Source organism: Eleginops maclovinus, chromosome 9, assembly GCF_036324505.1.
Source record: "Eleginops maclovinus isolate JMC-PN-2008 ecotype Puerto Natales chromosome 9, JC_Emac_rtc_rv5, whole genome shotgun sequence".
NCBI lineage: Eukaryota > Metazoa > Chordata > Actinopteri > Perciformes > Eleginopidae > Eleginops > Eleginops maclovinus.
In genome coordinates this window covers 14,510,092-14,759,911 of record NC_086357.1, presented here as the reverse complement: position 1 = coordinate 14,759,911, position 249,820 = coordinate 14,510,092, and the positions used below count along the sequence as shown (strand labels likewise).

The 249,820-nt window shown below is 40.9% G+C and overlaps 7 protein-coding genes across 20 annotated transcripts; 4 read left to right on the top strand and 3 right to left on the bottom strand.

Annotated features, from left to right (window-relative positions):
• Window positions 1–12,070: 12,070 nt before the first annotated feature.
• On the bottom strand, window positions 12,071–23,668 carry tdrd5 (tudor domain containing 5). Of its 4 annotated transcripts, none has more exons than XM_063890505.1 (18): window positions 23,581–23,668; window positions 22,864–23,103; window positions 20,987–21,198; window positions 20,482–20,788; window positions 20,148–20,323; window positions 19,986–20,069; window positions 19,575–19,631; window positions 19,203–19,365; window positions 18,677–18,846; window positions 17,938–18,152; window positions 17,429–17,638; window positions 17,275–17,341; window positions 16,911–17,111; window positions 16,413–16,544; window positions 15,056–15,130; window positions 14,646–14,822; window positions 14,378–14,528; window positions 12,071–12,496 (listed from the first exon to the last, which is right to left on the bottom strand). In XM_063890505.1, the coding sequence occupies exons 2-18, from the start codon at window positions 23,090–23,092 to the stop codon at window positions 12,468–12,470; spliced, it is 2,655 nt and encodes an 884-aa protein (XP_063746575.1). In that variant the 5' UTR covers window positions 23,093–23,103; window positions 23,581–23,668; the 3' UTR covers window positions 12,071–12,467. The 4 variants fall into 4 exon arrangements, with proteins under 4 accessions (XP_063746575.1, XP_063746579.1, XP_063746577.1 ...); XM_063890509.1 differs by having other exon boundaries at window positions 20,482–20,653; XM_063890507.1 differs by lacking the exon at window positions 23,581–23,668 and adding an exon at window positions 23,417–23,549.
• A 1,500-nt stretch (window positions 23,669–25,168) lies between these two features.
• nphs2 (NPHS2 stomatin family member, podocin) lies at window positions 25,169–29,630 on the top strand. The gene is made up of 7 exons (XM_063890510.1): window positions 25,169–25,667; window positions 25,955–26,058; window positions 26,538–26,610; window positions 26,889–26,971; window positions 27,321–27,580; window positions 27,999–28,077; window positions 28,365–29,630. Exons 1-7 carry the CDS (start codon window positions 25,349–25,351, stop codon window positions 28,560–28,562), a joined length of 1,116 nt encoding a protein of 371 aa, XP_063746580.1. The 5' UTR covers window positions 25,169–25,348; the 3' UTR covers window positions 28,563–29,630.
• On the bottom strand, window positions 28,911–39,509 carry axdnd1 (axonemal dynein light chain domain containing 1). Its single transcript, XM_063890504.1, is given in 27 exon segments — window positions 28,911–29,530; window positions 29,664–29,803; window positions 30,298–30,386; window positions 30,503–30,604; window positions 30,924–30,965; window positions 31,172–31,240; window positions 31,734–31,877; window positions 32,135–32,225; window positions 32,398–32,588; window positions 32,852–32,945; window positions 33,452–33,668; window positions 34,019–34,253; window positions 34,512–34,581; window positions 34,682–34,848; window positions 34,974–35,075; window positions 35,269–35,318; window positions 35,321–35,388; window positions 35,683–35,787; window positions 35,975–36,115; window positions 36,379–36,500; window positions 36,808–36,916; window positions 37,083–37,139; window positions 37,243–37,328; window positions 37,786–37,879; window positions 38,257–38,360; window positions 38,437–38,567; window positions 39,313–39,509. Coding segments are annotated over 27 exon segments (3,006 nt in total). The 5' UTR covers window positions 39,383–39,509; the 3' UTR covers window positions 28,911–29,414.
• A 315-nt stretch (window positions 39,510–39,824) lies between these two features.
• Window positions 39,825–60,271, top strand: crb1 (crumbs cell polarity complex component 1). Of its 3 annotated transcripts, XM_063890935.1 has the most exons (13): window positions 39,825–40,234; window positions 42,559–42,795; window positions 43,142–43,337; window positions 43,517–43,656; window positions 44,136–44,318; window positions 47,425–48,390; window positions 49,617–50,167; window positions 50,403–50,568; window positions 51,422–52,364; window positions 53,015–53,059; window positions 53,691–53,813; window positions 54,259–54,385; window positions 58,637–60,271. In XM_063890935.1, exons 1-13 carry the CDS (start codon window positions 40,159–40,161, stop codon window positions 58,853–58,855), a joined length of 3,972 nt encoding a protein of 1,323 aa, XP_063747005.1. In that variant the 5' UTR covers window positions 39,825–40,158; the 3' UTR covers window positions 58,856–60,271. The 3 variants fall into 3 exon arrangements, with proteins under 3 accessions (XP_063747005.1, XP_063747003.1, XP_063747004.1); XM_063890933.1 differs by lacking the exons at window positions 39,825–40,234; window positions 42,559–42,795; window positions 43,142–43,337; window positions 43,517–43,656; window positions 44,136–44,318 and adding an exon at window positions 45,450–45,628 and having other exon boundaries at window positions 58,681–60,271; XM_063890934.1 differs by lacking the exons at window positions 39,825–40,234; window positions 42,559–42,795; window positions 43,142–43,337; window positions 43,517–43,656; window positions 44,136–44,318 and adding an exon at window positions 45,450–45,628.
• Window positions 60,272–60,350: 79 nt separating this feature from the next.
• Window positions 60,351–159,881, bottom strand: dennd1b (DENN/MADD domain containing 1B). Of its 4 annotated transcripts, XM_063890936.1 has the most exons (23): window positions 159,605–159,881; window positions 158,935–158,999; window positions 140,742–140,785; window positions 121,195–121,244; window positions 119,957–120,076; window positions 114,751–114,820; window positions 112,917–112,997; window positions 111,595–111,654; window positions 108,629–108,682; window positions 108,006–108,116; window positions 100,510–100,610; window positions 98,421–98,466; window positions 96,700–96,801; window positions 87,675–87,800; window positions 83,448–83,549; window positions 77,868–77,958; window positions 76,659–76,699; window positions 75,319–75,354; window positions 74,819–74,875; window positions 73,485–73,574; window positions 65,687–65,778; window positions 65,093–65,315; window positions 60,351–64,900 (listed from the first exon to the last, which is right to left on the bottom strand). In XM_063890936.1, the coding sequence occupies exons 1-23, from the start codon at window positions 159,619–159,621 to the stop codon at window positions 64,058–64,060; spliced, it is 2,622 nt and encodes an 873-aa protein (XP_063747006.1). In that variant the 5' UTR covers window positions 159,622–159,881; the 3' UTR covers window positions 60,351–64,057. The 4 variants fall into 4 exon arrangements, with proteins under 4 accessions (XP_063747006.1, XP_063747008.1, XP_063747010.1 ...); XM_063890938.1 differs by lacking the exon at window positions 111,595–111,654; XM_063890940.1 differs by lacking the exon at window positions 121,195–121,244.
• Window positions 159,882–172,956: 13,075 nt separating this feature from the next.
• Window positions 172,957–186,205, top strand: lhx9 (LIM homeobox 9). Of its 4 annotated transcripts, XM_063890667.1 has the most exons (6): window positions 172,957–173,060; window positions 176,184–176,422; window positions 177,366–177,568; window positions 178,546–178,901; window positions 182,048–182,250; window positions 182,835–184,950. In XM_063890667.1, the coding sequence occupies exons 2-6, from the start codon at window positions 176,243–176,245 to the stop codon at window positions 183,087–183,089; spliced, it is 1,197 nt and encodes a 398-aa protein (XP_063746737.1). In that variant the 5' UTR covers window positions 172,957–173,060; window positions 176,184–176,242; the 3' UTR covers window positions 183,090–184,950. The 4 variants fall into 4 exon arrangements, with proteins under 4 accessions (XP_063746737.1, XP_063746739.1, XP_063746738.1 ...); XM_063890669.1 differs by lacking the exons at window positions 172,957–173,060; window positions 182,835–184,950 and adding an exon at window positions 185,394–186,205 and having other exon boundaries at window positions 175,808–176,422; XM_063890668.1 differs by lacking the exon at window positions 172,957–173,060 and having other exon boundaries at window positions 175,808–176,422; window positions 178,549–178,901.
• Window positions 186,206–191,983: 5,778 nt separating this feature from the next.
• nek7 (NIMA-related kinase 7) lies at window positions 191,984–249,140 on the top strand. 3 transcript variants are annotated; one of them, XM_063891058.1, is made up of 10 exons: window positions 191,984–192,302; window positions 211,516–211,603; window positions 217,949–218,089; window positions 218,838–218,900; window positions 223,244–223,354; window positions 228,247–228,355; window positions 229,803–229,910; window positions 236,235–236,329; window positions 243,953–244,066; window positions 246,612–249,140. In XM_063891058.1, exons 2-10 carry the CDS (start codon window positions 211,544–211,546, stop codon window positions 246,720–246,722), a joined length of 912 nt encoding a protein of 303 aa, XP_063747128.1. In that variant the 5' UTR covers window positions 191,984–192,302; window positions 211,516–211,543; the 3' UTR covers window positions 246,723–249,140. The 3 variants fall into 3 exon arrangements, with proteins under 3 accessions (XP_063747128.1, XP_063747130.1, XP_063747129.1); XM_063891059.1 differs by lacking the exon at window positions 191,984–192,302 and adding an exon at window positions 211,356–211,380; XM_063891060.1 differs by lacking the exon at window positions 211,516–211,603.
• Window positions 249,141–249,820: the final 680 nt, after the last annotated feature.

The window sequence follows — 249,820 nt, the reverse complement described above, 5'->3', positions numbered from 1 at the left end:
GCTACAGTAAACCCCCCAAACCCAGACCACTGGGCTAGAGTAATTGATTTGCCCTCAATCACTGGTCCCTTAATCTACTTACTGTTGCAACCAAGTCAAGGCAAATATCGACAGAGAGGGAAGGCCTAGCGTGCCAGACAGGTCTGTGCAGCACCACAAAAGTGAGACACATAGACTCGTAGTACAGAAACACGACCAACCGGGAAAAGTATAGGTTGTAGAAAGTCAGGGGATTTGGTTTGGGTTTTAAACAATATTTTAAAATGAAATATATAAAAGGATTCAGCAGTCAGGTCAGATAGGCAATACACAGCACAGAGAAAAGACTTCATCTTTTGGGGATCGTGAAATTAGCAAAGTAGAGTGGATTTTATTTAACTCTCAGTTGACTAACAGTACGATTGAAATCAGAGTGAGGCAAAACGCTGAACAACCCGTTACCATGACAAAACAACACGTTAAATTACAACCCACAATGTCACATTATGGTGACAAAACACCCTGTTACCACGACAACACACCTCCACACACCATGCTAACACACATATTACCATGACAATACATAGCACACCCATTTACCATGACAACACCAAGTTACCTTGACAACACAGTGTCACGTTACCACGAAAACACAGAGCCACCTTGCCATGACAACACACAGCCTACCCGTTACCATGACAATATAGCCAGTTCCATTACAACAGTGTCACGTTACCATGACATCACACAGCGCCACATCACCATTCCAACAGACCCATTACCTTGACAACACACCCCGTTACAATGACAACACAAAAAGCCACGCTATACTGCCAACACACCCATTACCATGACAACAAACAGCACACCCCGTTACCATACCAACTCTACAAAAATAGTTCAATTAACACTATATGGTGTGGACCCATATAGACACTGTCAGTGTTGAAATCGGATCTGACTGTGAATTTGGTTATGCTGTTTTTGCCGTGTACAGCAAACGTACCTATATTAAACCATGTTGCAAAGAATGGTTCAAAAGGAGAGTAGATTCTGAGGATGAGGTGATGGTCTTAATCTAAGAACTTTTGGATAAAAAATGAACTCAAGTTCAGTTTCTCTGAAAAGTCATTTAATCATTGCTTCATTTAGGCAGTAGATTCACTGCTATGAATGTAACATATGTTACAATTAAATGAGCCAGAGGTTATTCCCAAGTCTAACCTCCTGTTGAAGCTTGTGTTGTTGAAATATCTATTTGATATGAAGTTGTATTGTTAGTGTTGCCCCTCAAACTCCTGCTTCAACATCTCCCATTCAACTTTTTTACTGGCATTTGTTCGCTCATCATTTATTTTCTGCTCATTGTTGCTGGGACTCCACTAGCCTCTCATTCCTAACCACAGCCATCTGACCATTAGCCTACACTCCCACATTAAAGCTAAAAAGTGTTGATAAACAAGTACAAATTAAAGGAGAAGAAACCTTTCCTTTAAAAAAAGCTAACTGTTCATAATACAATGGAGCTACACAGCAGAGATAAAGCTGCAGTGAGTGCTTGTTCTACAGCTCTGTACTTCATCTGTGTTCATTCAGCTAGAAAACTGCCTTCACTGCTGCAGAAAGCGATTTTACCCCTAGCTGCCTGACACACGGACAAGATTGGGTTGATGAGGAATAGTGGACCATGTTATCTTCAAAATAAACCATGTGTACAAAGGTTGAATCGACTGGATACAAAAGTTACCTGTTCTCTATTTCAAAACATCTGCCTGCCTTAGAGCAAGGCACTCGTACCCAGCTGTTTCTCTTCAGTAGATTCATATTGTCCTGACCAGCTCATGAGAAGCATAATATAACTTTCTTTTTATCGCAGGAGAAAGGTAAACATCATTTGTTTAAGCTGCTGGGAGACTCAAACAACCTCAAAATATATAAAAACATGACAAGATGTGGTTTTACAGTCAGGGTTTGTGCCAAACTATTCCTTGGCTGGGAGCAATGATGAATAAGCACAGTTGCTATGATTTATTAAAAACCAAGGTGACCCACAACCACTGAAATTAAACAGATGAAACTAACGATGCCTGTCCCATAAAACGTGATTGATTTCAACGATTCCGTTTTTAAACTTTCAAGGAATTTTATCTGCAAACAAATTTGATGTTAAACTTTCTTTTGTAAAAATAACTTAATGCAGCTTACCTGGAGAACATCGGGACGGCATCCTCATAGCAGAATAGGCAGGAGCAGAGTTATTGGTAGTATTTTGGGGGTGTATATGATTAAAATTTATGGTATTGACTCTGGGAGTTGCAGAGAACTGTCCAGGTGTGACATTAGATCTGGGCCTCAAATTGCTGGGTCAGTCAGCAATGACCTTCCCTCTTTGAATCCAGGACCCACAGTATTACATTTTAAAGCAACTGGGAGCAGGTTGGGCACGAGTTAGTGGATCACAGATTTAAAGGTCAGAAGTCAAAGTGTCTGAACAATACTGGTTAAAAAAAATATCTAATATTCCAGGAAATGTATGTCATAAAGTCATTTCACTTTGGGGAAGGACCATTTAGGTTTGATATGGGGGTTGAACATGTAACCAGAACATGTCGGTAAGCAGGGTTACAGTTTGTGATGAGTATTAATGAGCCTGACTTTAACAATTTATCCTAATAAGAGCCTCAGCTGATGAGATAAACATTGGCTTGAGGCGAATGTTCGATTGGTTTGCCAGACTATCCATTACAATGATGAGCTCCAGCCAGTGATTTGAGTCTCAAAGAGTTCAATATGCAAAAGAAACGGGACACGTCGCTCCATAAAGGAAAGTGTGAAACTCTTTTCTTTGCAGGATGAAATATTTTACAAATACAGTTTGTGTTTTGAAATTAAACAGGACCTGGAAGGTTAGGATGAGCAGTCATAGCTTTGGTTGATCGATCTACCACTACACATTACTGTAAACCAAGAGTGCCACCCACCCTGTGTGATTGACAGGTGGGTTCCGGCAAATTCACCTTGCAATGTGTTCTGGTACTAAAGATGTTAAGTCTAATGAAGCATTGAATCTGGTGCAGTCTTCATATGATATACAGTGGGGCAAAAAAGTATTTAGTCAGCCACCAATTGTGCAAGTTCTCCCATTTAAAAAGATGAGAGATGCCTGTAATTTTTATCATAGGTATACCTCAACTATGAGAGACAAAATGAGAAAAAAAATCCAGAAAATCACATCGTAGGATTTTTAATGAATGAATTGGTAAATTCCTTGGTAAAATAAGTATTTGGTCACCTACAAACAAGCAAGATTTCTGGCTCTCACAGACCTGTAACTTCTTCTTTAAGAGGCTCCTCTGTCCTCCACTCGTTACCTGTATTAATGGCACCTTTTTGAACTCGTTATCAGTATAAAAGACACCTGTCCACAACCTCAAACAGTCATACTCCAAACTCCACTATGGCCAAGACCAAAGAGCTGTCAAAGGAGAACAGAGACAAAATTGTAGACCTGCACCAGGCTGGGAAAACTGAATCTGCAATAGGTAAGCAGCTTGGTGTGAAGAAATCAACTGTGGGAGCAATTATTAGAAAATGGAAGACATACAAGACCACTGCTAATCTCCCTCGATCTGGGGCTCCACGCAAGATCTCACCCCGTGGGGTCAAAATGATCACAAGAACGGTGAGCAAAAATCCCAGAACCACACGGGGGGACCTAGTGAATGACCTGCAGAGAGCTGGGACCAAAGTAACAGAGGCTACCATCAGTAACACACTACGCCGCCAGGGACTTAAATCCTGCAGTTCCAGACGTGTCCCCCTGCTTAAGCCAGTACATGTCCAGGCCCGTCTGAAGTTTGCTAGAGGGCATTTGGATGATCCAGAAGAGGATTGGGAGAATGTCATATGGTCAGATGAAACCAAAATAGAACTTTTTGGTAAAAACTCAACTTGTCGTGTTTGGAGGAGAAAGGATGCATCCAAAGAACACCATACCTACTGTGAAGCATGGGGATGGAAACATCATGCTTTGGGGCTGTTTTTCTGCAAAGGGACCAGGACGACTGATCCGTGTAAAGGAAAGAATGAATGGGGCCATGTATCGTGAGATTTTGAGTGAAAACCTCCTTCCATCAGCAAGGGCACTGAAGATGAAGCATGGCTGGGTCTTTCAGCATGACAATGATCCCAAACACACCGCCAGGGCAACGAAGGAGTGGCTTCGTAAGAAGCATTTCAAGGTCCTGGAGTGGCCTAGCCAGTCTCCAGATCTCAACCCCATAGAAAATCTTTGGAGGGAGTTGAAAGTCTGTGTTGCCCAGCGACTGCCCCAAAACATCACTGCTTTAGAGGAGATCTGCATGGAGGAATGGGCCAAAATACCAGCAACAGTGTGTGAAAACCTTGTGAAGACTTACAGAAAACGTTTGACCTCTGTCATTGCCAACAAAGGGTATATAACAAAGTATTGAGATGAACTTTTGTTATTGACCAAATACTTATTTTCCACAATCATTTGAAAATAAATTCTTTAAAAATCCTACAATGTGATTTCCTGGATTTTTTTTCTCATTTTGTCTCTCATAGTTGAGGCATACCTATGATAAAAATTACAGGCCTCTCTCATCTTTTTAAATGGGAGAACTTGCACAATTGGTGGCTGACTAAATACTTTTTTGCCCCACTGTATCTAATACACATACAAAACATATCCCACACATTGGCCTTCATATGGACAGCGGTTTCAGGATGTGTAAAGAGGGAGCAGTATCTCTATGGCAACCTGGGGAGAAAGAGGTCACTGTGTGTGTGACAACAAAGCTAATGCTATTTCCTGTGCTGGGAGGCAGCTCTTTCTTGATGCTTATCTGGATGTGCCCATCCCTGATATTCTAGTATACTGCACCCCTCTGGCCATGTCCACACTAATGTGAATAGAGATCAGTTTCATGTCAAATTTTCCATCCAATCAAACTTCTTAAAAAGGTGCACTTTCCATGTCCATACATTTAGTATAAAACTAACATTAATGTGATGAATTAATAAACTGTCTGATGTTATGTAAAAAACAGGTTACTTTTCTAGATTCTTTACTGAAAAACTAAAATAATGTATGGCGATTTTCTAAATTTTCTCCCAAATTGGAAATCCCATTTCCCTAAACACTTATGGTCCTTCATCATCAACCAGGAAGGTTTGGTCGGGCCCCAAGCTTCCTCTGTTAGTCCTAGAGTTTGCCAAATGCACATTTGACCATTTCAGTGGGCTTAACATGTCCTCGACTTTCAAATGAAGTTGTTTTTCACTCTTGTGAGGCTCAAGCTGGGTCACATCTTTACAGCACTATAGTCATTTTTACATGTACTCAAATTAAAAATGTTGCATTGAAGGCAAGAAAAATAAAAAAGTACAAAGTGCAGTTAGCCCCAACCGGAGAATAAAAGCAAAGCATGACAGAGTCAGGTTTGATCTACAGTATCTATAACCCAGGAATGATGGCAATGTCTTAAGATTGGTCCTGACGTGATGTTCCATCAGGCTTTCTACCTGATATCGTGTTGTCCTATATATAGTACTTTAATCTTCAGCTGGTCAATATCACTTTAAAATATAACTTAATAAACGCAATGATTACAGGTGACATTTCAATTTCCTCTGTCCCTGCTAGGATGAATGCGGAAGAGGAGAAGAGAGGAAGAAAAAAAGTAGGGGGATGAGAAAAGAGAATGAGAAAGTAGGAAAATGAAAAAAAATTGGGTGAATAGAGAAGATTAAAACGCATAAAGAGGTATCAAGAATAGAGACATGGGAAGAAGAGAGATGAAAAAAGCAGAGGATGCAAGAAGTAGAGGAGAGAGGAGTAGAGGCATGTGGGTGATGATTGATCATGACTAAGCATTATGCTGCTGGCTATAAGTGAAGCCATTCATCAGGTGACCTGCTGCTCTGTCTGCTCTTCATTCAACGCTACTTTCTCTCAACACAAAGTTTCATTACTTAACTGCCGACAGGCGACGTCGGTTTGAGATCGATTACACCCAGCCAGTTAACATCAATTTGTATCTACGCTAACTCAAGTGCGGATATGCAACTTTTTAAAATCACAATAAATGAACAGCGGACATCCTACAAGATCAGTCACCAGCAATCTAGCATAGCCAGGAACAAGCGGGGATACAGGGCAGTTTTCAGGGAAACACTTTTTTTCCTTGGAGTGAAATGTTTATAAATACAACCACAAAATCTCCACAAGAACTGCTACCTCTTGTTTTCTAAACCTATTTTATTCAAATGTAAAACTATCGATCCGTTCCTTCATTTGCTCCACCGTCTTGGGTCAATGACTTGGTGGCATCAAACTAATAAGCAAGGTAGGCAAGACGTCCTTTTACCCAGACATGGCCTCCAGCTTGGGTCGTAGTTTGACCTGCCAAGAATAACTAATACATTCAAAACCACAACAACTGGATCAAGCGGTTAAACTCCAAGCTCATTGATGCTCTTCATCCACCAATCTGTTTTAAAGGCGTATCCAAGATATATACAAGGATTGGCCAAGCTGGCACAAAGTACTGGTTGCTCAACTTGTTCAGGTCCTTTGCCCAACACAATGGCCTGGCTTGCATTTAATCGGGTTAAAGACCGAGGTTTAAGGATGGTTACCTTTGAAATGAAACTGGGTCCCTGTGATGGTAGACCAGGGCTTTTTACACTTGTATGAACACAATCTTTTAGAACAGTCCAGTTTATGGGACAACTCTGCAGCGCACGATTGACGTCCAATGACAACATTCAGTGCCAAAGTAGAAAATATTGTGGCAGAAAGTCTGCAGTTTGTGGTCAGTTGGTTACGCGCCAGACTTAATGCCACATCACAGATCAACGAAGATCTGACCCTGACTTTTTATGTTGACATTAAATGTTATCCAAGATTTTTCAGTTTCAATATTAACGTACTGTTTCCACTGACCCCATTTATTTGCACGTCTTCAGTGGTTGTCCTTCCCAAGGGATCTGTCTTTTGAACAGAAGCCGCAGACTGTAGTTTCATTTCATAAATGTCTAAGCTGGAGGGTTACTGAGTCTCACTGCTGTGACGTTGCCTACTGTATATATGAATGGGTTTAGGCCTGCTCATTCCAGATATGTTGTATAGCTGAGTGTCTTTTGTTGTACAAACCCTGTCTAATACACCAAAGGGACTGACAATGGAGTGAGCAGAGAGGTTCTTAACTGCAGATTCGCAGTACTTTTGGGAGGTCATTCCTTACAGAAACATTCATATATAGAGTATGTCTTTCACCCTTGCCTTTTATACAATTAATGAGAGGCTTTTTTTAATAGAAAAAGATAGCAAACCAGACAAAAGCAATGAGGATGAGATGAGGAAAAGATGACGATGGAGAAGGACTGAGCAGATAAGAGAGAAATAGAGAGAGGCAGAGTGTATGGGGACAAACAATACCCAGTGATGGTGTATATTGTCTGTTGTCACTGAGCATGGCAGTTTGATGCATTGCACTGCTGGACCAAAGACAATTCTGCGAATGCGGACAGCCTAGCGTATCTGCATATCGATTACTTGTGGCTGCCATAAATACGATTTAATGGAACTGTCAGTGTGCCATCGCATATTAACTGAAGCTGGATCTGAGCTGCAGCTGGATGCTGCTGCCAAACAATACTTGCCACATCTGCATCCAGGTTGAAAACAGCAGGGTGGGAAGCAGGTGGTTTTGGAAACCTGCACTGACTTGAATATGTACAACGGGTGTTCGAGAAAGATATAATATATCAATCTCAATAACTTCACTGTATGTTCCCATCATAATAACGTCTATATCCATGTCTGTCTAACATGTCATTACATAATGTTTTAGACGTTTTTGGGGAAATGTCATTTGCAACACATGAATTGTTGAGTTATTCGCAAGTTGCTCTTTGCTCACGTGTGGTTGGGCGCAGAGCCTTGCAGTGAAAACAGCTAGTTATGTTTAGTTTCTGTGGTTACCTCCTCTGCGAGCTTGCACCACAACATACAGCTGTTATCTGATTTCAGGCACTTTGAAAGGTCAGCGGTAAAAGAGGTCTAAGATTATAAAAATTTGAAATTTAGGTTCAGTGCTCAGCGACAATTTGGAGCGCAACGCCCAGGTTAGCACTTTTGTCTCGGCAGGCAATGCTCTCCATAAAAACCCAACAGCAACGTCAGAGCAGAGCCTCTTTAACATTTCTCTAGTGGATTAAGCTTTACTGATCTTGACCACTTGTCCACCTAATCCTCTTATCAGTTCACCCAAAGGTCATAGTGAAGTTTGAAGTTCCATTCAGGCATTCCTGAGATATGGTGGTCACAATAACGACTGTAAGGATAGATGTACGTTCTTCGGATAACTTGATAAGATAATGCCTTCAGGCTTCGCTGACGCCATCACAGTGAGAAATGGGATTCATATTTACTCATCTCTTTTTTCTACTTCTAGTCAATTGCAATGTTAGCCGTCTTTCCATCCAAAAGGCAGCACCCCAGGGTCTTTTCAAGGCTCCCATTAATTCACAGAGCCATAAATTCTGAAAGTCAGAATGACAGGGTGCAGGGCTTGGATCATGAGGGGAGGGTCACAACATGTGTTGGGATGCTGTTTCTTTAAAATAAAAAGATCTTTATATCTTCAGGTTATAGTTAAAACCATATTAAAGCATATAGGCATATATAAATGCAGTTTAGACCTGACATCCCGGTTGCAGTACAAAAGCTGCCCACTGCTCCTAGTACTAGGATGGGTTGAATATGGAGGTCGCTGTGTGCATGTACGTACGTATGTGTGATAAAATAAAGAGGGTTTCATCCTCCAATTCTTTGAATTTTATTCAATTCTATGTTATAACTAGAATAGTTATAGAACTGTTCATCTAATTGTCAGCAAGAAAGCGATTTGTAGATAAATCAGCTATGACCCACTTGTAATAGTTTCTGATATTGAACTGTGAAGCCATGTAGACCATTGTTTAGATTAAGAGTGACACAAATAATCTTGCTTTGACAATTCTGAAGGTATATCAACAAGACAAATCCTTGCACATGTAGTGCTGATTAAAGTACTGTTTGGAGTTAGTAGTAAGAACAAGGATAAAGTTAACTAAGCGTGAAATATAAATCCAATGTGTAGAGTGGAAAAGCCTTATTAGGGGTGCTGGTTCTACTGATGTGTGTGTGGGTGTGTGTGAGTGTATAGAAGTAGCAGAACAAGAAGCCTGAGGGATTAGCAGGAGAACGAAGCTTCTCAAATTAATACAGCAGATAAGGGATAAATATAAAGGCGGTGCTCTTCCAGAATTTATCTCTCAGTGGATGAGTGTGACTTAATACAGCCTCTTTAACACAGAAATTAATTCAGACGCAGTCGGCTGCTCACTCAAAAAAACTCTTTAAAATATTACAAACCCTACTAAATGCAAACATGGGCACACTGGACTACCATGTAAATGCAGAAAAAGAAACGATATACTATTCCGACATTTGAGGTTTTTGAACGTAATATCCCTAAACTGATCTTCTGAAGAACACCAATAACAAAGCCTGTTGACATCTTTTATAATCAATGTTAAATATTTGAATAATTTCCCCTCTGTGGGACGATTAAGGGTTCCTTCTCTGCTTTCAGATTATTAAACATTTTCTAATCAGTGTGGCAAAGACAAAACACTTAAAACCCCATAACTATTCCACTGACAACAACTATACTAATGATTATACATTTCAGAAAGATTTGGGTGCCATTTTACTAAGAGCCTGTTCCAGGTAATAAAACACACCCTCTGGCAAGCTTTCATTCAAGTTAAAGTACCAATTACACAGAGTAAAAGCAGAAAAAGTGCAAAAGTATTATCAGCAAAATGTACCTATAGGATCAAAGGTAAAACTAATATCTGCAGACAAGTTGCGCTTGATGTTATGGATGTGCTATAGTCGATTCTGAGTGGGGTAGAAAATATTTTTGGCTCATTTCTATAGCTCGGAAAAAATTTATCTTGACGACACTAATGGACCTACATAACCCCTTTGTAAAAATCACATTAAAAGATATGCATATTACTAATGCATCAATGTGTAATTAGTCATTGGTTGAGGATGAGCTAGTTTTAACCACTGGACTTAATTACATACATTAATAGATTTCGTTTTATAGTCCAGTCATACAAAAACATCTTACATTTAATAGAGCCTTTAAATTATACAAAAAAGTGTTCAAGTATATATTTAATGCATGTGTATTTGTTCCAAGTATAAGGGTACCCATTCAGTTAGTCCTGTACTACATATCTCTTACAGACCAGCCTGCTCTCCAACTGCTCCTGCACTGAAGGCTACTTTCAATAAAGCTTCTTGACGAAGGTCAATGTGAAAAACAGAACACAAAACTTCCAAATAATCAACTACTCATCTACTCAGGAATTAAAAAGCCTAAGAAACAAAAGCAGTTCTCCTGTGATGGACTGATTCAGGGTCTCGCCTGTAAATCAAAGCTTTAAGCTTCATTCAGCACACTGCTGCTCTGCTGCTGTTGGCTGCTAATTCAGCTGCAACCACATTACTCTCCCCCTTAATAAGGTTTACGTGTGTGTCTGCCTTACTAACCCTCTCCCCCCCTACACACGAACATACACTCACGCACACAGGCACTAATGGAGCCTGTATCATGCAATGCCTTGCAATGTGTGTGCATTTGTAATTCTGTCGCATTCTGTTGTGTTATGGTGTTAAAACATAGTGCTGTGTGTAATTATGTACATGCTTGTTTAAGTCTACCATTATCTATCCGTTTACAATTCAGAATATGTTGAGAGTGTGAAGGACAATTTTGTGTGTGGTATAATTTCTATAGTTATGCACTTGACTTTCAAATTATTATCCTGTGTTTTTGTGTGCATGCAAATTAGAGATACGGTTTGAGTAAAAAACAGGGACAGGTGTGTTCGTACCTAATACATTTATATATATCGTGTAAGTAAAGATAGGTTGTACAGTAAATGTGTGTGCACATACAGTATATAGGTTACTGCTCTTCATTGCATTGCTGAGTTAAGCATGAGAGGAGGAGCCATCAGCACGAGGAGCCTTTTGGAAAAAGCTAATTGGGCTAGCCAGTAAAGGTCAGGAAGCCCAGCAGGATGCAGACTAATTATCAAGGACTCCACATTCTACTTTAACCTTTTGAAGTCTAACACGTTTTGGTAACCAGGTACTAGCCTCTCTATAAGTTACAACACAAAATGCACAATCACTGTTGTTTTTATTTAATTTGACATGTTCTGGATGTATCAAATGAGGGTAGGTTTTTGAACCGTGGAAAGGCTTTGAATCTATATTGGTCTGTGTGGGCAGTTCTGCTGAATAAGACAAACCCATTTAAAAATCATAATGCACCTAGGTTCTCGGCAATGAGGGTCAATGTGTTTAGAGATGGCCTGCTCTTCTTCCTTTGTGCTGATATTACCAGATGATTTTGAATGGGGACACATGGATTATTTGCCTGTTTGAAGGTCACAGTGACGTTGTCCTGAAAATGTATATCAGATGAGCCGAACTGGACCAACAGTGCTTAAATCATAAAACTGATGAAGCATTTTCAAAAAGTACCAATTTAAAATTTCTTTTGGTACTCTTAAGACTTCATGGAGCAACAAATGCAATCAATATTCTAAATGTAATTTTTCCTGTTTCCAGTTTTTAAAGCTGTGTTAAAATATTTCATGCTTTGAAAAAATGAAAATAGCTTTGTATCTACGTCAAGCATAGTGTATCAAAACGGGTATACATATTAATGTGGTACAATGAATCCATGAATGCAAAGAAGAAAACAGGAAACTAAGAAACCCATTCATAACAATCAGACTTCAGAGACTATAACTATTAACTAATAACTTCAGAGACTATAACTATTAACTAATAACTTCAGAGACTAAAATATTATATCAAACAAGTTTTATTGTGAAAAATAAAACAGAATTAGTCATAACTTTGACTTCTTTAACTCGTTAACTAATAAAATAAAAAGGGAAATGAACAATTGAAAACATTAAAGACATCACGATTGCTTCTGAGAAATTCAAACAAAGAAAATATTATTTTAAAGACAAAAAGCATTCGAAGGTCTATTCACATGAATAAAAGACAGCCATGTATTTATTGTATTTATCAATTCAAGCCTAAACTGTACCTACAATAATACAGATAAAATAAAACATTAAATAATCTTAAAATAAACGTATAAAAATGCTTTTAACGCTTTTTATACAAGTCACTAAGTAACTCAAGGGCTTGACAAAATTATTACCAAAGTGGCTTCACAAATATTTCAGTGAGTAGATTCACAACATTTTGGCTTGCAGATATTAACGAACACAAGTACCTTCCTTTGTGTTTTAACTTATACACCTGTGTTTTAACTTATACACCTGGCCCTGAACAGCGAAACCAGGGGGTTTCACAGGCCGAGTGGAGAGCCTGGTTCACCTGGACAAACAGAATAAAAAACATAATTAATATCAATACAAAAGACAACTATTACTTAAAGATGTTGTTGCAGCTGCTTTATACTGTTTTATAGTTAAACATTTATCGTCTTGCTGTTTTTGTTTATACTGAATATATAATTATTATTTTGTGTTGTTATTTAAGTAAGTTCAATTGGTTTCTATGCTTTTATTTTGAAGGCATGTTTGGGCACTGGGTGATAAGGTGGTGTAATTGTTTATACTGGCGACAGGTGGGGGTGGGAATAGAGCACTAATAGGCAAAACATTTTTATACCAGGTTGATTCAAGCTACCAGGAGAGCCAAAGGAAAGGCTTAAGGAAGGAAACTGTGTTCACTGCTCTTTTGTTAATGATATTGGATCATGCACATAAACGTACAAACGGAGATCCCCATCTGGACTTGGATCACTGCCCTGCGTAAGACTTGCTCAGCAGCTGTGTTATTTTAAGTGAATCTATTTCAATAGGATTTGGCCGCTACAGATATGTTTATTACTCATACAAAAACTCTTCATCAACTCCTCTTCAAAGTAAACACACTACACTGAATCACCAGTTATTGACTGAAAAACACTACAGTTCATCACTCTGTCATTTAAATCAGGAAAAGATTCTCAGCTGCTCTCGAGATTTCGCCATAATTAAAATGTATACCATCTTCAGAGTTGGGGTTAACACTGTGTAATCTCTTAGTAGCAGATCAACGACAATCGGAGTACTGGCCTTTAGTAAACAACAGATATGCAGAGGAGACAAATCTCATCTGAAGGTAATCAAGAGATACAAGAGAATTGCAGCGCCGACTTTGCATTTACGAGGGATTGAGTCTATTTTATTCATTCGAGTCAAATTTCTGCACCGTCAGATTTCTTAGGGAAGCCAGCATATAGTTCTCAGGGCATTGCGAGAACTTGATACAGAGAAGAGGAAGAATTTCTACCAACATGAAATATCATGAGCAGATCGTCAATGTGTGCTGACTGCACTTTCTGAGAAAAAACACACAAAAAAACCATCATTTTATCTTATCTGTTATGTAATTCTGGTTTCTATCTTGTTTTTTCATCTGTACTGGTGCAGCTGTGTAAAGCACATTGTAACGCTACAGTCCGCAAAAGCGATTTGTAGATAAATCAGCTATGACCCACTTTGTTTTGCTTTTCCATTAACACTGTTCAAGCAGAGGCATGGAGGAGCGGCAGTGTATCGATATCAGGACAAACGCAATGCAATGAAAGCAGCTTGTTGGGTCAAATAGCTCTGGTAACAGATCTAATCGAATCCGTTTCAGGTTCTCAGTGCAGGTACATTCACCACAGTGAGCAGCACGCTGGAAATCAATACGCCCTCTCTGCAACCATGGACACAGTCTAATTTCATTGAAGGTTTCTCTCTGCCCACATGTGCAGGTTAATGAAGGTCCTTTTATAATCCTGTTAGAAAATGAGAGTGTGTATGGAACACAGAGGAGAAGTCAGTGTGTACGGTAGGAGTTTTTTTTTCACAATGTTAACTACTCTAACACATGATTAAAACTCAATATAATGACTTAATCAAATAATAGTACAATGCAACAAAGCAGTTTGCTTTATTTAACCATCAAATGTTTATTTTTCTAATCTATGGTTCCTGTAAGAGATAGAACTCAAAGTGGTGCATGTATTTTTTAAATAAAATACAAAAGTGATCTAGTAAGGACCTGTGGTGTGAAAATCCCTTTAGCTTCAAACTATTTCAAACGTATTTATCTCCCAAAAAATAAAAATGTAAAGTATGTATACCTATGAATCTATCTGAATCACTTTAGCACGAACTGTGGACATTGTGTACTTGTCTCAAAAAGTTAAACGGTAAGTACCCTGAGGAAATTGATTGGTCCTCAGGACCGGAGGTGGCCGGACCAGGGACGGGACAGCGACTTTGGGTAGGTGCTGCTCAGCCTCTGGTGTCGGACAGTAGTAGCTGGGAGTGTTGCTGGAGGGAGTTGGTGTGGGAGTCACGCTTGGAGTCTGAGAAGAGAGTTTAGGTTCTTAAATGGACAAAATAAACATCACTTATTATTCTGTACAAAAAACATAAATCAATAGTTATTTTTGTCTTAATTAAAACAAATGAGGTCTTCTCACTTGAAGGTCTGCTTTACAGAGAGCTCGGGTTGTGTGGGTCAGGATCAAATCTGGGGGAGCGAGGATGCTTGAGGTGGGAAGGGTGGGGTCGGCAGGAGGCGATTTGTTGCTTAGGGACGAGCCCGATTCACGATTCACCCAATTCAGCAGAGATCTGAACGGGTTGGCGGCCAAACCCTGAGCAAGACACAACAATAAAGAAGACTTTAGCGTTGTGTGTTTATTCTTTCCGTGAACAAACTTAAATCAATTTTGCCATTACCTAATTTATTCCAGAAATGGAATGGTTTGTTTGTGTAAACTCACTCAGAAACAAACTAAGATGATGGCTAAGTGTCATACAGAAACAGAAAGCATCTGTGTTCTAAAACGACATGGAAGAAGGCAGTGGTGCTGCTATGGGGACTGACCTTATTGTGCCCAATGAACTCTAGGTCGGGCATCTCTTCGTCTTCAGCCTCAGACATCAGGAGACTTCCCGTTTCCTTCAGATTCAAATTTAAATAGAAATGTAAGTGTACGCTGATCTTTACTTGTTCCTAATCAAGTAATGTGACATTTCAGATATGTTTACATAGAAGTTGTTTATTTATTGCCATACATTTATGGCATTAAATAAACTCAAATATTGTTTTAACAATTGCAGGGTTTTATAAAAAGTCTTGATCTTTTACAAGCAGAGAAAAAATAATAGATCTTTACCCTTCAGGGAAAATAGGCAATACTTAACAGTGCAAAGGTTACCTTTTTAATTAACAGATTATATTTACAAATCCTTTTTGATTTCAGAAGATTTATGAGGAATAATACGTGAAAAAAACTGAGAGAACGTTTTTTTTAAATCACCATCTGGACACGCATTTCAAACGCAGCATGACTTCGAGTTTTATGCTTTCTGATTGGTCTTCACAAGCTATTTAATTTAAATATTAGCCACATGTTGATCAATTCCTTTCATCGCAGGATTATTATAGAGAGGAGCAAATGAAAACACTGCTTTTGTATCCTTTGTGATACCTACTTTCAGAAGTAATTATTATGGGTGTCAGATGTTTGTTAAGTGCCCCCATTCTTGAGTTTAGTTGAAACTGCGCATCAGAAAGTAAACATTTTTATTTCATCATTTTACTTATTTTCAATATGCAAATAAATGTTACAATAACCAGCCACAACCAATCACACAGTAAAATGTCCTTTCCTCTGTGTTCAGTTTAACAACCATCCAACATAAGAGCAACACAATCTTGTAAGCCAATATCCATTAAACTGCCCACTGATTGGCTGTCATGTATTTATTGGCCAACAACATGCTGTGACCTTCTAAACAGTGGGTCTATACATTAAGAACTGGATTGAAATCCAGAAATCCCTCCCCCTTTGTTGTGTGTGTGTGTCTGTGTGTTAGAGTGGGCCTGCAGCAGTGACAGTATGGCTGGTAAGATAAGAGCTATGGACAGTGGAGAATAAAGGCTTTCCAACAACATTGAACGATAGGGGCGAGAAAGAGGAAGTGAGAGGGGGAGGTCGAGAAACGACAGAGAGAGTGGACTCATAGATTAGAAAACAATTGAGACATAAATCTGCAAATCCACCACAATTGTACTAAGACCTCTGAGTTTTGTTTGGCTGTGCTAGAACCTCAAATATTTGCACAAACAACAGATGCTAGCTCTGTGTGTGTGTGTGTGTGTGTGTGTGTGTGTGTGTGTGTGTGTGTGTGTGTGTGTGTGTGTGTGTGTGTGTGTGTGTGTGTGTGTGTGTGTGTACCTTCGGTGAGGCCGTCATTGACTCTTCTGTCGGAGACTTTGGGGAAAAAGTGGCCATCTGTTCTTCTACCTCTGGAAGGTCTACCATTCCCATTCCCAGGTAGAGACTCACTGGCTGGACCTTGTCACACAGCTGAGAGAAGAAAAGGGTAGAGAACAATAGTCATTATTTGCTTATATCGAGTGGCCTAGCAAGGCAACTTCAGCTGTAACTATGGGTTATCAGTCCTACGACGCTGGTTCACTTCTTGCCGGGTAAGCCGTAGTATCTTATAGCAAGTTATGTTTGAGATAAGAGATCCAATCATGGAAAAGCAGCCCCTGCTGACAAATCAGAGCTTGTTTTGCCGAGGTCAAGGGTTATGAAGTGCAACTCAAGGGTAAAGGACAAACAGCTTGGTTGGTATGCGTTTGACACATTAACATATAGGACACCTGTCGTCCAATCAAAAGCTGCTTTATCATGCTAGAAATAAGTGTGTTTGTATGTGTGTCTTACTGCTGCACTGGCTGCAGGGCTGCAGGCCGTCCCGTGGCCCTGGCTCAACAGGACAGAGTGGATATAGATGTCCCTTTCAGTATGTGTGTCACACAGGTAGAGCTGAAGCACATCTCCACTGTAGCTATCCAAAGCTCCCACCAGGGTGCGATCAGAGCTAAGCTTCTGGAAAGAAGCCTTGGCCTCAGCAGTCCAACTGCCCTGCAAGAAACAGACCACAACAATCTTATTCAGAAAAGTCAATGCAACAGAACAATCTGTAACTTCTGCAGCTTTATAGTTTGAAGAAGTTAGTGCAGGCCTATGGAAGAGAGCTCAGATTTGCCCACTGTCAATGTATGAATAAATATGCTATTAGACTCACAGCGTTGGGTTTAATTCCAGCGAGTGATGACGGGACAGCTTGTGCTGGAAGATTTGAATAACATGACCTGTACAGCAAAACATAGGATAATCAGTTCAGTATTAGCACTTGTTGGATCGTTTTAACTGCTTAAATGTGTTTAAAATGCCCCTACTTGAGGAACTTCAGGCTGGCGATCTGTACCAGGATCATATCGCCAAAGTCGACAGAGTACACCTCGACCTGAGTGGGGCTGATGATCTGATGGATCACCACTCGGTAGAACCACATTCCTCTAGGGGACATGCAGCAGACTTGTCCCCTTCGGACAAATTGTTCAGGGAGGCGGTAACGCATTGACACGTCGGGGCAGGTGTAGCATCGTCTAAAGGCGAGGGAGAAAGAAAGACAAAAAATATTAAATACAGGATGTCATGTCATGCTCAGATAAAGCTTGAGGAAGTAAGTATGCTTATGTTGAGTATTGTTTAAGGAGTGTTAGATACATTTTGTAATGTAGTTTAGTTTAATGATTATTTTAAATGTTTCAGACTTCTAACTCTATGCTGTCAGTGTTTCAAAAAAAAATCCTGCTTTTTTTAGACAATTCAACAAGGCCCTCATCTTGGGACGGAGTGTTATTACGCTGTCCTTTTTCTAAGCTGCCACTAACATATCCATCACCTCATCTCAATCATCATGTACTCCATAGCTCGGGCCTCCTCATTCTCGCTGAAGCGGATGTAGAAATGTCCAGGGGAGTCCAGCAGTTCAACCAGGACGTCCACCAGCTCTCTGGCACGATGGCGCGTCGGAGGTTTGAGACGTTGACTCTGCAGAGCGTCCAGTGGCACCGCAGGCGTGCTCTGTACCTGGATAGCAGGGTACCTCTGAGACACCTACAGGAGGATGCATACAAAACAAAGCTTAAGTTATCTAACTAAAATCTCACTAATTCGTTGCTCGTTTGAAATTAATCAAATAAATCTGAAACGGAGTGATAACAGCTTTCAGAGTTATCTTACCTGCATTTATGGATAATCAACTTTTTACAAATGGCAGGCTGATAATGCCACCTGCTTGTTGGATGCAGTGTAAGCGATGATTTGCACTGGAATCACACCGTGCTCTTATTACTGTTAAGACAGGGCGCTAGTTCACTTGTATTATGCTGCTTCTGTTTTTCACCAAGGTTGTTTACTTATTTATTTACAACACGTGTTTTCCTTTTTATTGAATATGTTATCCTACTTATTTTATTTTTCAACTGCATTGTCTCTTCACTGTAAATTTCCCTCGTTGGATGAAAGACTGAGTCCTGTTTCTGACTACTTGACAAAATGTTTATTTATATATCTCTCTTAAAGAGGGTTCTTAAAAGCCTAACACTGTAAAGCAACAGAATGAAAAGATGATTCCTCACCATTTTGGTGCTCTTCAAAGTGGTATATGCCTCTACTGGATCCTGATTCTCCTCATCGGCTGTGATTTTCTCATCACGATCTTCCAGTTTGCCTTCCCAAGGAGACTCTCCACAGCGGAAATAGTAGCTCATAACTGGCAACTTCTGGCTGTCTCTCAAAGAACCAGTCACTTTTGAGTCCACGAAAAAGAAAAAAGAAAAATTCCAGATTAGTTGAAGCCATTGTTCCACAAGGATACTTTGTCACACGTTACTCAGATACCATCACTCAAGTCAATTGTTTATTGACTATAAAACTAACACACACCGGTGTCCTAGTGATAGGTCGCCGATAACACACTCAAGAAAGAGGGTTTACTCCAATCTCATCAACCATACCTTACATTTAAATGTAATACATTGCCACTGATAGCACCAAGAGTCAACAAATGCATTGCATGTGTTCCCTTTTTTCCCAGCCCGCCTGATTGAACACCTAATGAAGTAATAAGGGTGACATTGATTTCTGACATCTCAAAATACACACCTGACTGTGTGTCATCACTGTCCTGTATGTCCGTGACTATCCAGTGATGCCCATTGTCGCCCAGTACAGGTTTCAGATGGAAGGTGTCACTCATGGCACCGACCAGTTCTGAGACACTGACAAAGCCGGTCCGACGCAGTGGAAAGTCCTCACCAAAAAGTCTCTGAGGAGAAAAACACATAATTTAATCTGAACTGGTACTCAATAAAACCAGAAACAAAACCCAAACACGGGAGCCAGTACTCTGAGGACTCAATCCAATTCCTCAAATGTAACACGTTCTTATGCTCCCAACCCCACAGTTTATCGGTCTTAAACCCTCACTAACATGCTGAAGGTGAAAAGGAAAAGTGCAGGACTATGTTTCTTTACCTTGTACTCAAGAGGCAGATCGTGCGAAGATAATCCACCACTGCTCTGACCTACAACCTGTTAAGAGTTGCAATGTAAAGGAAACATGTCACAGAGATTGAGGTTCCATTCTGTACTACGATGTCCAGAGAAAGCAAAGCATGGTAAGGGGCGGTGGTGACAAAGTGGTTAGGGGCCTGGGAACTGGAAGTTCAAGCCCCCGAGAGACCACCGTGTCTCTTAGGGAGATCAAGGCGTTCCCTACACTACTCCTTGTCCGCCGTACATATGGCACCCCATTGCTCCTAACACTAGGATGGGTCAAATGCAGAATTCTCAAATTTCCCCATGGTGATTAATAAAAGTACTTTTCTTCCTGATAGAGGATGAAAACACAAAGATATCTGCTTCTAAACAAGCAGGAAATTGGACCTTTCGTAGCTTGTCCTTCAGTTCCTGACTGATGGTGCCAGCAACTCCATTCTCCAGTATTTGAAGGCGAAACTCCTCCTCAAGCTGAAGTAAATAGAGTAAGTGAGTAGAGAGACAAGGATAATGGTCTTGCTCTAAGCAACAGGTTCTTAAATTTCTCACCTGGAGGACACGTTTCTGAAAGAGCTGACCTTCCTGACAGAGCTCTGGGTCCGCTTCATGGTTTTTCTCTATCACCTGTGGCATGTTACTGACATTCGTTGGCACTTTTTGAACGGGCCAAAAGGTATTTTGATAAGCGGGCTGAATCTGGGGACTCAACTTCACTTGGACTTTAGCTGGAGTAAACCAAAAAACACATTTAAAAAAACATAAACTGATGCCAAAGATAAGAAACAAGGGTGAAAAATATGAAGACGCCTTGCTGTGTAAACTTTAAATGGACTGTTTTCAGGAAACATTCTGGTATAATGTTCAAAATGTGAAAATGCCTCACCTTGGGGTATTGTTTGTGTCGGAGGTCTGGTATCTGGCCCTTTAGAGGTTGACTTGTCATTTCTAGGTGATTCTGGCTTAATGGGTCCAGCCTTCTTAGGGGTGCTAGATGGTGTGAGCAGCTGCCTTGGCACCATATGTTCCCTCAGGGTCAGTACAGAGCCCAGCCTGCCCTGCCGGATAAGGACCAGGTCTGTCAATGCCTCCAGCATCTCTCCAATGGAAAAGAAGCCATAGTTGTGGACACCCAGCGGCTGGCCGAAGCAGCGCAGGAAGCTAGCCTCCAGGTCAGAAAAACTGAGGGGACCCTGGGAGAGCAGCCACATCTTGAAATACTTGGCAGTATCAAAACTACATGACTTTGTTTTATTTTAAAATACTGACTGTCGAAACCAAACAGAACAGTAAGTAAACGTGTCCAATGTGTCCGTGTTTTAACAATTTACTTTAAAAAACTCATCATGAGGCCATAAAAGCAAATTACCACAGAAGCCTTCATATCTTACCTTGGAAAGCAGTATGCGTAGCTGTGCCCTCAGCTGGGCAGGGACAGCCAGAGGAGCACGACCTCTTCTGGGAAGAACCACAGGGGTGGACTGGCGATAGTGCCGGGACGAGTAGTAGCCGACTCCCCACTTCTTGAACTTCCTGTTGTTCTTTGATACGCGCTGCTTAGCTACCAGCTCCTCGATGTTTCGGGTGGAATCGTTGCCTACAGCTGCAGATGCCAGATGTTTAAGAGGACTTATTTATCATACACTGTTATGTTGTTTTTATTTTCCCCTCTCATTGTTGAATTGAAAATAATATAAATAATAGATACAGATGTGGACAAAATTGTTGGTACCCTTCCGTTAAAGAAAGAAAAACCCACAATGTTCACTGAAATAACTTGAAACTTACAAAGGTATTAATAAATAAAAATGTATCGAAAAATAACGAATGAAAATCAGACATTGCTTTTGAATTGAGGTTCAACAGAATCATTTAAAAAAACGATGGTGAAGCTGTCCCCTGTAATTAGCATCACAGGTGTCTTCAGACTTGTAATCATTCAGTCTGCATTTTTAAAGGGTGAAAAGTAGTCACTGTGCTGTTTAGTATAATGGTGTGTACCACACTGAACATGGAGCACAGAAAGCTAAGGAGAGAGTTGTCTCAGGATATTAGAAAGAAAAATTATAGCATTTTAAGACCATTTCCAAGCAGCTTGATCTTCCTGTGCTACAGTTGCACATATTTTTCAGAAGTTTAAGGTCCATGGGACTGTAGCCAACCTTCCTGGACGTGGCCGCAAGAGGAAAATAGATGACAAATTGAAGAGACGGATAACACGAATGGTAACCAACGAACACCGAACAACTTCCAAAGAGATTAGAGGTGAACTCCAAGGTCAAGGTACGTCAGTGTCAGATCGCACCATCCGCCGCTGTTTGAGCCAAAGTGGACTTAATGAAAGACGACCGAGGAGGACAACACTGCTAAAAGCAAATCATAAAAAAGCGAGACTGGAATTTGCCACAATGCATGTTGACAAGCCACAAAGCTTCTGGGAGAATGTCCTTTGGACAGATGAGATAAAACTGGAACTTTTTGACAAGTCACATCAGCTCTACAGTATGTTTACAGATGCAAAAATGAAGCATACAAAGAAAAGAACACTTTATCTACTGTGGAACATGGAGGAGGCTCGGATATGTTCTGGGGCTGCTTTGCTGCATCTGGCACAGGGTGTGTTGAATCTGTGCAGGGTATCATGAATTCTCAAGACTATCAAGGCATTGTGGAGGAAATGTGCTGCCCAGTGTCAGAAAGTTTGGTCTTAGTTGCAGGTCATGGGTCCTCCAACAGGATAATGACCCAAAACACACAGCTAAAAACACCAAAGAATGGCTCAGAACAAAACGTTGGACTATTCTGAAGTGGCCTTCTATGAGCCCTGATCTAAACCCTATTGAATATCTGTGGAAGGAGCTGAAACATGCCGTCTGGAGACGGAGACCCTTCAAACATGAGACAGCTGGAGCAGTTTGTTAACGAGGAGTGGGCCAAAAATACCTGTCCACAGGTGCAGAAGTATCAATTGAGAGTTACAAAAATCGCTTGAGTGCAGTGATTCACTCAAAAGGTTGTGCAACAAAATATTAACTTAACTTTTTGTCCAGGCCAGTTTCATTATTTTGTTTTTTAAAATGATTCTGTTGAAACACAATTCCAAAGCAATGTCTGATTTGAATTCGTTATTGTTTAATCCATTTTCATTTATTATTGCTTTTGTCAGTTTCAAGTTATTTCAGTGACCATTGTGGGTTTTTCTTTCTTTAACGGAAGGGTACCAACAATTTTGTCCACGTCCGTAAATGCATACGCAAAAGGACTCTACCTTTTAAAAATATCCTGCCATCTACCCTGAAGTTAATGGACACCACGTCAGGCATTTCCTTCACCATGTCCATGACGTTTCTGAAGCCCAGTTGTTTTAAGGGAATGGGATGCCCCAACATGGCTGCATAGTCTCGCTTTAGCTTATCAGCATCTAAGTCTAACTTAGACGAAATAAGCAAGGAACGAACGTCCTTTTTCAGTTTTTCCAAAACGTCTTCCTGGTTCATCTTGGCGACACCTGCAGAACACAGCAAGAGGATAAATGGAAAAAAGAAATGAGCGCACAATGCTGAAAAAATGTGATATGCTGTAGCATTCATTAAAGCAAGAAAACATATTTAATTAGCAATTGATAGAGTTCCGCCGCTTTTAATTTTGACCATACCATTCGTACAGTAGCATTCACATTCAAACTGTCATTAAATTGCCAAAACACGTATTTAGGTAACGTTAATACACTGCAGCATTACCACGGGTAACATTTAGCTAGTTAAGCTACATTTGCATTACACAGAAACAACACATTGGATTGCGCATGACTCAGACCTTACATTAGCTAACTTGAACGTTAGCCACCAAACTGCAGAACAGAAACCCTCTTGAGGTCCAGCATGGATTTCAGTTCATGTAAAAGAAGTAAAAGTCTTAAGACATGTGCCAAAACAGCCCTGTCCTATTCAAATTGTCCCAAAAGTATCGCACTATGTAAATTTACCTGAAGTCTTCAATAACAATTACGCATCCCCCAACGGAAACGGAAGCTTTGGTTTCCTGACCTCCACACCTTTTGATAACGGACCACGTACTCTCCCTGACACATTACCCTGGCAGCACTGCGAACACAGATCGTTTACTGTTGGAAAGATGACTAGTTTGAAAAAAAAAAAATTAAAACCAACAGGGGTCAAATAGATCCCTGTTGGTTTTATCCTAAAACATTTTAAGCCATTGAAATATTTAATAATATTTTGATTTTGAGCATACCAAGTCATGATATAAAGATTTCCAACTAGTGGTAAATATCATGTTTAATTAAAAGAGAACGTCACTACCTAAAATAAGCATCTGTCATTTCTGTCACAACGTCTGGACCTTAAAAAAAACATTGTTAAATTGAAGGTTACTGTCAAAAAGTAGTATTGTAACTCCCTCCCAATACAATGGCAACAGTTACAGATATATACATTTACTTTAGTTCTGTACTCAGATGTTGTTACTCCACTGAAGTTCTGAGGTGATTGTGTTTTTTGCGTTTAATTTAAAGTTTCTTGCTTTTTTTAAAGGTGCAGATTTGGGATAATGATGCAAAGTGCTCAGTTAATAGCATGTGATGCATAGCAGGTGGTGTTTTTTAATTTCTCTTTAAAACAGCATTGGTTTTGATTCGATGATATACAGATTAATACGTTGAAGTGTAGGTACTGTATAGGCCTTTTTAAATTATGTGATCGGAGACCCATAAGTACTGGCCCCATAGCCTGGGTTTGCACCAATTAGATGTACTACTTTCATAGCAGAACAACATATGGGCCACAAGTCTAATTATCAGTTTAACTAAGGATCTATCAGGGAGGACACTTAGTGTCTTTTCCTGTGAAAACAGAGAAAAAAATCTGCATCAGCTCTTTGGAAAAAGGAAAGCTTGTGTGTGCACATTCCAATGAAGACCCATCGTGACTCCCTGTGTTCCACTAACGCACTTTTTCCCAACAGTCATCTCAGATTAGTACTGGCTTTACAAGGTGCACAACACAGAGACTTAGAGTTATAAAAATTGCAATGCAATTACTATGCATATTTGATATAGTGGATGCCTTGTTAAGAGGGTGATTTTAATGTTTCTCTGACAGAATCAAGGGATCCCAAGCACTAAAAGCTAAAGAAAACGTTTGAAGTCAAAATATTTTTTTTAATGTATAGGTGTTTTTCATCAATTTACCCTAAATAATAACTATAAAAACACATCTGGAATATTGATGGTCTTAATGCATGCTAATGCCATTCTAAATCTGGGTAAGAGAGGGAGATATTTGCTGGTATTTCAATAGATGTGTACATAAATACTTTTTTACATTCCATTGCATTTAGCTGATGTTTTTAACCAAAACAACTTGCAATAAGTGCAATTATGATGATACAAACTTACAATAGCAAGACTCTTGCAAGCTTTCAATAGTCCTAGCCATTGTTAGTGCTGGAACAATTTGAAAAAACAGAGAGGGTGGTAAGCAGCACTCCCACTGCTGTGCTACTCCCACATTCAAACAATCAAGCCTAATTTATCTCACATGTACTCTGACAGTGGACGGCAGCCACACTGACTCAGCTCACAGCTCTTCAGTCTAAGGAAGAACTCACAGCAGTAACAAATCTAAACATTTCTCCTTGCTTCTGCTTTCTCTCAAAAATAAAACCGTCCACTAACCCGTAGAGCTGAAGCACCCCAACAGACATCACTCGTATGCTTTTATTGCACAGCCATTATGGAGAGGTCTTCTGATCATGTCCACCTCGGTCTCCCACCAAGATCCAGAATGACACCCAGGAAGGAGAGGGACAGCGGAGCCTCTGTGCCTCCAAGAAGTCACAGACAAAGGTCATCAAAGGCAGGAAGAGTGCCGGAGGCGGCCTCGGTGATAAAAGAGACACCACAAAAGGAGAAGCCAGAGACAAATGAGGTGAAGGTGGAGCAGGAGACAGAAGTGAAGGTGAGATCGACTGTGGTCGACATAGACAGTGTAAGAGACGAGGATGTCAAGGACGACAACCTAGGGCTCCTGGAGGCAGCAGAGCAGGAGGACGGTAAGTCGCAGCTTGAAGAAAACTTTTCCCCAGCTTTTTGTTCCTCCTTCTAAATAAATGTTCTAGTCTGACATTATGTTTATCTTGACTGAAATTACAGATACAAGTATAGAAAGTGATGATAATTTAAGAAAGTAATTATACAAATAAATTCAATTAGCTAATTCCACTTTGCTATAACAGCATTTATTACTGATAAATCAGACTAAAAAAAATGCAAAATGACTATGTTTAATCTGAGTATCTGGTTTGAATTTGTTCATGATAAGTAGTGTGGATCACTGCAGGTCTGAAGCGCAAAAACCTGGGAGTGTTTGAGTGGATGCTGATGGTCTTCGTCTTGGCTCTGGTTCTGCTCGTCCTCCCGATTTCCATTTGGTTCTGTGTCAAAGTAGGAAATACACCACAGACCTAACAGAAATCTAACACTGCAGAATAAGCTACATGAAAAAAACAAGGATTAACAACTGGACAGATGCCGCCTGTGATGGAGAAGTTAAAGTGTGATAATGTTATTGTTAAAGTTTAGTTTGAGAATGAATGCGGTTTTTACCTTTTTCACTTTCGACAGTAAGTAAAATGTTTGGATAAATTGGTTGAGTCTGGAATGAGGGAGGTCAGCATCTTCCCCTCATATATATTGCTTATTTGTAATACAATATACTTTGTCTACTACTCACACCAAAACAATGTATCTATGTACTGTCACATTCTGACTACACTGTATGTTATTGTTCAAAAGCATTGTATAAAAATCTGGCGTAATTGACAAATGGACCACTAACAGCTGTTGTATTTTAGCAGCACACTGCAACCATGACTGTCTTCGCTTCACATGGACTGACTCATGTCTGTCATTTTGATTGACAGGTAGTAAGGGAGCATGAGAGAGCTGTGATCTTCAGACTGGGTCACCTACTCCGTGGGAGACCCAGAGGACCAGGTTCTCAACAATTACTGTGTGTTGCTGAGGGTTTAATGCAAAACAGTTGCCTGTTATTTCTGTGGATTTAAATACTGTGCTTTTTGGATGGCTAGTGATCATACAGTCAAATTATGAAAAGTTTTGACCCCATACAGTTAGTTCTAAAGTTTTTGTCCAAGTCATAATAAAATAAATCATATTATTCAATGTATATATAGATAAACTGTATATATACAGTATATATAATTAAAATAGGAATCTGTCCTGAGTTAAACCCTTCTTACTTCTATTTTCAGGCCTTATTTTCTACCTCCCACTCCTTGATGTGTGCCACAAAGTTGATATCCGACTACAAATGCTAAAGGTTCCTCCTCACACGGTAATATAATAACAACAAAACAAACAAACCAAAACTGACATATTCACATTAAGCACAACAATTTAAAACAAAGGAAAATGAGGAAATATGGTAACAAATGGTCTGTTTTGTATATTCATGTTGCTTCCCCTGGGCATATAGAACATTTTTGTATGTATACGGCTGGACATTTTATCAGCCAGTAACTTTTTCTAATTGGTCTTCCCAGAAGTTCTATCTTTCCACACATTGTTTCTTAACCTTTTAGGATGATGAGGAAATGAAGTAGCCCCCCGCTAAACTAATTAAGGAGACAGTGACAAGGCTTTAATTGGATTAGGATACTTAATTCTCATATGTCTTTACCCAGGTGGTGACAAAGGACTTGGTGAGGCTGGAGCTGAGTGCAGTGTGTTATTACCAGATAGAGAACGTGACTTTGTGCAGCGCGGCCCTGTCCAGTCTGACCACAGTGCTGCAGACTCTGGTCCAGGCAGTGGTCAGAGACATCCTCGCCCAACACACGTTCAGCCACATCCTGCTGAACAGGAGGAGGATCGGACAGCAGATACAGGCAGGGGTTGACTCTGTTGCTTGCCACTGGGGCATCAGGGTGGAGAGAGCAGACATGTAAGCCTGAAGATAGAAAAGATCATTTATTTCTAATTAACCTTCCTCGGCTGCATCTGTCTCAACTGGGGAATTCTACTGGAAGTCAAGATGAAAAATAGCAACAAAGACATTTGGTGTACATTTGACAGGGGTAGTAGGGGTTTGTTTTGCTGTGCCTCCTACACTTGGGGAGCATTTATGTTGAACGCTTGAATATATGAAAATAGGATTTTTTGTAAGAGACCTGTCAGTCCAAAAGATAAAATAGAAAGGTTATCAACTGTAAAAAAAAAAAAAAGAGCATAACGTTTTGTGTGCAAAGTATTTTTCCTCTGAAAGCTTTGATTTTTCCAGGTAAACAGCAAGGATGAATGTAGTGATTTGTGGTGTACTGTGATCTTCCTGCTGACCAGGCTTGTGTTTGATTTTCTGTCAGAGACGAGCTCAGTTTTCCTGTGGAGTTACAGCGCAGTCTGGCTGCCGAGGCCGAGGCCAAGAGACAACACCAGGTCAGAGTAAGTAACCACTGTTTACTAGCTTTTAAAAGTCATATGTTTATTAAAGTTACCTAGTGGTCGTATAAAAGACTTCTTATTTCCATCCGATGCCTTGCAACATTCTAAATGTTCCAAGGATTGAGTTTTTATCTTAAATCATCTTTTAATGTTTTATCAGCGCAGAGCTTGGCCTAGGTTTAGCCTGCCAACTGAAGTTTACCTCGGCCAGAGAGACCATTTGTGCATCATCAGCAGGATTTGTAACGCAAGCATGTTTCAAACAGCAGTATACTTCCCTCCACCAGGTGAAAGCAGCAGAAGGGGAGAGAGATGTGTGGGAGGGGTTCAGGGCTTCCCTCCGTCTGCTCCAACCTGCCCTGGTCCTTCCACTCCCTCCTGATCTCCTCTGCGTAACCCCTGACCTCTCATCCCTACCCCCACCTCCTCCCCCTGCTGTGGAAGGAGAGGGCGGGACGACAGATACAGACTCGCCAATGATGTGAAAGATTGTTTTGCCATAAAAGCTTATTAATGTTGAAATATTTTTGGTTTGAAATCTAATGGCAATGCCAGCCAGTCGTTCTTATTTGATGGGAGAGTTTCAAGAGGTATTCTTCATTATTTCAAAGAAGGTAATCTGTACAACAAATTATTGTTCGTTTGAGTATCATTTAAAATATTAGTTTATAATCAATCAATCCTGACTACTTTGGGGTTTGATTGGTTTACACTGTTGAACTTAAGCGCTGAAGGGTGTGATAGCATCTAGTGTAAACTGGGTTTGTTTAGGAATTTCAAAATGTCCACATCTTTATAATAAAAGCCACAGAAAAGTCTTACATTTTCAGGGGTTGTGTCTGCAGACACTTTATTCTTTTCAAGAAAACAAAAGCTAATTTGCCCTTAGTTGGTGTCAAAGACATAACACAAGGTTTAACACAATCACAGCAAACCATAGCATAAATGGTAATATGACAATATTAATTCTCATACAACAGCAAGCAGTCTGAATATAGGACAATCTCCTGATACTTGAAAGATCTAAGCTTTGATGCTAACGCTGGTCAATGGCACTTCTTGTCTTTTCTTGTTTATGCCTATGTGCCACAAAAAATTGTAAACTTGTGAGACAGTTTATGTGCTGGTAATATGCACCAAAAGTCATAATACCCTTGGTGGCTTTTCTTTACTGGTTTACATGGATGTGACTTTCATGGAGTGCTGGTATAAAAGTGTTGTAATAAACCAAGAAACAAAAAACTCTTGAAGTGATTTTTTAAAATAGTTCACTAGACATTTAGTGGACATACCCATACATTCATATAACGATGTAACATGTCCTGATCTTAGTCGGATCACCGTTTCTTGGTCTTTTTGGGGCTACTTGATGGTTTGGCTTCAGCTGCAGTTTTCTTTGGAGGAGCTGGAGTTTTTACTGGTACTGGAGAAGGTGGTGGTGTTTTCTTTTTCTCTGCAACACAATTAAAGACTGTTACCACCTTTTGAGATCAAACACTGTGTAACTGAATGTCAGACAGACTATCCTTCATAATAAATTACAGAAGTTTCAATTACAAGTTAAATGTTTTTTGTTTCCTTTCTACCTTCTGTATTTTTTGGCTCCAGACTGGGCCGGCCCTGCAGCTGTCTCTCCAGGTGCTTAGTCTTCTCTAGCGCTGCCTGCAGGGCTTCCTCAGCCTTCAGGGCTCGCTGTTCTAAACTCTGGATCCGCAGCTCTGAATCACTTACAAACACATAGAGACAAACATAACCTAGATGTCTTTCAGACACTCACAAGTCAATAGAGGTCTTTTCCATTTCTGAACAACCACAGAAACTTAGGTGAATACAATGCCACAAAGCTTAAACTATGCAGAAGTAAACGGCAAATCCAATATATTTATTCCCCTGGTCCTTATGATTGTCTAATTAACTCCAAGTCTGCAAGGTGTCTTTTTGACTCATTATGAGAGGCAACACAAAAGCATGTATGTTAAGCCATGTTGCACATTCTAATGTCACAGATTTTCAATTTAAACAATAAATGAACATCAAACGTTGTATGACTCAAAAGCCAGCGAGTGTTTAAAACAATACATGGACTAATAGGATGTTTATTGTCATTGTCATTGTCCCTTATTTAGGGCAGCCATGAAGAAAACATTGACTATGTGTGATAACATACAACATTTTTCCCACAAATACATGTGTTCGACTAAACTAAGAGAGATAACTTACTGTATTTCCTGCTGCAGTAATACCACTGTGGAGAGATCACTAAAAGCTTTCTTGGATTCATCCGTTGTTGGAGACACAACCAACTCAGTCTGACAGACAGAGACAGACAGACGGATATCAGAGAGACAGAAACTTAGGTTGTTCACTTCTATAATTAAAAAGGTACATCACTAACGCTGAATACAGTGTGATTAAATTAACTGACCCCGTTCAGCTGGACACGGCTCTCTCCCAGCTTTCTTTGAGTAATGTTTCCATCATAGTTTATCAGTTTCACCCCTGGGCTCTCACACACCGTTAGCTCCCCCTGCAGGACAACAACAACATTGCTAAATTCTAGCAAGTAGGTCCAATACAACTGTACAATAAACATGTGAAGTTGTATTTCTTCAATGAGACACATTAATACAGATTAATACATTCATCAAGAGTTATTCAATTGATTTAGACTGTTCTTTTGTTCAACAAAACATCCTCTTCAAATACTGAAAATGCACTATAATTGTAATTTCACTGTTCCACACAAACTCTGGATTATCTTTCTCTAGATCACATTTATTTTTCTTTAAATGTCACTCATGTGTAGTCTAAAACCTAAATACTCTTTATGGAAACTATATGAACACCTGAAAAACCTCTTGTTGTTCATCCTGTCCTTCAGCAGTGCACTATGGAGACACAATAATACCGTCAATGCCATCAAAATGACAAATAATCATTTGGTAACCTTATCTGCTGCACATTATCATAATAAGAAATCAAAATACATGTGACACAATGAATAGAAACAAAAGCGCTGATCAGAAATAATCAAATTATAAATGATTGTCAGTGGTGAACCTACACAATCTCGACAGCTGTTAATGTGACTCACCATTCTGTGTTCTACCTCAGTTTCACCTTTGACCTCTGCTTTAGCCTCTGATGAAACATCTTTGTTCACCTATAAACACACACACACACACACACACACACACACACACACACACACACACACACACACACACACACACACACACACACACACACACACACACACACACACACACACACACACACACACACACACACACACACACACACTTTTGATGTAGACAATGGTTTAATTTCCCTCTCAATCATCTCACTTCTCTAACAATTTCCTGATCTCAAAATGTGGGTCTAAGTAACACAATTTAATTGGGTAGCTGATATCAACACCAAACTTGAATCCAGTCAAATCTCATACTTGATCTATAGATTCTCTCCCCTGCAGTTACTTACCTGTAGTATCAGAATTATTGTCAGTCACCTGAAACCAGGCTTTCAAGTTATTTCTCCAATAATAAAAAGAGTACCAAATTTAAACAACAATCAAACACTGCCACACTTATTTTCGTTAGTTGCTCAAACAAATTAGTTCTGTTCCTGTGGGTTTTATTTAACTGACTCCTTACCAGAGACTCGATGCTGTCCGCTGGAGAGAGCGGCTCATTGCTGCTGGAGGAGGGATCAGCCTGTTGGACAGGAAGCTCCACAGGACCACCTGTCAGTCTTGAGAGCAGGATGTTGCAGGTCTCCACCCAATCAGTGCACTCCCTCTGAAGCAGACAGGACAACACACACACATTACAGATGTGAATTTGCTCAGTATGGCTCCCTCTTCTCGACTTTTTTAATGATTCAACGCAAAATGAGTAAGAAAAATAGCTGCTGTTCAGTGTTTAATGGAAAAAAGGTTGCATTCTTGATTTCTCAAATATCAGGGAGGCAGTATTACTTGTGAAATATAAAAACACAAAATATATTGCTAACTTTTCTTTGCTATTTATTTATTTCTGTTACTTTACTAGTTTACCTGTAGCTTTCTGCCCTTGCTCATCTCATTTTCACATTCACCTCTATGTGGGTGCTGCAGAGTCTGTTCCTCCAGAATCAGCTTGCAGGAGCTAGAGTCAAAAACAAAGATTACCTGATGAGAAATCCTGGAGAAATTCCACTCTGATGATACTTTGAATAGCTTATAGCTTTGACCTTTTGAGGTTACTCTTCTCTGTAGAAATATTCAGGTTAATACTTTTGTAAGACAGACAGATCACTTAGTGTTAATACTTATTGTACCTGCTAATATATGCAGAAGAAACGTCTAGTTTTTCTACCAGCATCTTGGCATCCTTCTCCAGTGTCTGTAGTGAGATGGTTGTAATGTAATGATGCTCCTGTTCTGGGCTGTGGCCCTCACTATGGTCAGGCACCATGAGGAGCAACAAATCCAACATCCAGCGGGTCTGAGCTATGTGAATAGAATTAACCTGTTGGAGGGGAAACAGTAAAACTCAAGAAAAACACCTTGTATCATACGGCAAACAAACTCATTCATCAAACACCTCCTAAATGTAGTATATCTAGTACTTTTGGTCGCCTAAATCAGTAGCGTAGGAACAACATTTTATGCTGGGTTTTGTTGATTTGAATATTTTCTGTGTTCTATAAGTATCATATTCATGGGAAGTTATTTTGTCATCTCGCGATTACAAAAAAAACCGTGTATTGACAAAATGTGGTTTGTACTGACCTCTTCACTTAGTCTATGGTTCTCACTATCAGCGAAGTTGGACAGGCTGGTTATGAACTCCTTCACTTTGTCTAAAACATTTTCTGTCTCTGTACTGTTGGAAAAAACAAACAAACAGACACATTTACACACACACACACACACACACACACACACACACACACACACACACACACACACACACACACACACACACACACACACACACACACACACACACACACACACACACACACACACACACACACACACACACGCACACAGTATGCTTTAAGTTAGGATTTATTTTCTGCTCATTGAAATTTCAATTCCATTGCATCACAAACAATGAAAGTCATCCGTCAAGATTGTCTGAGAAACTAATGATATTGTAAGGGGTGTTATCAGACTCAAACTGTCAAAATGTCTATACAGTATGAGCAAATAAGCCTTGATTTGCGCACATTTGTTGCTGTGTTGTTTAAAGTGATTTGATTCACAACTTCTTGTAAGCAAGAACAAACTAAAACTGAATGTAATGTGTTTACATACTTTTCTTTAAAATAGTGAATACTAAGGCATCTACCTATTAATGAAACCAATTGTTTGGACCAAACTTACTATATGTGGGGCTCGTTTTTGTCCTTTTCGCTCTCTGTCTGTATACTGAGGACATTCTGAAATACTTTTTCGGTCAAACTCTGCCAGCTTCGCAGTGAACTTTCCAGCTTCTGCCAATCAGAGGCAGGCATCCTTTCTGACCGGCCAATCATGACACCGAGTTTGGTAACCCAGGACTCCATAAACCCGAGCAGTGACATGATCTGTCCATGGATCCCTGAAACAGTGTGGCTGAAATCAGTTTCCAAACTTTTGGTACATATCTAAATGATTTTATACCAGAATAAGACTCACTAAAACATATCAAAAATAGCAAGAGACAGATAAGATAAAGTATCTGGGACACTAGTGTGTGTCCAGGGCACACTTTGTGACACTTACCAGGGTCCTGAATACCAGCTGCCAGCTTTATGTTCACAGATATCCAAATACACATACAGATATTTCAAATACATTCAAGCAAAAACTAAAGCAGTCTAAACTTACCTGTCTGTTAGCCTAAAAAAAAAATCCAGTTTCTATCTCAATTAATATTTTTCAAAATTGTGTCTAACTCTCAGCCCTCACCACTCTCTCCACTGACTCGACTGTCCAGCTGTTTGAGCAGCTCTGATAGGACCTTGTCAAGCTCTCTTAGGCCCTGTTGTCCTTCACAGGGTTCACCATCAGGAGCAAGGTGTCTTCTGAGGAGCTCAAGGCTGATATTTAGCCATCTTTCCTGGACATGGCCAAGCCCGCTCAGTGTCTGCTGACAGCAAAGCAGCTTCTCACCTTGGTAGAGGTCACACTGGATAGACAACAGCTGCAAAGAAACAGAAAAGAGAGGAGTTTAGGACAACAAAAGCATAAATATTAAATTGACATAATGTATGATGATAATTTCAACACTGCCAAAATGACCACCAACAATTAGCCCTGTAAAAAAACCTTGCTAAAACATTCCACTACATTTTCCTGGTGGAAAGACAGTTTGAATAGCAAGCCAATTGTTTAATACATCAGTTAGAATCAATAACAATGATAAAACAAATTCAGACAGAGGAAGTAAGTGTAAATGTACATTTGCCCACTGCTTCATCTCAGCATGAATCTTTTCCAATGAAGCATTCTCATATTTCAGGTCAGGGCACCTTAAAAAAGAGAAAGAGTATTACAGAATGCATATCAATAAATGTTTTCTGGAAAATCCTTATTCTCAGCTGGTGGGGCATGATCTTTGCTTGTCCTTACTTGTTCTGTCTGGCGCAGAAGTCCAGGCATTTAGCAATGCCTTGCTGGATGGCACTGATCTGTTCACACTGAGCATGCTCAGTCTTCTTCAGCTGCGACATAAACACAGTCAGCTGCTCTTTCCAGTAGTCACTGAGCTCCATGATGGTATTCATGTCCTCGGTGTCCTACAGAGGGATAGTCAAAGTGTAATTGAAACACCAGAGATATTTCTAAAGAGTCATCAGGGTCGCCAGGTGTTTTTGCCATGAACTATAAACCATGTGTTAAGAAATAGGAAGTGACTTGTTACCTTGAAAGCAATGCTAAGGCTGCAGTGCTCAGCTGTCTTAAACCAGCTCTGCTCTATGACATGCAGCCGATTGATCAGCTGCAGCTTCTTCACACTGATCACCTGACAAGCACAGAACAAAAGAATCCATCACAATCCATAAATTGTAGTGAGCAAAATATGGGCCATAGATTTGAGAGTCCAATAATGTTTACATTACTTGTGATTCTGCAAACAAAGTCAGTTAACCTATTTACTAACCAGCATAAAAGAACATGAGTCCAGTTAAAAGAAAAGTAAATCATGGCTCACACACCTTGAGGGCGAGGCAGAGGGTGATCTGGCTCCAGCAGTCCCTCTCCTCGTCATCTGGAGCAGCTGAGCCTCCAGGCGACCCCTCTGCAGGTCATACAGCTCATGGTAACCCTGGACCACACTGAGAACGGCACATGGACAGTTTAAAGGGTCTCCCCTGTTCCCATTTTTAAGTGATAATAAAGGATACAATCACCAATTGTTCTTCAAAACTACAGGGATGTACTGATTACAGTTCCTGGTATTCAAGAGGTGAATAAGAGATGCTCGACAGAATTTATTTTTACTTTTTGTTAAAACAAGGAACAAAACTGCAAAATAATTATTTTACTAGAAAAATAAGCATAATTTTGGAATGCATTAATGTGAAGAAAAAGTGTCTTGACTTAATGAACACTAGTTCAGTGGGACTAACTCTGAGTTGATGTGAGTCTGCTGAAGTGCCCCAGCCAGCTGTTGGTGAGCACACTTTGCCTGCTGGGAAATGGAGTCATCATGGTCTCTGATTCTAGACAGTTCCCTGTGAAGAAAGTGCACATCTATAAACATACACACAGAACAAGTGAGCCCAAACACATCTTATTTTTACATACTGTAGGGGTGCTTTTTTTATTATCATTTATTTTGTAAAATAATCACTCGATATATACTTGACTATTCCCAGCACAGAGTTATTTCAATGATCATGGCCCTGCAGGCCTACGTACGTGTTGAGCTGCTGGATGCATCTCTTGATACGGTGGATTTCCTCAGTGAGCCGGCGGTCTAGAGCCCGCTGTGCCACTGCCTCAGTGTGCATAGCCTTCAGGCGACTGGGGATACGCTGGAGCAGGGACTGGTATCGTTGTCTGGACACAAAACAAAAGTGCTGCTGGGAAAAAGGCTTCCTAGCGTCATAGAAAATACTTTCTGAAAATATGAAATTTCTCTAGAAGAAATCTCTGTCAAAATATGTTTTGAGTTGTGATAACATGGACATAATAAAGATGCAGATTTGTGTTTGATTTTTTGAATCGTTATTTACATCCATATTTCTATAGTATGATTTTAAGGCTCATGTTATGTAATATAATTACCATTTAAGTGCTGTCCTTATTATTAGGATGCATACCTGAGTTTTGCTAGCAGCTGTCCTCTCTCAGCACAGCCCACACTGACCTGCCTTATCAGTTCATGGAAAACAATGTTGTAGATGTTCTGCTCAACCTGCACCAGCTCCAGCAAACCCTCCATCTGTGAGACATGTCATTGCACTGTTTCCAATATGTATATGTGGATATTATTCCAATAGAAACTCCAAGCACATTCATTTTCCATATAAACATTTCACAAAATGAAAGTGCCAATGATAACAGTACGATCAGCATATGTTGCTTTTGATGGGGCAGGGAATGAATCACATGAATATGTAATAAAACAGCCTGACACACTGATAATGCACCGTTAAGTATTTTCTCTGTACTTAAATGCACAGTACTAGTGTCAGCTATAAAGGCACATACAAGCAGCCTGTGTACTCTATGCTTGTTCGTCTGCTTACCTGGGAGAGTTCTGTCAGCTCCTCACTCTGCTGATCCACTCCTGCCTTCTCCAGCATGTCATCCATCATCCGCATCAGCTGGACCACTTCCAGTCTGCCACTGGGTCTCCTGGATACACCAAATGCACACACAAACACATCTTGGTTTTTGCCAGCACTTTTCCTACTTAAAAGGTAGGCAGTCCTATTACTTACCTATTATATAGCTGTACCATAACTTACTCCTCAAATTGCCTGGTGATGGCTACTAAAGCTCATCTGTAAAAGGGACTCACAGTGAAGGGAAGACCCGCAGTTTCTGCTCATCATCCTGCAGCTGCACTGTGAATGCACTGAGCAAAATGAGAGATGAAAGAAAATATTAATTAATATAATAACAAGAGGATTTGACAATGAACATGAATGAAGTTGATGAACAAAGTAAAGGAGACTCACTCCTCAAAGAACTCCAGGCTCCGAAGCCCTTTGTTTTTCACAATGTGATATTCTTCTGGGATCAGACTTTCTGAGACACTGTAGTTCTGGAAGACAGAGTGGCCATTACTATCACCTAAAACTGTATACTGAAAACATATTCCGCAAGTGTTTAAATAAATGTCAGTACTATTATTGTAAATCAGAGTATTTGCAAATTATAAAACATCATGCTACTTAATATGTAAAATGTGTAAAGTGCTCTCTCAACTTTAAAACTAATATCTAATTTACTATTACACTAATCTCACAATATGGATGTGCTGTCATTTTAATCTGCATGGTGTCTGCAATACTTCATTAACGATGAAGTATTGTGGTTGTTTAGTTGGGCTATTTTTTTGTATTTATCAATTGATTTTGTTATGTTCTATTGCACTGCTTGTAATTGTGTAGAACTATATTAATGTATATATGTTATATTAGGTATAATAATGGAAAAGGGAAATGAAGTCACATTCTCAAATGACAGAGGGTAGAAATAGGTCAGCTGAGGTAACTGACCTGTGTGTCTCCAATGCCACTCTTCTCTGTCAGTGGTGGCAGGGGTGTTGTCTTCCTACGGGCTACCATAGCATCACACAGGAAGGAAATATCCCTGTATAAATACAATCCAAAAATAAAAAAATTACAAAAAGACCAAATATGAGACTTTTTAAAACACCTACTAACTTATTTACCTGATTTAAAATAACTATTTTCATAAATAAGATCAAATTAAGTGTCCAGTTATGAAAAGCCTAGAAACGTTTGTATTGTCAGTGTCCTAAATTAGTTTCAAGACTAAACATACATAAATATGATGCTTTTATTCATACCTAAACAGTTAACACTTATCATGTTTTACTAGATGACCCCACAAAAAAAAAATTAACTAAACAAAATATTTGTGGGGACTTAATAGTGCAACAACCAACGTAATGTTTGTAGTTAGTAAGTGTGGTTTATTAATATGTGTGGTTTCGTTTAGCTGACCTGCCGGCTCCAGTGAGTGATGTTGGCTGTTCCAGAAAGAATTTGTATTTCTTGCGTCCCAGTGGGTGATGCCAGACTGCATCCGGTCGTCTGATTCCACAGCCCTGTATACAAGGTCATCTTAGGTGTGAACTGCCCGACCGAAATACTCTCTCTTAGATAAAGATCAGGGTTGAATACCTTGCAGTGCCGCTTGTGTGCAGTGTGCCCCAGTGTGCTCCTGCTGCAGACAGTGGAGGTGAGGCTGACCAGCAGTTCATCTGGGATGATGTGGTTGTTAACAGGAGGTGGTTGTGTCTTCCTGCTCTCTGCTGGAAGTTGAAAATTAAGTTCACTCAGACAAACCAGTAGGTGAACAACCTGAAGCTTGACCTTGGTGTGAGGGGATTTTATAGTAAATGCAATAACACATAGCTAGCAGTGAGAACTTAATCATCAATGCAAACGTGTATGCTGTTGTAAACTGCAGTTGTAGAATGTAACTCAGAACCAGAGGGGGAAGAAGTACTCAGATATTGTCAAGTAAAAGTAGAATAACCAGAGAGCAGGAATACTCTGTTACAAGTAAAAGTTCTGCAATCAAAATGTTACTCAAGTAAAAGAACAAAAGTATTAGCATCAAAATGTATTTAAAGTACCAAAAGTAGAAATACTCATTATGCAGATTATCTGCATAGTAACTAAAGATATTAAATAAATGTAGTGAAGTAAAAGTACATTATTTAGCTCTGAATTGTAGTGGAGTAGAAGTATAAAGTAGCAAAATAAATTAAATACTTGAGTAAGGTACAAGTGTCTCAACATTTTACTTAAGTAGGCCTATAGTGCAAGAGTCAATGTAGCCTACTTGGTTATTTTTACCCGAGTAAAGTTTAACATTTGGGTGTATATTTTTGGAGTATTATTTTACAGTGTAGTAGCTTCCTATACTTAAAGTTCTGAATAGTTAGTCCATCGCTGCATGTGTGAGGTGATTTGAGTCAGTATGAGTTAATATTTCCTAGCTTAAGCTAATGTTTGTTTGTGTGTTTATAATCCACTGCACGCTAACGTCACCTCTGCTGTCCAGCGGCTGCACCGGCCTCGATGAACCCGGCGCTGAGTTGGCTCTCATGGACGCAGACATCCTGAACTCACCGTGAAGACGTTACAAACGTTTTTTTTAACAAAGCCATGAGAACGAGAACTTAGCTTAATTTCCACAAAAAGTCAATCGAAATCGTCCTTCTCTTTCCCTTGGGGTTCAACTTCCTGGTCGCGTTGCCATGGGAACGCCCACCGCTTTCCAGGGGACACAGAAGCTCGTTCATATTTAATTTATCATTAGAGAAAAGAGAGAAACACACGGTCTTATAACATGTCTACACGTTCAAAAACAGCTTAAATTCTCCAAAATTTCTCGAAGTCGCATTCTTTTGCAATTAGTGTGACATTTTGTTTGGTAGCGCTCAAGTGACAGGGAAGTTATTGAATGTTGTTTAGTGTGTCTTTTCGGTGTTGCACTTCGTAGACGGTCCCTGCGCACTCTTCTCCCCTCTGGCTGCAGAAACCGATTTAAGATGTCCAGCTCGGAGGACGTCGCGTATATTTTAGTGAAAATAAGGTTATAGCTCCTTGTTTACCTTCGTTTGTGTTTTAACAACGATTTGCGAGTTATTAATCTTTCAAGTTCAAACTTTAACGAACTCCGCCTCTGCACGGGGAGGGGGAGCTGTTGAACACCAGCTCTTTTTTATTTATTAGCTATCATGTGTGATGGAGGCTCTCGATGGTGCTTCTTCAAGAAGAGAAGTGTGCATCAAGTGGATCTGGAGATGACAACAGATGAACCGCAGGCAGAAGCAGGAGCTTGTGTATAACAAGGATTCTACACAACGATCAGGATGATTTCCTGTCACGATTATGGATTTAATTCGCTATCATAATTGTATATTACTTGCATGCATAATTTTAATTTCTTCACTGTTTGTGAGAGCTGGTGAGTAATTGTTTCTTCTCCCTTGAGTTAATGTAGGCTACCATGAAAATGTGCTTGATGTGATGCTGTAGCTGTATAACAGCCTTAAAGGTAAACTGATAATCAGTGCTTTTTCATTTAGGAGTACATTATTTGGCATTTGAACACCTGCAAACTAAAATGTTGTTGCATCCTATCATTTCCCTACGCAATACCCATTTTCTCATACATGCAAGTTACAACACTAATTCAAATATTAACACTTTATTGTAAATGTTCCTTTAAACGGTGAAGAGATTTATTCCAGTGCTGTGATTTTAATTTTAGTCTAGTAATTGGCTTGCATTTGAACCAGTCCATGCTCGGAATATTAATTAAGACTTTGAGGGTTTACATCATTGCATAGTTATGTCTACATTTTGTAAGGAAAGAAAGGAATCTAACGATGGGGGTCAGCATAGTGACCCTAGGGTGTGTTTGAGGATTGGGGGGTTGGGGTAGGCCTATGTCGATAAGTGATGGGACTAAAGGGAGCAACTATATGTGTCTGCGGCTTTACAAAACATCCAACAATAACATGTCTTCTTATCACCTCTGAAACAAACAGACAGCTACACAGAAACATGCATCTGTCAGGTGCCTCACATGTGCCATTTGAGGGGCCTCCAGATAGGACCAAACAAAGCCCTTTAGAGGTCATTTGCATATGAAAAAGCCTTACATGCTGTGGGAGGGGATGTGTGGTTGGCTGGAGATGCAATCTCGGCCTGTCTCCCCTCTGAACTCTGTCTTCGGGAAATACTGAAAAACCAGTGGATACAGTAAAGAGCAAATCCTACGCCACCTGTTGTGATTTCCTTCAAGAAAATACATAGATAGTCATTGACAATTTCTTACAACATTTTAATTTGTATTTTTGTAGACATAATGTATGCACTGCTGGAGCATGCCTTTGGTTCTGAATTTACTTGGCTGATCCTGGTTGTAATGAAAGATAATATTGGCATATGGTCAGAACATCAACACAACGCATGATCTGCATCACACCCCGGGACCTCTGCCCATACCTCCAAGTCTAGACATGTATAACCTGCTCGGGGAGAACCCTGCCAACTGACTGTGGAATTGATTGACCTCAACCAAAGACAGAAGAAAAATTGGTGCCCGAGTTGCTGCAGATGGAGCACAAAGTGTAATTGCTCTCTTCTCTTATAGTCTGCACTCTGCCTGATTGTGCACTTGAGGCTTGATTACTTACATGATTAAGGATTTTATTAGAATATCTCTCATATCATTGTTGCTACATTTATTCTTCATGATGATGATGTATCATGCTTGCATCCATTATACAAAACACACTTATACTTCAATGCTTTTGAAATGTGGTACAGTTTGATTAATAATAGAGGCAACACTTGTTCAGCTGATTTGAAGTGTCTTTGTCGTGGCATCATGCCCCTGTGGATCCTTATGAGGATCATTGTCTCTGGAGCCAGTTGTTCTGACTAGATTTAGGCAATGTTGAGATGCCTTTTGGTACCAATTTGTCTTTGAAGTTGTCTTGCATATGTAAGAGCTGTGCAAGTCTCAGTGTAGACATGATATATCATTTTTATGTCAGGAAAGAAAGAAGAATTAAGCAATGCGTCCTCGGAGATATGAGGTTTTATGAAGTTTGGTCATCCGATCACAGTGATATGTGTAACCATTAAAAAAATTATCTTATCTTTCTAAAATCCTAATGTTCTGTCTTTTACTGCTGAAATCCATTCCATCAGATATATTGCATTGTTCTTTTGATATTTGAAAATATGACATTTTCAACACAGTTCCAGACATATTAAGGATTTGGCAAAATACACGTGTTGTTTATTAAAGGAACAAGTAGTAATGTCTACAGATAGGATCATTGCTTCATTGTTGTTACTTGGAAGGATCAAGTGTTGATCCTCTTATTAGTATGAACAGCATGTGTTCAATGAATTGACACCTAAAGCTCTGTCAGCGTGGCATTAATGTCTTGCTGATTCAAGCACACCGTAAAGTGTTGCCTCAGATCTTCTGTTCATGCAATTGCCATGGTAACAGATTGAACACTGAAGCCAAACAGTGAAATTAGTTACCATGGCAGCCAGCCATAATGCCTTGAGAGGCCCTTAAGTTTAAAGTCCTTGTACTGACAGCTGCTACATTGTTTCTCACATAATTTAAATAGAAAGTAAAAGAGCTTTATTCCAGACAGAATTCAACTAAAATAGCAATCAATATTGTGTTAATCTGCAGTATCAAGATTTAAAAAGTGATAGTCTCTGATATCTATATGTCTTAATGTGATCTCTTTATAGGTGCATCTCCTGAATGGCAGCGTTCAGCAGTGGACCAGTGCTCTCCAAACCCATGCCAAAACAGTGCAATATGCAGGATCCACGGAGACGGCTACTTGTGCTTCTGTGTGCCGGGGTTTCAAGGTGCTCAGTGTCAGATCGATGTGAATGAGTGTGCTTCACAGCCCTGCAGGAACAGAGCTACCTGTGTGGACAGAGTGGGCCGGTTCTCCTGTCTGTGTTATCCTGGGTTCACTGGTGAGTAAAACAAAATTCTGGGTCTCCCAGGAGCAACAAGAAGACCAAATAATTTCAATTGTAACATACCACATGGCTTTTATGATAGCAGATATGTGTGGGACTTTAATGTCTGGCATAAAGATAAAAGCATTTCTTTTATTGCAGGGATACATTTAAAGATGTATAGTGCACAATATACTGTTTTTAGAGCTGCTGCAGAAGCCATGCTTTGAAATAAAAGGATCAATCCGTACATGATCATAGCCAGTACACATGAAAGCTTTGTTCATTTTTGCCCCCAGCCCTCAGTCTATGCAGCAGGACCACTCGCCCTCTGACATCTGTCCTGCTTTGATGTTCACAGGGGCCATTTGTGAGGTCCAGATTGATGAGTGTCAATCACAGCCATGTCTCAATGGCGGTAGTTGCCACCACTACGCTGGGGGCTTTACTTGCACCTGCCTTCCCGGTTTCCAAGGACACCAATGCGAAATCAACATTGACGAGTGCCAAGAGCAGCCATGCCAAAATGGGGCGCTGTGTATAGATGGGGTGAATGAGTAAGTGGCACTTCTCTAGTCACTGTAAATAAGAAATTGTATCCCTTGCCAAGTGCATAAAGACAAATGGTTTTGTACAGTACAGATTTCCTAATATGTTTCAACTTACAAAAGAACCATTAGAAGAAATACTCTAATTAATTTACATCATGTGATTTGTGAATCCTTGCTTGTTTTAGCTACAGCTGTGACTGCTCTCACTCAGCCTTTACTGGCAGACGCTGTGAGACACCACTACCAGCCTGCCTCTCTGACCCCTGTTTCAACAGCGCCACCTGCTGGGACAACCTGGGTACCTACAGCTGTGAATGCTGGCCAGGTACATGGAGCACTTCTTCTTGATCAAATATAAGGGAAAATAATGTATTTGTGGTTTAAAACTTTTGAAGTTTTTAAAAGGTATGTTCCTTAAAGCTCAAGAGATATGGACTGGCAGTTAGGTAACAAAAACAGATCAGATGAAAAATGAATTAACAAGAACAGAATGAGTCAAGATATCTGCTGGTGAAAGATTTGGCCAAGACAGAAGTATACTAAAAGGTCCCACATTGTAAAAATTACATTAAAGTTAGTAAAAATCCAAAATAAAACTATGAAATAGAAAATGAGCATTATGTCCCCTTTAAAAACTTAAACTGACTATCATTAAGGTTACAGCTGCATGAAGCCTCATACAAACAGAAATTCTGACTAATTTTCATTATCAACACATGATATTATTAGTCTAAAATACTCGTGTTAAAATGTGCTATGAAATATATATATTTTTCAAATCGCCAACACTTTCTAACATTCCAGGGTTTGAAGGGCGTCAGTGTGATATTGACATCAACGAATGTGGCAGCCACCCCTGCATGCATGGAGGCCGCTGCATTGAGAGGTCATGGCAGGCTCTGTATGGCAGCGAGCCTCTGCTGTCCGGACACTATGACCAGCAGCATGCTGCAGGCTACATCTGCAGCTGTCCTTCAGGAACTGCAGGTAGTTACATTATCATTATGTCTTTCACAGGTTTATCAATGTGCGCAGTAAGAAGTCTGATCAGGGTAATTACACAGTTTCGGATGGAAGGATGAAAGGGTAAATCAAAAATAGGAATTTATTATTCAAAATACATATTTAAAATATAGAATATAAATCTATATATAAATAGACTGGCAAAAATTATCTAAAATAGACACACATATATATATATATATATATATATATATATATATATATATATATATATATATATATATATATAGTGAACTTAACAGGTGAGGCCAATGATGAGGGTGATCAGTCAAAGCCAGCTAAAGGTCAGTCACTGTGAAAGTCAGCTTTGGCATTGCCGATGTGTCTTAGCGCCCCCCAGTGGTAGAATACAAAACACTCTATTAAAAAATCTGTGAGTTATAGTCACAGTTTGCCGTACTATTCTATGAAAGTATATGTATGTATTTGTGAATCATTGCCAGACTGTGATTCAGCAGGTGCAGAACCTCAAGGCAAATATGAGCGGCTTGATATTACATGAGACATCTGGCATGTGGACATTTAGGCTCAGCTGTGTGTGTAAAGTATGCCTGCTTGCCCAATCTGTCTGTGTGTGTGTGTGTGTGTGTGTGTGTGTGTGTGTGTGTGTGTGTGTGTGTGTGTGTGTGTGTGTGTGTGTGTGTGTGTGTGTGTGTGTGTGTGTGTGTGTGTGTGTGTGTGTGGGAACTTTGAGTGAAGGAAAACTGACACTAACATAATACAAATGAACTACATTAGTAGTTGGGTTTATGACATGTTGTCTGCATGTCATATAATTGTGAATAATTGAAATTATACTGTTGACATTTTTCACAATATATTGTATGGTGCATTTGTGTCAAAAGCAGATTTCCCCTGTGGCAGGTTGTTACATCAGATTATACTTTTCTGTTGCAAAAGCAGAAAATTCCAGTTTCCTGATTACACAAGACTTGATCTTACTATGTAGGTAAGACGGTGAGCTGCTGCCTGCTGAGGGTTGTGTTCTAAAAATTGATTATCTGCCAGTCACTGTGATACTGACTCAGTAAGGTGGCCAAATAGCATTAACCTAATCCCCAGGATCTGGCTTTGCTGGTCTCCTGACTGGAACCACTCAGCCCTACATTGTTGTAGCGAGGTACACAAGGAGCAGACCTCCACTGTGATGGCATATACACACACAAACTAATATGGTGCAGTTAGACGAGTCTGGGGCTATCCTGGAGGAAAAAGTGACGGCATGATGTGGACACCCGCACCATGGATTTGGGGGATTGTGTTGCTTGGAACAGGTAATAACAAAGACTGTATGTTGTAAATAGACATTTCGTCTAGGTTTTACATAATAGGCATTACATTAGTTTTTTCTTTTGCCCTTTCTTCTACCAATATTGAGCAAATACATGCTGTAACTTATTGTTCTACAATTTCCTGTGTTGTACTCTATAATCTATAGTTCTTACTTCATATGGCAAAGGGCATACTCATTGCATTCCTCTTAGCTTTAAAATCCAACCACTTTTCTTCAACACAAAGTTTAAATGCTGATGCATATTAAGAATATAGAATAACCACACATATAGAGATTTCCTGAGATAAACACATGCACAAAAATGATGCTCAGGCAATGTTAAATGCGCAACACACAGACAAGTAACAGTTGTAAAGAGTAATACATCAAACAAGCATTGAACAATGGTTTAAATACCTGACAGTTTGACCTAATCTAGATTAAACTTGACTTGGCATTTGTATTTAAGGCCCCCATTATAACCTAGCACAAGTGTATGAGTGTGATTTGTTGGGAGTAAACAGGGAACAAGGAATGATGACATATTTTTGGAGGCTGACCCAGAAAATTACCATCATACTGGTTCCCTCTGCAAAAAGTCAATGGAAGTTTTCTGTTCGATTTTGTATTATTGCAGAAAATAAGATACGGGCCAAAAAGACATTACATGCAGCAAGATCATAAATGATAACTTCTTATGATTTTAAGAGCTTGGATGTAATGTTTGGCTAGAAATATACTACATCAAGGACGCATGATTTCATGTCACCAGCTCTAAGCTAAAGGATGACTACAGTTTGGCCTGATAACGTTTGAAATAGTCTCATTTAACCACTTGTTAGCAACCTTTTTTTAGATAATCAAATGACCCAAGTTCTCGATTGGGGTATTTACTGACACACTTTATAAGGTAGAACAAAATCTCTTCTAAGTTTACTTAAACATATATTTCAGGCATCTTACCAAAAACCCATTGACCTAAAGACACGAGCACTGGAAGTTTTAAAACGTTTACTCATTTGTGGGTTAGTTAGGGTTCAATTTTGCAGCACTTTATAGTGGAGAAACTACACTGGGTCTGTTTACCCACATGATGGTAACAAAAATGGTAACATGGAGAGCGAAAGGTATGAAGGCCGCTTCAAATAGGAAGGGAAATTCAACATCCTGTGAGTCAGACTTGGCTCAAGATAAATAGAAACTCAACATTAAGAAGAAGGCTAAAAAGGAGCAGACAAAGACAAAATCTAATGTCGAGGTTGCAGATTGGAAACAGCTGAATACCCCTACGCTTCCACACATTGGCCTTGAGGTAACATTAAAAACGCAAATGGCCCACTCTAGAAACATGGCTGTGCAACATGGCGTATTGCAGTGAAGGGGACCTATTCCTTATGTAGATATAAAGGGCTTATTCCATGATAAGAAAAACACAACAATCCTTAGTTGGAAACATTATGATGAATAACACAGTAATCCTCCTGGTCTTCTAGAGTAAAAAAAGCTTCACATTAAAAGTTTAAGAGCACCTTTGGGGCGGAGAAAGTGTGGTGAGCCAGCAGGCATGCTTGCACCAGCGCGGAACAGTCGCTACCGACAACAGACACCTCGACTTCACCTTGCAGGGATAGGCTTTATCGGCATTGTGTTAATTTGTTTGTCAAGGTCTTGAATGAAACTGAAATTAATGAACATGTAAAAGTCCCACACTGCAGCTGTAAGTTGTTTAACGACAGTAACACAGTCTAAGGGGATTTGCGTTTTTATTAGAGTTGTTCTGCTTTTTCTTGCTCACAGGTTCCCTCTGCCAGGAGGTAATAGACCAGTGTGACCCCAGTCCCTGCCAGAATGGGGGCAGGTGTGAGAGCCATGTTGGAGGTTACATTTGCCATTGCCAAAAACAGAGTCATGATGGCGTCCTCTTTGGAGGTGTAAACTGCGATGTGAGGATAGTAGGCTGTGAGGGACATAACTGTGAGAACCAAGGCTCCTGCTCTCCTTTCCTGTTGGATGGGTTTAATGGATATACCTGTTCCTGCTCACCTGGTTACACTGGACCTGTATGTGGGACCCCTACCACCTTCTCCTTTGAGCGCAGAGGCTACCTGCTGCTGCACAGTCCCCTGGTGGATGCTGTGGTGTCCTGCAACATTACCCTCAGCTTCAAGACATCTCTACCAAGTGCGTTGTTGTTCCAGAGGAACAGCAGGGGGCTGCTGCTGAGTCTGGAGCTGCATGAGGGTCAGCTTCGTCTCACACTCAGGAAGGAGGCCTCTGCTGGGGCTGAAGCAGAAAGCCCAAGCCAGGTCCTGGAGCTTCCTCACAATGTCACAGATGGAGAGTGGCATACTGTAGAAGCAGTGCTGGGGAGCTGGATGCTCAGTTTGACTCTCTTGGATGATAATGGGAGCTGTGGGAGTCAGTCATGTCACCAGGTGGCCCCAGTCCAAAGCACCATGGCCAGGCTGGTGTCACTTCCTCAGAACACTTTTATTGGAGGAGTGCTTCAGGACCCAAATGGCCAGGGTGAGGTCTCTCCACTTCCAGCATTCATTGGATGCATGCGGGATGTGTTTGTGGACTGGCAGCTCATTGTCCCAGAGGAATGGCTGAGCGACTCTGCTGTTAATGTGTCCCCCGGCTGCAGCCACAGGGACCGCTGCCTAGATGTGCCTTGCCAAAACGGAGGAGAGTGTGTCAACCTGTGGCAGAGTTATCAGTGCCGATGTCCAAGGCCTTATGAGGGGCAGGACTGTGAGGAGGGTATGTTTTCAGTATTCAACTTATAGACTAGCAGCACAGTCAACTAGCAGCAATGCAAAGTAAAACACTTTTTTCCTAAATTAGCTTGTCCAAAGAAACTACATTTCTTTGCAGTGTGGGATAAATAATAACCAAAAGCGGAAATAGAAGTCTTTCACCTTTGAGATTGGAGGGGAATGTAGCAGGTCACTCTCACCACATTTCTCTAGAGGGTAATTAGATACAACCTTAGTTACTGGTGATTAACAAGAGATAAGGAGGTACAGATGAGGCCAATAAAAAGCCACAGTAATGGACGGAGGCAGAGATCCTCTTATCTGGCGTACTGGATTAAGGTTATAAGGGATTCTATTTTGGAAATACACAGAACATGGAAACATTAAACTGTGAAAGACTCAGAATTAAAAACACGTAAAACAAAGTTAAATGATAAAGTGTTTAGTTGAGTCACTCAATTTGCCCTGGTAATATTGAACAGTTCACAGAGGACATAGCGTCTTGAGTCTATCAAAGCAGATTACCGATCACACACTCACATGTGAACAAATGCTCACCTGCACACTTGCACTGACACGCATACACATCAGAGCTTTAATAAGGTGTAAATGACCTTTCACACACTGCATGTGTCCCTGCTTTAGCTTTGTGTGTTCTCAGTGTCCTTCCTGCTTTATAAGGTGATCAACTCACAGTGGAAAGTGCTGACAGTGGTCACAGAACATGAGGGCTGGTAGCTGCCTACATTTCCTTTTAAGCTACTGTTCTTCTAGAGACATCGACATGAACTGCGTCAATATTATATCCTACATGTTAATTTGTTCTGGGATAGCTAAAATCAAAACTATCTTTTAAATAGAAATACTTGGTTTGTGCACTTTACTCAGCACAAATGAGAAATAAACACAACACAAAAATGAATAGATACTTTACAAATGTAGATTTGTGAGTGTGAGCTCTTTTTGTACTTGGTGGATAGTGACATTTAGGTACACTCACCCCAGCTCTCTTTTATCTTTGGTCGAGTTTTATGTTTTTTCTTCTACCTTTGGATTTTCCCTATTACGGACTGTTTAAAAAATATATCCTGGAATTTATCAAACCATACACTATGGCTGCTGAAAAAGTCAAGAAGGTGTTTTTCTAAAGTTTACAAACAACCAAGTCACTTTTCTCTCGTCTGTATCCTTAAACATTTTGTTGTCTCATCTCATTCACCTTTTTTGCAGAACATGTGACCACACGCTTTGGAAACGAGAACGCTCACAGTTACGCAGCTTTCACTGTCACCGAGGATCTGGGTGATGGCCTCTCCATCTCCCTCTTCCTGCGCACACGGAGGAACAACGGACTCCTACTGGCGCTTGCCAACAGCAGCAGCCAGTACCTGCACATGCGGCTGGAGGACGGCAAGGTCACAGTTCAGCTTAATAACTTTGAGAGCTTGAAGGCGACGACTGCGATCAATGATGGGGAAGTCCACTTTGTGAGTGTAGAGTTGGAGGAGGATCGTATGGCGCTGTATGTAGCAGCTCAGAGACAAGGAGATGTAGAAGTCAGGACGATCAAGGTCCAAGCCGGAGATAATGTGTATGTAGGAGGTCGGTCTGAGAGTTGGACGACTTCAGCGTTTGGTGGATATTTTAAAGGCTGTATTCAGGACCTAAGGATCAACGACAGGAGACTGCAGTTTTTTGGGTTGGACACCTCAGTAAGATCTTATCCTCTGAAGTTCATTAGAAATGTGACAGCTGGATGCTCAGGGGACAATGCCTGCAGTGTGAGTATAAGAGTCTTATACTTAATTTCAGTTATATTTGTTTACTTTTTATTGTCATTCTTCCCGTGACAATTTTACAGCATACAGAAATTAATTTAAAAGTAAATTATGCCTAAAATGAGATTTCATTCATGCTTGTAAAAGCATTCACATATAGCATTGTCAGATTTTATATTTCAGGCAAGGAAATCAGACACTAAATACAATAAAAAGACGATCAATGTCTCATCCTCAGATGAACCCATGTCTAAACGGTGGGCTGTGCTACTCAATGTGGGATGATTTCACCTGCACCTGCCCTCCAAAGACAGAAGGGCGGCACTGTGAGGAGGTCAGGTGGTGCGAGCTGGCTCCTTGCCCCCCAGACTCAGAGTGCAGGATGCTTAACCAGGGATATGAATGTAAGTGGCGTCAAAGGTTTCAACTATTACAAGCAGGGGTGGTAATGTAAGTCCTTTGAGAGACGTGCAGAGAGGTTAGCTTGATAGGCAGATAGCCATATTCAGACCAACCACTTTTTCATTTGAATTGTATTATTATTATACTACCAGTCATTGTATGGTAATATTTAACAGCACTAACAAAGCATCCTTGAACCAATGAGCTCCCTTTAATCCTCTGTCATTATTGGGCAAGTTAGTAGCCTTTTTTCTCCTTGACCTATTTCCTTTGTTACTTAAAAGCCCCTAAACCCAGAGAATGTGTTGTTTACCTCTTAGACTTACTTACATGCTATCTATGTTACCTAATCTTGACCTTGTTTGCGGTATTGGTCATTGGTACTCTACTGTAATTGGGCACTTTCTAAATTAGTTATTCAACATGCGTGGTTATACAATGGCAACAATCTCCCCACAGTATACTGTGTGTACTCCGTAAAGCCGGATTGGCCTGAGGCCAGTTTACCCTTTTTATGCTGGGATTAGTGATGATTTGTGGTGTTTACCGTCTGTCCTGTCAGCCCCCCTCCATGTTCAGTATCAAGGATATCTGCTCCTGGTGACCCCATTTAGTTGCACAAAAGGGTTTTATTGTTATCAAACATGTAAATGCCATTCTTTAGTAACATTGGTGTATTGAAAATCTTTAGATTGGAAATCATTGCTCTTTCCTGATGTCCTTGTTGTACTCTCATGCATAACATCAGAACATAGTCCATACAGGATATAAACTTACTAAGTGTTAGGGGTGCAACAAGGGAGTGTGTAAATGTGTTAACATTATAAAAAACTAATATTTTCTCTAATCTCCTAGGCTACTCCAATGCTACTTTCCTGAATGAAAGCACTGTGTTGTCCTACCGGGGAAATGGTCACATATCCCGCAATATAACAAACCTCTTCCTAAACCTACGCACACGGAAGCGTAACACGGCTATTCTCCACGCAGAGAAGGGCTCATCTTTCTTCACACTGTCCATCCAGGGTGGTTTCCTCTTCATGGAGCTTCAGAGCACCAGTGGAGAGAACAGAGAAGAGGTGGAGGTAGGGCAGGCTGTGACTACGGTCAGTCTCAGCAGCAGGACGAGTGTCAGTGATGGAGAGTGGCACAGCATTCACCTGTTCATGGCAGAGCCGTGGGCACAGTCTACCCGCTGGACTCTGGTGCTGGATGAAGGAATAGAGGAAGCCAGCACTTCCAGGATGCAGGGAGGCAACCTGGACTTCCTCAGGCAGGGGGTGGACATCTTCTTAGGGGGCCTGGCCCCTGATGCTGGGTGGTCCCTAGTTGGGTGCCTGGGCACAGTAGAGCTCGCGGGCATTGCCCTGCCTTTCTTCAGCTCCTCTGATGTGAACTTCCCACGCCTACAGGAGGAGCAGTTCACTCGGACATCCTTGCTGTCTCCACTCCTCGGCTGCAGCGGGGCCCCGGTATGTGAGCCCAACCCCTGCCTGAATGAAGGGGAGTGTCAGGACCTTTTCAACACTTTCAACTGCAGTTGTGCCAGGGGCTGGGCTGGGAGGCACTGCAGCTTCTTCACTGACACATGTGCTTCCAGTCCCTGCATCCACGGCAACTGCAGTGTCAACGGGCTGACCTACGAGTGCACCTGTGAGTCTGGCTACGCAGGCGTGGACTGTGAGGAGGAGGTGGATATGTGTGAGAACCACCTGTGTGCCCATGGAGGTACCTGCCTGCAGGGAGCAGACAGATACGCCTGCCTCTGCCCTGAGAACTACACTGGATCCCTTTGCAAGTAAGTTCAGTTGTTGGCTTACCAGAGAAGATAAAATAAGATAGAATAAAACATTGCAAAAGGCTTGAGTGAAATCCAGACCAACAGCAGATGAGAAAACAATGCCATAATAAATATTCTCTGTTCCAAAGATCGCTTTGCTCTTCAGTGGACCGTTTTGAGCGCTTAGCTATGTTCCAATTTGCACAAACAAAGGAAATTCACCACAACGCAAATAAAATCCTTCAATGTAAATGTCTCCACATCACTGCCTGTGCAGCATTTCAACCACGCCTGCAGTGAGCGTCTCAGATGCTGCATTTCTATTCTAGTGTCAGCCAGAAAAGGCCTTAGTATGCTGTGGTGTCTCACTACACAGGGCTCTCTGGTTCGGCGCCAGTTTCTTTCCCCTGTCATCTACCGTTTGCTTCGGAAAACCAGCAGGGGAACGCCTCCGAGCATTTATCCTGTAAACACACAGTCTCTTGCATTTTGCTTCCTATGCACAAGGAAACCTTTGCAAGTGTCTCGCTAAGACAAGCTGCACATCTCCCTTTACTGGGAACATCTACGCTGCAAAGTTTTCATCAAAATGACTTCTTTTTGTTTGTGTCTCTTGTTTGTGTCTCTTTCTATCCCCTCTCCCCGTCTTCCTTTCTGTCTGTCTCCAGTGATCGCATTGAAGAGATTCCGTGGTACATTGCTGTCAGAAAAGTGTAAGTTGTTTTTTTCTTCCTCTTCCATTTCTCAGGTGTTCACTATTTGTTTCCTGTTAGATATTCGTCTCTCAAATGTCATGTATGATGTCTCCGTTTCTTTTGTTTAACTTTGTGCCACAAAATGCCAAGCAAAGCTAATATTAACGCTTCCTGTGACACCGTTTGCCTTAAAATAAAATACCCAATGTGTCAAATGAGTGACAGCTAAATCAAAAGGATTTATGGATTCTTAATTAAAACTTCAATAACAAAATTGTATGCCTTTCAAAATTAAAAAAGCCTGTATTTTGTAACCATTGAGCGATGAATTCCATTTTGCTCCAGGCAAACAGAAGGTTATAGGGGCCAGGAGAGAAATGTTTGGCTTTTTCATTCCTGGACATGTGTTTTGACTTTTTGCTCGTGAATAGTTGCCAAAAGTCTTTAATCGTATTAGCCTTCCTAAGCCTCTGTGTCCCCCCTGTGGGGAGCTGCAGCAAGGCATGCCCCTGACTGGCTGGTCCTTCTACTTCCGGCAGACGTAAAGACATCAAACTCTGCTCTCATTACCGCACTACTACTGTTTTAGATAAAAACAAAATAATTGACTTGTATTCACCCTTTTACATGTCTGACTGTCTCCTACCAGACGGCCTAAGCTGCCTGTTTCTGTGTGTGGAGATGACACCAGGAACTACACCTGCTTCAATGGAGGCAACTGCACTGAGCGAGAGCTGACCTGTGACTGTCCATCCGGTTTCACTGGACTCCGGTAGGAAACAAAAATATATTAATAACTTTAAATCATTGTAAATAAAATCCAGAGCAGACTGAGATACTGAAAAAAAAAAATACTATTGTCCTATGATTTATAAAATGAGAGCTATAAAGATGGGAGGCTTGAGACCCATTTGCATTTGCTGATTGGTACGAGCCGCTTCACTCAGGCCTCAGAATCACTGCTGTCAGCTGATGTCCAATCATATTCCTTACTCTTTTATATCATGCCAGCATTGTTTGCTGCAGCTGCTTCCTCCACCATTATTGACTAAACTAAAACCAAAAAGAGTGCCTTTAAACAGCCGAACATTCTGTTCTTTAGAGCCCCTTAAAAAGAAGTTATATTGATGTTCGACAAGAAAATCATATAGCAAACTTAAATTACACATGTTCATATCAACACTGTCCCTGAATGAAGTGTGATGTTTTGTCTGTAGGTGTGAGCAGGAGGTGGATGAGTGCATGTCCAACCCCTGTTTGAACGGAGGCTACTGCCGCAACCTCATCAACAAGTTTGTCTGCGTGTGTGACATGAGCTTCGCTGGAGATACATGCCAGACGGACGTAAGCGACATTTACTTTTACGTGGCCGCGCTGCTGTGGCAAAACCTCTTCCAGCTGCTGTCCTACCTCATCCTCAGGCTGGACGAAGAGCCAGAGGTTGACTGGGGAGGCAATGACTGAATGTGTGTGTGTGTGTGTGTGTGTGTGTGTGTGTGTGTGTGTGTGTGTGTGTGTGTGTGTGTGTGTGTGTGTGTGTGTGTGTGTGTTTGTGTGAGTGTGTCGGTGCTTGTCTTTGAGATTGTTTGTTGTGTGTGGTGTATTTGAGTGAATGTGTATAGGTGATTGATTTGAAAGAAGAGAATGAGCGATGGTTTCCCACATGAAGCAGGGGTTGGGGTATTTATGACGGCAGACTACACATATTAGGCTTTTCTCTAGTTTGACGTCAGGTAATCGGCACCACAGAGCTGTTCCTGTGCCTTAAAATGATACCATCAGTAGCACTTCATTATTCCAGTTTTTTTTTTTTTACACATATTATTACATTTTAAATTCTTGCTATAGAAAACACATCTTATAATCTCTTTCAAAAACAAAACTAAATACAGTTAAGGCCCGCAACTGAAGATAATTTCCATTGACTATTAATGATTATTGTCTTGATTATTTGACCTAATTACTTGACTGACATACCTTAATTTAATCTGCAAAATGTGTCCTGGGCAGTTAGTCTATTGAGATGAATGGACTCACTGATTAATCAGATAATTGTGTTCTGCATGAATCTGCACAGGATAGTTACTGTGGTCTAAAGGGAAGGGTAGTCATTCAATAAAGCACATTGTGATGCAGTAAAGAACATTATAGAATATGTATTTATAATGTTAGTCATTGAAGATATGCTGTCAGTCTTGAAGTGGTTTCTGTGAGCTCCATGCAGATAAATGTGTGAACTATCACAAACAGTGTTGTAGTAACAAAGGCACCTAGAGGTGTTCGAAGACGGCTCACTTTGTTCTTGATGTGTGTTCAGAGCACTGTGGTGACTGACTGACTGACTGCGTGTTGTTTTGTACCCAAAGAAGAGGTTTTTTGTCTCTAAAGCTTCCCGGGTTAGGCAAAGCTATTTTAATCCAAACATTCTCAGTGGCCCTGCTTGAATGCTACCTTTCAACATTCCCCATGCTGTTGTGGTCAACATTTCATGACGCTCCTAATCCTTGTCGATTCTTCATGAACTTGATTGTGTTTTTGTTTGTCAATAGTCTTGTTGTGCTGACATCATGCCAGTAACTTCACTCGTTTGTCCCATTTCTTTCATCATAATCTGTCCTCATGTCCTGTCTCTGTCTTTGTCAAATAAAAACTAATCTCATCAGCCTTGTCTGTCTTCTGTCCTCTTTTCATCTTCCTTAACTAATTGTTTTCCATCAACACCACACTTTTGTGTGCAAATTCTTTCCTCCATTTCCTCCCCTAGATAAACTTCAATTGAAGATGAACTGCTGTACAAATGCTTTAATTTATTTCCTCACTGCGTGTCGTGTGTCGGTGAGTGAATGAGCAGAGGCTGCAGTCCGTTGGCTTTCCTAACACTCAACACTTTATCCCTCTTAACAAGATGTAGCATGAGAAGATCCCAGAATAGCCCAAGTTCATAGAGACACACACACAGCCACGGCAGGGTGCAACAGTATTAATGCACCTGTGTCTCAATACTTAAAGTGCTGTTATTGTATTGTTTGGGAGCAGCTCATTGCTGTTTAACATGGAAATTCCCTGTGAAGAAAGCAAGGTTAAAGTTCAAATCCTTCTTAGAACAAAGAGGGGTGATGTTCATAACGGGTGCTGGACTATTTTAAAATGTACAAAACATATTTCTTTCAAAGAAATTGGTTTCTAATTAATGTGTTGCCTTATTGTCCAACATCAGTGTCTAACTTCACAAAGCTCCTATGGTTTAATAATGGCAAATTCCTGCAGCCATGTCTTAAAATCTTGTGGAAATCCTTCCGAAGAGGGGAGCCTTTTAGAGCAGATTAGAGTTTATTGTTTTCATTGAGTAAAATATAATGGAAAATGGCCCACACTTGAAAGTGGTGCTTGTCTTATGTTGAACATCTAAAATATATATATGGATATTTTATGTGTTGATAAGCCCTATCTTAAAATACATTCAGTCAATTAAAGTTGGAAACATTTCCAAACTAATTTTAGTTGATAAAAAAAGCCCATTCACTTATCTGCATAACAAGCTTGAAATATACGCTTCATATTTCCCCTTACTATAAGCAATCTGAGGCTTCTGTTTTAAGGAAGGAGCTGCTAAATAAATAAAACCCTATTAATGGAACGCTGTGATGTAGTCAGGTTTTTTTTCTAAATGCATATAAACTATCAACATAATTGACCTACATTTGATTGATTTTGCTATCTTATAACTCAACTTATGAGGCAATATACCTCACCTCTAGTCAGGGGCCCAGCCCTTCGTATGTTTTTCTGTATGTGGCCCTCAGTGAAAAAAGTTTGGACACCCCAGATCTAATGTTCAGCTAAACCATGTAGTCCATATGCAGTTGCTCTCCTCTTACCTCTCTTCCATCTCATATTGTTCTAGTGTGTGTGTGTGTGTGTGTGTGTGTGTGTGTGTGTGTGTGTGTGTGTGTGTGTGTGTGTGTGTGTGTGTGTGTGTGTGTGTGTGTGTGTGTGTGTGTGTGTGTGTGTGTGTGTGTGTTTGTGTGTCCTTCGCCAGCACAGTTAGCCCTGATGGTTAGGAAGGAGGGGGAGGAAATGGGATGCAGTTTTTCAGCGTCGGCACTGATGTGGCCATCCTTTGAGAGAGCGGGTGAAGCAGAGGGAGAAATGTGCTTCGCCAGCGAAAAAGCAGCATCTGGTGCTGAAGTGCAGTTTCAGCAGAGAGCTGCTGGTACTCACAGAAGTTTGGTCTGCTTCACAGAAACATATGAGGGCAGCTTATCTGGCAGGTGCACACACACACACTCACTGAGCAGGTAGATAGTGCTGACAGCAGGGAAGCATTGCTGCCGTCTGCGTGTGTGTAGCTGCTCTGCTGAGGCTTCAGGGTGGCCTTGCCTTGTACCTCAGAGACTGGTTAGTTAGAAATTTCCGTATCTGTGTGTGTGGCAGTGGGTGACTGATGGCGGATCCTGGCTGCAGGCTGCTCCGGCTCGCTTGTGTCACACTCACTCTGACAGCCAACTGTGCTGCAGTGACAGGTAAGCACTTTCAGGGAGTCAACAAAGAACCTGTAGCAAGGGAAAGAAAGTGTAATGTCTACAGCGTGGCGCGTGAGTGCACAAGTTATTTTTTGCCTCAGGATATGGATGGTTGTATTTTTATAAGAATTATGTTTCCGAGTTGATTGCTCAGTGTAAAGTTTGCTGACTTCTGAGATTTCTTCTTTTCATAGTCTTGTGTCACCTGACAAGTTCTGTAAGAGGCTTTAGTTTTAAAGATGGAGTCAGCCAAAATTTGAAGTGTAATGGAGTGATACTGAACGCTGTTGTTGCTGTTGGTAACCTTGTAACAGCCACTCAAGGTGTCACAACTCTCACACCAACCAGGACTACTGATGTAAGTGAATCTTTTCCGTCTTCTGCCGCTTGTTAATGAATGTTAATAATCGGCTACATGGGAATTTTTGAAATGCCTTGATTCGCTTGGTTTGACTTTGGAGGTCAGAAATGTGGGTGTTTGCATGCGGGGTGATTGTGTTTCTGGTCTGTATTGAAGCTGCTTGTGTGATGATCAAAGGGCCACAGGGCTGTAAGTTAAAAATGAATTTGAGCAGGTTTCACAAGTCATTAAAACGCTTCATGAAGAGCAGCTTCCTGCTAGAAAAAAATTATGTGTGTTTGTGTGAGCTATTTTTTGTGTGTGAGAGTTTCTGGTAGTGTATATGCTAATGGGATCATCAGGCAGCATCTTGCGTGTGTGTGTGATCCTCCACAGACGGTGCGTGCTCCATACAGCTCGCGAGTGGCTGCCGTGTTGGCACCATGTCTGGTTGGCTTGGCGATAGTGGTGATGATGGGGCTGCTGCTGGCCGTTGCCAAACTGCGAGAGAGGCGGCAGACGGAGGGAGGTTTCAGTCCTCGGCAACTCGATGCTCATGGTGGTCGCAACCCACCTGCTGAGCTGGGAAATACATCCATCAGCACTTTGGCAGCTCGTGTGGAGCGCCTGGTGTAGAGGAGAAGTGTGTGTGAGAGTGTGTGAGTGAGAGAAACAGTGTGTGAGGGTACAGAAAAAAGCTTCTCTAAACCACCACATTTGTTTCCCCTCCAGTTGACCTCTTCGGGTTTGACCTCTGACCTCTTACTGTCCATCAGTCTGGTGTCCGTCGTCCTGCTGCTGATTCTCATCCTCACCTCCGTCAGCCTGGTGGTGGCGCTAAATCGCCGCGCCACCCACGGCACCTACAGCCCCAGCCGGCAGGAGAAGGAAGGGTCCCGGGTGGAGATGTGGAGCATCACCCAGCCGCCACCTATGGAGAGACTCATATGAAAGGCAGGCAGGGAATGTTTGACATGCCCGGTGATAATGTGGTGATTTATAACTTAAAGGAATGCGTCACACATGCAATTATAATTTGTGTATCAATTACTCCCCCTGTGTTTCCTGTAATTCTTGAAGAAAACGTTGGTGTTTTGCTTTCACTGTAGAAGAAGACTCATCAAACAGAAAATGATGATGTATCAAGGTAACCCCGGATGAGTAATACATGTTCTTTTGTTGAAGTATCCTTTAAAGAATATTTGCATATGATGATGCCTGGATATAACCTTGGTCTTCCCCTCACTTTACCTCCCATTTAAACTACTGCTGATTTTCTTCACATGCTGGAAGACTATGAGATTGTGTGTCTTTGTGGAATGGTACATCCTAGTGTTTCATCCATCTTCCTAGGATGATTTGCACCTGGCTTCACCACCCGGCAGTTCATCCATCTAAATGCAAAGATTTGAGTTGAAATCGAGTCTGTCATACCTGTGCGTCTGATCCATATTTTTGTTTACACACAAACATGGGCCTCATCTGGAAACAAGCAGAAAGAGATAGACAGTTCCTCATTAGAGGATAAGTATGGTTTTATTCCATGTTCGTTAACACTTAGATTAATGATAATCTAAGTGTTAGTCTATCTCTTTAAACCCATTGGTTCCTACTGAAGACATTCATCTTTAAGACAAAGAAAAGACTGTAATTCCCTTAAACAGCAAGGCACTGTATTGTTTTATCAAGTGTTGCAGGACTAAATAATACATCTCTTAGGGTCTGTTTTATCCCCTGGTTAATAAGCATTTGCTATTCAAGTCCATATTCACTTAAGCAAGACAGTGTATGTGGAATCGACTCAATTGAGTGTTTAGGGTCTTTTCACGGTAGTTGCTGACAGTAAGAAACATATACAGTAGCACCATACTTATCCTTAAAACTCATGAACTTCCACCGATGTGTCTTCATTATTGCATAAAAGCATTCAAAATCAGTAAGTATTATATATCTAAATACTATTTCTTGTAGCCAGTTTTTATTTTATTTTGAGAGTATATTCAACTTGAATTACTTTCACCGCTCACTGACAGAGTAATGTACTTTAAAAGTCAGGTATTAAGTCACACTAGCTGAGAGTAGTTTCTTAATTTCCTCTAGGTTGACTTGTATGTTATTAGAAACAAGAACTGTTAGCTGTAGTGTCATTTGAATTGTACCATAATTGTGATGATTTTTGTTTATCATGTTTGAAACTGTGAATTTCATTTCTACCTTTAATTGTTGGAAGCTATACAAAAAATGTGCTGCTTAATTAAAGTTAATTTATATTTTGTCGACACAATGTTATATCTTTTTGCGTGTTGCTAACTGTACTGCTGATAGAGAGCATTAGCATTTTCTTTCTTTGTTTGCCATAATAAATAATTCAATGAACAGACTTTCACACCTAGTTGTATCTTTCTATGTAAAATGGTATTTAAGTTTAAAAACAAATCCAGAGATGTATAAGCATGAAACAGTATAATTTATTTTTATTTCACAGTGCATACAGTTGTACCAAGTTACTCACCAATAGCACATTAGATTGACCTCAGTTTTTAAGACAGTTTTCTCTGAAATGAGAACATGCAAGTGTGCACAGAAGCAGAAAATCAGTTAATGGCATATCGAAGAGTTAATAATCATTACAATACCCAAAGAGAGACTGAAAAAAAGGTGGCTTCCTGTAATATGTCACTTCGATGAACATGTTCTCTGAGAAGTGATGTTAATATCTTTGTATCATCAGTTAACGCTGCTACACTATCGCCTACCACACTCCAATTTGTAATTTCAGGACATTAATACTTTATTGATTACACTATTGTTTGCAGTGTTACCTATCCTTAATATTAACACACCTGCAGACATTGAAATGCAAAACCCATGTTGTTTTTAAATTACATTATTTCTTCCCACAAACCGCTCCGATTAGATTTATAGTTGCCAAAGTAGAAATGTTTTTTTTCATACATTAAATGCAAGGCTTGTAAGTCCACCACACCTATAGCAAGGCAACATTAATGTATAGAGTGGTGCTCAAAGTTGTTTCCATCATTCTGTATTTGATTGAAGCTGTAAATACTGAAATAATAAGTAACACCAACAGAATAAACTGTCAAAACAAATAATTGTAGCATACAACACAAGAGGTACATACATGCAAATACAACAATGAGCATTGTACCGCGTACAAGCAAGCGCCAATCTCTGCTGATTCTGATTAGAAGGGGGCAAATGCTTTTGAGCTACACGGGACATTTGTTAATATTCTCTTTTTTTTCTTCCAAAAATAAAATCTAAAACATTCAAATATTAGTTGTCATTTTTTGTTTAACAACGTACAACACCAGTCATATATTATCCATGTAAAATAAACTCAAGCCAGCAAAAATACACGTCTATTCAGTTGAAAATAAATGTTCCTCAATATAGAATTGACTCCTCTGAGAAATATTTTTTAAAGAGAGTAAGCTCAGAAAAAGTGTTTTAAAAAACAGAGAGAAAAAAGAAATAAAATAAACACAAACTATACAAAGAATCACCTAATGGAATAATTCAAAGAAAAATCTATTGACCAAAGAGAAAAATACCCCAAAGAAATTCAAAGATTTCTATTTAATACAGGCAGGACGATTCCCACCAACAAACGCAGCAAAAAGAAACTCTGAGGACCTCCAGCTGGACTGCAGCCCGAACGGAAAACAAAAACAAACACAATGCTAGTACCCAGGTTCATTTTAGCTCCGATTCTAAGGACAAAACCAGGTCTGTTTATCATATAAATAAAAAATCGTAATGTTCCTTACGGTGATAAAAAGTGGTCTGAAAACATTGTATACACATTTCTGTAATACTGTACCCTTTTCTAATTCTACTGGGTGGTACTCTTACTGTATAAGGCACACCATACACACTTTCTGTCACCCTCAGCTCACACACAGTTAAATAGACTTCTATATTTATTCATTTACGGACACATGAGGCTTACTCCTACTAGAAATTAGATTGATTGTTATTATTTTTTCAAGTAGAATTGTGCATTATAATGTCTGTTAAAGAAAACTGACCTTTGTTTTATCATTTTAAATATTTGCATAGTAAATATGGTTCTTAAAGTGTTTACAATGACTAAGGCCAGTGCAGAGATTCTTCTGGAGTCGCTTTTTTTCCACCTTTTTGGAATTACTAGGACTGATTCTTGGGCTTTTAGAAGCACGCCAAAGACTTTATGAGCAAATCGTTAACGCAGTGCAGCACTAAAAAAGCAGAGAAATAGCTGCTATTAAACTGCCACACCGACTGGCGTCTGGCATAAATCATAAGAACAACGAACCATAAATGTAATAATCCCTACACAAGCACATGAAAAAGCTTTCTTCTTTCCTTCGGGTTTGTGGCAACGCAGAGAATGATGGGAACCCACAGTCTCTGGACGCTGCGTTTCTCTCCACAGGAGAGTCTCTTTTAGAAATACTTTAGACTCTGTACACATTACATCCATGTGGCTTCTCTCTGAGGAGAACCGTATTGCTTCATTACAGTACAATCATCAACCACTGCTTTGCATTACAGTGTGTGACTCTAACCTACAAGGGCAGAGGTTGCATTTCATCCTGCGAGTACAGAAAGGGAAACAGACTCAGAACACTGAGCAATGTGATATGTCCAGTGGTATTGGAAATGTTTCTTAATATCAACTAATTACACCTTTACCTGCCCCAAACAAATGCATCTTTTACTCCTGTTTGAGTATCATTTTCTAAGAACTACAGTTCTACAGAAAGAACTAAAGCTACATATTTGTGACCCTTTTATTATTTTAGTAGTACTGATTTGGTGTGAGTACAGAATGTATTGTGATTTGTTTGTGAAAAAGTAAATATATCATTAGCTGTATGCTTTAAAGTTCACCTTTCTGACATCCACTCCAAACCATAGTAGCTTTGAAAAAACTAGCCGCCATTTTTAAGGTCGACAGTGAAAGTCATGATGTGCTGAAAGGACTACAAGGCAGAAACTTAGGAGCATGATGGTGAAGAAAGAGAAAGAAAAAGGACGTTGAGCGTTGACACTGGTATTGTCAGATCATCCTCATTAACTTTTGAGTGCATTTCCTCCTCTGACAGAGTGACAGATGTGTCCTGAGGAACACAGGAAGAGGAGAGACACCGAGAGGTCTCTACATGCACATCTCACTATCTGGAATGCTATTTGAAAACAGCAGCTTAAAGTACATTATATAATATATTAACTATTCTATTAATCCAGAGAAATACAATTCTGTTTTAGTACTGCTACTGTAACGTTGCATTGAAGATCCAAGATTACAAAGTACCTGTATAGATTAAGACACCAGAGTATCAAAAACAAATCACATGTCCATTTAAGGCATGGTGATATAAAACAGTTACATGACACAGTGTTTAATTAATTCCAAAAGTCGATTGGACTTTGTGGGTTTAAAATCCTGTCTCACTGTCGTGTTGCTCCATGATTTTAGTACCAGGTGGTCAAGGCTGAGTACAATTCTTAAATCTACAAGTGCAAATGTATCTTGAAATGTTTGGAACAAAAAATAAATCAGACAATGATATGACGAGGAGATATCATCCCTTCTTGATCCTCACAAAGTACTGAGCGTTATGTTATTTCATTCAAGTGAAGCTGGAAAATTCCTCCATTGCCGGTTGGATTGTTGGGCCTTTTTTCTGGAATTTGACTTTAAATGTAGATGATAACAGGAAGACATCCTGCGATGAGCAGTCAAAGCACTGCAGAAATGTCCTTCTTATCTAGATTTAGATGATTTGTTAATTTGTAAATGAGTTAATGAGGTGTATTTTCTTTAAACAAGTGAAGAAATCTCGCCGCACTCAAAAACACAAAACTATCTCAATACCTTGGCCTCGTTTTGTGTTTTTGAAGTGAGGTGTTCGTAGTTCACAAGATAACTCACTTGTTTGGAGAAATTCTGACTGTGTGCAAATCATTTCTTGTTTCCTGCTCTGAGGCTGTTTGTACGACATCATATTTGTTCAAAATGTTTCCTGATCACTGAGTGTTAAGATAAAAAAGGTCTGAGACTGTGGGTAGTTTTGTTGGAGAATTACAGTGGATAGATTTCAGTAGAACTTATGGCGTTTCACAGACAGAGGGTCTTTGACGTCCCTACGCCTCGTCCGTGGCGTTGCTCTGCACCGGGTGGGGACTGTTGTTGCAGTGAACCTGGGACAGCTGCAGGCTGCTGTGGAGGACTGAGCTCAGGCAACACATGGAGTCAATCTCCTCGAGGAGGCCTTGATCCTGCACGACAGCCGCCCCCGAGCTTTTACCCTGACCCAGGCACATGCCGAACCCCAGGAGCCCCTCCTTGGAAACCTCTTTCTCCCAAGGGATCTGCATAGCAGCGTGGCTGTGCCTTGATGGGCTGCCATCCTGTCGGCCCTTGCTGCCCTTCCTCTGGAGGGCCTTTTCCTGGAAGTGCCTCACCGTCTCCTTGGACATCACCTTCCTCCTCAGGATGCTGGTGGATGCGGTCTGGTTCTGCACCTGCAGAGGCTCCGTGTTGCCTTGGGGCTCTGAGACCGTCCGAGACCGAGCTGCTAGTACAGGAGAAGAGTTTGGGTTTGAACCGGGTGCTGGAGAACTGTAGGTGTGTGTGAGAGAGGGAGATGGGGACATTGGTGTAACTCTATGGGACATGGAGGGCGAGTAGGAGTAGCGGTCTCCTGGTTGTCGCACTGGAGGTGGAGGGTGGGGGTCAGAGTTGAGAGGATGTGGGCGGCAGCTGTCTGCCTCCTGGACCGGGAATGTAGCCGTGATGGTGGGCACGGTGAGTTTCTTTGCCACCTTCAGGCTGCTCTTGTTGGGCTGTCTACGTGGGGACGGGGGAAGGTGTTTTCCGTGGACCGCGCTGTCATCCTGGCCCATATTCCAGCCGCTCTGATCCCCCCCTCCACTACAGTCACTGTCCTCTGCAGGAGTCGAATCACTGGAAGGAGTGGGCTTGCTCTGGAACAGAAGAAACACAAAAATACCATTAACCCAAGACCTTCATTAAAGACGTGGTAATTCTCTGTCATCCTGAAAATTGTAGGGTGAAATCAATATTTCCTTAACATCACCATTTTGCATTTGAATTAAAAATATACATCTATACATTACATTTATTTTTTGGGAGATTACTTTTCATATATTACTTACCAGGGTCTTATAGTCTAACTCGTCCATGGACCTGAAGAAGTCCAGGCTCTTGGCAGCGCTGAGTTTGCCTTGCTCTCCTGTTGTGGTGTGGAGAGAGTCCAAGATTTCCTCCAGCAGGTTCATCTGGCCGGAGCGGGACGAGTCCATGTCCAGTTCTAGCGAATAGGAGTCGTCGCTATCCTCAATATATGAAGGGACGTCCCCGCTGTCCTCTGAGGAAATCCTGAAATAGAGAGAGGATGTATTAAACTGTAATTCACAACATAATCATGTTTTTTAGAGAGAATCGAAAGCTGACATATGGGGGAATATCATAATCTTGAATGCATATTAGGTATAATTGTGAGGAAAATACTGTGATCCTTTCAACTGAAGTAGTCACAGTGTATGAGTGACATTACTAATATATCCACTTGGGGGCAGTATCATCATGACTAAAACTGTACCTCGAAAAGTGGCTTTCATCCTGCTATCAGCTTTTCTTTAGTAAAACGAATCCGTCAGGCAGCAAAAGTTCCAATTTCTTGACTTACATGACATCGAAACATTATGAAAACGGCTTCAGTGCCAAAATGTAAAAATAGGAGAACTCACTTGCTCGCGCTGTCCAGCTCATCATCCTCGAGCCCATAGCCAAGATCTCGAGGGCCCATACCCATGCTCACGTGATACTTGTTGAAGTTTTGCTGTTAATGAGGACACAGCAAGAGGAGGTATTAAGACACAAAGCATAACAAGATAAAACAATAAAAGCGGACCCAGGGGCGTCTCAGCTTAAAGATAAACGGCTCCTGATAAACACCAAGTCTAACGGAGTTCTGCTGAGGCTACAGCTTTTCCTAAAACGAAGCCCGATAGAGAGAAGATGCAAGTCTGTGTCTTGTGGGCCCCCAAAAGACCAGCTTATAATGAGCCTGAAACCTTAAAGTTGAGACTAAATTTGGGTCTAGGGATAAAATCTTCGAAATCCCCAGCAATATTTTATTAAACTCAGCATTACTGTAAATGCAAACTAAAAGCTACATGGGTAACCGCATTAATCACTTGCATTGTGAAACCCGTGCACGTGACTGTATTAGTTATTGCAGAGTGTTGAATGATCAGTGTGTACTGTAGTTGTCTGACACACAGGGTTTAATAAGCCACCTGTGTACCATATTTAATGGGCGGGTTAAAGAAGAGACAGGAGCTTTACAGAGCAGGGCAGCACTCTCCCCCTGGGAGCCAAAATCTGCCCCAGGCCACTTATTAACATGCCTTCCACTCTGACGCACATGTTCCTCTCTCTCTGCATGCGCGTGTTCGCTTATGTTAACACTATCTCTCACTTTCTAATTTACACTCTTTGCATTTTGCCCAAATCCCTTCTCACATTTTGCTGCACACCTCCTGTGACTTTGTTTACAGGAATATATGAAACTGTCCGTCAGTTCCAAAAGCACTTGAGGGGTAGAGTAAGCATGTTTTGTTTTAGCTCCTCCTCTCTGACTTCTCTGCATTTTTCTCTGTAGACTCATGTTAGCCACATTATCAAAGCCCAAACTCTGAAAAAAAAGCACTTTACAATCCTAAAAGTGTGTGAAGCACCGCGGTGTGCTTAAGAAGTGAAGACTTTAGTGTTTGTGATGCCGAGTTATGGTTTTGGTAAATGTGAATCAGAGACACAAAGGTGAAGAACAACAACAGACACTTAAAGAGCGGCATAAAGAAAAAAGAACACCAAACCAGAAGAAGGAGATAGGGAGTTAATAAAAAGGGAGGAAGGAAGTATTGAGAGGTGAGGAAAGATTCCTCAAAGCCCCAAAGAATGATGGGATAAGGGGAAGGGGGGGGGCCGCATTGTACCCGTGAACCAAGCCGGTCTTGATTAGCCGACGCAGTGCCAGCCAGACAGGCGGAATGTAACGTGTGGCTGGCCTGGCCTCATTTAGGGCCCGTGTTCGGCCAGGGAAGACATACACACCCACATATACACACTCGGTCACATACGCACCCTATTACAAAAAAAAACACAAAGAGTTAAAGTGCCATTTTCTCCATAAAAGTCAGCGGAGGAGATGTGTGCAGTAGCCACTTAAGACTCTCAGCCATCGAGCTAAACATGAACACATGTGGTGGCACTGCTGATTGGCCGAGCCGCTCCCCTTCCATGGTAGCTTGGAGCTATAATGAAATAAATTTCAGAGGGGCTCAGGCCTGGGATCCCTAAACAGCCTTTAATGGATTCCTGTGTCAGGGCAGTAAATCTGGGGCCAGGCCGATATGCCAGCCTGCCAAAGCGGGCCGACAGAGCGGAGATGCACCTGTGAGACACTCGGGCAGGAGGGGGGTGTTTGGACATAAACAGTTACACAAACACAACAAATATGCAACGTATGTGCAGTTATTTAGACTGCGCATTTGTGCAAGAGAGCTGTGTTTAGGGAAGCAGGGCCTCTCTGTGTCTAGGTGTTTATTAAAGCAAGGTGAACCCAAACAAAACCAGACACAGGTCATGAAGCCTGGCCCTCTGATCTCAGTTACAGCTTTTGTGCCGTCTACAAGAGGAAGTTCCATAGGGAGCAGTAAATGGATGGTACCTCACTTCACGGCTTTATCAATTTGTCATTCCCTCTCTTCACTGTGACCCTTAAGTGCAGCAGTTAAGATTAAACTATTTACAACCAAGCATTTTACGATAGTAAGTTTGGGTTTATCACACTTTTTCTTTAAACGTATCAACCTTTTTCATTCATATAACGTGTAATGTAAAGAACAAAGTAAGGTTAAGTCACTTGAGCGCAATATTGCTGCTCTTCAAAAGCTGTCAAAATCAACAACATCACATCTAAAATTAGATGAACTGTGACTCAATGTAAGAACAACAAAAATATAGAAAGACATGAGATATTCTAAACCAGTGCAAACAGGTCCTGTGTTAAAGCTGTGACAGCTCTGCATGCCTCCCCAGGCCTGACAGGAAGCTGGAAAGCATGAAATAGCAGAACAACAGATCATCATACTGTTCCTTCATTAGCTTCTTGTAGTCGGTTAAAGCGAGGCTGAAAGGTGAAAATGAAAACAAAATGCCTCCCCTCATGCCTTCCTGTCTCCTTCCATCACTTTGCTTCAGTGACAGATGTCACTGTTTCTGTCTTCTGGCTCTCGCTTCCATTCCTCTCCAACACCTCGCCACAAGTGAGACCGAACAGATCGCAGAGAGTGAGCGAGTCAGGAGGAGCTACAGCGGGGGGGTAGTAGTGTAAGAGTCATGAAATAATTTCAACAATCAGGGTTTTTCACTCAAACTATCGCAATCAAGTATGTTCAAGAGGGTGAACATCCTCTTATGTTCCTTATCTACTTTGATAGTGGTAACTGGGGAAATAACTGAAAGAATTACCTATAGTTTGGGCTTCAAATATTAATCACATCCAATAACAAACCTTTACAGTGGTGGATTGTGGGAAAATGAGGGTACAATTGTAAGCATGAATTACTTATCCTTTACTGTAACCCTTTAAATTCAGGCATTCATGTAAAATAAACCCAGATATGAAATATATCTAAGGAGCTCACATTTGATACAACAAATTACATTTAATTTCTGTGTTTATGAGGGGAACATAGTCATCACCATCCATTTGAGTAGCTGCATTTGGAAAAACAAACTTTCCTCTCCTCTTCCCTTCTTACTCTGCGTGACCGGTTTTGCAGAACAACTATGGTTCTCTGTGACAGGGCCAAATGCTAGCAGGCTTTAATAGCCAGTCTTACATTATACATTTCATATGGTATTTCTGAGCGGGCACTGATCTCACAGCTTGGCAGTGTATGTAAAGAGATGCCGGTAAAATGCAAACAAACCTTGGGGAGAGGCAGAGCCTTTGCAGAAGTACGGCCAAGTCTGTTTAAGAGCTGCTCACTGAAAAAAAAACAACTGCGTTTGAGGCAAGATCCACTTCTCGTCTGTCCAACTGGCTGTTGCTGAAAGCTAACTTCCCTTTCGCTTAAAAAAGGAGCCATATTAAAGAAGGAAAATGTGCATTATGCTCATTCTGTTGAACTAAACTAAGTAATCCAGTAAAATCACCAGGTGTCTCTCTGAATGGCTGCACTGCAGTACTGGGAAGCTGCCAGGAGATGGCACTTTGGTTTCAGCGTGAAGGCGGTCTGTCTCTGAAGTGAGGAGAAACTAAATGAAGTAAAGACTACATACCATACAAATAACAATGTAGACACACACACACCACTATGGACAGAGCCACTGTACTTGCAGTTCTTTGTAATGTGTTCCAACTTTTTGTAATACAATATTTTTCCTGAATTTGAATCCTGCAACAATTATTATGAGCACATTTGAGCTGCTTTCCATGTGCAATCACATTAAAAATGAATTATTATAAATAATATCACACACAAACTGCATGTTTCATAATTCTAAAGTTCATAAGTAGGCTGGGAAATAAGGACTTTTTTCACATTATAGCATTTTATTTAATGTAGGGAGCATAATGCATACTTAATGTATAGTACTTAGCAAAACCTCAAGTGCTATTGTATTTAAGATATATATTAGAGCAAGCATGTATAAACTCAGAGACAAATCATACTTATATTCAATTAACATAAATGTTCATTTTCCCCTGTTATAACACGGACACTTCACAAGCCACGTATAGCTCCACATTAGCTGTCTCCCACTGACACACACACACACACACACACACACACACACACACACACACACACACACACACACACACACACACACACACACACACACACACACACACACACACACACACACACACACACACACACACACACACACACACACACACACACACACACACACACACAGAAGTATCTGTGTGACTTTGTTCCTCTGTTTTACATCTTTGTCAGCTCCCTGTTTCCCCTCCACCCTAGGCGGTGTGGTGTTTTCCGGGCTGGCACCTCTCCTGCCTCTGCAGGTGAAGAGTCCAGAGCCTGGGGCTGAGCCCGGCCACACGCCTGATGGCTGTCATTGTCCATATCACTGACCCAACTTTCACTCTCCTCTGTTTCTCAACAGCTGTCATTGTGCTGCCTCCAACCTGAGGCTAACTGCTAAATGCATGCAAGACTGTGTACATACAGCACCCAAAATCAATTACATGTACAAAAGAGCTGACGTGCAGACACTTTCTCTTTGCAGATTCTCACACAACAATACCACATAAAACACCTGGTATACAGTTTAAAAAAACAGACGAGGCACTCACACGCTAAACCATACAAGAGCCAGAACAATGGCTGTGTTTGTTGTATCAGACGAAGAGTCAGCAGTCCAATTCAGTCTTGTTTTTGTCAAACGGAAAGATTACTCCTACATTCTTAATCAACAAGCACACCAAACACTGCAAATCACCCACATCGCCAGATACGGCTGAAATATGTAGGCAAAATGACAGCAGCATTTTCACTTTGGTACATGTTTGGGCTGATCAAATAGAACGTGAATTTCATAACTCTGATTATTTTTGCTATGGTTAATTAGAGGAAGCTTCTCGAAGATCATTCATTTCATTTCAAGGACAGATATGGAGGGGTTTGCAAAAAAATAAAAAATAGAAGATGAATGATACAAATGTATCAGGCTTTTTCTTTCATACAGGAAGATGGAATGTCTTTAATCACATCACATTTTGGGAGCGCCAAACGTGTTTCTGATTTTACATTAGCAGGTAAATTGATATTTGTTGGTCACTTGGTCAGAGGTATGGACGTGTGGAAAGGACATAAGTTGGTTCTCGACTATGTTCTATAGGTAAAGACATACAAGGTTGCTTTATGTCTTACTTTCAATCATGCATACAAGTTTGTTCAAAAAGCAAATCATTACACTAGCTTCAGTATACACACTGTTGCCAGTTAATGTGGTACACCTTCAGAATCTACCGTTCGGCCTTTAAGAGTGTTATAATGTTCGGTATTTGTAATTGGACTTTTTTTTGAGAGGTGCTAATTCAATTTGATTTAATTTTATTACATGTTTTTGTGTGTCACTCTGAACAGGGTACAATATAAATTCTAGAAAAGGAAAATGTATAGTTTGTTTCAGTAAAATTGTGTGACATATTACCAGAACGAGGAGTGAGGAATAAAAGTCTGTACTGCTGTGTGTGTGTGTGTGTGTGTGTGTGTGTGTGTGTGTGTGTGTGTGTGTGTGTGTGTGTGTGTGTGTGTGTGTGTTTGTGAGTAGGCACGAGAGGCGGGGGAGGTATGAGGATAAAGGTAGGTTTTCTATTTTTTTCATTTTATTTAACCTCTATTTAACCAGGTTAGTCCCACTGAGAGCAATTTCTGAACACCTGGTCAAGACAGTTGTGGGCAGAGCACAGTATCAAGATTTCATAGGAAGAAATCTAAAAAAAAGGGAAAGAAAACATAGATTGAAGGATAGAGGCGTACGGATAAGAGAGAGTAAGAACAATAGCTATATTTTTCCGCCAACATTCTTTTGAAGTAAAATGTAAATATGGTTTGCTTTAAACAGTCAAGTGAAAGTAAAAGAAATGGCTGGCATATTGTACCTGCATTTGAAAGAAATATATGAGGAACCTTTAAAGACTCTTTATTTACTGCCAAATATTTTTGCAGAGGTGTTTCATAAACAAAAACACATTATTCCCAAACTGGACATAAAAAAAACTTTTTGTGTTATTTTCAGCTCATTTTGAGCAACGCGCATTAAAATGGAATAAACCAAGCTAATATGACTGTGGAAATAAAAATAAAACATTGAAGCAGTCAAATATTTCCAGTAAAATGTGCTGTTATGAAGAGTTTTAATCTTTCAGGGGTTACTGCACGCTGACAGGACGTACTTTATCAAGGCTCTCTTGGCTTCTCAATTTCCAGTCTTAGTTTCAGTTGACATAAAAAAAATGTCAAAGTGCGCTCTTCTCCGGGGGGTGGAACTTGTGTAGGGGTCTTCCTAATATACTAACACACCTCGGTTATAAAGTATAAATAATGCAAAAAGGCAAAGTGAAAAGGGGACAATGGGATAGCAGCTGAAAAGAAACTGATGGACAATACTGTAAGTATATACCTAAATATATGTTTTTATATACATATATAAACACAAACATAACCAGCGCTGTCCTGCGTGTCCCTCCTCCAGTGGTCTCCAGGGACCCGTTACTGTGGCAATGAACAGGCCTCAATGGCAGGGACAGGGGTGTGAGAGTGTGTATATCCTGAATGCAGCGTATGTGCGTGTTTGTGAGTGTGTGTGCACATCAATTGCATGTTAACGGTTCATCTGTGTGTGTTGGGTTGGCCAGTGTTTTTGTGTGTGTGTGTGTGTGTGGGGGGGTGTCCAAGTAGGCCTTTAGAAAAGCCCTAATTGCCGTTCCTCTCCTCTCCCCCGGCCGTCACACCTTCCTCTGCGCTTACACTTTCCAGCCTCATCACACACAGGAAACACAACGCTAATTAGAGACAGCACAAACCTCTCCTCATCACACTTTTACATGAATGTGACCAAAAATGTCAGTGTGTGCATGCAGGCATGTTTTTTTGTGTTTTCTTTTTAGACAGAATTGGGAGTCCACTTGGCATTTTCTTATTTAGCAATAAGCAGAGGAAGAGCTCCAGCTGTGAGTACAAAGATATAAATATAAGGTGGGATATCTAAGCAGTAACTCAGGATGTACGTGTTAAACACTGTACAGAAGTGTGCATTTTTAATTACATTAAACTAAACTTCCTACTTCAAGAGCTTTATGTGAACGCTTTCATTCACACTTCTTCTCATTTTCTCTCTTGATACATTTATTGATGAATGTGTATTGTGTGAGCGTGCGTGTGCTTGCAAGCTGTATGCCAGCTCTGTACACAACAAAGAAAAAAAACGTGCAATCCACTTATGGTGCACAAGCAAATTCTTCTGAGGAAATGCTGACCAGCAGATGAGTTGCTTCTACTGTCCGTGCTCTTCAGAGGAAAATACTGAATGTACAACATGAGTGCGTTGTAAGAAAAAAATGCTTATCATTACGTTTGGCACCCCGACAAACTACTGTACTTCCAAGAGCAGATACAAGGGAGAGAAACTAGAAGGAGGAAAATAGGGAGAAGGATGGAGATTTAAAAAAAAAAAGTTGATGGGGAGAGGAAGAGAGGAAGAAATGAGCGAAATGTGGAAAGAAGGAGCACGGAAGTGGAACACTGCATCCATGTTGGTCAAGTGAAGATTGAGTTCTGGTATGATCAGCCAGGGTACATGTAGTTAACTCATTTACTGATGTGGATCTGTGTGTGTGTGTGTGTGTGTGTGTGTGTGTGTGTGTGTGTGTGTGTGTGTGTGTGTGTGTGTGTGTGTGTGTGTGTGTGTGTGTGTGTGTGTGTGTGTGTATCATACCCGTCTCATCTTCTGCAGTCTCCTTGGAGACAGGCTCTTGGTGCTGGTGGGAGACCCCGCACAGACCATCACCCCCTCTTCCTCTTCTTCCTGAGAGAGCATCAGTAAATATAAATCATATATGACTGGAGTTGTAAGTTAACCAAACTAACTAAAATATGAGCTACATGAAGCATAATGTGTATTTCATTGAATGTGATAAATTTAATGATATATTTAACTGAAGCATAATGCTCTTTGTCCTGTTAGTTTTTATTTCTCAGTGACATTTGTAAAAGATTATAGATTCAAACACTTTTCAGACACTGTCCTGTTTTTGCCAGTCATGCAACAAATCTGCTGCTAACGTAATGTTCATATACATATGCACCATTTACATTTGTTTGAGTGACATTTAATAAAAACCACTGTGCCCTGCTGATTAATAAAATCATTGAGACTTAAAGATGTCTGTCTTCAGTAGGAGCAAATGTGTTTGGGTCTAAGAGCCAAGGACATGTTACTGCAATCAGAAACATTTAGAGAAGAAGTAACATATTGTTGGTTATTGTATTTTTTAATAGATGTATTTAATATCACCAGCCTTATCCTTTAAAACATTCCCTACAAGGTTATATCAATTATATTCAAGGTAACCACCACTGATGAGTTTAACTTTAATATGTTTGTGCATTGATGTCCTTGTGTCGACATCTGTGGCTGTCAGCTGAATAAATGCACTGCAGATTAAAAGTGTGAAATTGAAATTAATTCATTTGTGTATTTGGGTATGAATTTATCAGCGCACAGGAAATCTGTTCAACTTCAAATCTAATAGATTTCAACACCTCTATTTGCCACTGCGTGTGTGTGTGTGTGTGTGTGTGTGTGTGTGTGTGTGTGTGTGTGTGTCAGTGTGCACGTTTGTGCTCTTCATGTTCTTCATCAGTGCCCTCTCTGCACAGTTTCCCACTGACAGATCAAACTGCTATTGCCTTATCAAATTCTTCAGGCTTATGGAAACATACACCTCGTTACATTAGCTTTGAGGAAATCACAGGCTCACTGATGAAATATGCAGACAATAAAAGAGAAAGAGGGGCCGGGGCTCCGATGACATGACAGGCCATAGCCAGAGGGGCGTTGGTTAAAAATGTAGAGCCCTGAACAAAGCGCTAAGCAGGCTTCAACAGTCATTAAAGGGCCCAGCGTCAGAATCACACACTCCATGTAAAGCACCCTTCCTGTCTGTTTCTATGATGGGGGGTGTGTGTGTCTACTGTATCTGTGCACACGCATGTTTCTACAAGCGTGTGCACGTGTGACAGAGAGGTGTGAAGGTCCGTGCTGCTCACCCTCGCTTTAAGTCTGCCCTTAATGTCCCGGATGCCCCTCTTGGCATGACTCTTGGCCTAGGAGGGGAAAAAAACACACACATATTCGCGGATTACTAATCAAAACATGTTGCATTAACATTCAGCTCTGGTTTCATGTAACATCAAGAAATGCTTTGATCCCTGTGGCAAAAACATGGAGACAAAAGGCTGGATGAGAGAGCCTCGCACACTAACAGAAGGGGAAAACATGAAAGGGCACCCTGACCACCAATTGTACGACACGTAACGACATGCTACTGCTCATCAAACACACACCAGTCAAGAACAATACTCCCATTCCTTACACTGTCAATTCCAAAACAGAAGCTAATGTGACGTTTATTCATGCACACTGATTCATTTTCACAAAACAACCTGAAAAAACGTCATCAGAGTTTATCAGGATTATTTCAGGGGACGAATTGATGATTGAAGGTGCTTTAAACCACATTAATTCAACGTTTTGCTGAAGAACGTACTTTAGTCACAGCTGTGTTGATGAGTGCTCCTCCTCTCTGTAATAGACACAGAAATGTATTAGTCTCTCTGTAATAGACACAGAAATGTATTAGTCAGTCACTTAAGAGTGGGTGAGTTTCCACACATACAGTATACACACTTTCAAATGTTTTTATATTATATAATATTTATGCACACAGCATGCAATCATATCGTTATCTTATCAAATTTCAACATGAACGACTCAAAGCAAGTCGAAATGCTTTGACAATCATTTGATTATTTTATGTGATTTCTGACTGATGTACAGTACACTTGTCAAAATCACTCAACACTCAGAGAAAGGATTAATCTTTGAAATAACACACAACCCAAACTGTCTGCAGCTTTGAATATCATTGTAATGCAATTGCAGTATTACAAATGGTGACAACAAGCATATGATCATATAGCTGAGCCATTATAACAGCATGATTCAAAGCATTCAGAAGGGTTTTATTTAGAAGCAGCGATGGAAGGGATGTGTGTGATTGATTTCTTCTTTCTGCTGTGCAGACTGACATTACTGCACCCAATATCTTCTTTTCTTTCTCTCTCACACAGAGTTGCTGCTTCTCTCCTTTGGCGTCTCACTCTTTTTCTGTTTGGTCTTTAGTGTAAGCACAAAGCGTCGGCTAAACGGCTAAACAGAGTAAATGGCAGACAGCGTTTCAGAAGTCGGCAGAGAGAGAGGAGGAGTAAGGCCGAGGTGAAGGCCCCTCGTATAGATCCCTGTCAGTCAGGAAATGTGAACTTTAACAAACCTTTGAAGAGCACTCTAGAGAACTAATTCAGCCTTAGCTGACGGCGTGGGGAGAGAGGGAGGGTGAGGAAGAGATACTCAGTGAGAGAGAGAGCGGGAGAGAGAAGGGGGGGGCCGTGACAGAGATGAAAAGAGGGAGAGGAAGATAAAGAGAGAGAGATAGGGGCAAGAAAAGGAGAGGAGGAAAGAGACAGGAGATGAAGAAGGAGGGAGAGATCTATGTTCTTGGGTCGGTTCAGCGGAGTAACGCCTGTGTTTGCTGCCAGATCAACATGTCATGTCGGAGGACGTCTTGTCACGTCAAATCACTTCTGTCTCCCTCCCTGTCTGTCTCCACTGTCCTGCTGCACGCGCCGCTTCACACACCAAACTGCACTCGAGCTGGATCTGTACATCCAGGCAGCCCCCTCATTCCAAACGCAACACCAGGACTTCAAAAACTGAGTGGTGTCAATCACACCTTCAATTAAATACATCTCGGTATTGAAATGAGAGAAACATAAAAACAGCCATAGATAAAAGCATTTGGGGATGATATGCAGGACATTCTGCGATTACCTTCACAGTGTGCATCCATTGCTGGTAGGACCTTGAATTACCTGGAGGGACGTATAAAACACAGAGAATATGAATGAATCATTTCACAGACTATAGCATTGTATTAACATTGCAGAGCAAAGGTAACTATGTGTCTTTCCCTGTGACACAGTCTCACAGCTACACACACTAAAATATTGAACATTTAAAAACATGTAGACAAAAGTGTTTCTGTGTTGAACGGTGACATAACAGGACAGCATCAGGAAAAAAATGTGCTAATACAAAGGATTATAAAATACATTTTGTGCCATTATTCCTTTTCCCTTCAGTCCTTTATTTCATATCATTAATAATTAATAAATACAAATATTTACTGAGACTGGATGAATACTGTAGTACTTGTTAGGGCAAAATAGGAGGTTTTTCGATGTTTTCCAGGGCTATTTAATGTTTCAGGAATAGAATTAAAGATGACAGTGTGGGTTTGGTTGAGAATCACAACTGACAAACCCAACAATATGATGGATGTTATACAGATGCTATTTCCTTTTTAATGTTGGTAAATACGATTTAAACCTGAAGTGTAGTAATCACAATGATACAATATGGTAGTTCAAACTTCTGATGTCTGGAGCACAAACTCAATCCTGCAAAAGTTATTCTTCTTCTGCCACATTCAATTACATTTACCATGTTCTTTGCAATACATTTTTTTTTCATCAAATGACAAGATATCAAGATGCAAGTCAAATATAAAAAATAAACCAATTCCATCATGAGGGGATTTTTATATGTCTTTAAGCGACTTCAAGGCATAATGTTAATGTTTCAATCGATGAGTAATAAATTGATCACAGGCATGTTCATGAGAAACTAAAACAGCCTAACTTAAAACATAAGGAGTTCAGAAACAGATGTTTCAAAATGAACAAGTTATAAAAAATATACACAAACACTACACTAGACCATGAAATATTCTTTCTGTGGCCATCTTTTGAATCAGTTTATAAGGGTTTCAACCAGTTCATCATTGTTTTAGAGTTTTTTAAGACAGATGAATTTTATGAAGGCAGTTAAAGGCGCTTAGTGCCTTTTTCTTTAAAGATTTCTCCTGGTTGTGTTCACTGCTTTATAATCTTACTTTAGCACAATACTACAGTCTATAACATAAAATATGGCAAATAAATATAACGTGACTAATTGATAGACACGTCTAGCACTACTCACTTCCACAGAAGCCCCCCTCTGTGATCTCTTCTTCAAACACGTCCGAGAAGCCGCGGCCTGCGTTCAATTTGGCCAGCCGTCCGTCGATGAACTACAACCATAAATAACAACGTGCTTATTAAAGACGGGAGGGGGAAAGGGGGGGGGGGGGGTGGTTGGGTATGTGTTTTCTACACTTAGACAGATAGAAAAAAAACATACACATAGATTCAAACACTCAGGCCACAGTGGGGTGTTATTAATCCTACCTGACAGAAACTACATCCCAAGATTAGGTGGCTTGAAGGTAATATGGATTTGTTAATGTGGAGCAGGTGAGGGATTAGGGCAGCAGACTACATGCTGCACACTGTCTGAGACATGAGGAAGTTTCATTTCCTCCCTTTGTAACATGGAGCGCATAAAAGTCCATGTCATAAATATGGACCCAACAGCCACGACAGCTACACATTTCAGGAGCATAGTCACAAACCCATGTAAAATGTTAAGCTAGTACAAGCGGTCACGCACATCTATAACGCCTAACATTTGTAATTAGCACAATTCAAAAATCAACAGCATTTCAATAAAAAACAATAAAGCATAAAAAGTACATTTTGAGTGTTGAAAGAAACCGAATAAGGGCAAATGAAAAACTAATCAAAGTCAAAAAATCGTTTTAAACAATGTTTGAAATCATTTAGGCTCATGACATTTTGGCACTGTTGCAGCCTCCAATTTTTTTATGTCCCTTTGCATTTGTATTTTTCTTTTTGTTGTACATCATCTTTCGTAACACAGAACATTTATGTGGATGTAGATCACTCAGTCACACATATGCAGCACTGTTTTCTATTAGCTAAATCTAACCACAGTGACCCTGAGTTCCTGTTAGTTTCCTGTCCCATCGCTTATAACATCAGCACATCACTGAGTGGAAATAATACAATCAGTTTAGCCCAGTGAAATCCTTGGGCTTATCTTGGCAAGATTCTAGCCTAACAAAAAAAAAATAAATAAATAGCAGCTGCACAATCATACCTTTCTTTTATTATCAAGTTGTGGGGCCAAGGTCTGCAGAAGTGCTGGAAAGAAACGCTCTAGCAGTTTTTATGTGTTGATTTCTTATAAATCATTATGTTTAACCCTAAACTTTATCCATCTCTTTAACCTCTTCAGAGTTTATTTGTGTATATGTATGATGAAAAACTATTTTACAATTAGCAATTGTATCATTCAAAGATAATTAAGGTATAAATATAATTTGGATTTATGGTTAAAAACTTTTCTTGACTGATAATTACATTAATAACCAATCAACACCTCCTACCTTTCAAGCAGGCGTTTGCAATTTCAAGATCAACAACAAATGCTACACTATTCTTTTTTTATACTTGTCAACAACATATTGGAAGAGAATCACTGCAGTAATCCTTCTCCCAGCTCTGCGCCTGTGTCCAGAATACAACAACAGTGTAGGTTGTTTTAGGGCGCGTGTCCTCAGGGACAGAATGCTAACTAGCGAGCGACACGGCCACCCGCTCCTCTGGTCAGAAGAGCCACAGACTCATCATTAGATCATTTTAATGAGAGGTGAGACTGCAGGTTTCAACCACTGCTCCACTTGGCTGGCCTAATTAGTGAAGATAATCAACCCGAATCATCACCCAGCCAAAGCTTCCACTTATCTCCCCCCTTGTCTCCCTCCACACACCCCAGCCAGATTACCTGCCTCACTGTGGGCCTTAATTGGACATTACTCAACAATGGCAGACTGTGATCACCACACACCCTCAACCACACAACAAACAGACACATAAAAAAAAACTCTTGCACATGTGCACCTACACAAACACAAGAACACAACCCAAAGGCTAATTGGCTTTGTTAAGAGAGGGAATCCCAAAATAAAGAAGCTCTTTTAAAGAGATACATTTTAGGGTGGGGCCACATCAGGGCAGCCTCATTCAGAAAAATATAGCACACTTTTAAAGACAATTATTAATAATTAACACTACTTTTTAACTTTTACCAAACAAAATACAAATAAATAAAGGCACACTGAGTTTAACACTTGAGGTGAATCCTGGTCTCCTCATGTCTACATGTCATCTTGCTTCCCGTTGCAGAGGGAGAGTTATTCCATCTGGCTGCCAGCGCAGTGACTCACTCTCCGGTCGGTCACAGTGGTCTACATTTATTTAAACTATGGAATTGCTGAGCCAGAAATGGGGATTAGGAGTGTACAGGGGTTCATTTACAGAGACATACAAGGGGAGCCTAAACGCAATGTTATTTTTGCGATTTGGAATTTTATCCCATAAACTGTAGATACTCAGGGACATAGGTTGGATTTGGGTTTACAGCTCGCCACAATCTTTGCAAGTTACTGGAGGTTGGAAATCCAAATTTGGCCACAAGGAAGGAGGCCAAAAGAAAAAGAAAAATATCCCTTAAGCAGATGATAACTATCAAAACACACAAACATTCCTAATAAACAGTAAGAGAAACATTTAAATGAGCTGATTCTCTATTTAAAGAACATGCTTTCTGTAACTATGTCTTTACAGTAAAGGAGGCAGCATCTATCAGTCAATAGCAGCAGTGACTTTTACAGCCCATAGCTTGAATATGGATGTGCATCTCTCCCATTTATTACAAAAACAATTTTCTATAAAGCCTGAGATATGAAGTCTTCTGAACTGGAGGGGATACAGCAACTACACCATCAGATTTTAAATCAGATAATTTGGTTTTACAGGACACACCTTTCCAGCTTTCAATAAATGGCTCTGCAATTGCATTCATCACACGGAGAATGACGGATGATTATTGATTGATGGGACGCACATTGTCTACAAAGGCTCCTGGCAGTAAATTATCAGACTGCAGGTCCCCCCACAGACTCAATAAAACTGTGTAAGGCTTAGTTTTGTCAATAAGAGGAAGATACTTCATTGAATCAGTCTCTGCTAGCACAACACACAGATGTGAATGACAGTGTGTGTGTGTGTGTGTGTGTGTGTGTGTGTGTGTGTGTGTGTGTGTGTGTGTGTGTGTGTGTGTGTGTGTGTGTGTGTGTGTGTGCGCGCTTGTGAGTGTGTAGGAGCTGCGGATGGTTGATAGGAAGCAGGTTAATGTCGACAGGTTTTCCCCCGCATTCTTTTAGAAGACTTCTCCCACTTGTTCTGTTCTGAACAGAGACGGGCTGGTGGACCGAGCACATAGGAAACAGGAACAGAACAAAAGTGTGTAAGAAGGTGAAACTGCAACATTTTAAGAGGTGTGTGTATTTATTTAGGATTGGCTTGGTGTCTATATTTCAGAGGGGCACAAGATAAATTGTTTCTGCTTTTCACTCCCTAAGCACCCAACTCAAATGCCCTCAACATTTACAATGTAGTTATTAAAAAGGTGTTCTTAAATAAAAGTAAATCATTTGTTAGATTTTAAAAGGGGTTGAATGTAATTGATGGCCTTTAATGACATATGACAGCACACAATAGTCTCTCTGTCCACTTTGCTATTCAGCTCCAGAAGTATTACTAATGTTTTGCTGAATTTGCATGAACCACTGTTACCTCTATAAAACTGGAACTACTTGTGAAGCAAAAGAGCTGCTTTACAAGGAATGAAAACAAAATCACCTGTAGAAAAGCAATTTCCTGCTGAAACGGTAACACCTCAAACTCAGGTAACACCTCAGCATTATGCGTGTGTGCTTGGCCTTGTGTGTGTAACGTGTGTTGTGGTCCACCAATTCCAATAATATGGTTTCAATTTGGCTCAAGTTTGACCCATTATCGTTGACATAAAGGCGACAGTGACAAATCCCACACTTTAAATGCCGTTGTGTGCAATTGAATACATGATATATATAATTGAATACAATGTATTGGTTGTGTTTTCTGTCTAGTCCCACGCTAATGATTAGCTGCTTGAGCAACACAACCTGTTTTGCTTACACTATCCTCTGTCAACAGTCCTACTGAAAAAAGCATATTCACTAACTAAATGAAATGTTAAATAGTTTGCCACTGTAAAAGCTAAATCTTCGCTCCTATTGTTAATGCATTACAATCCACAATACACAGCATTAAACTCTATTACACAACAAATGCTTTTCATGTTTACTTTTGGGGGGGGAACTCAAAAAGGAGAGAGGTCCTACTTATGGCTATACAAAAATGTAAGATATTCTGACAAGGAAGACAATATATTTTAGCTGTATTATAGTGTTGTCCCAGTCCCAGTTTGTTTATTTATGTATGGAAAATGAATGTGTGCATGTCTGTTGTCATGCAAGTTTGCGAGCGGATGTGGGTCATGGCCACAGCAGAGCTTGGGCGGACCGCTGGCCTCCCTCACTTATTCGAAAGAGGAGTGGAGGAGATAAGCACACCCCATCCCCCGTGCTGGAGAGGAGGAGGAGGAGATAAGGGCCTGTTTCCCAATGCTACCGCGGAGGCAGGAGCCAGCCCGGGAGGATGCTTTGAACTGCTGTTCGCTATCTGCTCGGCCTGGGAAAATTATAGATGGGGCAGAGTGTCCGGAGAAACAAAAGACTGATTGAGGGCCTCTGTGCTGTAACTCTCGGGGGTAAATCACACTGCTATCACGGGTCAGAGAGCACAAAGAAAAATTCAAGGGGTGAGAGGAAATTTTCTTCGAAGCCAGAGGTGTCCTTCCACTCGGCTCAGGCTCAGTTAAGTTTAGTATTGCTGAAGGGATAGGGGGGGAAACATTAAGTATACATGAGTGAAGTGATTTTAAGGGAAACTCATGTAAACACACATGAATAAAGGATATGTGCACACACACACACACACACACACACACACACACACACACACACACACACACACACACACACACACACACACACACACACACACACACACACACACACACACACACACACACACACACACACACACACACACACACACACACACACACACACACAGCAAGGGACAATTCGGGCCACATATTGCTTTTACAGGGTTCGATGCAGAATATAACATTAATAAGGTGTTATACAGTAAAAATACATTTACCACGCATGAGTAATCGTGGTTATTTTTGTACTCCAGTCAAAATTGAGCAAACGGAACATGAAGACATAACGGAGTGTGTTGAAAGTATATAGCTAGTCAATAGCCGTCTCTAACCCAAGGCCTCTTTGTCTTTTCTCTTAACTTTAAAAAACTGAACTGTCAAAATGCTTAATGCTAACTTTACCCAGTTGTCTGTTTGATCAGCACAAGTATTGGTGGGAGACAACTGTCAAAATGAAAAAGTTCACCATTCTAAATAAAAAATAATTTATGTTATTTATATTTTTGTGCTTGCCTTTAGCTTAAAGAGAAAAGTAGAGCATCTGTCAATGTAACCATGTAGATGACAGCAGATTTTATAATAATGATCTAAGGACGAGAAAAATTCTACCAAATTGAATTCAGTCCACAAGGCTGTTTCAAAGTTGCATTACAGTCCATTCACACATGGCAATATAAGCTTCACGTAGTACTTTTAATGCTGGTGTAAAGAAACTGACCAAACCCCACACACACAAACACAAACTCAGACAGGAAATTGTACCTGTTTGAAGAGCTGCAGGTTGACCGCCATGGACAGGAAGCTTTTCATGGTGCTGGATCGATGGTTTGCAAAGCTCTCCTCACAGAAAGTGATGGGCTCCCCCTGAGGAGAACATCACTTATTAACATTAATGGTAAAAATGTTAATAAATAATCATTTTTGGCTCACTTTTCCTTGAACCACTCTGTTGTCCAACATGTTTACATCGTTCAGAAAATGAGCCACAAGGCAGATGAGTTTGGTGCTTTGAAATGCAGGGGGTCCAAAATAAACAAAGTGGTTTATAATGTGATTCACAGCACTAAGACAATACCACCTTCCATTACATATTGTAAAAAGTCTTCTTAAAACCAGGGAGTATTTCAATTGATTGTCTTTATTAGTGAGCTAAGTGGGGCTTAAACAGAAAATAATTCAAAACAAGAGACCGGAAGGAAAGAGGAATGATCAAGCAGGAGGAAGAAGAGTATTAGAAGAAAAAAAAACAGTCCTTTTTAAAACAGTTCCCATGGAAGAGCACAGACGATCTCCCCCGGACGAGAAGACAATGTCCCAGTAAACTCCCCAGTACTCAACATGAACACATTATTTCTTTTTCTTACATCATGTGTGTTGGCCTGTGAGCTATATACACGGAGGATGGGAGCAGAACCACTGCGGGCCAATCACACACAGCCCTACAGTCATATCAAATTCTTGTTTTCTCATAATTAACATAATTCTCACATATTTCTACGATGCTCTAAATTCTTCGGGTGTAAAGAAAATGTGCTTTTGTCTGTTCCGGGCTACGAGCACATTGTGACACATAAAAACAACTTAACAACACTGGAGATTAATCCCATTTTCCAGGATGGGCGCATGATACTGTACAAGTGGCCCAAATTACATCACAGGAATACTGCTCCACTTACATCACTAAAAGTTTTTAAGGCGTGTTCTCTTGTAAAAGCCGAGTTGAAAGAAGCTTGTTGTAGTTTAATCAGCTTTGCCATTTCTATCTGGGTGCTACAGCCACGGACCATGCGGCAGCTGAACACTGAAAAGAATGCTGCATGATTCTACCGATAAACTTCCAGAGTCAACTCTAACGCTGGGTGTGTTTACAGCACTCAACATAGCATTCAACAATGTTGTGGCCGAACCCCAACTGATACTGCTGCTTGAATAATCTAAAAACTGGTCAAAACGACTCAAGGAAAAGAACAACACTCATTGAATCTCTTAAACCAAGGTCAACCAGCACAAAAAAGTCTATTACAAATTCAAGTTAAAGTGTAAAATAATGTCTGAACTGCATGTATCCAATAACGTTGATTCAGTGGATCAAAGGTAATCTAGAGAAACAACATGAGGCTGGGCTGGTATTTTAACCGCATTAATAGAGGCCAACATGTACTTAAAATAGTACCTCCATAGTATAAATACAAGGGCACTCAAACAAAAAGGGTAAGGGTTGAAGGCCTCCTCAAGAGAAGGGTCATTTGCCATTCATGTGTGTCATATCGAGGTTAATAAACACATTACACATGAATTGTGTGACAAATGGTGTTTTGATTTTAAATAAGGGCTCCAGACTTGATTTTGTTGCATCATTTATGCGTCACACTCTACACTGGCCTCTACCAAAAGGCTGTTTTCTCTGGTATAACTGAAATAGTACTATGCACCTTAACCATGTTTGAATTGACTTACTGCTGTGAATTTCTACACTATGAATATTAGCACCAGGTACTGTGCCAGGCTCACCAATGAGCACCTGTATGTGTTTAAGAATGGAAATGCAATAACTGAAACTCTTTTTAAAACACTCAAAGAAAACAGAAGTAATACTTTAGAGACACGCAAAAAATTGATACATTTTAATAACCTATTCAAAACTAAGTGTTCAAAATCAGCTACAAGTGTGTCTATTGTTTTGTACTTATCCTGACATCAACCTAAGGAATGTGTACGTTATATAAAAGATTGAAGATTTAGGAAGCCATTACATAAAAACAATTATAGAAAAAACAGAAGCTCATCATGTAGCAGATGTGTTCAACGTGCCAGAACAAGTGGGCAGTTCTCTGTGGAAGATTGTTCAGACCTAGGGGGAACTGAAGTCGCAGAAAGCGTCCAAGAAATTTATGAAAACATAATTATTAAATATAATTTACTGTGAAGGAGTTTAAAAAACTAGGGTATGTGGACACTTTAATCTACACGCACATATAATTATTGCACTGTGCATTTTGGCAAATTCATATCTATTTTTATTAGATTATCAGAATCTGAATACGTTTTTTGCCAACCAGGTTTTAACGTACAAAGAATTTTATTTGGTGTGTTAGTTTATACATAAATACAGTTAAAAGAAAAAGAAAACATTTAAGCGTAATACTACAAAAACCTTTATAAGATAAAACTAAAATGTTAACTTTAGACATTATCAAGTGTAAACATTACAGGGTTAAAGATTTAAACTGAGCTCTTTATTCATACAGCTGTTTGAAAGAGTTGTTCTTGTGCAGGTCACACTTACTATTTCACACATGGTGGGATGATATGAACTAGTTTGATGCCCACTTGAGTTAAACTTTAGCTAATTCTGCCACTGAACAGTAACAAGCCCACACCACCGGATTATGCGCACCCACACACCTGACTTGGCATCATCAACGGTGGTGAAAACTAATTTGAACTGCTATTTCAGGATCTTTTTGCCAGACACGTGTGCTGCTCCGAGGTGGTGAGAGGCACCTGGGGATGCATCAACGTGAGCTGAAATTGATGACCTAAGAAATGCTGTTCTAATCAGCTGATTGCTTCTCAACTCATTTTCATTTTCCAGTATTGTTTCATTTACAACTCAGCAAGACTCCGACAAAACATCCACACCCCTCCTTCTGTCGGGGCATATGGGCCTGTGAACCACAGCGCTCAGAACAATCACTAGCAGACTGATATTCAACAAATATCAGAGCGAAGCGAGTATCATCAGTATCTCCATGAACGCAGATGTGCAGTTTGTGCATGCATGATAACGCCATGGCTTTTATTCAGATCCTGTCTTAAAAAAAAAACTGTGTGAGCGTGAGTGAACTGAGAAATGACTGCATGTTGTGCTCACACATACACAATCACACACATACGCTGAGTCTCAGTGCTTGTGTCAGAGGGGAGGCAGTTTGTTCGTATACTGTCTGTATACAGAGAAAAGAGAGACAGCATCAATAATGTAGCATCTTGACTCCGGGAGTCCACAAAGTCCAATTAATCTCAAAGCCAAAGGAACAAAGGCTTTGCTATTTGACAAACAGGACATGCTGTAGTTTGCTCTGCTCTGACTCAGACTTGATAAGCAGAAAAGATCTAGAAAAGAAATGTAAGAGGGGCTTAGTAAAACACCAACGGTGGCTAAAAGGGATCTTCAAAGGAACGTCCTGACTCTTTTCAGCTCCTTTGACATTTCACTGTCTCCGACAGGCCCACCTTAGCTCTCACTCCAGCTAAAAAATACACCTTTTACCTTCAGTCAAAACTGCCCCAGTCTAACCATAACCCAGTCAAATTCAAATTACTCTTCCAAACTGGTCGCTACTGAAGAGATATTTGTGCTTGTGAGTGAAAATACAATCTTTATACCAATTCTTTAATCAAAAGATTTTTTCATATGTTACCAAGCCAGTGCATTTTCATTTTTGTAAAATGGTTGTTACATCAGCCAAGGAGGTTATGATATTGGCTTGCTTTGTTTTTAGCGGGATTAGGGCAAAAATAACTGGCCCAATAATGAAACTAGGTGCTAGAATGGAGCATGGGCAAGAGGAGAACCCATTGAAATTGGATCATCCAAGGATCCTGTGAATGCTGCCTTGATATTGGCAGTGGACTGCACTGATGTTTGGTGCCATCTCAGTACAAAAGATGCAAATGGAATTGCATGTTGACTCCTGGTAGTTTTTAAGAGAAATTGTCTTTATAAAAAGCAAACAAAATCCTAGTTCCATCTATTTCTGTGTGCCTAGATACAACTAGGGAAAGGGGGGTAAAAGATAGGTTTGTTTTGTGATTTACCTTAGCTGATCCCTACAGTATAAACCAGGAAACTCGATGTATGCATCAGACTTTGGGTTTGATAGTAACATAGCATATATCTAAACCGAATAATTTGAGGCTCCAATATGGCACAGTAAAGTGATAAGACAAGGTGACCGTTAGTGAACAAAGACACTGGATCCTTACAGGCTTATATCTGAGGGCGTCTCGGTAGGATCCAAACAGAGCGGCCTGCGATCTCAGGAAGGACCTTGCCACACCACTTCCTGTTGCTGTCGACTGCTTCTTCAGTTTGCTCTTCAGAGAGGACACCTGGTGGAAAACATAAAGAGAGAAAGGGAGGGAAAGGGAAAGAGAAGTGGGATGACGGAGGGAGAGATGGAGGGGTAAAAGTTAAATTATCACCTCTGAAATTGGTGGAAGAAACAGCTAGCCCATTCTGGGTGTGAAGTATCACATTTGCAGGTCATCCCAAAAAAGGAAAGAAAAAAAAAGAAAAGCCTTCAGCCTTTCCTGCTAGCTTCTCTGTTGTGCTGCTGGGAGCACCTGCTGCTTTGCTAATTGAGCAGAGGACGGGGGGCGGCGAGAGGGAGGGGACAGCAGAGAGGAAATGGAAACTCATATTTTGCTCTTCCTCCCTCACACTCTCTCCCATGCTGCCACCCCCTTCTTCCTCTTCATCACCTTTTTGACTTTCCACTTCTACCTCCATTTCCTACTCTTCTCCTCTGGTTCTCCCCTCCTCTGTTGGCTCTCCAAAAACTCCTTCTTGAAAGGGATACTTGACATAAAATGTCTTTAATTATTTCCCCCTCTCTTGGCTCTGTCTCCAGGACTCCAGGCGAGAGTGGAGGAGTAGCAGGCCCGAGCTTGTTTTAGGATGACAAAAGATTCACCCTGGCCAGCGGGCCCTGGGGAGTCCGGGAAGGAAGTTGTCAAGAGGCTCTCCTCACCTGCTCAGCAGTAGTCTGACTGTGTTGTGGCAGAGCGAGGAGGAGGCGAAGGAGGAGGAGGAGGAGGTAGAAAGCGAGGAACTGCTGCACTCTGTGTGGGCTGTGCCAGCTTAGCACAAAAGCACAACGGTTGATTGGGTTGCACTGCAATGAAGAACTGGCTTGGATCGTAATGTTAAAGAAATATGATTTAATAAAGTTTAACCTGCAACTTCAATTAGTGAAAAAAAAGATTCATTGTAGATCCTCACTGAAAAACTTTGGATGGTGAATTTCTACAGTGTTTATTATCATATAATTTCCAAAGCGTGGCTCAATCGATGCTTAAACTCTCTATATAGAACTCAGAAGAGGGACATCAACAGAAAAGAGTGTCCTGCTCATGGGCACTACAACAGGGCAGATTATCGACGTTCTAATGTCTTACTTCCCTCTGCATTCTTAATATGTTGGCGAGAAAGTCATGAAGCACTGATAAAGGTGTGTATGAAATTGAAAGGCCCAATGTTAATTTACATTTTTGGTTAGCAGTCTGCCTATTCGATTGGATACTGCACTGCATATTTCATCGGTCCATTCAATCACCTCTTTTCTTTTTGTGGTGTGTGTCCTCTGGATGTTCTGTGTTCAGAGTGTGTTAGATATCTGTGGACTAATTGTCTAGCCTTTCCGCCTCTGTAAGGCTGCAGATAACATTTACGACTCCTTCTTTCTGTCGATATTATGCGTTTTTAATGCTGCCAATGTTTGTACTGTAACAGTATTGGTGGGCTCGAAGAGATGTAAGAAAGGATGAAAGCAGTAGAACATTTGAAGTTGTGTCTACCATTTTATAACCCCAGTTCTTCTGTATTGGAAAACCATTTTGATCAGGTCTGCTTCAATCAGAGGTGGCCATATATATCATGCTGTGTAGCCACAGCGTTAGAGGGATATCGTGGTCTGGCATCTGCAATTAGCCTATCTGGAAAACTTCGGGGAGGAGAAGAAAAGTGTGAGAACAGCTCATTCAGAGGACAGGCAGAAAGAAACAGAGTCTGAGAGAAAGCGAGACGGAGAGAGTGGCAGTCTTAAAGTGGGACAAAGACAAAGCGAACAGCGTGGATTCCTCTCCCCTGGGCTTTCTCACTCTCCACAACGTCCCCGCGCTGCCATTGCAAATGCTCCGAGGCATCAAACACCAAGTTTATCACGGTTAAATTAACAAGTGCCATCTCCATATTCACTCATTGTGCTAAATGCTTTTATGTTTATGTAAAGCCTTTTCTGGAATTAATATTTCATGTTTATGTGCGTTTTCACAGATTTTTTCTCATCCTCACAAATCATTAAACTGTCTTTTTTTTAGGAGGGGGGAATCAAAGCGAACACAATGTCAGTCTAAGTGGGGGAGGCATACCCCAAAGACTGTCAGAGATGACGGGATAGCAGAGTTTACTGTGCACACAGAGTTTTGTACAGCAGCTTTGAACGGGTGAGAGCACTGCAGTGGCAAACACGTTTTAATGAGGTTGGGACACAATCACTTGTGTTATTTTACCCATAGAAAACGGATGATAAAGCAATAAGTTCAAAGTTTCACTTTCATTCATCGAGTGAGATTAGCCATGGTGCAAAATACTCTTCTTCAGTCAAATGATTATTCAATATCACATATAACTAACTTAGTAGAAGTGCATGACAAATACCAGAATATCGTTTTGCTAACAGAAAAAGGAAGCCCAGTCCATGGTGTGCTCTTTCACATATCTGAGACAAAAAATAAATGTGTGTTTAGTAATTGGATATTGAATATGGCGCCTACGCCACAATCATCAGGTATGCCTCTACGGTAATGGCTCTGTCAAACTAATTAACTTTTACAGTTTGAGTGAAGCTAACGAGATGCGTACAGGCATCAGAGGAAGGCCAGGCTCTACAGGTGATAACCCTATTTGGCAGTGACATTTTTTAGTGTAAAGTCACAGTGGCGGTGATGAGATCAAAGGCAGAGAGTCCCCCATTGGGTCCAATTAGAACTATAGCATTGTACAGGGAAGGGGTGGCAGGGGGGGAGTGGGTGGTTGGAGGGGGGAGGGAGAAAAAAACTGTTGAGTTATGATATTCATAATCTATGCAGAGAGGCCTTTCCAGTACAGGTCTTCTCCCCATAGCTGTGATCTTTTCAATTTACATCAAGGGAAGATGGTCGGGGATGAAAGTGGGGCATCCAAGGCGCACAGCCCACAGAGGGCAGACATGGGGCCTCATTAAGGCCCAGCCCAGCCAGCCCCAAACAGGGTTTGAAGTGCGTCACATAAAGAGCAGGGGGTCAAAGGTCAGACATAGAACAGATCTCCATTTAACTCTCCAGCTGGAGATGGTAATTAGCAGGTGCAATGATGATCCCTGTCTGGCTGTAAGGGATGATACGGCTGTAGGTGACACCAGGCATCTGTGGGGATATGTGTGTGTGAGTCCAAATATGTGTACACATGGATGCACGCGGTGCCTGGTGTCACCTACAGCGGTATTAAGACTTATAGTCAGGCAGGGACCATGAGAACACACACATCCCGCCGAGGACCCTAACTCCTATCCTACTCTCTACATACACAATGTATGCAGGTACTGTATATTTTCTAAATGTACACCAACACAATATATAAATAATAAAATAATGTTAACAGCAAACACATTCACCTCTCATTTTCTTTGATCAAGAACAATTACTGCTGTATTCTGTTGACGACCTTATGAAATAATTATATTTGAAAACTAAAATTATGCCAAAACAAAAGGCTCATAAATTGGTAAATGGACTGCATTCATACAGCGTTTTTCCAGACACTCAGTCAGACCACACAACATATAAAACCTGCTCATTGATGTTAATTAGCTTTTGGGCATATCAATATTGTTTTCTCAATGATTTCAAGTTAAAAAACAAAAAGAACCCTTACAAAAGGTAAGAGTCTGACTGTCAGAATTATATTTATTGTTGAGTAAATGAAAAAAAGGCAAGTGAAAGAAAAACAAGTTATTCACAAATCACTGAATATATATTTAGATTTCCCTCTAAATGTTCACAAGAGCATAAAAAAATCCTCCTAAATAACGACCCTGACACTTGTCTGTTGTTAAAAAAAAAGTTGGGTTTTTCTTCTCACAAAAAAATGTTTTGTTTAAGATTCTGTCCAGGGAAAGAAAGCCATGGGGACGCAATTAAAGAACTACAAAGAAAAAAAATAGTTATGAAAATCTCCCACTTTCTTTTGATGTGCTGCAGTCTGAACTGTACACACACACACACGTACACAGAAAACACACACACAAACGCACACAAATCTGAACAAAGACACACGGAGAACCGGCAAACACTCACACATACATGAACATATTGAGGATGTTAGTTGCAAGCCATGAAATAATTATTAAAATTTCAAATAAATGATTGGTATTTCTTTTTATTTAATTACATCTTTTTCAGACCTACGGTATATTGCAAAATTAAAGGAATACATTTGAGTTAATTGGGGTAGAGTTAACTACAATTATTCTTAACTTAACACATAAAATCATTAACTTCTAGTCTTTGGTAAGAAAACAAATATTCTGAACATAATTTATCAAAGTTTAAATGGATAAATATGAAAGACTACATTTGATCAGCAATTAAGGCACCTAGTGAGATATATAATTCTAAGTAATTCAGTATTTTGATTTGCGGCATGCAATACAATACATTAGTCAGGCGAATTGAAAAAGAGTCAGAAAGCAAGGGGGAGAACATTCTTTGTGTGTGTGTGTGTGTGTGTGTGTGTGTGTGTGTGTGTGTGTGTGTGTGTGTGTGTGTGTGTGTGTGTGTGTGTGTGTGTGTGTGTGTGTGTGTGTGTGTGTGTGTCTGTATGCGTGTGTGTTTTAATAGGGCTATCTCATTGCCATGAGACTCTCCCCGGTGTGGGGTTACTTTGTCGAGCTGACCTCTTATAGCAGCTGAGCGGCTGAGTTTTGCATACATAATTAACTACAGCTAAATGTCATCTCTCACTTCAATAACTAACGCAGTGGGTGATGCTGCTCTCTCTTTTTGACTCCTAATCCGTAGTGAACCGCCTGCAGAACGAGTATGTGAAAATGAAGTGCAGCTTTTAAACTCCACATGAGTAAATGAGGGGCTGTAACACTGCAGAGAGAGGGTGTGAGCACAGTTCAGCGCCATTAAAACAATCGTAACCTGTAAAATAATGTTTAAAATGAGCAGATACGGACATTCGCAGTTAGTGAAGCACAGCCTTAATAAACAACGTGAAAATGAAATACTTTGGAGCTCATTATTATCTGTTGTAGTCATTGAGGCTGTTTCTGGTAAAGTACAGTATGTAACCGAGGTGGAGCGACCACATTCCCCACACTGAGCTAACATCTAGTTAGAGCAGCATGTGAGGGGCTTTACTGTAGGTGGCTCCGACATATTGGGAAGTCAACTCTGAAATCAAACACTCTTGGCTGTATCTAAACTAAGAATGGAAGAATCCGGTGGACATACAAAAAAATATGTGAGTAGCAAAAGTTTACTCCTGAGCTAAATCTGAATGTCATTGACGAATGTTCCTGGCCGTCAATGTGTAGGTGTGTGTGTGTCTGTGCATCTGCGAGTGTTTGCCTGCTGTCGGCTGTACTCTGTTGTATATGATGATGTAGATGTTGTTTTCTGGGAGCATCGGAAACTGAACACCAAATTAAAGCCGCGATGTTTGATTAAGTGTGCCAGGTGATCTCAGGAGAGGCGCGCAGACACAACCTCAACCCCCTCATTCATTTGTAAACCTCCAAATGCAGGCTTGAAATACAGGAAGTAGGAGTGTACGCTGTAAATTCCCCCCTTGATTGGGAATACAAATGATCAAATGTATGAAGGCTAGGAATGTATGGGTACACGGTGTCAGCAAAGTAGCGAGAGGCAGAGAGGAGGAGAATAGAAGGAATTAGGCTGTGATGTGAGAGAGAGCATCTGAAAATAAAGATGTAAGCTGCATTGTAGCACCTCACCTTGAATATGTGGCACAGAAAGAATAATAAATGAAAATATTCTACCGTCATTGGTTTGAGATCAATTGCCGGGATCAAATAAAAATCTGATTCAGTCACACACTGTTTGTTTTCAGAATTAACAGACTCCTAATTCACTATTCTTGGATACTTTTAATGACTAGCGCAGTAAACATCCCACCAACCAAAGCCAATTATAACTTTATCAGCACGATCTCTGCACGGAAGAGGAACTGTGGATCCCAGAAAGAGAAATAAAAATACCTTGATCTGCCAGGAAAAAAAATGTTTTTTATTGAATATTTCTTTCAGTGTGCTTGTCAACACATTGATTTTACTGACACAAGCACAGTCTCTCTGAGATTAATATGATTTATTTATGTGGAAAAACTATTGAAACTTTAAGTTCAACTAAGACAAATCTTCAAATGTGCAAAATCCTGCTAAAAATACAATATGTAACAATAGTAAAAAATATATATTTCCATAACAATATCCAAATGTTTATCTAAAATATCAGTCAAAACAAAAAAATCACAAACTTGATATGCATTATTTGTCAAACAAAGACTTAAAAAAGAAAACACACAAGTTGAAGTAAGGCGGTTTTAGGTTGACTTTAAATACATACTACTACAATTAATGCTGAATGTTTCCAACTGAAAATAAGTCGAACACAATTTTATATTTACACAATTTGCATCCTTTTTGGACCCCTAACCAATTACTCTGTTATTCAGGTTTTTCCTTTTTCTGCTAAACGGAACCGCTACTGGCATGGTAGCATAACTAATAGTCAATAAATCTGAAATATTATGTGTGAAGTTGCGGGAAAAGACCATTAAGGGGCGGGCACAAGTGGAGCCGGTGTAGGGGTCTTGTCTGAAAGAGGACGGCTAATTCAGGACAACTGTGAACTCTGAACCTGCTAAAAGCACGGCCACTGGTCAGCCGTGCGATTTAATAGAGTCCACATGTGCTCACAGCCTGCATTGCTATAATTAGACAGATCTCTAAAGGTTTGCCTAAATCAACATCAGAGTTCTTTGTTTTCACTCTTAGTTAGACTTAAAAGACGCACAAAGACTGCCTGTGGCCTTCACCTTTTAATCCATTTCATGCTTTATATATTCATACAAAGTGATGCTGGGCTTTTAAAGCCAGAATAATCATTACTTTATAGGTCTCAGGGCTTCGGTTTCACACTGAATAAAGCCTGAGTGTTAAGTAGCCAGTGTTACACTGAGAATTAGAGAGAAATGAAGAGTGTTTAAATAGCTAAGATGCACGGCAGCTCAGCCCAGGAAGAGAAGGCTCAGCATTAATCAAAATTTCAGGGCTCTGTTTGACAAACTGCACAATGCCTCAAACATCTTCTTGTGTGTAAACACAAACATCAAATGCCATGTGGCGTGTCCTCATCACTAACAAGCAAACTAACAAGAGACCTGGAATTCCACTCAATTAGTACCTGCTCGCTTCCCTATTAATCTACTAGCCCCGGTGAAAAGATGAGAAGAGACAGGAAAAAAAAAAAAGTGAAACGAATAAAAACAACAACAATTTGTTGCAATAAATATATTAATGCCAGTGAGGTTTCCGTTTCAAGTTGTGTAATTTGACATGATATGCGGGCTATGTTCTGTCATTAGTAAGGAAAAATGGTGAGTAGGGGATCAAAGCAAAAAGGCTCTGAGCCTGCCACTTAATTTATCACACGGCAAAGACAAAGGCTTTTCTCTCTGCTTGTGTCGTTTTTCAAAAGCCCTGACTCCTTTTTATGACAAACTCAGTTTGCAATTTAATTTAGGGCTCAAATCCCTTGGTGCAGAAAAGCAAGCAGGCAGGAAGTGGAAAGGAGGTACTGCAGCCAGACAGGCACATGCAGAAGACAAACAAGCAGGAGAAGCTAACAGCGGGTGTGAAACGTCCAGGCTGGCGGCAAGAACTATGAGAGAAGCAGACAGGTGTCATGAAACTCCAGCAGCCAGTCAGTAAGGCAGGCAGTAAGGTAGGCAGGCAAACAGGCTAAAAAGTAGGGAGGAAATGTTTTCAAATGTCGGGAAAGATCGGATTCTAGCAGGTCATAAGGAGGCATCAATGCACACTAGCAGCCATAGTTTGCTGAGCAGTGCTAAAGCCGGAAAACCAGAAGTGTGGAAGTGTGACAAGGTCTGGAGTCTGTTGGGCAGCGGATTGAATTATATATTGTGTTTAGGCCAGGAGTTGGTAGGCGGTGGAACCTGAGAATATTCTGTTAGCAGTGTGGGTAATAGTGTGCCGCAAACTCAGCAGGGCCTCAGTGACTCACAGAGGAGCTTTCATACATACACCCAGAAAAACAGCTAAACAAACAGATTCCCACTTAGACAAAGATGGGGAAGACAAGCACGTGGGGTGTGTGTGTGTGTGTGTGTGTGTGTGTGTGTGTGTGTGTGTGTGTGTGTGTGTGTGTGTGTGTGTGTGTGTGTGTGTGTGTGTGTGTGTGTGTGTGTGTGTAAATGTGCGAGTGACCCTGGCTCTGTGGCGATGCTTCCTGTATCACTGACCGGCGTCAGTGCTCCATTAATTAAAGAGACGATGCACTGGCAGGTGGCGTCACTGCCCACACTGGTAATTGGCCCCCTTCTTCCCACTCTCTCCCCCTAGAAAATCACCCATCTCTGCCTTTTTCTTTTCTTTTCGCTGCCTCGTTCCCTCCTCCTATCTCTCGCTCTCAGAAACGTGCCAGTGGGCAGGCAGAAACGCAAGACTTTGTGAAATAATGATTAGAATGGATGGAGATGAAGGGAAGGGAGTTGCACATTTTCCCACAAGCCTCTGATGGTCGGGGAATGCTGTTCGCCTTCAAGCGTCATACAACGCGACGGGAGTTTACTTTAGACAGCCACAATCTGAGGAGCCTGTGCCGCAGTCATTAATGGTGTGGGGAGGGGACAGAGCTATACTTTGACAAGTTTCTGCATGTGTATGTGTTTGTCTGTGTATGTTTTTTTTTGTGTGTGTGTGTGCACGTGCATGTGTGTGTGTGTGTGTGTGTGTGAGAATATGAGAGAATATTGGAGGAAAAGGGATTTTGTATTTATGAAAGTGAAGCTTGATGTGAATGAGGAAAAAGGCATCTTCTGTGTTTCATGTGTAATGAGACAATGAATGAACGAGAAATAAAAAGCCCCTAAAAAAGGTGTGCGTTTGTGTTTGTGGCCGTGTGTTTTGGGTTTTCTCACCACGTCACTGGGCAGGTTGTGCAGGTCATCAAAGGGACTCTCCAGGGTGTTAGTGTCCACATTCAGAATGACCACATCCTCCAGTGATCGGCTGCGTACTTTCTAAAAGGAGGAAATGTCTGGCGTTATCAGCATAGTAACTCAAAAAAACTCTCTTCACCTCATAAAATGTAAGAAATCTTTTCCCAATTTATTATTATAATTATTTTAATATTATATTATTGCATTTCCAGTTCTGCATGCAAAAGTTGAATTAATATTTACATTTAAAATCTGCTGTACAAAACAGAATATAATAAATATCTGTCAAAGGTATTTGATTGTTGCCATTTTCCAGCTCATAGCAATGTTTTCTGTTTTATATCAAAGGTCGGGAGAATCATGGACGTCTTCATTATTATAAATAACAAAAACCTAAGAATATAGTTTGGTCAATTATCAAATCATGTAATTAAGTTGACATTTGAAAAGTGTGGCCCAGGTGTGTGTCTTAGCAGAAAAAGTAATTTCTGCACTCAAGCCCTACAATAGGAGAAAGCACAGCGGTCACATTTAAAACCACACTGTCATCACACTCCTTTACGATTAGCAATGAAAAATGGCTTGTAGGAAAAAGAATGTAAGGACATCTTTACTGTAACACACACATGCTCACAAAATGAAGAATGGCACTGAGAGGAAACATTTGGATTGCGCAAACATTTTCCACAGCACCAGAACCTCATGCATCAACAACAACACAGTGATGCTGTGCTGTGTGCATCCTGATGGCGACAAATTCAACTATTATTTCAGTGTGGAACAGGATGCAGGCAGGTGTGGGGGGGAGGCAGCATAGTGTGTGAATTTCTAGTTTGTCACTTTTGTGACAGCATGTGCAGCGGAGGCTCACATGCTGATCTGGACTAATTATGTAGTGGCGGAAAGGGGGTCTGTCACGGATGCAGAGTGTGATAAATACTGCCACTGCCGCAACTGTCAGACAGATATCACACACACACATATTTGCATTACAACATATGCATTTGCACACACACACACACACACACACACACACACACACACACACACACACACACACACACACACACACACACACACACACACACACACACACACACACACACACACACACACACACACACACACACACACACACGCTTTTAACTAGCATTCACACACAACAGCAGCGCTGGTGACGGCTTGCCCCCCCAACCAACACACAGGGTTTAACAATGAAGTAGGAAAAGCTCTTTGTTCACAGAGGCTTTTTCTGCCTTTCTCTGTCTTTTGTACTTTTAGCTAAGAATGTCCAGAAGCAAGACAGAGAGATAAAGAGGAAAAAAGGAAAAAACCTTTTTTTTATTATTATTCAATGTGTTGGAATGAAATACCTAATATTTTAGACCAAAACTAAGAGCACAATTACCAAACCAGGTGCAGCATTACCTGACCATATATAGAAAGAGGAACATCTAGGAAATGTATATTTTGTAATTGATATAGTTTCCTAAAATGTAATTTGGTTATTCTTTTTAAAGAAAATCATTATAAATATGTTTGTCATACATTACATTTCATATAGTGTACAGAGTGTTCACATACATACAGTATGTCAATTTGCAGCAGCATATATAATTATGCACATAAAATATAATGATGTACATTTATTTGCATGCACAATTATATGCATGCAAATACCCACAAATCAACTAACGTACCTCCAGCAGACTGAGATGAACTCCCACAAAATATGGCATGGGGGCACTGTGAATGGAGGGAGGACAACAAAGCTGTGAGCAATATCAATATCAGGTTGTTTCAGACAGTATAGAAATATTTGTGGAGGCTTTAATTGTACAGCACATTTCACACAACTGAAAAAGTGAAAGATTACAGTTTAAGATATTTAAGATATTCTTTTCCATTTTTGACAATATAGAAAAAATTAATTCACGCTGATATTAGATTAATCTTTAGTTATTTATCAAGCTAAAAAGTATATAATCACGTCCTATTCAGCAGTTTTTTTTAAATAATCAAAAAAGAGCAAACCTCCCCTTGAATAAATTAAGCCAGGTTAAAAAAAGATATTGCTATTCTGTATTCACTCTGAAGGTATGACCTGGCAGTAATGAAACGTCTGACTGCATTTGTTATTGTAATGTTATTTATATTATTTAACTTCTCTATATTTTAACTTCTGATATTCAAATGAACTTAATCATAAAAGCCAAGAACATAAGCTCATATTAGTTTAAAGGTCCTCAACTGCCAAAATGGTTGTTAAAATAACTACTGTAATGCAACAGAAACTAAAACACTATTTTAACATAATCCTAACATAGGCAGCAAAACTGATTTCATCCTTATGCTGTTCTTTATCCAAACCATTTGCAGGACACAGCTACCAATTTTCCCAAAGAACAGAAACAATTAGAGTGTGTAGCAGGGTAAGCAAGGTATCCTTAATGGACTGCTTGTTTCTTTTTCTAAAGTTTGCAAGATACTAGAACAAACACAATTTTCTTGTTTTTTTACTTTCATTTGAGTATTTGATATTTTTAGTATTTGACCTATTGCCTTAGGTGTAAATGTAAATCCTGTCGGCTTTAAGTAAGGATTACTTTACCTGCAAAGGAAGAAAAAAAAAGCAAAGCTAAAATGTCTCTTATTATAACCACTATTTGTTAAAATGATCTGAACTTTTTAACACCAACAATTTATGCTTTTGCAGGACTTATAACTGTTTCTTCTAAAAAGAAGGTACACTCAGAGCAAAACAGACTGACGGGTCAAATGTGTTCTAATTTCCTTGAAGAAATTTGCCTTGCATGGTTATCATCATGTACCTCTGGTTTTATAAGATATTTATCTTCATTTTTAAGTTTGTTGAATCAATCAATCATAGAGTATGTTTCCTGCCTACTAGGACAAAAATCTAAAACAATTGAATAACTGTAACAATTTGTATGACGAGATTAACAGAGGAGCCACTAATCAAATAGCTTTGGGTCAGTGTATTCCTGGGCAGAAGGAGGCAGGAGCCACTGGCCTGTAATCAACTTAAAGACAATGCAAAACAAACAGCAGGCCTGTACAGGAGCTCTGAACTTCAGCTGCTGTGTTCTCTGTTTCATGAATATGCTGACTTTCACGAGCATTTACACAACCACACACACAGAGCATGTAATATAATTTAGTTATCTAATCGGTGCGTGGAGGACACCCCTGTGATTGAGTTAGATAATGATGAGTCTTAACAGAGTGTTGAAAATCACATTTTACTGTCAGTGATGAATAGCTGAATGCGCTACCGGCCCTGATTCAACTAGAAACAGATCCTTTTACATAAGCTGACTTCCCTGCTTTGATTTTCTCTGTATATGTACATATCAAATGTTGATATGAACACACATAGATTTGTAGATGAGCCGTTACTTCAGCTCTTTATTCATTTTCAATCAAGTCCATTCAAATCTGTTGGATTGGAGATGGAGAAGTGGTAATGAACCCCTCAGAGGGCTAAGATGATGGGAGCACGGTGCTTTCACAGGCATGAAATATGGAGCAAGGTGTTCCAGGTCGTTCATAATGTCAAGGGGCCACACAGGAGAAGGCGCCCCCTGAGAGGAATCATAAGAAAAACCTGGAGACTGAGAGAATTTGAGGAGATGTGTGTCTGCATGTTTACACAAAATAATAGAAAGAATAAGAGAAAGAGTGGGGGTGTTAACACGTATTATGATGAGCAGGAAGGTGGTTGTGTATGTGTGTGTGTGTGTGTGTTTCAGAGGTGGTCAGCCTTACCAGCAGTAGTCCAGAAGATGCGGGGGCAGAACAGGGATGAAGATGTGCTGCCAGTACATTGGAAAGAGCAGAGCAGCCGCACCGTGGACACATGCAGTTAACTACAGAGAGAGAGAGAGAAGCCAGAGGATAAAGTGCACATAACTTTACAAAGCAACACAAAACATAATAAAAAATAAATACACTTCCATGCTTTATGTCTGTGGGAAGTTCAATATTTTTAACTGAAGGTTTGTGATTTCAGTCTCAAGAATTGGCACAAAAAAACAGCAACAAGTAGAAACAACTTTGAGTCACATATACTGTGCTACTTTTTTAAGACATTTAAAAAACTTATCAAAACTGTTACCCTGCTAATTACCATAACAGATTAGCAAAGACAGCTCTATTTCCTTCCTAACAAAATCCTGTTAATATCCTGTTTTTATGATAAAGATTTTTGCTTTGGTGATGTTTTGTGTTGATGCATCAATATCAAATGTGTTTGATTTGATTGAGTATGCTTTTAATCTTGCTTTAAAATAAAAGCCCTCAGAAAATATGCGCTTTCCCGACATGTCTAGTGCTGTTGTGATGAACAGACAACGTGCAAGCTACTGTTGAACAAGAGAAAAAGGTATGAAAGCTGGAGATCAACCAGTTGATGGAAGCCTTGTCTTAAACTTTTGACAGCAACACAGAAAAAGAGAGACAACTTGATGTGAAGGTGAACAGATAAGTGCTGAAATTGACATGAAGAACAGCAACACGTGCTTCACACACAGAGAACATGAAACCAAGGTTTCCTCCATATGGATTCATTTGTTGTGGGTCAGCACTCCAATAATATCGCAATCATTGCACTTGGCATTTAGACATTTAAAAACAAATATATTAAATGGGCTGTTTGAACACAAACATGAGAGCAAATACGTGCTCATAATTAACTGCTTTTCTATTCATTTTTAAAAGTGAGAATCGTGCTGTGTCCTGCCCAAACACATCAAAGTGAGCCCAAAACAGTGCTGACACTCACCATAAAAATCTAAATTACCCAAAGTACTAAGAGCAGGAAATTAAAAAGAAAATAATCTTTTTTATCAAATAATGAGAAGCAATCACATGAAGATGGCATTGGTTTTCAAAGGAGTTCTCTACAATGCCAAACCAACATTACACATAAAATTAAATTCATTGTCTCCCATTGTCTTTAAACCGGCACCCCCTCTTGACATCCCATCTCATGAAAATCCAGCTATAGTAATGACCCGCAACACACACACTGACACACACAGACACGGCAGGGGAAAGAGGCGTTAGCTCATCCCCCAGATTAAAATAACATGATTAAATATGGAAAGAGAACAGAGGTCTGAGGGGCTCCTGCGGGACTTCATTAGGGCAAATTGCCAAAGAATGAAACATGAGTTAGCCAAGAGAGACTGCGGGCTAGGCCAATACCGCCGGGACCCCAGAGCAGCAGCCAGCGTTATACTGCTGCAGCTTCACAGTCAATGTGTGAAGCGGACACACACTATCACACACGCACACTAACAGGAGACCCCCTGCTCACTGACACACACAGTGTCACAATTGACCGGACAAAAGCGGGTGAGCTTTGTGACTGAAAGCTACCACGACCAGAGGAGGAGGAAGACTGCCCAACCCTCTAAATCCATCCGAACATCAAGACCGGACATCTCAAAAGGTTCAAACAAAAAGTGTGTGTGTTTGTGACCATATTCATTTTTCACATAGAAGAAAGCAATGATTTTTTTATTGTCGTGCAATCACTCATACACCCAGTCCCACAATAGTTAGGACTTAATCAACATTTAATTGGTGTCTTGCTCTGTGTATCTGCATATGCATATTTCCGCTGCCTGCCGTCTTCAAATAAACCACAACAATGCCACGCTCCTGTCAGGATTAATTCCCTGGCAAACTGTTTGTTTTTTTGCTAATTCTGAAAATAAATCAATGCTATGAATATTAATGTCTGAAAGTGAGGCACTTGGTGGAAGAGCTACTATCAAAACCATCACACCCCTTCTCCCCTTTTCCAAAGCGAGGACAGTGAGGGGCCATTAAATTGTGATGAAGAGAGGTCAGCGATCCGGCTGTGGATATACATACACACATACGTACATGTGCCAAACGCGCACGCATGCACACACTAAGCGGAGCGCCAACAGGCGAGAGTATTCCTCCTCTGGGAGTGCGAGACAAGCCCCAGCCATTCGCTGGTACCAGGAGGTAATGGCACAGAACACCTCGCTAACCAACTCCAATTATCTCCACCAGGCCTCAAGGTGAGCCCCCCAACTGGCATGATTTACTCTCAGGTTGAAAGGGAAAACAGGAGTCTCTCTCTCTCTCTCTCTGCTTCTCTTCTTCCCAGGCTGAGTTTGCTGGCTTGGGGGAGTTGGCCGAGAAGGGAGAGGGGTTACTGAAACTAAGATAATGATTTATAAAGCAAATCTAGATTTCTGTTTTCCCTTTTATATGCTATCTCCAAAGCAATGGAGGTGGCAGTGTGCCTGAGATAAGAACACTTGGAGAGAACTCCAGAGGAATGGTTCACATATTTGCTTCACTAATTCAGCTTAATACAAATCCCTGCGTCCTTGTTCAGGTTTTAGAGCGAACGAGGAAAAAAGTAAAAGGAAGATAAATTGGAAAAAAGAGAAATCGTACCCTTTTTTTTCTCCTTCATTTAGAGGGGGGCTTCACATAAGAGTGGGTCATGAGAGGCTAAGGCTGATAAAATATTTGCCAGGCTGATAAATAATAGATGAGTGGAGCCAAATGGCTTACACGCTCCACAAAAGACCTGGGTGCTTAATATTCCATTCAATGGAGAATCACAGATACAGTCCCCAAGAACAAATACAGGATTAGGTGCTGGGTCCAGTCCTCAGGGACCAGGGCTCTGCCCGGTAATGAGGGGCTGCCTGCCTCTTACACTGTGTGTGCGTGCGTGCGTGTGTGCATGGGTGTGTGTTACCCCTTCCTCTGAGAAAAGCTAACCGATTATACAGCGACAGCCTGCTTCAAAAAGCAGTCAAGGTCTTTGGTTCTGCCCTGAGAGCTTTTTAGCGCGCTGCAGCCAAGACAGAGAGTGTCCACACTAACACTGGTTTCCCAAGATCCATTCCACGCGACTAAAGAAAGGAGAAAGAGACATAAAGAGATGGAGAAGAGAAGCTGAAAGTAAGAGAAGAAGAAAAGAGAGATGTGAAAAAGAAACAACAACTAAGCTTTGAAACGTTGAAGTAGTTAGCAGTAAACCCCAGTGGTCACACACAATTTGTGTTATTAATGAGGTGTGAGTCGATTCCCATGTCCCCTTTCAAACTATACATAATAATAGTTTAAAGTATAAGTACTACTAAATGCTTTACCAGACTTTATTTGCAGTTGACATAAAAAAATGAACACAATCTTTTTATTCCATCAGGAACAGTGTCCTTGATATCAATCAAGCAGCAACTTTGTAATGTCTCAAATAGGCATTCAAATGTTTATAAAGAATGTAACAGTTATTTAATTTTTTCTGCTGTGTTCACAAAATCGTTTTACAACCATCTAAACTTTGTTTGAACACTGTCCGGCTGTTAGCAGCCCACATTTATTTTGTGCATTGCATTGTAGGAGAATATTGTCCATAAGATCAAACATATGTACGCTTATTGAATGAACTGTGTGACTTTTGTACAGTGACACCATCACATACTTCATAGCATTATCTAGTATGGAATAAGGTTACAGCTATTTTTATTTCCTGCTAGAAATAAACCAAGAAGCTGAATTATGACACATATATTCACAAAAACAAAAATGTTAGTCACATATGGATAGCTTCCCAAACTGTCCTGACAGCACTCCTTATTCATGCCTCATCATATTAAGATAAGCTCGTCTCTCTAGCTGCTAACCAACTCTTCAACAGCGATGTGTCCTTAAAGAGCTAGACCAACCAGACCTCAGATCTTCACAACACTGCAACTCAGAGCTCTGCAGCTTCTGTCAGTGAGCATTGTGTTTCCACTCACACCATTCCTCTTTACCTGAACCACTGGACACGTTGAAGCGAAACACAGACAGAACAGAGATACTGCTACACCTCTTTTGCAGTCTGTTCATATTGAACGGCAGTGTAATTCAGATTTTAAGGGATTGAAAACACATCAACACTCATTCCCTGTGCTTGTATACTCTTAGATGAGGCAACCCATTGCACTTTTTAAATTACAGCGAGAGCAGGGTGTGAGACAAATAGCTGCTGCAGGAAATGTAATTCAATTTGACAGGAGGAATGGTATCAATAGAGTCACTCTTGACCTCTTCACACCAGCCTCAAACACTCATTTCCCCACCACTAGCCTTTACTTCCAACTCCGTCCCTACACACTTTCCAATTCCAATCCTCTCTTCTCCTTGCTCAGCCTCATTTACATCCAAGTTCTTCATTTCTTATTCTGTTTTTCCTCCTCTCATCCTGCTGTCCTTCTGTCCGTTGCAACCTCTCCTTCGTTCCTTCCTGTTGGTTTATCCCTGTGTTGGCCGTCTTCCTCTCCCCTCCCCTGCACAGAGTAAGTCACCAATTACCCGTGCTCTGCTTCTCCCTCTGTTGACAAACGCTGGTGTCAGGCAGGTGTGCCACAAACAAGTAGGTGGCACAGGGAGAGAGAGAGAGGGCACACAGGACGACACAGGTAACAGCTAACGCCAGGCCTCCCACACATGCACACAGAGGAAGACACAAGACATAAGGTACAAACACCTGTGAGCTCAGAAGACACACAAACAGATGCATGCAAAAGAGACACAAACACCCACAAAGTGTGCATATGCACATACTCGTTCACAGAGGTACAAGTCAGACACATGGCACAGGGCTGAGATAAGTCTATTGAGGGGAAGATGTCCCGATGTTCTGCAGATTCCCAACAACACAGAGACGCATTAAGACACCCAGGAAGAGGGATGTGAATCCAGAGAGAAAGAGAGGTGTAGCAGGCTGAGTGAGAGACATATGGACAGAAAATAGTGTGTCAGCGAGGAAGAATAACTAAGATGGAGAGAAAGTAGGGAAGCAGAGAGGAGTCAGGGAAGGAGAGGAGGAGAAGAACAGAGGAAAAGGCAGGAAACAGAGAGACAGCTGGCACTCTAGGGCATGGTGGATGGATAGTTCCTTGTTAGCATAGGCCTGACAGGCTGATGAGAGGGCTGCTGTCAGCCGGGGCCGGGGCTGGGCTCTGTGAGTTTGGGCGATATGCAGGGCAGAGGATGGGCTCGAGAGCTGGGGGGCCTCGGTAGATGAAAGACACGGAGGGTGGTGGGGCGATGGTGGTGGGGGTCCTCCCAACTGACTAGTTAGAGGAAGGGCCGATGCAGCCCTATTATACGGCCCTATGACAAGGCTGCACGCTCGGCTGGCTCCCGCCCCTGCGCCACCGCCGACCACTCTTTAAAACAGTGGTACCATTCACCTCCGGTCACGAAACAGCAATAAGTCAACTGACGCATTGTTGTAAGATCATGATTTATTCCTTTGCTGTTGGCTGCTTGCGAGACGCGCTGGCCATGTACCGGCAGACTGACACGCTGGGTTCACCGGGGGCTTTAACACAGGCAGCACCTAGAGCAGGCAGAATAAATGCAGTATATCTCTGTGTGTGTGCGTGTCTTTCTCTCTCTTTCCACTTTCTATTCCGTTTCTCTTTGCTTGGCTGAGAGGCTGGACAGGCGGAGGTGGTAAAAAGCAGCTGGATGGTACTAACGATGTTACTAACAATACCTTCTCACATAAATCCTCTATCTGTGCAAAGCAGCTATAGAAATATTACCTGCTCATCCTGTGACTGCTGACACTCACTTCAACAAACTCTGATGTTAAATATATATTTTGCAGTATTTTAGGTATTTGATCACAAGGTAGTGGTGTGGCATGCAGCTATGCAACATACACATAGAGAGATGTCTTACAGAATTGTAGCAACCATTTCCACTTGAACTAAGAGGTCATTCGACCCAACAGCAAAAAATAACGCATCACAGGAGCAGTAATAACATCAGGCCAGCTAGTAATCCCAGTGGAGATATGAAAATACCTTTTTACTACAGTGCCTGACATATATTGCTACAAAACCAAAACACTGCTCCCTGAGGAAGATGGATGGATAGACAGATGAGTGGATGAAGGGTTGCGGAGGATAAAAGCACCACAGAGGTAAAGGTCTGACGTGGAAGCTCTTTAAAAAATCCTGTCGACATAAATTTGTTAAAAAAACAAGTCAAGATTAGTCTCAGAGCAGCAGAAAACTGTAAATCACAGACAGATATCACCTCCACCCCCTTTTCCTGCAAAAAAAAAAAACCCTCCACCCTTGAGTCTGATAATTTACATCGTGCAACCCTGGTGTCACATCACAGTGTGCAGCCAGATTTCGCTGCTGGTCCGAGGAGCTGAGGGGAGACAGGTGATATACTCTGAGGGCTATGTAATTTTTACAGCTCTTTCTGATTCTTCCTATGGGAGACCATGGGAACCGTTCCCTCCAGCACCCATCACCACCCACAGGCCCCTCCGGCTGTTCGGTGTTCTGCAGCCTCGTAGATACCAAGGCAGGACGGGCTACGCTACCGATACAGATCGCACTTGGGTGACATCACTTCCTTCTCCCATCTCATCTGTCATAAACATTTGGCTATGCCTTGTCAAACACATAGATAACGGGGGGAGGTTGGAATGAGGAACATAGGGCGGAAAAGAAGGAGAAAGACACACAGAGATTTCCTCCCACATACAGACAGAAGGGACTTTAAATTATATTAGAGGGCTAAGACTTGTAATAATGGATAATTTAAGGCTTTTTGGCCATTAGTATGTTGCGGTTATAAAACAAAAAGTCAAATATAATCCAGCTTTAGTGTGGATTTCACAGCTTGTTAGAGCGTGATAGTGCGGCTGTCGGAATGTAGGATGCCTGGGCAAAGAGGCGAGTGGAGGGAGTGGGGGGGTGGGGGTAGACAGATCAGCCTAACTTTCTCTGTACAAGTAGCTTAGCCATGTCAGATAAATATCCTCATCGCACTAATTAGGGTGTGTTATCCTGCTGGATTATTGATGAAGAGAATCATGTTCAATCTAGGATTCAGTCCTTACATTTGAGATATATACTTTTCAAGAGGGCAAACTAGTATCTGGATTTATTTTGAAGCCAAAAATAGCATTTTTTGTGTATTTTTGCAGATAATATTCATGTATTTTTTATTGTACTGTTGTTCATTATAATGTGCAATAAGTTTAAGAATCTAGAATTATAAAACTTTTAAGAACTGATTTAAGTTTTATGACAAAAATGTTCATCTCAATTGATTAAAATGTTCAAGGAATTGATTCTTCAAGGGCCTGGAGTACATTAACTATTTTCTAAAATACTTTTCCTTTGTGCCTCTCAGGGCATGGCTGATCTGCAGCTGAGAGGAGGACCTGGAAGGAAAGGACTCACAGTGCTAAGCTTGCTTGAGGTAATGATGATGCGCCGTTCATGCAGCATACTGGCGTAGAGCTGGAGCATGTTGTTGACGTCCACAGCCACAAAGTACTCTGTCAGGTTCCTCTGGAGATAGACAGGAACAGAAGGATATTCAGGTACATCACAAACTGTCCTTACTTATAGTAAAGTGTCAATGCTGCAGACGGTGAGTGCCAGAATGCGCCGTAAAGACAGACAGGCAATACTGGCAGTAAAGGGACTTCTGTTCATTTTGTTTTGCAGTAAAAAATAAATGACTAAGATATAAAGATTCAAACCATTTGATATAGCCATGTTTAGTATTAATCTATGTTGCTTGAATTGTTCATAAAAAGTTTTGAGGTGTCCCATGTCATAAAGACTTGGGATGATCGATACAGGAGCAACAATTTGAATACCATTTCAAAGGAAGTAGAGAACTCTGACATTAAAAGTGCAAGCACCACAGGAGATAAAACTGAACAAGAAGATGGTGCAATAATTTCAATAGGTGACAAGTGTTTCTGATCAAAAACAATTAGAGACAGAAATGTTTCCAGGATAAAGGGACCTCTATTAATCTCTTACTGTCTCTTTTCTTTTTCATGAATACTTACGCTCTCAGGGATAGTTGGCAGTCCATTGATATCCGGGGCGATGAAGTAGGAGTGCTGCAAAAACACAAACATGCAGGAGAAAGAAGAGGGAAGGTCACATGTGAAGCATACCACTCACACAGAAGAGAATAAGGGGAGGGAGGGGGGGGGCATTCACTTTGTTCTATGATTTATGGCTTATCTTCAGCTCTGTCTATATGAATTGCTGAGCTGGTGTCTGAACTGTTGCAATGCTTTTATCAGGCCTACAGAACAGAGAAAGCTCAATAGCAGCTCAGCTCCCCATAGACGCAGACTGGGGTGATGTCTCCGGTGGAAAACTGAGTCTTTATTTAAGCATTAGAAAGACTAGTGGAGCACACAGTATACGCATGTGCATCCATACACACACACAGGTTGTTTAGAGGATCACAGGGCTGCCTGTCTCACTTTGGGAGAGCAGGGCAGGTTCACTGTTCAGATCAAAGGGGCCTGAGAGAGGTGGTTTTTGGAGACAGGTAAACAAAGCACCAACTGAAACACACTATTGTGTTTCTCTCACACACTCTCCCGTATCCTCCTTGGTACACCTGCGTTTCTCAAGGCCTTCACTCGACCATCTGTTGCAGGTTTTTGCTTAAATCCACCGCAGCGTAACTCATTCATTTGTGTTTAGTATTCTACGACTTAAGTGCTCCAACATGACTTTTTACTTGTTATGCAAATAAATGTTGTCAGGCTAACACGCATGCAGTGTTTTCTGAAGTAGTTGAGCATTTATTTGATTTGTGGCCCTTGTGTCAGGAAGAATGACATCAAACAGCATTGCATTTGTAACCCAAGTCTGATTAGGATACAAAGTGCATCTTTATATCTTTATCTATTTAGAAATAAAATAATAAATAGGTATACAGGGAAAAACACCTGCTAAATGAATTCCTGAAACAGAGGTCAACTTGAGAGTAATACATCACAAAACAAACAACATTATTGAGAGTTTGCAAACATGAGAGGAGTCATGCAAAAATCAGCAACCCCACTGAATCACCACGAAGACTCTCTGATTATAGAGACACAAGAAAACATAAGAAGCAAAACCCAGTCACACAGCAAGATATGGAATTGAAAGATGGAAAAATATCAGCTAAATACACAGAGTATTATACGTTTGATTTAACCCCTAAACCACCACATTGTTTGGCTAACCTATAAAAGTACAGCCAAATGCTACAATGTTTGGCCCAAACCACATTTCAGTATTTAAAGTGCTGCTGGAAAATAATGTTATGGTGCTGGAGATCAAATACTCAAATGTACTCAACATTTTTTATCTTTACAGCTGATTTCTACCTAATAAAACATTTAAATAATTATTTTATTTAATGTAAAACAAACTAAAACGTTTAACACCCTGAGTGCATTAAGTCGGAAAAATGTGAAAACAATTATCATGAGTAAACATATTCCCAGGGGAGGGTCATTGTTGGAGTGCAGCGAAGCTCTGAGGAGTTAAATACAACCAAACACTAAAGCCAGAACCAGGACCTAGAGCTCTGCCTTTTAAAATTTGTATTCTAATGGGCAAAATATTTTGTAGCATAAGCCTCCTACGCCTTCTTCTTTATCTCTACAGAAAGTGAATTGGTTTCAATGCTAAAGTTTCTCCAGCCATATTTTTTGTCGTTTTGCAAAGCTACCATTACAACAAAATAAAACCTTTATTACTGACATGGCGGTTAAAGACTTTGCCTAGATGTAAACTTTCAACAGCATGCTGTGAATAATGCGTTGGAATTTTTTTTTAAAAGGCTCTCTTCCAAAGTGAATTTCTTCCAGCAGCAGATTCAAACTTTTTAAACAGAAGCCAACCAGTTGTTCTTTTATGGTGTGTTTTTTGCCAATAAGCAAGATGGGAAAAAACAGCCAGATTTGTTTTAATAAAGTCAAACTCAGTAAACCTCACGTATCTTTATTCCTTTATGAAGCTCTGTCCTTGTTCTGTAAAAGGGACATTTTAATGGCACTCGAAGGACTTCTTAGTTTACTTAAAATCATTATAAGACAGCAGATAATAAAATATAGATTTGAATAACTGTTGTTACAATCACAACTAAATCCCACCTGTGTTACTGTTATTCTTACACTGGTTTGTAATGAGGAACATATGAGCTGAATTTGGTGCCCTGTTCGGTTTTACAATAAGCTTAATTCTACATGCTTATAATTTGTCAGCTGTCAGACACATGGATTTGCTTTCTTTGCTTCTTAGTCGTCTTTGTAAACAAAACTGTATGTGGTGGGGGGGGTGAGGGGGGCTTATTCATAGAAGAGTAGTTATAGAATAATTCAAACAAAATAAAAAGCAATTTTAACTAAACAAAGATCAGTGAGTTAAGACAGTACATCTGTGGCACAGAAGAACCCCCAGAAACACATGCAGTGAAACATTACCCTGCATCTCTCTCCATCTTTCTTTTTTTGTGCTTTGTGTGCTAAATAATGTTTCCCTGTTGGTCTACAAATTCATGGCACTGTGATAATCACAAGCCATGCTCCTCCACTCAACCCAGGCTTTCATTGGCTGTTTGCTTGCTTATCTGCTTTTTTCTCATTCTTTCGAAGACATGTTTATATAAAAACATTGAAAGTGGGTTAACTGGAAAGGCATCAAGGAGATTTTTTAAGCACAATTGCCTTTGCTTTAAACATAAATAGGGGGAAAAAACTTTTGATATTCAGAGAGAGAATATAGCAGTGTGAAATGGCATTAATCATTTACAAAGTTTGATTGTTTTCCAGAGGAGAAGAAACATACACCAAGGCCCAGGATAGTTTGTTTTTGTTATATTTAAAAAGATAGCGCGGCTTATTTGGCCAAATTGGAAAGCCGTTGCTCCCATGCGATTAGTACAGCGGCGGATTCATATTTCACAGCAGCCTCCTTCCCTCCTCCCGTTTCTGCCGTTCACTCATTCCCCTCCACTCACCGGCTCCCTGCTTCGCCGATCTCTCAGTACTTGCCCAGTGGCAATATACAACTGCTCATTCTTGCACAATGAGAGAGAGAGAGATAGAGAACAAAACAGGGTTCACACATGAAAGGGGACAATGATCCTTCTTCTTGGCTGCCATGATAAAACAAAAAACACTCTTTTAGGGAATAATTCTGCTTCATCAATTAAATATCAAACTAGTGGCTTCTGCCAGCAAAGACATGGAGCCATCACCTCTGTTCTCCGGGGCTTCTTTTCCAATGAAGCTCCGAGACACAGATGAAAAGATTCTGTGCATACATACAGCTGATAGAAAATACTGACACAAAGAGGAAATAAATCATAAGGCATCTTAATTGACCTTGTTAATCTTTATAGAGATATATTGACTACCTTATATTAGTCTCGTTAGCTTTTATGTATTTATTTGTGTAATTAGATGCGTACTCTTCTGAGACCTATGCTTTAAAAAAAGACTCAGAGTTGCTATTTTAATTGGTCCAAAAAAAAGGAGCGGAGGTCCTCAGGGACAAAAGGGTCACACTGAAACTCTTTTGATCCCATTATGATGTGGAGTCCAAGCAACAGGATAATAAAGATGTTAGTGAACAAACATGATGAGTTTAGCAGTCCAACTGAAAATCATTACATTCTACTTATAAAGGCCAGGATTATGTCAGCGAACAGTGATAGGGAGTAGGATTTTATGTATGAGGTGGAAACACACGAGGAGAGATTGTGTCAGAGTTAAGACAAACACTGGCTGACTTTGAGGGACCTGTGCTCATTAAGCCGTTTTACTTTTTGATAAGCAGGAGACATGTAGAGTTGTGAAGGACCCTTCGAGTTAAAACATGTCCAGCTTGGGCTTATCACACAGAAACCTGTACGCGCCACTTCTCGTTTCCAAACAGAGTGTCAGTCCTGGGCCCTTTCTGTCTCTCTGTTGTTCCCAGTCTATCTCCACCTCCTCCTGCTATCTTTTCTGTCTACCTCTGTCCATCCTTCTTTAACGAGTCCATTTCAACCTCTGGGCTTCTATCTCTCCCTGTTCCTAGTCTGTTTTTATGCCATTTTGTCCCTCCTCATTTAGTCAATTCCTCTTTATTTCTCATTATTCCTCCCTTTGTTTCCACTTATTGTCTAGTATAAATGTTGTCTTTTGCTCTACTTTTGAATGATATGTTTTTTTTTCTGCAGCCTCTTTCCTGATTCAACACGCTACTACAGTACCTGTCCCACTCTCCCATTTTTACTTCTTGTCTCAGCTGTCTTGCCTCTGATAAGGGGGGGGGGGTTACGAGATCTGTACCTACCACACTCAGGTTGACTGGCGTGAAGGGCTTTGGCACTGGCAGATCATGGAGAGAATTCAGCATGTCATTCAAGTCATTTTCCTGGGGGAGAGAAAATAAACAACAAAGGAAAAGAAAGAACATTAAAACATAAGGCACATGAATTTTATTTACTTGTTTTGTTGATGTCACAAGTTATGTGTCAATCTTAACAACAGTGCCGGGACAGGCGCTGCTACAGACCAGAGGGCAATCCTGCAGCGTGGCCTGAAGGGCTCCAAAACTTCCGACTGACATATGTTTAACGAGCAATGGTGAGGTTAAAAGACGACTGAGCGTAGGGCTGCAGACGCTTATTATCCGGCAGCGTTGATTTATGGCCGTGAGTGGGCTGTCAGTAATTAAGCTGGGGTCCCCGCTCCAAAGACAAGGGCTTTAAGAAGCCGTCAGAGAGAGCTGGCTTGACCACATTACAGGCCCGTGGATTATTATCCCAGTTTTTATGAGCTCTACAACAAGATTGCTATTTACACTCGGCTTGAGAATTGAACAAAAAACAGCGTGCAACTTAAACTAAACTAACTACTGTGAACACAAAGGCTGAACACTTAAGTTTGTTTTGGATTCTTCCTTTTTTTCACCCTCTCAGGAAACTTTGTTTTGGTTTTGGCTACGATTCGTTGCTTGTTTGAGGTAACGTGCGTGTGTGTGTGTGTGTGTGTGTGTGTGTGTGTGTGTGTATGTGTGCGCAAAAAGAAATAGAAACTTGAGAGGAATGGGCGGACATATACAGTAAGAGAAGGAGAATGGGGGGAGGGAGGGAGGGAGGAAGGGGTGTTTGAGGGTGTGTGCGATCGAACAGCCTCCTGTCATGAGAGGCTCAATGCTCACACGCATGGTCAGCAACACGGCCTGGGGAAACAGTTCATTTACCCCTCGCCTTAAACCCTCATCGCTCTTCTGTCTTCTCTCGTCTGTCAACATCTCCCTCTCGCCTGGAACGGACAGCGGGGTAAATAGAAACCAAATCATGCACACTAACACTTCAGTCAACCAGGATTTGCAGCAATCTTTTTTTTTTTTTATCTCTCTCTCTTCCTTATCCACAAACTGGTCTATTTTATTTGTCTGTCTCTCTCCACATTAAAATATCCTGCCCCTTAATCACTTAAATGTGTGTGCATGTTGAATGTTTATGTGATATGTTTGCGATTGTCTACTTTAGCGAGCCTCTCTGTCCTGATCATTGCTCTCTAAGGGTCTTGGAAGCAGCAGTGACGACATGACAATTGAAAGCGGTCCCAAAGCTCTCTGCATCTCCTCCTCCCTCCCTCCCTTCCTCCCTCTGCTTCTCTCTTCAGTCTAAACATGGGAACATCACCTACACCCTCTGAGCTAGACGCTGCACATCTCCCCGGTTTGTTGCATATTTTACATTTTCCCTCCCTTTGCTAGTACAATGCAGTGAATAGTCAGGGGAAAAGACTTTTGTGAAGTGCGAGCATTTGTGTGTGTGTATGTTTCGTTTTCTTTCTTAACGATTTGTTTTCCAGTAAATCATCAGGAATAACTTCCAGTGTCAGATCACCGTTTGGTCTGTGAAATGTCAACATTGTTGCTGCTAACAACAGGAGCCAAGTCGAGCCCAAGACGGCGAACAAAACTTGCACACAAAAGACAACATGCAGAAGAAGAGCAGAACGGCGGGAAATATCTTACCATAGTACAGTTTTGGAAACACTAAACTGTTTGCTTGTTGCTCACTCAAATCAAAACCACCATGTCTTATTTCTCATGTCCTCACACCACATCATAAATACATACAATTATAAATACATACAGAAGATATGGTTACCTGCTGTTTTGTTAGGTAGTCCGCCAGAGTATTCAGCAACTTGTAGTAGATTTCAAACCATGGTACATAGCTGCAAGAGTCAGAGAGACAGATGAATTAATAACACATTTGAAATCATTATTGAAGAGTCTGCATTTCTGCTCTGTTTAAATAAAACCGAATGAAAAGAGTCTCCTGCAAAAAAACAATCTGTGTGTTGCAACCCTTTCTTCACATATCACATGGCCTATAAATCATTTCACTATCTGCTGGACAGTAAAAATGAAAGCAGCATTGAGTTTGTTGTGTACAGGTTTGCTATACTGCCGTGTGTATGTTCTGACTATTGTCAGTGACCTACAACTTAAAGATCAGACGCACACAGCACATTGATAATGAATTGTGTTCCCAGATCCTCAAAAGCACAGAGCTGGACAACAGGAAAAAAAGTAAATGCTATCTAGTCCTTATTATGACATTCTTCGTACCCAGGGTCCTCCGCATGCTAAGGATTCCTGTCATGTATGCCCTTTAAGCCAATAGCAAAAGAGAGTAGAAGAAAACCAAAAAAACAACAATGGAATTTATATTCTTTATAAAAAACAACAACATAGTTATCATGTCATGCGGAGAGATGCTATGGTTTACAAGCATGCTGCTCACAGATGCACAGGCTTAAAAAAAATGCAGCCCAAGATGCCTCCTACCCCCCTCCTCCTCCTCCTGCCCCTCTCAGTGCTTCTTTTTATACTCTTCGCATTAAAAAAAAATTGCCTTATGGAATTAATGTAAAATAAATAAATTCATTAACAAGCTCAAAATAATTTATACTGCCGTGTTTGTGTTAAAGCTAATCACTGAGTACACCCACCATAAGCTAAAAGCATCTGCAGCATGGCTTTCTTTACAGAGTTGACATATTCTTGGCCAAGTCGGGTTTGCTTTCTCGGTGGAAGATGGCCAACATTTTTCTTTTGGCGTAAAAGCTGTGAGGGCTCAGTTAATTTAATGTTATGCAATCAAATAATAAAAACACGGTTTCCTATCAATGTATTGAATTTTGACTTAGTTTGCAGGTTTTAAAATGCACTTCTGAACATTGCATGAATAATGATTCTAGATGAGGACGTTTTAACATTACGATTAAATAAACAGCAACTCCCATTGATGCTTCATTAACTTGCCTGGATTCAGGGGTTAAAAAAAATAAAGTATTGGGAAAATGAGCCAATCAATTTAAAGGTGGAGTCTTGTTTGCTCACTGAAATCAGCGAGTTATCCTCAATGTCAATAAGTGTAACTGTGTTGAATACAATTCATTGAGACAATAATATTATACAAATACAAACTCTGACCAAGAGCTTAAATCTGCAGTTTCATAGGTATAATATATTATGTATTTGTGAGAGGGAAGCTTTGGTTGTGTGAGTTTATAAGCCAGGGAAGTCCTGCTCACGCAGTTGGCTGGAGACTGCAGAGTTTCCAGGGCATGGGTCACTGGCTGCTCAGTAGACTGGAATTAACACACAACAAGAAAACAATAAAGTGAACCGAATGCAAATTTTCATATCGCTAAATCCGCGAGGGGCCAATGGCAGGCCAGGTTCCTGGAAAAGTGCAGCCAAGCGCACCAATCAGAGAGGCTGAGTGACCATTAGCCTGAAACAATCAGCCTCTTAACATGCCAATATTTTGACGTCTGTGTGAAGATTTTCCGCAATCAGGTCAAATTCGCAGGAGCGACCAAATCAAACATGCGTATATTAATTCACATGCTGACCGGATATCAACCTGAAGACCTATTTCTGCCACGTCAAACAACATATTACATAAATCATCTGCATACGGGGTCAGTATGCATTTAGCAATTACACAAAAAAGTTCAGCCTGATGTTATGAATTGGGGGGGGGGGCTGAGCCTTTGTATTCTGACCCCAGTATGCGTGTTTAAAAAGCCAGGCTTCTGGACATTAATCCTTCAGTCCTCACAGTTGAAGGGGATGTAAATAGGACTCTGACTGTCAGAGCAGCCGTCAGGCCTCACAGATCTCACAGTCATTACACTCCTACACCAAGGTGCTGTAAATCCTTTGTTTTAAAGGAAAATGCATTATCGCTGGTGCAGGCAGCCAACCACAAATTATCAATATTCCACTAACATCTTCCCATAATAGGCAGTTGGGTTTTTATGCTTTCTTCAAATGCAGTAGGATGAATATAATGTTAAGATGTATTGCTGTGTTCTACTTATCGTCCCCCCACCCCTACTCTGCTCTTTCTGGTGATGCAAAGTTAAAGTTTGGAAAGCTTAAAGAGATACTCCTACTCATCACAGTTCATTGCTCAGATCTGTTTGTGCTTCACAAATCCTCCGATAGAGAGAGGCATCCATCACAGCAGTGCTCAGTGTGTGGGGGCCCCGCAATCTCTCCTGCCATTTTAAACACATGTCTTTTCAAAGTGCCATGTACTCAGAGAATGAACCAGTTAATCTGCGGTCCACTCACAGCCCGTCGTGCTCTTTATCCCCGGCTCAGACTACCTAATGGCACCGATATATGACAGGAGACAGGGACATAGAGGTGCCATGGGGAGTTAAAATTAAGCTATTATGGACAGGAGCCGACACATACACAAATCTAGCTGAAAGAAGACGTTTGAACACAGTTTGAACATCATATTATATATATCCAAAGAAAATGTAGTTCAATTTGAAAATAAACATTTTTAAAAAAACTAAATATGAAATGTTTTCATTACACCTCTCTGTGTGATTGACTCCTAATACCATATCACTTTTATAAGCCCTTTTTGCAGCCATAAAGAACCTGTTGGGTGCTAAGCAAAACACTTATTCCTGTTCCTTAGATGAGTCTTAAATCTCCTTTAGTGCACAGTCACCTGTAATCGTAAGTCACCTTACTCTTTGTAGAAGGCTCAGTGGAAGATTTCATTACACCTTTACTTTCATGGGTTAAGGGTTAAGTACAGGGAAGGAAGTGTCCTCCGGCGATCCACTATGTGACCGAAAACTGAGGCAACGCAGTGCATAAAATGTTTCTGAAGCGGCAGCCATTAAAAAATAAACTGAGGGAACACATATTTTTCTTTCAGAAATTACTCACAATTTAGCTGAAATTCCTCCAAATGTGAGAGATAGAGATTTAGAGAAGATTGGGGAGTACCAGTATAACATTTAACAAGTTTTAATAATGGTTTTTGGATGTTGTTTTGTTGAAATTTTGCCTGAAGGGAGCATGGCTCTTTCAGCCACGGCTTTAGCAGCCCGACTACAAAGGGCTGTCCACATAAAACTGTCCTGCTCATTAAGGCACTTCCTCCTGTAAGCTGAGGTGACAATTTTACGGCCCCAGCACTTCAACAATCACAGAGACGCAAACTGTTTTAATTACTTTTATCCTCTATCCATGGCAAGTGATAGATTAAATGAAAAAATAAACTAGTGGGCCTTTGCCTTCCTGCGTTACATTTCACCAAGTGCATTTAAACTGATAATTTTTTTGAGATTAACCATTTACAAGATCTCTTTTTCTTCCCCCTTGTCTTTGGTTATTATTCTTCCTTAACACAAAGCAATCTTAATGCTGTATCACATTACTAATATGGCAAAATGAAAAAAAAGGTTTAAAGAAAACTATTTGTCATGCTTTAGAATATTTTCACTTAAGAAAATAAAAAAGATCACAACCAAAAAAGGAAGCTCACAAACATTTTTAAATTAACGATAAAAAAAAAACTTTCTATACGTTGTCTTATTAAAAATGAAGCAAGCCATGCAAACTACTCAAAATGCATAATGAATTTTATACATCATATGTCAAATGAATTAGCATGTCTAACTCAGCGAGAGGGACAGGGGAACCTCTGCTAATTGGCAGTGAAGCTTCATGCATAATTATGGGCCAAGCGTCTTTGCTGTCGCACTGTGGCAGTAGCCGAATAACGAGGAGAAAAGAGGGAGAGGGAGAGAGAGAGCAAGAGAGAGGGAGGGAGAGAGAGAAAGGAAAAGAAAAACAAAGGCCACGGAAGCTGGCCGGGGAGGGTGGGTGGTGAGGGAGGAGGGACACTGTTCTTCACAGCGGCTCATCAGGGCAGCGACAAACCCACGACTGTCCATCAACAGCAACACACACGCGCGCACACACACAGTCAAACACGTACAGAGGCGAGAGCAGCACTTACACAATGCTGCCTTACACCAACAGAGAAAAAGAAAAGGCTTTGTGCTCCATTTCCAGTTTGTTGTTTGTTTAACTGCTTAATACATTCATTAAAAATTGATTTATTTTGTACATTTTCCTCAGTTTATTCTAAAGTGCATAAGCCTGTCCACTGAGATTAACACTGGAGTGCTTGCTCTTTGTAATGTTAAGGTAATTACATCTGTAAAAATATTGTGTCAACATGCAATTACATGGGAATTAAATGATAATAGCCTTTGTTGGAGAGTAATTATGCAAAGAAAAATGCAATTTTCCATGGGTTTGGTATCCTCATTTACGTACACTGTGATAAGTTAAATCCACCTATGAAATATCAAAAACTGCTAAATTTCTGGATAATTATAGGCACATCACTAACATATTTGTGTGGGCAGATGAGAATATAAATGTGTTATTCTGGCATAGTGCAGCTTAGTGTGAAGTGTGAGAATGAATAGAAATACTGTCTAAAAATATCAGTTTGTCTTCCTTAGATCTAGTAAATTAAAACATTTTCACCAAACTTGAAAAAATAAATGTAGCTCTATATCAATATAAATATATGTTTATATATAGACTGATCCATAGATTGATAGTTAATTAATAAAAAAAAGGATGAAACAACTCTTGTTTGAAAAGCTCCGATTATGAATTTTAATACGAAAGGCTGGCTTTTATATGTTTGGACTTGTGAAGCGCAGCATAAATTCATAGAACATCCAGTTCTCTTCTGACATTAGTTTTGTTGAAAGAATTGGATATGTTTATTCTTAGAAAAAATACAAATGGTTTGAGACCCACTGTTCAAGATTGCCGTAAGCGTTAAGTTCATTAGGACACCAAGAATGAAAAACATGAGAGAAATAAAACAAATGAAATACACACGTTCAGTATCTTGGTGTATTAAAAGCAAAACAGGAATTAGTAAGCATGTGAACGTGAACGTGCATGTGTGCGCGCGTATGTGTGTGTGCGTGTGTGCATGCGTGTGTCGTGTGTATTACCTGAGCAGACATATGCAGACCCGGCAGCCTTGAGTGAGTCGACAGAAACCAAACCTCTGTTTGCCATCGATGTCCGTCAGCACAAAGGTAAAGTTCTGCCCCACCTGATTCTGGGAAACCCTGGGGCCAGACACAGGGGACACATACTCAGGAATGGCCCACACCATATAATGACTTAACAATCTACTGAATACAATAGTGTGCAGTAAATCTACAGAATCATAAACATTTAGAATACTTCATAAGAAAACACGATGTTGTCTGGCTGGATTAGAACCAAACTCATTCTCAGACGAAATCTCACCATGAGCTAATTCTCTAGTCTTGGTCCAAATCTGATGTCACATCTGTATGGCAGCCAATATGGCCGCTTGAAAAACTGTAAAAATCAGTATAAACCCCAAGGTACATTTTAGAGACTCTCTGCACATCCCTACTCCACTAGATGGCAGCAGCTCAGCTTCAGTAAAAGAAAGTCCCCCCCCCATCCCTTTCTCTCTCTCTATGTCTTTACAATGGGAATTTTAACATGTCATTTTTCCATGCTCAAAATAAAGAAGCCGGTACTTTTCAGAGCGCTGCTGGCCGCATCAGGTCTTTATTATTAGCAGAAGAAATGACTCTCCCTATGAGTCTGTGCTCTCTAACGCACAGGCACTTACTGTATAAACTACTGTGCACAACAATTCAAGTGTGCAGGTAACTGAAGACCTCATCAGCATCGCAGCTCATTATAGTGGGCTCCCTATCAAAACCGTTACATTTTCTGGGGGATATGTTTATGTTTTGGGGATGTTTTTGCAGGTACAGCTAGCACAGTGTAGTCAAGAGCATTTCAGATCTGCCGGGGGTTTAATACCAGAGAGGCAACTAGCAATCACAATATGAAATACTCTCATCATTACACTTTGATAGTCACTAAATCACCTGGTGAGTGTTGCTAGGAATGATGGTAATTTCACCATATCTGTGTGATGCGGAAAACACACATCATCTCATTTCCTTTTTTTCAAATGCATATGTGTCTGAGTACGTGAGAGGAGAGCAAGGTGTACATATTTGTGTGTGTGTGTGTGTGTGTGTGTGTGTGTGTGTGTGTGTGTGTGTGTGTGTGTGTGTGTGTGTGTGTGTGTGTGTGTGTGTGTGTGTGTGTGTGTGTGTGTGCATTCAAAAGAGGTGAAAGTGAGCTGTAGTGTTTTTAAAAAAAACAGATAAGCATTGAGGGAGAGGAATCGTACCTTTCCACGTCAAAGGGAAAGCAGAACTTTGGTATCGTCTGAAGGACCTCCTGAGAAACCAGAACAGAGAGAAACACACACACCTTTTAAGAAAAAGACACATTTCAGGGGAAACAAATAAAAACTGTGCACTTCAACATAAAGATCTCTTGGGCTTACACTAAGTGGGTGCTATCAACTAGCTAAACAAAATGAGGATTAATGTTAAATGCTGCTGATAGCAATCGGACAAAGTCTTCACATCCCAAACACTGCAGCCTAAAAGCACTTAATCCAAATGAATGGGCAATATAAACCCCTTCAATTGGCAGAACACAGTGGAAAGGTTCCTTTTTTTTGCCCAGATTTGGGAGGGATCCTCGATCCACAGCTTGAATAATTAGCCGTTAATAAGTTCATCGATTATCGGGTGCCAAAGGGAGATGAAAAGATGAAGGAAGAGTGAGAAGGAAAGAAAGAGAGAGAGAGAGGAGACACCCACAACACTAAGGCGATGGTGGCAGATTGTAGTGACAATGGGCTAAGCAGCTCTGAGGGGTTAAGAGGTAGGGGGGGGGGTTACAAGCCTTCGGGGCTTTACCTCCCAACACCTCCCTTGTGGGTTGGGGGGGGAGTGTAAGGAGGGTGAGGGTCTGCAAGCGAGGTGGGAGGGAAGGGGAGAGGGGGGCACCTTTCCACCAGCAGCATATGGATATAGACAGGGAGAAGGAACAGAGCGGAGCACCATATGGGTGAGCCTTTCCAGATCAGAGTAACCTGCTCCCTGCGCTGTCTGTGGCTCTGTCTGTGGCTCTGTCTGTGGCTCTGTCTGTGGCCCTGTCTGTGGCCCTGTCTGTGGCCCTGTCTGTGGCCCTGTCTTGTATTTTTTTTAATCAATGCATAGTTTTTTCTATATTTTATTCTCTGGAACGGTGAGAAACTTCATTTCAGTCTCCCTGTTTTTACCTCACACACTGATAATAAAGTTGACTATGACTATGGCCCTGTCTGTGGATCTGTCTGTGGCCCTGTGTTTGGCTCTGCCTGTGGTTCTGTCTGTGGCTCTGTCTGTGGCCCTGTCTGTTGCCCTGTCTGTCTGTCGCTCTGTCTGCCCATCTCTCTGGCTGCTAACCTGGCCCAGAGCAGTCACCATGCCCCGGGTCTTTCCCCCGGTCTGTCTTCCTGCTACCTCTCCCTGCATTGTGGCCCCGGCTCGGCCAGCCTCACACACTAATCTCTGGGACTGGGAGTCTGTCTGCTGAGCTCTGGCCTCCCTCGCTGTCTCTGTTTCTCTTGGTTTCCCTGCCAAGCTCGCCACTGAGCCCAAGGTCTGTCTATTCTCTCTGAAGGGAGACGTCCGAGCCGAGTGATGCAGCTGCTCCACAACCTCTCACTCTGCCACCCCCCGAGAGACTGATCCAGACGACAGGTTGGGTGTCTTGGGCTGCGTACTGTTGCTAAGACCTCGCCGTGGGGAGCATGTTACTGATCCCCCCCCCTCCCCTCCCCTCCCGTGCCCCTCCTTATCAAAACTTAAAGCTGCACACAACACGACCATCGCCACAGACAAGCAAGCAACAGCAACAATGAGGTATGACAGAAGGGGGGGGGGTAAGGCTGTGTGTGTGTGTGTGTGTGTGTGTGTGTGTGTGTGTGTGTGTGTGTGTGTGTATTTGACTGTATGATGCATGTGACTGCCTGCCTGCTTCAAGGACTTTGTGCATTCAATGTGAGAGGGTGGTTAAGCATGTGCATTTGTTTGTATGTATGTGGGTGGGCGGCTGAGTTTGACTAGGCTGTGTGTGTGTGTGTGTGTGTGTGTGTGTGTGTGTGTGTGTGTGTGTGTGTGTGTGTGTGTGTGTGTGTGTGTGTGTGTGTGTGTGTGTGCCCACATATGGAGCATACGGGAGGGGCGGGAAGGCGAGGCAGGGTGGGTGGGAAGTGGTTGTTTTTACTTATCAGGATCTGTGATAAAATTGAGAACTCAACAAAGAATGAGGGCTCGGTGGCATAGGAGGTCTTCGTCTCTGCTGTGGGAGCGTGTGTGCATGTATGTATGTGTGTGTGTGTGTGTGTGTCTGTGTGTGTGTGTGTGCGGCTGTAAAACTGTCACACACATCAGAGCTGCCATCGTTGTATGCGTTTGCTACTATTATTAACCACTATGTACGCACACCAATATGTTCCAGAGAGCCCTCCCTGGCGCACTGCATATGGCACACAAACCCAAACAGACACACACGTGCACAATCACACACGCACGCGCACGCACACGCACACACACACACACACACACACACACACACACACACACACACACACACACTCTCTCTTTCCATGCAAATAAAAACATTTGACTTGCCAGATTTGAGAGTTGTCACAGCCCCGCCCACATCAGTTGTCTCAGTTTGAGTGACAGTGTAGGGGCTGCAGAGACTCTGATCTCATACAGGACCAGAGGGAAGTGATGTGTTTGAATGTGTGTATAATGTGACAGCAGACATGCTTTATATAAATATATTTATATACATTATTCGCACCATATACTGTTTACATATCAGTCTTTGAGCCTCCCTAAGGAATCTGAAGCCATACGGTCTATTAACATGTGCTGTCATTTAGCCATTAAAGAGGCTTTATGAAATCAGTCGCCTACATTCTCCCTATGTATCAATGTATAGCAATGTCTATAGCAATAAAACTTCTATAATTAATTAATAATCTGTTGTTTGTTTTTTCTGTTCATCAATTAGATGAAATAAATGAAATCATAGTAATCTCTATTCCTCAAAAAAATATTTAAGGCATCACTTTGTGCCCTGAGGAACTCAGTTATATTTAATGATATAGAGCCACGAAAAACAGTAAACAGGGACATTTGGGTGACTAAAATCAGTAAATGTTTGACATATTAGCTTGAACATATTCTGCCTTCTGATTAGTAGACATATTGGTTCAGTTCTAATGTATTGACAACTCTTATATACTGCATGTTTTCTTATGAATACAAAATCAATACAAACATTTAGGGGAAATTGCTAAAGAGAAAAAATTATAATAATGTTATTGTTGTAGTGTATGATAAACAACCGTTAGTAACAAATGCTAACCAACAAATGTCTCACTTTGTGGCATCAAAACATGAAGGTCATTTTGGTCGAGAACAACAGATACTTTCTGAGATTCAAAAATTGAAATATAATGTAGTTGGTAATAATGAATTTGTAGGTGCTCACAAAATGAATACAAGTACATGTTACTAGAGGCCTGCTTTCTGTAATCAGGGTCTGGATAATATACAGATTTCACTGCCAAAATTCCTTATTCTACCAAGACATCAGATAGAAAAAAGTCCCCTAAGGGTAAAGGGATGTGAATCTTTCAAACCTGGGAATAACACCAAAACTATCTGTATGGCATAACCACTGGTAAGTGAGCAAATGTGTTTTGGATGAATCGCCCCTTTATCCTGAGCTCAAGAGTGTTCCTGTTCCAACATCTATTTGAGTTTGTAACCAAATAGACAGCTTGTATGCAATGTGTGACTCATAATGTTACTTTTCCTCATCTGTTTTTCTGTTTCCTACATCATACCTGTAGAACTGATAACTCTCACTCGCATCTCTTTCCACTTCTCTCTGTCCATGACTGGGCCCTATACCGTGGGGATATATCGAAACAGGAATGGCACAAAGGGGGGTGTTCTTCTGCAGTGTCTTAGTACAGTAAGCCCCCCACTACTAATACTACCACACACACACACACACACACACACACACACACACACACACACACACACACACACACACACACACACACACACACACACACACACACACACACACACACACACACACACACACACACACACACACACACACACACACACACACACACACACACACACCCTGCTTGCATTTTCCCAAGACAAAAGAAAAAGAGGCAGCTAATATATTTGCAGCTTTGTAAGGGGGGTTGGTGGGGAGGTGGAGGAGGAATCTGCTGCTAGGCTGGGCTTGGCAGGCAGTCGTGCGCGCGCGTGTGTGTGTGTGTGTGTGTGTGTGTGTGTGTGTGTGTGTGTGTGTGTGTGTGTGTACTGTTTATCGTGAGTGGAGACAGGGGTATCACTCAGTGAGACAGAATACTCTGGGTTCCCCCAGCGGACGATCGTGCTATCAGTGCACCACCACACTACAGCAGCACACAGCGGCTGTGCATCGCGCCCCTGCAGGATAGCACCGCACAATGGGGGAAACGCAACAAACTTTACAGAACAGGGCAACAATTTCACTTTTATACATGTTCTAGCCTAATTATTTTAACGGTAATTTTGGTGGGTTAAGCTATAGTTAAGGAGTAAAGGGGTATGGAGGGATTTGACAGGTGACAGATCATACACTGTGGGCTCTATGCACGCAACACCTTTTTTTGGCCACTCACCATCACTAAAATGGGAACAAACTGCTTTTAAGATCACAGCAAGTGGACAGAATGATGTTAACCAGTTTGTTATTAACGGATTAAATGCAAAACTCTGCATGAGCCATGGTGTTTCATTTTGGGTGTGAACTTCATGAGCATCGTTCATTTTCCCATATGTTTGCACAGAGAGAGGTGAGAGGCAGGAGTGTTGGAGAGAAATGGATTAAAAAAGGCATGGATGGAGTTAAAGTGGAAAATGCCAAAAATCAAAAGCTATGAGTTTTAAGAGAAGGGGAGGGGCAAACAGAGAGACTGACAGAATTGAGTATGTTTTGGAAGGAGAGATGGAGAAGATATCCAATGGATGGACACAGCAACAGAGGGAGGCATGAAGGAGTGGAAGGAAGGGAGGGGGGGTGGGGGGGGCAGCCCAGTTCATGCCCCTCTCCCCATGAAGCGAGGACTCCTCCCTGGGGGGACTCAGACTTTAAGCCCCTGCCCTGCTTTATAGTCCCCTGGCTACTGCAGCCAGATCAATCTAGCTAGCTTCCCAGTGTAACTCAACCTAGTTCATAGCAGCGTGGCCCCCAGAGCCCCCCATACAGGCTGTAGTTCTGGGAGGAATGGTGGCTAGAGGCAGGCAAATTTGTAAATGTACCAGTGGTATACCCATATTAGAAACACACTTTAAAAAGACTATATCTGTGTTTTTGCATGTGTTAGCCCATTACTTCAATTCACATATACTTTACATTACTGCCAGACGTTTTCAAAGCATGCTGTTTTAGATTCCTGAGAGTGATTTTTACTGTATAATCCATCATGGTGAACATTGTGCCGGCTTTTATTTTTTGTGTCAAAGTTAATTTATTATTTCCAGGTAATGCAATTGAAAGACTGATTTGAAAAGCCTGTGCTGCGTTACCACACAAAAATAACATAACTCAAAATAATGCAGACAAGATGTTCACTGTGATGAACTACCTACATTTTTGCAAGACGAGATTTCATACCATATGGACATAAATAGAAATCAATTTATGTTGTGACGGTAGTAAAACAAATTTGAACTTCCAAGAGCGTACTGCACATTTCTATGAGGATTTAACTGTGCAAAGCTCTGGAGAGTGTGTCACACGTGGTGAGCTAATGGGTACAAGTCATCAAAGGACTGGTTAGGGCAGCATAATATAATGGGTTTGTTCGTTATACGATAACTTGCAGGATAACCGCATGACGTGGGCAGCAATATTACACTCACAGATTTGATCATGTTTTAATAAAAGAGAGTAGCAGTACTGCACTTATATACAAAAAAAAGAGACCACTTCAGCATTATCATTTTCTCTTGTTTTATTGTTTATAGATATGTCTTTGAGTTAAATGATTTTTTTAATTGTTTTATTTTATTCTATAAACTACTGACAATGTTTCTCTGTGTTGGAATTCAACAGACACTGGAATGGCTGCCATACATGTAGAGATAAAGATTTAACAAAAATGTGGAGTGGTCTCTTAATTCTTTCAGGAGCTGCAGATGCAGTTTGTATTGAGTTTAATTTACAACATAGCAAAACCTGTTAAAAAAAAGACTATTTCAGCCAAAACGATTCTGTCAGGTTAAGAATGTAAAGAAAACACAGGATTTATTAAGTTAACAAAGAGGACATCACCTGGACAAGTGGCTTAGCGATGCCTCTTTGCTTATTGCTCCCTGAGAATCTTGACAGAGAGTCTGAGAATGACTCTGGCCTTCAGGTGACATGAAAACCACACAAAAGGCCCTCTTTAGAGCCAGAGTGTGTCTGCTCTGAGCTGCTGTAGAAACATGGCGGTGCAATATGGTGGACTTTGTGAAGAGGACCCACTTCTTTTGTAAGTCTCATCCTAAGCCAACGAAAACACACCAATTCTCAATTTCATGTTATAATACACGAGGACGTAGATTTTAATATTATATTCCATTTATTCTTGTTGGTCAGTCTTAATCCTACATACTGGGTACTGTTAGCAACAGTTTGGGTGCCATTTAGAAAAATTCCATCATCCACTAAATACGACCACAAGATGAGTTAAAGCCCCCGAAAAAGCTTTTTAGTGATCCTTGAATACATATTTAACCTCAGATTGCTTATTTTCAGCTTCAGTCACTACAAAAAGAAGTTACTCTACAAAAAACACTTTTGGGAATTGGCAAAAGACAAATGCCTCGTAACGCAAACATGCTCAATGTTTACGCACATAAGCCAATTTCCCAGTGGGGTTGGTAAGCATGCTTCCGATTTTAATTCCGATACAATAGCTAAACTAAATTAACAGCTGGATCCTGCTCACAACTGTATTTAGAATTCATCATCTTTTAACTATGGCAACTCTGTATTGCAAAGTGTGCTGAGCAACGGTCTGTTGAACACATAAATAGTTCACATGAATATTATCACACCTCACTTAACTATTCATGTATATGAAAGTATTCCCCAACTGATGCTTGCTCTGCTGGAATCAAAAGTATGCTTTAAGGTAAATGTCGAGAGGGACCAGTTCCTGTTGAATATGTTTAATAACAGCAAGAAAACCAGCGTGTGGAAAGTTATCTCTTCCATATGTGCCAGGCGGGATAATGGAGGTTTGGGCTACAGTGGTTGTCAGCAGGCAGGGACCCTGGTTATCCAGCCAGCGCTTCAACAGTATAATGACATCGTCAGCAGGGCTGCTAACACATCAGCGCCGGAAACCACAGTGTCTCCACTCACCCTTCCTTCACCTCTTCCTCCCGCATACTCTTGTGCCCTCTTCATCACCTCCTCTCTTCCTCTTCCCTTTTCTCACATTCCCTCCATCCCCCACTCTCCGTCCTCTTTCACCTCCCTCCTAAACCCCCTGTCGTCATCTTAGAATCCCCCCCTCCTGTACACCCCACCTTTTCCTCACCCTTACCAGCACCCCTCGTCCCCCCTCTCACCCCCCTTTTCCCAATTAGTCTGTCTGTGTGCAGCTACCCAGCCGATCTCTGCCCATCCTGCCGGTGCTGGTTCGCTCACCGAGCCCCTCTGGCGAACATGACAAAGAGAGATCCTCAGTATTCAAACAGACACACACTGCTTTCAAATGCCGAATGGCAGGGTCGACCTGGGTGCAGCTTTAAGCAAAATATTCAAATTCTCCGCCTTTCTTTTTTAAGAATTTGCATGGATATGCATTCATTTGCAATGTGTAAAGGCACAAGGACAGCTGAGTCTTGGTTGATGGAGAGAGAAAATAAATAATGCAGAATAAATATATATGAAGGTATGAAAGCTTGATTGGGTGGACTGTGGAATTGAAACTAAGAAAAACGTTAAACACAACGATACAGTTTTATGGCACCGAATAATTGATGAACATATAACTGACTTTTATCAGGTCATTTACAGGGAGACATTTGTTTGTGATTTAATTTAGAGTAAAGGACAAACTTCCTGAACAACTTCCTGTTTCCTCAGTGATGTCAAATCTGCACCGGATACTGAAGGTTACTGACTGTGATACTTCAATGAGACAGAAACACAGAGGCAAAGGTATTAAGCCAGAGATAAAGAAAAAGCAAAAGCATAAAGTTTTTAATGCCCTATTAAGATTTATGAAAACATTTTTACATTCAAGTTGTGAAGAGGTAGCAATAGTTGTGACATTATGAGCTGTTGCTCCTTTCAAGCAAAAAAGACAAAATCCTATTCCTCAATTTCTTTGTTGCTTTAATACGTCCCATATTAGTATTAACTGTATAGCATGATTAAACCAATAAATATGGAAAAGGCACCAGTGCTGAATCAACTGCTAGGTTATAGGCTACAGCATATTATTATAATGATTCACAAGTGTCAAACAATCTATACAAGCAAGTTCTTCCAATAATGTTTACCAAGCCACTCTTCCTGAACAATGGTATTATTTTCCAAGACCAACAAGCAAATGAAGGTATGCTAGTGACTGGAAAATGTTGCTTAAGGCATATCAAAGCTAAGTAAGTTTGACCACAGAAAGGCATGCCTACCAATGTAAAGCACACTTTGAAAGGCAGATCTGTTTTCAGAGTGCATGTCAAAGCTACAGGTCATTCTTCTGCTTTTACTACAAATGAAAAATGTGAGGGCTAAGCAGAGCTATTGCTATTTATGTTTGGTATGAGAGTAGCAAACAGGATTTGATCCCTGAAGTCAGGACATTTCCGTGTTTGGAACAAAGAAGCTCTTTTGGTCTACATGTCGAAGGGGTATAAATGACGACAATAGATGTCATGATTATTCTCAGAGGGATATCACGGTTTCATGGGTATAAATCAAGGGTTTACATTATTTAAGTTCCTAATAATGTTACTAGGGTTAAATGGTAGTACACCTTCACATTTGGTAATATGATGTCCGTACAAGACTCTGAGAGGAATCAGTAACACTTTGAGCTTGTGATTTCCAAAATAGGCCACCATAAAAAAGTCGATTCTAATAACATTGAAATTCCATGAATCTCGATACCCAAGTCGATGCCAAATATATGATTCTGTTTTTAATTCAATACTTGCTTTGACTATTAGCATCAATCATTTTTAATTATTTTATTCTACATCTCGCCGGTAAAACAGGATATCCCTGTCATATCTATTTTATATTACTTTCTAAACATCTTCAAACATCTGTATTTATTCAAGTTTCCTGCACAAAATGTAATTTAGTTTAGATTATATTAAAATCATGACATTCAATTTCTACAGAATAATGATTGAATGCGTAATATTGAAACTAAACAGAATTTACAAACCTTATTTTTGGGGGGGGCAACTGAGTGTAAGTATTATGTGGTGCAGACTCAGGTAGAGTGAAACTAAAGGAAGGTTTAGAGATAAAGGAGACAAAGGAAAAGACTGAGAGAGACAGAAAGCGATAGACACGCAGACAGAGACGGTAGCGATGGCAATAAGGCCAGATAAAAAGATGGAATAAAAAAACCTAGAGAATGGTGAGGAGAGTAGCAGTAGAACAACGGGCAGAGACGCAGGCTCCTCTGGCCACAGCAGACCTCAGACCCTGCAGAGATTCCTTTCATTAGGCTTTAATAGTATGCTGCCGGCTTGCCATTCTGACCCGCGCTCTGTGCCAGTAATAAGAACGGCCTTCAAAGCTGGACCAAAGCACCAGAGCTGCTTGAGAGGGGGAAGGTGGGGTGCACTTTCAAATTGACACGGGGGCGTTACATTTTCACATCCTTGCTCACTCTGCCTGGGCTGATAGGAGAAGGAAATGTGGGGAAAGGAACAGTTTTGTCTTTCTGTCTTTCTTTTTGTGGCCCATCATGCAGTGTGTTAAGGGAGGTTATTTTGGTTCAGTCCCATGTTACCAAAGCTCTTCTCCAGGAGGTGTTGAAGGTGGCAGATTGATCTTATGGCCTCTTCAAGCACATGTCAACACCTGACGGTTTATGTGTTCTTATATCCATATGTGTATGTGCCACCTCTATAGCAAGATGGAACCCCGTTTGCTGAAAATATTTGTTATTTTCAATCTGCACTTCTAGACCCCTAAAGGATATCAAAGATGCCTTAACCAAGGACAGAATAAAGGCGTTTGTTTTTTCCCTCCTGTGAAGCACAACAGCACACACTTCCACTGGCCTCAACACCTTACAACCCCTTCCTCGAATTTGATACGTCACTGGAAAATCAGCATCCCAGGAGCCATAGCATTTAGCCTCAGAGTTGTCCTCGCTAGAGTTTAACAAAGATAGGTAAAATGTTGCATGAAATATTTTATTTCCTCTTTGGGCTACAATGCACATGAAGCACACATTTGTCAATTTGTGTTAACAGGAGCGATAAGATCCCCTTAACCTCCCACTGTACAGCCCCAGACTCATTCCTCCGTCTATCAGCTGTTAATGAGTCCCCCTCTAATATAATAACAATTCACTGGGGTAGTATCAATGTGGTCCATTGTACTGCACTCATTTATTTTCAGCTTTTTCCATAATGGATGTATTTATTTATGTTATGGTGTGAGGGGGCATATTGCTAGGAGAATAAGTATAAGGCATCAACAATAACAGTGTGCATTATTCCAGTGCTAATAACCTGTCCTGCTGATGTCCTTTCTACATATCACAGATGGGCTCAGACAGGGGAGAGCGGCAGTATTATGCCTCTGCCGAGATCTTCCACTGAATATATTATCATGTGATAGGGGGAGATGTCTCACTCCCTACACACACACACACACACACACACACACACACACACACACACACACACACACTTGTAGTGTTGGGCCAAGAGAGCTGCATATGCCCCAAACATACAAGCATGGGCTTCATTAATGAAGTGCCAAGAGGAGAGAGAGAGAGAGAGCGTGTATGCGTTTGTGTGTGTGTGTGTGTGTGTGTGTGTGTGTGTGTGTGTGTGTGTGTGTGTGTGTGTGTGTGTGTGTGTGTGTGTGTGTGTGTGTGTGCGCGCACCAAGCAGCCGGGGGGGATTTCCTTCTTTAAGCTTTCAGCTCCCACTGGGCCTCGCTCGACTGTATGAACCCTGATGTGGGCCTGCCTCTAACACATGGCGTCACAAACACTCACACACACACACCCTCGCACACACGTACACACAAATAATGTATACATTGAAGCTCAGCAGGAGGGCGGCGGTGCAACACTGGCTCCTAAACATTTGGCTGTGGACGTCTCATTGACAGATGTACATGGAATCTAGCGGTGGAGGTCAAGTCATCCCTGCACCCTCCTCTTCCTCCTTCTCCCTCCCATCCCTCCGTCCCTCCCTCCCTCCCTCCCTCCCTCTCTTCATCCTTCTCTTCCCTTACAAAACACCCTAAGTGTTTTGCTATTGCCTCTGTCTCCGTCTCTAGCTGGTGGCTGCTGATTGTGCCATGTATGTAGGGGTGGTTAAAGAGGATTGCATGCCAATTAAGCGTCATATGTGTGATTTGTGTGATAGCTCTGTTGGCAACAGCAGCGTGCGGTGAGGATAAGCCTGGCATCTAATACCGTAAATATGAGCTTCCTTGGTTGACAGGAACAACCTGTTTCTAAGTGTAGATAAGCACTTTTTCTTCCTCTGACACAGCCATAATGCTGAGGGAGTTTGGCAGCGTTCACAAAAACAAAAGAAGATTTGAGAATACTGCAGTATTACACCAGTCCAGTTCAAACCCAATAAGCAGCTCTGACAGATTCATGTACAATACAAGATTTCATTGCAAAGCAAAACAATGTCTTAACACATGACTAACAACCTCCCTGTTCCCTATTAAAACCTCTCTGTTCCCTTACTGTGGTTTCAAAGACAGTTTCATTATATGCATTTTTAAACCCTCTGATAAACACCCAGAGCTTCTGATGGAGCTAGATTACGCAAATATCTAATTTAATTAACTTGTTCACCTTTTTTATACCCAGCAGTTTGAGCCCTTCCTAATTCCATTAACATAGTATATGTTTAGCAGGAACTAATTTAGTCCAAACACACCATGCATTTACTGTCCCTTGCTCTTGGAACTGGGAGTGGCATAGTAGTGAAATCAAATAACATCTGTAGCTGAAGCCACGACTGTCCGCCTGCAACTTGGGAATCACGACAAACCAACAGTTTTTTACTCGACCGCCAAAACAAACCAGTGCTTCCATTTTCTCCGGTCACCATGCGATGCTGGAGAGATGTGAGCAGCGGGGCGTAAAAACACTTCCCCATGCTCCCCATCTCCACCACCCATCGCCTCCCAGGAAGCCAGCCCAGAGGTCAGCGCAATCAGGACCCATGAGCAACAAAGGGCCCTACTTAGGCGTCCAGCTCAGTGCCCAAGCCAAAGGCCAGCTTAGTGGGCCAAGACTGTCTATTAGGCAAGACCCTGGAACACCCTAGGGATCTGAGGTGAAGAGGGTTAGAAAGAAGAATAAAAACACTATCAACCCAGACGCATACACACACGTATTCTCGAAGACATACACAGATCATATGAGGCCTTGTTTGACACCGCTGTCAGGGTGCAGTGAAGGGGAAAGACGAGACCCTGTGACACGCTTAGAAATCACACACGTATACACAAATACACATACACACACACACACACACACACACACATTCAGGCCTATACTTTTCCACACATGAAAAAAGTATAAATTTCCATCTTTTTCATCTCTCAGTTTCCCGTACTTCTCGCCGTGCTGTTAGAGCTTCACAAAACTGGCTGTAGCAGCATCTAAAGAGCTGGCAAAATATGCTAATTCTCCACAGCATGTCACAAAACATCACTACCTCTCTGTCTCCTATCTGTTTGGAGGATTGGTGGGAAGGTTGGCCCTTGTGATAAGACTCTAGTCTGACAGAGGTGCTGTACTTTTCTCTGTAGCATCATCTTTTTACTGCTATCAACCAACCCACGCCTTCCTCTGTCAACCACAGTCAGCCTACACAAATGTACCGTCTGGTGCATAATCACTGACGATATAACTGACTCACTAATCTAATGGGTAGTGTTTCGTATCTGAACCTGTTAATTTCTCAGTAACTGTGAAAACAACCTTATAATTGGAGTGTGGACAACATCTTATGATGGTTTGTAGCAAAACTCAAACTTCTGTCTTTTTTATATTTTGTCATTTCTCATGCCACTCTACTAGTTTCTTTTTTCCACCTCCTTAGCCCTCCAATTTTGCGACTTCTATACCTCCTGCCAGGTTTAACATTTTCTTCCAAAACTTTGTTTTTAAACTAACCTGCTTCCCATTTCCTACCTTCCCTTGTCTTTATCACCTTTTTTAGTTCTTCTATATTGTGCTCAACATCAGTTTTATCCTGCAGGCACTGTTAACTGCTTTCATAACTTTAAGCATTCATCTGTTTGCATTTAACATATTCATTTATTTATTAGTAAAATTAACAGTATTTTGTTCTTGTACATTATTTCATTTTACATTCTATTTTTAGCTCATCTTATTCTATTTTACATGTATATAGTTTACCTCTTGTGCATTACTTGCACACTGGTCACTTGGATTATTCTCTATTTTATTTATTTTCTGTTTCTTCCTGCACAATTTTTCTTTTATTGATTGTTTAGCTCATATATAGTTACGTCGCATTGTTGAAGGAAACTTGGAGTAAACATTGTCATTGCCATAACTACACTGTAGCTACTGTACATATGACAATAAAAACTTTGAATCTTCAATCTTGTTGGTGCTATATAGGGTCTCAACTGAGGGCCACATGTCATTGCCTTGCACCTCGGCCCCTTGCTACTGATCCTCCACACATCCACCTTCACTCCGCCACACCTTCACCTACTATCTTGTCCTCCCCTTAGAGTTGACACGTGTCCACCAGCTCCAATCCTTTACCTTAAACCCTCAGATTCCTTCTACATCTACCACCCAAAAATTCCCCCTTTACTGCCTCACCCTCCCAGGACCAGCCCATAGCTGTGGCCACCAATCACATCATGTCAGGCAGCCTGTCCTGATGGAGCACGGTGTCAGAGCAACACTCAGAGTTGCCAAGGTTGAAGCCTCGAGAGACTTTCCACCTCTCTTCTTCTCCCCCTCTTTTTCTGTCCCTCGCTCTCTTCCTGTCTGGCTGATGACACGGTGGGCTTTTGAGCAGAGATGGATGTACAGAACTACGTGAACGGAAAATAAGCTAAGTTTAGCCAGAAGTCATGGCATCTTAAAAAAACTTGACAGTGGTTAAAACTAAATACGCACAAGGACAGTACCATTTGAGTAACACATCAATAAAGAGAGTGCTGGTACATTTGAAGGCCGTTGCTACATGGTGGATGATATGACATTTAGTTGATGCAATCGTCTCTCTGCTACTGTGCAGTGTGATAAAAGTTAATATTTCAAATACAAACAGGGAAACTCTTTCTCTGCTACAGGGATTTGCTCTCTGCACCACCCAAATGTTCTTAATGCAAAATAAAAGTCACAGCAGGGTTCTGCCTAAACCGGGTAACAGGGGCGCTGTGCCCTCTTACTTTCGGCGTGCGCCCCCTCATACCAAAATGCCGATTTTCCCCGTAACATTTCAAAGTGATGTCATAAAATAAATAGACGGTCAGAAGGCACAGTTTTGTGTATACAGAGATGTTGTTTATGCATGCGGCGCCATCTTGTATACGGGACTCATGTTCTCGCGCGATTTGATATATCTTATATACAAGATCAAAGCCCTAATACCATATTTTTTTCTATAAAAACCCCTGCACAGGAAAATTGACTACATTCTACACAACATATGTGTAATAAATGTCACAAATTGATTATACAAAACAACGTTTGAATCTGAATCAAAGCATGGATTTCCTTTTAGAATCAAGTTACACCTTCTCTAGCCTTGGTAAAAATGAAAAACAGCATGTTATACATTCAAGTCTATGCAGTATGCAGCAGAGAGATCAAAGGTTTCCCTATTAAAATATGTGGAATGGCCATAGAGAGTTAACATCAACTTTAGTTCATATCTGAGAGTAAAATCTGTTCATTATTCAATATTTCCTTTATTTCTTTCTGGATATTATGCTGCAACTGGCCTGATGGTTTATGTGTAATTTGCAATTTTCTGCAACAGTGTCTTTAGAGGGAAAATATGAGAGAAGGTGTATAAAAACCTGATTGTTGATGAACGGCAGGCAGCAAGAGATACAAATGGATATAAGGGATGGAGAGACTAGGGGAAATATCAATAAGAAAACCAATACTCAACCATGACATGCCAGGGAAGCAAACATAACGTTATCTCCCTGTGGATGGGTATAAGTGTATGTGTATCTTATGCAAGTTAACTTTTGGGGGGGGCTGATAACTGTAAAATAAAAGGAAGAAATCTGCAAGAAAGCACAATAGCGAGAGAAAATGGAAAATAGGAATGTTAAAACTTAAAAAGTGGGCCAAATGTGAAGTAATCTGTTTCTATTTCATGAGAGTAGAGATACTATTTTACCAATCTACTCAGAGCATGTAAAGGTCCACACTAGTGGAGTTTCTTGCAGGCAAAAAGAACTTGGATCTTACAAAGGATATAGATTTTACTTTAACACAAGCTTTAGGTATATCTTCAGAATATACAATATAGAGAGAAACAAAACGTCAGTACTAACATCCAGTATTCAGGCCTCAAAATATCCTGACAATAAAGACAGCATACAGTCATACAGCATTTATCCACACTCCCTGCAGCAGGAGTACAGTGTCCCAGTTAAAATGGATTTATGCTTAGGAGATAAAAAATAATTTGAAAGAAGTACACAGGCTTTCCCAGACTTGCAGCCACACCCCCTAAGGTATTTCTATTCTTAGCTCTTTTCCCCACAATGCTTTACGTAATGCGTTTCCTTCAATGAGGTGACACCCCTTGTATAATTTGCCTAAACACATTTTTAGGCAAATTCTACATTAACATTACAATTACCTTTGAATATCTGACAAGTGTTTCAACAAGAGTTGATAAACCTATATATCCTCAAATGAGAGCAATTTGATACAAGGTCACTCCATGTTCTAATAAAACCAGGAAGGAAATAGTCCTTTAAGGTCCGATGATTACACATTAAACATGTTAGTTTTACTTGTTTTTTAAAACCTTTGACTCCATGGTGGGCCTATAGGGTGAGTTAAATGCACGGGACTTACATCATAATAGCCCAAAGCAAACATAACACAGCAATAAATCAGTAGTGTTTGGCCTGTCAATCTTAAAAATGTTAAATTGTGCTTGCAGTGTTAGGCAAAGAAAGTACAGCAAATCTCTGAGGGGTGTATCTGAGTGAGGAACTTCACATTTTTACATACTGCGGAGTTGCTTTTCAAATGGCCGTCTGTTTGTGGAACTTGCTGAGTGTTTATCATATCATCCTCTGTTCTCTACAGAGGAGTGGGCCCTCTTTTCACCAAACTGTGGTTAACTAAGTAGCAGAACCATATTCTGAATTGTGTGTGTGTGTGTGTGTGTGTGTGTGTGTGTGTGTGTGTGTGTGTGTGTGTGTGTGTGTGTGTGTGTGTGTGTGTGTGTGTTTGTGTGTGTGTGTGTGTGTGTGTGTGTGTGTGTGTGTGTGTGTGTGTGTGTTCTGTCTGCTGTGTTTTTTCCACAACTTTGGGATGAGATCTGAGAGGAAATGGACAGATTTCCATCTGTCTGCTTCATTTGCAAAAAAAACCCTTGTTGCGATTCAAATATATGCTTTAGCCACCTCTCTCTTGCCCTCCCTCTCTCTCTCCTCCTTCTCTCCCTCTCTATCCAAGTGGCATCTGTGGATGACCAGGGCATCAAGAGTCTCAGGGGCTGAGGAAGGGATAGGGGGAGCAGGAGGGAAAAAAGAAAGGGGAGAGAAAGAAAAAGAGGGAGCAAGCGCCTCTCACTTCATATTTCCCCAGCACCACCCCGGCGTGCCAGCCAGCCTGCAGTCTGTTCTCCTTTGAGCTTTCTATTCTACCACAGAACAGAAAAAAAATCAATTCATATTTCCATAATCCACACTCCTGTCTGTCTGCATGTCTTTGCCTCTCCCCCTCCTTCCATCCCCTCTCCCTCGCTCCCTCTTTTCTGTCTCCCTCTCCCTCCCCTGGGGTAGACTAACCCCTCCACCCCGATCCTACGGCCTACAAATGTCATTACGCTGAGCAACAATAACGGTCTAAACAAAAGGAGGCCTTGCACTGAGCTCTGAGCCCCTCTGTGGAGACTGTTGGCTGCTGCTGCCATATGCTGGCCAGCTCGGGCCACAGAAAGAGACGGAGACTGTGGCTACAGAGGACTCCTGCCTTCAGCCCCACAAAGGAGGAAAGGAGCCCTAATCCTGGTAATGAGGCCCGTGAATACAGCCTTTATGTATACGGGGGAAAGGGCCAATCCCTCTGTACACAGCACGCTAACTAGCCATCTTAAGGGCCATCTTATCCACACAAACGATCTGGTCAACAACAGAATGAAAGAAAAGTAAGGTTGTGGGGGGGCTAAAAAGTGAGACATCTCAGAGAGGAAGGATGAGGCAGGCTCATGACGACACAAACACTATGTTTACACTATTTTCTCTCTCTTGGGTTCAGCTGCTCTTTTTTACTCCTTTTCTATTACTTCCATTTCCTGTGCCTACCTCTGCAAGTCTGTAATTTCTCGCTCACACTCTCACTCCCTCTCTTTTCTTCTTACTCTGATTGCATGCTGTGGTTCTTGTGGGGCAGGCAGACATCGCCTGAAGCATCTTTCTACAAGCCCGTTTATTCCATAAAATGGATCAGAGGGGCAGGAGAGCTGTTTAAACTCACTGGGCTTGGCTGCGGTGTTGAGCCTACGCAAATATTCTTTTCCTTTCTCAATTTTTTTCCTAGTTGACAATGTTTTCCTTCAGTTTCCGATGGGCTGCTGCAGTCTTCTTTCCAGCAATTTGCTCCAGGTCCTGTCTGGTGCTATGGCCACTTGGGGAGCAGAAACCATATGTTGCTGACTTGGTTCTCTCTGTCAAATCTTTGTTTTCCATCATTCTTGGACTGACTGACATTATAAAAATCCCACACACTTATTGCCTGAGAAGCAACAGCGGCCGAGCGCAGGAGTCGTCACATGCTGCCCAGATAATGAGTCAACGTAATCTACTCCAGAGTGGTGTGCACAACGAAGAGATTAATACGCATATTATTACAGGCTGCGTGATTGTTTTGATCAAGTTGGATTTGAGACTGTAGTTGTTTGAAGGTGAAGCCAGAGAGAAATAACAAAGACACCCTGCTGAGTAGGAGTAATTTTCTAAGGGTAAGAGCAAGGCTTTTAAAATAAAAGGAATATCAAATCTTTAATTACTCCAAGAGGTTTTTGCTTCTCTGTTGACATTGCCCCCCTGAGACAGCCAGTATAGTTTTGTGATTGGCTCAAAAAAAAGATTGGGGGGTTTATGACAACGTGGGTCTTGTTTTGGTCCTTATCTCCAAATCATTTTGAAGTGACTGATTTTTTGTATATATTGACTGTTGTGTTTATATATTTGTATTTTTAAATCTTCGGGATTGGGGGACACTCTCTCTTTCTGTACACACAAACTGAAAGAGACAATAAAGCTGACTGTTTCATAGTTTTGACCATCATTCCTAAAGCTTACAATAACACTTGAACTCACCGTAACTCATATATAGTATAAACAATCAAAACACAAAAAGTAGGTATAAATAAGAATGCACCAAATAACTTTTTAATTGATTTTAATCATTTCAATACTTCAATCAACCTATCTGTACATAGAAAAAGAAGGCTAATCATATAATATAACCTAAACTGTCAGTTGTACATTTCTGTTAAAGTGTATTACTGTACTTACTAGAATGTGCACACAGTAATAGAATAGAATTGTCAGTTTTATGTAAAAATGAAGTGGTTTTGAAAATCTAGTTTGACTTGTTTAACAGTTAGCTTGTGTTTCTTACCCATTGGATTTTAATGACCTCGGCTACTTCTTCAATAAGTACAATGTGGTTATTATCCATAGAAATGATAATCAAATATACAAAAATAAGACTCCAATTATAACCAAGTCTTCATATAATGTCCTTTTTAAAATAAGATTATTTTACACAGTGGGAGATTCTGAGATGGGTGTGTATTACACATTGAGATATAAATCCCTGACTGGTTTAAGGAAGAGCATGGTGTTCCAAAACTATTGCAAAACAGCTGCAGATTTTCTCTTTCAGATTCAAAATGAACCCGATAATGCTTTAAATGTGAAACAATAGGAAGTAGCACACTGAGAGAAAGCGGGAGATACAAACAGAGAGAGAAAGCGGGGGAAAGGTGTGCATTCCTGTCACGGTTGCATGATAATTACTGATTCGTCGGTTATTGAAGACCTGCTCACTGCTTTTCATTACCAGCAACAGACGTACAATGAGAGGGAGGAGGAGAGAGAGGAGGAAGCACTGATGGGGATGAGGAGAGAAAGCAGTGGTGGTGGTGGTGGTGATAGGTGTTGGGGGGGCGGCTACCACAGGATGGCAGGGTGAGTGAGGGCATTAGGCAAGGAAGGGAGATGGGAGAGAAGGAGGAGGTAAAGGTTGTCTGTAACAGTGAAGGAGTGAGAGAGGGAGAGAGAGGGAGGAAAGAATGAAAAAGCAGAGTGTGTTCCAACCTGGTCGGTGTGGTCCTGGGGGAAGCTCCACAGCACGGTTGGATCTGGAGGTAATTGACAGACAGCATTAATCAGCGGGTGAGAAACACACCGTCTTCGCTAGCTGCCTCAGAAGACATACATATTAATGAGAGGGGTGGGGGCAAGGGGTGGCTGCTGCGAGTCTGTGCATGCACGCACACACACACACACACACACACACACACACACACACACACACATACACACACACACACACACTTATACTTATATACTGACTTACACACACACAGAGCAGCGCACAGTGAAAGACAAGAGAGAGAGAGAGTCTAGGCGGTATGTGCTGTAAATATGCTAATCTATATCCTCAGTGTAGATATGATAGCTTATATTTATAACAAATCATGCACGTTTAAGAAAGTCATATCAACACAAACTTGAGTTTATTTGCTTAATTATTCCTGGATTTATATAAGCCTAGCTGTTTGCTAAAGAGATGTAAAACGTGACTTATTGTTTATCATTATAGTTTGTGCATTTTTTTCTCTCTGTGGTGAACACCATCAGTGCTGGAGGATAAGCCCAGTTAATAATACATAATGGGAAAATCTGATTATGTTAAATAACAGTTGGGTCAGTTTTTGAGTGGAAATAAATAATACAAGTTGCGTTAATAAACTTCAAGAAGGCATAATAAGTGGAATACTCTGGGACACACAAGTACAAGTATACACATACATCAAATTGCAACAATAAAAAAATGACTCTTTTATTACACTGTCAGGGTTTCCTAGGTCAGTGTTAGTCTTGAGACATGTTTGCATTTCTCTTAAAGCAATTTTCCAAACCAAAACACTAGACCTGCTCCTTGCTGGCTTCTACCATGTGGTTGAAGGGAAGCAGCAACCAAGCCACAGCCTGAACACAGGGGTCTCTGGTAAACATGGCTTCCACAGCTCCAAGGTCAACTCGTGACCTCAGCAGGAACAGCAAGGGTTTGAAGAGACAAGCTCTCGCATGCCAGGTGGATTGCCATGGACATGGTAAAGGCAAACATGAACAAACCCTGACCTCTGTCCAAACAAATCTGTCTGAGAGATGGTGAATCTGCATTAAAGCTTTTGATAGCATGGATACTTCATTTGAAAAACAATCACTGTGAGTTCTACAGGTATAACAGGTGCCATAATTAAAGTATGTATGACCATTTAAACACAGGCTGAATGTGGGTTCGACCCTCCACTATGCATATCCCCGAAAAGATTAATATAGACATTTATTAAGCCAGAGTAGAGGACCCCTACCTTGGTAAAGAGGACATGCAATAACACAGAGTGTGTGGAGTAGCTTCATGGCTAACACACCAGGCTGCCTGAGACTCAGAGGCACACAATGGACCAACGGATGGCAGGACGCAACCGAATCTATCCTGCCTTACATAATCCTGTTGGATAATTTCATGGGCCCCATCTTGAAAAGAGCGGCACGGGGAAAAAAAGCAACAGAGCTCTAAGCTCTACACACCAACTCCAACCACCCCCCCTTTCCTTACCCTATGATCTGCCACAGTTAGGGCTATTTTATGCTGATTTACTGGGTGAGAGGATGGGAACTGCTGCTGGAGTGTGATACAGGACAGAAGAAAAGGGACAGAAAGAGAACCGGGGAGGGGGTTCAATGTTTGTAACTTTTGGCAGCCATGCTTACCGTTCGCAGTGATTGGCCAAATTTGCATTGGTATGAAAATTGGAGAGGGGGGGCTTCAAAAGGTTGTTGTAAGCTGCCTGTAAATTCATTTAATTATTTCTATCACCTTTTACTCATCTCTTGTTTCAGAGATTACAGTGCCGTATGATTTACACTTATTCTGATCAAGTTTGTACTACTCTTTTTCTCTCAGGTTAAGACAAGACACAAAATAGGGGGTCATTCGCGTACACTTTAGGAAAAGCTATGAAAGATTAGGCTGAAATAAGATAATGTCACATGACTAAGTATGCACAAATCAGACTTAAGTACTGAATGTTGAATTCAGTATACTGGAGTAACAGTGACGAAGAGAAGAATGATTCAAGATAACTGGAAGGCAGAAAAGAGCTGTAACGACACACAGCTGAGGCCCTGTGAGATCTGCAGAGCACTAGCAAACACCTTATCTTTCATACCTGCGCTTTCCTCTGTGTCTGAGCCTATCCTTTCTCTAAAACCATCTGTTATTGTTTCCGTTTTGCTCCACCTTCACATTTCTCTCCCAATCATTTCTCCTCTTGCTTTTCTTATCCACTGTCTTTCCTCCTCCATATTACTCAATTTTTGTTCGTACGTCTCTTCTCCTAACCTCTCTCAGTTTCCCATGTTTGTCTAATTTTTTCTTTTCCTTCAACAACCTTTGTTTCTCTTCATCCCGCCCTCCCCTGCAGCTCTCTGTCCTCTACACTTCTGCACCCCCTCTCTTTCGTTCGTATACCCCTCCCTTTCGACATGCTGGGCGTGTGGTGGAAGCATGAGGGGGCCTGAATGGGGTTAAGGCTGAAAGTTGAAGGTTACAGAGGTGAAGAGGACCCCTGCTGCTCCGCCAGGGGACACAAATGTCACCATGACAGATCCTCCACTGGTTAATCCACCCTCCCCTTCTTCAATACACACATTACCACACTCGAGCTCCATGACACTGACCAAAAAATTACAACAATTTATTCCTGAATAATGCAACTGTCATCTTTGACATATGCAAAGGAACGCCTGGGCTAAATTTAATTTTCTTTTCAGCACATACAAAATATATTTGCGGTGTAAATGACAGGCTTATGATTTTATGCACTGAAATATTGTCAAAAATTGTAATTATTTGATTTGAAAGCCATAAGACTACCGAAAAAAAATAAGTTGTCAGCAGCATCTGTGGATTCAGACTTTTCGGGGCTTCGCGTTTTCAAAATCCAGGCTGTCGGTTTTCCAAGTCGGTTTGTTTTGGATTAGTTACATAGTGGTCATGAAGCATTTTTAGCATTTAACAGACAATTGTAGCTGTCAATTACAATACAACAAGACAAAGTTGGTGACAGAAGGGTCTGGAGGAAACCAGCAATGCCATCTGCAAACATAAGCATGAACACACATGCACACAAGGCTTTGTTAGACATCAGCCTCTCTATCACCTATCAGACAAAATGCCCAAGATTCAAAATGTGTTTATTGTATTTCCTACAATTGAGAAAATCTATAAAGAGCTGTTGCAAACCGTATAAAAACAGTCCGTTTGTTTGACACCAGTGGAAGCTCGATTGACAGGGGGGAAATCAACCTATAGCATATTCCACCTTGGTGGCGTGTAAACAGATCCAGCGGGTGAGAATTGAATTGAAATCACCTATCCGGAGATAGATTCCTCCATTCTCACCTCAGGAAATGGATAAGAGGCAAATGTGAGAAAAAAGCTGAAGGAGTGACCGTTTGGAAGGTGTACGGTGCAAGTACAGCATGTTTACAGACAGATAGCAAGCTCCGGAGTCAATATTTACTGTATAGCATGTCCAATGATCTCTGAGGGCTTCAAGGGTGGCTGACCTCCAACAGCCACGATGGGGGCAACAAGCATGAAGCCCCTGAGCCGTGACACAGATACCGGGAAGACGGGCGGAGGTGGTAGATATGGGGGAAAATCAATGTTTTGGTTATTCCTGAGACGCCTGTCTTTAAAAGTCGAAGGAAGAGAGTGAGCGAGCTGAAAGGAGGGTTAATAGGTGAAGGGTGCTGGGAACTGAGAGCAGGGCAACAGGGAAAGAGTGGGAGGAGAAGGAATTGCATTGCCTAAGAGTGGGATGTAGATCGCTGCCTCTCTCCACTGACAACTTCTTTCCTACCTATTCAGGTGGATCATTACACTTGATGGGATTAAACTGAATAAATTAGCAAGAAATATGTTCACTGAAACATGAGAGAGTGGGTAAATAAGCCTACCCCTTCATGCCTTATTTTCTTCTAATGTCTACATAAATCTGTATACTGGCACTTCCAAGTAGGCTAAAAATGAAAAATGCTGGCATCTTCATCTTGGCATAAATACCCTTCTTGGGATTTCCAAGTAGGCTAAAAAGAAGATGTTGGCAGAGGATGTCCTTCCTAATGCTGCTGGCTGGGAGAACAGGTTGGCGGGAAACACCGGTGTGTCAGACAGCCCGCACTGCCCAGCAACATTTTTTACTTTAAGCTATTTTGTCACCAACCTTAAAAACTAAAACCCAACTTACTGACATACTTTGAATAATATATAAAGCTTTATAGAAATAGCTTTTGCAAACTACTGGGAAAAGCATATGATAAACATGTAATACACCCACATGGCAGAGGCCTGTGTATCTATAGGATCACCTTAGCAGCTCAATAACCGGAGTGAATGCATGGTTCTGGCTTTAAGACTGAGAAAAAAATTCAGTCAAACACAAAAAGACCTAACCCTAAATCCAGTGTGAATACACATTTAGATGAAAGCCTTTAGTTTATAATTCTCTATACTATGCGAATCAAACACAGACTTGGAGCCCTCATGGCCATCCAATGTTCTAAAGGCATCAAAAATGCACTTTTTTCACCTTATTCCATGAACGGCTGAATGTGTGCTGTGAGTGAATAGGGGGCCTGTTTGTTAAGAGAGGCCAAATCCCATATGGTGAACAGCAGCTCCTCTGGTGAGAAGAGAGTCTGTGAAAGCCACCGGCAGCCCCTCTCCTCCATCCGTGCTCAGGAGATGAAGGGATGTAGCGCCTGCCTCTCCTTGTTCCGCCTTTCTCTCGCTCCCTTTGCCTCCTCTCCTCCCTCTTTCTTGGCCAGGGGTTAAACTGCTGCACTCTAACCTCCTTGGCAGTGATTTCATTCACTCCGTTTCTCCTGCTCGCTCTCTCATCTCTGAGAGATTTATTTCACAGTGTGTAGTGGATTAGGCCCCCTTGTACGCCCTCGGACAAAAGCATTGTTTTAGCACTAGCCTGTTGGCTGTAACGGGAGGAAGCTACCGCTACTAAGCATCCACAATACGGCCATTGTGGACACAAGCTGTAGGACCCTGCCTCGGAGGCCGTCTAGACTTTGAGCCTGGGCCAATTGGAGAAACAGAGGGAGAAAATCCCATCAGGCACTGGAGTGAAAGTTAACTAAGGTAACCTGCTGTGAACCTGATGAAGATGTCAAGCCAACATATGGTAAAAAATGTCTATTGTCAGAAGAACGAGCTTTCTTCCCTCTGAGGGAGGGTATGGTGGAGGAGGAGGAGGAGACGAGGGGAGGCTAAAGAAGACTAGGGGGGGTTGCACAACCTAAAGGAAGGAATAACTGTGGTGGTCATCGTTTTACTTCTGGATCAGTAGCCTTATTCTGGCCCGGAGGAGGCCCAACCTCTAAACTCACAATTAAAAGGAGTAAGCAGATTAACTGGCATCTTTCAAAGGCCAGCAAAAAGAAAACACACTCACAGACGTTTAAAACATTTTTTTCTCCCCCTTAGCCTATCATGTCTCAGACTTCACACTGCAAATGGCATTACATTTCATGCTGATTTACTGAGCAGAGGTTTTCAGAAAAGAGCAACTTCTTACACGATGATATGGTCCTTAAGTTTACTAATACTGATTGGTCACACTATGTTGTTACAAATGAGGACTAGGGACTTCTGGAAAGAGTGCAAGCCTTCGGTTAGTTAAAAACAACTAATAGGATTAAATTAGAACCGATTAGTTTTTGACATTTATTTGTTATCTATAACTTAACTGTGACAAAAATGCTTGTACATAACACTCAAAGAGTATATCATTAATTGTAAAAGGCACAATAATTACTTCATTATACTGGTCTAGATCCGGTTTGGAAGTAGGTCTCAATTTGAAAAGAGGGTGAGGAGCTTTTCAATTCCAAAGCTTGAAAATGTGAACAAAACAAAAAGAAAACAACCTCTAAGGTAGAGCCTCCTTTACCAGCCAAAAAAAATCAACTGGCAGGCTTCACATGTGAGAGATGCTGGCCTGTGGGGATTTATAAGCCATTTCTACAGCTACATCTGAAAAAAGGTAAACAACAGCCTCAGCCACTGGAAGGAGAAGAAAGAAAGAGCTGCATGGAGATGATGTGACCCTATTAATGCCACATTAGTTGTTCCGTCTTCCCAGAAAAATGCTTCAGTGGGATGAGCTGAGAGGCTGGGAGAGAGAGAGATGGAAAGAGAGACGTAAAAGCGATACTGTCTCCAGGCTAGTTGGGATGCAACCCAATTTCACAGCTTCACGAATGAGTGGCACAGCATATGGATGCAACCTTTGTGACAGCCTCTGTGTATCACCACATATCAGCGTTGATATTCCCAGTCAGATTCCATACTGGTCCAACATTATGTCAAACACTGGCTCCGCATGACTGCATCTTCAACACAGCACCCAGACAGCATGTTTGTTGGGGGGGTGTTAGCCTCCTAAGCTAAAGAAAACAAACCAGATCTCCCTAGACAGACCACTCTCCAACTCTTTCTTCACCGTATGATGTGCAGTTGCTGCAGAATAACAAAAGTCTAGTGCTGACATTAAAGCATTATTGTGCCCTAAAATCTGAGATATAACCTGAAATCTGAGATATGACCCAGATATTTATTTCCGAAGAGGAAGAGGCAGCAAAGTTGCAACAGCACAGGTTAGTGGTGGTGATGGAGGGGTTCTACATTTCTTCACAGAATCACATACTTTTCTCCATATGGTCCAACCATCTGCCTCAGTCAAAAAACAACATCTATATAAGCTCAGTAAATGAATGACTCTGATCAGTATTAAGATTATGCAATTATTAAGGTTATATGCACAAAAAACATGGATACATAGGATAGATAGGTACAGTATCTATATATAAATATATTAGTTATGATACTTATTTATTATTATTTATTTATATTTATTTTATTTTTATTTTGTGTGTGTTGTTGTGTTAATTCCAATCAGAAGTTAATTTCCTTTGAAAAGGTGTATGCCAGTATATTATCCTTATATCAGTGGCATAAAATGACAAGACAATAATGACGTTAATCGCGATGCTTTATGGGACAATATATAATCTTAATAAAAGCAGTTACAATGACAGGCCTATTTTGGTGGGGTCTCATGTGACAAAAAAAACGGGTGAAATGTCTCAAAAAATCTTGTTTTTGCTCATAATGCCCCAATTACAAATAAATATAAAAAAAGAAAATGTGGTTTTTGGATTTACAACTTTTAAAGTTTAGGAACGCCAGTGATCAGGTCATTGTCACTCAATTACACATGCTTAGGGGAGAGTTCCTTTACTAGTCTTTGATGTGGAGGTTGCAGCATCAGAGAAAACACTGTGTGTAGCACAGCAGCTCCTTGAGGTGTGGAGCGGATCGATCTCAGTTAATGTCATATGGCACAGCACCCAGAGGCAGCTGCATGGTGCTGATGACAGTGTAAAGCCTTGCCTTTGGCGGCTACATGCTTGGTGCTGCTGAGCTGTGATTTGAAGTTCACATGCAAAGGCTGACAGACAGACAGCTCTCAGTCAGGCAGGCAGGCAGTCAGTCAATCCTTCCACAGGGATGACAATACATCTGTATTTGTTAAGAACCTAGAATGCTGCCTTAACACATTCACAGGGGTCTCAATGCTCCGCAGGACTGATGGACGAAATACTGACAGGAAAATACACAATCCAGCCACCGAAAATTACAGAAACACGCACGCACGCATGCACACTTCCCCAAAATGTAACTGACTTTAGCTAAATAAAAGTGAAAGATGTCAGGAGAATATTTGGTCATTTAAAGAAAAAGGGTCCTTTCAGTCCAGTCCAACATTCTACACTTGTCCGTTGATTATCATTCCTTTTCATTTCTCCTGAGCTTAATCTCAAGTTAAAAGTAGTCTAGGATAATAATGTATATTTACTGGTAGGTTCATTTCACTTTGTTCAATCAGCATGCTTTCTCTGAATCTCCTGGGAAACCAAAAACTATGCTTAACCAACTCATGCCAAGTCACTCGGCAGACAGGATCAGGCTGAGTCAGCAGAACTACACCAACTTTCTCACACACACCTGTGTTTGATGGTGGTTAATAAACACACCTTTTAACCACACTGGATCTATTGATATCAGACTGTCCTAGCTTTAATTCCCAAAACTATAGCTCAATTCAGATAGTCGTTTACAGGTTAGAATATACTTAACTATAGCTTCAAAGAAAACCCATTTCATTTTTCAATGAGTTTGTTTTACAGAAACTATAAAAAGTTTGTGATAATTGTCATAATGAGAGCCAAAGTTGAGAACTTAAAATGCTTTATTTAACCAACACCTTGAAAATATAAACTTACAATCATACAAAAAGAGAAATGTAAACCAATCCTTACATTTGAGAAATAAATGCTTGACATTTTTGCTTGATCATTTATCTGAAAAATGAATCAATCATCACAGTTTTGGTCAAAATATCATAACATGAATAAATACTTTGGCCCCAGTATAGTTTATTAACAGTATTGTTTTTAATTGTTTGTGGAGTTGTTAAAAACCAGTTGAAACTAGTTGTTGCTGTTCTAAGATACGAGATTAGAGTAATTTAAATTGTGTTTGAATGTCAAAACGGCCAGATTAATGACTAAACAAGGTATTAGTTAACACCAATATCTCCTGTAGGATTGGATTTAATCCTGCAGTATTTCTGTTCTTTTCCCAGAAACACGTTTAAGATTCCATACCAAAGTCTAAGGTCTAAGGATAAGGGATTTGCAGTACATAGTATGAAGCCATTGAGGGAAATACTTGATTTTATGCAATATCAAAAAACTGGACTTGACTTAAAAGTGAAATAGAGGCAGACTAGTTCCAACCTGGTCAGAAGCAGGTCCTCAGGTTGGTCAGACAACCCATGTTAGCCTATTCACTCTGACCCAAAACACAATCGGACACCATTGTGTCACTCTGAATGGGTAGTTCATATGTAAACAACTCCTAATGGAGAGAGATAATCAGAGATGTTTCAAAATTCAGATACACACTAAAGTCAAACTTAAAGGTTTTAAAGGTAGACGAGTATTGGAAGGTGAGGAAAACATTACTGTGTGTGTGTGTGTGTGTGTGTGTGTGTGTGTGTGTGTGTGTGTGTGTGTGTGTGTGTGTGTGTGTGTGTGTGTGTGTGTGTGTGTGTGTGTGTCCATCTCTTCATGAAAACAAAGACCTTGTGGATGAATTACATGATTTGCAAAGATATATGGTCTCGGACATTCACGATGACATCAACATTGACCTATATTTTCCTTCTGGAAAATAGGCCAGAACCCAAATTAAGGGCCAGTAGGGCAACTACATGCATGTAAACACCATCATCTTCACAGTAATTGCGTGGTGGTAGGCAACATAGAAGCAGCCTTGGATGGAGAGACATAGCCTGAGGGCATGGCTGTTGACATGTACATGGGGGGGGGGGGGGGGTGAAGCTAACATGACAGCACAGACAGTAGGCTTGTACTACTAGTTCTGCTTGACTTGGGTTTGGCCTTGGCCACAAAAATTAAGGTCTAAAGGACAACCGTCTACATGTCAGGATACCAGTACCGTACTCATATCATGTCAATAAGTAGGCTGATTCCATTAATTGCCGAGGAAAATACATTTCTGTCTTTTTCATCATTCATCTTTTAGATTATTTTACGTCAGTCTACATGGCAGCAGCCCGCAGAGACCACAACATCCTTTGTAACAATCTCTGCCTTTATCTGCTTCTTGTGTTTGTCTAAAAGTGTGGTTTTAGGAACACTGGGATATCTGTCTGCAGTCTTCCCAGCGTAATGATTACTCATCCTTTTACAGCACCAGTTGTTTTGCCAATAATGCAGATAAAAAATAACTAGACATCCAATGTATGCATAGTTGTTCTAAACCATAAATCAAAACCACAGACAGGTAAAGGTTCCTTTGGGAAACTGCTTAATATGGGTCAAAATAATTCATATCAAAAGCTTTTATAATGATGTCTGCACACGACAGGAGTAGTGTGATGTAGTCATAAGAAGTGAGTCATGCCCAAATCCTGTTAAAATCCAGTCATTATAAAATATGCTCAATATGACAGTCACCAAAGTCAGATTTTGGAGCAAATGCAGCTTTTTTTGTGCTGAAATCCTATTTGCAAGACTAGGAACAGATTAACATCACTAAAGCTACATTAAAGCAGGAGCTACACTAATCCTGTTCATTTGTGGGCTAAACTAGGCCACATTGGTATTACATGCATAAGAACCAGCCAATCATTGTTCTTTGACTGAATACTTGTTGTTTGTGGGGGTGTGCGTGTGTTTGGTTGTACATGCATGTGCCATCTGCTGTGCTGAACATATATACATGTGGACCGTGTACTGTCATGCTTTGATTGGATACATGTGAAGAAGAGCTTAGCTTCAAGATGACACTAGCAGTTTTTTGGAAGCTAAATTCAGCTGGACATTATCCTAGCCTTTGCATCGTGCCTTTTTATTTATAAAACACATAAAATTCCCACAGCTCTCTGGAGCATAACTTAAGAGTGGTCACGAGGGAATAGATTCATCTGCCATCACACGAAGATGCATAGCACACAGAAACACACAAACAAAAAACAAGGCACCGACAACAATGCTGCGAGGCTCCAAGAGGGGGTGAGGTGATGAAACTCTGCTGCATTCATCAAAATCATCGCCTTTTAAATCATTGATCAGGTCCCTGTATTTCCCCTCTTTTTCGCCGTAAAAAGGGGAAGTCTAAAAATAGCCGGTGAGCGTCAGTGCCTAGAAGTCTTTCCATGTTCTCCCAGGCTGGCAGCATTAGTGAATTCAGATGAGCCTCCTGCAGCTCCCACAGCCAAAGTGTCTCTTTCTCATGCACGGTCACACACACACACACACACACACACACACACACACACACACACACACACACACACACACACACACACACACACACACACACACACACACACACACACACACACACACACACACACACACACACACACACACACACACACACACACACACACACACACACACACACACACACACTTCACTTAAACATGTACCTGCTATCACACATGAAAAACAGTTTGTCCCTGGAGTTTTACTCCCGCATACGGGAGTGGGAAAGCTCAGCCAGCAACCCCCCTCCGCATCTCACCTCTCAGTTTATAGACTAGTGCCATCAGCATATCCACCACCCCCTTCATCCTCCCTCTCGCCCCCATATCCCTCATTTCCTACCCTCCCCACCCAGTTTCATTTTGTATTCAGTTCTTAATGCTTTGGCCAATAATACTTTGGAGAAGAAACAACAGAGAAGTCCACTCACAGCTGTTCTGCTGGACGTGGATGCATGTATGTGTGTGTGTGTGTGTGTGTGTGTGTGTGTGTGTGTGTGTGTGTGTGTGTGTGTGTGTGTGTGTGTGTGTGTGTGTGTGTGTGTGTGTGTGTGTGTGTGTGTGTGTGTGTGTGTGTGTGTATGTGTGTGTGTTTGGGAGGGGGGGGGGGGGTTTAGGGGGGTTTGCCAAAACATGAATGTAGCGGATCACTACCTGAAAGGTCCCAGTGACTTGTTCCCTCTCTCTCCATTCTATCTGTAGGGCCTGTCTGCCAATGTAATACCGTGTGATAATCAGAAAGGATTGCACCTCGTATGTGACTGTGCAAACAACGTGTGATCACAAGGAAAAGTTGCAATGTGAGAAAAAGAACAGTTAGAGGCAGGACATGGGAAGTGTGATTAAAATGCGTGCGCATATAAAAGGCAGATGTTCCAGGACAGAATAAATGCAGAGGATGGCAATGACGGCCAGTTTTGTGTCCTTTTCTTTCAAACGCTGATGTCAGACCAAGAGAACATTTTAAAAACTGTACATCCATTTGAATTCTCCTGCATTCTCTACTCTTCTGGCTTCAATTTCACTCGGTGCCCTTACCTTGGTAACAACTAACATGTCATGTGTCTACACTGGCCTACAGGGAATTCTAACAATGCTACGCTATTTATTTTTGGTTTGAGCTTTATCATTTAATCTGAACCCAAACAGGCCATGGTGAAATGTGAAGACGCTTGATTCCATGTCTTTTGAGTAAGAAAATAGCTGGAACCGAACCCAGTAAGCAGCAGGCCACCACACAACTACTGAATGGATGAGTGATTGCAAGCAGCGAGCTACAAATGACTGGGGATACGGACAAAAGACTAAGGCTGTGGGGCACTGAGAAAAGCGGTCACAGTAGTAGACGGCCAACTTGTCATTAAGATAACCAAAATGGATAAACAAACAAGTGTAATGGTATATTTTACTGTATACTAGTATACAGGCAAATGGTGATGAAAAACCTAGCATTTGAGGAAAGATTCACTTTGAAACTGAATTCACATCAAATCAGACTTATATTGATATCTGAACATTTAAAATGTTGCCAGAAATCGAACACATTAGAATTGTGTTATCAATGAATCCCCAGTTTTGGCTCAATTATAGATTTCTTTCATTTAGTATGTTATTACACCTATACATTTAAGATGCTTATTCAGTTCAAATCTGAAAACAATCTTGAGACTTTATGATGCAGTTGAAACCTTTTGAGATGTGGTTTTGAACTTCAGTTGTATGATGAAATAAGCCCCCAACACGTATTTATCAACACTCTTTATGCAGACAAAAACAGGTGTTTTTCTGCTAGAGTTAGACTGTGTCAGACAGGATCCTATAGACAGTCAGGGGACATCAAGTGGGAGGGTATTTCTCAGAGTTCATTCACACTGTGGTTGATACCTTACCATAGCAGGGAAGTGAGGGAGTTCCTCATTTCATTTCAGAGGAAACCGACAGAACTCAGATAGCATTTGATTCGGTGTAAAAGAGCCAATTTAGCAAAGTCATATGGGTGAGACAAAAGAGAAGGGCAGACAAACAAAGTGTGAGACCCCAGGTCCTTTCAGGAGTGTGAGTGGAGGAGTGTGGCCTCTCTAATGACCAATCAACACCCTCCTTGCTGCCATGGCATCTGTTAGTACTCCAATGGCCTCCCGTCTGAGTGTGAGCCTGCCGTGAACTCAACACGCTGCCGGAATCCAATCAGACTGCAGAACCGGCAAAGCTTGGGTCAAGGAGCACTTCTGACATTTTGCAGAATGTCAACGTTCAACCTTTTCTAAAAGTTCTATTATACAGGAGTTTTGCTCCACGAATACGAAGGGTGAAAATGGGAAAGAGGGGAAGGCAAAGGAAAAAAATAAGGAACATCACAGTGCTGCTCGAGGGGGCTACGGTAGAGAAGTGATTGATAACTAACTAGCCAACAGTGGGTGACACTGTGAGACCTTTCGGGTCTTGGGGAAAGAAAGGCTCTTTGGACACAGAACAAAAGTAACTTTTCATAGTTATACTGAAAGCTTTAAGGCCTAGAAAATCGAAGAGCGAAAGCTGTGTACTCTATAGTATTGCTTTCTGTTCCCCAAACATATGCAACTTCCTGCAGATTATTAGAACATTAGTAAGACACTCTTGAGCTACTGAAGGAAACAATAAACCTTTCACTGTTTTTATACCCAAAAAGACACATAATCTATGATAAACAACTGACAGGCACAAACATGAGATCAAAACAAGACAACAAAAACGCTTTCACTGATGCTCTAAGGCTGGAGGGAGTCATGTGTATTGTAAATAATGCTAGTCTGCTGTGAGGCATGGAAAAGGCATTCACTATCATTGAGATAACTTGTGGCTCTCCATTCATCTGACATGCAATTTTGAACTGAGGGAGCAATGCAGAAAGAAGATACTCAAGTGTACACAGAAACACCATGTCAGGCAAATGACAGAAACAAGAACAAGGGCCAGATTTTAAACCAAGACTGCAGTCCTGTATGCATCAGTTCTAGCCAAACTGCCCCTAATGAAGTATTTTTTTTTTTTACAGTAAATCGTTCCCCCCTAATTGCAGCATGAGTGTTGCAGTAAAATTGATACACCGATCTATTAAGTTTATTGCTTTGTTACTTGGAACAATCTGGCTGGAGAGAGCGGGCGAGGACAGGTAGCATCTGTCCCCACCTACTGCCTTGGCAGCATTAGCGTCATCTGCTAGCTTTGGCAGCATCTTGGAAGCACATCAATATGGCTTTATGTAGCCAGGGCCGCTAGTAGCTAGCATGCCAGTCACGCTCTCAGGCAACGCTTGCTCACAGCCTGAGCATCCACAGAGCACTGAGCCAACAGAGCTAAGCGGAACTGAGCTCGGGCTGAACAGGGAGGCCAGGTCTCCATGGACCTGCATGAGGAAAAAGGGCCAGTGTCTGTCATCTATCGACACATCCATGGTTAGAAGAGGGGGGCCAAGTCCAGATATAAACACTGCCACCATTGTAGCTGTGAGCTTTATTTTTCTGTCTTTTTTCCCCAGCAACACTGCTGTTGCTCACGTCAAATCTTAATTACTGATGTACCATAAATAATATCTGCGCAGTTGCTACCACAAGTATTGCCAAAAGACAGGAATCCTCAAACTTACCCACTTGAGAAAAAAATGGGACTTTGTCCAATGGGAAAATTCTCAGAATACTGGAAGAGTTTATTATGACATGCTTTATCACTTATAAATAGTGTTCTCCTTGACCACAGTAAGACAAGACAAGTAAGACTGTTAGGGTTAAAGGTCTTACAACAAAAGCAACAAAGCCCATGCTATTCAGAGGAGCTGAATTGCTCTTTTGGCTAAACCAGAGAACTTCAGAGGTCTTATGAGACTTTGCTTGGAGTAGTGCACTTATCTGTCAAATCTGTAAAATGTGAGCACTTAAAAAAAAGTACAAAGATAGACAGAGTTTGTTTTAGTGGAATTTATTTTAGATTGGATCATTGTCAGGTTTCTATTACTGGAAATGCTTAAGAAAAAATAAGCTGAATTGTAAACTGCACCTTTGGACTACCTTTAGCATTGCTTACAAGGGATGCATATTTGAAACAGCTTCCTGAAAGGTGCCCTGTTGAGATCTCTGGTAAACTAGGTATGTGCATATTCAGTACTACTCACTATAACTGATAAAAATGTGAGAGAGGGAAGTAAAGAAACAAGCATTCACAATCAAAGAATGCATATGTAACTATTTGTCAGAATCAGATCATCTATATCATTGATCATATTTATTATTTCTAGTAGATTATAAACATTTCTTCTCATTTCTCTACTGTAAGGATCGTGACTGACACATCCTGTTTGAGCGGCTCAAAGGATTTACACAGCCGCCGCAAGGACGTGGGCAGTGCTTCAAAACTGACACTACCACTCTGTTGCTTGTTATTCAGAAAAAGGCCACACAATATGTAAACAGTTACACATAATTTTGCACAACATGTGTGTTGTTCAGGCAGATAAGAAATTGTGAATACTCGCCAAAAAGTAAACTTTTAATGAATTAGTGATCTTTTTTGAGACCATCGGTTCGATAAGGTCATTGAAAACCAACCCGTAAAACAAATGGCTTATCAAAGGCCTGAGTGCAAACATGTGGGTGTTGTCTGCACACATATCGTTGACTGCTTAATGTGAGAAACCCACTTAACACAGGAAGTTATGGGAAAGGTGTACAGGCCATTTCTAAAGAGCTAAACTATATATGGTACATTACAGGTGTCTCAGTTTGCAGTTTGTTTTTGACTACAACAAAGGGGACTACCCTGTACGCTAGCATTTGGATCGTGTCATGCTGCCACACGTGCACGTAGTTTCAGACCAGCAGGATCAGGATGTGGTGGAAAAACAATGTTGCTGCATCAGCAAAACCCTCCCCAAACCCCACCAAGGTTTCTAGAGGAAACCCTTTTAGTCACTTTGCACGATGTTGCAAGCTGGATCGATGATAGAGTGAAACGCAAAAACAGGGATGCAGCCAAAATCAATCTAAAATTAAGCTTGTATTCCCTTAACTGTGAGGAGGAGTTATGAGAAATATGAGCAAGCTGAAACCTTATAACATTTCTCCAAGTGCTCAAATGTTCTGCACCATGTTGCTATGACAATTTAATTATAGTCTATCATGGTTGCACGGTTGTTTGTTTGCCTCTGTGAGTTAAAGGGAAGATAATGTGTGAATATGAAGTGGTGCTTTTTGGCAAAGCACTCAAAGTTTGGCTGTAGGAGAAACAGCTCTAGTTAGCGGTGAGTGACTGTGGAGGTTTCATATCTGGCCAAAGCTGTTCTGTTATGACTCATAACATTAACCCTTTTCAGCTCATAATAAAAGTAGGCAACACAGAATTGAGACAAATGCATGCGTTATCAAATGTAAACAGTAATGCCTAATTCATGTATACATATATAATATCGGCTCCATTTAGGCCTAGCACAATGATAGCACAGTTTCAGCATTCAAAAAGCGTTTCAATACATACAGATGGCAGCTAAAGCCAAGTTAAAGAAAGGGAAATTGATCAGATTCAGGGAGAAGTGACTCATTCCTTAAATGGTTATCCGAAACTTCTCCTGTAAAAAAAACAATCCACCACAACCCTAAGCCTCAACTGTCTACATCTACAACAAAACAATGCCCTCTTATATCCATTCAGGAAAGAGACAAAACTTCAGTCATGACTGCGCAGAACTTGTATGTTCAATTTGACCTGAGGAGAGCGCAAACATTGCTCTGTAGCTGTGCTCCAGGGAGCAGGAGTCCGGATATGAGTCTAACCCCAGATCATACATGGGGGAAGTCAGTTATTACAGTGCAGGCCAGTGGTTTATGAGTTGGTTTAAAATCCAATATCAGATGTACATCCAAGGACAACTTTCAGTCTACTCTGGTCAGCTCAGCAGCTGCACAAGTGAACCATCCACATAACACCTCTTTAATGTCAAAACTGAGTGGGCAAAATAAGACAGCTGGTGTAATGTGCAGCGAAAATGTTTTTACATGATATTTGACTTATAGGCAAAACTTGATATTGATGTGAAATATGGGTTTCTTTCTTTCCTATATTAATAAAAGGCAGAATATGGTGTTGTTATTCATTGGCCACAGTCATTTCCCAACCTAGTCTGAGCACTTTTTGTGCGGGCCTCCACTGCAGGAATGTTTGACCACTGCAAACAGCAGAACGGTTGATGCAGCTTGCTGACCCAAGCGTGATCTTTCTAAAACAATCTGTGTGGGGTCACGGTTACAAGAGAAATGCCTGCACTGGTTGAATTGTGGTCATGCTCAATAATGGAATAGTGCAGACTGGAAAATATGTAAAACAAATGACAAATGCAAAACACTAATAAAGATCTTAACGCAGCTTACATCTCTGTTGAACTCATCGTCAGCCATCTTGAGTCCTTAGGATCCTGACAGAGTAAACTCTAGAGCACACATAATAACACCCCAGACATAATGATGGCCCTCATTGTGCAGGAAACACCAGACTCAGTCATGCAGTGCAGTTCTGTGACGCTCGTGGTCTTACTTAAAACACTGCAAAAACACTTGTGTACAGCCTTACAATTACTGTACAACAAACAGTCATTTTCACAGACGCATGGCTTACAAAAAGATAAAACTTGTGGCAAACACAAAAAAACATCTTTATCAGCATAGATATTAACAACAACTGTTAAGTATACAACAAAGTATCCTTTTTAAAAGGTTATTTCTCAGGTAAGAAATTTGGGAAAGATGTCTATCAAAATTTACCAGAGGTCAAGGTGACATTGACAAGTCATTTTTTACCCCCAAAACTAAAATATATTTAATTTAAAGAGATATAAAAGTGAGAAAATGCATACTTTGAGAGTAAAAATTGCTGAAGATTACTTTTATGCCAACTGACCCTTTAATTCAGTCTGATAGATGTGACAAAATGAATATGTTCTATTAACGGCTCCAACCGACACATATTGTGCTGATGACACTAAGTCTTAATCTATCTTTTAATGCTTGATTTTTATTTTAAAATGTGGAATCAGTGAATGATGGCCGTGTTTGGCTAACCAACAGACTTTGATGATATATCATTTATGTAAATAGTTTTAACTGTTTAATGAACATAAACAATGAATCAACAAATCGTTAAACTCTACCATCATTAATTATGAAAGTTATTAAATGGTTCAGAAACGTTTTCCCTTCACCAAGCAGCTGGCAGACTGACAGTAAATTATTAATGAAAATATTGACATTATCCCCTACCTTCATTTTCGGATGTTGGACATGCCACCTGTACAACCAGATCAAATGTTCTCTCTGGATTCTCCCTGCAACAAACAAAACACTGTTTACTCAGGGGAGACAAGTGGCAGCTGTTATTACACACAACCATGGGCAACAAGTGTGTGTTCAGCATTAGCACACATAGGTTCTGTGTTGAATTCCCTTGCATGTGCATTAGTATACCATCAATGAAGTGCACATGCCCTATTTTACGTGAGTCAGACTGTCAATAGCGGACAATGTCAATAAGAGCATGTTAGCTAAAGCTGATGGGGCTTTATGTAACAATGGGGAGTTATTTTATCGCACAGCGTGCAGTATTTGGACCAACTTTGGTCACAGGACGCTGTCGCTGGGTATCCTGTCCACATGTAATAACCTATGTACGGTTATATGTGCTCGGTTAGCGGAGCTGCTAATTGGTGGTCAGCTAACAGACAGAATGACCCAAATGCTGCCGAGCCAGCTGGCGGTTAAATCCACGTTCGGAGGTGGCTCGAATTACGGCCAACATTCCTCCGTATTTCACACTCAGCTGCGAGTTAACGCTGCGAGCCGGGGACCTCACATTAGCCGTTAGCTCGGCAGCTCTATACCAATAAGCGACAACAAGGGGGGATTAAAAAAACACAAATCTCAGGGGTCTTACTTTATTCTGCTGTCCATGGTTTAGCTACAGCATCGCGACAACTCCGTGCTGTCGGCGGCTCTGCTGTGGCTGTGCCTGGCTGTCCGAGAGTATCTCCAACTCGACCTTCCTCAGTCCGACCCGTCACTTCTTCTGCCTTATCTGACTGCTCGAAAGTTGCCGCGACTGCATGCTTGGAGGTGGGACAGTGTAGGAGTTTCAGCCGTCCTTCTGCCGTTCAATGTAGCCTGAATCCACAGTTCAGCACCACGGCGGAAATTTCCCACAACAAACACCACTCCAGGAAGTGCTGTCAAAGATTTGGTGACGTCAGCGCGTCAGATGAGCACCTTGCTGCTGCTTCTGCCTGCAAGCATCTCTGCTCCACTTGAAACGAGTAACAAGCAGAATACACACAGCAGACCTCAGCCGTGTGATTCATGCTTCTGATATGTATTTCCCTACGAGACTGTATTATTCGTTTAGTAATTTAAGCATTGGTAGCCTTTAGCATTTGCTCCCAATGTGGGGTCCTGAGAAAATCAGGGGTCCTTATGAGTGCTTCCAAAGTATTAAAATATGTTTTTGCCACTTAAGGGCTGACTAACAACCTGGAAAGACAACATAACTATTAATATCTTATAAGTTATTAGGTTTAACATCATACCAAACAGTTGCCTATGCATTTAGATTATACCAAGCAATATTATTATTCATTTTCATTATTGATTAGTCTACAAGTTGTTTCCTGGATTAATAGTTTGATTTACAAATTGTCCATTACATTTCAGAAAGTATTTTACTAAATATGTCCTACCCAATTTGAATTCCATGTTGATGTCTTAAGTGTTCAATCATTGCATCATTACTATCACTCTATTCAAACCCTGTGTTGTTGACATTCACCATCTAATAGGGAAGTACTGTAAATGGTTGCTTAGCTGGTAGAGTGACGAATTAAAATGGAAATAAGACAATAATGCTTACATTTTTTTTACCAGCTGATAGCTAGACAACACAATGTGTTTGTTTAACATGATGAGTGAGCAATAACCACAATTTAACATGGGTAACTTTTTTTTTTTTTTTAAAGCAAAGAGCTTTTGAAAACTGGCTTTTGCCTTCAGCCTGAAGCTTTGAAAAACAGGCTTATGACTAAATGGCTGTCAGCCATGGTCTGTGTGGGGAAAGTGAAACAGTACTGCTTGCCTTTACATGATTACCACTACAGAAGTGCCTTGGAGCAAGGCTTTTAACCCCCAAATGCTCCAGTGCACACAGACTGTGGGGGGCAGTTAAAGATTGAATAAGACATGATCACTTGACTTTATCCTGCATAATAACAGTGTGCCATGTGTAAATGCTACTTACAGTAACCATGTTAGACACCAGTAGTCCATGCATGAAATAAAGGCTGAAGTCGCAATACATAATTCAGTAACATAAGCTTTTGGATTTTCAAAACTCTCTGTGTCAGGCACACAAAACATGGACTGTTTGGAGTCAGCGTTACGTCCCAGCTTGTGGGAAATGGGGGAAACAACATAAAAACCAGTTGTACTTGGTATAAATAAATTTGTTTAAGGAAAACTCAAATGAAACGGCATACAAGCAGCTTAACATTAGTCTAAATGACTTTTAAAACTGCTTCAGGACTGCACATTAAACACGTTCCTCATGAATCAGCAGAGTCAATGGGCTTCTAAAGGGGAAATCCACTCTAAAATGTAATGATTTCTTCTATTTTACACTACTCATTGAGTTTATTTAGGAATGTATATGAGACAACAGCTGTGAAACTTCAATATATTATAATAATTTATTTAGGTAAAATATCGTAATCGTTATACAGTCTATGATCTCTGACATTATATGAGTCTAAAGAGTCGGTAAGAAATTAATTATCGGTGCACCAGCGCCCTAGAGTGACACCTGATGACATGATCAATTAGTATAGCTAATATTTGATTTCCTTTTTAAGGAAAGTATTAGTCTTTTCATAGATGTCTTTTTATTAATCCTTAATATGCAGAGCCATGTCAATCCTTTTTTAGGGTGGACTTTTGCTTTTATTGTTTGCATGTTTATGCAATATTTGTCCCACGATAAATTGAAACCAATGGCTTAGATGTACATCTCTCTCCTCTCCGGAGAGTCTGCCTGGATCACAGCCAGATTTCTTCAGGCTGACTGGAAGGTAATTAAGAGGTAGCAGACTGGGGCATCCTGTTTCCGGCATCCGTATGAAATGATAATGGCTGCTGCCTTACCCAAAAAAAGAAAACACATACACACAAAGATAAACATACATAAAACTCCAAAGAGTCTTGGACCCTTTGAATCACTGAGATATCCCATTCCAGAGAACTGCAAACAGTTAACAGTCCCAGATTATATTTAACTTAACCTCAAATAGAAAAAAGGACAATATAATGTTCCATTGTTTTTAAATCCCTTGAAATATGTTTCTCAATTGCTTCAAACATTTGACCTAGCAGAGGTGCACACGATTAAACTAGCTCAATCAAAATATCACTAACAAGTAATTATACAAAAAAGGCTCCTTGTTTTTGGTTTTTGTTGTTAAAATGCAGCCTTAAAGCAACTGAAACCTCTTGCACTGTTTCCCAACATTCAATGCTAAATGATAACTTGTAAAGCATCTGCATTATCTTACATTTTCAGCTTGTTTTTGCTGTGCTTCATTTTATAAAGAAAATAATCTTGTTTTTATTCATTTAGCACTTTTTTGTGTGCACAATGTTTCTCATAGTAAGCATGAATATGTATTTTATCGGTGATGTGTAATTTCTCTTAGGGTGCATTGACCCCACAGTGTCAGTCAAAAGACACTTGTCAGGTTTCATTACCCAGAGTTCATTTGTAGACATATCAGAGGTGGCTTACAGCAGTGGATAACCTTGAGAGGACTCATTAATGTCCACTCATCAATCTTGCAGTGCTTTATTCAAGTCACTATATACATATATTATAATGCTTAGAATTTAGGGATAGTTAGGCTTACAAGTTCAATCATACAATAAAAGGAAGTCTGAAAGGGCATATACATCATGTTCAAAGGTGTATAGGGTCGAATACAGCAGAAAAAAATATAACAGTACAGAAAATACATAAAGTAAAATACTAAATCCATATGAGCAATGATATAAGTGGAAAACATTACATTGTGTACCTGTACATGTTATTGCTACATACAGTATATTACATGTTTAAAGGCCCAGCAAATGAAACCAACATATAAAGTACATTTACTAAAGTATTGTTCTTAGGTGAAGATTATAGGTACTTATCTGCTGCTTTAAACATATCCTCCATGAAAATGTAGATGCAAACATTGTACACATTAATACAGCAATCATTTAAATCCAATAACATATTATGAAAGGGGCCATTCTGAATGTATTTTTAGTTTTACCATGTAAAATTTTATTTGGATACATCACTTTTACTTACAGAGTATGTTCACACTGTGATGTTGCTACTTTGACTTAAGTAAAATATTGAAGTGCTTGGAAGTTAATGAGATATGTTTAAAATGTGGGGAACTGACCTCATCATTACAACATAACTACATATAGTAATGCAGTCATGATTTAAATATACATAATATTTTGTCAGTAATTATTTGGCGTTTTTTTGTTGTTTTAGTGTGGGCAACTTATCCTCCCATCAGGGCGCTTGACTCTGCAGTGAAGTAGCAGAGGCGGCGCTGTGAGAGCCAGTGGATCAGTGGCATGGTCACATGTCATGTGACCAGGCGAAGCAGGAAGTACTTTTCCGTGCAGGGAAAAAACGACACCAACTGAGTGGAGGACGCAAAACGTAAACATGTAACGCCTCTCAAAAATGTGATATAATGAGTCGTTCCTGTGTTTGATTATATGGGCAGTTTCCCCGGATATCTATTTGCACTCAAGTGCAAAGTGATTACTTCAAACTAGTTTGAACTTTTACGCCTGGTCATGTTTCAGCAACATTACCGGTGTAAAGCTTTTGCCAGCCGGTTGATTATCCTCTATGTGCCCTTTAATAAACGACTTTTAACAATGTCAATACCGAACTTATCTGAAGAAAGCTCGAAGCGACTGAAAGGCAGAGCCAGGTTACAGTTCAATGCAGACAAGAGAGGAGGAGACTCTAGTGAAGGGCTGACAACATGCAGCATGGGGGGTGTAAACGAGCACGCTGCAAGAAAGTTCACAGAGGAAGAGATGGACATCCATAGCGCCCACAGAGAGGCATGTGAGGTGAGACCACATATCACTCTCCCATTCACTGATGTTATGTTGATGTTAATCTGTTGACCACATTGAAGCATGGTTAATTACAACAGTGTCTTATATGTTATTTGTTAGTTTTAATTCTCTACTGAGTTAATGAACGTCAGTATTTGCAGTATAAGGCGTTTTCCATAAGATTATTTTCTTTAAAGTAGCGAAACCACAATGTAAGGAAGATTTGAGTACAATGCTGTCATTCAGAACTAAACTTTTTTTTTTAAATATTCAAATGGTGGTCACATTTAAAAAAAAAAAAAAGTAGAATCTGAAAATGCTAAACACCTCATGTAGTCAAATAGCTGTATTTCAACCATAAATAATATCAATTCCTGAAGTACTACCAACTAGAAGTATTATTTATAATCATGATGTTATCACAAAACTACTTGAGTAATTTGTTTCAACTCTTTGCAGTCTAGCTGAACACAGATACACCATGTAAACAAAAAACAATTGATGCATTCCGTAACTATTGTAGTGCTGCACTGATAATATGAAACATCTATTTTAACTTCACATGCTGCATCTATTTACCAAGACAAATGCAATATATGGAAGCTCAGTTGCAAATATTTTTGGAGCTATACTCAATAATGTTCTACTCATTTAACAATGTTACCTTTTTTATGCGTTATGAATAATGAGGGTCAGAGTCAACAAAACTGACTAGCTTGAGATGATTTTTTTTTAAAAGCCCACCATGGTACATTTTAATTTCTACTAAGTGACATGCTCCTACAACCAATGTGAATTTCACAATTATTCAAATAAAGTACAGTCAAAATAATATCAAACCTGTCCTGTACCTGTAGAGCAATTATACACTTGTTTTCTCTTTACAATAGAAAAGCCCCAATGTGTCCTTGGCAAAACGAAATGTTATTGTAATTTGTTATTTTAAATTTGAGACAAGGTTTCATTCTTTTCATTGTAATTTCCTTAACTGTAATTTGAATTATATTCTGGATTACTGCACAAAGAGATATATTATATACCACAGATGTTTAAAATATATATATATATTTTAAACATCTGTGGTGCATAAACCATGTCAATTGGTAGCATAAATATATTTAAAGAAAATTACAGTTGTAGATAACACCTTTGTTACGATTTTACTTAGAAGCTTACTTACTCCCTGTTTCATGTCATGTAAGTAGTTGTCAGATCCATCATACTCAACAAAATGTTACTTGCTCTTCCATCAAACAAAGTGTGGCTCTGTGGTGAGGACAGTGGTGAATAGGTGTCATCTTCATGCCTCGAGGCTTATCTGTTGTAAATATTGTGCGTCTGAGTGTGGATGAAGTTGAGACAAGTTGGCCGCGACCTGAGGAGAGTGGTAGGGCCTGGGTGGGAAAAGCACAATGCAGAGGGGGCCCTGCTATGCCAGCTTCACTATGTGCCCCTGCAATGCCATGTGAAATGACAGGCTGTGTCACCAAATGCCCTGGGGCCTTTTTCCCTTTGTGGCCTGTCAAAGCTAACCAACTAGTGGGCTCTCAGTTTGAAACAGACTGAAGGATGACATTTTCTAACTTCCCAAGGGATGACATAGTAGTGCAGTGTTTTTTTTTACATACAGAAGAGTTTAAATGTCTGTACAATATGCTGATCAGTTGATAAGTCATTACAGATTTTCACCTATAAAAGAGCTGCACTAATTATTTACTTGCATCTGTTTGTATGCACAGAGGTTGTGTATTCCTCGCCTCCTTGACCCAAAGCAAGCTGTCTCTATATGTTCACATTCAGTATTATAACCACCTGTGCATTTGTGTTAGATGTGTACATGTAGGTATATGGTGATGTATGCAGGGGTCACACACCAGCATACGTGTTTGTATGTTACACTAATTAAATAATAATTTCTTCATTCTGTTCAGACAAAGAAGCAGATGTACGTTGACCCTTCCAGTGGGTACAAGGTGTTCACAGAGTATGCCCATCTTCAGAGAGGGAAATGTTGTGGCAGCGCATGCAGACATGTGAGCCCTTTGATTTCTTTTGTACGAGGTTGTGTCTTTCGACTCTTCACTTCACTGTTTTTTTTACAACATGTTTTTTCTTTTCATCTGGCCTCAGTGGTATGTTTAGTTTTGTCTTGTCCCATTCTCTTCATCTCTTTTCTGTTTTATCTTTCCAGCTTCCAAACGTCAATTTGCCTTCGACTTACCTGTGTTTCCTTAAATACCAAATAGTCATAAAAAAATGAATGCCCAAAATATCACATACAAACAAGTCTATGTGCATGGCTGCTTGAAAAGAGCATCTTAACATCAGCTGTCCCTGGTGCTGAAGACACTAAATTATTATTCTCAATAAGTCTAAAATTCCGTATGTTTTTCTTTTCCTCAACAGCACATATGCATTTAAATAATTGTACTCAGTTTGACAATGTACTTTAATGTTCAGTGAACACTAAGCTTTAAGCTTGCTACATTTTATATGTTAGTGATGTAAACCAGACACTGGCTGCGCAACATGTGGCCTGCTTGGTGCATGACAACCTTTTATTCCTCAAAAAACAATCCCTCTTTACTTTTGCAGATATTACTGGTGAAATGAAAGGTTAGTTATTTCTTTCGTATCGGGTAAAGTGCTTATTATACAAACATCAATAACTGTATGTTGAACCAAACATACACATTTATTCACAAAGTGAATGACCATTTCTTTTACGTTTACAAGTTACAATATGGTTTTAAAGTTGAATGGAGAAACAGTACACTGTGTGTGTTAAACTTCTAAATGCTTAATACTTTAACAAGTTGACATATATCTTTAGTTTTTATATTTTAAAATCAAACCACATTCTGTAATTGTAGGTAGATAAAGACAGGTTGGATTTTTTCATAACATTATACCCTCATGATACCTGTTGTTCATCTATGTTGTGACCTGCTGACACGTGTAGGTCTACTTCCGTTAATTTGTCTCTGGTGCGGTCCTCTCCAGTCTTGTCCTCTGTCCTGCTGTGACCCATCCCATCCAATACTGTCTTCCCCTGTTCTGTATCTGGTTCAGATATTCTTTTAACCTCATCCTGTTCACCTGTGTTTAACGCTTACAACCATGTCTTGTTCTCTGTGTGACTGATGTTTTAATCCATTGTATTATTTCATTTTCTCCTCTAGTGTCCATATGGCCAAGTCAACGTGAAGGACCCTGCAATGAAGAAACAATTTAATTCTTTATTTTATGCATGACAAAGGTAAAAGGCCTGTTCACAATGGAAACCACAACATGTTGCTTATCTTTTTCCCTGCCATTATTGGACTGCTTTGGACTCATTTTTAGCAGTGTACTAAATGATGAAATAGTGGTACTGTCTGTGCAATATCTACCCCCAGTGAATCACAACTATTCTCAGGATTATTATTATTCTCACAAGACGGGGGAGGAGGAGCAAGGATTTGTTCACTTGAGCCTCACATAAAATATTCTTTAATCACATTTTGGTTTTGCCATATTTTTCAGTTATTTTTCTTGAATGTCCAACGAAATGCCTTGAGCTTCATTTTTTGTTTCGCTTTAAAAGTACTTAATATTTAGTGGTTTTATGCCACCCTGATGCATTTACAAGGGTTGTGGGAGTATGGAGATGAAAACTGAAAGAGCATTTTAGATCTTTGCCCTCCAGATAAAGGGCATTCAAGCAAAACTGACTGCAGATAGTCCGATGGAGTCTTGTGCTCTTTTGCTTTGCATCTCTAGTTATTTTGCTCCCAAATGTACGACTGTATGATTATTAGCATCATTTACACTCCACAAGTACTCGCCTGAACCGTCTACCTTTGACTGAAACACTGTGTTGTTAAAAATAGGCAGGGGCCAAGGGTCAGCCCTCACACTTGGATGCGCTTCTTTTACACTACTTGATGGAATCAGGCTGCTAACAAACATGCCATGGACATCAACAGCAGCCCTCCCCACCGGACTCGCAGCTCAGCCTCCTGGCAACACTTGGCTCCAGCTCAGCTCCCTGCGGCTGCTCTCCTGAGCTGCAGCCTAATGAACTCCTGGGCCCTCCTATCCCAGCACTGCAATAGATCAGCTCATGTTCATGAGCTTGTTTAGACGCACACATGCATAGACAGGCTTACTCCATCAGAGCACCCTGTGGCTCCTAATAGGCCAATATAGAATAAAGGTTGCTCTAAACACCGCACTGTGTAGCCCACAGTAATAGAACAAGGTAAGGTCAAGCGCTTATGCGGCATTACCTGTGCGTGCGAGAGATGTTGAGGGAAGATGTGGCACTTGATTTGTGAGTGCATGAGGGGAGGCAGCGCCATGCCTCCGGGCGCTGGCTGTGAACCTGCCACACACACTTGCCTGTCTCCGCCTGATCGGGCAAACAGCGTCGGGATGAGAGGATGTGTCTGCCGCGGAATCCTGTCGCAGCCGCCTACTGGCGCAGCCACACTTTCCCTCGGCAGGTGGGTCCCAAAGGCAAGTGCTTAGTGATCGGAGAAAAACCCAGTGAGCGGCTACAAGGAGATTCATGATCCCAACAGTGCTGGGGAGGACAGGTTCTTGGGGACGCGTCGTCAGGCGGGATGAAAGGCAAATGTATTTGGTGTTATTCTAAACCGAGGCAACGGAGCGTGCGGCAGCAACATTTCTACAGCGGGACGGTGAAGGTGTCACACTCATCAAGTACCTGGGCCCGCTTGCCTGCCGCGGCTCTGCGGGTTTTGCCTAGGGACTTGTCTGTCACATTAAAGTAGATGCATTGCCATTCAGGGCTTCGGCGGTCCCGCAGCCTGACCATGAAATAGGCCAACTTTCATGTCTGCCTCATCCCTCCACGTCTTCCCGATCCCGTGATGGCACAGTTTGAAATGTTTTTTTTTTTTTTAAATCATGTTCTTGCCTATCAGTTGTTGACTGAGACATAAACAACACAGCAATCCACCATAGTCAATTATCATATTAAAGTATGCTTGGAAACCATAAGCATGTTCTTGAATTGTGCCTTTTTGGAGCATGATTGAGTAGTAATGTAGGCTACTTCCACATTGAGAGCATTGAAAGTCATATCAGCCATCTCTTGTTATTTGTCTTGCTTTTAAATTGTTTTAATACAGTATTTTTTTTAATGTAGCTAATTAAATTATGTTTGACAAGTGTAAAACTGTAATGACATTACTCACAGAATGCCTAAATCGACCTTATTCATGAACAAATTTGTTTTGTTGACTTTGGCTGTATTATGCAATATCATTAGAATGATGAAAATTGAAGAAATGTCTCAATATAGGCAAATAGCCTATACCCCCACATTTGCACACACAGTGGTATTCCCTCAGTGCAGATGTGCTCTGAAGTTACAACAGCCAACCCGACATGTGAGGTGTTTATTTCAGGCATTTTGGACTGAACATCTCTGACCTTCAGCCAGAGCATATGCTGTGCTGGAGCAGAGTGGCAGATAGACCGTGTGCCTTTCTACAGGATGATGGCACTAGCCGCAGAGAAAAAGAGAGCTGTCCAGTTTGGAACTGTGACCAGACAGGCTCTAGTCACAACCAGTTGACAGGCCAAGTAGCCCCCCCCCCCCCCCCCCCCCATCCTTCTCAAACAGGCACAGCAGCCCTGCGGCCAATGGCCCAAACCACAGTCAGTTACAGTGTCTCCATCACTGTTAGCCAGACCAGCCAGGAACTGACATAGGGTTGGGCGGGGGTGAATAAAACTTGAGTGTCAGCCGTATGATGGCTGAAAGGAACATCAGTCTAAGCAATTGGCCGGGCACTGCTATGTACTTGTGGGTGTGCATGCTCATGGATACGTGCATGTGTGTCTTGATATTCAAGCAGCATTTGAGCAGCCCCTACATCAACGTCTGGTCCTGCTACACAGACATTGTCAGCTCGCCTCGGGGCAGCAGCCTCCACAGTGGTCATATGGACAACCAGATCCCTGTGGTAGAATTAGTGATAAAAAACACACATGGCCACTGAGTGACAGTCAGCGCACCAGATTCCTTTGGACAGACAGGGCTGCAAATAGCACAGAAGAGCAGTTTCTCCTTCAGACCGCAACTGGTGGTCAGGCTCATGCCAGGCCAAGTCGTGGCTGCCAGATGAGCCCAGATAAAAGGAGAGTCAGGGGCTGAACCAGACACCTAAGAGCCTAAGGAGCACTTTGCCCTGTTTATTTCTCTCCTGTTTTTACATCAATGCAGGATTCCTTCTCTACACTAACAAGAGAAGGCATGTAATTGCTTTTTTTGTGGCTTTTACACTATTTAACCTCTAACTTATATTCCCCTCTGACTCAGTCTTCAGTGAATGGTTGAAGTAGAAAGAAAGTAAGTGTGAATATAACAACATATACAAGCATCGCCTAGTCTTTCGCGCTTTACCCCATAAGGTTATATAGCAATAAAGAACATCCGTCTATTATGTTCCTATGTCCTTTCTAGTGTGGCCAGATATGGACTAATATGTGCACCATTCCCCAGGAGGATACTCTGTCCCCAGAGGAGCTGGAGGGGGGTGTGGGGGGTGTGGAGGTTTGCTTTTGGAGCTGTTCTGGAGGCAGGGAGGGGAGGCAGGCAGCAGTTGGTGTGCAGAGAGCAGAGGCTCAGGCTGGCTAGTTAAGAGCTTCTCTCTCCTATCCTCCATCTGCCAGGGACCGGGGTTGTGATTTGAGCTCCAGCAGAGCAGAGCAGGGAGGAGATCGAAGTAGGGGTGGAGGGAAGTAGGGGATGGGGTGTTGGGGGGGTTGTGTTTGTCAGTGGTAGTGAGAGGGGGAAGGAAGGGGGAGCGTTGGTTGGAAGAGAGAGAAAAAAGAAAGTGGAAGGAACAGGGAGCTGGAGAAGGAGAGGGGAAAAGGTGAGGGAGAAAATATGGATGGAAGGGCTACTCTTGTCTATGAGTTTTATATATTACATATATATATATCTAAATCCCCGTTAGAGTTCTTAATGCCAGGTGTCAACTATAAAAACAGAGTTAAATCATATTTTACCCATGCTTGTGTTTTTTTCATATGAAACCATGTCCGCTTTGTGTTTGTAAATATTTCCAGGATGTCTCTTCCACCCACCCAGGCTCATGTGATGGGGATACATGTGACTGGGATACATCTTTACAGTGCTTCACTCCTCCCTCTGTCCCCCCCCCCCCTTCCTTTCCCACTCCTCTCCTTCATTCTGTCAGTGTTTAGCCCGTGGTTCCCCGCTGCACAGTGGATCCTGGGAGAGCCTTCCCACCTCCTCCTCCTTCTTCCTCGCCTCCTCAGCTCCTATTCTGGCCATGCTCTGAGAGTGACTGAGAGCTCCCTCTGCGAGACTGAGTGTCACTTGAGGTGACCCAGAAATGATGACTCCAGATGAACCCTGGATGTGTGGTAATCTAACCAACATGCCCAAGGAGCCAGGCAGCCGTGGAGGCAGGCAACCCCAGTTGATGCAGCGTCTGTGGTCTCACTGTTGAACTGAGCACGCTGCACATCCTGTCTGCGTATCATGCTCGCAGAATGCTGTGTGCACTGTTCGTGTTGTGGTACACAGTGAAATGGATCTCAGTGGCATTGCATAATTGATGAGATACATTGTGATGTCAGCCCAGGCGGAAGGAGCAAAGCAAAATGACTGTTAGCAGTATGGCACTGTGTCAGTTATGCAAGCATACAGAGGTGTAATTAATTGTTACCCTTGCTCCCATTGAAGCTTACAGTGTCTATTCACTTGTTGTCAGTAGAAATCAGTCCAGACCTTAATGTGTTATCCAATTGGACGGTGCGAGCAGGTTTAGAGCATCTTGTCCTCTGGATGACCTGTCTTATTTATGTTAACAGCCAATATAAAATTCCGATGGAGGCACCATGTACTTTAAAGTGTTAACATTTTGTTAGCAACGTGAGGTGTGAGGTCCAATAATGCACAAAGCAAATACACCAACATTATGGAACATTATACTGTATAATAGGTTATTAGGCTAATTAATTATCAATATTTAAATACAAATACCACATCATCTTATAAGTAGTCAGGCAAAATGAAATCTTAAAAGCATAAACAATATTAATATTTACTAAAAAGTTGACATTATTAAATTCGGTGAATTTTTCAACAACATTTTTTTCTTCAATAGATGTTGCAACATGAGGCAAAATGTGAGTAGATGGTGCCTAAGCTCTGAATCCTGCATTGGGTTATAATATGAAGTTTGTCAGCTTGACTCTGCTGGAGAGACAGATGGAGAAACGCATCACAGTTTAGGGAAAATGAAATATGAACCAAACAATTAAATTATTTTAATATTGTTGATATGGGAATTATTTCAAGTAAACTAGAAAAAATGAATCTAGAGAAAGAGACCAGAGAAAGAAACAAACAACATTGAAACGTCTGTACAGTTTACGTGTTGTTAAAATTAAATAAATAACATTATAGCCATAAAGAAGGCCTACCACTGTTCGGTTTAGATGTCACATTAAATTGGTAAAATTCTGAAATGATTTAGCACCTCTATTTAAAAAAAAAATCATTTTCCAGCAGGCTTTGTGTTACTGTGTGTATGTCAGATTGATTGATCTAGTTTGACTTTAGATCTATTTATTTATTCACACAAACCTCTGCTCTCTCACCAGTGAAATTACAGCTTTAAGCATTTCACTTAAATCCCATATAGTCAATTCGTGAGTGATATAGTTTATCTTCTTGGACACATCCTTTAACGTTGTTTGCAAAATGCGGTCCCAAATAGTCTTTTGGGGTTCAAATTAAACTTTACGATTTAAAGTCATACAACATAACTGAAAATAACTGTGAAATGCATGTCTGTTTGAAGTGGGAAAATACCAGTTTTTTCTAATATTCCCAAATCCTGCTTTATACAACAGAAGTACCATTTTGCAAATAAAGATTTTGTTTAATTTTTATTTTATATAACATCACACATAATGCTGAGTAGGCCATTGCCTCATAGCTTCCCATTTTGTTTGCGTTGACTGCGTGCTGGGTTGTGTTGAGGGCTTCCTGCATACGGGAAAGGAATATTTAAATGTCTTGTGTTTTAATTGACGCCCGAACTAGAAGAGTAAGCTCAGAAACGAGGAACAGCCCCCATCTACCGGCAACGTGTCCTCTCTTTCTGCACACTGCCTCAGTCCGTAGCTGCTCCGCCTGCACGCTGCACAGGGATCTCACACTGCCTCAGGTAAGACATTTTTTCCATCTCTGCTCTGGGTAAATAAAAATACAAAGTAGTTTCAATTAAAAAAACAAAACAACAACGCGTGAAGAAATGCTCGACTGATCTGATTACACGCATGATTACGTTCTCCGGTATAAACTGATGTGGTAGAAGGGAAACAAATCGAAAATCTATATTATTCCCTATAATTTCTTTAAGGGGCTACGATTTTTTTTTAAACTGACAAAATCTTATCTCATCTTAATATATAGCCTATGCGTTGGTGAGTGGTAATACCAGTCTGGATGTTCAACTGCAGGAACAATAAATATGAATCGACGCCCTTCATAAAATATAGGTAATATTAGGTACTTGTTTTTACTGTTCGCTACAGCGATCTTATTATTTTTAATTAAATAATAAAATCCAATTAGTCATCTTAGATTTACATGCAATTTTAAACATTGTTATCAATGGGTTTTTTTTACGCATCAAATATTTTTTATTGGGCTAAATACCGTTCATTACATAAGCAGCGTTCATTACGTTTTTAAAAGACTTGGTATGATAAAACCAGATCACAAATATAAAATTAGGGCAAGTCAGTCCCAGTAACCTAACGAAAAATGACACTGAACCGTCCAGATGAATTTTCTTCAATTAATTTAGAGGAAGTAATAAAATGTGATTGATAACATAACTCGGTTGCTTTATTAATTAGATTTGTTAAGAACACGTTCCCAACGATAAATGATAATGTCCTCTTTGATAAGACACTGTAAAACATTTTCTTTAATTATTTTGTAAAAGCATGAGATTGTGAATTGACTTTGGTTTATCCCACCTTTTTCTAACAAATAACACTATGAACTGAAATAAAATAAAATCAGTGGTTTAAGTTGAGTTGCAGTTAGCCCTTATGTCCTGATTAGATACCAAGGAAAGGAAACGAAACAAAACAAAACGAACACAAAAGACAATATTCCCTCAGCCACTTGGTGTTCACTGACACATTGTTAAACCCTCTTCAGTCAAATGAAATGTCACTGCTGGAGGCAACGGGTCAAAACAGTGTTCTTTATGGACATTAATGATATGACCCATGTCTTAATAAAAAATACGAACGTGTACACACTGTATTTATATCATACAGGGTAATTAAACCCTGTTTTTGAATTGAAAAGTTGTCTTTCTAATTTCTGTGGAGAAAGAAAACAGCAGAACGATTCAATATCACACAGAGCTGAGTTGATCGGTCCTCTCAGGGTGGCTTTGTCCAGGTGAAATAAATCGCGGTGTCCTTTTTTACTCTCCTTTCACCGCATTCTGGCTGGTGCTGGGACTCTGACAGAGCGCAAATGAACGATATGTCTCCAGAACAGCTGCAGGTCCAGCCCGTACAGGAGGGTCCGAGCATTGTCTCATAGCTCAGTTATCAGGAGGCCTCCAATTAAAGCCAACACAACTTCATGGTGGGGGGGGGGGGGGGGGGGGGGGGGGGGGCGCACATGATAATGTAACACGTCTTGAGATGAAGCATCAACACCTGCGAACCCCCATGAGCCTCAGTAAGCTAAATCTATTAATGGGACCATAGTCACAGATTCAGTGTGTCTATTGTTTTATGGCAAAATCTTCAGCCATCGACCCCAAACTGCAAAAACCCGTGTGCAAAGAAATATTCTCTTCAGACCTTGAGTTGCCTCGTTTTAGTTTGTTGTCACCATATTTGGCCTACATGCTGGACAGTAAAGCCATTCATTCTATTTGCATTTCAGAGTTTTCACACTCTTTAAACCTGACACATAGATCTGTTTTTGTAACTCGCCTATAACGTAGATTATATTATAGCAAACTAAATGGAACGTTGAAAATATTAAATTGATTCCTAGTATAAAATAGAATAAACATAGAAAAAAGAAAATGCCCAAAATAATGATTGGCAGGGAATTATTTTTGTTTTTAATGAAAGTTAGATTAAGAGAAAAATAAACTGAAAATACTTACAATGATAATAATAATTCCCTGTGTTTCAGTTTAATATCTGTCACCTCCCTCTAGCCTATCAATCCTGACTGCCCCGCCCCAAACACACACACACACATACACACACACACACACACACACACACACACACTTATTATTATTGCATTTTCCAACCCACCAAACAGCTGATAAAGGAAGAATTAAACACTTAAATTGATGATTGTTTAACAGTAAACCAATTAAAGTGTCTTCGAACCGGAAATAATGGAACATATTGGGGAGAATCACTTATCCTCATTTCTGACTACTTAAATGAAACTCCTGGAATTTAACATACTTTAAATGCATGTTATTTTAATATGTTTAAAATATATTTACACTCAAATGATTCCATTGCAGTTTATGCAACATCCGCCGGCGCCTACTCTCCAGCATCCTCTCCTGTATATGGAGGAATACAAGTAATCAAAATGTCAATAGTTGTGGTCCTTCGCGCAGCCAGAATCGGGAGTTTTTGAGGGTAGAGTGACAGCTCTTTGTTGGTGAATAGAAATCAGGTCCGATGGAGAGAGAGAGAGTGAGAGGGGGGAGACACCGAGAGAGAGAGAGAGAGAGAGAGAGAGAGAGAGAGAGAGAGAGAGAGAGAGAGAGAGAGAGAGAGAGAGAGAGAGAGAGAGAGAGAGAGAGAGAGAGAGAGAGAGAGAGAGAGAGAGAGGGGGGAACTCCTCCTACCAAATTATTCAGACTGGGCAGGCTTTGCTCTCTTCACAAATAGGACACGGTTCTCAAATCCAGGCAGTCCCAACCTGACCTCCAAGCACCAAGGAACCGCTGACTGGGAAACCGGGAGAGAGAAATCACCAAAAAAGAATTAACAAAAACTTTGTGTCATTATTTTTGGCCAGTGCTCACACTGTAGCCCCCTCCCCTCCTCCCTCCCCATCACTTCCACACCGGTGTGTCGCGTCATTTGGACTATATATTTTTTCCTCGAGGACATTCACGGGAAGAAGGAAAAATCTGGTGCACCATCACCACCTCCTTCTGTCCCACCCATGTTGTAGTTTCTTGGTTCCATTTTTCTTCCAGTTGCCTTGCACTGTGGGGAGAAGCTGATCTGAATCTCTGGGGTTGAGTTGTTGTGTTGTGTGCCTCTCTCAGAGCCTCAGAGCCCAGTTGGATGCGCTGAGACAGCGGGGCCCATCGCTGCAGTTCAGTATATGGAAGTTGTGAGCTGCAAGACAGAGGCAGGCAGTTGCAAGTTGCGTCCAGGACCGGGAGCCATGCTTTTCCACGGGATCTCCGGGGATCACATCCAAGGGATCATGGAGGAGATGGAGAGAAGGTCGAAAACCGAGTCGCGTCTGACGAAGGGGATGCAGTTGAACGGGAGAGAGTCGGTAAGAGTCCACCGGTGTTTGAGTTCATATTGAAACTCGTTTTAACCTACTGTTTGAACAACGACTGTGGCACCGTGACACAAGAAATATTCAGTTGTTTTGTAAGAAGGATTAGGATGATTTATCAGCTGCTTATTTGTGTTTAATTATGGTCCATAGTCTTTGTCCAAAATATATTTTCCCCTTGGGAGTGTATTTCGTAATGATAGTTAAAATGCCCAATATTTAACTGCTCAATAAGACCCGTTTGCACAAATAACTACTAAAAACAAAATGCTGCCTATTTACATGCAGTTGTTTAAATATATTTGAAACACACACTTACTCTTTTATTGTTGGATAAAATATTGTGGAGGATAACAGGAATATTTAGTTTTCTGTGGACAAATTTACTAGTTGCAATTCTATCAATTATTTATATAGAATTTACTGTTGTAATATATATATATATATATATATATATATATATATATATATATGTATATATTATTATTATTATTATTATTAATATTGTTAATTATTACATTACATTTTTTCTTTTAAGGAAAATATTCCATATTTACTCATTTGATTAGGCCTTTATTCGATATTTTAAATATGTCTCACCCAAAAATTGCTACAGTGAATCTATTTTATTTTATTGTAATGAATATAAGCAGATGTTAAAAACAAATATGTTTAACTCTCCTTAATATTAATTTAATGTTCTTGAACACAGTCTTTAATTGATAGTGTTAATGCCTAAATTGGTGCATGTGAACACACCAAGACTTCATTTGTCTAACAGCGTGTTTAAAGCTCTTAAAAAGGCCCTTACTTTATGGAGTAAAAACGTTTAATCTCAGAAAGCTACCAAAGAGGTGTCATTTCAGTTTTTACATATGTGTTGGATAAGTCTCTTGAAAGAACTTGCCATGACCTTTATTCTGTCTCCTTGACTCAGACCATTACTTCCATGAGCCCCGAGAAGCCTGCTCTGTGTGCCGGCTGTGGCGGCAAGATTTCGGACAGATACTACCTCCTGGCCGTGGACAAACAGTGGCACCTGCGGTGTCTCAAATGCTGTGAATGTAAACTAGCGCTGGAGTCAGAGCTAACGTGTTTTGCCAAGGATGGGAGTATCTATTGCAAGGAGGACTACTACAGGTATGAACAATGAAGGTTACATTTTTTTTGTTTAAAATGTGCAGAACATCTCAGGCAAACATTAGTGTCTAGCACTCACGCGCACATCCTCCCAAAGCCATAGTGACTTTATATGATTTTTGTTATCTTAATCAATTATCGAATTTAGGGGGTAAATATTTTACAGACACAATTACATTTTCCCTGATTCAACAGGCCCTGGTTTTTCATCTTGAATTATGATGAAGCCTTTAGGTCAAATTAAGTATTATTCTTTTCTGAATATAATCATGACAATCTCACAGGGACCTTCGTGGTGTTAATTGGAGAAAAAAAAAAAATGATATTAATTTATTTATTTTATTTGGGTTGTAGTTCAGATCCAATATTTTTCTATGACTCTTGGTGTAATTTAAACCATAATACCTTGTATAAGTAACCTAAACAAGAACAAAGGGGCACATCGTTGTACAAAATATCCTACTGTTATGGAAACGACCCTCGGTATAGCTTTGGTCGACAAGTTCAATGTGGGTAATAACCAGTTATAATGACCAGTTAAAATTCAATGCATGTATGTATGTACGTTAATATGCATTTATACAGTCATGCACAAGCCAGAATGTTATTTAGTTAATAGGCTACTATACTTCCGCCTATTGCCTACCTGTAACCTTTTGTGTTTAATGTGTTCAGCTACACCGTCAAGAGGTTAACAAACGCACCTAAGATTTATCCCTGAAACGTTGGGCTGTGAGAGAAAAATATTTTTAGTTGTAGGCCAGATGTGGCCATTAGCTCAGAATATAAACTCAGTCGATAGACTTTAATAGTACTACCAAATACACTAAAGCTGTGGCAGATATACTGTATTGTATCTTAAGACAAGACAATAGCCTGGTTAGGTTCTTTTAGCCTGTTACCGTGCGGGTTATATTTCGACCCCTGTCCCACTTTGTCTCTGTGTATGAGGAGTCTTGACGATTAATCTGTTCCAGAAGGTTCTCCGTGCAGAGGTGCGCGCGCTGCCACCTCGGGATATCGGCCTCGGAGATGGTGATGCGGGCACGCGACTCCGTGTACCACCTGAGCTGCTTCACGTGCACCACCTGCAACAAGACGCTGAGCACAGGTGACCACTTCGGCATGAAGGACAGCCTGGTGTACTGCCGGCTGCACTTCGAGACGCTGGTGCAGGGACCGGACTACCACCAGCAGCTCAACTTCGCCGAGCTGGCGGCCAAGGGCGGCGGCCTCACTCTGCCTTACTTCAACGGCACCGGGACAGCACAGAAGGGGAGGCCGCGCAAGAGGAAGAGCCCGGCCATGGGGATAGATATACCCAGCTACACCGGTGAGCCTCTCTTCAAGTCAGCAACATAAAAACACGCAGGCCACATATTATAAAGTTATTAGACTACCCAAATTGTAGCCTTTAACAGTAGGCTATGACCTCTTTTCCAAATGCCCAATAATGGGAACAGCGAAACGTATCTCAAAACAAACATAGCTGTGTAGCTAACTGCAGTATAAGCAGTTCCTGATGAGGCTTTACCCTTTGGAGCCCAGACTATGGGAACCTTTTTTCTCCATTGTGGTTAATGTAGGCCTATTCTTCACACAAATCTACCAACATGTCTTCGTCTTAAATTAATTTAAAAAATCAAATACTCATATGATTAAGTTCAAGCTAAATTAGCATAAATTAAATAGATAAATAAATACTCTTTTTTAAATAACTTTCTGGATGGATTTGTTTCCAATACGCAGAGGATCCTCGCTTTTTCCCCCAGTCGGTTCCTCAGTGTCTCAGCTCTGTAACAGTAGATAGGCCTACACCTTACACGTCTGATGAATGCATCTCTCCTCTAGGCTATGCTAATGTAGGTGGACATTGCCTGCGTGTAGCGGCGCCTGCAGCCGTGGGATAATTGATCTGCAGCTTTCTGTCCACGCGTCTTTCACGCCCCGTTTATGTGCTTTAAACGGTGGCGTGTGTTGCACGGAGAAAGATCGGGAAATGACTTTGCCGTCAACCTTCACTTCGACTTTTACAATTGATACTAATTTAGGTCAGGATAAATGTGTATGAACGGGTGCGAAGGGGCTTCATTTAGTTTGGTACTGCTGCGTAAATATCGAGGCCTAAGTCAGTGCTTTCACATTATTTGACTTTTGTTGGAAGACAGAAAAACTGCAGACTATTATCAGTCAACATTTAAGGTCTGTTAAATGTAGGTTTACTTAAAAATCTCGCATTGAATCGCTGAATGTTATAACCTGACAAAGCCCCCCCCCCCCCCAGCGTTCCCATTTTGTTGTCGCTTTCTCCGAATTAGCGTGCGGTTGAAAAAGTTTCTCATTGTGCGCCAAGTTTCCTGTGTTCTTGGTGAATGGGGAGGAATAAGGGTAATCTGCGCGTGAATTGTTCTTCGCTAATTGAAGGTGACGTTGGAATCCCTGGCCTCCTGTGCGGTGGTCAGCACGGTTCTCACAGCGCCGTGCACAGGGGCTGCTGCAGGGAGAGGCCGGCTAACACTGTACACCCAGCCCTGCTCAAAGCCTTGTTATTCGCAAACAAAAGAGATTATGCAAATCCTAAAGTTCTCATGGATGCCTTAATAGGAAAATTACCATTGTAGCATTGTTTGTTTATTTAATAGCACGACATTCCTAGCCTACTACAGCAAAGCGTTTGAATAACATAATGCAGCCAAAACAGGTAAAAAGATCCCACAGAAAATCCCACCGAAAAAAAACCACAACACCCTGTCTGAGCTCATTATCAAGCACCACAGACATATGGGGGAATATCATGTTTTTCATTTGGTTTACTAAATAAAATACAATGACATCGAATATATTTTCGAATTTGAAAAGAGGCTCATAAGCTTCTTTAAGTAATGTTACATGTTCCGAATAAATGCAAGATACAATGTACGACCTTACAGCATTCAAAACTCAAAAGAAAACATAAAATAAATTATGTAATAACTAAATACGTTTAGTGTTGATATCTTGTCTTTTCAAAAGTGCTCATTTTTCTCTGTTGTTTAGGTTAATGTATTGTTCTGCAGATCAGGAGACTCATATTCATGACAAATAGGAGGAGGTTTGAGCACATTCGTGTTTGTTTTCACCAGGGAAAGATATGGGTCTACTGAGTATTCCACATCACTCAGTAAAGTTTGTTTGGATATAGAGACCCCTAGTGGGTAATATCTAGTGAAACACAATCCAGTGGAGGCTGGAACAGAGAAACAAAGATGTCAATGATTGTCATATTAATGGTGCGTTTATGTGTCACAAGAAGAAGTCTTGTATAAAAAAACGAAATGCAGGCCATTACATGTACACCGAGAATATGCCACACACAATATGTGTCCGATAGTTTGATGAATCTGATTTGTAATATAAGTAATAATTCTTCCTTGAGACACTGTTTGCACTGCATCTTTATGATGAAACTATAGTGTAAGTAATTTCATATTTTATCATCCACTAAAAAAACATGTGGTCAGCATTGCTGTTACATGGAAAATCAATAGAGCCTGCTGTATAATTTAGAAATGCTATGTTTATTCTTTGCTGGCTAGATTTACTCCCCTGAGGACACAATCCTATACGACCTGTTCTAACATAAATCTTAGATTCAATAGAAGAATCATATTCCTTAAAATTGTATTTTTTGTATTTTGCTTTATATTTTAGCTGCAATCACGTTTTCAAAAGTCAGTCAAATGTTGATATAACTTAAAAGCATTTATTTGACACTAGAATTTTCTCTGTTACAAAAGAATATAATAATGTAAGAATTGTGTAAACATTATGGCAAATTATATATCATTTTTTCTTAATGCTGAGATAAATGTTTCCCCCATGCTTTTTTTTTTTACCACACATGCATTTATTTTAGTGGAACCGTTTTTTGCATTTTAACGTCTTTAAGTATTTTACACATGCAGTTCTAAGCTTTTGACAAATGAGACCTATTAGGCCTATTAGTCTCTGCAAACACAAGCAGAAATAATTTAGCTCGTTGGCTGTGTGTGGTTAAAATACATCATGTTGCTTTAAAAAATATATCATACAGATTATACAAAAAACATAATAATTATGACTACTAATTCTTAACAATATATTAGTCATCTCTATGAATTTCTTAACACCTTTTCGCACAATAGCAACTGTTTGTTATGTTTAAACCAAATGTTAACTACTTTTCTTAATGGCATTAACTTTCCACCTGATATCGCCTTAATCTAATATGCTTAACTGTGTATGTTCTTTCCTTGCTAAGCTGGATGATGTAAATTCAAGATATCATTAGAGACATTTGCACATATTCTTATTTAGTCAGTTTTCTCTTTTATTTTCAGCTGTATTAGCACAGATTAAATGAATTCACATGCAAAGTGTCAGAAATTAATCAACATTTATTGCTGTTGTTCCATTCGGACACTTATCCTACCCCTGTGCTCTGCTCTATGCCCCCCTCAGGCTGTAACGAGAACGACACGGATCACATGGACCGGGACCAGCAGTCCTATGCTCCGACACAGAAGACCAAACGCATGCGGACGTCCTTCAAGCACCATCAGCTGCGGACAATGAAATCCTACTTTGCCATCAACCACAACCCAGATGCCAAGGACTTAAAGCAGCTGGCCCAGAAAACAGGCCTCACTAAGAGAGTTCTACAGGTAAGCACAATGCCATTCCTACTGATCTGATCACCCCATATGTGTGTCTGCACCGCACTCCTGCTCCATGTCCCTCTCATTTCACACCAATATTACCATTCAAGTCATCTTTTTGATTTTCTTTGTTTTGTTGGCCCATTTAGTCATTAGATGTATATCCAGGGGTATTAATCAGAAAACTTCTACATTCTTAAATGTAATTTTTCTTGGGAAAGAAAGCAGAAACGTTGTTGATAAGCGTAGAAACATAAGTGTGTAAGTGAAGCTGATATTATTAATAATCAGAGTGCACATGATCTTTTTTATCTGTGGATAAAATTCAAATCTCCCAGATAAAACATTCAAAATGATTTTTGACTTGTTGTTCAGGAGCTAACTGGTTCATTGTTATCTGCCCCTTAAGCTCAAATTAATGTATGAAAATTGCAATATAAAAATTCATATACGTATGGCAAGGGCCCGTTGATACAGAAATAGCTGTGATAACTTGATATGTAAACTACTGTACAAATGATTTGATACTTTCTTTTTCAAAATTAATCTTAAACGCAAAAAGTAAAAGCCACATTGGGATTGGTTTGCAGGTTTGGTTCCAAAACGCAAGAGCCAAATTCAGAAGGAACGTTTTGCGACAGGAGAATGGAGGTGTTGATAAGGCTGATGGCACCTCACTCCCTCCACCCTCATCTGACAGTGGGGCAATGAGCCCCCCCTCCAGCGCGGCCACACTAACAGACCTGACAAACCCCTCTATCACTGTAGTGACCTCCGTCACCTCTAGTTTGGACAGCCATGATTCGGGGAGCCCTTCACAAACTACCTTGACAAATCTTTTCTAACAAGCTATCCCGAACAGACTGTTTTTTTTTTTATCTGTTTTTATTTTGTTTTTGTTTTATTTCCTCAATTTACATTTTATTTTTTTAAGTGACACCTTTAAATCTACCAGAGACAGCTCCTTGGATCTGAAAGTGCTGTACTGTGTACACAAACAAGAACAACAAGAGCAAGAACAGCAGCGACCACATTAAAACACGAGGAAATCATTTTAATGTGTAGCATCTTAAACCGCATGGCAGCCGTGTCTGTAGTTGACTTACAGTTTGCAGAGATTGACTTTGGACGGGACATTTTTGAAGTTGAAGGCATTACAAAATTGTTATGGATCTCACAATTCATCAAAAAAACTAAGAGCAACTAAACTTAAAGCGTGTCTGGAAATCTTACTTGATTTGACTTTATTTGTACATTTGTAATGAATTATGATAAAACAAGCCCTTCCTAATTTATGGTTAATTGGTACATTTTAAAATACTATGAATATTTTGCGCTGAGAAATCCTGTATATGTATGCACTGTTTTCGCACTATCCAATTTGAAGATTTCTTTCTGTTTTGGCATAATTTGGGAAATAAACTTGTAGAATGTTCTGTTTATGGGTAACTCCAGAAAACAGGCTTTAATATTTCCGAATGTTTCAGTCTTAATGACTGAGTTGGATGGAATCAGACATGGAGAGATCTCACACAGCTACATGTAAAACGTCAAAATTGCATTATAAGCGCCTAACCAACGCAGCTTATATGGCAGCTAGATGCTGAAACCACATTCATTTTTGTTTTGGTTCACAAATCTACTGTGAAAAAAGCTAATCCCACAATCTGTACAGTGGTAACTGTTCAACATGTAATGCAGTCCGTTTGATAGAAGTGGTTTGATAATTTGAAATCAGCAGGAGAAATTGGGATCAGAGAACAGTTTATGCATGCTGTTGCAATCGATTGTTTTCATGACAGAGCACTTTTTCAGATTTGTTAGCCTCTCAGATTAACCGTAGTCAAATGGATAAATCCTAGTAAACATATCCATAGATCCACAGCTAAACTCAATTGCACAGTGACAATATACTGCCCAGTGAAAAGTGCATTATTGTTTTTATCATGTTGCTCAGGGTAACGATGCGATTTTAAAAGGGGAAAGGAGTAGGGGTGAGAAATTAAGTGGTTGCGACGTTGCAGACTAGATTTGTAGAGCTGACATGAACAATAAAAATGACCTCAGATAGGTGGAGTCGACCGAGGCAGCCAGTGGGAAATCATTGTCCATGTGTTCTCCTTTTTGGCCATATTTATACTTTCTTTTATGACACTTGCCACTGAACAGACCAAAAACATGTTTCTTCTGGCTGAAAGAAAGAGAGAAAAGAAAGACAGAGCAAATCTTCAATAGAGTTGATACATTTCATTGTGGGCGTCACAATTTGTTCTATTGTAGAACAAAGTGGTTCTCTAGATCTACTTCATGAAGTAGATGCCTAACTCAGTTCTGCTATGTGCCTTACGCTATAACTTGGGAGAAAGTTTGTGATATTCAGGATATATGTGTTCTTTGTTAACTGATTCACATCCTTTTGACGCCTCACTAGTTTTGTACTGTTTTGCATCTTATTTCCGAAGATCTTTTTATGGTGTATCCTGTTAAAAAGGGGGCAGCGATGTCATAGAAAGCATTTGTGCACTCTTTCAGATATAGTTGGGTAATCCAAGAACCTTATATATTGATCTTCGTGTTAATAGTTGAGTACAGTAAGTGTTCTATCAAGATTGTCCATGTTTCCCTGTTTCTTGATAAAGATGGTGTATAGAAACTATTTCCCCCTAAATATTTATGGACCAAACGGTTGTTATATATCTTATTAAATTTGTGTGAATAAAAATACTTTGCTTTAAATGGGTTTTATTTTTCATTACACTTGCCATTTTTGTGTTTTATCTTGAATACAATTTTCTTTTATCACATCTACAAATTAGAAAGCATTCAGTTATTAATGACCAGTTAAACGTCCTCATTTTTGCTCCCATTTTTAATTTCTTTTTCCTATTTTATGATGTTTATGGTTTTTAACGTAATGCCCCATGGATTTGCATCTAAACCCTGCAGTCAAAAATATGAATTTGCTTTTTAATGCATGAATATGGCTTTTAAATTTAAATCAAAGGAATGCTGCAAAGCATACATCAATATATATCTTTATTTATTATGCATAACATTGATAAACCTAAAATGAAGTAAGAGTAATTGCAGACCGAGTAAAGCCAGGTTGCTCTGTAGTTAATATATTCTTACTCTATTATTTCTTTCAGGGAGAACAAATCTTGGGGCATTACAGCCATACATCCCGGCGTTTGAAAATTCCCTAAAGTATTAACAGAAGGGGAAAACTTTGATGGGAATTCCTCACCATTGAAGACAAAGACAATATTAGGATAAGATGATAGCATATTGAGAACAAATAAACAACCAACATAAAAGCTGTTTGAGTTGCAAATGTACAACGGATGATTTTTTTAACAACAATTTGTCCTGAATGTTTGAAACCACCAACGGAGGAGACCCTACAATGTATCCTATTTATGATATCAATGTGAAGAAAAAAAATCTTACTGTATTGAAATGGTATATAAACAAAACTGATGATTAAAATGTATTGTAACATAGTTAAAAAAAAAAAAAAACTGACAGCACGAAACAGGATGTAATTACAACAGCAGGAAACCAACATGACAACAGCATGAAACAGAGATGGTATGGATGATCTTGGTATGAACACACACACAAACTACATATGTACTTTTTCCTACTGCCTTGCTCCCAAATAAGCACAATACATAAATTCCTACAATCTTTGTTCTGCAACACACACACTGACATAAACAAATGCACACACGCTGCTGCCCCCCCCCCCCCCCCTGCACCCCGCCCAAGAATCAGCTTGCTAAATAGAAGTTTTCTTTTGTCACAAGTGTCATTTCGTAAACACATGGCCTCCTTGAAACTCGGCAGCAGGATGCCCATCAAATGTGATGAGTGTATGAAGAGGACTGCAGAGCTGGAGCTTTGCCATCTGGCTGTACCGAGGGAAGGAAGTGAAAAAACCAAGCAGATAAAGAAGAGATTCTCATTTTGCATGCACCTCATCATCTTGCTAACATTTCCTTGAGATGTATATTATTTCCTTTGATTCATTGTATGATTCATTGTCAGCTGCAAAATAAAGCATATGAAAATGATGTCCCTGATGCCACTATAGTACCTCACAGTGGAAAAACACTCCTATAGATTATATTACATATGGGTTTTTTCTATAAATGTATCATAAAACAATTCCTTTCAGTTAGATTCAGAAAAATACAGTCACACATTTGCACACAAAAAAAGCTAATATTATATTAGCCAGTTTTATTCAATAATGCAGCAAAAAATGAACAACAGAATACACAAACTGTAATTGGCATAACGTGATTGCTTCAGTTAGTTGTTTGGCAGTTTGTATGAATGCTGGGTATGTAATTTAAAGAAGGTGTGTTGTGGAATGAGAAAAAAAAGAAAAAGAAATCTGAAGCCACATGGGGACCAGTAAACAGGCTGGTGTTGAATTCCAACAATGTGGGAAACAGCAAACACTTCAGTCAGGCCAAGAGGAACGCTCAGTCGCTGGGGTGCCTATGCGCTGTGGCAGCAGGGCTGTGTTCCCTGGGTCTGATGGGAGGACGGTGGGCGGGTTGACACCACAGAGCTACAGGAAGCAGGGGCTGGAGCAGAAACACAAATACAGCCAGCACTGCTCAGTTTTGGAGCTGCGAGATGAAAACTCTGGACAACATCTTGGCCCTGCGTTGACAAGAATTTCAGGGTTTGCTGCTGGGCTGTCGGTGAGTGAAATCCATCGTGTGTGTGTGTGTGTGTGTGTGTGTGTGTGTGTGTGTGTGTGTGTGTGTGTGTGTGTGTGTGTTTGCACTTCAGCCACCGTCTTGCCAACTGGATTGCTTTTCTTTTTTCCAGGTATGCTTTTTTATTTCCAAATATATATTAAACAATAGAAATATAACAATAAACTTAAACATCTTGTTGTTCCCTTGTTGAAACATTTGTAGCAAAACATGTACTTTAGTTTATTAATTCACTGTAAAACTACAAAATCCAGCCCATATCACTGTGAGATAAATCTATTTTCAACCTGACGTATGTTTTTGCATTAATCTCAGTAAAAATATAAACACAGTGTTGTCTGTCTGTGTAGAGACATGAACAGGTTAGAAAGAAAGGAGGGCTCCTGCTCCTCCTCCACCTCTTATCTCCTCCCCCTGTTATATGACAGCCTCTGTTCACTATGACTGTACAAAAACAATGCTGACAGAGCTGTATGTTCCCTGTCAAACACACAGTCATTTAATAAGATTCAGGGGACTTTGACACTTTAATATAAAGGAAAACATCTGAAATGCTCCACCATTCAAAGTAAAATACCAATGCAAAAATAATTGCGATTGGAATAGCCATATTCAAATTTACAGACAGAATAAGAAATTACAGACAGACGGTTTGGGAATTCAACATTATTTTTCCAGTGTTTTAAATGTATAAACAAGGACACAATTAAACTTACAAGGGGATCACATGTTACTCAACATGACTCGGATACATGCCACACTTTTTTCAGGGTTGGGTTTCACAAACCTGCTCAAACTGTGACATTTGCAACTGAGGCTTGCCTATTTGGACAGATCTGACCGATAAAATTTGTTACATGTAAAGGTCAAATGAGAATACCAACGGAAAGGACAAGCACTTAACACTGCCAGTCATCACAACAAAAATTAGGGGAAATCTCCAGTGTCCATTCATTATTTTGACATCAGATAGCATTCTGCAACATCCATATACACCAAATCAACAATACAGTCATATGCTCTGGTTTCCAACATTTTGTAGGAAGAAGATGAACCTATGATATTCAACACCTTCAATTCACTCTAACTTTTACAACTATATTGTAAAATCAGGAAAGTGTGTCTCTGAATGCACACATACACACGCACACACACACACACACACACACACACACACACACACACACACACACACACACACACACACACACACACACACACAGTCTGTCACACAGACATCTCCACACATTATACACACACAGTGACAGGCGACAGGGTCAAAACAAAGTATGGGATGATCACTGAGGCATAGGCCACACCTGCAGTGTACATGTTGCTCTGATAGTGCTGTTTCTTTTTTCACAGCTTGTGTATGTGTGTGTGTGTGTGTGTGTGTGTGTGTGTGTGTGTGTGTGTGTGTGTGTGTGTGTGTGTGTGTGTGTGTGTGTGTGTGTGCCAGTTCCGCCTCAGTTCTCTCCCCTCATTGCTAGGCGCCTATTTAACTTCACCTCCCATACCAACCACCCTGCTAACACAGATACACACCGGCACTGGGACACACAACATACACCAATGCACAGGCAGATGTCAGAGGGGCGACGATGTGAACGAGACACAGCTAAACTGCTGTGTGTGTATGTGTGTGTGTCTGTGTTTGTGTGTGTGTAAGACCGATGCCTGCCCTTCTGTTTAATGCAGCGCAGGTGGAGAGATCCTTCGTGCTGTGAAAAACACTGACACATACACATGTAAGTAGTAGTATGCACAACACAAACACACACAAAAAAATCAACCATTGACAAAGTGATTTTAGGCAGAAATCATATGCCAGATTTGTCCTTCACATTATCACATGATCTCTCCTGTGCCTCGTTTGTGCAGTGCTCTAAACACAACATAAATCCTTTATTTCTTTGTTGTGCTGTTATTCTATATTTACGATATTTGTTATGTGAAGACTCACATCTAGACAACCTTGAAAATGCTGCGATCAAGGTTGATAACTACGGGTTGCAATTGCACTTTGAAGACAAAACAACATTAATTAGCATTTAAAATGGAAATGCAGGCGTCACATGCATGCTGCCTCCAAGTTCGCCTGGGTATATGAAAAGAGAGGCAAGATTTTACACATATTTCCATCTGTAATCTCTTTCTCTTTTCCTCTGATAGCTGTGCTCTGTGAGGTACATAAACAGGAAGCTCATCTACATTGATACGGCATGTTTCAGAGTGTGACAGGTCATCTTTGTACTGGTAGAGTGTAACCTCTCAGTTCTTGCTAAACCTTCAGGTTGCACACGGCTCCTCTCCCCTCCATCTGCTGGTCTCTATGAAGTTTGCACCAGATCACAGGAGCTTTGACTGCAGCTTCTGTCTCTACCACATTCCAGTCATACTTAACCCCTGAGCCAGATCAACAACACATAGGGAAATATAAAAAAGACATGAGTGAAAACATCAACATTTTTTTTCTTTTAAAGTGTTTAAAATGTGCTTTCAGCCCCTGGGTGCAACATCTCTGCATATTTTGAATAAAAAAACCCAGGTAGAATTCCCCTGAAATGTGCATGTCGTAGAATATTAAAATTAAAGAAGTGTGCATTTATCATACAATATTACAAGTGTTGTCCATAATATAGTGAATTCATAGTTTTAATCATCAGAATTCAGTTTTACAAATGAGCTGAAATTAGCAATTTTCTCTGTATTTAAAAAGATCAGTTTTGGCCAAGAGTGCTTTAAAATATTCTTTCCACTGATGTTCATTGTCATAAGCAAAACACTTGAGTCCCCAAGTTCTCGTAAATTCAAATTAATTGTCATCAGGTCACATAAGTAGGCAGTGTTGTTTAGAAAAAAAGGCCTTAATACGTGCAAGAGTTGGTTCTAACACAGTTAAATGTCACGTTTACAATATAATGTCTCTATAAATCCAGCGATTCAACCTTCCCCATTTCCCCTGGAGGGAGAACCTTTTCCATTCTGGTTACCTGCAAGCGACACCAGAAAGTTTGAAAGAGAAAAGAATGAAATAGATGACAAGGCTCTCTTCATGCTATAAAAAAAAATAATCCCTGAATCAAAAGGAAATCCTCTCTGTTAAATAAACAATATCAGCAAAAAGAACACAAAAAGTTTTCTATTGGTTTAAAGCACCAGATCAGTGCAGAGAGCCACTTTTAGAACAATGGAAATTCAACACGATTATTAAACAGTTTTTCTACCAAACAGACGTGGAAGCATGCGTGTTGAACTAGAGGATCTCTGGGTGCAGCTCCCCTCGCAGACTGATGCATTACTTTTCATCCATCCATCTAATTATTCCCTCAGAAACCTGAAATTTGAAGATACAAAAGACCGTCCCTATCTGTCACTGAGCGCCATTGATCTTATTGAAAGAAAATGTGGGTGTAGAGGAAACCCAATATAACTCATGCCATTAAATTCCACACAGCATTATTCACATACAGAATTGACAGATTTCTGTGAGACGTTTCTTTTAATCTTCAACTGTTGTTGAAGAAAAAGGGGGAAAAATCCTACACTCCAGGCATCTTTCCCTTTTCCATATTTGCAGTGAGGTTAACAAAAAAGGCTATTGAAGTATAGCAGAAGAAACACAACCCCACCTAACTTGTTGATTATTAACAACGGGGATGGGAAGAAGACAGATGTGTTCCTGTGTATCAGTAGTGTTTGAATTGTCAGTCTGAAATCAGCGATGAAACTTTTATCAAAGCAAAGTAAGCTGATCAATTCCAGATGCTCTCGCTGTCCATGCGAGTCAATCTGCGATACCATTTTTGTCAATAAATTCTCATGATATTCCCAAGAGCAGACCGCACGTGTGTCATGGGATGTGTGGGTATTCTCCATATGTATAATTACAGAAAGCGAGACTGTGTGTCGAAGTCTGTGCTTATGATTGTGTTTTTTCAGCAGAATCCATTAAGGCTGTCTCTGTCTCTATCTCTATCTCTGCATTCACTTAAACACATACTTTTAACAGTCCCAACAATCAGGTGTATTTTAAACAAATTCAGAATAACCAATATGTTTGTTTTGTTGAAACATAAGAACATGTCACTATAAGTAGTTGAAAGTAATTATGTAGTATGTATTTCATTAAAGATAGAGTTCTTATTTTCTTAACAGGCACTAGATTTTAGAGGGAAGTATTGTACTTTTTTTACTCACTAAATGTATCTATTGTTGGTCAGACCTGAAAGCTGTTGTTCCTATTTCACAAACAGAACATATGGAGAGTCTGTAGAATATGATGCATGATAATAGATTAAACTAATTAACATGTTGTGTATAATTGGTATTTCAGCAACATCTGTACAAACATTAAGAATATGTGGTTCAAAGTAAAGGGAAAAGATGGAACGTATACCTTGATCTCAGGTTTTTAACACATTAAAAGTATCAAAAATAATAATAATAAGGGAAAATGAGCAAATCTTCACATTTGATAAGTTGGAATCATTAGATGTTTTTGTATTAAAGAAAATGTAAATGATTATCAAGAATGTTGATTCTATAGTCACACTCTTATGTATTCTGTGCAAAAATCTTAATTTGTAAATTAGGCCTATCTAAAAACTAAAGCTGGCAGATAAATGTAGTGGATTTAATAGTAAAAGCTAAATCCCTCCCAAATGTGGTGAATTGGGAAGGGGCATGACATTTAAAGCCTCAAGAAAAGAAGAAAATACATCAAAGTTGCATTTGTGCTACGTAGGCTATCAAGAATGTAGGCTAAATTCCACAAGTTTCGATTTAAAGCTCTCCAGAAGGCTGTGATAATAGCTTTTTGGTTTCAGATCCAATTGTATGCACTCTTACTATAATCTCTTACCACTCAACAATTTCCATACACGTTTAATGGAGAAAGCAGCGGAGTTGTGGTGGTTTGAGTTGGAGTTCCTCTGTTGAATCTCGCGGTATTTGACAGATTCCTTCCACTCTTTGACACTTGCCCCTCCCCTGCGCTCCGGGAATGCTGGGTTGTTTACATTACTGGCACACGGGTCAGCACAGTGGTGATGAAAGGGGCCTAGCTGCTGCTCAGACTTTCTGAAAACACGTACGCATCTCGACTGCCTTTAACAAGGACAGGCTTTCTCGCTCTCTCCGAAAAAAACTTTCCAGCGCTTAGCCGACTGTGCCACGCAACAAGAGAGGCCCGCTGAGTCCACTTTTAGGAGCGACCTTGGAAAGAGAAGGGAAAGTCAAAACAAAGACCACCGCCATAACCATCAGGAGAAACTTTCAACGCGAAGAAGGAATAGCTTAGCAACAGACTCCCACTTCCTGGTAAGAACTGAGACCGTTAGCTGGCACTGAAGTTATGAATGTGTACCACTTTGGAAAACTAACAAACTACTTATTTAATCCACATCTTCGTTCTGGCTCGATTGGAGATTGATAGGCTTAAAAGGCTCTCAACATGTCACCCTTTCTAGTGCGAAGTCAATGTTGACACTCACTTGAAAAAGTTTCAACAAAGTTCGCTAACTAGCCTAGCTTGTTAGCCGACTAGCATGCAGCTAACTTTCACTACTTTGTACACAGTAGCCGCGGCGCTGTCATTTAAAGGTAACAACGACGTTGTCGTGATATGATTACAGTGTTTTAGATGGACCATCTCCCGTCTAATGTAGTTTATAGCCATGTTTTTCAACCTGTTGTGGAAACATGACGGTAGCAAAATAAAGTAGCCTTTACTGATGTCATGCTAGAGTTACAATTATGATACAGTACACGTATACTGTATAATAACCTCGTACAGTCGTACTCTATTTAGTCTAAGACTTAAAGGTGAGACTTATTTTATGTCACATTTCTGTATTTTCCCTCTATTGTTACTGCTGGTGTTATATGACTGTTCGTCTTTGCAGTGTTGGTGTGTTACTTTATAATGTGTGGTCTATATTTCTGTTCTGTAGAAGTAGTAAACGTCACATCTGCAACAGCCAATACCCATTCGTTCCTACAGTATAGGCTTACCTTACTTTGGATAATTTAAGTGGTATTATACTAGAACCAAATAAAAAAAGAACGAGTAACATACTACCATGCAGATGAATACATTAGTACATATGAGGCTGTACATCATAGAGCTACAGGCCCATAAGGTTGTTGACCACAATTGCTGCACATTTACTTGATATTTTAGGTAAAGTTTATTTTCAAAGTCAAAATGCTTTTCAGTGCTAACCTGCCATGTGCCTCTGCATAATATAACTTAACGTCACATGTGTTTTTTACAATCCTATTTGCCCACTACAGAAGTTGAGGCCTACAAGCGAACACATTGTGGAATAATTAAATACAGAGCTGATGAAAGTAATATTTGGTTGTGAAAAATATGCTTCTAAATTCAACCTTTATTAACTGATTATTTGAGACTTGGTTTTGTAATGGCACACTCACTGTTCTTTGTTTTCCCTGGCTCAGATGAGGCAAAGTTGACTGAGTTGATTTGATCTATGAACTTTGGTTTATTATTTTAATAGTAAGTTTTGATTGACACTGAGTGACTTTAATAGTATTGCTTGTCAGTTCACTATTTAAGTTGTGCTTCAATATCACATGGCTTGACTTTATACCTTGTAAAACATGCAGGGCAGTTGTATTCAAGTGGTTACATTATTGTGAAGACATCTTTATTTTGTGACTCAACAATTGCTGGAAGAGAAGTTAGATGAGGGAATAGGGAAGAGGCCTACGATTCATTGAGCAATTCCCATTTCAAATAAATGTTTCACTCTAATGTTAAAATGTTCTTTGGTGGATGGCATACAGAGTAATGAACAACATATACATTTAGTCGATACATTGATTAATAAGCTGTTGGAATTCATTATTTTGCAAATTATTTATTACATTTTTAAAAGTAACAATTCCGGAGAAAAAGTATTTATATTTTTAACCTGCTTTGTTTTTAATCATGTGTGAGTTCCAACCCTCACTAAATATGGGCAGTTTAGTAGGTATTTGGAACATATTTACTAGCAACAATTGTTTCTTTAACATTAAGTCATTTTCAATGTATTTTTGCTAAATGATAGCATGTGTATCGTGTGACCCATCGCCGTATGGAAAAACAAGTGCTGCTTCCAGCTGTCTGTTTCACACTGTTTGACACCGTAAGAGTTATAGCCTTGCAGACAGTGTTTATTTGAAGTAGAACTACTGGTAGTTGTAAAGGGATGATTTATTTGAATGAAAATAAATCAAGAAGTATTTTTTGGGAAGAACGTTTCTTGTTTGTTACTCACTGTTGTTTTTGTGAATCAGAATAGTTATTGCAAAACCTTAGCACACTGAATCCATCCACAGTTCTGTTTGGACCTTAATGGATCATTTTGTAATTGCTTATCTTAATGGTATTATTGATAATAATTTAGAAATAAAACAATTAATAATAATGTTACAGAAATACTGAAAAGCTTCAAAGTAGGATAATAACATAATAATAAAAAGTAAATGAAAGCCAGCAAGAGAAACAAACAAGCAATTAAAATAGAACTTTACACGCCTTACCGTTTTGGGGGTCAGACATAGAGTGAAAACTGTTTCTCATGCCATGTTGCTGTCGCTGCCTATCACAGCCAAATATTTCAGGCATCATACTACCACATTTGGCTACACTGCAGAGAGATGATTCAGACAAGAGTTAGTGGGAACTGACATACCTTGTTGACCCAATTATTACTCACTTCTCTGTTGCCACACTCGATGATCGTCAAAGACAACAGGCTTGAGTGTGCCAGCGTCATCAGGTGATGGAGATGAACACCGGCTGGCTCTGTGAAGTTGACTATCAAGGAATGTGTCATGAACCGGATGATCAGCAAATTGCTGCCAAATGTTTGCATCACTCTGTGTTGAGGGATTTCTGCCAGTATATCCTGCTTTGAATTCGAGCTGATTAGAGGTGGATTACTTTTGACAGGCTTTGGCAAAACTTAATTATTTTGCCTTGATCTATTGTTGGATTATACAGGAGTAATAAGGGTGAACGTTAAAGTGGTGGGAGCAGTGATTGCTAGTGTCACGCCTGATTGAAACTGAAAATAAAAGTACACAGGAATAGGAATTTTCTAATCAGGACTTATTTGAGTTATTTTACTTGATACTTTGAAGATTCACTGATGGTGTGTGATAAAGTGCTAAAATTGGACCTTCTAAATAAATATTATTGACCAAACCTTCATTATGATTTATTTTGGGTTTACATACATGCACATTAGCACATACATACAACTCTGGAAAAAAACAATTTCATTTTTCTTTAATCCATATCTCCACATGTATAGCAGCCATTCCAGTGTCGGTTGAATTCCAACACAGAAAAACATTGTCAGTAGTTTATAGAATATAATGAAATAAAATAAAAATCATTTAACTCAAAGACATACCTATAACAAATAAAACAAGAGAAAATGATAATGCTGAAGTGGTCTCTTATTTTTTTCCGGAGCTGTATTTTCTGTCAGTGTAGCTTTAATGCAATCAATGTAACATTTCTACTGCTAAGACATTATAGTGAAAAAGGCCATTCATTGGCGAGGGTAAATCTTCTGCAACCCAAGCAGTGATTTAGCGCAGTGGAATTTACCAAACCGCTCTATCCTGTGAGAGCTTCCTGTTGGAGCCCTGGAGCGGGCCCCTCTGCTGGATTAAAGATCAGATGAGACATTTGTCATCTGACCACTTACACAGTCATCTTGCCTTTGGCTTCCATAAAGAACAAAAAATGTTATCTATGTTTTTCTTTCATTCGCAAAGCATATTTGAAAGAAGATGCTTCCTAAGGCCATTTTTGAGCTACATTAAACACTGTCTTTTGCATGATGTCAAAGACCTTGGCCAAGCATTGTACAGAGAAGATGCTGCCAAAGGTAGCAGATCACTGCTTAAGATATAGGCTGCTTTGGTGCACTTTCTCTGCGATTAGTTCTTGCATTTTCAAATAATACAAAGTAATACAAAGCGAGAAAAACAAGATGCATTCTTGACGCCTTCCCCAGAAGAATTTGAAATCAAGTCTTTCCAATCTGCGGCTCAGTTTGGCTAGAGTTTAGTAAGGTCTTTGGCAATGAGAGTGGGCTGTCTAAGATGCTCCTTACGCTCCCCTCAAACCGCCAGCCAGTCAATATTTTTCATATCCATAAACCTTACATCTTATGAAGGGTCACTGATGTTTCAAGCATTCAAATATCCTTGGAGGATGCCTTGCGGCTCCCTGTGTCATGTGAAAGTTCTCAATTTCTCTCTGGCATTGATGCTTTTCTCAATGGGCCCTGTAGTGCTCTGGGGGGAAACAGACTTCAAAGACATGCAAACACAAAAATGACTGACCTAAGACCCTGCTCAAAGTTTATGAAATGCTTTCGGTGCCCTTTGCCCAGCTGATGCCATGACCACACAATATCAGTGGGTTATTTCTACTACAAAGGGTGCCAGAAAAAGGTTTTATTCATCCTTTATTTTAATATTTAGTTTTAACTACGATCTTTGGTTCTGAAATCCTGCCCTGAATGAAATAAAGTCTATTTTTGCAGATATTGGAGTTATGAACCTATTTAATGAATGCATTAATTACCATAAAAGGCATTTTTTCACAGAAAAAAACAGATTAAACAAAGATGAATAAATAATGAGCTTCAATACTCCTGCATTTTGAAAGTGCACACTGGAAAGGTTAAAAGAAGGCCTATTTAAAAATAACATTGTTAAGCTGGGAGTGGGTAAACATTTCTGTATTTTTTATGACAGAAATAGCATGCTGTTTATTTAATGGGACTTACTGGAATAGCTATGTATGGTATCTCTCCCTTTTCCTAGTTTTTTAGGTTGGTAATTGAATGGGCCTATTTATTTGATAATCAGTATTTTACAGAATAGAGAATCAGAATAACTTTATTCATCGCACAGAGGGGACATTTTCAGAAACAGCCAAAGACAGCTTAATATTACATCTAAGATACAAAAATATATTAAAAAATTAATCACAATTTAGCAAAATACACAAAAATAGACCTCAGAAACAGTTCTGAGATATAGCAGCCAGGTATATATTGCACAGTTATTAACAGTATATATATATTGCACATACTTGGTATTACCATCATAAACCGCCATTTACTGACATTACTTATTTGACGACTGACTGCACATGCATTATACTTTAAATATCCAGTTATGAATAAAATGTACTGCAAGTTAAATAATAAGCTGCTGTTTATTGCCATTTAAACAAAGCCAGTCAGTCCATGGCATTTAGTGAACTGTGCTGGAAATCTGGCTCTCAAGCAGCATCCTCCTTTCTGTTGGAGATCACTCTCAGCTCGTCCCCTCTCTATCTCTTTTGATCATCCACACGCAAAAATACAAGTCCCTCAGGATACAAATTCACTTTCACAGAAATAATTACAACATGCTATCTGCCACTGTAAACAGAACATCAGTGACAGTGACAGGGTGCATTTGTCATGAGAGGAGACGATACCAGAATGAATTTGCACTCGTGAACAGAACGAGCAGAATACTTTTTTGTGTTGCTTGCTGACGGTGCTATGGGCGTTTGTTCCAACCTCATCACAAATGAGCGTTAATGTTTCACACGGGATTTGCTGCAGAAGAGAGCACATTTGTATGAGAGCATCTTGTTTTGACAGACGGTCTGTTTCTACCCTCCTCCGTTTCAGTGTGAAAAGCCGGAGACATTTCACTGTCTCCTATGCCCTCTTTTTTCTGCTGCTTTTCTTTCACATAATCTTTTTTTGTCATTCTGCGAGTTGTTCTTAATTTATCTGTATTTGTTCGGCAAAGGAGGATTCTTTATTATTTATTATAATCCATTAGAATATCGGGTATACAAGCGGATGAAATTGCCTTCAAGTGATCCATTACAGTATTCAACAGTGAACTGCAAAACTGTGAGCAGTATTTATTGCTAGGATTGGAGGAAAGAGCTACTAGCAGTTCAAAAACGTTAATATGTATCTACTACATTGTTATATGTCATGAAGCATGGTCCTGCCATTAGTTGAAACCTGCATTAGAACATCATATGTGATAATATTCGGGTCATCCAAATATTGTCAGTATAATTCCTACATACAGCTCCGGAAAAATGAACACACCACTCCATATTTTTCTTAAATCTTTATCTTTACATGTATGGCAGCTATTTCCAGTGTCTGTTGAATTTCAACATGGAGAAAAAATGTCAGTAGTTTATAGAATCCAATAAAAAAAATAAAAAAACATTTAACTCAAAGACAAATCTCTAAATAATAAAGCAAGACAAAACGATAATGCAGAAGCGGTCTCTTAATTTTTTCCGCGGCTGTATATTCTACAGTTCATATTAGACTATGTGACGCTGCCTTGTTTGGGTGCCGGGGACTTCATTCTCCCCCTCCTCCCCCCTCTCTGCTCTGTGTTTGTTCCCTGACTCACAGCTGTCCTCCACTGTCTCCCTGGTCTCTTGGTTTTGCCGGGGGGGCTTTGAGGTTGTGGTCAAGGCCCGGAGGCATGAAGAAGGAAGAGGAGTCATAATGAGAAGCTCCCCTCAATCGCTGCTACCTAACCCGCCCTTGAGCCGCTTTGTCTCAGTCTCTCGCCACTTCCATGCGACCCTTCTCTCCTCCCTTCCTCTGTCCTCTCTTTGTGTTACTCGTTTTAGACTTCTCTTCATGCTTCCTAGCCTGCCCTCTTCCCTCCTTAGTTTCTGCTTTCACTGCTCAACCTTTATGACTCTCAATCTGTCCCCCATTCTTGTCTCTGCTCTCCTCTCCTGGGGTCCACTGTACCCGGGGCCTCCCCTCAGCCTCCTCCTCCCTGCCCAGCCTGGCCCTCAGTCAATGTGAGGCAGGCAGCCTGACTCCCTCGGAGCAGCAGGAAGCTGCAACAGCAGGGGTTAGGCCTGTATGGCGCTGCCGGCTGGTTCTGTCAGAAGTCCTGCCAAGCCAAGGATGAGAGACCTTTGCCAGTGCGGTATTGGGGCACGAATAAAAATATTTTACAGATGTCTGAAGTCAGGATCCAGGAGTCTGCAGTGGCTCACTCAGGCCTGGAGTAAAGGTGCAACTGTGTGTATGCTAATGTTCGTGTGTGTAGGTTTTATGAATAAGAAAATGAACTAAGTATGAATGCAGGTGAAAAGGCTTAAAAGGGACTCAATAAAGAGGTCATAGGAGTCTGGGCATTTCAGGAAGTGGGTGGAGAAAGGAGGAGGCAAATACGCTGGTCTCATTCTCGATTGGCTGGAGGAAAAGTGATTGATTTGGTTGTGTTTAAAGAGAGAGGGGAGGGTGGTGGAGGGTGGGGGGTGGGGGGGGGGGGGGGGCAATGCTGTACTTTGAATGCCTGGCTGGGTTCCCAAACAGTTCTGGCTTGACAGTTTAACAGTGAATATTTAACATTGCGCCTCTCCGCGGGGCTTGGCTGTAAACAGCAGTCAGCATAGCAGCAAAAGCCTGCGTGACGCCGGGCCGTGGTTGTGAAGCCCACCTTAAAACAACGCACAAGCAGGAAACACATCTTGAAGTTGTGATTTTAGAAGAAGGCAGATGGCATGGGCTGGTGGTGTCACATGGCCTGATGAAAGCAGCTCCCGCCTGCTTTGAACAGCGAGTCTGTCATGGCTGGTGTCTGCTGCGCGGCTCCGGGTCAAACTGTGATACGCAACTCCTGGAATTTGCGCTTTTTAAGTTTTTCATGTTCAAATCGTCTGAGGGGGAATAGCAGTGGGGGGGAAAACAGGAAGTTTCATTAATATTAATATTCTAATATGTGAGGCAGGGAAGACCTATCTGCTTTCAACCCCTGTTGTGGAGCCTATCTCTCGTTCAGTTTTTCTCTTCTTCTTCTCTTCGTCTCTCTCTGCAATTTCAGTATTAATGGCGTTTTACTCTTTTTGTATGCATATACCGACACTAAGATTCACATATGATACTTTTAATTAATTTCTATTCAGCAACATGTAGGTTTCTGGTCTGACATATCATCAAATGCATATTTATGGTTTGAGTTTTATCACAAAAAGCTGATTTTTTAAAATAATTGTGTGGATCTTAACTGACTTTAATTCCCTACTGAAATCAACATTTCATTTATAGCATAATCTTGAATCATGCTCAAGCTTGTATTATGTTTCCCTTCAGTCAGTGGCGATGCTTCAGTTGGATTTTGCAGTGCAAGAATGAAGCAGACAGAAGAAAGAGCGTAATGGTTGTATGATGGTGAGACAGTGGGATGGACAGTGTTAACAGAGTGCTTAAGTATACATTAACTTTAATTATATGGATAAAAATGGTTATGACCTTTGATTATTTACAGTTTTTCTAGGCTCTGTGTTTCATCTCTGAATGATCGTTTGGAAACAGTGAGCGAACAAGGCGCCTATTTTGGGTGGTCCGTTGTAATACCAGGGGTTCTCATTAGTTTCTTAGTTTTCTCTGAATTAATATTCTGTCCGGCAGATATTAACTTCCCAATGGACTTTGGTTTCAAAACAAACAAACACTGTGTTTGAAGACGAGTCGGTGACATTTGGATCCAGCTGCGTGTTAAGCTCTGCCCTGATGTCTCAAACTGAGGCTGATGTGTAGAGTTTTACAGATGTTGGATGACTGCAGGGCCGAGGCCAGCCTCTGTGTGAGGGATGGTGGAACAGGTCTGACATCTCTCCTGAACTGAAAAGGGAAATCCCTGCAGGCACAGAGTGGAGAGGAGGGATAAGGGAGGAGGGCGAGACCGGATAGAGGTGCGACCCCTTAGGGGGAACGTTCTTCTCCGATCGTCAGTTCCTTACACTCGCACACACTCTGTCTGTCGGTGTGCCGGGTGATGCACTCATGCAAAGAAGGATGAGTGCCTCAGGATATGAAATAAAAAAGAACTTCTTCTGTGGGCATGTGTTTCTGCCTATGCATATGTTCTGCTCACATGCAAGTTTATGTTTTTCTATAATCGTTCGAGGTGTTTTGCTTTCATGCTTATTCAGAGAAAAAACTCTGATTTCTCACGTCACTGCCCTGCACAGAACATAGACATATTTAGTTATTCCAGAGTAAGAGAAGAGATAAAAAGACAAAGAATTTGTTTTCCAAGTACCCATTCCATAAATTGGCTTTTATATAGTCACATTGTTCCTGATTTGCCCAAGTTCTTCCTCAAAGGTACACCTCCTCTTCAACACAGAGCCATATGTCTAGGAATTAACAATGCACGCCTGCCTGCACCCCCCGTTATTACTTATCACACAGCCTCTTTTTTCAAATCCCAAATCAAAATCAAAACCTTGAAGAAAGCCTACCTTGAGCTGTTCATTTGGATTTGCTGCTTTTTCAGATTTCACACATGGTGTCAAAGTAACCCAATTAATTTTGGAATGGAATGAACTCACGTAGATGCGCTTTTGTTGTTCCATATTCAGGAGTCATCCTCCTTGGCGGCACGACAATAACATGGGTGTATGCACACCGTCACATGAAGCAACAGTCCTGTATCTGACCTCTGATTGAGTAGCAGGGCTCTGGATTTGGTTAGGTGTGTGTGTGTGTGTGTGTGTGTGTGTGTGTGGGTGGGTGTGGGTGTGTGGTTGTGTGTGCAGCAGCCAGCAGGGCCCACCTCAGAAACCACAGCAGGCTGAAACCCAACCAGAGCCAAGCTTGATTTCTGTGGAGCCACATTCCCATGGACCCAGTTTTAGTATGTATTCACAACGTGCATCCAGCTTTGCATTTGTCTCTGTGGGGGGGGGGGGTCTGGTCTGTGGGTTCCCCTCTATATTAATGTGTGGACTCACATTTTGTGTATTAGTATCCATTTCCCCCTCCTCCTAGGTCGAGCCGAGGTGCTTATGGATTCAGGATCTTGGATGTTTCTATTAGTGACTTTGGCGATGCTGAAGGGTTGTGGTCCTCCTTCCCCCCCCTGTCCCCCCACAGAGAAGTCTTAGGCCCAGAAAAGCCTCAACACGAGCCCATAGCCCTCACGTTAGCACTCAGCTATGTAACGAGACATGCCTGGGAACTGCTCCTCTCACATTACTAATGACTTGGACATCTTGCTCTTGTCATTTCTTTTTAGACAAACTTCGATGCTGACACAGGGTAACTGCTTCAAACTATCCAGGGAGGAAAGGGGGAAAAACCTGCTGGAAGGGAGTACCACAGAGTGCTGGTTTTGTGTGAAGGGAAAATAGACTACATTCACCAGATGTTTTTCTAATGGTTGTTTCATAGATGAGGAACTCATGACAGCCTTCGTCATTTCCAAACGACACAGAGATGGGTCAGTTGCTGCTTTATCACTGCTGTCCTAGCACTGGAGGCAGGGTGAAAGGTTTGGTATAACACAGATTAATAGATTGATCTTCTTTTTTGTAACTATTGGTTGTTTCTTTTTTTGTTCACATGGGCCATGACAAGCAGACTCTCTCTTTGCAGCTTCCTCGCCTCCTTTATGGATATTAATAGAGGACAAAGAAGGCTAATGTCATTTCAGAATGTGATCACTGCGTAGATGAGGATGCTCTCATCTGTTCGCTCCTGAGTATAATCACGAGGTTAGGCTTCAGAAAACACAGCTGTACCGATGAAAAGCAGACTCTTGGTGGACATGCTGTGTGAAAGGATCCTTTATTTAGAACAGAAAGGCGATGTGAGAGTGGCATTCCCTTGTTTTATTTTTTCATGAGATTCCCTCATCCGTCCCTATTTCATGTCTTTTTTTTTGGTACTGTAAGCCCTCTAGCCTCGCAGACGAACAGCCCTGGCCCTCTGGTTCAGAATGTCACATCCAATATCCTGGTGCCAGAGGTGATGAAGCTAATTTGGTGGTCAGTCAGTGACATGGCTAACAAACAAAGCCCTTATTAGTCCCCGAGCACTGGAAGCTCCGCTGTGCAGCGCTCTGTTTTCATTGTGAAAGAACCTGACTTGTTGCCACAGGGCTCTAATGCAACCTAAAGCCTCGGCGTCTTGGTCATGGCGCGGTGTGCAAATCTGGGTGTGGATATTTGGTTCACATGTTCAGATGGACTTGGAGGTGTACTCCTTAAAATACCCTCCAAATAAGATAGGAATTGCTTTATTAATCCCAAACTGGGATTGTTTTGTGTTGCTGCAGCATAATACAATACAAGGCACAGAAAAAAAATTAGAAATAAACAATGCTAAAGTGTAGACAAAAGAAGAAATATAAATAAAAATGAACTGGCATTGGAGAAAAGATATATACACAGTTGACTCTGAAGATAAATAATCTATAAACTGTCAGACAAGTAAACACTATTGATATTAACAAATATAAAGCAGGATATTAAATACCTAATAGTGCAATGAATGAAATATTAAATAAAATATAAATGTACAAAGTAAGGTGTGAATGTAATGTTCCAGTTAACAAGAGAGGCTTAAACAATAACGCTTGAATAACAATTTGACTAAATAATCCTCAACATTATTTGTTTTTCATTTATTGAACTTGGACTAATAATCTGTTTCAGTGTAGGAGAGTTCAAATATAAAGGGCATCAGTGTACAAAACAGTGATTTGATTTAACTGCATTAAAGTGAACTTCCTCAACACTGACTGCAAAGCTTTCTCTTCAAAAAAAAAACCGGAATGGTAGTGATTAGCGATCTGTTTTGATAATAAATTGACTTTTTTCTTTTTGGTTTTTCTTGTTTTTTTGTTACAGTAAAATAAAACACCGTGTTGGACGTTAGGCAAGAAGATATTTGAGGAGGTTGCGTTTGGCGTGAGGATTCCATTAATGGGCATTCTTCTATGTTTCCAGATTTTCAATAGACAAATCCATTAATCAGAAAAGTAACTAGTAAATGAATGTGCAAACATTGGTTGCATTTTTGATCCACAATGGTGCATTCCCAAAAGTTGTGGTTCTGCTCTCATCCCATTACAGCCTGGTGTTGGAACTACATCCATGATCAGTCCCTCAAACATCCCAAACATGTATGACATCACTTGCAGCTTGATCAGCCAGCCTAAATGAAGTGCTCTTGATTTTCTTTCCCATAATGCATTCAGTTTCTGTTTTAACCCAGGTGTGATGGTGAGATGGCATTCTGAAGGGCTGTGAATGTAGTGAGAGTGTGCAGGCATAGCCAAACCCCCCAGGGTCCCCTCTCCTGAACGCCTGGGGGGCTCTCTCCTTCACACAGCCTGCGCCTTCACACACTAAGCTGCTTTCTGAGGGATCACACAGCTGTCTTAAACGCGGCTCTGTTTCTGCATACTTTGCCCACACAATTTTGTCTTTCCTTACACAGTCAGCAATTTGTCAATAAATCTTGTTTATTCTCAGTGATTGACAGGATGAATTGGATTCACCTAGGAAAAGGAAAAAGAAAGAAGGGTAGAGTAGCTGGCGCTCTTTTTTTGACTGGTACCATGGCTGTCTTTCACTCTTCTTTTATCATTGAAATTGGAGTTTATCTTTTACAAGCCTGAGTGGAATGTTTTTGTTTTTCAAGTGATTATTAGCATACTCTTGGCTGCCGTCTCCGGCGGATGAGATAAGCACATCAAACGCTGCGCCGCGTTAACGAAGCGCTGTGGGCTCGCTGGCTGGCTTTTTACTGTAAGGCACCTGCTGAAGTGACAGGCTGGCAACAAAGGGCCCCTCGCCACAAGAGAGCCGTCAGTGGCCCCGTGGAGTGGGCAGGACAATAGAGCGAAGAGGTGGCCAGGGCTTTCAGCCACGTGCCAACTCGTGTCGACAACACACAGGAGCAGCAGAGCGAGGAGGAGTAGGAAGGGGAGGCGGTGGGGAGGACAAGAGCGAGACAGGAGGAGAAAGGGGAGGAGAGTGGCTGACACCTGCAGGTCCTTGAGAGCCTTTTCTCAATTGTGGACATCTTCACTATACATGGTGTTTGAACATGCGAAAGGAAAACTGAGCTAAGAGGAGGAACAAACGTGCAGGTGTGCAGGCAGGAGATGACAGAGGAGGGTCCGGTGTTGTTTATGGGTTCACCAGCTCATGGAAGGTCAGGCGATGGTGCAGATGTGTTTTATAGAGGCCTCAGTAGGTGAGATGTACACACACCGCAGCAGAGCAATGTGCTGGTGTATTTGAATTGTCGGGGAATAAATCAATTTAGGCCTCACATGAAGCCCAGGCTATTTCTGCCGTGCCATTTTACTTCTGCAGTGAAATGATCATTAGCCTATAAAAATGTGAAAGTGAGAAATGTAAAAGAGCGCTATAAATAGTCAGCAAGCAGCATTATAGATCACTGGCCTTGTGGTGTCCCAATGGACCACAGTGGTTTTCTTTGGCTTAATTCCCTTTATTATCATTTCTCTGTACTCCCTCCACCCCGGAGGGGGTGAAGGTCTGAGTCTTACCCACATACATACACTGTGGTGTTTGTACAGAGCAGAAACATCAGAGTTTTACTAGTTTATTCTTCAGTTCTTTTTAATGAATAACTGCAGACACACAGACGTTCAGATGCAGAAATAAAGCTGGGCCAGTGAGTCTGCTGGGCTAAACTTCCTACCAGCATTAGTGTAAAACATGGCTGCCAATAAGTCACAACACATTGAATTTGAGGTCATTTAGAAATGTTAGTAGTACATATCTTGCCCCAAATTAATTTATACATAAGTCATCTCTGTTAAAATGTTTTTTTCTGTTTACAATAGAGCAAAGAACAATCACAATATTGTTTTCAGATATCAGCTATCTGTATTGGCCTCAAAAGATAGTTTCCTGGCTATAGACGGAACATCCTAGAGTTTGATCAGAGACTCAGCCATTAATCCAGCCATGTTCTGCCTGTTGAAAATAAATCCTGTTTGATGTCGGAGTTGTTGTTTGGGTCCTGTGTGACTGTTGGAGATTCTTTAATAATCTCATACTGAGCTGCACCCTGATTAACGTTCTGCTTTTGTAGCCAGATTTGAAGAAGGGAAAAGTCTAAATGATTTGACGGTGTAGTTTTGGCTTGCTTTGCAAAGCCTACTTTCAAAGGTTTCTCCCTTTTTTATCTTCATGTTTTTCCTTTTAGATCCAGAGACAATAAAGTTTCCTCTCTTCATATTTTATTCCATCAACTCTTGGACCGTCTTACTCAAAGACCTCAGACTGGCTCCCATGCTGAGGTGTAATTGGTCCGCTCCCTCTCTGTCTTTCTTTGGGCTCGTGGTCCAACGAACACGAGTGCTCGCACATTCGGGCTAATGATTCTGAATAGTGATTAAAATGAATTGGTGAGTGTGCCGCTTCTGTAGTATCCGGACCCCTCCATCATTAGTGGTTCTCTTCCTTTTTTCCTCTTACTGTATCATCAGTGTTAGTCAAGCAGGGGTTTCAGACGGGGCCCGGGGTGGGCTTTCATGAGCACAGACTCAAAGATTTCTCCACTTCTTGTAATCATGGACAGCACTCTTCTAGCATTTCACTGTCGTCTTCCAGTTCCTCAAAGGTGCCTTTGATTCCCTCACATCCTACACCCAGGCCGGAAAGTGTCACATTATATTTTTCCTCTCTCCTTTCTAAACTCCCCCCCTAACCCCTTCCTTTCTTTGTGTTCTCTTTCTTGCCTCTTTGGACCCGGGCTCATCAGTCTTTGTTCACATGTGTTGTGCTCGGATTCAGAGCTGATTTAGCACTTTTCAGTTTGAGACCGCTTAATTTCAGGACACTTCCCCTTCACTTTCCCCCCCCCCCCACACACTCCCAGTTTGCCTTGATCCACCTTTTATCCACCTCCCTCTCTTTGTTTTACCCCTTCTTCTGTTTGAAATAAATAATTCAGAATGGAGGAAATGAGGATTAAAGAAGAGCTAAAGCCAGAGCCACAGCTCCACACCGTCTCTCTCAGGAACACATCAGGGCTAACAAGTTTTGTTTTTTTTAAGTTCTGCATCTGTCCCACTCCGTCCTACTCCCTCCCTGCTGTCCCCTGCTCCCTTTTGCCTTCTCCCACTCAGTTTTTGACTGAAAATACGCTGTTTTATGGCAAGGTTGGACGACCTTCTGTGTACCATGTTACATAAAGCCAACTTTGTAATACGTTTTCAGTGCCTTTTTTATAAGATTAAACAACAAGTTCTGAAAAAATTATATTGTTTAACAATTCTGTAGAAATAGGTCAATAAACCGCATGAAACAGCAAAAAATAGGGATAGAATATTGGATACAAGCGAAGAAAATAAGAAATAAAGCAAGTAACAGCAAAATAATTAAGAAAATAGCTGAATGGGAAGTTTGAAAGCAGGCAGTGAGTTTCTGGTTTTCTAAATATGATAACAGATTAAACTTTGGGAGAAGTTGTCTGGAAATGGCTCTCCACTTATTACTGAAGCTCAGTTCCCCCGTCATGAGGACGACTGCTTGGCCTAATGTCTGTTGGAGAAGATCCTTGATGGTTCTGCAGGGAGCTCTCCTAACTCTGAACATATAACCCTGATGATGTCATCAGAGGAGTCCCACGACTTTATGAAAGTGCAATACTGAAATCGTTGGAGTTGCCTTTTTTTAATGACATTTTCTTTTATTGGAGCCAGCATTTTACAGCGCGCACTACCTACAGTCTACTTCTTGGTGAGCAGCACAGTGCAGTTGGTGATGGAGCAAATTTATCACAGGAAAATAGAGCCACCAAAGTATGATAAAAAAGTGGTGAGAGATGTGTAGCAAGTAAGGGAAACAAAGCAAATTAACAAATGTGTGCTGGAAGTGTGAGAACAAACACAAAAATGTCTGAATGCTCTTGTTAATATCCTTTTCTTTCCTTCCTGCCTCAGTTCCTCCCTTTCCTCCTCTAGCATTTAATTACCTACGTGTGATGGGCCTGCTGTGAGAATGTCGGGCTGAAGTCGCACGTTAGATGGAACACAGTCAGAAAACAGTGTTTGTTTACACTGAGTGGTTGGTGGTCTGGATGGGAAAGTTTTTTTTTTCTCTCAACAGAAAAACAACCATCAGTTTATCAGAGGGATGAATTGTGATCTTGCGAGCTTCGTTGCTCCATTGTACTTTAGATCTCGCCAATTTTATCTGCAAATAAATAATATATCCACACCTGTCAACCTAACTGCTATGGAAACGCTGAGAACCGTCGGGGATAATTTGTAGATGTTCTTTTGTAATAAAGTAAGTATTACAATAGTTAGACAGTCAGCACAATTGGGACTTTTTCACAGGCAAAAAAATAACACAGAAGGGACTTAAATATGAGTCTGGATGGTAAAACTCCGGATTAAAAATATATAATATGACCATAATGTGTGTCCATATGGTAGGCTTTTATTGATTCTCTATACCGCACACTTTATTCTATTCTGTGACTGATCTATCAATAGTTAGTGCGGCTTTTAGCAGTTGCTGCCCCTCTGCTGCTAAAATACTAGTCAGCCCACCACCATTTCCCGCAGGCAGAATGGTACATTGAGTTCCCACTGCTGCTTGTGCCAACCAAATGTTTTGGAAGTCAAAAATTCCTCTCTGTGATGAGAGCAGGATTTTTTGTGGATCAGAGTTGATGACAGAATAAACAGAGTAGGAGAGGGAGATTTGGTAGCTCTAAGGTTCACAGGATGAAAGTTGAAATAAATCTCTGTGTTTGATATATCAGCTCACTAGAACTATGCCTTGCTTTTGATAGGTTGAACTGACTTGAACTGTGTGTGAATAGGGAGCCCTGAGAGCGTGACCCTGCCTCTTTTGATGGAGTTAGCCCCGTTAATTGTGCTGTTTCCTAGTGTGTGTTAATCCAACACGGCAGTCTTAATTGATCTCGTTAACGTGGGATGTGGGAGGCGAAAGAACGTCAGGGAGCAAAGACGCCCCCTGGTTATTTTGACACATAGACAGTCAGAAACACAGGAGGGCGAGGGAGAGGAGTCAGGGTGCCAGCCCCAATCTAACAAAACACACGGCTGAAGTGCAAAGGATCACTTCAAGAGGCAGGAGGCCGCGTGACTTGTAAAGTCCCCTGTGACACCCTAATCAAAATGTCACGACACCCAGCTAGTGAGCCTTCATCTCAGCTCCTGTGATTTCACCTAGTCCTTATGGGTATCCAGGATGTCTCACAAGTGTCTTAATTGAACTTGAATCCAAATTAAAACACTTATTGAATCCCAAGGTATGTTCTTTCTGTTTGTTTTATTCTTGTTGGTGCAGATTAGAAAGACGTCATACCTTTAAAGCGTTAGTGATTATGTGGGTTTAGCAGATTAACGCTGATTATTTTGTGTGACTAGTATCATACATTCCTAACACAGTACAAACTCTCGCCTTCAAACGGGACAATTCTCTGTATAGAGTTTATAAAAAATACAGATTATTTTGATAAAATATTGCATTAATATGAAATATCATTTTATTGGTGTTTTAATGTAAAAAAACCAAATGCTTAATATGATGTGATTGGTGAGTTACCAGACCTTTACACAAGCCGTAGCAGTAGTTGGCTTTTCAAAGATTATTTTCCTTTTTTTTTAATAACCACCAAATGGCTCTTGATCGGATATTTAACCTGCCTTCTAGTTTGCGTTTTTGCCTCCAGCTAAAAATCCTTATTATTTGTAACCCCTCTATTTTTTTTACATTCAGATTGATTAAAACTTAGAAAAAACAAGCTTTTAATGTTAATTTCAGAAAAACAATATTCCCGATATAGTCAGTGCACTCCCAGGAGACCCAGTGTTGTGCAAACATTACTTCCACCAGCTTCAAAGCTCACATGAAGGCCAGCGAGCCCCGGAAAGAAAAGCTGAGCTAATCCAAAATAAACGACCACAGTATTTGCAAAATACTTGCATGCTCAAGCGCACACATACACATGCATTCTCACATGCAAATGTTAAAGACTCTCAACGTGCTTTTATATATTCATATCAGATATGCATATATATATTGCAGATGTCTAATTAGCATTATTAACCTTTAGTGAATGGGACTGCAATATCAAGGGAGGGACGGCTCCTCGCTGCCATTCTCCTCTCCATTGTACCAGGGGAGTTTTAATTGGCCGGGGAGGTATGAGGCGCCAGAGACGGGAGACACTTAGTAATACACAAATGACTGACTGACAGACCCGCAGACAGACGGCCTTCACTCTAGTGGAAAAACATGCAAATGTCCCACTGTGGAGTGTCCTTTTCAGCTTTGTGTGGAAACTAAATGTGTGTTTTTTCATTTTGTTTGCATGCATGTTGAAAAACCATGTAAATAAGACACAATGGATATTAGCAGAGTCATAAAACCCCTACACTGGAATCTGGATGGGTAGGTAAACCCGATATGATGTAGTCATACTACTGAATTTGCAAAGTCCAGTCTTTTTTTCTTCTTTGCCAATATATCCTGCTCTTTAATGCTTTGATGTGTGCGGCTGTGCTGTATGCCCACATGTGCTCTGAACGCTCCTAAACAATACAGCTCCGGAAAAAATGAAGAGACCACTCCAAATGTTTCTTAAATCTCAATCTCTACATGTATGGCAGACATTCCAGTGTCTGTTGAATTCCAACACAGAGAAATGTTGTCAGTAGTTTATAGAATACAATAAAAAAGAAAGCATTTAACTCAAAGACATGCCTATAAATAATAAAACCAGAGAAAGTAATAATGCTGAAGTGGTCTCTTGATTTCTTCCGGGGCTGTATGTGTGCACACACTTCCATAGCTTAAATTTTTATGTTATATACACGCTAACAGCACACCTAAGATATGCATTTCCATGGGGATAACAAATGTTTGCTATTATGCATGCAATATATCATGTGTAAATTCTAAGTGAATTGGTGTTAATTGTTCGATTCTAGAGCATCTGTCAAAATCATCCCACATGCTGAGTTGAGACTCCGGAATAATATAGAAGCTAATTGAATGTGTGAATATAAGTTTTGGATCATACTTTTAAATATTTGTGTTTATTATTAAATCAGGTAACATTTCATATTATGGCCCTGTCTGTTTTTAAGTGTGCAATAAGCCAAGCAACTGGTGGTGGAGAATCTTATGCAATTAGTGTGCTTCTAGGCTACATGCCAGGACATGTCATTATACAGCAGCATGGCGCACACTCAAGAGCCAGCACTCTCACCTCACTGTGACCTATATTTTCTAAGAAAACAGAAAAGGGAAGTGGAACTGCATACATGCTGGAATAACCAGTAACTCCCATGGAAGGTTCATGAAAGATTGCCAGGGAAAGACAGTGTCATTATCTCTGCTTTGTTCAGAGGAATATAACTGCCTGCTGCAACTTGAGAGGGGCCCAGACAAAGAGTGTCAAATCCACAGGCATGATGTGAGATCCAGTTCTGCTGTAACTAGACACTCAGTAGTGCTGAAAAACAGGGAACAGTTGTCCAGCTGGTTGAGGTCATTGTTTTCTGTTGTGAAATGCTATTGACGTATTTTTAACATTTAAGGACATGGCTGTCACGTGTCGCATTTCATTTTCAATGTTGAGTCGGCTAACTAGAAGGTTCATTTTTATGTGTTTGTTGTTCCCAGAGGTGTAAAGGATCAGGCTCCTAACACCATGGATATGGACACACAGCCACAAGGACAGCAAGCAGCCGTGCCAGTCTTTCAGCCCCAGGTAAACTCCACACACAGACACACACAAGCCAAACTGCTAGCTAGGATTGTAAGGTGAGATAAGGAAAATGCAGCTGAATTAAAAAATATATGTTGTCATACCTTTTTAATAGTGAAGAGAAAAGCGATTCACTTAAGTATTTTGTGCTATTGATTTATTACTATTAGTTTATATGCAAAGGTTTGTGGCAGATAGTGGCTTAGATTGTGTTGTGTTTGTTTGTTGGATGTTTCAGGGTCGGGATGAATGCAAATCCCACTGCTCTGCCTAAAAGATTCAACGTTTAAATCCTCGATTGTGTGACCTCAGATACTCTTACAGTTACTGTACATTTCAATGTATTTAATCATCACCTCTCAATCATAATGCCAGACTCTAAATCATTTGAATAGTCAAAACCACACACACAATCAGGTCACTTTGTCGATAAGCACTTTCTCGATATATCTTTTGGAAAAACACACATGGTAATATAAAGCCACGGGAAAAATTGAGACCACTTCACCATTATTATCTTCTCTTGTTTTATTATTTATAGGTATGTCTTTACGTTCAATTCATTTTTATTTTATTGTATATTATAAACTACTGACAATTTTTCTCTGTGAATTCAACAGACATTGGAATGGCTGCCGAACATGTAGAGATAAAGATTTAAGAAACATTTGGAGTGGTCTCTTCATTTTTCCCGGAGCTGCATATATTTACCATATGTTGCTAAGGTTTCTATTTCAGTAAATGATTTATTACCGACATGTGTAATCTTATCATTTAGATTTTGTAAAATTTTATAATGATTGTGGAATTACAAATAGTTGCCCTATAGCTGTATTGACAAGGGAAGCATTTGATCATCTTTTATTATGAAACCCACTCATCCATGGAATCCTTCATACTTCCAAATGCAAATCTTTTTTTTTCCCCCTTGCGTCAATCAAGTTGTGCCTCTCAGTCCGAGCATCCTTCAGACCACTGGTGTGTGTGTGAGAGAGATAGCAGTGGATGCATGTTGAGTTGTTGCTATTGATCAGAGCTCGGCCTCCCTGTATGCCTCTCTTGGTTCGATACAACTCCAGTTGGCTCTGTGCAGATCTGGTCATAGTTGGATTTTAATACCGCCCTCCAACATCAGGTCCATTGATTTCTTCCAGAAGGATGTTTTTGCCCCTATAACTATTGAATAGACTTTAAGCAAAGAGGATCATCCATATGCCCCAGAGTAAATATGTGGATTTTACTTTGGTGAAAGAAATAACACTAAAAATAGGCCTTTGCTCTGCGTTGTTGTTTTTCTTGTGTAAGGGCCCTGCAACATTAACACTGGAATTGCCAAGAGGGTTAATTTATATTCTGAGATCTGTAATTGCAAAATTAAGGATAATTGGGTTGCGCACAAAAGAAAGTCAGATAAAAGCTCTAATGATTCATTTCACTTAGGCAACACCCCCCACGCATACACACACACAGACACCAGATCCTCCACTGATCTCCCAGCAGTTGATTGTGTGTTATTGTTCAGGCTTAATGATTTCTCCCGCCGCTTTTTTCAGTCTATTTCTAGCAGTTTACATCAGTGTTAATTCCAGGCCCACTTTTCTTTTTTTTGCTTAGGATCTTGAAAGCACCCTGAACTTTCTACGTTGCATCATGTTTTCTCACTCTCACAGAAGATGTCTGAACTGATTTCACATTTAGTGGGAGAGTCAGTCAGTATGTAGATGGCAGTCTAAGCAGCATCCAGATGGGTGTCTTTCAACAAGTCCTGTGTCTGTTTCACACTTTCCCAAGGTTCAGTTTGCTCGGCAGCACAGGGGGGGAAAAAAACTCACCAGCCTCCTCCTGAAGAAATCTGAATTGTATATGTGATGAAGGATATTCTGTATCGCTTGCAATATCACTTCTCTTGGTCCCGGAGGTATGATGCATATGCATTAGGTAAACGAGATGAGCTGGTAAGATGTGCATTTTTAATGGCGCATTTGCTCTTTGAGTGAGTGGGAGGGTTGGTGAGGAGGCCCCCCTCAGATCAGATTTTGATCGTCTGACAGACACGGATCTGTCTGAACGTGCTGAGACAAGGCGCTGCGGCTGTGGATCAGATTGAGAGGAGAAGAGCGATGTGCACCTTTGGGGTGAATCCTGCCGCTTGGCTGAGGATGAATATTGCATGGATGCCGTGCTCAGGGGGGGGGGCAGGTGACTGGTGGCGCGGGAGGCCTCGCTGCCTGCCAGTTGCTGCCTCCGTTGCTCCTTGTATCCCTCCCTGTCTCTCTTGGAGACTACATCTACAGTCATCTGTCATTTTCATGGAAATCCAAGTCCATACTTAAAGCGTGCAACATAGGAAATAAAATCCCTTTTTATTCATCCCAGAACTCAACAAGCAGAACAGGTTTTTTTATTGTGAGTTACTATTGTTAATTGATATGTTTTTTTTATATATTTTTAGCACTGATTGTTGGTCACTGCAATACATCTCGTCACATCACCTGTATTGGGTGATCAGCTATATTCAGATTTAGAATGAGGCTCAGAACTGACCGTGAACCACGGCCTGACCCTCATTCTTACCTCCTCTCGTTTCTTCCCATTTTCTTTTTAATCTAATTTACTCAATCCACGCTGAAATAAGCAGCTCTCTCTATAAATTTTGAGTTTGGTAAAATGCGGGGTTTTTATGTTAAAATGGAGAGATGCATTTTTAAATTTAGCCGGCTCTGCGTTGATGTGCCCCCAGTTCCTCTCCCTCTCTCTCTGGGAGACAGCAGCACCTCTCTGCCGCCGCTGGCCTTTCTGTGGCAGCCGTTGGCACATGCTCGGCTGTCACATCACACCCTCGCCCCTCTGCTGCTTGTCTTCCCCCCCTCTCACTCTCTCTCCCTCTCCCTGTCTTCCGCATTCCCTCTTCTACTCTCCATGTGGCTTGTCAGTTGTGTTTGGCAACGGTGTCATTATTGGGCAGCCCGAATCACACTTCCTCCGATGGGCTGTCTGTCTGCTCTCCCCCTGTCTCTCTCTCCTCTCCTCTTTCTCCCTCTTCTTCTCTCTCTTTCAATCCCCCTGCTAGTGAGTTGCCCATGGCGGTTGTGTGTCACCTTTATACCCAAGACACGCTGTCCCTCACAGACGTTACCCATAATGCCTTGCGCGGCTGCCACTTATCTCCATCCCCTGCAGCTTGTCCCCATCACCAACCAGAATGATGCGAGGGAAAAGAGTAAGCACAGAAATGTGAGTCAAGAAAAACATGAAGAAAGTCTGTAGCATCACGCTCAGAAGAGAACCAGACCGAAGTAATCAATCGGCCTCAAACTGATTAATGTTTCTGCTTTTATTCATAGTCGATGTCTGGAGTAAGTGTAATTATTTCTAACATTTCATTTACGATACCAAATTTGAAATGATCTAATTTTGGCCAGTGTTTAAAGGAGTTACATCTTATTCCTGCTTTAACAATGTGAGGTAATATGAGAAACATAACATATAAAAAAGTGATTTAAGATAGTTTTGCAGATGGTTTTCACCCTTTTTAAAAGAATGTAAACTCTGTAAAAGACTCAAACATGTATCCTTGACAGAACGTGTGCAACGCTGAACTCATTTAGATGAACAGGGAGGAAGGGTCCTCTAGGGTCCCTCCATCTTCAGGCCCTACCATTATATTTAACATATACAAACAATCACATTTAGAAACAGTGGTCTGTTACCCCCCCCCTTCCAGTTTTGTTCAGACACTGACCCCTGTGTCATTCAGGGTCATTCCTCTGTGACTTCCTTTATGTGTGTAAGTGTGTGTGTGTTTTTGTCAGGGCCTTGTGTTTCAGCTGGAAGCTCCTGATTGTGTGACACCCGTGTGCGGCAGATGAGACGGCCTGTCACTCAGCTTCGGCCTGGCTGCCCTTTGAAGGCCAGGCCAGGGGGCGAAGAGGTGCCGCAAATGGCCTGTGAAGTTTACATACACTGCCCACTGCTAAACAGATTAGCTCTAATGAAGTGTCTAATGCCGGGGCCGCTGGCTGACATAATCCTGCCTGGCAGCCCGGCCCCTTGGCTGCCAAAAAAGCCGCCCTCCCTCCAGCCCTCTCTTCCGCCCTCGCACGGCCTCTGCTGCCACCCAGGGCGACTCCACACGGGGAGGTGCCCACTGTTAATCATGCCGGACAGTGTGCGATCTGACATGCAAATGTAGGTCATTGCATATGTAAATGTGTGATTAGGGGGCTGGCATGCCAGGACACATTAGCAAGACTGTGCTCTCAGCAGGCGGTTGTCACAGCGCTTTAGAGGCTCATGCTAACATTTGTCAAGCTACCACGCAGCGAATGAAAGCAATGCCCTCTCGTCCTCTTTGCCCCCCTATCTCTCTCTCTTTCTCTCTCTCTCTCTGAATCTATATACCTCGATCTGTCCATCCTGCATCCATGCACAAATGCTTCTGTCACCATTATGACAAGTCACTGCACAACATGGCGACACTTTCAATGTGACCTACCTTGAACATTTTTTGTATTTTACCTTTCTTCCATGTGTTTATTTCATAGGTAAAGTTCAAATTGAACGATATGACTATTGTTAAAGCATTCAGTGGTCGCTATTAGCAAGGCATTTCCTTTTTCTTAGAGCTGCAGTGATGTTGCAATAAGGTTTGTGAAGCAGTGTCTCCCACTCTGTCACAGTAACTCTCAGACAGCTCGTGATGGTGGTGTCATGCTGGAAAATGCACACACACCTCGACAGTGTTAAGTGTTAATTGGACTGGGCATCTAATTGGCTCACTCGTCTTCCTTTGGCTGTCAACTTTAAACTTTGAAAAAACAATGAAATGCTTAAATTGGTTGCCAAAACAACCCCCACCACCCAGCCTTATACCTTTTTATGAACACTTGTGTTAGTAATCGTGCTTCCCTTACCTGTCAATGTGTGTTTTTTTATATTTGTAAATATATTTATTGGTTAATCTTTGCAAGAAAGTGTATAGTATTTGGGATGGTTTCTGTTTAATACATTTAAATGACTGATGGCCGCATTTAACACTAAGCCTTTTGCCTTCAGGCCTTATGAACGCATTATTATCTTTTCTTATTAGTGGTATCTTGTTATCACTAATGCTGAAATAATCAGTGGATTGCTGTTTCAAATATGAAATGAATATTTTTTGGGTTTGATTATTATTCTCGACTGGACCAGCAATTTGATATATATCAAAAAAAAAAAAATGGATTGGTCAGTAGTATAAACTAAACCAGGGGAATCCTGTTAATCGTCTGGTCTGATTGTAAATCAGTCAAAATGGCAAGACATGACCTAAGTAATTTGACAGAGTTACCTTGAGTGAGATGACACTCCCTCCTTGTGTGTTTTAGTGCTTGCAAGATTAATTTTTGACCTTCTTCCCGCTTTGTTTCGGCACCTCTGTCCCGATCCGCTTGCCCCTGAGCTGCTCCCACGGCAACACTGGCAGAAGTGCTGGTGACATGTGGCATTCTGATATCTGTCACCTTCTGTTGGCTCCCGCTGAAGCCTCGGACACGTTTACCAAAAGGCTGGAAAGGTCACACAGGCTGCTATGTGCTTTTTTTCCACACATCATATCTTAGGAGCTTATTGTGATTTTTTTTTTTTTATTCCTTTTCTATTTATTTATAGTAGAAGGTGAGTGTCTCCGCCTGCACAGCAAATCATGTGGTGATAAGTCCTTTAGTCTGTGGCCCGGTGCCATAATGTTAGTAATACAACTTGTCAGACAAACGAAGGGAGAGGACTCTGGTTCCTGTGACCTTAAAAACCAAGTTAGGTGTAATGATTAGATGGCCAAATATGTGTGATAGGGTATTTTGTTTGTCCCTGTCGAGATCCAGAGAGAGCTTTTTAAGCAACTAAAGACGACCCATGCCACCAGGGGTAATTAATTTGTCTGCCTGGCAAGTATTTTGGAAAATAATCAATCCAAATATAAAACAATGTCAGTGACTTCAAAGAAATTCTGTCAGGTCCTGCGTGGTGCTGTCAGCAATCATGATGATCTATGTAAACTACTGGAAAAAATGACTTTCTTCCATCTGTTGGTTTAAGGACTCTCAGCTTCACATCAGCCTGATGCCAGTCAAATCATCAGCAGCCTAGAGCAGCCTCTCAGCAAAACAATTTACAGAATCTGGGCTCTCATCAACATGCCCGTTCCTCCTCATTCAGTAGTGTGGACATGGTTGCACTTGAATGGCAGATAAATACATTTGCAAAATCCCTGTAAATCCTTTTTTCACTTTTTAACATGTGTGTGCGCAAGGGCTGTGTGAAAAAGCTAGTATGTGCACAAATACTAAAAAGGGTTTTGTTATCTTTCAGAAACCATTACAACCAGACATGGGGCACAACTCGCTGGCAAACTTCCAGATCGAGAAGAAAATCGGACGTGGCCAGTTCAGCGAGGTGTGGCGGGCGAGGTACCTGTTAGACAACACGTCAGTCGCCCTGAAGAAAGTCCAGGTGAGACACAGTGGAACACATCACTTTGGATACCAAGTGCAGCCAAAGTATTCAGCCAGGGAGTTGTTGAACTATTCTTCGCTCTTGCTTTGTTTTTTCTTATGTCCTGTAGAAGAGTTAACCCGAGACAAGTTGTCAGTCTGTCACTAGGCCAACACAAACAGACAGCCAAATATACTCACAGGCAGTTTCACAACAAAACCTCACTCAGCTGCATGCAGTATCTATTCGACTAAAGAAAAAGTCATGAATCCACACACAAACACACACTTGGAAATAGATTGCATGTCAGTAAGCTGAAAAAGACAGAGAAACCGATTCTGTTCTTTTATTTATGAAACAATCGCTGAATTCCATTGTTCTCTTAAGTGCAACATGACGGTGGTGGCTAATCTACCTCAACAATGTGACTCACAGATTCATGCACATACATTCAGTGTTATTCACTGACTTATACACACCCACAGGAGGATATGCTGTTCCGGTTGAGCATGTATACACGTATTCACACACCTCACACACACCTTACACAGGCATATGTTTGTGTTACTCAGTTTTGAAATACCTGTAGTCACTCCAACGCCACCCTCTAGATAACAGCATCCGTGTTTTCGATTTAGTATTTATTTTTTTCCCCTATTTATTTTTTTTTTACATCTCTCCATCTTAGCATTACTTGAATATGTCATAACACCCCTCTCTGTCCTCTCTCTCTTTCTCCCTCTCTCCCCTTTTGATCTCTTGATAGATATTCGACTTGATGGATGCCAAAGCTCGGCAAGATTGCATCAAAGAGATAGATCTCCTTAAGGTAAAGAACCAGAGAGGAGGGAGACGGCGTCATGCGCTGCGCTCTGTTCTCTTAAGGTGCCTCAGCTGAGACCTTCCACCACAGGAAAACAATTGATCTGTGCCAGACGGCTTGGATTTGTGTGTTGATGTGTGTGTGTGTGCGTGCTTCCTTGCATGGTTATGAATGCAGAGGGGTGTTTGAGTATTTGTGTATTTTGCACACCAGTGAGAATGTGAGTGAGTGTGTGAGTGTACAGTACATGTGTATTACTGTCTCCACATGTCTCTAAGCTTTTGTGTGAGCAGGGGTGCATCAGTGTAACATCCCTCCAGGCTCACATTGACTCTTTTTTTTTTAATGCCAAAACTGTTGTTTTTTATCTTTTTTGTAATGTTTAGAGCCGGGCAACAGTGCATCAGCATGGAAATTTAGCAGTCTCCCACATGTGTCTCTTGATATTTTACCTCCTCCCTTTTCGGATTTTTGCTTTAGTTTTTGTCCTTCCCGTTAAGTGGGGCTTTCATTTATCAAACCACCTTAAACATGTGTCAGCTGGGATGCTCTCAAATACTAATGAACAAACTAATGACAGCTTCAATATCTACCCCTGTCTGCCAGATCCGAGATGTGTGTCAGAGCCGTCTGTGTTTGTGGTTTGATTGTGTGTGTGTGTGTGTGTGTGTGTGTGTGTGTGTGTGTGTGTGTGTGTGTGTGTGTGTGTGTGTGTGTGTGTGTGTGTGTGTGTGTGTGTGTGTTGTCCTTGCAGCGTTTCCCACCATATAGGCATCCTTTGTGCGCACGCCGGTGCACTACAGGCAGCTTGTGCACATACACACCATCACACGTACACATTAGTGGAATAAAACAAAACCAATTAGTTTGTACCACTCAATCACATCAGGGAAGGTCCCGGGGCTTTTTTTGCCAATCAAAGACAGCGATACTGGGATGCAGTGGAGACCCTGTAGAGAGCTGTAATCTGAGTAGCAGATCATTGAGTTGACGATAGGAGACAGCGCGGTTCGCCCGGCTCTGTGCCCTAACAGGGGTCAGGGTTAAATCTCATACTGTGCAAACTAAGTTTCCCATTTCCCTTTATGCATTTATTTCTCTCTAATTATTTGGATCCTCGTCCTCCGTACTCTTTTTATGTGCTCACTCCTTGATCTTGTCACTCTTTTTCACCCAGTTTCTATGTCTTTCCATCCATCCCTCCTGATTTCCCTCTCCCTGTTCGTCTCCCCCCCTCAGAGCTTTTTGTTCCCTTCTTTTCATCCTGTAAGCTGATTGCTAGTGAACATGGAAGTTATGCCCTGTCCTGCGCTGCCCAGCCAGCCTGATAATAAAGGGCTGAGTGTGAGAGAGAGACAGTCCTTCTGCCTTATCCCCCCGCTAGACAGGCCAACAGGAGATACAGCCAAATCAGAATAATGAGAGGCACACTGGCATGGACCGACTGGAATGACACACATATACTGGCGCTCAATCTCTCTCTCACACACACACACACACACACACACACACACACACACACACACACACACACACACACACACACACACACACACACACACACACAGTCTTATAGTCATGGCCTCTCAACAGTCGGCCTATTTGTTTGTTTGTCTGTCCGTCTGTGTTTGTGTCTGCTCATTCATCTGTATTTTCCCGTTCTGACATGATGATTTCAACTTCAGAATCTCACTTCTCACTCTGCCCTTTTGTCTAAATCCTCGCTGATAGGAATGTTGTTTGCTGAAATAGCCCGCTCCCTGCCAATCGTCTAGTTTCACCATTCCTGAAATCCCACAGCTGTGAACCCCTCTCGCTAGTGGGTTACTATATAGCCTGGATTATATTCTGGAGACTAATGATGTGCCCTAATCAGCAGTGAGAAGCTGTAATGATGTGTGTGTGTGTGTGTGTGTGTGTGTGTGTGTGTGTGTGTGTGTGTGTGTGTGTGTGTGTGTGTGTGTGTGTGTGTGTGTGTGTGTGTGTGTGTGTGTGTGTGTGTGTGTGTGTGTGTGTGTGTGTGTGTGTGTGTGTGTGTGTGTGTGTGTGTGTGTGTGTGTGTGTGTGTGTGTGTGTGTGTGTGTGTGTGTGTGATTAGATTATACCAGAGGTTTACTGACAAGACAGAGAACTGGCAGCAACTAGCTTCATTTAACCCGATCGCACACTATAAAATCACTTGAATCTTTGGGTTTCCCTGAGAGCCTCTGCATTTATTTTGTTTAACTTTAGCACATATTTACTTTATCTTCTAATGGACAAACAACGCAAAGTTGCGCATCTTCTCATTTTCTTGTTCAGTGACTTAAAAAATGTCAATATGTCGTGCTGCAAAAGGCATTCTTTTGTGCTGGTGATGGACATTGAGATCTGCATCACATTTCTTTGCTGAAAGACACTCGCTCATTAAATGATCTTTAATATCCTTGATCATTTTTTATTAGCATGTCATTCCATTTGAAAGAACACTTGGTACCACTTTACAATAAGACCCTTATAAAAAATTCATAAAGGGTTTATAATTAGGTTGTCAACACTTTATTAATCATTAAGAACCATTTATAAACCAGTTCTAACATAGTTTTGATACATCAACACAGACTCACTATTTGGCAAGATGACTAAGCCTTATATTGGCTGCCTAGCTTACTTCACCGTCTTCATCAGCTAACATCCTTGGTATCTGTGGTACACTGAGTTGATTCTCCCCCCATCCATCTTGATGTTTCTTGGCATCGAAGTAAGCTAAGTAACCAATATAAGGCTTAGCAGTGAAGGTGAATGTGGGCTCACTATTTGGCAAGCAACCGGTCCTGTTTATCTCTTGTCTTATAAAAGCTTATTAATGATTTATTAAGTGTTCACAACCTAATTAATAAATGAATAAGGGTAGTCTTATTGTAAGGTGGTACTGAACACAACTTTTCACGGTTCATTTTATACCATCAGATTGCATTAGTCAGTATTCTTTGAAACACATCACCAGCTCACCAAATATATCACATAGAGTTTTGCATGATTAAGTAATTACACACGCTGGTGGGTCTCAGCCAGCTTGTGTAATTACATAATTATGCAAGACTATGTGATATCCCAATGAAGGATCGTTGTGTTGCATCCATCATTTACATAAACATCTGCATGTGAACATATCTCTTTATTTCTGTGTATCCTGTGCCTGAGGTTCAAGTAGTGGAAGTGGCGTGGGATGGGGGGTGGGTGAAGTGGGGGGGGTGGGGTTGGGGGGGGGACTTGTCAACACTCCCTGGCTGTGCTACAGTGTGGAGCCGTGCAGAACTGCCACTCTGAGCCAAAAATACATCTGGCAAGAGAGGACAGGGGAGGGAGAAGGAAAGATGGAGACATGAGGAAGGGAAAGAGAGCGCGAATGGGGAAGGGGATGGTGGAGGGATGCAGAGACGGAGTGGAGAGTGTAGTGTTGCGTAGTGTACTGTACTGCGCTCTTCTCGGCATCATCCGGAGCATGAACATTTCTTTAATCACAGCAGAGAAAGCAGAGCGGAGCCGAGGAGAGGACGCGTGTCACACTGCTCCGTCTGCTCTCATCACGCCCCCCCCCCCCCCCGCCCCACACTACATTGCCATGCCACACAGCTCCATGTCTCCTGCTCTCCACATATCACTATCCCCCCCCCTTCTCTAACTCTGCTCATCTTATCCCTCTGCTGCTCCTTTTTTCCTACCTCACCTTTTGTTCTCGTTCCCTACCTCTTCACCCTGCCCTGTCTCCATCATTCTTTTGCTTGTCTGTGTCACTGTGTCATTTGTTTCTTTCCCTTCATTGCGCCTCTCTCCCTCCCTCCCCTTTTTTTCTTCTTGCTCTGGATGGATAGAGACTTTTTGTTTACTACAGGGAATGCTGTTCCTGCCTTATTGACCAACCAACAGGAAGGAATCTCAGCCAGAGATGAGCCTGGGATGCTTGTTTTTCTGACTGCCAGCCATGTCAGCCTGTCAGGCGTGTGTGTGTGTGTGTGTCTGTGTTTCACACATGGGTTGTTGTCATCACAGACAGAGGGATTGTTGTGACATCTCATCCGGCTTTGTCACATTGAAGGACAAAAGTGTCTCATTATGTCCACACTTACCAAATATGGATACCAAATTTAGTTTTTGTTTTAATGGTGATGAAAGTACAGTGGAGTCCAAAACTCCTTACATGAACCTTGTTTATTTATCAGCTGAATCAATTGTTTGTCAACTTAGCAATAAAATGAAGCTGTCTGTAGCTTTTTCAATTCATGACTTAAACATTTGCATCAGATAGTTTGACAATGGAAGCCCTTTCCTTGTTCATGACCATGACATGCCATTTTTTTCTCCCACAGCAACTGAACCACCCCAATGTGATAAAATACCATGCGTCTTTTATTGAAGACAACGAGCTGAACATAGTCCTGGAGCTGGCAGATGCAGGGGACCTCTCGCGGATGATCAAGGTAAGGAATCACAACCATGATCCTTTATAACAATAGCCCACTTTCAAACCCTCTATTGATTCTTCAAATACAGATTTCTTACCCTTTTTTTTTGTGTTGATGAAATCTTCAAGTAAGCCTTAGTGGGAACACAACTAAACTGTCTTGGTTTCAGATATACCAAAGATCCAATAAGAAAGATGTAGTATATATCACACATTTGGTGTCAAAAGGAATGCTGGCAAGGAGGCAGCAGACGGCTGACGTGGCCTTTAATAAATGAAGGAATGCTCGCAGTCGGTCAGTGGTTTGTGGTTTTTACAGGATTTTTATTACCTGGACACTGAGTCAATCTGACTCATCCATTCAATGTTGAAACCAAAAACCAACTAATATAAGGCCTCCCACAACCTCCCTTAATCCCAGCAGTCTCCAGACTGAGAGAGGGAAGTTGTTAAGAATCAAGCAATGATTAATGCTCATAAAGTGCCAGCATGTGTTGTTTGTAGGGGGTATGGGAAAAAATACTCCGCTTATTTGGCTTTCATCTTACGTTTTTCCTTATGTTTTACATATTAAATCTTGAGGTGAGATCTTTCCAAGAGCTGTAATCTGAGGTTATATTATAATGAAGGAATTTGGGCAGCTTGATGTTTAAATAGTTTTTCCCCTCCTGAACATTGCTATTTTGCTACACTAAAGAAGCCTGTGTATATTTATTATCTTGAGAAAAAGAGATGTAATAATTCAGTGGTTTTAACCAGTAAAGTCAATATTTTGTTGACACACTGCCCGGCCAAAAAAAAGGTCACAAGCCTGTAGGGGGCAGTGCTATGATCTGGGGTTGCTGCAGTTGGTCTGGTCTACGTTCAGCAACGTTATGTGCCCAAAGATTGAGGTCAGCTGACTACCTGAATATACTGAATGACCAGGTTATTCCATCAATGGATTTTTTCTTCCCTGATGGCACGGGCATGTTCCAAGATGACAATGCCAGGATCCATCGGGCTCCAATTGTGAAAGAGTGGTTCAGGGAGCATGAGACATCATTTTCACATATGGATTGGCCACCACAGAGTCCAGACCTGAACCCGATTGTGAATCTTTGGGATGTGCTGGAGAAGACTTTGCAGTGGTCCGAATCTCCCGTCATCAATACAAGATCAAAAGAAAAATGAATGCAGCTCTGGACAGATATAAATGTTGTGACATTGCAGAAGCTTGTGGAAATGATGCCACAGCGAATGCGTGCCATAACCAAAGCTAAAGGCGGTCCAACGAATATTAGAGTGTGTGACCTTTTTTTTGGCCGGGCAGTGTATAAACACATGTCTATGTGAATAAATAACATAATTTGCGACGTTGAGCCATATGAATGTGTAGAGTTGACCGTATCTTTGACCCATACCGACAAGGCGTTTTGTGGAGAGAATTTGTTGTAAAGATTGGAGCAGAAGGAATAGCATTATTCAAAGATGGGTTGCGATTACAACCCAGGCTCGCCCTGTTATTCGGCTTTGAGTTAGACCAAACCCCCAGTTATTCTAAAAACCTGCCAGTATAGCAAATTAGTGGTGTGCATATAAAAAGCCCGGTCTTCTCCCATGCATAAATGATGCCGCAGCGCTGTATCGGCACAGCTCGACAAGCTGTTTGCAGTCATACTCAGCAGCCCCACATCCGCACAGTTCAACACAGCAAATTAGGAGAGGCGAGGATTAGTGGTACAAGAGAGTGAACATGGCAGGCTCAGCACACACTAACATATATCCGGTATATCCAGTACACACACACACACACACAGACACACACACACAATCACTACATACATACGGTACAGACAAGAATGTGTTGGCACAACCATAGAATAAGAAACTCACACAGATGTTAAGAGATGGACTTAAGAGACATATGGTATGAACCAGTTAGCGTCTCTGCTATGTTAGCTTAGCATTCAGGCTGTGTCACCTCATAGCTACTGACAGCATACAGTCATAAACACAGGACACGCCCCTCCTCCTCACCGTTTGTGTCCTTCCCAGTTCTAAAGGATTTGTTTTTCTAACCGTGGCAGTCCAGAGGTGTGTGCCATGTATAAGCCTCCCCCCCCCCCCCCCCAGGCTGTAACGTGAAGTAAACACATTCGAACAGTGTGCCATATGTAAAACAGACCCCCCCCCCCCTTAGGATACATGAATTTAACATTTTTTATTCTTTTTGATTTTTCATCCTCCACACCGCTCTCTCCTCCCTTTTTTCTCCCCCTCCCTCAATCTCTATAACTCTCTCTCTGACCACCTCAGAATTCAAATGAAATCAAATGGTCCTTGATTTGCATGCACTTACAGAATATTGCATGTGCAGTGTTTGCTGTTAAAGGCATGGAGAAGAGGAGGGTGGTGGTGTTGGTGGGTGTCTATGTGCTTCCCCATTGACATCAAACGGTCCTCTGATATGGAAATTGGAGGGCAAGGGAAGAATGGCTTCTCACTGAGGCTTTGTTTGGATGTAGGCCAAGGTCTATCCCTCCTTCTCCATCTACCTTCCTCCATCCCTCTCTTTCTCTCATACCTTCCTTCATGTTCTGTATCTCTTACCTCACCTATAACCTAGATTCTTTATCGTACTTCATTCCAAACAGTATTTTCACTTTTTCCTGTCTCCCCATCCATCTCCCTTTCTGAATCTTTTCTTTTCGCTCTTTCTGTCTCTTTCACGTTGTTTTCTAGGGCTCTGCGCCAGTAATTCAAACATGTCTCCCCCTTGACCCCTGACCATGCTAGAGACGACAGGTTATTCTATTTCTATAATAAACAAACCGTGTTCCTGCTATATACTAACCTAATGTAGGGGTTACATGTTGTAGCCTCATTAGGAGAACACTCTGGATGGTAAAAGAGGAAACATGGTGACGCAGGAAGACACTTTCACAAGTTTCAATTCTGTCGATAATCATTTTTGAGGTTGCATTTTGCAGTGTTGCTTAGCAATTATCTCTCAGAATGTGTTACAGTAGTTATGGTAAGAGCACTTTTGTAACACAGTTCCCCTTGCTAACGTAGTTTTCCTGTTTGTAGTGTAGGTAATCATTATTTTGCAGTATGTTATAATATAAATATACCATAATGTGGCAGATTAGGTTAATCCATAGAAACATGAAAAGCAGTGGCGGTGCGTCAATAGTGGGCGCTTGGGCGCCGCCCACCCTGACTTTTTGAGTTAAAAAACGTTATATATACAACATAATTGAAATAAGAAATGTACCGTGTTTATGGGTTAAATGTGTATGGGAGACCACTGTCAAGAACCGCTAAAATGTGTCCGGACATAATATATTGCCATTCGTCTTTTCTGAGAATAGGCAGGTCGGCTACCGTCCGTGGGCGCCGATAACATGGGAGTCTATGGGAGAGCTTATACTTTTCTCAGTCATTTTAGCAAGGATAGCTTTTCATTGGGGGATGAAACTTAGATCTGTGGGCGCAAATCTTTGCGCCCACAGCCAATGGCATTGTTTCTTAGTTCAATGTGACATTCTTAGATACGCGATTGGACTATTTCGGCGAATCAGCATCGTTATCATTCCCTAACCACAAGCGTAAAGAGCAGCACCGTAGCTAGCTGAAACTTAGATTGAGTGAATATGGCGACATCGATGGCTGAGAACTCCGTGCAAGCTCTACTTAAAACACCGTTTCATCGACTATCAGATGTCGAAAAGAAGAAATTGAAAGACTTGGGACCCGAGCGTCCGGATTTAAACATTCAACAGACGACCACTGATCGCGGGAGAACCTACACTCGGACTTTCTCCTCAAACTTGTATGCTAAGCGGAATTGGTTAGCTGGTTGTACAGTGAGCAATGCCTTTTTTTGTTTCCCTTGTCTGTTATTTCAAAGTCCTGGGACTGAAACACTTTGGACTACAACCGGGATGAAGGATCTAAAGCACTTCACACAAAAATGTAAGAAGCACGAATGTGGCCGCAGCCACCTAACCAACTGTCTTAAGCTAAACCTCTAAAAAAGTGCTATTTAAACCGTGCCACCCAACTGCGCCCCCCCCCAAAAAAAATTCACCAGCCGCCACTGATGAAAAGGTTTTAATTGATTGAAGTCAAGGTAAAATGTCAGTGGACCCAAGACGTTTAAGGTCTTATTTCTCTTGTTACTTAGGCGTAGCTTATGTATTGTTGCTCTTAATATACATTTTTCAAGGTAAGATTCTCTAAAATTGTGTTAAATGCTTGATTTCTAATTTAAGGACAGGACTCTCGTCAAACGTAGTCTTTCTCACTGCTGTTTGAAGGAAGACTTCCCATACAAACTTGCTGATTATAGCCACTGTCAATCAAAAATGCATTAGGCCTAAGTTGTCATGTCTTATGTCGAGTCTGTCACCATCGTGGCTTCTCTGGGGATAGACAGAGCTCTTGATGATACAACACAACTTCCCCCCAGATTAAATAAATAAACCAAAAACAACTGTGACCACTGTGCCACTGAAAGCTGTACCTAAAAAGAATAGCTGTATGCCAGATGGGGGAGTTTGGGAAGTTGCCACAAATGTATTTTCTCTGTTCCTGAGAATGCATGTGCTTTCTATTGAAGGCCATAGAGAAAATGAGCCAATGCTTGGTTAGGAGGGGACCGGCTGGAGGAGAAGGGTCTGGGTTCCATTAGCTGTGGAGTCAGAGCTAGGGACTGTGGCTGGGGATGCGTGCTGTACACACACACACACACACACACACACACACACACACACACACACACACACACACACACACTTCTACCATTCCATGCCACACACAACATTTTCCCACTCCTATTAAAATATTTGACCTGTTCCTTCTTTCAGGTTGGCTAGTGTTGCTTTCTGATTTGGTCTGTGTCTGATTGTGTTTACTCTACAGCACTTTAAGAAGCAGAGGAGGCTCATCCCAGAGAGAACGGTGTGGAAGTACTTCGTCCAGCTCTGCAGTGCGCTCGAACACATGCACTCCCGGAGAGTCATGCACAGAGGTACCGCTGATACACACATACTGTACATTTACATACACACCCACACCTATTAGTTAAACAGGGAAATTGGCTTATTTGTGTATTAAAAGTTTGATTATCATATAATTATTGAGCCACAATTCAAGTTTTAACAACGATTTTTGAGTATTAATGGAAGATACATAATAGTTTGGAGACTATTACAACCTTTTTTATAAAGTGATAGTTTGAGCAAACCCCAAAGAGATGGCATTGAAACCATTTGAGCAGCTTACTTCCACATAAATGTACTTGTGCCAAGCCTTAATCACGGACTTTCTAAAGGGACACATTTGCTGGCATGGCGGTATCAGCAAGCTAACAAACTAGCCAGCTGTCCGCTAGTTTGCTTGATAATTTCACCACTTCTTAATGCGAACAATAACCTCATCCCGGGGCATCGTGTTTCAAAGGTGAGGGTTACCCAACAGGTATTGCTTACAACACTATCAACACTATTATTGTTCACTCTGTCTGGCTGTGTACTGCTGCTTTCCTGTTAACAGAAAAATCTTACAAAACGTTTAGCACGGCCTCTTAGAAATTAAAAACTGGTTACAAACTAAACATGAACTGAGTGAATTTTCAGTTTGATCGTCCTAGCTGCATATGACAGGAGGCTTAAGTGTGGTGTTAAACAACACGAAGACCAGGGAACACAGTGTTTATGGGCCCATATGCCCTGTCAATTCAAGTCCTGGATTCACACACACACACACACACACACACACACACACACACACACACACACACACACACACACACACACACACACACACCTACAGGTGGTGTACTTCCGTTGGCTGACTCTGATTAGGGCACAGGGACACTAATGAACCCTGAGCTCTGGTCTTTAATGACCACTTAACAGAGGCCGCCTATTCAAAAGCCGCTTACAATTATATTAGAGCTCTACATTTCAAAGGCTCATGCAGGTCACATTAACATGATTTTAGGAAAAAGGAACAGAAATGGTTGGGATACGTCCACATTAACTAAAATTAATATTTTCAATAATATCTTTTTGCATGTTATTGTCCTGTTTTCTGAGCAAAGACCAGTTAATCTAAACAGTTTCTTTATTTTCAATTTTATAAATGCATTCTACTATTTCAATATTAGTACAGACAATTTATGTATCCAACAAACAAACGAAATCAGAAGAAGCAGGAGGGCAGAAAGCATAGCTCATAGAGAAAATAGCCGCCCCATTAGTCATCCAGTTGCAGGATAAATCAGTAAATAAATACACACACAATAAACAGAATTCTATATATAAATACATATGTACACATTAACTTGTGCTATATTTTGTTAATGATCATGTCGCTATACTGAAGTCGAATTGTTGCCCCTCAAACGTTGTCATGTAAAATAAGGTATTTTAGCCCTTTTGAATCTGCATTGAATTGCTCCCTTTCCTCTTCAGATATCAAGCCAGCCAATGTATTCATCACAGCAACAGGAGTAGTGAAACTTGGAGACTTGGGCCTGGGACGATTCTTCAGCTCCAAAACAACGGCCGCTCACTCACTAGGTAATTTGCAACAGTCTGTACACATGTGGATACACACACTTGAACACATGCTCTTTACTCACTCATGAACACACAAATGCACACTCAGACACTTTTAGTCGCAGCGGTCCCCAGTAATAATCACCCAATGTTGGATGTGTTTCATTAGGCATGGTGAGCCCAGAGCCATGTGTCATGTAGTCATGCAGCCTCGCCACGTCTGTGCCCGCCCCTTCATAGGCCACTTAGCCACTTCCTGTTGCCTCGACCTTTAAACCTAACACAGATGAAGACTTAACAGAGACCTTCGACACACAGCTTTGATTGTGACTGTGAGCCATAAAACAAGCTAGCCAACTTTACAATGCGGGTTACTGTTGGCATTGATAGGTGTGTTTGTCACTTCTAGGAAGTCAAATGATATAGTATTTGTCATGATTTTTTGTTCAAAGAAGCGATAATTGTGCATTAGGCTTATTTTAAGAAATATAAGTGTTTTAAAACTAACAAACTGAATGGTACCACATGTTCATGCTTTCTTTAAGGCGAAAGGTGTTAATGACTTCGGCCTTTACTGAAAATCTTTAGGAGTCAGGCCTGTTACCTCAAGAAGAGTGTGAAACAACAAGTGATTATTAATTTCCAAGGAAATTATTCATTATCCTTCCAGTGGTAAACTATATCTTGCCTCAATTTACTGGAAACATGAGTTTTAACACAAATACAGAGAGAGACTCGCATACACACACACCCTTCCAGGGGTGTCCTAGTGTTCAAAACACAAATGTACCGATCAACAATTTGCCTTTCTCACTTTGCCCTATTTTAAAGCTTCTTTTCTCCTCGTCTTTTTTTGTAATCCATAACAACACTTCAACCTTTCTACATTTTTCTCAATAGCAGCATCAGTGAAAAATGCTGACACACAAGCAGCATTTAAAATATATATCTCTGTGTTTCTCATAAACACTGGCTACCTTTTTTAATTCCAACAAAAACATGTCCATTGGTTAAAAAAAAAGTTCGATCGACACACTAGTTATTCTGACACATTTTTTATTTAGTGTAACTGATGGCAACTGTACAAACAAAGGAGCGAGCTGTAATTGCATTTTGTATATCATTTTTTTAATCAGGTGTCTGGTTTATATAAAACACAAACACATTTGCATACTGAACATTTCTGTACACATTCTGAAACTTTCGAGCCGACTTCCCTTGGTAAACTATTCATCTTTTTAAAATGAATGTCTCTAGTTCACTAGCGATGTACTTAAGCTGTTGCACATTCAGTTTTATACAGTACAATGTGGCACACACACCCAACCACCCCTGGACGGTTTCAGCTGCTTCGTAGATTGGAAAATGTAGAAAAATGATTCCAGAGACCAATATAAACGCTGTCATTCACACCATCTCACTTCGCCTATCTCAAACTGTTATTACCACAAACAGCGTGCTATTCTCAGCCGCTGTACAGCAGTGGCCCAGCCGTTTGAGAGAGTGTGAATCACATGATCTGCTGAACAGTAGCCCTATCATCTAAGCAGCCTGCAGTGCCAGCAGAGTGGAGTGAAAGCTTCTGTGATTGCTCATTAAAGGTTGAGTCCACAGCACCCTCTTTAGGCGGACAAAAGAGAGGCAGCCCCATGAGCACAGGGTACCAGAATCCTGTCATTATTCATCTGAAGCAATCAGGACTGCCTCATTAACCTCCAGAAAACAACAAAAATCACAGGATTACATTTGTTAAAGTCATATGTGACGCAGATGCATTTAATTTAAAACAATTAATCCTCCTAATATTTACTCGCCACAAAATAGACAGGCGACTTCTGCTTACAACATTTTGCAATGGTGCATTTTCTAAATATTTTGTAATTTTCTAAGAATATTTTAACTGACAATGTATTTGTGCCGATAATGTCCCTGGGTTAGCTCAACCTGTCGACACAAGGGACTCGGAGTGCGTCATCCTCCTGTCCTCTGTCCCTGACTTTCCCCTTGACATTTCTTGCAGTTTCTTTCAAAAGCAAATCTCCTCTCTGTCTTTTTATTTGTCACATATCCTTCCCTGCTCCTGCTTTTTCTCTACTTTACTTGTCCCTGCTTCTCCTTCCCTCTCTCCCTCCCTCTGGTGCTTTGACTTTTAGTCAGAGAGAAAAGACAGAGGTTGGGCTGAATGGAAGAAAGAGATACGGTGAGCAAACTAGAGCTGGAGAATGGAAAACGGCTAACGGAGTGAGTGAGTGAGAGTGAAGTGGAAGAGAGGTGAAAGAAATATGTCGGAAAAAAAGGATAAGTAATAAAAGAACTGGTGACAAAGAATAAGAAGGGTAGAGTGTGTTGGGTGCAGAGAGAGATATAGAGATATATATATATATATAGAGAGAGAGAGAGAGAGAGAGAGAGAGAAATATGACAATGACAAAAAATGGAGGACAAAAAGGAAAGCAAGAGAGAGAAAGAGGAATGGAAGGAAAGTGTGTGTGTCTGTGTGTGTTATCATTTGCAAGTGTGGGTCTGTAATGAGCCCAGCCACCCAGCTGAACAGTGTAGCAGGGTGGTGGAGATGAGATGGAGGTCCAGGCATACAGCCTGTCAGCTACTAGGCTTTCAACTGAGCTGCTCAGCAGCCAACACACACACACGCACACACACACACACACACACACACACACACACACACACACACACACACACTCTCACACACACACATGGTTAGTTTTGTGTCTTTTACGCACTCACTGAAAGACTCTTAGTGTCTTTATCTCCTGTACAGTTATATGTATGCTCAAAGACACATGTGCATATCCTTATGGGCTTATATGCAGAGGCAGATGATCTTGAACATACAGATTTGCAGCATACACTCAGTGACGCATACACATCCACCCCTATGTGTCACAAGACTGACAAATACACACACAAGCATGCAAAAGACACACTCAGTGGTGAGGATGGCTATAGCACTTGCCATAACCCTGGCAAGGGTTGGATGAAAGAGAAACAGAATAAAGCTGATGAAATCGTTGGAGGAATGATGGACTAGCCAATTGGCAGTAATAAGTAGTATAATATATCTGTAATTAACACCTGTAATGAGAGAGGTGTTAACGATGAGTACCAGGGAAAGGGAGGAAAAGGAAAGAAGAGAGGAGGAGGAGGGAGAACAAAATGGAAGCAGAAAGACTTCAGGGAGGCTGGTGTTGAAAATAATTATGACTATTTCAACATGTATATAAAGACTTCTTTTAAAGGCAAGCAAGCAAACCCTGAAACAGAGAGGGTTATGCGGAAAGCCAAATGGGGGTGAGGGGTGAGCAGCCCATATATAACACCAAGAACAACATAATGGGAATATAGGGGAATATAACACCTTCTGACTACAGATGAAGTCTTTGCTGCTACCTACAACTTTACATCTCAGTGGTCAGAACACCAAAGAGCACAGGTTTGTGATCTCTGCACTTTGTCTGAATAAGAGTTTAAATCATAGCCTTTGAGATTACAGCAACATGTTGCTTGCTGCTAAAAAATGCTGAACTGGTAATGAACCAAAGATTAATGAACTTTATATTAAATGTATCACAATGTTTAAATGGCTAGTAAGCGCTTTAAAAATGAATGGTTGGTATGAAAACTGCAGCCTGAATCAATCCATGTATTTGAAAGATCACTAATGTTGTTCGTTTAACATCACATTCAGAAGGGGTTAGAAGTGTTTTCATTTTTTTTATATTGGATGGCATCTCACCTCCTATATAACAACGATTACCCTGTTACGCACAGAATACACTGTTGTCACAGCCATTCACAATAATGGAAATCAATCCCAACATGACTTTCAATTTATTTGCATGAATAAGTAATGTGCCCTTGATTTAGCATGCAGTAGGAGCCTCAGCCCAGCGCCGCCGCCTTCCTATTTCTATGCCACTATTAGCATAAGAGAGGCTGATTCTTATTAATCAACTAATAATGAATGTTAGGGGAGCTTGTTCAGAACGCACTATTAGACCTCACACACACACACACACACACACACACACACACACACACACACACACACACACACACACACACACACACACACAATACCAACCTGATGACCAATTAAAACAGCATTCCCCTGTTTCTTCTTCCACTTGCTCTCTCTTGTGTATTCTCTGCCTTTGCAGATGATTATTTTTGGAATGACAGGTAACATTTCATTATTCAACATTGCAAATTTAAGATAAAAGCTTTTTCTCAACCCAATTAGATCCAAAATTAAAAATGCTAGCTTTTATTTCATTCCCATGCACTTGAAATCTAATAGCCCCGTGTGTGTGTGTGTGTGTGTGTGTGTGTGTGTGTGTGTGTGTGTGTGTGTGTGTGTGTGTGTGTGTGTGTGTGTGTGCGTATGTGCGTATGTGCGTGTGTGTGCATGTGCGTATGTGCGTATGTGCGTGCTGCTGGTCAGTGTGTATTTATGTTCCTACCATTTTTCCTGCTAGACAACTTTTCTCCTGAGTTCTATCCACTCTTCCTCATAGCTCTATCTAGCCATTTTCCCAGTGCACAATTTGTATTTACGCTAGGGGCAAGACTGTCTGGATTTGGTTATTTAAAAAAAACTATTCTGGGAAGGAACAAAAGAACACAATTCAATACATTAGAATTAGCTTTTACATTTGCTTATTTGTTCACGGCTTACTGTATGTCCAAATCTGGTAAAACTGCTTTTTCAATTTAGTTTTAATTCAAGTTCATACAGTAAAGCAAGGAACAAGTCCCCGTAACTTTTCCTCTTCTGCCCCTGGTGTCAAATACTTTTAAAGATTTAATTCCACCAGTTACTCAACAAGCTAATTACCAGCTGCAGCTGCAAAGATGTTGTCAATGCGACACTTTGAAAGTGTAGTACTCGGCCTAAGAGTTTATATGTTCGACTGTTTTGGTCAACACCATAGTGTCACAACTGTGCAAGATTCCATCAAGGAAATTGAGATCTGTGTAACTGATATCAAAATGTAGGGCACTTTGAAGATGGTTTTGGTCTTATTGCAAGAAAGTATCTACTGTCATATCTTTGTGCCTACCCTCAACTCCAGAGTAAGGATGTAAAGTGAGCTGGTGCCATTTTTGAGCACATTGCATTTCAAATAAGTAAAAAAAGTCATAAGAGCACATAAACTAAACAATGCAATGTTGTGTCATCTATCTCATTATATTATGACTTGGTATTCAGCATATAAATAAAATACACAGTTAAAATTGTAAAACTAGCAATTCCAGTCAATAATGGGAGCATAAGAAATCAGTTTTCGGTTAATAATCAGTGTGGATCACAGGATGAGGTTGATTATTTTGACATTTGAAGGCCAAGCTCTACAGCATGGGCTCCACACAGTGTCATGTGCAGCGCTGCTTCTGATGGATGTACAGCTACTCAGCAGAGCCAGTGTAGCTGTCATCTCCCTATGTCAGTAAGCCTCTTTCACATGTTTGCTTGAGAGGATGTGGACTGGGAGCTGCTCAGCACTGGTTAAAGGGCTGGTAAAATTTCCATCCGTTAACCATATGTGATTAATTTAAAACCTCTGCTGGATTTGCTTGATAGACTTTTACATTGGAAATCACAGCAAATAGAAAGCAAATGAAGAAAGCAGCCAGTCAGACTCGGCTCACAAAGCTTCCTGCAGTGTGTTGTATGGATGTGATGCTGAGCTGTGGTTCGTCTCCGCGTCCAGTCGGGTGAAGGTCTGATTCTCTGGAGCTCTGCCAGTCGCCATGGCAGTTTGTGATTCTTGAGTTTCGAAACCAGATGCAGAAATGGGCAAACTTTTTAAGGCTCCACCACTGCTCCCTGGGCGTATTCTCTGACTACTGTTTCAGATCATGTTTGCGGCATGATATGTTTCAGATCATGCCGCAGTAATCAAAACTGATTTATGTATATTTTGTGCGTGTGCGAGTCTGCTGAACATATGTATGTGGTGCTTTGTATGCACTGTATGAGTGTGCATGATAATATCTAACCTCATCCAATATCCTCTTACTGTTGCTTACTTTGAATTAACAGTGATGATGGGAAGTCTCTGTCTAGTTTTCTTTTTGAAGCTTTGTTACAATGAATGAGTCACAGAGTGAGACTACACCTCCATTCCTCTCATGCCTCCCTGTACTATGTGAGGTGTGTCAGTGATGACGTTGATGAACTGAGGGAAGCATGGGTTTGCATTGCAAAATGTTAACTCTCTCTCCCTTTGTCTTGTTCTCCTTTTCCACTTCTGTCTATCTCCCTCTGTCCTTGTCCCCCCACTCTCCCCCTCCCTCATTCTCTCTCCCTCTATGTTCCAGTGGGTACTCCGTACTACATGTCACCAGAGAGGATACATGAAAACGGATACAACTTCAAATCTGACATCTGGTCGCTAGGATGCCTGCTCTACGAGGTAAACTATGGGAATATGTGCACACGCTGTCACCCCGCAGTCGGCTGTAGGAGTGACATGAGAACACATCGCCTCAGACACACACATAAGCAAACAAACTATCCACAGTATAATGGAGTACTGTAAGAAAATACAAACAAATACACCTGCACTTTTCCAAAATTATTCTTTTTTGCAATAATATATTCAAATGGTATGCACTCTTATCCCTCTTTTCCCTTAAATCTTTCCCTGTGGCCTGGCTGTAGGAGGTCCTTAAGACTCTTTAAGGTAAAGTTCTTTAGCCTGGGAACCTGCTAAGCATTGGGAATCTGGCGAGTGAGGGGAACCGACATGGCCATGTGTTTTAGATAAGGCCGCCCAGTGACACTGACTAGTTTGATTAGGCAGGAGCAAAACACCACAGGGCTTTGACACAGACCACACTGAGTTGAAAGGAGAGCGTGAGGAGCATGCAGCGGAGGAACAAAGAGGAACCATGGATGAGCAGAACAGTGACAGACATGGATGATAGCAGTCAATCTGGATTTTACCTTGCCAACCTTCACGTGCGCTGAATATACACACACACACACACACACACACACACACACACACACACACACACACACACACACACACACACACACACACACGTTGAGAGATACACTGGCGGCCAGGGAAACACCCACATTTCCCTCCCCTCCTCTCTCCTAACTCCCCTGAGTTGCTGATCACTTGGGCTGCATTTCAACGCACCAGTGACTACACCTTCTCCACATCGCCTCAGGCATAGAGAGGTGGAGAACGCGCGAGGAAGAAGTTTGAGCTCAGCTTGCAGGTCATGGTTGCTCAGAGACCACAGTCCTTCATGCTAATTAGTTCCCCACAATGCACTGCGGCAATGCAGGGCTGTGGTTGGCTGAAAGCAGTGGATGCTGTAGGTCACATTCAGTTTTTTTTACATGTCTCATGTGTTTCTGTTATTTTAGATGGAAGATGCTACTTTTACTGTTAATAAAAAACAGATTGCTATAGTTTATATCATATTGCATGGTTTCTGCAGGCATCATGTTTGTGTATCTAAAACTCATTCAGATGTTGCTAGTTTTGTTAGGATGAGAGAAGTTTAGGTTTAGCAACACATCGCCATACAAAACTAAACTATTCATCTCGACAGACAGGAGATGAAAGGAAAGAGAGAAAGCAATGACATTTTACAGTCCCCCAGACAGCCTGGACACCATTTATTATTTTTACTATTTCCTTTTATACAATCTCTTCAAGCTTGAGGGTTGAATATGCTCAATGTCTACATGTGAAAGAGTTGCATATTTAAAGTCCCTCACCTAAATCACCAAACATTTGGTTTGAATTAAAGTCTTACAACTTCTTTGGATATTTAGTTTCAGACACTGTTCATTTTAAAATTGTTATAATACATTTGCAGCCTGAGCATTGATTGTTTCAAAGTTTCTGATGGGGCACATTTCATTGATCTTTTATGAGTTCCACCCTTTAGGACAACAGTCTAGCCTACACACTGAGAAAGAAAGATGGAGAGGAGAGATGAGGAGAGGGAAGGGAGAGCTAGAGAGCAAAAGTGAAAGAATAGAGGAAGACTTGTTGCTTCCTCTGGAGGTCAGGAGGCGGGGAATAAAGATGTAAGGTGAAAAAGTTTAGGAATCTATATAGGAACAATATAGGTAGCCAGAGAAGTAGATAAGCAGTAGGAGTTTTAAGAGAGAAGGAAAAGACTATAGAAGGTTAGAGAGAGAGCAGGGGGGGAGAAGTGGAAAAAGAGCAGGTTTATAGATTGCTGGAGAGAAGAGAAAAATGGGGGGTGTTCATTCGGAGAGAAAGAAATAGAACTCCAGCCATCAGGTCAAGGTGAGCCATGCAAGGAGCCTGTGGAGATAAAGATTTTACAACCTTATTGTTGCCAGAGCAGTGCTCACCACGTCATGCATATTCTCTTTGAAGAGCAGACCCTTCTTGGGAAGAGGGCTCCACAGTGCATTCAGTGTCAGGAAACTTCTCTCTTGCTCTGCAAAACTCTTTCCTTCACTCCTCTTCGCTCTCTTCTCCTCCCTTCTGCTGTGTTTCCCTCCATATGCCTCCCTGTTTCACACTTAACCTTCAGGCATAAGGAATTCACATATAAACCACGCCTCATCCCTTTGGTCCTCATTGATTTCCCTCTGAACGTACAGTAGGGATTGTGCTGGTGTGTATCCCATGGAGTTTGGTTGCTTGTGTGTGAAACGGCTCCATTTGAGAAAGCCTGCATTTTTCATTATAGTGCCTGGGGGTCGGTATGGGTCCGAAGGGGTCCGCCCGTCAATACCTGGTCATTGTATCTGCGTCCATCATTATCTCCCATTCAGTTTGATCCCTTTCTCCTCATGTCCGACCTCATTACACCCCCTGACCCTGCCCTGTGCCTCACCTAAACCTCCTACGCTGTGGTAAACAGGGATGCTACATTGGCTGGTGTTGTCTCCCAGGGAGACCAGGAAGGTAAGGTGGGGGTTTGGTCACTGCTAGTGTATGAGATTACCCTCTCCTAGCGCACTCTCTTTCTGCTCTGTCAAATCCCACTCATATTGGCATATCCCCCCCATTGCCAGTGTGCTCTCTGTAAAAGAGATGCATTTTACACACGCTGTAGGTCTCCAGCTCGTATAGATTTTCTGAGGTTGCTGCGTTTTATATAAAAGTTAGCAGGGGAGGAGAATATCTTGGAGCAGCTTTACTGGAATGTCTCCTTCCTGTTGGAGCTTGGCTATCCGTACCTCTGACTGTGCCCAGGCCTCCTGCCTCTCTCTCTTCCCTCCACTCTTGTTTTGCTGTTGGTTTTATGAAGCTTAAAAAATGCTAGGTTCCCAGCAGATTGGGTTTGTTTACCTACATTGTCTTTTTGGTCCACTTTCTCCCATGATATGTAAAATCGGACTTCTGTTGCTGCTGCTGTGTGAGGTAGCTCATTTCAGTTTCTGTTATCCAAGTAAATATTGATGACAAGCTTAGTGTTTTACAGATTTAAGTTTTCTCTCTTTGTTAGTGCAACATTAACAAGAGGGTTTTTTGCTATGAAAAAACAAAACTAAAGTGGAGCAAGTGATGTAATTGGAATGGCTGAACCCGGTATCACACCCGTAACGCATCAGTATCAGGCTGTGCTGCATCTAGTAAACTATCTAACCAAGCTGGGTCAAATCTGTCACTTCCTCTTTATTCTTGCCAACCTATTGTTTGACATTTTTAGGAAATATACTGATTTGCTTTTTTGCTGAGCTTTAGATGCGAAGACAGAGACCGCCCTGTAAATAGTCCCTTTAGAACCACAGTTTTACACTTTCGGGTAGAGGCTATTGTAGGGATTAAATAAACAAGATGTATATGTGTATGTGTGTTAATGAGTTAACTTCATAGCAGCTGACAGGTTGATTTTGTTATCTAGGGACTTGGTTTCCAGCTTCTGTTCTAAGCTAAGCTAACAGGATGCTGGCTGAAGCTGACAGACTGGCATTGATTTGTTTCTCTCTATCTCTCAGCAAAAAAGCAAATACGTGTGTTTCCAAAAATGCTGTTTCTTTTCTATACACGATTAAAGACAACATCTAGTTTAGCCGCAGTGAGATGGGGCCATCAGAACACACCCAGTATTTCCTCAAAGTTTAACCCACTGGAGCGATCTGGCACTTTGAAGTAATTTGTCCATTCTTCTTCTACTTCTTCTCATCTTTCTTCCCTTTCTAGTGTGTTGAAGTAGAGAAGTGACGACTCCACTGGGTGTAGGTATATTTTTAATGACTGTCCCTACTCTATGACTTATTGCCTTGATTAATATATCATCATAAAACCACATGAAGGACCAATGAGCACATAAAAAAGTCATGCTCTCCTCAGTTGTAGTGTGTGTCTGTCTGTGTGTGTGAGAGTGTGTATGTGCGCAGAGAATACAAAATATACCTCTATTTTGCATATGTATGTTAACAATTAGATGTTTATTTGTGTGTAGTGTATGCCTGTAATTCTGTGTGTGCGCGTGTCTTTATGTGTGTATATAAATGAGTAAGTGAGAAGTTGTAAGGAACCCTTCGGTCCCAGGCTATAAGGGCTCCAGGGATGAAGACGGGTGGAGGGAGAAGACGGGAGCCTCTCTTAGCTCCCTTTTTAATTGGCGTACGGGGAGAGAAGCTGGAGAGAGCTAGCGGGATCAGTGTTAATTACGTTGGAAGGCCCCATCCAGACCTTTTACACGGACAGGGATGCTGGCTTTACATGTCTGGGCTGAGGAGAGCTCAGCCTGGCCAGCTGAAGAAGAGCAGAGGAACAAAGGAAGAGGTGTGTGTGTGTGTGTGTGTGTGTGTGTGTGTGTGTGTGTGTGTGTGTGTGTGTGTGTGTGTGTGTGTGTGTGTGTGTGTGTGTGTGTGTGTGTGTGTGTGTGTGTGTGTGTGTGTGTGTGTGTGTGTGTGTGTGTGTGTGTGTGTGTGTGTGTGTGTGTGTGTGTGTGTGGCTCACACTCCTTAGACAGACAGCAGGCATGCGTGTGCATTGTATGTCTCCCGAATATCAATGAACCGTGCACACACACACAGTCCTATACTCACCAGGGCCTCAGAGGTCAGGGAGTGAGTCAATCATCTAACCCATTGCGACGACACAATATGAAAAAAAGAGTAAGTGTGTGTTTGTGTGTGTGCTGAGAGCAGGGGGCCGGCAGCTGTCAGGGGCTAGGAGCAGCAGGCACTAATGAAGCAGATGAATAGTGCAAAAACTCCCAAATACAAACAGGACAGTTGACATTTTTCATCTGTCAAAAGCAGAAGATGCATGAAAATACGATGGGGTCTTGTTTAACCCCTTACCTCCTGGGGTTTATATCTGGCAGATTTTTTTTTCTTCTTCTGTCCCACTCTCAGTCTTCTCTTGCTAACAGAAAGCTTTAGTTTTTTGGGAAGCACAAGCCTTTCTATCCAGCCTTTACACACAAACCCACAGACGTCCACACCAGGGGAAAATCTATTTGTTTAATGCAATTTAGATGTTCTCCCTCATGTTTTTTTTTTTAAGGCATTGAAGTGACCACTACTGAAAATAGTCAGCATTTTCTGTGCCAAACATGGGCACCCCATACCCTTTTAAAGGAAAGCCAGCTGAGTCCGCCTGGCTCTGCCCTTTTACTTTTTTGAAATCTCTCTGTTTGTTTATTGGAAAGGGATTTGGTTCTGAAATAAAAGAGCAAGATATTTGTTGACCTTAGTGGTACATCTCTGATGATAAGATATAACATTTCAAACTCACTGGAGTGATAACATATGTATAGGCTGCAGCAAAAAGGGAAGTTAGTTGAATTGAATAGTGGGTTGAAAATTTCAATGCCTGTCGCTCAATCAAAAGCATAATCGAAGGTTACAGATATGAGGCTTTGTTTCTAATGGAAGTGCATTATTGCTGAAACGCACAGGAAAACACATTTCCTCACACATCTCAACACTGTCAACCGCCTGCTATGCCGGTCTCAGTCATAATGGTTGGACCAGGGGGCGAGAGAGAGAGTGTCTTGTCTGAGAGTTAACATGCAGGAAATACTGTGTTAATATGAGGATGTGATGAAGATTAATATTTGATGGTAAATTATGTCCAGAGGAGAGAGGGCCTACTGAGATTCTGCTGCCATCATTTTGAAGCTGTGACAGAGACTCTGTCAAAATATGCCCTATAGGGAACAAGAAGTTTTCTGTCTTGCACCATCAATGTTTGATGGAGCTTCATTGAAGGCTGAAATGAAATTGTTGATGTGCTTGGCACTTTTTGAAATATGTCAAAGAGTTACATTTGTAGCTGGAGTAACAAAGTCAGGCTATTTTCCACTTGGCAAATTGTTTGAGCAGTAATAGTTCTTATGACTTAACAAAAAAAAATCTATCTCTGAGGAAAGAATCCATTGCCATTTGAAAAGTGAATACATAACCTTGTGTTTTCATTGATTGTTGTTCACATTTTAATACTCCTTGTCACATGATAGCCTGTCGCCTGTTGTAACTGAAAATCAGCTTCTGTAATCTACCTCTATTTCCTTCCATAGTTCTGTTTATGGACAAATATTTAGTCTCTAATGCGCCTCATATTTTGGAAGGTGAGACATTCACACTAACACGGTTATCCTGCATGTAACGATTCCATTTGGTTTCAGATATGGACACATTGTTATCACTACCAATTAACAGGCTGTCAAACACACACCGTACACTCTCGGATAATAATGTAGGGACACCTGGAAAAAATGATTGAATATTTATTTGTTTAATTACCCGTGGTCTATCATAAACTTGTGATTATGTTTTGCCATGCACGGTCCTGATGATGAAACACTTGTCAATATCACATTGGAGTTTAAAATACCCCACAGTACTGAAACAAAACTGCAGATGGAGGCGGTGAGATAAACAAATGGAAACCAATAAGCGATGACTATAATTGGACCTTGTTGCACATTGTTCCAGAAGACACTTCCTTTCGTCTGGATGTCATTAAGATGTACAGCAACATTTCAAAGTACACACAAATGCCCTCTCCCCACAACAGGTGCAGGGCATGAAATTGCAATATGGCTTGTGCATACATATTTTACTGAACAACCTTTTGCATAAGAGAAGGTCTTTTTCAAGTACGTAAATATGAAATAAAACTCCCTTGATATCATGTTGGATACATTTACTCACTTCTTCCAATGTAATACTATGTAAATAAGTGAAAACCGAATCAACAAGCTACAATTTCTTTAAGCAGCTCCTCATCATTTACACTGACAGCTATTCGAACCAGAATTATTTATTATTAGTTAAGCAAATTGGGCCAACACAAAAGCCTATCGCTCTATTCATTTCCGAAGGCACTGAATCAGAAACACAATACGAATGTGAGTGTGCTTGTTATGCAAACCTGCTGCAGGCTTCACCTTCCGCATACACATTTAAACAATAAGAAGTGAGTCAGTCACTAACCCTGGCAGATATGGCATGCTATATTTTCTATTCTTAGACATGCAGGAGGGATTTTTTCACATATTTCCACTTGGCAAAAGTCTCCTTATCCTTTCCACTCTTCCTTACCATTCCCATCTGCCTCTCCTCTGCTCTGCTTGCTTGCATTTGTTTTCCAGAGGATACACTTTTCTAGCTGCTCCAGCAAACTGAGAAATGCTCTCCTCTCATATGCCTGCTCCCCTCTCCTCACTCTGCTCCTCTTCCATTCTCAACTCTATGTCTCCATATTTTTATGTAACTTTATATCCCCACTTTTTCGAAGCAGTGCAGCAGAGAGGGCTAGCAAACTAGAGGAAAACACATAAGCTAAGAGAATCCCTCATGAATTTTTCTGTTTTGCTTCACTTAAATGTTAGACTTGCGCTCATTCCACTACCAAAAACTGTTAAATAAAAAATGTTTGCTGATTTTATACATACAAACTTTTTCTCAATCCTGCTTTTTTATCAAATAGTCATATACCTGGATGTTTGTGAACTTGTCTTCATTGAATCTACTGTACAGCGCCCTGTTGAAATTCTGTGTCTTTATGGTTTTTTACTTTGCTGACACCCTGCCTTGTCCTTTCCCTCATATCTTTATATTTCAGATGGCAGCCCTGCAGAGTCCATTCTACGGGGATAAGATGAACCTCTACTCCCTTTGTAAGAAGATAGAACAGTGCGACTACCCCCCACTTCCCTCAGATCACTACTCAGAGGAGGTAAGTTCTGTACCAGTTGCCATTCACTGCTGTCATAGGTAGATGTGGACCTGCTCAGACTTCTATTCCTCAACTCCTTTTTAAAAAAAACTTCTAGAAAATGAAAAGTAGTGTGTAAAGCAATGGTAGCCGGTTTCTCTTGCTCTGTGCCAGGTCACTGATTTTTACTTGTGTTGACTATTAAAGTACATTTTTTATATGTAAGTGAAATCCACCCATCTGTCTGAGCTACAGCTCAGTATGATATTGCTCGGTGATCAAAAGACCGGCTATGATTTTAACCGTTTGAAAATTAAATGCACATATCAAAAGCATCTGGCCACGCTACAAAGTGGGGTGAAGCTGAATGGGCTACAGTGTCATGTTTCCCTAACTAAATGTTAAATCATCTGCTGCAGTTCTGCGTAGACTTACCCGTGCACAGAAATGTAATGTAGTCAGGCTGCGGTTAAAGATCGCCTTATTGCTGATTGCCGCTGACGAGTGTATGAATGCGCATGCCTTTGTGTTTGCATGCCCTCTTTGTGTGGGTGGCATTTTTTCCTAACATTTCTGTCCTTTTTCTCTTAAATATATTACGTAAATTGTAGACACATGCAAAAAACTTAGGCACTGACTCATAGGCACACACGCACACACACTGCGGCCATTGCCTTCATTACCAGTGACACTGTGCTTTGTTATGGGCGCACTACAGCTGTGTGAGTTGATGCATTTGCTTGATAATTAACAATAAATACCAGTGTTTTACTTAAGTTGACATTACAATTTAAACTTAACATCATTACTGATTAGTATGTCGCATACTTTTTGATAATTTGATGAGTTATTCAGTCGATGAAATGTCAGAAAATAGTGGAAAATGCTCGGAATAAGATCCTGTGGTGACGTCATTGTATATTTGTTTTAGTCTCTAATTATATCTGGAAGTCCAAACTAGAAGATACTCACAGCACAAAGTCACATTTGAGGAACTGTTTTCGAGAAAAGATTCAGCCTCTGAACTCAAATGTTTTACATTTTCTACTTGAACTAATCCAGGGATTCGTTGATTAATCCAAGATTTGACAAAATGTCTTCCAAAATGGTGCTCAACCTATTTAGTCCGCCATACTCTCTGCTCCACTATCACAGTATTTGTACACACACGTCCTCAGTAGCTAGTTTAAGTGGTTCTCTTATTGTCTCTGGTTAAATAATAAACCCTATTAAGAGGCTTTATTATACGGCGGTATTTACTTCATTAGGTTGATAAAGGCTAATTGCGAGGTGTCTCGAGCCTCTGTACTCCCTGTGACTGAGTTTTTGTTTGTGCATTAGCAATTGTGCAAGCGTATATTTTGCAACAAGAGCTCTCTCCTCTCACACACCACACTGAGCTGCTGCGTTGCCCCACATGTCACCCCCATCCAGGAGAAAGGGAGACAAAGCGAAAGAGAGGGAATGATAGAGCGAGAGACAGGGCGATGGAGAGATGGAGATGAGGGGGGTGCCTGCAGCGCCTGTCTGGATGTAAACAATGCTCCTGAAGGATCGGCAGCAAACTGTCAGCTGCTCATCTTTGTTGTGTCATTTAACCATCTCCGTCTATGCTTCCCCCCCACGCCTCCCTTCACCAGCTCCCACTCCCCCCTCCCTCCACCTGACACTCTCCCCCACTCCCCCACCCCACTCGCCATGCAAAGAAGCGCATGAATATTTTACATATCTGCATCTCGCCCCCCCCAACTCCATCTCCATTCTGTGGGACTAATTCTCAGACTGTCTGAATTTGCATCTTTCTCCCACTTTCTCTTTCACACACACACACACACACACACACACACACACACACACACACACACACACACACACACACACACACACACACACACACACACACACATAAACACACACACACATAAACACACACACATGCACACACAAACACACACACACACACACACACACACACACACACACACACACACACACACACACACACAAACACCGCGGCTGACGAGAACTCGTCCAAGCCGGTGCCACGCAACAGCGGCCAGGAAGTCGGTAGACGGTTACCATAGCGACCTCGCGTAGATGTTATTTTTTCTTCTTTCCTCTCAATCTTTTATTCTCTTCTCTTTTTTTAATGATGGCAGTGGCTGTTCCGCCTGCGAGCCTGTCTATCTATCTGCTCCAATCAGCCGCTTCGCTCGGCTTCAAGTGTAAGTGCTGTCTCCGGATGGCAATGGAGTGGCAGCAGTGTGTGCGTTAGTGTGTCTGTGTGTACTTGTGGGGGCTCGGGCAAATGTGGATTCAGACCAATCGTAGATTAGTGCACTAACACAGCTTTGCGTCTTTGTCCCAGTTCGATTACCTGTTGCCTTGTTATTGCTTTTATGAAATGAGCTCATCTAGAGGGCACAGAAAGACGGGCAGGTCTCTGTTAGCGAGGGTTTGTTCATTTCTCAAGCTGCTCTTTTACAGTTTGCTCACACTACAGGTTTATTGATTGTTTAATTTCTCTCTTTACCTCCCACCCATACCCCCCTGTCCCTCTCACCAGCTGAGGAACTTGGTAGATATGTGCATCAACCCTGACCCGGAGAAGAGGCCGGACATCACCTACGTGTACGACATTGCCAAACACATGCAGAACATGACACAGGGCAGCTAAACCCGGAATGACACACCTATAGCTCGCAGAACTCCTCCCCACTTCCCTTCTTGCTTTTCATGCTGGACTCAAAAATCTATTGGCTTTTATACAATAACTCCAGAGTTTAGATCCTTGTGATAAGAAGCACGTGTAACAGAATTATTTTAAAGGTGAAGGTACAGTCCATTATATAACTGCCACCTAAACCTCTCTGCCTTAGGATAAAGCTTATAGAGATTAAACTTCTTGTCAGACGGACCTCCCATTCCTCAGACTTCAATAAGGATACAGCACTGAAAATCAGCGTATTGTAACTCACTGATGTGCTATAGCTTTAAAATGCATTTCCTCTGTATATTCATGTATTGAAGTAATGGCATTCTTCAGCAGCTGCTAGAAGCATATTGTGTTTAAAGCAGATGTACTGAAAAAAATTATAAATAGAGAAGAAAAAAAGACAGGTGTTACTTATCCTAAAACAGTTAATCATGGAATATATCAAAATGACCATTAATGGTTTACTAGGTTTCATGAGACCTAAGCACAGCAATTACCACGAAAAAGACCATGAAAACTTTGAAAGTCAAATAGGAGTGAAGAGATATTCACTCAAGGGCGGCAAAACTGAGAGACGTAACAAAGTGTTATTGGTGGTAGAGGCGGTGTTGTGTTGCACTTTTTATCCTGGTACTGAAAGGCTGGCAGGGTGATCATGTCTAATGAATGTATTAGGAAAGGAAGGATCATTTAGATGGTAGACTGGAGACGTGCCGGGGGGGAGAACATGGGCAAATGTCTCCACAACACTTTGAATGCAAGTCGTTTTGACATCTATGTATTGTCTTTGAAAAATTCAGAATGTCTCTTCTTTTTGACAGCTTAGAAGGAGTCGAGAAGCTGAAAGAAAAGCAGTTTTACGTCTGCTGTTTACCTTAGTCACTGACACCAAAAGATTTCCTCCTTGGTTCAACTCCAGCAAAAGATACTTTTTAAATCACAATAAAGAAATGGAAAAAATCTAAGTCATAACACATAGTTCTCCATCATTGTCCAGCGGCTGCATTTGTGGACACAATGTTGTGATGGTTAAGGTTGCCGTGTATGTTTGCAGTGTAGTTGTCTTGTTAACAGGTATGTTGAAGAGAGCGCAGATCCTTGCCTTGTGTAGCCGTCCATGTCATGAGTAAATCAAAGCGTGCCTACCTAACTTATGTCCTCCAGTAGGGATACCAAAGAAAAAGACACATATAGAGAGTGCACTTTCTGAATGTTTGGTGTTTTTCATGGAAAGTATATCAAGGAGTTGTACTAAGAAATACAATCACCAATAGGACTCGTATTGTTTTACTGTACATAGTAAAGAAGGTCCTAGAGGTTAAATGCTGTAACGTTTAATAATCCTTTATTCATTTGGAGGAAGGAAACGGTGGTATGTTTTTATTTGATTTTTTACAGTGAATAGGTTTACCCCAGTAGGTTACAGATGACCAGCACTGACCATATAGTTTACATAGTCACGACGATACCACACGAAAGTTAAAGCAAATAAGCAACGGTTAGTAACGCTTCATTTCGGGCACTTACTGTATGAATTCTCTTCTATCATTAAACAGCCGCTCATTGAAATTATTGTACTTGTATGCCTGTGTTTTATCATGTTGTTTTTTAATTAACATTAAATACTATGTGTTATATAGAAAATCAAAGCTTATAGGTTCAAGAAAATATAAGTTATTTAGTGTCAACACAGTATTGTGATAGTGTGTAGATGGATATTTCCCTGGGACTTGCAGATGCAGTTTTTGCTATTTTTGTTTACCATTGCTTTCTCCCTCTCCCCTTGTTCAGTTATTAATCTTTATTAGCTAATATGTTTCATTGTTTTCAAACACAGTTCTTTTAATCATATTTTAGTTCTCTAAACAATAGCATCTGTATGGCATTTCAGTAAAGAAAGCAATTGAGTTTTGAAGCTAAATAAATTGGTATTTAACAGGAAAACACAAAAGATGTTGAAGCTTTTATATTGGCCTGACCGTTGCATCCAATGCACGTACAAGTATGTTATGAAAGATGTAATATACTGTATATTAAAAGAAATGCCTTGCTTTTTAAAAAGAAATCCTCACTAGCAGGTTTATAACACACAGTGCTTAGTCATTGTAACGGTTACGGCCCTTTTCTAGCTAGTGAGCGTTTTAGCCTTTATGTAACATACAGTGCTCTCCTGTGTCCTAGCCTTTTACTGCGCCTCAGTTTCATTTCCACAGACCCACAGAAGTTGGTATTGAAGAATCCAGGGGGGTTTTCAGAAAGTCAAATATGGCAAATAATATTTATTGTTTTGTTTTTTTTCAGAACATTTCGTGTCAAATTAAAGACCCTTATCACAAATGCCTTGTATGCTAACTAAATGCAATAAAGCTTTCAAATGAATTGTGGACATTAGAGTGAGTGTTTGGAGCTTGATGAGTTTTCTATGAGTTTCACATCCGAACATTTGATCAACAAGAAACACAGCAATACAAAAAAAAATGTTATGCTGTAACTTTTATGCCATACCAATCGTTATCAGGATTGGCCGGTGTGATTCCGTTTCAGAACAACACCACTTTCACACCTAGACCCGGACCAGGTGAGTTCAAGGACTGCACTTTGAAAGGGAACATGTATCTGCTGTTTCCTGAATTTACAGCAAGAGGGCGTTTTCCTCTGCCTGACTACTGGCAAGTGTTATAAACCTAATGGTAGGTATATTTATATGAGTTAATTATCATTTTTCAACACAACATAAAAATAATTCAAGCTAAAGGTTCTAAGAAACATTGTAAGTTTTGTCTGAATTCCACAAAAACATCCTGAAGGTTTGTTGTTTCATTGTTCTTCAGGTAAAAGAGTTCCAGTAATAGATGCCTAGTTAATTTTGTGTAACAATGTAACTAGAAGATGGCCAAATGAATAATATATGCCTTGTTATTGAATAATAATGTGATTTAAAGAAATAACGAGACGATCAATTTAGGACACAAAATGATGATAATAATCAAAGTAATCATAAAGTTTGCGGTCAACAAAAAATACAACGACCCTGTCGTCACCCTCTCTTCCGGACACAC

Coding starts and splice junctions, on each gene's coding strand:
- nek7 (XM_063891058.1), top strand. CDS start 211,544: ATGGATATGGACACACAGCCACAAGGACAGCAAGCAGCCGTGCCAGTC. Junction 218,090..218,837: donor TCGCCCTGAAGAAAGTCCAG/GTGAGACACAGT, acceptor ATCTCTTGATAG/ATATTCGACTTGATGGATGC. Junction 228,356..229,802: donor CCGGAGAGTCATGCACAGAG/GTACCGCTGATA, acceptor TTTCCTCTTCAG/ATATCAAGCCAGCCAATGTA.
- crb1 (XM_063890935.1), top strand. CDS start 40,159: ATGGATTTAATTCGCTATCATAATTGTATATTACTTGCATGCATAATT. Junction 43,338..43,516: donor TGTATAGATGGGGTGAATGA/GTAAGTGGCACT, acceptor TGCTTGTTTTAG/CTACAGCTGTGACTGCTCTC. Junction 52,365..53,014: donor TACACTGGATCCCTTTGCAA/GTAAGTTCAGTT, acceptor GTCTGTCTCCAG/TGATCGCATTGAAGAGATTC.
- lhx9 (XM_063890667.1), top strand. CDS start 176,243: ATGGAAGTTGTGAGCTGCAAGACAGAGGCAGGCAGTTGCAAGTTGCGT. Junction 177,569..178,545: donor TGCAAGGAGGACTACTACAG/GTATGAACAATG, acceptor AATCTGTTCCAG/AAGGTTCTCCGTGCAGAGGT. Junction 178,902..182,047: donor AGATATACCCAGCTACACCG/GTGAGCCTCTCT, acceptor TGCCCCCCTCAG/GCTGTAACGAGAACGACACG.
- tdrd5 (XM_063890505.1), bottom strand. CDS start 23,092: ATGAACCAGGAAGACGTTTTGGAAAAACTGAAAAAGGACGTTCGTTCC. Junction 20,324..20,481: donor GACACAAACAATACCCCAAG/GTGAGGCATTTT, acceptor GGTTTACTCCAG/CTAAAGTCCAAGTGAAGTTG. Junction 14,529..14,645: donor TCTGTAAAGCAGACCTTCAA/GTGAGAAGACCT, acceptor CTCTCTTCTCAG/ACTCCAAGCGTGACTCCCAC.
- dennd1b (XM_063890936.1), bottom strand. Junction 140,786..158,934: donor TCCAACATCCGAAAATGAAG/GTAGGGGATAAT, acceptor AATTACCTCCAG/ATCCAACCGTGCTGTGGAGC. Junction 112,998..114,750: donor ACTACCTAACAAAACAGCAG/GTAACCATATCT, acceptor TCTCTCCCCCAG/GAAAATGACTTGAATGACAT.
- nphs2 (XM_063890510.1), top strand. CDS start 25,349: ATGGAGAGGTCTTCTGATCATGTCCACCTCGGTCTCCCACCAAGATCC. Junction 26,611..26,888: donor TGGGAGACCCAGAGGACCAG/GTTCTCAACAAT, acceptor TTCTATTTTCAG/GCCTTATTTTCTACCTCCCA. Junction 26,972..27,320: donor TAAAGGTTCCTCCTCACACG/GTAATATAATAA, acceptor GTCTTTACCCAG/GTGGTGACAAAGGACTTGGT.